The following is a 279,760-nucleotide window of genomic DNA, read 5'->3' as shown; positions in this document are numbered from 1 at the left end:
CCTCCAGCCTCTCTGTTTTAACTCAGTGGACAAATAATGAAAAGGCACGAGGAGCTCATGGACATGTTTCGAACTGAGGCTGGAGCACACGAGCAGTGAACAGAACAAGCGATCTCACTGACGGACACTCATCAGAATCACAGTGTAGAAATGAGATTTACTGTCTCTTCTGTCTCAGGCACTGTTCGTTTTCAACTAAATGCAAGATCCAAAGGGGTGTTCATCTGAAAAATGTCGATCAAACATGATTGGTTAAGCACAGAGATATCACCTATAGTCTCATGAGAATTTCATTTCCATTAAAGTCCCACTGAAGTGCACAGCTTTGTTTGATGCGTTGACATAACTTCCATTGAAAGGCGGGACATATTGAATGGCTCCTCCCCCTTTTCAAACAGCCAATAGCGTTTAGTTTCCCTCACAGACTGCGAGTCGTATTTGATGGCACCATGGAAGCGAATCCGAGCGCTGATGATACGCTGGATTCAATAGTAGAGGTGAATACATTCTAGACATTTCATTCTTAACCAACTTAACCGAGTAAAACTCAAGCGTTTGAGCAACCGAACACACACTCCCACCCATATTGCTCTGTGCGTCAACGCTCGCTTCGGCCAGGTGGTGTTTATAGCACAGGGGGCGGAGCTTCAGATTCTAGAGAGCATTTGATTGGACAGAAGATGTGATGAGAATCTGAAGTCTGCGGTGATGTGAGAGACTGTAAGTTTTGAATGCTTATATCTCCTAAATGCGAATTTTGTCATTGATTTGGAGCACACCAGCTTATTCATAACCTTAAGGCTAACATATTCATACTAAAAGCTAAAAAAAACTTACATTTTGATTTCAGGGGGCCTTTAAAAGTGTGATCACAGTAAGAGGTCTTCATCCCTGACAGATATTCTTCATAACATAGTCAAATAAGCCTAATTAAAGACAGTCTCAGCATCAGACGGACCGCTGGATGAACGTCTGATGCATAAGGCACACAAAATGGCAAACAAAGTCATGATCCGATCGTTTGAATCCTACAGGATTTCCGGGAGACGTGTGTATCGTATTCTTTAACAGCACGTCTGTGATGCCAAACCCCCTCATGGAAGAACAAAGTCTTTGTGTTTACAACTGTGACAATAAGCACTTCTCAGGATCGACTAAATGCTGGATTTTAAAATAAATAATAATACAAATACGTTTTATTTATAAAGCTCAAAGTCACTGTACAAGTTGATAACATAAACACAGCATCAAACATAAAGTATGCATCACATAGATCATACAAGTACACATAAAAACAGCGAGGTTTGGAAATACTGTTAGAAAAGATAGGTTTTTAGTTGAGATGTGAATGAGGATATTGTAAAAGTTAGAGTTTCGGACTCACAGTGATGAAAAGGTTTTCAGCATCATAATGCATAACCACTTGCATAATGTTATTGAATGAATCATTTATGATATGCACGCCAGTCTGTTATTGTAGGCACGTCGCCTTTACAGTTTCACTCCCCTAAACATGACATGAAACCAGGGCTTGAGATTAAATACTTTGCTCATCAGCCACTGTAGTTTTCCAAAGTTACTAAACACTCAGCATTTTGACATCAATGCCATTGGGAAAAACTACCAAATATATATTTTTTATATTATCTCATAATCAGGTTTATTAGGCTGCTGTCACTTTAAGACCTGACGCACGGATCCATTATACTGTTACACACGCCTTTTCTTTCTCACCTGTGTACTTTCAAATACTCACGTTTACGTGAATACTCACCAAGACCGGCATTTTGAGATTATTTTATGTGTGTTTGACTGTTTAAATAGAATGAAAGAACTCAATTTAGCACTGAGAGGCGCTTCATGTGCCGCACTTCGGGTGTTTGAGCACACAATGTGCGGGAATGAGTAAAATGATGTGCAATACGTGCAATCCCACACTGAAACACAAGCCCTGCAACACCAACAATATTCATCCAGAGCAAATGAAAGGAGTGAGTGAGTGGAGGCGGGTTTGTGTGTCAGGAGAGATGAGAGAAACAGAAAACACAGCTGGTATCTTACATATAAGAGTTCAGATGCAAAAGCCTCCAAGTGCCATCTGAAATTTTCTTCTAGAATGATAATTTTTATCAAGCTTGTATATTTAAGTTCAGTAATTTCACTTAAATGACAATTAATAGGTAATCTTCATTGCCATTTAAGTGAGATTACTGAACTTAAATATACAAGGTTGATAAAAATTATCATTCTAGAAGAAAATTTCAGATGTCACTTAGAGGCTTTTGCATCTGAACTCTTCATATATATATATATATATATATATATATATATATATATATATATGCACATATTGCGGAAAATGAGTATTGGAAGCGTTTCAGATATCGATGATTCGATATGTATCAAAAAATTTGACAACACTAAATTGCCCTTAGTTTATTATTTCAGATGCCTTTTCAAAAGACTTCAAATGAAAACTGTATATATATATTATATATATACAATTCACCCCGCCAAAGTGACTGCGTTACACACCATCGCAGAAATTTTTTGTCACATACAGCAAACATCTCCTCACTATCCGCTAGCTGCCTGTCCCCTGAACATACTGTAAAAAAACTCTCTGTGTCTCTGTAGACACCAAAGGCTCCACAAACGGCAACAAAAACAAACTGGGCTCACCCGCACCACGAAACACAACAAACAGTGTTCCAGCCAATAACCGACAAGAAGTATTTGAGGGTGGGGTTTGGGGGGTTAGTGCGTGTACACATGAAGGGGGTGTGGAGAGAGAGAAGCATGAAGAGGGAAGTTTGAATTATGGCCGACACACGACCAAAGAGACGACGTTACGATGAACAAATTGCAAAGAAGAGGGACAAGGATAAGGAACGTGCGAAGTACCGAATTTACATCGGAAAAACCTTCGAAAGGTGGCGAGAACTCCGCCGGCAGAACGGATTCCAATCCGACATTCAGTTGCTCTGTTTTTGCTGGACAGGGTGGTAAATCCATTTATCTTTCTAAACTGACGTTCATGTTCGCCAAACCAACACAAGGATGCAATTAGCTAGAACTATGCAGTCAGCGTTAACTTTGGTGAATACAACATATATGTTCTAGCAGCAAGCGATCAATCTCTATTGTAAATGATCAAGCAAATTCAAAGTAGGGCGACAATTTATGTGAATGATTGTTTTCAACCACTGTTTGTTATGAATTTGAATGCTCATTTATAGGCTTTTGACAACTTTGACTAAATTTGTTTACGCCGCCGCCGTTGTTTATGCTCACTGGGAAACGCGAAGCTAACGTTATCTTGCTATTATTGCGTCCTTGTATGAGAGCTATAGTTATAACCTCAGGTGGCGAAACGATTTTAAGATAATGTTTCTCTTTTTCTGCATTCTGTTCTGCAATATAAAAAAGCATTTATCTAACTTGGCGACATTACACATTGAATGAAGTATCAGTAAAACTCAACTTTGTTTGTAGTGACTACTTTGACTTTCCTTTATGCCGGAAGGGAGGGGAGGAGGAGGAGGGAGGGTCTAGCTAGCCTCCGATTTGTTTGACAACAATTTGAGTGTCAACAAGAAGTTACGTCTCCCGGCATCGCTTAGAGCACCTTTAATGTCAAGCCCAACATGGAACAAAACAAACTATGATTGGTTGCTCTACATGTCAGTCAGACGTCCTCTCGGCCAATGAAAGCTGTCATGGAGTCCAGCTTCTGCCAATTAGGAGTTTATTAGGAGAAATGCAATCACTCTTTTAATGTGTTATAAGTATATGTTCCTCAGCCATTGGTTGTAGGGCTGAACGATATTCTGTTTTAACATCGACATCACGATGTGCGCATGAGCGATAGTCACATCGCCGGAACATGCGATGTGAAGGGTAGTAGCACCCATGGTGTATTAAGGGTAGCACCAGGGTAGCACACAGTAAACACGAGTTTGTTGTATGGCTTGTTGCTGGGGTGACTTGCGCGTTCCGCGTGCCTGCACAGTGATTGGTTCGCTGTGCCGCTGCTCACTGCTCACAGCCAACATTCACTGGCAATCCTAAAGCTAAAAATGGGCGACGAAGAGGATCCGCTGCAAAAAAATTATGATTTCGTACCAAAAAGAAAGTCAAAATCAGCTACAAAAAGGAGAATGTTGACCAAAAAGAGGTACTTTGCCTGGAGTGTTATAAAGTTGTGGATGGTTGTCTTTTTTAAAAAGTCTTTTGTCTTTTATTTTTTGTGTTCGCATTTATGAGGAAAAAACAATGTTACGTGACAGTTCTCCATTACGGACGCGACCGCTCTGAAAGCGGCACTAAAAGACTGCTTTAAAACTTTCACAGAGACCTCAAACAGAAAGCACAAAGCCTTTCTTTAAAGCGAATTTCATTTTGTATTGTATCTTAATTTGAATCAGTGTTTCATTATCCAATTTCCTGGATTTAATAAATAAAAAGTAAATATAGCAGACAATAGATAATCACGGCACGGAGGCGCCAGCGCCTGAACTGGAGCTTAAGCTATCATCCATGAACCGAAATTCAGCGTATAAGGTAGCCTACTCGCCTCACACACCTAAACAAAATTAGAAATATATCTATTAACTACAGAAATCTCTACTTTTAAACAGAACCATTCAAAACAAAATAAAACTATGTAATCCGTATGAAAGGTGCATTTATCTCCGGCGCGTTCACTACTGCGAAGATCGCGAGTCAGTATCGTCAACTTCATCTTTGCAGCCGACACAGAAAACACTTGTTTATTAATAAACAATTAAAATGTCTCATTGCAATATTTTACATATTCATAATCATTACTTTTGCTGGTTCTTTGTGACAGCTTTTAGGTGCCGTTTACATGAACACGTCACTGCATCAGCACCGAAAACATAGAGAGAGAGAGAGAGAGAGAGAATAAGATTTTTTTTTTTACTTATTTTGAGGAATTATAGCCTAACGAACAAACAAACATCTGTTAAGAGCGCCGCCACGTTGGATTGCATAGAACGTTCACCGAATTCTGACAGAAATATGTTCTAATTTTGGAATAAAATATTAAGTGACCTTTTTGTCACTTGTAATGAAGCTTGCTTATTAGTGAAATTATTAATATCATGGAATGGTAATTATTGACTTTAGCCTGGATTGATGGCTCGCAATATCGCAATATATATTGTTTGGAAAAAAATATTGCAATGTAATTTTTTTCCAATATCGTGCAGCCCTAATTGGTTGTGTCAGCCTAAAACACACAGGTAGCGTTAGAGCAAAGCAAGTCTGCCATGCTGTGACTTAAAAAAGCTCAGAAGACCAACTATTTTAAAAACACCTCTTAAATCGCACACACACACACACACTTTGCTTTGTCCCCGGTTCCCCAGCTGGTCAGGGTCACACAGGCTCAGAGATCTTCATATCTTGCGATTAGCTTGTGTTGCCTGTGAAGGAAGCCTTTGAAGTGACACCAAAGTCAGCCTCGTGTATCTCTCATCTAGGATCTTTCTTTTAACACCAGAGTAGCGACATTTCAGGCTTCGTCTCTTTGTGTGCATTATGCTTTGAATTCTTTTTAAACACTAATTTCAACATCTTCAAGGCCGCGCCAAAGCCTCATAGTTAAGATTCTTCCCTTTGACATCTTCCTTTTCCAGCCGAACAACAAGCGTTCAAAGGTAGCTGAGCTCTTCAAACGCAGCGGAGAGAGATGTGTGGCGTTTTGATGTTCGAGGTCATTGTCCTTTGGCATCTCTGTTGCCATCTGGTGCTTCAGAATCAAGCTCATTATGTCCTATTAATACAGGCAGATAACTTTACTTAATAACCATAATCGGAAAGGTCTCACCCTCACAATCACACCATCGTAGTCTCAATCTTAAAGACTTCAGAAAACAACGAAATTTGGACATTTTCTGAAGAAATTGTCAGTTGTGGGTTTTTTCCCACGCAAAACTCACTGTCACAATGTTAACACACTCTAAAAAATGCTGGGTTGTTTCAACCCATGTTTGGGTCAAATATGGACAAACCCAACCATTGGGTTAAAACATTAATTAACAAATGTAAACCAGTGGTTGGGTTTGTCCCTATTTAGTTGAAATAACCCAGCATTTTTTAGAGTGTAGGGCTTTGCTATATATCTATATCTATATCTATATACTTTTTTATAACTGAAAAAATGACATAACTAACTACACTAACCTGTAAAGTGTACCTGTGATCAGTTCAGATCTTTGTTGATTTTAATGGGGTTGATTTCAATCCAGACTGATTGTTGTTGTTCTGAAAACTGCCCTTATGAATATGTAATTTGTGACATATTTCTCTCTATCTAGAGTAATATTGCCAAATATGTTGTCTATAAAGTGACCTATTATTATCACATACATACAGTACATGAATATATGAGGATATAAGATATAGGTATTAAATTAAAGTTTTAAGAGGTCCGGCCTCTGTATTTCCTTCCCAGCTGAGGTCTGAACACTTTTATTTATTTATTTAATTGTTTGTTTGTTTGTTTGTTTCTCTGTTGGAATAGTTATTAATTTCCATCTAGGCCCCAGTAGTGCTTAGTAAAAGACAAAGAAAATCCTAAACAGTCAAAATAGTCACCGAAGATGAGAATTTTTCTATTAATTTAACAAATATATATTTAATCAGTTGATCCCGATTAGATATGATTATTAAAAGGTAAGATCATATGTTTCATTAAGCTATTATTATTTTTTATGTTTAGATGCATATGTAAGGAAGAAGGCCATGTGAGAGAAAAGAGACTCTATGGGGATTCAGGGATTTCATTTGAGATTTTTCTTGAAATAAGTAGGCCTACTTAACCATAACACCCTAGCAACCACCTAGCAACCACCCAGGACACCCTAGCAACCACCCAAAAAATACCTTAGCAACCGCCTAGCAACACCATAGCAACCACCCAGAACACCCTAGCAACTGCCTAGCAACCACCCAGAACACCCTAACAACCACCCAGAATACCCAAGCAACCACCCAGGACACTTTAGCAACCCACTAGAAACACCCTAGCAACTTTTTAACTTTAAACTGCTTCAAACTTTAAACTACTTTGAACTTCAAACTAATTTAAACTTTAAAAAAAATTTAAACTTCAAACTACTTTAAACTTCTTCAAACTTTTAAACTTCTTCAAACTTTATGGTCCAAACTTTCTCAAGCCAACTTAAAGTTTGTCTCAACAAACTTTTTAATCTACTAAACAATGTACATAATAATCTCATAATGGGCAGACAACAAAGTTTGTAGACAAATAGCTTTAGTAATTTTAAAGATTAAGTTGTCTTTCCTTGCCATCTACAAATACTTTTTCCAATTATTGTTTAGAATGAAATTTAACATGCTGATTAATAATTGCTAAATATGGATGAAAAAAACAACATCTTGTCACAAACCTGGTTTGGCGGGTGAGAGTCATATATTTATGACAGATAAAAATATCTATATATTTGCTGCATTCTTGTTTTCTGCAGTGTTTTAGTGAAAGTATAAATCTATTTTGCTGGAACCGATCTGCACAGGCAGATCAATAATATTGTTGAATATTTAATTACAGATTCTAGAGACTTAGTCTATAGTATAGCTCAGATGCATGAATGTTAAGATCATAACATGGACTCAAAGAGGAAACTCAGTGAAAGTCAACAACATTCAAGGCTGGCGTAAAAAAAAAAAAAAAAAAAAAAAAAATCTTCCCACTAGTTTTTGTCACTCAGCCCTTTCTTGTGAGAGCTAATTTTCCTGTTTTTGCAAGGAAGATTTTACAGTTCACGAGATCAAACGTTGGCATAAGCACTTGGTTTGTTTACACCAGCCCACTAGTGAGAGCTGAGGGCGAAAACGGCTAATTTGGGGAGGGGGGTCTTTCTCTCTCTCTAACCATTATCATCATCCCAGGGGAACTATCACTTCCACTGCAAAGTGGTCACCCAGAGTGACTGTCCCTTTATCTGTAAAGCCTCATTCTTCTGGTGCACACGGGCCTTGCGTTCGCTTCAAATCACTATTTCTGAGCATTGATCACCCCCGGAGGGGGAAACCATATTATATCCATAATATGTTTGCATATATTGAGGAAACATAAGTTCACATACTCGTTTCTCTGAAAAACACTTCTACAGCCGGTTATTTTACTGTGAAATGCGCGTTTCCAGGCTGGAATGTTTGTTATTGTTTTGGTCTGTGATATTGAACGTTGCCAATATGCACATTTTTATCGTCCTTTGCACTCGTTCCTGTTGCGTGAGCTCAAACTGGCGACCCGTGTGAGCGTCGAGTCTGTGGAGGCGGGGCGGGACAATCAACGATCTCTGATATTTTGAATTGGACTGCATTACCTATTTCCACCACTAGTTGGGAATCTTACAGACTGCACCTTTAAATTAAGTTTATTTTTCTTACCCCAATAGCAGATCATTCTTCTTTTTTTAAGCAAAAACTCACTTCATTTTGTTTTTTCCCCCAGAAAACAAGACATAATATCTAATGGCAATTGATTTGATTTAAGAATTTTTTTGATATTTGGACTGGAAGCAAGACATAAATACTGAGTATCTTTCTTGCAGGGCATTTGCTGTGCGAGGAGCTCGTGATGCGAGGTGAGAAGGATCGTGTGATCTCTCTCCAAGCCGGCTGCTCTCAGTGGCAGGTCTGGATGCGGTGTTGATGGGAGTGGTTGATCAGTGCCGAGGAATCCTGCTGTTTCCCGCGTGTGATTCCCAGCCAGCAGAAGAGCTGGATGACTGCGGAGGAATGTTGGAGAAGGAGAAGTTTGGAACAATGTTGCACATTACCTCACACATTACAAACATAACCATCCAAAGACAAACTCCAGTAACCCATCGAGGAGTCTATGCTTTCCCAGACAGCAACACAGTGTCGGCCCAGATCCGGCCCACATCCGCTACATGAGGATTCAACGCGAACCAGATGTGGGCCGGATCTGGGCTGACACTGTGGTGCTGTCTGGGCATTTTTGTCAAATGACCCGGAAAATATTTTTGAATGTTTTTTTTAAATTGAGTGTTCATTGGAGGGTCGCACTTGAACCACAAATACACACAAAAAAAATTGCTTTAATGGATTCGAGGAGTTTTGAAGTAACAAATCCTTCCCTCGCCGGGTCAATTTGACCCCCATAGGAATGAATGGGATGCGAGGAATGCTTCAGTACACACAGAAAATCCTAAAAATGCTCAAAATTCAAACTAAAAAGGCTAAAACTGTACCAAACATTTTTTTTAATAATGTCTACATGTGTATCTGAATGCATACTGAAGAGAAACTGACTTTAGGACCCAGCGGAACGTCTCATTTGCTCCATATAGAGCTATAAGGTCATCTAGTGGCGAGAGTCATAAAATATCATCTTATATCATTATTTTTCCACAAGAGGTCGGCAAACACACCCAATGTAAGATATTTTGATCTGAATTAAATATACACATGAAATTGTGAGTTATTGTAAAATTTAAGTTGAAAGAACATGAGGAATGTGCTTACATTACTAAACTAGAAAAATGCATTTCCGGAGGAACTGCGAAGTGCTTGCTCGGGTGCGGTTCACTAACGTTAGCAGGTAGTGGATAAGGGTGCGTTGAAGTTTGCTTGATCTGAGAATTTCAACAATAGTACTTTTTTCAAGATTGTGCAAAAAGGTGAAAAGTTATGTGCATTAAGAGACATGTCTGAAATGTAGACTAGTGCCAATGGCATTGTTTATGTGGCTTGGTTGTTGGTTTTGAAATATTTGGTTATACAGCAGAGAGTGGGAGTGTTTTGGGTGATGAAATAGTATTGAAAAGAAGTTGACAGTCTTCATTTACTGTTTCCAATAAGCCAATACAAAACTCACCCAGCTGTTCTGTGGTTGAGTGTTCCCTTTGATTAGGAACAAATTTACTATCTCAAATTAAGGTCTACCGTAATTAGCGATGCTTTGATTGCTGCTGTCAAGATGGTTGTCATCACCTACACAGAAACGCTGATTTTTATAGCCTACTGTCAGTCCTTATATTGTAATTAAATGAAAAACGCTATCAGTTTCACTATTAGCTTACTCTAGCGATGCAATCGCAACAACATGGATAACGCTGTTTGGCCTTGCCTAACTTTATATGACATATGCGCCATATGCTAGAGTTACACATCCCGCTGCCATTTCAGGGCTTGAATTTCGGTGCGGGAATGTGGGGATTGCACATAATTTAAACCATTCCCGCAAGGTTAGCTTTTATAGTGCGAGAAATTCCCGCACAAATATATTTGCTTCATCTCAGAGCAAATTATTAAAAAATAAATTCACAGATGCGAGAAAAAAGATGTCAAACTGTCTTTTATTTTCGAATTTAATTCCTCAATCAGCGCTGGACCGGCATTTTCTGTCTTCCGCTGAGCCCTGGCCGTAGACAGATCATATGTTTCACGCTGTCAATGCAGTGGTCTGCGTTGCGCTGTATTCACACTATCGAGTGTAGGTGCAGCATTCTAACATTGAGTCATAATGAGCTGTTTGTGAAGAAATTATCCGCTTCCAATTTAGTCATTTTAATCACGAAATTGAAACATTAAAAAACAATTTGCTCTTTATGGTGTGCGAGTGATAGAGCGCGGCAGCAACGAACCATCAGCTTGCAGCGTAACAACATTGAATGTTCAGCCGAACAGCTGATCATAGCTGTACAGGGCTCCTTATTATTTTTCATCTCCATAAATATATCTAGTAGTAAAGCTAATGCGAGAGCGCAGTTCATGTTTGCATAGCAATGGGGAGAGCAAGCTTGTGGAAAGGAGACAGCGGCGCGCTCGCGCTTTCCACTTGTTTTTACACATCTAAGGTGCGTTCCATTCGACAGGGTCCATACGCAGTGTTCACTGCCGCGCTCTATCTACTCCCTGAGCACGGTATATCAGTTGAAGTGGACTTCACTGACAATAACCACTCATTTGAAACGCCCTGCAAATGTCATCAAAGAAAGTCAACGACGGAGTCGCGCAAGTCAAGTCAAGTCATCTTCATTTATATAGCGCTTTTAACAATGTAGATTGTCTCAAAGCAGCTTTACAGAGATAAATGTATAATTTAACGTAAGATTGTTTTGGCTTTATAGCGGTTCTTTAATAAAGTTATTTTCCAGCTAAAGTTGGTTTTGATTGATTCGCTTCCGTCGCAACGATCATTTGTTATTAAATTAGGGCCGCCAAGACGACACCATTCTCTCTACACAAACTTTAAACGCGATCCTGTGAGAAACGCTGATGGCGTTCAGATGCGCATTAAGAATTAGTTCTATAGTTATGTGCGTTTGAATATATGTGTGCAGGTTTGTAATTCCCTACAAACTAAGCCTAAACAAATTACTGGTGTTTCCTTATAGTTTTGATTCAGAATTTTATTTTATTTTATCAATTCGGGGTAGATACGCAAATTGAGTTTTCCCGACGACGCTTTATCTGTAGAGTGGGAAAGGGATCCTCCATAGGGAGAGACTAGTTGGCACTTCAGCACTGCGTTGACATCGGGTCCAGGCGAAGGTCCTTCGTCAGATCTGGAAACGGCCTGGATCCGGCAGGCTGCGGGAAAACCTTGGGATAAACAAAGACACTAAAATTAGCGTAGATGCCATTCTTCTCATGATGTAACAAGTACATCAGGATTTATGGGAAGTGTTCCCGGTTCCAGCTGACCTAATCTATGCAGCCTAATATTGAATTATAGAAGTCTATAATGTATTATGTGTATGCTATGTCAAAGAGATGTGTCTTTAATCTAGATTTGAACTGACAGAGTGTGTCTGCTTCCCGGACAATGTTAGGAAGACTGTTCCAAAGTTTTGGTGCTAAATAGGAGAAGGATCTACCGCCAGCAGTCGATTTTGATATTCTAGGTATTATCAACTGGCCGGAATTTTGAGATCGCAATAGACGTGAAGGAGTATAATGCGTTAAGAGCTTGCTCAAGTACTGCGGAGCTAAACCATTCAGTGCTTTGTAAGTAATCAGCAATATTTTAAAATTGATGCGATGTTTAATAGGGAGCCAGTGCAGTTTTGACAGAACTGGGCTAATATGGTCATACTTCCTGGTTCTGGTAAGAACTCGAGCTGCTGCGTTTTGAACTAGCTGTAGTTTGTTTATTAAGCATGCAGGGCAACCACCCAGTAGAGCATTACAATAATCTAGCCTTGATGTCATGAACGCATGAACTAATTGTTCCGCATTTGTCAATGAGAGCATATGACGTAATTTAGATATATTTTTAAGATGGAAAAATGCGGTTTTACAGATACTAGACACATGACTTTCAAATGAAAGATTGGTATCAAAGAGCACACCCAGGTTCCTAACCGACGACGAAGACTTAACAGAGCAGCCATCAAGTGTTAGACAGTATTCTAGGTTATTACGTGAGGAAGTTTTTTGTCCAATAATTAGAATCTCTGTTTTTTCAGAATTTAGAAGTAGGAAATTATGAGTCATCCAATTTTTTATATCAGCTATGCATTCTGTTAATTTAGTGAATTGGTAAGTTTCGTTAGGTTTTGAAGAAATATAGAGCTGAGTATCGTCGGCATAACAGTGAAAGCTAATGCCATGTTTCCTAATGATATCTCCTAATGGTAGCATGTACAGAGTGAACAGCAGCGGTCCTAGTACTGAGCCTTGTGGTACGCCATACTGAACTTGTGATTGATGAGACATCTCTTCATTTACTGCTACAAACTGATAACGGTCAGATAAGTATGATTTAAACCATGCTAGTGCAATTCCACTAATGCCAACATAGTTTTCTAGTCTATTTAAAAGAATGTTGTGGTCAATGGTGTCAAACGCAGCACTAAGATCGAGTAACACTAATAGAGAGATACAACCATGATCGGATGATAAGAGCAAATCATTTGTGACTCTAACGAGAGCTGTCTCAGTACTATGGTACGGTCTAAATCCGGACTGAAAATCCTTGCAGATATCATTTCTCTCTAGAAAGGAACACAGCTGTGAAGACACTGCCCCTTCTAGCATCCTTGACAGAAAAGGTAGACTCGAGATCGGCCTGCAATTGACTAACTCTGAAGGATCAAGTTGCATTTTTTTAACAAGCGGTTTAATCATAGCCAGCGCAGATTATGATATAACATAAATATATATAGGACTACATTCATATTTTAATTTTTATTATTATATTATATATTTACAATTATATTGCACTATTTTACAACTACCTAAAATAAAATCACTTTACTTCACAAACTAGCTAAGCTGGCTGCATTCACTGAGGTAAATTATAATCATCAAAAATAGTATATGTAATATTCACAACAATAACCGTTAAAAATACTGTCATTTGTATAACAATGGCGAAATGTATGAATACTTACACACATACGTAAATCGTTAGTTATGACCGTTCTGACTGGTGATGATGTGGTGCGCGAAATGACAGTTGGGTGATCATCGCTCTCCAGGCTAGTGTGGAAAAACACGAAAAAATGGCGGTGGTGTGAGTCGTGCGGGTAGAAGGAACCCAAGAAATAACTTCAAAATTTACAGAAAATCCTCATACTCTTCATTTATTTTTCAGTACTCATCAGAAAATCCTATGTGGTTTTAGTCTTGACCGACTATTTTTGTCGATATTTATTTTCGGTCTCATACTTTTAACATTGCATTCTATGCTAACACACCTCGACTTGCTATGCTAAGTTCTGAATAAGTTTATAAAGTTAGAACTGCTGTAGCCTACGCCTTCTAAGTGAAGTGATGCCAAAAACCAAGCGCCAGACAACAGCCATGACAACAGTCATGGAACCAACTCCCGACGTTGGAGCGAATGTTATTGTGGATATGGATGAGCTGGAAGCAGCTGATTACCTGCTCCCCGATACGCCATCAAAAGAACCAGCTCCCAAAAAAGGCAGGTGCAATGACAATTCTGATGAGCTAAATTCAGCCATGGCGCTTGCCATCATCTCTTCTCTCAAAACTGTAATTAACGACAGAGCCGACATTCTCGATAAAGGTATTGAAGGTCTGAAAACTTCTGTTGAATTTCTGATGGAAGAAATGAAAGACATTAAATGTAAGGCTGAACGCACTGATAAACGAGTCGATGCTGCCGAGAATAGGATTAACGAACTAGAAAGCAAAGTCATGGAGCTGGCACGTTACAAAAGACGCTGGAACCTGAGCTTATATGGCCTTCCAGAACTACAGGGAGAAAATGTCCGACAGCGTGTTTTGGATGTGTGCACATCCGTGATACCTGCTTATGCAGACAAAGTCAGCAATCTCACCGACTCGGTTCACAGGCTTGGGAAAATAAAGAACAGCAATACAGCCGGTGCTACTCCGAAACCACGAGGTGTCATCGTCCAATTTACAATGCGCCACTTTCGCGATGCTCTCTGGAAAGCTGCAAAGAACTCCGCCTTCTTGGCAGACAACCATCTACGCTTCGCCGAGGACCTCTCACCTGATGACCGTGAACGTCGCCAACAGCTATGGCCACTCGTTGAGAAAGCTTGTCAAGAGGGTCACCGTGCCTACTTTGTTGGTCCGAAGGCTTTTGTGGATGGTAAAGAGCTGACGCCTCCTAGTAAGATCTCGGGCTATGACTGCAATTAGCTCCCACGCATCTAACCTTAAAGTTTTTGCTTAATGTTCCTGATGCCTTTCTACTTTTGCTCTACACACTTTCCTTACATCTTTTCTAGGATAACCGCAATGTGTTATGTAGCCTAGGCTATGTAAACAATTGTTCACAGTTCATTTTTAATCATAGGCTACGTTAAGTGGTTTGGTTACCTCAACTTTTACAGCTAAATTATAGCTAACAATATTTTCTTTCCATTACTGTCCTTGTTGGTTACATTTTCCCTTTTAATATTTTGAGGATAGACATATTTTACAATGGGTTTACTCCTTCTTTCTAATTGAATTATTGCTTGCTATTCAATGTTCCCTAGCATCTCGTTATGTTCCTTATTACAAGAGGGTTCCGTAATGTTCTAAAACGGAAGGCTATTTTTTTGTATGCCAAAGGGCGAAATTCTGATTTCTGTTTCCTTCAAGAATCTCATGCTAGTCCAGATGATACTAAATTTTGGAAATCTTAGTGGGGCGATGAAGTTTTCTTTTCCTTTGGGTCGACCCACTCTGCTGGGGTTATCATTCTGAAACACAAATTCCAAGGTAAAATCATTGAAGTGATACCTGACCATGACGGTCATTTTCTGTTTCTTGTGGTGTCTTTAGATGACATTCTCTTCCTACTGATAAATATATATGGCTTTAACTCCACTAAAAATAATCTTTCCCTATTTAATCTAAGAGAGGTTCAAATAAAATCCCTTTGTTGTAAATATCCCAATATACATGTAATTTTAGGTGGTGACTTGAACGAAACTTTATGTGACACTCTTGATCGTCATCCCCCTAAATCTTCTCACAAAGTTTCTCATCTGTCCGATTTTGTGTCACGCCTTGGGCTGTTGGATATTTGGAGAGATAAGAATCCTACATCCTCCCAATTCACTTGGTCCAATAATTCGGGGTCTCTCAAATCTAGAATAGACTATTGGTTAATCTCATGCTCAGTATCACAATATGTATCTAGAACTGATATTTTACCATCTCCCTTCTCTGATCATAACTGCATCCTGCTTAGTTTAAACGAACCTAGTCATATCCCGCGTTACTCAAATTCATACTGGAAGCTTAACTCCTCTCTGCTTGAAGAATGATAAGGTATTAGTTGAAGCTATTAACAACAAAATTAATTTTTACTTTAAGAAAGCACAAATGGAAAGCAAATTCAGCACTAACTGGGAACTTCTCAAATTTGAAATTCAAACAACCTTTAGAAAGGCTGGTGCTAAAAAGGCCAAATTGAGGAAATCATTTGAAGCTGACATAATCAAGGAAATTATTAGGATTTATCTAATATTCCTTATGAGAACTTAACTGAGAATCAAAAAGTTAATATGACGGATCTTCAACATAAGCTAGATAACTTGTATATGCAAAAAGCAAAAGGTGCCTTTATTCGATCTAGAAGAAGATGGCTTGAGGAAGGGTAACACAGTCTATTTTTTTAAGCTAGAAAAGCAACGCTCTCAATACAATTCTATTAACAAACTAGCTTCAAATGGAGTTATATTAACAAGCCACAATGACATCTCCCATGTATGCAGGGAGTTTTATGAAAGCTTATATCGGTCAAAATTTTCTCAGTCGAATCTGGATAACTTCTTTGACTCACTGAACTTAAGTAATGTAACTACTATTTCGGAAGTCGATAAATCATTGTGTGAATCCCCTATCCAGCCTAAAGATATTGCGGAGACTATTGACCGGTTAAAGCTAAATAAATCCCCTGGCAATGATGGTTTAACTGCTGAGTTTTTTAAGAAATTTTTAAAAGCCATCATCCCTTTCCTACATAATGTCTACACAGAATGTCTCCACAATGAAGCTCTCCCCCCATCCATGACACAAAGTGTTATATCACTACTTCCAAAACCCCAAAAAGATAGTTTATATATAGAGAACTGGCGGCCTATAAGTCTCCTAAATAATGATTACAAGATCCTGGCCTCTGAACTGGCTAAATGACTAAAGTGCGTCCTGGATTGTATTATAGATGAATGTCAGTCGGGCTTCATTCCAGGAAGACTCATTTCCAACAACATTAGACTAGTTCTCGATCTAATAGATTATTCACATTTATTGGCAGATGACAGTTTCTTACTCTTGATTTTTACAAAGCCTTCGACACCATTGAACATCCATTTATTTTCAGAGCCTTAAGTGTCTTTGGATTTGGGCAGAATTTTATTGATTCCATTCAGACTATTTATAAACACAATAATGCCTCTATCAAATTGCAACAGGGTACAACAAAGAGATTCAACATAGAGAGAGGTATCCGCCAAGGCTGTCCCATCTCACCCTTTCTTTTCCTTCTTCCGATGCAGCTTCTAGCCACTCACCTTAACTCCTGCAATATTGAAGGAATTTTCAATTGCTGAACACTCCTTATTAATTAGCCAACTAGCAGATGACTCTACCTTATTTCTAAAAAACAAGGATCATGTTCCTATAGCTCTGAACAGCATTAGATCCTTCTCAGAAGCCTCAGGACTTAAGCTTAATATAAATAAATGTGAACTTTTTTCCTTAGGTTCCTCAACATATGACACGTTATATAATATTCCTGTAAAAGCAGAGTTAAAGTATCTGGGCATAACGGTATGCAGAGATAAAAAAAAGGAGAACGTCAGTAAATTTTGACCCCCTGATAATTAATATTCAAAGAAAATTAAATTCTTGGTTACAGAGGGACCTTTCAATCTCTGGTAGGATTTTGGTGTCTAAAATTGAAGCATTATCCCGCGTTATATATCCTGATATGGTCTTAGATGTCCCTCTGAAGGTGTGCAGGAGATTAGACAAATTAATTGTCAACTTTGTGTGGAAATCTAGGTCTCACCTAATTAAAAAAAAGTGTAATGTTAGCTGATCACACTTCTGGGGGGTTCAATCTTATTGATTTCTCTCTACTTAACAACTCTTTTAAAATCAAGTGGATTAAATCATTCCTTAAGAACCCCACTTCTATATGGAACTGTATCCCTAACTTCCTGTTAAAGCCTGTGGGTGGGCTTGAATTCCTTATACATTGCAATTATAATATCTCCAAGCTCCCTTTGAAGTTGGCAAACTTTCACAAACAGATGTTATCCTGTTGGTCTCTTATGTACAATCACAATTTTTCACCACACACTTACTTTATTTGGAACAATAAGGATATTACATATAAGAATAAAACATTATTCTACCATTCTTGGTTTGATAAAAATATCCTTTTAGTGTCACAGCTTCTTTGAAAATTTTAATTTCTTGTCTTATAGAGACTTTATGGATGCATTTTCTTTTCCGGTCCCCCCAAAAGAACATGCAGTCATTTTTGATGCTATTCCCTCTGGTGTTAGAATGCTACTTCAGTCCTGTCCTAAAGGCCCTTCTTGTTCTCCTCCCTCTTTAGACTCCTCTATATAGATAACTGTCTCCTTGTCAGTAGTGAATTCACCAACAAGAAAATCAGATCAATCCTTCTCAAACCTTGTGCTTCTGCTCCCCCTTGCATCAGTTTTTGGAAGAATAAGTTCGAAAATATCGATTTTGGTCTCTAAAAAAAGAGTTCTTGCTTACCAACAAAGTTGTTGAGGTCTCCCTCAAGATTGTTCATAAATGTTACCCTTGTAACTATCGTCTGTCTAAATTTCATACTAGTATCAAAGAGGAATGCTCTTTTTGTCTGTGTTACCCAGAAACTATTGATCATATTTTTTGGGAGTGCTTATATTCAAGGATCTTTTGGCTTGATTTTTCGAACTATGTGAATACAAATATTTCCAAAGATTTTACTTTAACTTTAAAAAAAGTTTATTTTGGGGTCCCCAAAGTCCAAAATGATATTTCTAATAGAGAATTTGTTATTAATTTGCTTCTTTTCCTAGCAAAGTTTTTTATCCACAAATGTAAGTTTATCGATAGAAAACCTCTTTTTTGTATCTTTCTAAAGGACTTTAGCCAATACTTGCTCTCTCTTGAACATTCAACAAGCCCTTTGGCTATAAATACACGTCTACAATGTGCCATGTTTAAAGGAGAACTCCAGTCAATTTTAACATTGAGCTCATTTTTTTGTAAATTTGGAGTGCTGTCAATACAGAGAACAACGACAAAAATCGGTGTTGCCTACACCTTGTTATCCTCTTTTTAAAATTTGCACCCTGTTGACTTCAATGGGGCAAGTTTTAAACCTGCTTTTAGCCTCTTAACATCCTTGATGTGTCATTACAAGTGCACAGGTCATGTGAGTGATTCCTTCAGAGTGAACACGAGTGAATCTGACTGCAGTAGATGTGAAAGAAATGGATAAAAATGATGTTATTTAAGCCAGCGCAAATACCTGTGTTTACATCCTGTTTTCGGTTGAAGTCCAAAGTAGTCGATTGTCGAGTTCACGCGCATAGATTTAGTACCTATGATCACGCGCGTGAACTCGACAATCGACTACTTTGGACTTCAACCGAAAACAGGATGTAAATAAAGGTATTTGCTTAAATAACATCATTTTTATCCATTTCTTTCACATCTACTGCAGTCAGATTCACTCGTGTTCACTCTGAAGGAATCACTCACATGACCTGTGCACTTGTAATGACACATCAAGGATGTTAAGAGGCTAAAAGCAGGTTTAAATATTGCCCCATTGAAGTCAACAGGGTGCAAATTTTAAAAAGAGGATAACACGGTGTAGGCAACACCGATTTTTGTCGTTGTTCTCTGTACTGACAGCACTCCAAATGTACAAAAAAATGAGCTCAATGTTAAAATTGACCGGAGTTCTCCTTTAAGCTATTGAAATCCCTGTAACCTCTTGTATGTATTGTCATTTTGTTCATGAAATGTATTTTTTGCAAGTACTTGTACTTATTCTGTAATCACTTTCAACAACCTCTGTTTGTTTGTGTACTTGTACTGAAAAAAAAAAAAAAAAAAAAAAAAATCAATGCTCTCCACTTCCTGTGAAGTGATGTATCAATGTTCCCTTATTCCCTATGCCGTGCGCAGTGCCCTTCGAACTGAACATGTTTGCTCCCTTCGGATTGGAATCTCACTTAAGATGGCGGAAAACCCTGTGAAGTCCACTTGGCAGTCCACTTACGGTCAAATGGAACGCACCTCTAGAGCGACGTTGTTGATTGTTTGAGCATGTGACTGCGCGTTTCTCCTTGTTTTCTATTGTTATGCGCAGCATATTTCCCGCGCGCACAAACACAGCCACAGACAATGAATTGTCTGTTCGGTTAGCGAAGAAGAGCATGATGTATTTTGTATAAAGTTTTTTTTTTTTTTTTTGTTATTAACTGTTTTGAGAACTGGAAATGCACAATTCATGCATACAAATCTGTAGATATTAATAAATGAAGATGATTAAATTAGACCGATGCATCAAAAGTTATCCCCCCCCCCATAATCTTTAGATCCCCCCCATGACCCATGTAAGCGGGGAATTCCCTCCCAGTTTAAAAAACGAAATTCATGCCTGCATTTATTAAGACAAACCTAGTAAAAACGAATGCAGTCTATACACTGACTTGGCAGCTCTGTGAAATGTAATACAACAGTGCCACCTACTGTCTAAATGCATTAACATTAAAAGTGTGAGGTGAACTCTTGCATAGACATAGGTAAATGGGTTTGTCAATTAGCCTGAAATAAAAATAAAAATAAAAATTTCAAATCTTGTGCATCCTCACATTGGAGTCCCGAGTTCATGTACAAAGTTTGGTTTCGATACGTGATAGAGTTCCTGGGATATGGACGACTTCCTGTTTGGCGACTCCGCCGCCGATTTCGTTTGGCTGTGACGGGCAAACGCTTCCGAAAATCAAAAATCTTTCTAGTAACTTTTGTGAGGCTTGGTCCAAGGATCATGTACGTCCAGTTTCGTGAAGTTCGGACCAAATTTGTGACCTGTGAAAATCCTCAATCCAATATGGCGGACAAACGACATGGACTCGTGATGTCATCTTCGCGAGCAACTTACACCGGTACTGACTGGACGTTTTAAAGTTGGAACGGTGTCTCTGTCTCAAAGGGCCTAGGCGCAGGAGCTGGCCAAAATTTCTCTCCCGGGAATAATAATAATAATAATAATAATAATAATAATAAGAAGAAGAAGAAGAAGAAGAAGAAGAAGAAGAAGAAGAAGAAGAAGAAGAAAACTTAAAAAGAACAATAAGTGTGCTGCTTTCAAGCAAGTACACTTAATTGCAACTTATTTATTATTTTTTGATCAAATCAAGTAATTTAAAGGTAAATAAAATAAAAAATAACATAAAAAAACTTGCATAAAAATTGCATTAAAAAACAGAACAAATATTATAAAAATGTAATAAAATAAGCAAATTTTAGGGCTTCGGGTCATTTTGACCCGCGAGGGAAAGATGAGGGTTAAAGGTGATTTGGGTAACTCTTTGGATGCTAAAATGCCTTGTGTAATGTTGCTGTTTGAGCATAAACAACATCTGCAAAGTTACAACGCTCAAAGTTCAAAGCAAAGGAGGATATTTTATTTTAAAGAAATCACTTTTTAAGGACTACAACAAACGGCTGGTAGAGACTACACCACATTCCTCCCGGGTTAGTGACATCACTAACCCTAAAATTTACATAAACTCCGCCCCCTGAACAAGATTTATAGATTATCAAGACAGAATATGCTAATTAATGACTAGAAGATGACTACACATCAGCTTCATAAATTCATCAACCATTCAGAAATGTTCTGTTGCTTCTACATGTTGTCTTTTCTTCTTGAGTCTCTCCATCATTGTCTGACTCCAGTTTGAACATAAAAGGCTAAAAGTTTTAGAAATGTTCAGTGCGTGTGTGTGTGAGGTAAAAGGACACAAGCTGTTGAAGCTCCGCCCCCTGTGCCAGGAGCAGCAGCTCAGTTGCATTTAAAGGAACAGACACAAAAACGGTGCGTTTTTGCTCACCCTCGAAAAGTGACATGTTTAACATGCTATATAAAAATATCTGTGGGGTATTTTGAGCTAAAACTTCACATACACACTCATCAGAGACTTATTTACATCTTGTGAAAAGGGCATTATACCACCCCTTTAAGTCTCCGAGGTGTCCAGTCCGCAGTGTCCGCTCCGGCCGGAGGATTGCCAGCTCTGAAACACGACCACATGAGGGACAACAAGGGAAACTTTACAAATCTCTCAATCACTGATGTTGGCCAACATACCAAGAGCATTGCATCTCCTTCCTCCACTATACCCTGCACATTATTGTGTGTTTGTGCAGCCATCACATGATGGTGTGTTTTGTTGATCCTCGTATGAGGGCGTCGCAGAAGCCGTGGTGTTTAATCATCGAGGGGATGTTTGGATTTCCGTTGCACTTCACAGGGAAGAAACATGGCTGCTTCATCTTAACCCTTCAAACAAGAACCACATGTTTTCCTCTCCCACACCAACTACCAACCCCTGTCCCCCAAACTGCCCGAAACCCACCCGCCCCCCACCGCCTCTCCATGAGAAACACAGGCCCAGATATCTAGAAACACATGTGGTTAGCCATAAAAATGTGCACATGTCCTCTTCCCCTCTAAGCCTGTGACCCCTCAACCACAACGAACCCTCGCTAGAGCCGAGAAGAGAGAGATGCAGAAGACAACAACAACAACTCATGAAAAGAAAGACGAAAAACAATACGAGGAAATGACTATGGACAACAATCACACCGATCTTTCATCAGATGGAAGTAAACAGACTGATTTAATCACAGATGACGGTTTTCTTTCAACACGATGTTTTCTCTTCCCGTTGTTCACGATTATTCCAATGAATCTGTGAGAATGCTATCACGTGTTCAGTCTATAGATATGCGCAGGTAAAGGTAACAAATCATCCTTGATGTGTAACTGCGAGGAGCTTTAAGGGATCATTCATGTTTATGTATACTCTTTACTTTTGACTGAAGCACTTGAGCTTAACTACTAAACTAAACTGTATAAGCATAGCATGAAACATATGGGTCTGTACGACAGCCTGGCAGGAGAGTTAAAATCTCCTGAAAGACATACAAACATACACACACACACACACACTCACTTAAAACATTTACAAGCTGTGATAAAAATTAATTTAATGACTTTTGTTGATCATTCCATCCATTTGGAGCAGAAAAAACACAGTTTTCTTTCTCGGGATAATCAAAAGAGTGTGAGTAGATGGTCTGGTTTAATGTGTACGAACATGTGCTTGCAGCAACTCTCGCAGATATTTGTGTAATGGACCTGACAGGACTTTATAAATGAAAATGCACCAGTGTGTTTCCCGTCTAATATGCTCTTAAAAAATCAAGAGTTATAAAGGCTGCTCTACTTTTAATTATCATCTCATCTGAGCATTCAACAACGCAAACATTTCTGTAACAAAATGGCCGCCTGGAATGAAGAAAGTGATGACGAACTGTTACCGTGATTCATGTGCAAAATGTAAAGCAATTGTTGTTTGTCCTTAAGTTTACAGACTTTATAGGATTACAAATTAAATGGTTGCTCCCATGGACTTCGGCCTCAACCCCAGTTTTCAGGCTGATTTTCAAAAAGTGTCGGAAAAAGAGACGAAGAAAGACTTGCTCAAGGGAACACTTGACTCGCCAATGGCGGCCGGCACAGTCGCTTGCCTTTAAACACTCTTCAGGTGTACAGCGTGACCTTTCATGATGAAAGTGCAGAAAGTGGTATTTTAACAACACCGTGATGACCTTTCGGTATAAAAGACAGAGTAAGAATTGTTCTGAAGAGAGAGAGAGAGAGAGAGAGAGAGAGAGAGAGAGAGAGGGGGGGGGGGAGGGGAGAGAGAGAGAGAGAGAGGGAGAGATAGAGAGAGAGAGAGAGAGAGAGAGGGGGGGGGGGGAGAAAGAGAGAGAGAAGGTGGGGAAGAGAGAAAGAGAGAGAGAGAGAGAATCTGTTAGAAATGGTAGTTTTAGCTTTTTAAACATACCTACAAAAGATGTTGCTCTCATTATTCCTTTTTTTATAAACAAAATTACTAATAAAAAAAAAGTAGTTCAAATTTAGTTTTTTTGGTAACACTTTATAATAACTGCACACTATTAATAATTAGTTAATCATCATTTATAAAGCATTAATAGACATTAATAAGCAGCTATAAATGCTGTATTCTTGATTTATAAGCATATCTATAATGTGTTTAATAATTGCATTTTCATACTTTATTAATGATCAATGTATCATTTCTAAATGAAGTATTGCATTATTTACAGTTATTTAGGAGTTGTCAGTGGTTCATAATATCACTTAGAAAGTGTAAGTAATAAACTCTTAATGAAATGTACATTCATACATCTCATTATTCAGACATATAGTAATAGTTAGTGTGTTAATAAATGCTTTATGAACATGTATTTCTACTGTAATTCAGGGTTAATTCAGGTAGTTATAAAGCATTTAGTAGAGGTCAGTGAACTATTTTAGTGAGCTCATCTAAAGTGAGGACTAGTTATGCCTCGTAAAGCGTTAAAAAGGAGATTTAAAGACTCAGTTATCTAAATTATATTAATCTTTCTAAGTGATCTTATGAACCACTGACAACTCCTAAATAACTGTAAATAAAGCAATACTTCATTTAGAAATGATAAATTGATCAATTTCAAAATCTTCTTAACTTAGTTAAGTAAAATGAATTAAGAAAATAAGTAGTTAAAGTTTGAGTAATTTGTATTTAGCTGAAGTATACGATGCAATACTCAAGTTTCAAGTACATGTTACTCAAGCAACATAACACTGAAACAAGTCATGCCTTTAACGTGTGTGCTTTACTTAGAACAAATAATACAGGAAATATTGTGTAGAAATGATCTTCATAATAGAAGTAAGATGTTATCAACCCGAACACAAAGATCTCAATACTTGTTGTTACACAATATAACGGTAACATTCTTCACATAATTTCTGAGAATGATTGTGTCATTTTGAGTAGAAAATGAACAACAGATGTCACAAAACAGCCACGTTATAAAACCTAACAACACAAATGATGATGAAACAGTGTAAATACAGCTGGAAAACAGTGAACATGCAACATTATTAATTATTCATGCCCTATTGCATGATGGGTTGAAGTTGGGTAGGTTTTACTTAATTTTATAACATGGGTATTTCCGTTTTAATTTCTACAAGCTTAAAGCTGCAGTCCGTAGCTTTTTTGGGTTAATTTTTTTTCTTTTTTCCCTTAGTTGGACAAAAGTGGATGTTACTTACTTGATCAGACGACATTTCCCGGTGAAATTTCTTATGTTGGTCATATTTCCAAAAAGTATAATCTGTGATTGCGAATGCCAGTATCCACACCGGCGCAGTGACTGACAGCCACATTCTCCTCAAAACATTGGATTCATCCGCGCTGTGCCGAGCCGAGGCACAACACACGTAAAGTTGATAATTCCACGAATAACTGCAATTGCAGATTTCGAACAGAGATGGCGACAAAGAGGGAAAACTACAGACTGCAGCTTTAATTTGAGTACTAATATAGAATTAACTATTTGTTTTTTTATTCTTGCCTGAACTAACTTATTCAGGTATAAATTACATTTGTTTTTTCTGTAGAATTTCCTTCACCACAGAATCATTCAGTGTGGTGTGTTCAGGAGATGTTGGATGAGTTTTAGTAACAGTCTCTCCTGAAGCCGGCAAACCCTCATGATGAACCGAGTGAAGACATGACGTGTTCTCCAGCCATCGAGCGTCTGAAGCCACAGCAGTGTGAAGTGTTCAGGGTCATTTCATCCGCTTCCAGGAGCCACACGCACGCAAACATGCACACTTTTCTTTATTTAGCGCTAGTTCGGTGTCTTTAAAAACTGCTGATTTCAAAATAGTCAAGTCACCGTCATTTATTTATACAGCGCTTTTACCAATATGGACTGTTTCAAAGCAGCTTTACAGTGATAATAGAGTAACAGAGATTGTTTTGGCTTTACAGCAGCTCTAGAATAAAGTTATTGTCCAGATAAAGTTAGTTTTGATTGATTCACTTCCATCGCAAAGATCATTAGTTATTAAAGGGGGGGTGAAATGCTAATTTTCACTCAATCTCCTGTTAATCTTGAGTACCTATAGAGTAGTATTGCATCCTTCATATCTCCAAAAAGTCTTTAGTTTTATTATATTTATAAAAGAAAGATAGGCTGTACCGAGTCTTTCCGGAAAAAACCGAGCGGCTGGAGGCGGGCCGTGTGGGCGATGTGCTAAAGCTGTGCTAACGCGCCGAGCTAACAACAACACACAGAGTACAACAACACACTCAAAGTAAAACTTTGAAGCAGTTTTACTCACCGCCCGGTTCAAATCCACGACCGCGAACCTTTATCATTGTGACTGCTCGATCCTTAAGCATTAGACGATCTGCAAATCCGTCGATCTGGGCTTTGTTTATAAAACAATCATCGTCGAAATGCAGGGAACAAACAGTCTACACAACTCCGTTGATGCTCTGAAAAAACAAACTCCATCCACGGGTTCCTTAACGCCGGGTTCTTTGGGAATCTGAGCAGGGTTGTCTTGCCCTGGCAACCAAAAACCCACTTCTTTGGTGACATTGACTTCCCAAAAGCCGGGCAGGGCGCTTTGATGGCGAACTGCTTTCACTCTCTTGCTCTGGTCTACGAGTGCGCGTGCGCCCGCGATCTTACCGGAGAAGTGCCCTTAGGACCCGTATAAGGAAATTCCGCTACATCTGACGTCACACATGCCCATACTCGAAAAAAACTTTCTGAAACTTGTGACAAACCGGAAGGACAATTTTTGGCACAGAAATACTCCTTCAAACGTACAATTAAATTTTTGAAACTTTGTCCATGTTTAGCATGGGAATCCAACTCTTTAACAGTGTAAAAAACTCAGTATGCATGAAATAGCATTTCACCCCCCCTTTAACTTAGCGGCCGCTAACACGACAGTAGCCGCATTTCCATTATCCTTCAAATTGCGCAAATTGAAATTGTGAATTGAAAATACGCCCAATGGAAACACGTCAACTTCGCAAAAACTCCCATTTATCGCAAGAAAGTTTTTACGCTCGCATGAGGTGCTTTTTCAGGCAATTCGAAAAAAAAATTCTTTCACAAAACTGCAATGGAAGCAGTTTTTGCGCATTCACAGGTCACCTGACGTAGATGACGCGGTGTGTTTGGACAGAATACGAGACAGAGTTCTTTATTAAATTCATAAAAGACAGAAGAATTACAGGAATAATGGATTCTAAACCTCAAATAAATGCCACAATCAAGACCTCGAAGCAGATCTGAGGGAGAAACACCCAGAAACTCCTCATATGTGCCGCTCACAAGTATAATAAGGGTCGTTCCTTACCATTAATGCTTGGAAAACACTCATACATCTCCTCCGATTAATAATAATGGCCAGTGCAGTGGCTGGGATATAGTACATAAACCTACCAACGTCCGCTACCATGGTTTTTGGAATGATTTTACTTATCGCGAGAGGAAAAAATTAAGTTTTAGTCGCATAACATCGATTAATGGAAACGGCGGAAAAAAATGTAAAAGTTTTGCGCAAATCTGTAATGGAAACGTGCCAACTGTTCTAACAGAAAACTGAAAACTTTTAATGCGTTCTGGCCATTCATTCGCACAACAACATTTGTTTGGGGCTCGAGAACGCAAACCTTGAAATAAGTTCCAAGGTTAAAAACTTTAGAAAAACGTTATCATCTCCGCGCAAACTTCAAAAACGTGAACCTGTGAGAACGCTGACGGCGTGCACATGCGTATTACGTGTTCAGTCTATAGATGTGAGCATTTGAATATATATGTGTGCAGGCGTGTAGACTTTCTCTACAAATTGACCTCAACAAGTTATTTGTCAGGCCGTAAAAATTGATAATACAGAATTTTTTGTCGCTTCCACGTAAAATAAAGAGAATGGGCAAGAAAATGAAACGTTTGTGAGTCAAGAAGACGGCTGATCAACTATAAAAACAAAGACAACACATGCAAACATGTCTTTGTCACAGTGTAATTATATATTTAAGCACTGAGTAATATTAATTAACTACATGTACTTACTATAGGGTTAGGGTTTGATTTGGTTGAGGGTTAGTTGCATGTAATTATGCATAATTTACTGTTATTACTATGGTAAGTACATATGTAACAAGGACACTGTAAAATAAAGTGTTACCCACTTTTTTTTATTTAGCTCTAGTTCGGTGTCTTTAAAAATGGCCGATTTCAAAATAAAGAAAATGAAAAGGTTGTGGGGCTGATCAACTATAAAACAAAGCCACTGGGCTCCACATAAGGCTCAAAGCAGAGCGCCCTGCACAGGGGTGTGTGTAATCATGACCTGGTCTCCGCATCCCTCCATCGCCACACCCCGCTGTTGCTTTCAGAGACACGAGATGGGAACATGTGTGCCCTCGCAGGACTGCAGGCTGGCTCCATACTTCTGTCTGTGTCTCTCGCTCTTTCTTTTCGTCTTCCTGCTGCAATTCTTTGCCTTCAGAAACCATTAGTGCCCATTCAAAATAAACATCAAGGGAGCGCTTTGATGTGTCTCTTGGCAATAGCCCATGTCTCAGTCTCTGTCGCTCTCTTTTCCTTCTTTTTTTCTTCCTCATTTATCCTTTAACCCTCCTCCCACACACACACACACACACACACACACACACACACACACACACTCTCTCTTCGGTTTCTCCCACGTTTCACAGCCGAATGTTTTTACCTGGCAAATAAATCTATCAACAGAGACCCATTTTTTTGGCAGAACCGGTTCTCTCTTAAGTGTAACAAAAGTGAAGGAGCACAATAGCCGTGGCCTGCCATGCGAGCTAATGTTGGCTGGGAAGTGAACTAAGGCAGCTTTAGCTGTCTCTTTCTCTCTCTTTCACACACACTGAAGCTGGTTAAAGCCGCCAGAGTAGCGCTTAATGCCAATTACCACCCCACACAATGAAGTGAATGAAACAGTTAGCGAGCCGCTGGCACACACACCGCCTGATACGGTTACTCTTCTGCCTCCCACGTGCTTCGCTTTGTGCCGTGAGAAGTAGAAGAGCACTGATATCATCAATCTAACGTCCAGACATCGTCTAAACGACTTTGGGGGCTAAGTCAGCCGACGTTAGCGTTGACACCTGCAATTTCCACGACAGCATTGCAAGTCACCTTCATTTATATGGCGCTTTTACCAATATAGGTTGTTGATAGTGAGTAACAGGGCGGGGTGTAACGATACCCTCATGTCACGATTCAATACATATCACGATACGTTATTAAAAGGTTAACATAAACGTCGCTGTTGATTAAAATGCTACATTTGGTGTTACATTGTGGGTGTAAATGAAAAGGCTTGGACTTGGTGCTGGAAACCCAATGAACAGGACAATAGGCCTTTATCGCATCACAATAGAAAACCGGAAGTAGCCGCGAAAAATTGGTTATTGCGTTCACCATGGCTGCCTATTAATTATAACTGGACTACTTCGCTCTCGCATCTCCCAAAAGTTTCTCTTTTTTTTTTAGTTTTCTTAATTCCATTTTAATGGTTTCATTAAATTGTTATAACCAATTATTTAAAATGTAATGATTTAAGCAAAACTTTCTTCAAAGGTTAAACCAAACTTTTATTTTGGCGGGTTGCCGTGCCGTCTCTCTGTGTTTGACGATAGTTCTTCTCAAATGAAGCTGCTGAAGTGACTCTCGGAGCGGCTGTGTTGATGAAGTCGCGAGCGTCATGCGTGCCTCAGTGTGTGTGTGGTAAATGAAACAGCGCGTCTGTGCCATTCATTCACAGAGACACGCAGAACATGCATGATTCCTATTTAAATAGTCTTTATGCTGTTTAATATTGACAGACACTGCTCTATATCGCGATTTTATTTAAGTTTACTGACCTACTTTTCATCTAAAGGTAACTAAGTAACCACCGGAAGTGCGAACGTTCCGAAATCAGGAAATGAGCAACCGCCTCACTCTACATTATCCCGCTTATTACATGGCTACCTACCAAATAAATCAATAATTTGACACAAAATATTGTTTTTTAAAAGGAGTTTATTGATTTAAAAACGATTGTATTGCTTCCGCTAAAGAAAATAGTCCGTTCTGTCTCGACGATTAGAATCCTGCGTCCATAGCAACGCTCTGTTTTTCATGGCAACGGCGTGTTATACTTAGCTGCGGTCTGTTATCAAGAAATAACAAATCAACCAAGCCATGTAATAATGACCAGGGGGCCAATGTTTCGGAAAACATTGAAGCTTCCCCGGGCGCCGCCATTGATTAGCGGACCCCCACCTGCTGTTATCATTCCATTGACTCCCATTCATTTTGGGGTCACTTTGACAGCGAATAACTTCACATCTGAGGCGTTTAAAGACTCCATTTGTCCATTATTTATTTCTAAAGAAACACGAAAATGTATAAAAGGCTCCATTACCTTGTATCTTACGTTATGGCCCCGTAGAAGCCGTTTTTGTAAAAATAGGCTAACGATTGCGTCATAACCACGCGACTCTCTGTCGCACAGTAGAGAGATTACCGTATGGACAGGAGGAGAAGCTCGCGGGCAATCGGGGAGATATGAAGGCAAAATGACAAAGTAATTAATCAGAATACTTAGCAAAAGTTTCTCCTGCTCCTAGCTCATGGACAGCTCCTACTCACGCTCTCCGTCTCTGCAAGTTTCGGAAGGGAATGATTCAGATTTCTCTTGGCACAGCTACTAGAAGACAGACGGGTTGCTCACGTCACATCTACGTCGTCAAGCTCAGTTTGAGTCTGCGCAGTCGCTCGGCCATCAGGAAGCGAGTGCTTCTAATTGACTTCACTTTTCTCCGTTGAATCCAATGGGGTCGCTGTGTCCATTTCTTTTACTGTCTATGATAATGACAGACACTGCTCTATATCGCGATTTTATTTAAGTTTACTGACCTACTTTTCATCTAAAGGTAACTAAGTAACCACCGGAAGATTTCTAACGTTCCGAAACCAGGAAATGAGATAAAGGCCTATAGTCAGGTCAAGTCACCTTCATTTATATAGCACTTTTAACAATATTGGGTAACACTTTAGAATACTGTTCCTTCATTAATGAATAATTACACAGGAACAAACGAGTAACGCATTATTAACATTCTAGTAACTACTATTAACTAACAAGAAACTCTGATTAACAAATTAGTAAGTAATAGCGCTCAGATGAATGTAGTAGTTCACTATTAGCTAATCAATAACTACTATTTTTTTCATACCTCCCAGAGAACTACTATCTACAGGTTCATAATTAACATGAATAATGCATAATTTATAATAAAAGGTAATGGTAACCCACTAGTAATGACTCAGGTATTACTACATCATTCTAAAGGAACTACTAATTATTTGGATCAGTACACTGTTAACCCTTGCTGTAAAAAAAGGCGTAATTCAGACAGTATCATACCATTTTCCATTAAAACAGTAATATACTGTAGACACTCAGAGGCTGTTTTCCCAATCACACCCTATACCCTCATTCACTATTCACTACATTAGTTCACTAATATAGTCCACTTGACAGAGTGAATGTAAAGAAGAGAGTGAATTGAGACACTGATGAACACCTGATAAGCAGAATCACTGAAGGACAGAGAAAAAAGAACAGAAAAAAGAAAAAACACAAGAACAACAACTGACTTCCAGTAACACAGAGTGTGAAACCAGTTTACAAACCAGTTTATGATTATTTCTCTCATACATGTACAAAAATTATTGTTGAGAATTAACAGAGATTTAGTTAGTAATAAAATTTGTTGTCACCATGATGGAGATCAGTATTTGCTTTAGTTGGTCTCTTGTCCCTTGACTTCTTACCTTTCATCTCTCTCTGATTGCTGTAACAGTGAGTTTATAAAACACATTTGTTATGGCAAGAAAAAGTCAAGAGGAAGATGATAATGTGTTTTTATTCTTTTGTGATGCTATCACAATCATCTTGGACATGTCTGATTTTCAGATTTTTACTGTATATATTCATTGAAATTATGGGTATGTCATATTTAGCATAAATCTGTGTATCTACGAAATTAAATCAATATTTCTGTAATCAGGTCATCTGAAAAATATCATAATCATATAGTGCCTTCAATTTTATTTCACTCCTGCTTGGCTCAGACACACACAGATATCAACAATCAGCACATGCATCTCAACAATGGTGAAAAGTTTCATGTCGCAATGCATGCTGGGTTCCAGGATAATATAAAACTCCCAGCATGCACTGCTGCATGAATAATAATAAAAAAGAATTATTGCCACCATTGTTGAGATTAATGTGCTAAATTGTGATATCTCTGTGTTTCTAAACACTGTAGCTCTGTTTTTTTTTTGTTTTTTTTTTGGTTTATGCATGATGTGTTAAAAAAAAAGAGTCATAGTAATTTATTGCTGTCGTTTCACAGGAGTGCTAATGTAACACTTTTGATCGAGGATAAAACTCTGAATGAATAAGAATTAATTCCTAAGTGAATGAACAGGCAATATGATGATTTTATCACCATAATCAACATAACCACAATCATTCATAAACTGTGTGTGTGCACAAGTGTGACTTGCAACAACACAGCTCAAGCAGCAACGGAAAAACTAATGTTTTAGCATCAGCATCCCAACTAAAGCAAGCATTGATCTCTATAATGGTAACTTCAAACAAACATTTTCAATAACAATTTCTGTATGACAGAAATAAAGTCATACTGGTTAATAATAAGTATAATAATGTGTAATGGCTGGAAGTCAGTCGTAGTTATTGTGTTTCTCTATTTTCTGTTCTTGTGTTTCTCTTTTCTTCAGTGATTCTGCTTATTAACAGCAGGTGTTCATCACTAATGCTCAACAATCACTTACATATTCCCTTAATTATCTCACTGCAACACTGTGTCAATGTTACTTTTTACTCGTTGTAGTGTGGATTTTCCTGTGGGGTTGAAAGGGTTAACAGTGTAAGATAAAAAGACACACCCACAAAAAGTATTTTAACAGTAATAAACTGTAAGTTATAAAACAGGTATATACTGGCAACACTGTTGCCAGTAGTTTACTGTAAAATTAATTTTTTGGGTCACCATTGTGCAGAAGAGTAGAGCCTGTGCTTCAGTCCAGGAGACGATCTACAAACATTGATGATATGCTGTATGTTGCTTTATTTAACAGGCGGTGATTGTGTAGTTGCTGGTCCAGTGGAAATCTCTTTATGTACAATAGTTTTTTAGTGGTCTCAAATGAAAGAAGTTCACAGTAACACTTTGCTCACATTGTTAAATTTTAGTTAATACATTTAAATGACAGTTGGTCAATTTAAGGCAGTCGGTTTCTGTAAGTGTAATTAGTTAATTTGAATTAGAATTTAGTGCATTTTTACAGAAACAAACTAGACTACAGTAAAGAACTGTACAATTAACAGTATTTTACTGGCAACAGTGTTGCCAGTATTTTACTGTAAAAAACCCCGGTAAGGTCTAACAGTGTATCTAAAGTGAAAAACATGATAACAACCTAATATTGACTGAAGTCATTGTAAGCTTTTGAGATTTTTGTAAGATTTTGAATAGTAATTCCTTCCAATGGATTTGGTAACACTTTAGTCATTACTAGTGTGTTCCCGTTATCTTCACTTTAGAATACTGATCCAAATAATTAGTAGTTCCTTTAGAAAGATGTAGTAACACTTGATTCATTACTATCCAAAACCTTACAAAAGCCTTAAAAGCTTACAGTGACTTCAGTCAATATTAGGTTGTTATCATGTTTTTCACTTTAGATACTGATCCAAATTATTAGTAGTTCCTTTAGAAGGATGTAGTAACACTTGATTAATAACTAATGAGTTACCATTACCTTATTATATATTATGCATTATTAATATTAATTATGAACCTGTATATAGTAGTTCTTATAGTCTTCAGTGAGGTATGAAAAATAGTAGTTACTGATTAGCTAATAGTGAACTACCACATTCGACTGAATGCTATGACTTACTAATTCGTTAATCAGAGTTTCTTGTTAGTTAATAGTAGTTACTACAATGTTAATAGTGCGTTACTCATTTGTTCCTGTGTAGGTATTCATTAATGAAGGAACAGTATTCTAAAGTGTTACCCCAATATTGTTTCAAAGCAGCTTTACAGAGATAACAGGAAAATAATGCAACAAAGTTTGTTTAGTTTGTTTTAAGTTCAGTGATCGTTCATTTTTGTTGTAAACAAGTTATTAATTTAGTTCATTTATATATGAAGAGTTCAGATGCAAAAGCCTCTAAGTGCCATCTGAAATTTTCTTCTAGAATGATCATTTTTATAAAGCTTGTATATTTAGGTTAAGTGATTTCACTTAAATGACAATTAATAGGTCATTTGCCTGGCCATTTAAGTGAAATTATTGAACTTATATATACAAGCCTGATAAAAATGATCATTCTAGAAGAAAATTTCAGATGGCACTTAGAGGCTTTTGCATCTGAACTCTTCATATGTATATCGGTTCTGGAGAAAACCAGCTCAGTTCAGTTCTCATATAATGGTGTCAATGCAGGCAGATCAATAATAGTGTTGAATATTAAACGAAATGTCCCCAACAAACTGATCTCTCCCGGATTGAGTGATGTTGTTACGGGAGCGTTTAGGTCATGGCTGTTCAGGGAAATACAGCTAAGAGTTTCCTTGATGATTTCACGATCAAAGCACAGGAAACTTTAAAATAGAGTTCGCTAGAAACGAAGGACGATTAGGAGACGGGAAGTGACGAGTCGAGGGGTCATGAGTGCTCTGATCTCTGCCAGGCTTTATTTGTCAAAGAGAAAAAAACACTCTCCCGCAAGACACTCAGCACTCCAACCTATCTCTAAGCTGGTGCGCGCTCGTACAAACAGGGCTCTAGTGGCCAAATTACCGCTGCATTTATTAATTTTCTACGAGGGAGCAAATTAAAGGCTGATAATGGGAACAAATATGGCTGGGATTTCTCACCGGGGTCTGAAGTGCTTCATTATGCCGGAGCATTGTCTCTGAGCAGTGGTGATTCCTGGGGCATTTTAATCCTCCAATTAGCCCCGGGAAAAACCAGTTGCCCCGACTCACAAAGCTCACATCTCCCAGGGCAGAGCGAGAGTGTGGAGAGGCTCTCAAGAAAACATGTCCTCCTTCCACTTTATGGTGAACTGGGTTTGAAACTAACATGCCAAATGGGGGTAACTGTGGCGGGTAACACTGTCAAATCACTAGCCAATTTGGCATTTAACTTATTATGTTATTCACTTTCGTGTAAGTCAAATCTACCAGATTTAGAGTCTTCATGATATATTAAATACAGCATATTGCACAGAATCTGCTCATATCTGGCTTACTTGAACACACACGTCACTACGCAACAAATAACAGCACGCTTGTTCATTTGCTTCGAAGCAATAGTTAAGATTACAAAGCATTTGGTGAACAGAAAAGACATTTTTATTTTCCATCATCCTACATTTGTTTGTTCTTTGTACTGTATTGATCCGTCCTCCTAAAACACATTTATGGTGAAAAGGATGAAAGAGGAAGAGAGGAGATGCTGGATGACAGGATTTAGTTTGAATAAGAAATGAATGTACCTTATGCGCCAGATTAACGAGGGCGCCGCCATCTTTAGAATATTGTCTTTGAACTTCCGTTTTTGCAGTCGCTCTGTATATTTCTATGGCATTGCTGTCCAGGAGTAATTAGCTTTTGAAGTGGATTTACTTAATGTAAAGTTAACGAAAGTTAACATGAGGCCTGTAATGTTTAAAGCAGATGTCTTAACAAATGTCAGTCGACCGGGAAGATTTTAAAACGAGCCGTTCATTCATAAACACGCAAAATCGCTGTGAAAATACAGACCGGAAGTCAAGAGACAACAACGAGCGCAGCGATGAAAAGGTGAAAAGGGGCGGGGCTACATAAGGTTTATATCTGTATCTCTAAACTGTGACTAAGTTAATCTGGTTAATTTCTCTTCTCTTCTTTTCTTTTTTTTTTTTTTTTTTTTGGCTAGTAGAAGTTCTGAATGGCCGGTAACTTAAAAATTTAGTAGCAAAATTGGCCGGTGAGTGAAAAAGTTCATTTAAAACCCTGATGGTGAATACTTGAAATACTAAACTAATGCAGCCAGATAAAACTAACTCTGGCGTCCACCTGACGTCTGAATTATATATATATATATATATATGACATAATGGGCTGTTGTTGAGCTCGAGGGAAGCATTGGAGGAAGCAATAGGGGTTTTCTGGGAAAGGCCTTCACCTTGGAGTTGGTTTCTCATGGAAGAAGGAGCTACGGGGGGTGAGATTTTAATTAAGCATGGAGGTGCTGGAGGGAATGATCCATGAACAAAGCCTTCAGTGGTGTACAAACAGCCACAGCGTTACCCCCGACTGGCAGGAACCCCGCGTGCACTTTAATGGATGGGATTAACAGCCAATCAGGGAGTCTCTTTATGAGATCCTCATGCTATCATTCATCTTGTCCTTACCAAACTTCCTGTTAGATACCCTAAAACTGGTCCCAGAGGAGTCTAAACTAGTGAGGAGGAGATCAACTGGTAAAAGTATAAGTATAACTTTGAAGATCATGAGCAGGTTAAAGCTAAATATGAAGACTTGAGCATTTTTTGGTCCAGATTTTAGGGGGAAATGTGTGGAATAGTAAAAGATATACAAGTTTCAGTATAGGGAGTGAGGACTGTGCTCCAAATGGTGACTGTAAACCTTCTCAAATTAGTATTGTTATTATCAATCATATTATCAAATGGATATTCAAGATCAAAGAATCCTGAAAAACAATTGTACACAACTGTTTTCAACATTGATAATAATCATAAATGATTCTTAATCATCAAATCATCATATTAGAGTGATTTCTGAAGGATCATGTGACACTGAAGACTGGAGTAATGATGCTGAAAATTCAGCTTTGATCACAGGAATAAATTACACTTTAAAGTTAAAATATATTAAAATAGAAAAGAAATTTAATTCCTGATCCCAATCTTCTTGACTGGTAGTGTAGATTTAGTGTGGGTCTCATTCCCAGGGAATACACATACTGACACAAGACACACAGTAGTTAAGCACACAAAACATGTTGGTGTTCATTTAAAAAATATAACTTTTAATAAAGGCTACATCTCTTCATAATTACAATAATTAAAGTACCAAGTCGTCTTTAAAATGAAGCTCTATATAATGCATAATTTACATTTTAAGTGGAACACAAACAAAATTTTGGGGGGAGGAAAACACTGAAAAGTAATGTCATGATTACAAGATATCCAAAGCATTAAAAAAAACTTATTTTTAAACATAAACCCCTCAGAAAAGCAAGGGAATATTCACACCCTGAAACAGGGCAGCACACAGCATGGTATCCATGTAGGCACAGGTACTGTATAATACACTAGCGATGGCATGTTTTTATCCGCTCATGCCAATTTATCCAGGCCTTTCCATTCAACGTTTACACAGGACATTAACCCTTTCCACGCACACTCTCGGATCTCTCTCTCTCAGACCATGCTGAATTTAAGTTTTTTTTTTTTTAAATAGTATGACTTCCTATTACTTGTTTTTTTTCTAAGAGTTTTGGAACAGGTTCCAGGACAAGGCTATTGGTTCCTGTGCAATGTCTGGACCTTAAACCAAAGGCACTAAAGATGCAACAACTATTTAACTGGGCGTTAAAGGTAGAAATGTCCACCCAATCAGCAGAGAGGTTTGGAGAGGTTCGTTCTCGTTGGCAAAGAGGAGAAAATTCCTGGTACAGTCTTTTTGAGTTAAGGTGACGTGACTCCAGACATCCGTCCATGCATGTATAACATTGGAAAAGATCTCCCAATCAAATAAGCAGCTTGTCCATCATCTGAACACAGGTATGAGGGGAATGACAGTTTAATAAATAGCAATAAAGTCTTTAACTTGTGACAGAAACATATTATAACTTTGTGTACATATGAGCACCTCTGTATTACACATGCACACATTCTCGCATTCAAACACATGTATACACATCTATAATTATCACAAATGCTGGTCAGCAGTTCATGGTAAGGTAACACACCAATGGCTGTAGGCATGTTGTAGTCCAAACAAGCAAGTGGTTTGACTGCATCTTCATTGGTCATAACATCTCTCTTAGTTTTCCCAAAGCAAAGGAAAAATTTCTCACGATGCATTGCTGGTTCAGATCCCTCTGTACTTCATAGGCTAAGTATTCCTTCAATAGCTTGGTGCGCCAAACGTCTAAACTTCTTAAGCTTCATAAAAACGTCTATTTTCTGCTCTTCGAGTTAGTCTTGAGTGCTGGGTAAGTCCACATGTTCATCTAGTCCATTCTCTCCACTTTGCCGAGGATTTTGCCCTCATACATGGGCAGAACTGTGCAGTCGTCCCAGACCTCCTCAAACACAGCGCCGCATTCAAACTCATCACTGGCCTTCTTGAAGTAGTACCTGAAACAGAGAAAATGTACGATCAACAAACTGCTGATGGCATTCACAAACATAGAGATCCATAAAGGGCATCCTTCCATTCCAGAAAACCACAAACGTCTATGTTCAAAGCCTATGGACCAATTCACGTTGACTTTAAATATCCAGTAACACTTTATTTTGATGGTCCTAACATGTCAACTAACTCTCATTAGAGCATTAGTAGACTTAATATCTGCAAACTCTTCATTGTGATGCTCCTCCAACAGACATAACTTCGCAAGTACATGTCAACTTAAATACATTTCAAACCCTAACCGTACTAGTCTACTAATACTCTAAGTAACATTGCTCCTACATGTCTCCTAACTCTCATTATAGTCAACAAAATGTGTTAAAGGGACCATCAAAATAAAGTGAAACCAAATATCCATATCAGACACTAATGCTATCCTGCATTGCACTCCACTATTTGGGAGACAAAGAGTTGCTTTAGCCTAAATTAGAGGGTCTGTTAAACACCACCACCCATCTACCATCAGGCTTCTTGTGTCTAATTGGGAGCTCTGTTGAGCAAATGACGGGGATCTTTCACAAGGGTTGACATTTTTGGGTGCCGAGGAGTCTACACTAACTTTTTTTTCATTACCACATTGTGATGGGGACGAGTCTGAGCTTAATCTAGTGTTTGACCTTGATGGATAGCCTCTTTGCCTCATTTCTATTGTCCGATTTGTCTCTTTCCCTCCACCTCTGATGCACTAATGATCTCCACCTCCTCCAGAAGGAAGAGAAAACAGTGGGAGGGGAGGGAGTGGTGAGGTTTGCCTCAGTAATTGGCTTTGTAATGGAAAATGCCCCCTCTTACTAAATTGCGCTGCGGTGCATGCTAGGTTTTTACAAGCAAACACCACCAAGTCATAGAAACAGTTCACATAAAACACACACAGGAATAACCATGACTCAAAACAACAAGCAACGAGAACAAAGTTTCTTTTCTTCTTTCAATATGTCGGAAACAATCCATTGTTTTTTCCCACTGCCCGAGCTTCATAAATGAGGGACAAACTAGAATACTTGCAACATGGCACATAATTACATCCTTATTTCTGGAGAATAAGCTATATCCTCCTCCGCAAAATCTTCAAAAGGGCAGCATGGCTCTTATTTGTTTGAGAAAAAAAAAGAGAGAGAGGGAGAAGAAGAAAGAAAAAGAGAAAGAAGTCTTTCCATTGGAGCATGTTTTATATGGCAAGATTTTCTCTTCGCAACATCTGGCACCAATATCGTCTGGCAACTCTGGCAGTACTGTTCTTTGTTGAATTTCTGCCATGTTGAAATGACCCGACTCCACACATTTTCTGCGATTAAAACCTTCAGCTTTGAATTCCCTTTTCCTTGAAAATGTGCATGGTCAGAGAGGGGGTCCTTAACATTGGGAATTTTTCAATATTCATCTAGAATACAGGCATCAGACAAGCTATTGTATACAGAGTCGATAAACTAGGGTTATCTAGATGGATAACCCCACAACCGCATGTTCAACATTAAAGATTTTGGTCAAGCGGGATTTAAAAGCTATAACCAGCGTAGTTACCAGCAAAAGTTCCTCCGGTGTGCTTAAAATGGGCTTTTATGGAGACAACATGCACAAGGAAAACCATTGGCGGCCATCCGACAATACCCCATTCAAATAAAAAAGGGCAAAACAAAGAGAGCCTTTGATATAAATGAGAAGTAATCATTAAAAAAAAAGATAGTCTTATGTAAACACACACACAAATGTATGAGAGCAACGTAGCTTGATACAATTGTTGAAAAATGTGTGCGAGTCTTTGTGCATCAAATGAAAGGCCTGGGCTTCAAAGAGCTGCTTATTAAATGTGCCTTAAGATGAAATCAATACCAGATGTGACCAAACGGCTACAGTTAAAATTCCCTCATTCTTTCTTTCTCTGTGCAACCACCCCTCTCTCTCTTTCCTGCCGTCTTAACTCCATACTTGCTGCTAATGTGAGTGTTTACAGTAAACATCGTAGTCTTGCAAAGACCAGTGTCAAAACACATCAACAAATACCTTGCAAGAATATTTTTTGGGTCAGCCAATTTGCAAAACTAATATATACAAATTCAAAGTCTTCAGCGGCCTTAATATCAACAGCCACCAAACATAATTTCTCTAGTTGGAAATTAAACTGAGAGTATACCTGTAGTTGCCTTTTTTCCGTAGTTGTTCCTTGAAGTGTCCGAGTGTGAGGCTGTGTGTTTTCATCATTCTGCGGTACGGGATTTCCTCACCGCAAAAGAAGTACGTGACCACTGTCTCTGAGCCCAAACTACTGTGGCAACCGGACATCTTCTTGGGATCTTTCGGTCTGTAAAGACGAATAGAGATGAAAACAATTGTAAAGATAAAAATCACGGGAGAGTAAAATGTTAGCTAGGCCTTTAAGAGCCGAAGGTGGTGTTGGCTAAGGCAAGAATCACTGTTACTATTGCTCATGTAGGATTAATGACTTGAACTCTAAACCCTAATTATCAAACTTCAAGATTGTTTTAAATATTAGTTCATGACTAGGTTAATATTTGTCTAGGTTAAGCACACTAAAAAAAAACAGAACAGTGTTTTAGTCAATAGTTTTCTCAATAGTTGAATAAAGAGAATGATGACAGATCAATTATGCCCTACATTGGCCCCTTTCCCCACATTAGAAAGTGCATCCCAGCCTTAGACTGTGACAGAAGGTCAGCCAATTAAAAATAAAAAAGGGTTTTGCCATCAGGTGGCCAAAGCTCCACACTTTAAATACTAGCCAGGCACAGAAACCAAGAGGAAGAACAACCAGATGTTTTTGAAGGAGGGGAAAGACTAATGGCTGCAAAGCATTTGAGGATTGTATGCATGTGTGTGTCATTCATCATTGAACAATGAATTATAGTGTACAGGAGATACGTACTCATCCGTTTGAAGCACTGAACTGCCATTTTGAACAGGCACTGGGTGACTCTTGTCTCTCTGAAGGCTTGATGTTGAATGCCTGTGAAGTGGAACCCATATAATCAATATTTACATCAATCAAGAGTTTTTTTTAGAAAGAAATTGCATACAAAGTGTTAAAAAAAAGGTGCAGACTGGAACTCATACCTCTGTTTAGAGGGTTTGGAAACTTCCTCCAGGCGTCTGCGGGCCTCTTCCAGCTGTGCGAGGGTGTTGGGAGGGGGTAGAGGTGGCATAGCAGGGTCCTGAACGAAGGGGTGTGCGGGCTGATGGGCACGGAGATGCCCACTGCTTCCACCACCTCCCCAGGTGTGTGTGCGTGGGGAATCCAAACAGTGCAACTTCTTTGGATTTTGAGTGCTGCAACAATAGACAAATTCACTGTGTAAGTAAATGGCACAAAGACTCACAGGAATCAAGGTGAGCAGAGGCCAGATGTTAAGCCTCTATCTTCAAAATTATTGCTCAATACAGTAACAAAAGGGAATGCTTACTCCCAAGGGGTGTAAAAATATATCATGTCACAATATAACGCAATAGAAAAGTGCAACAATATGTATTGTGTTAACCTTTTACCAAATGTCTTGGAGTATCGCAATAATATCGTAAGTTCAGTATCGTTATATGTATCGAATCATTACACCCCTATTACTCTATACTCTATTACACTATTGCTCCTAACTAAACATTGGTAGTAGCAAAGGCGCATGCACAAGAATTTTCAGAGAACAAGAGTTATAACATAGACATGACCACAGTTGTAAGACAGACCTGTGGGGCTTGTGCTTGGTCTGTCGGTCGCTCTCCAGGATCCACTGCCAAACGTTTTGAGAGCGGTCTGTACTGTCAGCTGGCAACTGAAGGAGACTGTTCTCCAACCCTTCCGTGTTCACCTCCTCTCCAGATTTACACAAACGCTTGGATAAAGAGCTGCAATGCCTAGCAGCAGGAAAAGAACATTTTAGAAAAACTTCTATTGACACCAGGATGCCACAATTAAAAAGCAATGAAAAATGTAAAGAATAAAAGCTGTAGTATACCCCAAGGCCACTTCTGCAGAGCTGCCACACTGGTCTCTTCCCAGACTCCGACTGCGAATGTAAGGGGCAGAACCGCAATCTGAAGACCCATGGCACAGGCACTGCACCCGCTGGGTCGCCTCCGCCTCGATCTGCTCCTTGCTTTTGGGCCCAGCGTGGTGATGGATGTAGTGGTGATGGATGTGCTTGGTTGACTGTCTGGAGATGAAGGTCTTGGCTGGCGCGTGTCCATTCACAGAGCCAGACTGCGACCTGGTGCTGGGACCTCCCCGAGGGAGTGGGCGCTGCTCAGGAGAGCGGGAGCGTGGGGAATGCCGAAGCATTCCTGGAGACTGACAGCCAGGAGTCTTGAGGACTCGGGAAAGGTGCTCGTCCAGGATGGCCTGGGGGTCCTCCTCGTAAGAGCCAGGAGGGAGCAAAGGCAGAGAGTGGGATGCACTGCTTCCAGACACCTCAGATTCGTCCCGCTCCTCCTCCTATAAGCGCACACAGAAACGCGATTTTAAAAAGAAATACTTGCAAACGCCCAATTAGGGGAACTGTTTAAGGCAGTGGTCTCAAACTCAATTCTTGGAGGGCCACAGCTCTGCAGAGTTTAGCTCCAACCAGCTCAAACTCACACCTGCAAGGAAGTTTCTAGTAATCCCGAAGACCTTGATTAGCTAGATCAGGTGTGTTTGATAAGGGTTGGAGCAAAACTGGAATTGAGTTTGAGACCACTGGTTTAAGGAAACAGAACTCAACTCTTTAACTGTTTAACTATTAGACATAGTGACAACATTTCCGGAGAATTGCAGCAATACAAACCTCCTGAATCTGTTGAAGTCTCTCCTCCAGGGAGCTCATGGTTTCCCGTTCCCGCTTCAGACGCTCCAGTTTGGCTATCAACTGTGCTGCAAAGGCTGCTGGCTCCACGGGAGTCATCTCCTTAGGTGGCCGCCGCGTCCTCTGCACAACCAGAGAGAGAGAGATACAGATTAGCAAGGAGACCAGACAGGACAGGAGGGGTTGATTTCTACAGCTGCCCTCCCTGCATAAGTCTACTGCCCATCCAATGCACACACAAACACAGACACATGCCCCACACCACTGGCATGGGCCGCTGCCGGCATGAGCAGTTGGTCACGCTCTAAGGAGCCTCGGCTTGTTCCCTCTGTAGTGCAACCAAGCCATCAGCCCGGCCTGTGAAGTGAGGCAGCTTCAAAGAGCCCTCGTCAAATATCAAACGCTCACCAGGGGCGGCAGGGACACTGGCTTTACATCTAGCAATAAAAGTCACATATCGACAGGGGGAAAAAGGAGGAGGCAAAGAAAAAAGGAAAGAGAGGGGGATTAAAAGAAGAGAAAGTAAGATGGTGAGATGTGTGCCGCCACTAGAGGAGTCAAGCGGTGGGAGATCAGAAGCGCCGAGGTAATTTATTCCCCCCCAACGACAGCGGGCACCTTTGAGCTACAGTAGCCACATTATCCTCCTTCCCCATGTGTGTGCGTCTCACACAAGGATTTTCAATCACTTTCTTATTATTTTTATTATTATGTTGCGCCCTGCCTTTCTTGATTTGGCTTCCTCTTTCCATCTCTTTGTGGAGATGAAGGGAAAGACGAAAGAGAGAAGAAAGGCAGACGAGTTGCTGGTGAGACTTGCAGCAGCTCTAGGCCCCCGCTGCCTAAAAGTAACATCCCGGGAGAGGCAGCCAGTCGGCACCAAATCAGAAGGGAAATATTACAAGATAGAAAAAAGGGGAAGGGAAGGAAAGAGAGAGAGAGACAGAGAGACAACACAGAAAATGGGAAGTTTTTCCAACACAGAGCTTGAAATTGCATGTATGGGAGTACAAGTGCACAAAGAGTGACCAAAGTGACGGGGAAGAGGAAAAAAGAAACAGAAAGGATGAGGAGGGTGGATACGGGTTTGTTTGACTTGATTAACAAGTTGTCTTTCCAAACCCTCTCTCCAAACACAAACTGACCCTCTCTTTTTTGTGCTTTCAGGGAGACAGGGAGGAAACGAGGGAGAGGGGGATGGAGGGTGCTGTTGGAGGACTAAAAAGGGTGCAGCTCAGTTGGAAGTTGTCACTTCCCTTGAAGTCAGCCCCATTCATCCGCTGATCAAAGCGCTCTCAGAGAGAGACAGTTGATTCTGGTGCCTCAGGATAAAACAGACTCATTTAGTGCGGTGTGGCAGTTTATTAAGAGTCATTATCCGAGAAAGAGCACAACAACACGAACGGTCCACAACCGTGAGAGGGTAATGCTTTTTAATTGGGGGTGATGTTGGAGTTGTGTGTGTAGTTCAGAAGAATGGCAAGGACACTTACAGGGAACGGAGGTAGAGACACTTGGCCGTTCATCCTCATGTTGCGCTGCATCTCTCGCTGTATTTGTTTTTTACTTCCCAGCTTGTAAGGAGGGATGGCATCTCTATCAGGACACATAGAGAACGATGAAGGTTATTCACTGCCCATACTCATACACAAACATTCACATGCTGCACAAACATCTTTAGCACCAATAGAGCGTTTTAAAGAAACTCAAATACAAACAGATCAACACTTAATATGTTGTGGAAATAATGGCCCAGAAAACAGTGCACTCTCACCCTGTGCAAACTCTTGCCCAGCAGACGCCCGGGGTCACAATCAAACCCGAAGGGCAGCAAAACAAGTGTTGCTACTAATGCCAACGCACAATCAAGCACAGCTACCGACTATCATATGACGCTACCAATAACAATAAAAAGACGTCTCGTGTTTCCATAAACACTCCTAATCCATCTAATCCATGGCAGAATGTTCCTAAACCTCCACCTCTTCAAACTTGCCCTTTCTTGCCTCTAAATCCAGACATCTTTCTCATCCTTCGCTATGCTTTTTAAAAAAATAAATAAATTATTTTTTAAAGCCAGGCCAGTTTCCTTTGCTCTGTTCTGACTCTGAAGTGTATGACCTAGCCCAAATGCAGTTTCCAGCACGTCTTTGAAAGCTCACAGTCATGCGCATAAAGCCGTCGCTCCAATCTTCATTTGGCAAGCGCTCGGCAGTCAGCCTCTGATCTTGCGCACATCAAAAGGCTGGTTTGTAAGATAAGGTAATGTTTGAAGTCGGCGCAGCGGCATTCCCTAGCGTCCAAGTAAATCCATAAATAAGATATAAGCAAAATTTCCCCCACTTCTCCTCCCCTCCCTCGCTCCCTCCCTCCCTTTATCTGGAATTCAGATTCTGATTTAACGCTGTGCCTTTTAACTCAAATAAAAACGCAGCTATTCCAATCAAATCAGCCTCCAAATAAAGAACACAGAGACTGTTTTCCCCACCGCGTATGCTACTTCAAAGTGGCACAAATAAAAAACATAAAATAAAATAAGAAATGCAATGGCTAAATATGGGTAAAATCAATGGACAGGAGCATGTAGATAAAACAAAATTCTGTAAAAATCAGTGTTTTCAGAACAAGTAAATGTTTGATAAACTTTTTTTTTTTCACTGATTAATTTGAATACATTTCTACTATACTTTAAATGGGAGATGATTCGAGTTCAGTATGAGGACGAGTCACCCAAGAAAGCTGTTGCACATTTCATTTAAGTGCTGAATGGTTGCACCTATCAAAATATTAATCTTTGGTTCAATCAGCCCACTGTCCACAGACACTTTCTCTGTTCGGAGCTTTGGGGTGTCACAGGCTGGCTGTGCTTTATGGGAATCTCCTATTCACTTGTGCAAGTAATTTTCAAAGCAGCCAGCCACCCTCTTATCCCTCTAAGCTCCCGGGGCCTAACAATGGGCTGAAAGCGATTCAGTTAAGCCTTTCATCCAGCATGCACTTTATTTCTCACTCTCTGCACTTAGCTATGCACTCGCACAATTGCCTCTGCCGCAAACACAGAGGGGGGGGGGGGCTGCTTTCAGGCTGAGGTGGGGTTGAATGGGTGGTGTACGTGAGCGTCTGGGGGATGGGGGTCCCAAACACCCTAATCCCAGGTGACCTGCTCTTGTGCTCCAGAAATGGCTAACCTCTCAAAGGCCTAGCTGACACTGAATCCCTCCGTTCCAGCCGTGGTGGGCTCATACCAAACCTCCCTGCGAGTTGAGATTCCTTTAATTTACTGCCAAAGCACCTCGATGAGTGTCTTATAGTCCACATGGCGAGTTACCCCCACCACCCCTCCCTTTTTTCCTGGGACAATGGCAAAACCAATAAATAATGACTATGTCTTTGGTGACTATGTTGTGCAAAGTCTGAAAAGAAAGCCCTTGAAGATCAAAGCTATATAGGAAAAGAGCATGAGCAAAAAAAGGAGGACAAACTAGCGAGTATCATTTCCTGTTGAAGAATTTGCAAACATTAGCTTTAATTAACGGATAGAGGAAGCACATTATCTCTATCTACTCTTGGGTCCACTCCAAGCCACTCCAGACTCCAGCAATGCATTAAAAACATCTCATAAACGCATTTAAATGTCAATGTATCACCTGAATGTGCACCATCTCATTACCATGACTAAATACTTAAACTCAATGTCTGCCAACAGCCCGAGAGAGATGTTAGTCTTTGACCACAGGATAAAGATACACTGTACTATTAATCTTTCAAGATCTAATTTATAGGCATCATTCAAAATTGTCTAAGATAATCAACAGTGCTATCTAGGTAGGCAGCTTATACCATGTTACGAAACAGCTTATGAAACAGGCAAATATAGAAAGAGTGTTTTAGAAAGACACATTTTCTTATTACTTTGGTTAATGTGATGAGACATGTACACACTTACACACTACTGTCTGTCATAGACATAGAGTCATCTGTCAGGGCATCACTGGAGACCTCACTGTCATTGGCACTGGTGGCAGGGGCAAAACTATAACCGGACGCAACACGATAGGGGTTTCCAGGGTCATTGCGTCTGTAGGACCTACAGGGACAAAAAAAATATTTTGGTTTTTAGTTGAAAGGATGGTGTAGTTGTTAAATCTCAAGGCTGGTAACTGGAAGGATGCTTGGTTAATTCATGAATTCACAACTGAGCAAGACACTTATCCTCAGGTTACTCAGGGACTGAACCTATAAGGTTCAAAAGTGTATCGCTTTCCGAAATGACTTTCTCAGCCTTGCCACAAAGGGAAACAGCGGCTAATAGCGTAAAACGGACAGTTTTCTTTTTTCCGTCATGGCAGACCAACAGTTTGAAGGGGAACTTAGCTAGCTATAAACAGCTTGACTAACTTTTGCCACCTTAAAAAAGGTGACACATCCAGTTAATGGGACAGACATCTGAAGGTAACCTGTTTGACAGCTCCACAACAGAGGCTTGTTACCACCATAGTAAAGCAAGAAAGTATGTTAAATACTACTATGATTCTAGCTTACTTAAGCTGGACTGTGATGCTATTTTATTCTGGAAACAAACTTTGTTGCATTATTTTCTTGCCATCTCTGTAAAGCTGCTTTGAAACAATCTGTATTGTAAAAAGCACTATAGAAATAAAGGTGACTTGACTTGACTTGACTTAACTATGTGGGTTAAAACATCAGTGGGAAATCCAGTTAATGGGACAGACATCTGAAGTTAACCTGTTTGCCATCTCCACAACTGAGGCTTGTTACCACCATAGAAATGCAAGAAAGTATGTCAAGTACTTGTGTAGACTATGATTCTGACCTCAACTATGTGGATTAAAACATCAGTTACATAAATAAATCAAAAGAAAAATGTCACGATATCATCCAAATATTAGTTTTGCCATTTAGAGCAAAAAAACCCCAAAAAGCTTCCACCATGGCCTCCCTTATGTTTGTGAAAACGGTCCAGCTATTTTTACTAGCCTTTTTTCTTGGTGTTGGGGGGGGGGGGGGCTCAAGCTCAGTTTGTCTTTTCTCTTCTCTTCCCTTTCATCTCTCTTGCCCCACCTCCCCCCTGGGGCAGCCCGGTGAGGGTTGATCAGGGGGAAAGTTAAGTGAGCAGCACATCTGTGTGAATTGCCAATGCCACTTCCCCTCAGTGGAGCATATCTGGGGCCTTTTGTCTGGGCCAGGCACCCCGTTCCTCACTTTACCTCCCCCTTCCAAACTTTCCCGTTTCATGTCATTCCTTCTCTTGTGCTGTTTCCTCTGCAAGGGCACCTCCTCCACATACCCACCCCTCCCAATCTCTCTCTCTCTCTCTCGCTCTCCATACCCCTCTCTCCTGCTGTGACACATTCCTGCTCCACTGGAATAGGAGGAGGAGGAGGAGGTAGAGAACCTGAGTCGGACCAAAAGAGAGTGAGAGAGAGGGAAATAAAGAACATGAGAGAGCGGAAAGAAAGAAGAGAAGAAGGGGGAAGGAGGGCCTCCTCTTTATGAGAATGCCTACTGCCAGCAGCGCTGTGAGGGGAGACCCAGCAGGACTATAGCCTACGGCCCCAACTCAAACCTGACCTTTGGAAGCTCTCGCTCAGAGTCAGGTATTTAGCACAGCTGGGTTCACATTCTTCCCTCGCTCACCCCCTCATTCATGCTTTCTTTCATGAGGTGCCTCGCCCCCCCTCTGTCCTTCTTTTCCGCTCGCTCAAAAAGTGTGCTTATTCTCCATCCGTCGGGGTTTTTTTTTTCCTAGATAAAAGTGCGAAGAGAGGCAGTTGAAAATCAGAGGAGAACGGCGGTAAATAAGAAACGGAGGAGATGAAGGCCACGGTCTCTGTGACTCACAGAGGAACCGCTGCTGCGTGTTGTTTTGTGAATAACTCGATTCAGAAACACAGAAAGAAAGAGAGAGAGAAATAAGTTCCACATGCTTCAGATGAACAAAAAAAAAGTGCCCCGAGAGAGAGGAAAAACAGACTGCTCAAGGAGCATTCTTCAAAAAGAAATCAGGGAATAACATCAAAAAAAAAAAAAAAAAAAAGAGAGAGAGAGAGAGACTTTGCTTACTCTTGTCTGGTTCTTAATCATCTCCTACATAAACAACCAGACAAAGATAAGCAGAGATGAAACGTTCTGTCACCTTCTTCAAGATCACCCTCCCAATGGGCTGTCTTTGAGACGGATAAACATTTGTCTGGCACCACACCTTGATGGGTCACCTCATTTACAACCTCAAGTGCTGTGACAGGTATTAATTCATCAAACCCGATTTCCCCGGGTGTTTTGTTACACCCAGACTATATACGTCTTTGAACAACCAAACCAACAGCTCGTCAAGACATCTAAAGGTGTCAAACACACATTAAATAGTGCAATAACAGAATCAAAATAAGTGAGTTAGGTACTTTTTTTGTTAATAACAAAGCAAATACAACAGTTTCATTTTTGAAGCGGTGACTTTTTTTTATGTGTGCCACTTGTTTTATCTATTTGACGGCTGAAACCAATTTTGCATTGTGAACTAGCCTTGATCCTTGAAGATGATCCTCTAACGGCGGAAGAATTTCAAAGCAGAGGAAACTGTGTGGAGCCAGCAGAGGGCCTGGTGCAAGACAATATTTACATGAAAGGAAGAGCTGCTCTATTGATGTTTTTTTCCCCTTCTCTCTCTCTCTCGCTCTCTCTCTGTGTAATGCAAGCCAGGTGAGAGCAAACCGCTCCAAACTTGCGAAAAAAGGGCCTCTCATGTTTAAAGCAAGAATTCAGTGCAATAGCTACATGAAACGGTATAATATGCTTAAAACTCATTACCAATTGATTAGTTTGTCATTGACCTGATAAACGTATCCAAAGCGACTTGCATTAGAGAGAATTCATCATTCTGGAGTAAACTAAGAGTTCGTGTCTTGCTCAAGGACAGTGATAGCTCATGGATCAAGCAATCTTCGTGATGGTTCAACCCACAACAGTTACAACACTGGGTCTTTAATCACTAGGCTGCATGATTCACGAAGCAGTCCCAAGCAACTTTGCAGGATTATGAATTTATAGTGGTGGCATATGGTGAAAAAGAGATTTTTGGATGTCTTACCTGTAGCTTTTCTCTAATGCTTCCGCCGCACGAAGGGAAGGTGGTGACCGTAGCGCTTTGGCAGACAGACCCACTACAGTGGCCAAAGCTTTGGCTTTAAAGTCATTACAACTCCATTCCTCCTCTTCATTTAGAGTCGGCATCGGCAAGTATCCGCATACCAGTTTTAGGCCTCCTAGTCCATTGGGATTCACATGACTTGGGTTCTCGCATCCGGTTCTGACGTACTCAAGGTATATGTCTGAGGTCAGGAACATCTGATAGGCATTCTCCTCCATAGCCGTCTGGATCTCCATTTGAGCCTGATCAAACATCGCGGAGTCAATCTGCTGACGCTTAATATTATCCCTAATAAAGGTCTTAGTGGCAGGTTTAAGCTGCTTGGCCACAACGCTGTTGTTCTCAATATACCGCTTGTAAATGGCTTTGGCAACTCTGTGCGTTTTGGTATCCTTGAGGTCCATTTGCCTGAAACCATTGCAGGCGAACCAAAAATCTAAAGTGTCCTCACATTTCTCACGTTCAAGATATGCCCGGAAAAGTTGAGCACCGTCCTGGTCCCCAAGAAGGAAGTGCAAAGATTTGGTCCACCGGGCAAGAGGGGAGTCCGGTGATGCACTGCCCTCCGGTTCCCCAAGTCCATCCTCATCCCTCCTGGTTGTCGAGCGGCGAGGATCAGCCATAACGGTTTTCACAGGATCCTTCGGTCTCATCATGGCCAGTTTGCTGGGATGGTGGCATGTCGTCTCACCCTCTTCCCCTGGGACCGGTGGACGTGGGTCATCTTCTCTGAAGCTAGTGACCATAGGATCTGTTAGTGTCCTATTCATGGCTCTTGCAGCTCCAGCAGCAAAGCCTTCAGTGTGAAGCTCAGCTGTAATCTCCTCTCTCTCTTAAATCAGCAGGGGAGCTTCTCTCTGAAACACAAAGTATTGATCTCATCAAAACCAGATCCGCCCCAAAACTTCAAAAGAGTCACTTCAGACACACATATCTACATTGTGCGCACTTGCGGTGCACAATCGGCTTCGTCGAATGCAATCAAAGCGACCTGGTTTAAATTCAATGCAGGCAAGATATGAAATATTTATAACTTTTTTTTTTTTTTTTAAAGAGATCATTTTAAATATCTACCGGGTTAACTTAAGCCCAGTCTGAATCACCTCGTCGCGATGAAACGAGGAAAAACTTCAAAGAAAACTGAGCTTAGCCGATCAGTTTGGCCATTTTTAACAAAACTAAAACGATCAAACATCCCGTTCTCAGTTGTATGAATAAAATTAAATCTACAACGGTCTAAACTCAATCAAGAAGCTCAGAACTCAAAGCTCAGATGGTTTTAAAACGGCGGCATAAGAAAACCGCATTTCACTTTACCGTTCAGCGTTTAATTGTGCAGAAAAAATATCGCGCAAATTTCGACTCCGAAATCGCAATGAAGCGCAAAATAACGCGAACCCATTTAATCGATAACATGCCTACTTACAGTATATCTGTACAGTAGAGACTTGTAAGTTATTAGCCAATATCAATACGAGTTCAGAATGACCACTCTTAAAGAATGTATAATTGCGCAATGTATAGTAAAACTACATACAATCATAATAAAAACAACAATAATAGCATAGTACAAAGCTACACTTTCAATGAAAGGCTCCAAAATGCATCATATAATATACAACCGCATCGACACACATACAGAAGAGTCTTTAAAAACACATTTAGACGCGTCTCCAAACTATTCGTTCAGTTTTAAAGGATCAAACAAACCGCGGAAATTTCCTTACGGATATAAAGAATGGTCGAATATCCAATCCACGAGAAATAAAACAAAAACATGCTGCGTTCAACTTCAAGCCCATCAGGAAAAACAAAAGTGTGAGATCACAGGGGGTGAAGTCCCATAACACCACCATGAATACACTTTAAACACTCTAATCTAACGTCAAAACAACACAATAACAACCCAAACCCAAAACACGCGCTTTAACGCAGTGTCTATCAGAAATACTTTATTTCACAGCGACACATGACTTCAAAGTCGGTAAACAGCACATCAAAGCAATAGCATGGGGCCAGCGCTGGGAGAACACACACACACACACACACACACTGCTCGAACTCACCATCCATCCATGAGTTCAGTCCCCAAAAGTCCCAGTTTTCCAACAACAGAACAAATATAATCCACAATATATATCCAATTGCGCGCAGTCCTCTTGTCCTCTGATGTTGTTTAGTGTCAAACGCAGATTTGAGGTTTTCCAGCGTACACTTCCTCCAGTAAAGAGCACACTAGATCCCTGTATAGTGTGTGTGTTTGAATGCGCTCTGGTCTCTTATTCCAGTGTGGACTGAGCTCAGGGTTTAAGAGCGGACATCAAAGCGCGCAGCCGACCGCACGGTCCCGACAGATACATACAACACTATTCCTCTCCTTCCCGCTTTAAAACCACACAGCTCGCTCCAAAAAAATGTCTAAACGCACTTATTTATTATTATCGATGCTTCTAACCCGAATGCGCTCAATGAGTCGCCGAAAGCGCCCGTTCGCTGAAGTCCGTGAGGGGAAAGTTTCAACCGAGGCGCGAGGACCTTATCAAAGCGCAGAGATCTTGAGCCGACTCCCCTCGAGCTGTGGAGCGTCAGGAGTAAGTGATCCTGCTGTTGCTACAGAAACTTTAAAGACACAGGCCGCTTTTTCCCTCTGAGGACTCGCAGTTAACTCCTTCGTTACCATACGCACAGTTAACTCCTTCGGTACCATACGCACGGTTAACCCATTCGTTTCTGCGTTCAGAATCTGAATCAGAATGAGATTAATTCGCCTGCTGAAAGCTGAATAAATCATCTCTCAATTGATGTATGGTCAGTTAGGATAGGACAATATTTGGCTGAGATACAACTATTTGAAAATCTGGAATCTGAGGGTGCAAAAAAATCGAAACATTGAGAAAATCTCCTTTAAAGTTGTCCATTTATGTTGGCGAGTGTGCTGCATTCACTCACAAAAATACATGTTTTATATATTTACGGTAGGAAATTTACAAAATATCTTCATGGAACATGATCTTCACTTAATATCCTAATGATTTTTGGCATAAAAGAACATTGTTGGCTAAAACCCGTGCAACATATGACCTATGATTTTGTGATTGACTAATTTTATAAATCGATAACCACAAAACTCTCTGGAGTGCAATTTGACAATGTGACCGAAGAGCGCAAAACCAACTATTCCTTTCAAAAAGTGCTGTTTCTGATGAATTAAAGACTAGAATATAATAATTCACCCCCAGAATAAAAATATAATCATCATTTACTCATGTTCATATTTGCTCCAGTCTTGGTTTCTTTCTTTAATGGAAAGCAATGAGATGTTTAGCAGAATATCTGAGCAGCAAATATTTTGCATTTGTGAGTAAATTATGACAATTGTTTTTTTTTTTTTTGTTTTTTTTTTTAAAAGTCAAATAGAAAAACCCTAATGCAGACATGATGATTAAAAGGGATTTCAAATTTTTTTTTTTTTATTCTTTCATCACATGTTGTTCCAAATCTCTATGACTTTCTTTTTTTCTTTCTTCTATAACACAAAAGAAGATATATTTAGAAAAAAAATGTCTTGGTGTTGTTTTTCTATACAACACAATGCAATTCTATACAAGAAGAGATAAAAATATCTTCTTTTGTGTTCAGAAGAAGAAAGAAATGCGTACAGGTTTTGAACAACATAATGGCGGGAGAGTAAGTAAATTACATTTGTGTGTGAACGACCCCTTTAAGACCTGGCGAGGTTAGTTAAAGCAGCACAAAAGTTTGAAGTAGGTTACTTTACAGTAGCAGTGTAGTTAAAAGTCCTTCTCAAGTAAAAAAGTGAAACTACCAGAAAAGCTTGTCCTGCATTTTGAACTAGTGAGGGAGGACGTTCCACTGATTCCACTTATGATACTTCAAAGGCTCGAGCGCTTCCTTTGATGTTCTACATTCACTTTAAGAAGCAGGATATTATAAAATACATGCATTAGTGCTAAATGAGAGGAATTTAAAGAGCAGATGTGAAGCTCTGTACACATCGCCGTCATACTATGGTGAGCGGAACATAAAGCACATTTTAGAAATGGACACATTTTTAGACCAAAGGACTTTGCTCACATCCTTCACGGGCAATCTTTCACAATAATCAAATGTTTTCTCTATGGTGGAAACGGTCCACAAATGAAACACACACTCTAATGCTCTATTCTAATTCTAATGACTTTAGGAAGTCATTGTCCAGGATGGACCATTTACAGGCTCATTGAGATTCATTGATATCGTTGGACTATTTTGCTTTGTGTGCAATTGCTTATGTGGTGTAACAATATATCGTGTCACAATATATTGCAATACAGAAATGCAAAATGCAATAATATGTATTGTGGATAGTGATAATATGTATTGTGGATAGTTCACCCAAAATAACAATTACTGTGCGAGGAAAAAAATCAAGTTTTCAGAGTTTTAGTGTCAGTACTACATTAAACTTCTATGTATAATGTTGAATATAATGTATAATAATGCAATATTTGTGGGTCCTGATAATGCCAAATGTTACCAGTAAGAAGTGTCCTACATTATTTTAAATATATCTAGTCAGTGAAAGAGTGAAAGCATATTCATCTAAAATAATTCTGTATTTTCAGCTTCAGAATCATGAATATGTTTATTCTGGTGTCTCTATTGTCCTGTGCTTTGGGTTTCCAGCAACAAGTCCAAGCCGATTCATTTACACATTTTAATCAACAGTACATTTTTTGTTAACCTTTTACCAAATGTCTTGGAGTATCGCAATAATATCGTATCGTGAGTTCAGTATCGCGAGATGAGGGTATCGTTACACCCCTATACTTATTACTGATCAGACCCAGCTAAACATGTTTAATAACTAGGAATACAATGTTATTAAAATCCAGTGTTAGAATCTCTGCTCACTTTATAAGTACTTTTTTAAAGTTAGCCGCCAATGGCCAAAGCCCTTTTTTAAAAACTTTTTTTTTATTATTATTATTTTTCCCGTTTGGTAGTTGCTGAGTGTTCACTTTGCAGCGGCTAAAGCGAGCGCGTCTGAGAGCGTGATGAACGCTGTGATCAGTAACCGCTCTCAATGACTGTATTGTCTGCCTGCTCTTTCAGCTCAGGGCTAAACTCTCAGCAGTTTGCTTTGAAGTGATTATCCCTTTATCACAAGCCAGAGCAAAGACTTTAGGGAGAACAATGGAAAATGAAAGCAAGTAGGAGGCTTATGGCAATTATCACAGACGTCCACCAGGAGTGAAGTGTGAATGTCCACTTTGTGAATGTGTGTGAATGTGGGGGAGGAGGAAGGCATAGATGCAGGGAGGCAAAAGAAAATGAGACAGATCATCATTTGCATGGCATACAACAGAGCGACGACCGTGCTTTTGGAGGAAATGATGGCTTAGGCAAATAAACAAGACAATGTCATTAAAGATAATGTGCATCCAGATATGAAAGTTCTGCCATCATTTACTCATCCAATGTCTTTCCAAACCTTGAAGACTTTAACAAAAGAGGAATTTCTGAGCTACTCTTTTCTATGCAATGAAAACAACCATAGGGAACCATAAAAAAACCCATAAACATATCTTAATAGCACAATAACAGTACAGATAATATCATAAGTCTTCTGAAGTTATGTGAAAGCTTTGTGTGCGGAACAGATCAAAAGTTTCACTGAAATCACTTCTGCTGCATTCAAACCTCTGCATATTCAAATCTATTCAAGTGTTGTGGCATAATGCGGTATAACTACACATTTAGACAAAATTGAGATAAGGAATCAGGTATCTGAGATTATAATCTGTCCTGTGAATAAGTTTGGCCCAGCTTTGTTCAGATTCGTAAATGGAGTGTGCAAATCAAGATCTAAGCCTAAGGAATTATAAATAAAAAAAATTCTCTATAGTGTTTTGCATTTGTAGGTCAGCATTGTTTTTGTGACTTCAGAAGATTTTTTTTTTTTTGAATGGACAAGAACACCTGGTTTGGTTCACTTAATAACACTTGTTGGATTTGTACGGGTCAGATGAAGTCTGAGCATTGAATCAACTAAGATTATTCAATAAACTCTGCTCTTATTATTGTCATCGCTTCGTCTCCTACTTCTGCTCTTTCCTGGTTTCTCAGTCAAACCTCACAATGACAGAAGTCTGTTAATATAGTTTTGGATATGAGACAAATATCTTCTAGCATTTCTGATATTTCTGACATGGAGATCCACAACATCTAACAATTTGATGTTGTTGGCACGATCTAACAAGAGAAAGTCTTACGGGTGAAGTCATACGGGTTTGGAGTGAAATTAGATTGAGTAAATAATGACAGAATTTTTATTTATGATTAAATGATCCCTTTAAAGTAATAGTTCACCCATAAATTAAAAATCTGTCATCATTTACTCACCCTGAAGTCGTTCCAAACGCATAAGACTTTTGTTAATCCTGGGCAGTGTTGGGGAAGTTACTTTTAAAAAGTAGTGTTTGCTCGTTACTCGTTACTTTTTACAAAAGTAATCCGTTACTTTACTTAGTTACCCCCTTTGGAAAGTAACTTTTTACGTTACTCGTTACTTTTACGTTACTTTTATGTTGCTTGACTTTGGGCAGAACCCAATATCTGTAGACAATATCTGTATCCTAAATATGTAGACATAAAGTTATACTATGGAGGACATAACAGGTATTTCTTTTGTGCTCTTTATTATAAAAAATAGTATCAATTTCAAAAGAAAAAAGTCCTTCTCATTGGCGCTGCTGTGTGCGGCAACTTCTCTGTTTTTATTCTCAGCCGGCTCTGCATCATGGGGTAGAGTGCGACACTCCGCGATGAGCAGAGCGCCCGCGCCGCTTCTCTCCGCTCCGCTCCCCCTATCCACCGAACTTTCAATTTTGGCAACAGCCAATAAAGCTTCCCTGCTCTCCAACACCGGTGCGAATCGCGTCTTGATAGCGTAGGACAAAATGATATAGAAGACATAAGCTTAGTTTTCAGACATACGACTCACTCTATCAAGGGAGTAGGAGAAAAAAAAGAGATTTTGAGAGAAAAAAATATATTTTGTTTAAAAGTACACATATTCAAGCTTTCTATATATTTCTCAGGTCTGTGAGACAAGTAGCTTATCTGAGTTTCGGTTCATTTACAGTACGATTGGTTGGTAAACATTGATTAAAATTAAGATACAATTAATACAAAACGAAATTCATTTTAAAGAAAGGTTTTCTACAAAAACAAACTTAATAAAGTATCAAAATCATGTCTGCCCACTCCATTTGTCTCCCGATATATTGCGCAAAATTGTGATCTTACTCATGCTTTTCACTTTTCATATAATCAACATAGATTAAATAATTTTTTTATTTATTTTATTTAAACATAAATATGAAACTAAATAGTTTTCTTTAATTTACTTCTTATTTATTAAATTCAGGCAATTGGTTGATAAAACATTGATTAAAATTAAGATACAATTAATACAAAACGAAATTCACTTTAAAGAAAGGCTTTCTACAAAAACAAACTTAATAAAGTGGTCAAAATCATGTCTGCCCACTCCATTTGTGTCCCGATATATTGCGCAAAATTTTTATTTAATTTAATTTAAACATAAATATGAAACTAAATCATTCTCTTCAGTTCTCAACAGTTCTCTTCTCTCAAGCGCGCAGCTGAGGCAGTGTCGCTGTCAAATATATCCATGGGAAAAGTAACGTTGCGCCGAATTGAAAAAGGAACTACGTTTCGTTACCAAATTTTTAGTAGTAGCGCGTTACACTAGTTTTTACCCGAAAAAGTAGTTACGTTACTGTTACTGCTACTGTTATTATACGTTACTTAACGTTACTTTGTAACGCGTTACACACAACACTGATCTTGGGTACACAAATGAAGATGTTTCAACCAACCAATGGTTTTTCCAACCAATGAGGTTCATTCTCGTGTTACGCAGCACGTTTGAGCTTCAGCAAGAACCAATGAGGTTCATTCTCGTGTTACTCAGCACGTTTGAGCTTCTGCAAGAACCAATGAGGTTCATTCTTGTGTTACCCAGCACGTTTGAGCTTCAGCAAGAACCAATGAGGTTCATTCTGGTGTTACGCAGCACGTTTGAGCTTCTGCAAGAACCAATGAGGCTCATTCTCGTGTTACGCAGCACGTTTGAGCTTCAGCAAGAACCAATGAGGTTCATTCTCGTGTTATGCAGCACGTTTGAGCTTCAGCAAGAACCAATGAGGTTCATTCTGGTGTTACGCAGCACGTTTGAGCTTCAGCAAGAACCAATGAGGTTCATTCTCGTGTTACGCAGCACGTTTGAGCTTCTGAAAGAACCAATAGCCGCGTTTCCACTGTCGGGCCAGGGCCGGGCCAGGGCTTTAAACGGGCCGTGCCGGGCTAATAGCCTCGGGCCAATAGCACCGGGCCTGCATTTCCACTGTCGGGCCAGAAGCTCCACAGCGCTTCACTAAAACACGCCCGTAACACGCCTCTCTGGAACAACGTGACACTAACCCATCCTTTCACCAACAAATGGAAGTTTTATCAGAAAACTAATCAGAAATCACTGGAAACAGCGTTGAAAACAAACACGATAAAAGCGGCCGTTTGCTAGCATTTTTTTTGTTTGTTTACTTGAATATTAAAAACCCAAGCATCGGTGTTTTACCACAGATTTACAATAAAAAGTGATACATTGATAATAATGAATTAATTTATGTCAAAATTGCACATTAGTCACTCAGAAATAAATTACCGTTAGGTCTATTTCACAAAAGAAAGAGGACACACTTACTTTTTCAGTCGCGTCTGTTTCTTTATCATATTTACATCACATTTAGAAAAAAATTATAATTTCTACAACTTTATGCCACGACCTGAGGAGCTTTAGCAATCTCTCGACTCCCATACAGATATTTCAGTCAGAGAAACAGAGGAAGCTCCCGAAAAAAAAGTTACTTTATTTTATGATAGTCCGGTTTAAAGAGACGAGACGTAGGCTATGACAGATAAAATAAAAACATGACTGTCATAGCCTTTAAGATTGGTCTGATTTCTTCAAGCGTTCGTTATGTTTTTTTTTTATATGCGTATCTTCAAGCGTTTACTATGTTTACTATGGTAACGTTAGCGCGCATAGTCTTTTGCATCACAAACAGAAGGCATTCAAACATGAACGCGAGTTAAATTATTTTATTTTTAAGTCTTTAATGCTGACAGAATCATCCGGCGCTGGTAAACTCCTCCTCTGTTGGTAACCACTCCTCTAGCCCGAGCTGGCCCGCTTTGGCCCAAGGTATTCGACGGGCCAGAAATCCTGGCCGTTGGCCTCGAGTAAGCCCCCGATCCAGCCCCGGAAGTGACAGTGGAAACGCGACTGGCCCTGGCACGCACTAGCACGGCCCGGCCCTGGCCTGACAGTGGAAACGCGGCTAATGAGGTTCATTCTGGTGTTACGCAGCACGTTTGAGCTTCAGCAAGAACCAATGAGGTTCATTCTAGTGTTACGCAGCACGTTTGAGCTTCTGCAAGAACCAATGAGGTTCATTCTGGTGTTACGCAGCACGTTTGAGCTTCAGCAAGAACCAATGAGGTTCATTCTGGTGTTACGCAGCACGTTTGAGCTTCTGCAAGAACCAATGAGGTTCATTCTGGTGTTACGCAGCACGTTTGAGCTTCAGCAAGAACCAATGAGGTTCATTCTCGTGTTACGCTGCACGTTTGCGCTTCTGCAAGAACCAATGAGGTTCATTCTCATGTTACGCAGCACGTTTGAGCTTCAGCAAGAACCAATGAGGTTCATTCTCGTGTTACGCAGCACGTTTGAGCTTCTGTAGGAGCCAATGAGGTTCATTCTCGTGTTACGCTGCGCGTTTGAGCTTCTGCAAGAACCAATGAGGTTCATTCTGGTGTTACGCAGCACGTTTGAGCTTCAGCAAGAACCAGTGAGGTTCATTCTGGTGTTACGCAGCACGTTTGTGCTTCTGCAAGAACCAATGAGGTTCATTCTCATGTTACGCAGCACGTTTGAGCTTCAGCAAGAACCAATGAGGTTCATTCTGGTGTTACGCAGCACGTTTGAGCTTCAGCAAGAACCAATGAGGTTCATTCTGGTGTTACGCAGCACGTTTGCGCTTCTGCAAGAACCAATGAGGTTCATTCTCATGTTACGCAGCACGTTTGAGCTTCAGCAAGAACCAATGAGGTTCATTCTCGTGTTACGCAGCACGTTTGAGCTTCTGTAGGAGCCAATGAGGTTCATTCTCGTGTTACGCAGAACGTTTGAGCTTCAGCAAGAACCAATGAGGTTCATTCTCGTGTTACGCAGCACGTTTGAGCTTCTGTAGGAGCCAATGAGGTTCATTCTTGTGTTACGCAGAACGTTTGAGCTTCAGCAAGAACCAATGAGGTTCATTCTCGTGTTACACAGCACGTTTGAGCTTCTGCAAGAACCAATGAGGTTCATTCTGGTGTTACGCAGCACGTTTGAGCTTCAGCAAGAACCAATGAGGTTAATTCTCGTGTTACGCAGCACGTTTGAGCTTCAGCAAGAACCAATGAGGTTCATTCTCGTGTTACACAGCACGTTTGAGCTTCAGCAAGAACCAATGAGGTTCATTCTCGTGTTACGCAGCACGTTTGAGCTTCTGCAAGAACCAATGAGGTTCATTCTCGTGTTACGCTGCACGTTTGAGCTTCTGCAAGAACCAATGAGGTTCATTCTCGTGTTACGCAGCACGTTTGAGCTTCAGCAAGAACCAATGAGGTTCATTACCGTGTTTCGCAGCACGTTTGAGCTTCTGCAAGAACCAGTGAGGTTCATTCTCGTGTTACGCAGCACGTTTGAGCTTCTGCAAGAACCAGTGAGGTTCATTCTCGTGTTACGCAGCACGTTTGAGCTTCTGCAAGAACCAGTGAGGTTCATTCTCGTGTTTCGCAGCACGTTTGAGCTTCTGCAAGAACCAATGAGGTTCATTCTCGTTTTACGCAGCACGTTTGAGCTTCAGCAAGAACCAATGAGGTTCATTCTCGTGTTACGCAGCACGTTTGAGCTTTAGTAAGAACCAATGAGGTTCATTCTCGTGTTACGCAGCACGTTTGAGCTTCAGCAAGAACCAATGAGGTTCATTCTGGTGTTACGCAGCACGTTTGAGCTTCAGCAAGAACCAATTAGTTTCATTCTTGTGTTACGCATCACGTTTGAGCTTCAGCAAGAACCAATGAGGTTCATTCTCGTGTTACGCAGCACGTTTGAGCTTCTCAAGAACCAATGAGGTTCATTCTCGTGTTACGCAGCATGTTTGAGCTTCAGCAAGAACCAATGAGGTTCATTCTGGTGTTACGCAGCACGTTTGAGCTTCAGCAAGAACCAATTAGTTTCATTCTTGTGTTACGCATCACGTTTGAGCTTCAGCAAGAACCAATGAGGTTCATTCTCGTGTTACGCAGCACGTTTGAGCTTCTGCAAGAACCAATGAGGTTCATTCTCGTGTTACGCAGCACGTTTGAGTTTCTGCAAGAACCAATGAGGTTCATTATCGTGTTCCGCAGCACGTTTGAGCTTCTCAAGAACCAATGAGGTTCATTCTCGTGTTACGCAGCACGTTTGAGCTTCTGCAAGAACCAATGAGGTTCATTCTCGTGTTACGCAGCACGTTTGAGTTTCTGCAAGAACCAATGAGGTTCATTATCGTGTTCCGCAGCTCATTTGAGCTTCTCAAGAACCAATGAGGTTCATTCTCGTGTTACGCAGCACGTTTGAGCTTGAGGTTCTTGCTCATCAAGCAAGTATGGTTGAGCTTTTGTTTATATTCACTAATCAATGTTTAAATGTAAATGAAAGCCTAAATTCAATCTGTTCAAGTGATCGTGTTTCTTCAGGAAATTTAAAGAAAGTCTTGAAGGTTTGGAACGACATGAGGGTGAGTAAATGATGACAGAATTTACATTTTGTCGGTGAACTATCCCTTTAAGTGTGCATGGCTCAAATAAAGGGATGACTGGACCCAAAAAGAGAAAGAAGTGTTAAGTGCAGTAAGTGCAGTCAGCAGAATCAGATGGCATGCAGGGTGTCGGAGAAGATACAATTAAAGTGTGGCGTTAAGATGGACTTTGAAGTTAGACATGGTGTCTTACACCCCTCCAGATGAAGAGAGCAACAATTCAGCTGCTTGTTATGGGCTTTTAAGAGGATCTTGTTAGAAATGGGAGATTTGAAGAAAATTTACTGTCAGGAACACGGTTGCTGTTTGAAGATGGTTTAGTCTTCAGACGGGGAGGGGGGTGAGGGGTGGGGTACTGAAGGTTATTTATCAGCATTTTTTGTTGTGTTTTAATCCCATTTTGCGCATGACTTTAAAGTCAAACAATACATAGAAACAATGTCTGATGTTCTCTCTAATCCCTTTTTGGCCATGAAAGGGAGCACATCTGTAGAAATGGTTTTCATTTCCTCTAACAGAAGATTTAGACATCCTAAAGGTTCTTCCTCATCCTCTTTATTTCTTAATTTGTTTTGGAGGAGAGGCAGGTTAAGGCCACAGTCAAGATCAGTCAGTTTTGGCTGCTGGTTTGATGTCACTTCATCAGTTTTTATAGCTAAACACACCACCAAAAGGACAATCATTCACACAATGACACTTGCACCAAAGAGAAAGCTGAGAGTTCACTCGTTCCTCTTAAAGTTGTGATGAAACAGAAGTATAGCGACAGATCTTTTCTTTTTGTGACACATCTGAGAGTAACAGATTGTCAAAAAAGAAAAAAATGTAGGGTTCTGTTTATCTGTTGTGGATTGGATTGTGAGATGTGGACGTTGCACTCAAAAATGGAAGTTGAACATGAGTTAAGCATACTAAGGGCCCTATTTTAACGATCTGAAACGCAAGTATCAAACGCGAAACGCAAGTAACTTTGTGGGCGGGTCTCGGGTGCTGTTGCTATTATACCGGCGCGATAAATGACTCTTGCGCCCGACGCAAATCTAAAATGTGTTGGTCTGAAGTCGCTTCATTATTCATAGGTGTGGTTTGGGCGTAGCGTGAAATAAACCAATCAGAGCGTCATCTCACATATTCCCTTTATTTAAGAGCAGGCGCGCTTGTTCCATGGCGGATTGCTATTATAACGGCGGATTTGCCAGGAGCGGTTCACAGCCGAGGAGACCGACGTTCTCGTCAGGGCCGTAAAACACAGAGAAGTGACATTGGGGATGGAGAAACACACCCAAATTAGCTTCGGTTAAACAGGCGTATAATAATTTGGGTAAATGTTTAAGCTAGATTTATGCCTATTTTTTCACATCTTCATGGACACCACAATGATTTCACTCGTGTGTTAATATTTTTCCTTGTAATAATGTAGCCTATGATTTGCAAAAATGAAAACTGCTGCTTCTGTGTAGATGAGAGAATCAAAGTGTATGCGCATTGTGCACACGCTAAATTATGGCCAATCATGCGCCCTCAAAATAGCATTTGAATAACATGCGCCACTGAATTTAGACTAGGTTTTTCCTCGTCAGTGGCGGAATTGTTTTCTGAAACTGCAAAATAGCACCAGGGAACGTTTCCGTCGGAACACGCCTCCTCTTTTCGCTGAACTGCCCCCGGGAGCGCAAGTTCATTCCATAATTTACCGACGTGCGTCTGTGTACAAAGTCAATTGCACTGGGTGAAAGATAGGGCCCTATATGATTGGAGGAGTCCTGCATACGTCACCAGAGAGAAGCCTCAACTTCACCAAGATCCAGTTATGACATTTGGATTGAAAAGAAACATATACACAGATGAATCGTTCACAATAAGATCTATAGCATAAATAAAATAAATAAATAAATATAAACGGTGAAATTTGATTTCATGGCGACTCTGATCTACATTCACAGTCGACTTTGAGTCCAGAAAGATGCTATCAAATTGCTGGGGAGCTTTCATGCGTCAATGCAAAATAAGATAACATTACCGGGATCAAATCCAGAACACAGTGTGTGTACCACCACCACTATATAAGTAAAGACATAAAGAAATAAATCAACCTTCTTGAAAAGACGTTACTCTAGCTACATTTCGGCAACCTTTGCAAAAAAACATACGTTTACACACAATTCACTACAGATTACAGGTGAAATGAACACTAGAGGCAGTAAACCGGCAACACCTTTGATCCCTTTTCCTTTACAGGGCCAGATTATCAGTTAAAGTGGTCATGAACTGCATTGTTTTATAATGTTTCCTTGGGTGCACTTAAAATGTTAGTATGATTTCTACATCAAAAATCGTCATAATTTAAAAATAAAAGGCATTTTTAGACTCTGGTGTGAAGGGGCGTGTCTGTGTGAGACTTCAGTGTAAACGCCCACGGCTGTGATTGGCTGATTGAAATGATTCTTTATTTCATATTATAACATCCCAGTTGTTTTAAATATTTTGACTTTGAATGTCATATTTTCAATGTGTTCTTAGTATTTTGGACAGCACTGAATATAAACCTCCAGACAGACACTGGAATAAACAGGAAGGAATAAACATCATGTTCGTTTGAACGGGCTTGTCTATAAAAGTGTCCTCAACTGGGCGTTTATATGGACCGGCTACACGTAATGTAATGTAAAAACATGGTCATTTTATATAGCGTTCATACTGACAGCAGCAGACAGACACTCACTCACCCAAGAGTGTGATGATTGTCAGACTCATAATGCAACACATCATTATTAATGATGGGAAACAGACAACTGTGAACTCGTCTGGTCCTACACAAACACAAACCTGTCCTGTGTACACGCAGCAGAAACGAGTCTGACAGAGAGACAGAGGAACAGAGAAGACTGTCACACACACTTACACTCAGACTGTGTGTCATTGTCAGGCTGCAGTGGCAGGTTCACTTAAAACCACACTTCAAGACGTCTATAGCCCTGCAGACAAGATGTTACGCTGGTGTTGGGAGTAACATAAGCAAACAACACAACCCTGAATAAAAAGCCTGTTCAATCATTGAAACGCATCCTCAGCCCAAACGCACGAAGCTCTCGATCCCTATCTTCACTGACAGGATCTCAGGATAAGTGTCTGTGATCTCTGGCAATAACCACCACTGTTATTAATGCGATTAACTGTTGATTCTTAACTTGTGCATTTGGTCTATTTTTAAAGCGATTGTTCACCATAAAATGAAAATTAACCCATCATTTACTCATCCTGGAGTTGTTCTAATGTCACATGCAGTTCTTTCTTTTATGGACCACAAAAGGAGAATTTTTTTAGGAATGGCCTAATGGTTAGAGAGTCGGACAGTTGCGGGTTCGAGTCTCAGTACCAGCAGGAATTGTAAGTGGGGGAAGTGAATGAACAGCACTCAATGTCAATACTCACTACTGTGTGTGTGTGTGTGTGTGTGTGTGCGCACTTGGATGGGTGAAATACAGAGCACAAATTACTTCACGTCACTTTAAAAAAATGCCCCGCTCACGGAAGTGACTTAAACTGCAATTCATCGACTGGCCACTAGAGACAGGCTGCAAAAGAGAGTCAATCCCATAGACCCCCATTATAAAATGCCCAACTTTACAGCAGAAAAAAACATGTTTACAGCCTGGTACAAAAAGTGGTTTTGGACTATATAGCTAACTTTGCCCTTCATGACGACTGTGAGGGGGGTGAATATTTTTATAACTCATCCGTTTAAATTATATTAAGCCTTAAAGTTCTGCATAATTAAGGGCGTGGCCACTTGAGTGACAGGTGGACTGCCGCTGATGTCACTACTAGCCGTTTGTCCGCTGTCTGTTAGCGTCACGTCTCCTCAGCTAATCCGCCTCGCTGCACATTTTCGGTTTATGCAAGATGGCGGCCAAGATGGCGACGGCCGGCTCCGCCAACTTTGGGCTTCAAAAATGCTCTTCAGAAACCAGGTGACATCTCGAACATTGTTTCATACAGTCTATGAGTGTAACAGAATGATCCCATGTGACACGTGTCGTATATTCCACATGTACTGTGGGTCTACAATAGGGTTTGGTGAAAAACAAACCGAAATTTAATGTATTATTTAACAAAAATCCCTTTAAGAGTAGGCCAAATGCACAAGTTAAGAATCAAATTTATCTCCTAAATATGGTGTATGTGAGTTGAAGACTACAATTATGAGCCCTCCATTGTGTGTTAGCATGAGACTGGTGCGATTGATCACTTTCACAATCTTTAGTGAGTCACATGATGCAGTTTTGTAATATTTGAGTAAATCAATTCGATCATGGATCAAACTCAGACTTATAGCCCAATTTTAATGGTTCTTTTGTAGACTCTTGCTCTTGCTCACACACAATCTCATCATGTTCAGTCCATCAAACTCACGTCATGACTAAAAGAGTATGTAAGAGAATTATAAGCGTAGGTGCCACACACACATCAAGAAGAGATAAATGACTTTCCTGTTAGGATCTAGTTAACTCTCTAATATTCGGTGGCTTCAGTCTTTTGTTCACGTAATTGCATTCAGTTCAACTATAAATACATCTGTGTTATAGACAGAGAGAATAAAGGTGTCCATACATCCATTATCCAAACCGCTTTATCCTCATTAGGGTGATTTACAAAACATACAGTACATTTCAACTTGCGAGTGCCGTACTAAAGGCACTTGTTATTAAAGATTTTAAGAACTCTATAAAAACTCAACAGTAACCATATTTGACAACTACAGTATCAACCACCTAGTAACACCATTGCAACCACCCAAAATAACCTAGCAACCACCCAGAACACCATAGCAACTGCCTAGCAACGCCCTAGCAACCACACCTGAACACCCTAGCAACCACCCAGAAAACCCTAGCAACCGCAAAGCAACAACATAGCAACCACCCAAAATACCCTAGCAACGCCCTAGCAACCACACCTGAACACCCTAGCAACCACCCAGAAAACCCTAGCAACCGCAAAGCAACAACATAGCAACCACCCAAAATACCCTAGCAACACCCTAGCAACCGCCTAGCAACCACCCAGAACACCATAGCAACCACCTAGCAACACCATAGCAACCACCCAGAATACCCTAGCAGCCGCCTAGCAACACCATAGCAACCACCCAGAATACCCTAGCAGCCGCCTAGCAACACCATAGCAACCACCCAGAAGAAACACTGGTGTAGTTTCTCCTTTCTGCTGTTAAATGACCATAACTGAAAACCTGGATGGTGATTATAAACACTCAGTTTAAATGAAAGTTACATAACTATATTATTCTGTAATAAAGAGGCGGATGAATTGATGTTGAGGGATGCATGAACAATATTTAACTATAAAGAGAAAGCATGAATAGTTCATTATCTTAGATCATATTTGGTTCAGCTCCAACAGAAACATGCCATCACACACTTCTGTTTGCTTGATTTGTTTAATCCAGATAATGCCAGATAATGGATGACGTTATGTTTTACCCTGATGTTTTTGGCTGTCCTCATGGGAATTTTCATCTCTTCTCTTCTCTGATGATGTGTCTACTGGCGTGAGGGCGGGGCTTTCACCTGTCACTCACATGACTTCGACCAATAGCAAACCACAACCATCCAATCAATTCCCCACACGGACAAAATCAAGCCCCGCCCATCATTTCTTATCATTCGCGAAGGCATTTCAACCTTGTTTCAACACATCACAACAGTGAATAATTAAGTATGGACAGCTAGTGGATGAAATGTGTACTGCGCCTCCAAACTGACAGTATTGGAGAGAGTAATTCCCCAGCCCTCGCGCGGTTTGCCAGATTGAGGACACGCAACAGGAAGAGTTGCGATTGACAATGGAAGGAGAGGAGACTTGCTTTATCCATGTTTTAATATGAATCTGGACATAGACTTTTTTTAGAGGCTTTTCAGGTCGGGTATAATCTGCGATCTCTGACCCAGTTCATTCACTGGTTTCCACGGCTGCAATATGCTGTGTTTTCCACTAACTGGCAACCCGAGGCGTTGAAATACTATTGGCTGAACTGGCAGTGGGCGGAGTCACACAGATCAAAACAAAAACACACGTTCGGTGTTTATATTTAAAAGTAGAAAAACCATAACAAGTATGTGAACTTAGCATGGTTGCAAGTTAAAAATGCTAATTTATTGTTTTAATTAAACCTTTTGCCACAGTTCTGTTCAGTTAGTTTGTTTCCATGGACTTTCAGTCGGTTCTCATCAGTCACGTGTTTCCCGCCAGTCATCAGTCGTCATGGAAACTCATCAGATCATCACAGCTGTTCGTTATCTCCTCATTATCGCTGTGTATTTAAGCTCCTCCTTTTCCTATGTGTGTTATGCGGTCATGTATGTTTTTAGTGTGTGTTGCTCCTGCCTGTCTATTTGAATTATTATTATTAAAAGTTGGAAATATATCTTGGTCTTTATATGCCTTCCTGCAACCTTTTTAAGTTGCAAACATTTGAATAATGAATAAATGTTGAAATGAAGTGTTATTTGATTTGTTTTTAGTGAAGGGAAACACTGTTAGTGTTTAATGCTGTTATGTTTGAGTTTCTGTAATGCTGAAGTAGATACATAACACTACATTGATTCAATAAGCAATGACTGTGCAGTGTCAAGTAATATCTTACTACTTCATTAAAAATACAATACATTCATGTTAATATAAATCCAGCTGTTCATTGTTTGTTCATGTTCGTTCACAGTGCATAAACTAATGCTAACAAATACAACCTTTGATTTTAATAATGTATTAATAAATGTTGAAATTAATATTAACTAAGATTAATAAATGCTGTTGTTCATTCTTAGTTAACTATAAGTATAACTAAAGTGTTTCCAACAGCTCTCTCTTTAAAAACAAGGGATTGTAAAAGTAATCATTGACAGAGGCATTTACTCTTCTCTCTCTATCGCTTCCACTCGTGTGTTTCTGTTCCGCACAGATCTCCGATACAGTGGGATATCTATTAAACAATAACACGGGATCTCTCCGTTACGCTCCGGTCTTCTCCATCCGCACGTATTTAACTCCACACGACTCCACAGTGGATCCAGACTCAGGACAAAACCAAAGCTATTCTCAGCCTTATCAATATTTCTCATCTTTGGAGTATTGGGAGGATCAAAGGTTTTCCCACACGCTCCGGTCTGTCCCTGTCTTATCTGCGGATCAGTAGTGTGTGTGTGTGCCATGACCTCATAAAGCAGATTACAGCCTGTGGAATATCCCGTATATCCCGGCACTGGAACAGGAGCGGCCGGTTGGGTTTCCAAACCTGTGTTGATGTTATATAAAACTAGCTTTGGTCAAAGTTAGGATCAGTGTTTGGAAAGCCAGACTAATGCTGTGATATCAGAATGATGGTGTTTATGGAGATGAACAACACTAGTGGGATTTCTGCTGCCGGGAAGCTCCCACTTATCAGTTGGGAAGCCGTAATTACAATGCGATGTGAGTGATTTTTAGTCATAAATGAATATATGAGGGGTGGTTCGAGTCCCAGCTACACTCAAAAAATGAATTTTTGCCTCTTGTTAAATTTAATGAATTAAAATAAGCAAAAGTAACACGATTGTTTAATATTTTGTCACAACTTAATTTAATTGTGTTCAATCAACCTATTATATTTAAAACTGAAGTTTACTTAATTTGCGTGAAAACTACACAAATCATTTTTGTTGACAACTAACTGGGCAGTGGATCTGTAGTTCCCAGCATGCTTTGCAAGGGACTGCATAAGGAGGGTAAATTTAGGGATTAAAGTGTTATTTTATGTGTTTTTCCGTAAATGGAAAGATGTGGTTAGTTAATGTTAGTGCTTAATAGAAACTTTAATGTTAGAGACTTTCTGTAATGTTTTTGAATTTTGTGGTTCCCATTATGCAGAAGAGTTTAGGGCTGAAGGCACTCAGTATACATGCATTAAACCTCACTCGCAGACCTACATTAGTAATATTCAAGATTACTCTGTAAACAGTGGTTTTAATTAAACTGAACACTAGTAGCCTCTATCATTGGAAATAACTGTAGAGTCAAATTAGCTAAAATTATAATGTTGGGAATTACTAAATTAATTTAAGTTCATACAACAAGATTACAATAAATCATTTCAAACAAATTCGATTTTGTTGGAAAAATGTAATTCATTTTCTTGGAAAAGTTTTCCTTAATTTAATCAAGTTCGTTCAGCAGGAGCATCTCATCTGTTGCTGGATGTAAACATACACTGAAAAAAATGATTTATTGACTTAGTTGAATTTACTAAAAAAAATTATCGTAAGTGGTTCCACGCAATTGATTTTAGCTACATTTAAACAAATGCATTAAGCTGAACTTAGTTCAACGTAATGCATTTGTTTAAATGTAGCTAAAATCAATTACGTGGATCCAATTAACAATTTCTTTTAGTAAATTCAACTAGTCAATGAATCATTTTTTTCAGTGTATGGTGCTGTATGTCATTTTTCATTAAAAAAATATCATAATATGTTTGCAGATATTTTAGGAAACACTAATAAAATAATGTGTTGGCTCAACAAAAAAATATTAACGCAACAATTTGCATCAATTATTTTGAGTTATGTCAACTTTGAGTGAATTAACATTCAACCAGCATGCTACATTTAATTAACGGAACTTAATCATTTGTAAACTCAAATTTTTAAGTTGATTACTCAAAAAAATTAAGTCGTTTCAACCAATAACCAGAGTTGTGGCCCTGGAACGAATTAATCTCATCTATTTCAGTTAAAATCATCAGCTATCACAGCACATGCTAACATAACTTATTTAACTAGCATTAATAAAGATTAATAAATACTCTAACAAATGTATTGCTCATTGTTAGTTCATGTTAGTTAAAACATTAAGTAATGCTAACTAATGAACCTTATTGTAAAGTGTTACTGAGCTATTAGATATGTAAGATAAACTAATATCTCACATAAGCTTGAAGAAATATTTCACCCAATACTGAACATTCTGTCATAATTTTCTCTCAATCATGTTTTTTCAAACCTATATGACTTTTTTCTTTCATGCAACACAATTAATTTCATTTAATTGCAAAAAAAAAAAAAAAAAAAAAAAAAAGTTATGAAATGATGTAATGTTTTGTTTATCCAGCGAGTTTAAAAAACTTGTTTACGTTTCAACGTTTTTGAAACTCGTCGTTTCGGATGTTCTTGACGCAGATTTGAAGTTGCAGGTTTGCAGCCCATTATTTGTTTTCTTATTTAACTCTTTCATTGACGGTGTTTTCCTTCAATCGGTGTGTTTTCACTGTTATACTGTAGGGGGCGCTATTACACATCTACTGAAACACAACTCAATTTCCTGATCAAAACACGTGCAAAGAAGAAGCAGAAACAAGCGATAGAAGCGTTGCTGTAAAACTCAACATTACAGCAGAATAAATGCGTAATGTTACTGAACGACATGTCGACCCAGAAAGGGTTAATGACTGAAGATTTGAGGGAGTTGATGATCAACTCCATCTGTGTTTTTATCATCATTCTGAATCTGATCCTGACAAAAAATAATAATAAAATAAAATAAAATAAAATAAAAATTCTCAGCTTTTTGCTCAAAATGTTGCTTTTTTATTAAACTTACATTAAAGTGTTGATAAAGAAGAATGTGTGAAGCTAGAATCATTTTTGTTTAAAATCAGAGGGTCTGTTCTTTCTTTTGATATGTTCAGATATTCACACAATAAAACAATAAAACATTCTGGGGGCCACAAATGTTTTGTGAATATGATTTAAAAATAAAAAAGGCTGGAAAAAGTTGAATGTTTCTATATGAAATAGCCCGTTTAACTCTTTCCTCGCCAGTGTTTTTGATCATCTTAACAAAATTTTCGCGGCTCCCGGAATATTTTGTTGTATGAATATCTGAACATGCAATTTATCAAAAGAAAGAACAGACAAAAAAAGAAAAAAAAAAGAAAAAAGAGACTTCTTATATCAACATTTGTGGGAAAGTTTCATAAATATGGGTACGTTTCATAAAAAAGCAACATTTTGAGCAAAAGGCTGAGAAAATCATGTTTTTGTCAAAGACTTCGTCTGGATCAGATTCAGAACGATGATTAAAACACAGAAGGAGTCGATCGAGTGCATCAACACCACTAATCACAGTTATTAACCCTTTCTGGGTCCACATTTCATTCAGTAACATTACGCAGTTTTGATTTACACGCTGTTTAATGTTGATGATTGTGTTATTATACATATGCATATGATTACATATGCTATCGCTTGTTTCTGCGTCGTCTTCTCCTGTGTTTTGATCAGGAGATTCAGTCCTCTTTCAGTAGATGTGTTATAGCGCCCCCTAGCGTATAACAGTGGAAACACGGAAAAGCCAGAAAATTCTGTCAATGGCAGGGAAGAGTTAAGAGTTAACAATTTTAATGGGAAGTGTGTCTTGAAGTATTTTCCTTGATTTAATGTGTGCACCTCCTTTCACTGAGCATTTGGGAAACAGATTAAGGAAAACGGCTCAAGCTTATTTAGAAGATTATTCATACAATGTGCCAAACCCGAAAATGAACCATCACTGTGACGCTATTTTCTTCTGGAAACACACTTTGTTGCATTATTTTCCTGTTATCTCTGTAAAGCTGCTTTGACATAATCTGTATTGTAAAAAGGCGCTGTATAAATAAAGGTGGAAATCAGAGCATCGGAGCGAAAGACCCGGGTCAAGACAGGTTGTTGACGAGAAGGGTTTCCAACCACAACTCCTCCAAGGTTTTTCCAGCATTCGCCCATATTCTGCTCCAGCGGTAAGATCTGCACATCAAATAAAGATCCGGCGGGCTCGTGTTACCTCTGGAAAAAGCAGATCAGATCGCGGACCGGAGGAATTTGAGTGGGTAGATGTGTTGAAGATTGTAATCTCCAATGCAGACACAGACACTTCAAAATACCGTCCGGGAAGAGGCTTTCTTTCTTTCTTTCTATCAAAGTTCTGCGGTTTTGCTGACAAGTATCCCAACAGAAGGCAGCAAAAGAGACGGCATTTCAAGGCGTTTCATAGAGTATGTTGTTTACTGGGAATCACGCTATCATTGATGATGACCCAGACAGCAACATAGTTTCGGCCCACATCCGGTACAAGTGGATTCCACACGGGCCAGACGTGGGCCGGATCTGGGCCGACACTATGTTTGCTGTCTGGGAGACACATGAGGAACACTCAGACTGTAGCTAACGCTAACAGACCGCTGACAAACAGCTAGCAGTGAAGCAGCGGCATCCACCTGTCACTCAAGTGGCCACTCCCTTAATTATGCACAACTTTAAGGCTTAATATCATTTAAACGGATGAGTTATAAAAATATTCACCCCCCTCACAGTCGTCATGAAGGGCAAAGTTAGCTTTATAGACCAAAACCACTTTTTGTACCAGGCTGTAAACATGTTTTTTTCTGCTGTAAAGTTGGGCATTTTAACATGGGGCTCTATGGGATTGACTCTCTTCTGCAGCCTGTCTCTAGTGGCCAGTCGGTGAACTGCAGTTTAAGTCACTTCAGTGTCGATTCAAGAGAGAGACACGAAGGTTTGCGCTTGGGAACCTATGTAGTGAAATTTAAATTTAAATGCTATAGAGAAAAATCCAAATTATTAGATGGTTCGAATACGAGTTCATTAGAAACCTTTCAGCGTGTTACCTTGCCTTTAACATTAATAGTTGGCTTTTGTATTGTTCATTTATATCATCAACTTGACGGGCTATTCGTCCAGGGTGTTTTTATTTTTGGAAAATGGATGAATTGTACAACAAAGCAAACTCAAATATATCAATAACTCAACTAACACATATAGCCAACCCACAGCACTCGCCATAAACTCTAAAGTTTGAGACTCGTTCGCACATGAACACTGAGTACTTGTTGAAGTAAAACAGAAGGCTTGCATTATTAAGACGTTCAGTACTATTAGATGTATAGCTAATAAAGTACAAACATTCATTCAAAATGGCGATGCATTAAAGTGGCGACTAGGAAAGTGTGACTAACTGGATTTTCCAGCAGGTTATTAAGATCTTCAGCTGAGGTTTCATCTCATGCTTTTTTGTTGCATTTCTCATGGATGTTGTAGAACGTTTCTCACTGACGTCGGAGATTCATGCATCCGTCTTTTCCACCGAAAGTTTCGTTTATTTTGCCCACTTGACATGAGTCGTATATTTATCCTTAAATTTAGGATTTTTATGATTTTTTATTAAACTTTTTTTTCATGTATATTTAATGATATATCTGTTATGTTTTAGTTTTTTTGGTCTCCCTACATAATGTATCTTCGGAATACATAGTTGCAATATGTTTTTTGTCTTCTTAAGTGTAATATTCGTGCTTTTCGTCCAGTTTATGCTGCTGTAATGTCTACATCTCCCCTTAGGGATAAATAACGTTTTTATCTTTTATTTCTTCTGATCTGTCTTCTCATCAGTGTTTCTGGTGTTCAGTGAAGCGTTTGTTTAGAGAGGATCCAGTCTGCTTTCTTCTTTCAAGACAGTTAATATCTCAAATGAGTTAAAGGTAGGGATGCGCGATATATCGGCCACAATATCGGTATCAGCCGATATTCATTCATTTTTAATGTTGCCGTTATCGGCCTGATAAGAACATTTGTCCGATATATATAAAAGCCGATAAATAATGTGTTATTTCCTTCAGCTGAGACGCTTCAGATGTGCACTGTTCAACATGATGGTTTTGAATTGCTTGAAATATGATTGAAATCACTTCAAAAAAGGAAAATACAGTAAAGTGCAACAGTCTGTCATATAAGCTATGTACAATTATAATGAGAACATTATTATAATTGTGTGTTTGGGACATGGCTTTAATGGTGAGACTTTTGTTTTTGTAATCAGGCTCTCAAAAATTATAAAAAAATTTGGATTTAGATTTATAGGCCAATATATCGGTTATCGGCTTTCAAATATAAAGAATTATCGGTTATCGGTATCGGCCAAAATTTTCATATCGGTGCATCCCTGTTTTATGGAGAAATGAGTTTGAGCTTTTTTAAGAACTAGAATTTGACTGATCAAATCATTATTAATTAACACCCTTCACATGAACATTGATTATCAATGTGCACGGATAAATCACTCATAATAAATACAGCAATATTCCATAAAATAATTTTTCGTTTTTCAACGACTGCTAATAATGGGGCTTTGCCATCACAGATAAACTTTAATTTTAAAATATCTAAAAATACATTACAAAAAGTAATAATATTTCGTTTACAAACGAAATACTTAATACAAACGAACTTCATTTCGGCCTGATTTTGTTCGAAATGTCGCATCAGTTCGTTCTTCGCTTCCGCTTTAAGTATAACGGGGAATTAATGCTCATTGTTTTTTGCAATTCCATTTAGTTCCACTAGAAGCACAGAGAAATCACACACTTCACCAACAGGAAAATGACAACAACGCAAAGTCTGGAATTTAACAAACCATTTAATAATAATGATGAGAATAATAAAAACAATTCAACAACAAAATATGAAATAAATAAAATGAGTAGGTACATAAATATGGCTGTAAATGTGGCACATCAGACGAGATCAGCGTGAAGTGAGCGAGGATGAGGACGGCTCCAGTGAGGACATGTTAATGGCCTAATATCATCCACTACCTATGTGGTGAGAGAGAGAGAGAGAGAGAGAGAGAGAGAGAGAGAGAGAGAGAGAGAGAGAGAGAGAGAGAGAGAGAGAGAGAGAGAGAGAGAGAGAGAGAGACATGGGGATAGTAATTATGAGAAATAAAATGAAACATGTTTTTTTCATATATAATATAGATATAATGTAGTCTGTTTCTGTATATTTCTTGATTTAAATTGTCTACATAGTCAATGCAAAAAATATGACACATAAATATAATAATGAATAAATTACATATATATATATATGTATATATATATATATATATATATATATATATATATACAGTATATGAATATATATATATATATATATATGTGTGTATATATTCATGAGACCGAAACGTTGCTAATAAAATATTGATACTCGTTTGCAAGTATTGATAGTGTGCGGGATTTCCTTGTTTTTCTTTATGTTAACTATTCTTTAACTATTGCATTTTTTATTGCAATTATTATTATTTTGCTAAATGTTTTGTACCATTACTGTTAATTAACATCATCTAAGGGAGTTTGTTCTGGATTGGTTGGGGAGGGATTGAAAAATGTAACAAATGTAAAACAATAGCATTGGTCTTTGGAATAAAAATAAAGAAAAAACTATCTTAAATAGTGAGATCCCGGTAGGATCTGACGGCAGAATAAACACATGAGTGATTCCCGTAACTGTCCTGGGGTCAGTGCTACACATCAGGCATTGAGACGCTCTCGGGTGGTGCGATCATCAGTTGGCGTGTTTCCATTACAGATTTGCGCAAAACTTTTGCGATTTTTTCTAAATGTCGACAAAAAACTATTGCGAAATGATGGCATTTCCATTAACCGATGTTATGCGACTAAAACTTCATTTTTTCCTCTCGCGATAAGTAAAATCATTCCAAAAATCATGGTAGCGGACGTTGGTAGGTTTCTGTACTATATCCCAGCCACTGCGCTGGCCATTATTATTACTGGAAGGAGATGTGTGTGTGTTTTCAAAGCATTAATGGTAAGGAACGACCCTTATTATACTTGTGAGTGGCACATATGAGGTGTTTCTGGGTGTTTCTCCCTCAGTTCTGCTTCGAGGTCTTGATTGTGGCATTTATTTGAGGTTTAGAATCCATTATTCCTGTAATTCTTCTGTCTTTTATGAATTTAATAAAGAGCTCTGTCTCGTATTCTGTCCAAACACACCGCGTCGTCTACGTCAGGTGACCTGTAAATCCGCAAAACCGGTTTCTTTGCAATTTTGCGAAATATTTATTTTTCGAATTGCCTGAAAAACCTCCTCATGCGAGCGTAAAAACTTTTTTGCGATAAATGGGAGTTTTTGCGAAATTGATGCGTTTCCATTGAGCGTATTATCAATTCGCAATTTCAATTTGCGCAATTTGAAGGGTAATGGAAACGCGGCTACTGTTTCTCCTTTAACACTTTCAGCCTTTATTTCAACATCACTGAGAGTTAATAAAGTGCAACACAAGAAAGAAAGTGGGGAGAAATCTACCAAACAGGTTTCAGAGGCAATTTCTAAATGTCTTGGACTTACACCTGTATTTAGCCACCGTTATGACCATTTTGGCCGATACCGATAATGCTTTATATTTGTAAACCGATAACCGATATATTGGCCGATAAATCTAAATCCAAACAAATTTTTATATCATTTTAACCTGATTACAAAAACAAAAGTCTCAGCATTAAAATGCATGCCCCAATCACACAATTATAATGTTCTCATGATAATTTAATAGCCGATATGAGAGGCTTGCGCTGCACATCACTGTATTTTCCTTTATTGAAGTGATTCCACTCATATTAAGTGCTTTAATCTCCAGGCTGTTATAGGCCATATCTTGGCATCAAGTTGCACAGGTTCACTTTGTCTGACCTCTTAACAACATGTAAAAACAAACTCTGATTGGACCCCAGTAACTAAACCGTACCCAAACACCACAGCAGAGTGTGTGGAAACTTGTCATGTTAGTGGACTCGGTCACAATCATTCTGACATGAGTGTATATATATATATATATATATATCGTGAGGCTCACCTCCTGATGTGTCCAGCGTCGAGCTGCTCCTGTAACACTGACGCTCTCTTCTGCAGAAAGTTCACCTGCACACAAACACACCTCAAGCTTAGTGGGGGAAAGTGGATTTATGGTCACACTTTATTTTACAGTGTCATTGTTACATATGTTACATGTAGTTAGTATAGCAATAACTATTAATTATGCATATTTACATACAACTAACCCTAAACCAAACCAAACCCGGTAACACTTTATTTTACAGTGTCCTTGTTACATGTACTTACCGTAGTAACAACAGTAAATTATGCATAATTATCCTACCCTAATCCTTTATTTTAAGGTGTCTTTGTTACAGTGTAATTATATATGTAAGAACTGAGTAATATTAATTAACTACATGTACTTACTATAGGGTTAGGGTAGGATTAGGGTTTGGTTGAGGGTTAGTTGCATGTGATTATGCATCATTTACTGTTATTACTATAGTAAGTACATGTAACAAGGACACTAAAATAAAGTGTTACCAAATAAAGCATAACCCACTTTATTATACAGTGTCCTTGTTACAAGTTACTATAGTAATAACTATAAGTTATGCATAAATACATGCAACTATCAAACCATAGAAAGTACATGTTGTTAATTAATATGACTCAATACTTAATTGTATAATTGCGCTGTAACAAGAACAGCTTTTAACCCAATTTTCACTCAGAGATCGCAAGTAAATTTCACAAACAAGTACAAGTAACATATTTATTTATTATGAAGTATTGAAGTAGAAAGAATGAAATAGTATTTTCTTATAAAACATACTTTTATTTTTTACAATGTATGTTTATTATATTAGGAACCTCTTACACTGTGTCCAAACCAGGAGTTCATCACTACATCAAAGATGAGTGCTTTTTTCATGCATTGACTTGAAGTACAACAAAATCATTGACATTAGGGTGATGTTTAAGCTTTCTCAGTGCATTGTGGGCCACGCTCCTAGTCCTCTGGAGAAGAGGATGAGCACTCCAGTTCTTCGGCGTGGGTTTGGTGTGTCTCTACCATAATAATGTTTCAACTTTATTAGTTAGGCTAGTAGTTTTTGCTGTGGTGTCGGAGTCCTTAAAGGGAGCTTTAAGAATGAGTTTGGTGATCTTTTACACCACCATTGTTTACCCATTTATCGACTATCAACCCCATTTATCGACTATTAACCCCATTTATTGACTATTAACCCCATTTATTGACTATTAACCCCATTTATTGACTATCAACCCCATTTATCGACTATTAACCCCATTTATTGACTATTAACCCTATTTATTGACTATTAACCCCATTTATTGATTATTAACCCCATTTATTGACTATCAACCCCATTTATTGACTATTAACCCCATTTATTGACTATCAACCCCATTTATCGACTATTAACCCCATTTATCGACTATTAACCCCATTTATTGACTATTAACCCCATTTATTGACTATTAACCCCATTTATTGACTATCAACCCCATTTATCGACTATTAACCCCATTTATTGACTATTAACCCCATTTATTGACTATCAACCCCATTTATCGACTATTAACCCCATTTATTGACTATCAACCCCATTTATCGACTATCAACCCCATTTATCGACTATTAACCCCATTTATTGACTATTAACCCCATTTATTGACTATCAACCCCATTTATCGACTATTAACCCCATTTATTGACTATCAACCCCATTTATCGACTATTAACCCCATTTATTGACTATTAACCCCATTTATTGACTATCAACCCCATTTATCGACTATTAACCCCATTTATTGACTATTAACCCCATTTATTGACTATCAACCCCATTTATCGACTATTAACCCCATTTATCGACTATCAACCCCATTTATCGACTATTAACCCATTTTATCGACTATTAACCACATTTATGGACTATTAACCCCATTTATCGACTATCAACCCCATTTATCGACTATCAACCCCATTTATCGACTATTAACCCCATTTATTGACTATTAACCACATTTATTGACTATCAACCCCATTTATCGACTATTAACCCCATTTATCGACTATTAACCCCATTTATTGACTATCAACCCCATTTATCGACTATTAACCCCATTTATCGACTATTAACCCCATTTATTGACTATTAACCACATTTATTGACTATCAACCCCATTTATCGACTATCAACCCCATTTATTGACTATTAACCCCACTTATCGACTATTAACCCCATTTATCGACTATTAACCCCACTTATCGACTATTAACCCCATTTATTGACTATTAACCCCACTTATCGACTATTAACCCATTTATCGACTATTAACCCCATTTATCGACTATCAACCCCATTTATCGACTATCAACCCCACTTATCGACTATTAACCCCATTTATTGACTATTAACCCCATTTATCGACTATTAACCCCATTTATCGACTATTAACCCCATTTATTGACTATTAGTTCTACACTAAATGTGCCTAAAACAGTGAAATGCGAACTCAGAATATTACGCAAACCTGCAATAGTTAAATATGCTAAATAACACAAATATATTTTATGTATTTAATCTTACTTTATTAACCAATGTGTTTGCTGCTGACCTTCAATGATCCAATTCCACCATACTGATAAACAAAAATTACTTTCAATAAATATTACGACATTTGTTTCATTTTTTTTTATTTATTGCTGAAGTAATTATTTCACTGATGTCCCTTTCAAGGAGAGTCTGTTCACTTGGCGGCCATCTTTGCAGCATACAAGACCAAGTCCTGTCTATTTGAATGGGGGAATCCTGACATCTCAAAAACTGCGTGCGTTCGTCACAATTAAATAACATATTTCAAATCAGCAACAAAATCTGTCCCGTAAATGTTGTTTTTTTATGCTATTTATGCTTTTTATACGTATTTTTCAGGCTAGACGAGTCAATGCGCATGTGCAGTCATAAGAGCGAGTCTCAGGTTTCTATAGGAACGGGGTTTCTCACGGGAGAATGACTTTGCCAGTCAGTGATTGTAATAGCAGTGAACCGTCTTTCTATATCTATAGTCTTAGGCTGAACTTTCTTGTCCTGTGTTTGTTTGAGTGGCGCCCTCTACTGTACAGGAGTGAATCTGCAGTTCCTTCAGCCTGAGGATTATTCAGTTCACTTTAGAAGTGAAGTGGCCTTTACATTTGCCAAATATAGAATTTAAAAAACAAAATAACAAACAGGCAAGCCCAGCCCAGATGAAATAAAGTAACATAACACATTACTTTAGATAAAAAGTAACTATTTAACTCAATGAATTACTTTTTAGGGAGTAACGCAAACCTGTAATTCATTATTTTTAAAGTAACTTTTAATTGTTAGTGCACAAAAACTTGACGTACACTATAATCAAACCTCAAGAATTTTTGCAACCCCTTTAAAGTCTAACAGTTGCTTTGACCTTTTGCTAAAATGTAACAATAGTGTGTAACAAACATGTTCGCCATTACAGTAACCAAATACACTGGGGTGAATTCAGTCTTTTTTAAAGTTTGTGCGAGTCTGAAAAGAATGTGCATTGTTCTGCGCCGATTTTCCAGGAAACAAAGATACAAAGAAACAGAGCAAACCTCAAAGCAAATCTAATGTTACCATCCTTGCAAATGCATGCCTCCGACTCTGAAAAGAATGACTATGGTTAAGATTCCTCAACTGCCGCTGGTTTTGTTAAAATAATGCACTGCAAATGTGCAATGCTCGAAATATTCAAGGACATCGGAGGCCACGCTGGTCACCAATTACAACGCATAAACATATCAGATCACAGAGCTGTGTCTGCGAATCCAGAAGAATCTGGCCAGAGCTATTCAGAGGCGTGCGCCGGGGTCTTTGAACTGTGATCTGGAAATGTTGTTTGAGGGGCCCGGACCGAGCCTGACAAAAAAGGAGCTATTGTTTAGATTTGAAATGTTTAACAAAAATGCTCTCGCCACAGACTCGTGTAGAACAAGGCCGACTGTAACTAATAAGACCCTGGCCGGAGCCCTTGAAGCCTGTATTAATGTGGCTGGCGGGTGTAATTGCACATGAGGAGATGAACTGGACCGGAGACTTCAAAGCCTCATGGCCAAATTAGATCCATGTCTATGGAGGAACTCGCAGCACTTGTCCCCCCCCCCCCCCTTCCCCAAGAAATCAAATAAACAAGAGCCACTTGAGTTCAAAGACGTGAGGTCTGACTGCTCGGCATTATTAGCTGATGCTGCGATCGCGCGTGAGACACTAAAAGTGGACTGATCGCATGTGCAGGACTTCACAGAAAGAGCTAAAAACATGTGTACAAGTTCTGGAGTAAAATGCATTCTGTACATCAACAACGTCTGGTCCATATGAATGAATGACTTTTAATATTGGCTTTGGAGGCTATAAAACCAAGCAGCAACCTTCGTGTCTCTCTCTTGAATCAACATGGAAGTGACTTACACTGCAGTTCATCGACTGGCCACTAGAGACAGGCTGCAAAAGAGAGTCAATCCCATAGACCCCCATGTTAAAAAGCTAATTTTGCCCTTCATGACGACTGTGAGGGGGGTGAATTTTTTTATAACTCATCCGTTTAAATTATATTACTTAAAGTTGTGCATAATTAAGGGTGTGGCCACTTGAGTGACAGGTGGATTGCGACAATGAGGTCACAAACAAATAACATCTTACTGTTTTTCCAACCCAGGTGCATTGGAAATGCGTGACTTTGGCCGGATTTTTTGGGGTATATTTCCAGTGCATTTGTTTGAGGCGCGTTTCAAGGCAGTTTAAAACTGAAATGTTCAGTGACCGGCGCATACTAAATTTTCTCAGAAACAGTTAAACGTGACATTCTGTTGCGTTGGTTAATGCATGTATCATGGCAGTTCGGAAATTAATTAAATTAATTAAATTGCTGATGAGTGGCGCTAAAAAACGTGAGATAAAAATGCATTTTCTGAAGAAACCATGCCATATTAGCTAGCTTCTGTGAGGCCTAGAGCTCTTTTGTGGAGAGCCATGACTCGTGTTTCACGTTATTCGTACCTGAACTCTCAGTATCGCGAGCTACCGAAGCTTTTCTCTCAGAAAAAGCCATACATATGGAGCTGGTTATGTGATGCAAATGCCAAAACATATTAGCTTACAAATCATGCATATAAAAGTGATTTGAGGTTATAGCATTTTATTGTGTAAGGAACCGTGCAAAATTAAGTCTTTGCTAATCAATAATTGGCCAATATATTCATAATTTGTGTACAAAGGAACAAAAGTTGTTGTTTTACAGCCTGTAGAGTTGATTTCAGCTCTATAAATTGTATGCATAGGTACGTTTTTAGCAGTTTTACAGAAATGTAGCCAGAGTCACGTATTTCCAATGAGCCTAGGTTGGTTTTTTCAGCGATTCATGTTTTTAGTGTGTGAGGTCTGAGTCTTCAAGCTTTGTTTGGATGGTGTTGGGGTGTTACTTGTTCTCATTGCTGTTGGGAGTTGGTTCCACCAATGAGATGTTCCATGATCTGGACAAACAGGGACTCTTCATGTGGAGAAATGGGAGAGTTGTGTGGCCAGAATTAGTTAATTGTAGCCAGGCTTGGGTGAGCTGTTTGATGATGCGTTGAATGTGATGCATTAGCTTTTGTGTTTTGCATGCAATTAGAAGAAACTGGCAGCCAATGAGGAGACTTGCAGTGATATTATAGTCCTGCTCTTTTATCCATTCTCTGAACCGCCTAGTCCTATTTAGGGTCATTGGGATGGTGGAGCCTATCCCAGCATCTCAGGCCATAGGCAGGGAAACACCCAGGGGTGCGTTTCCCAAAAGCATCGTTAGCCAACTATGGTCGCAAGTTCTGTCGTTATCAGCATAGTTCAACGAGTCTGTGTTTCCCGAAACCATTGTTTCAACGAACATTCACAAACAGCATCGCAAAGTTGTGTGTTTGGAACGACACTCTCGACCTGTGGTTAGAAGAAGAGCTTCTAGTTTACATGAGATGTAGACTGAATAAATCCTTCTCTTTAGCAAAATAAGCAAGCTGACATTCAGTACAACCTGTCTCTTTTATTTAGAATACATACAAATGTCATTTACGTCTTTAGTTTGTCAAGAAATTGAAAGTGTCGTTTATGAAGAGTGCGCATGTGCAAATGTGCTCTAGTACGTAAGAACGAGCCTACACTATACACATTTTTTTTTTGTGGATAAAAGTAAAAATAGCATTTTGTTTTCTTGTGCCCTACAAATTAGAATCACAATACAGCAAATAAAGTACAAATAAATAAATAAAGACTTAACTGGACAACTGCTTTAAGCAATCTGAGCGGTCCTAGCACTGAACCTTGTGGTACTCACTGGTGATGGTAAAGGTTGGAGAGAATAATAATTTTCTACAGATAAACAGAGATATCTTTAATGTATTTATTTTGTAAGTAGTCATGTAAGAAGTGAGATAATGTTCATCCAGTTGCTCATTCCCACTAAATTAACTCCACCACTTCACATGCCAATCAAACTGTCTGGGTTTATTTTGCGATTATGGGTGATGTACTTCAGCGCTCGAGCCGTTTTCCCCTGGACTGTCTGCAGGAAGCCGTCGCCAATCGAAGCTGCCGGCATTCAGGAACTATCCGTCTTGTAATGCACATCATCCTGTCTATACATAAGTGATCCAGGTGTGTTTATGAATCGGTTGAGATCAAGTCCATGTATATGAAACTATGCAATGTCCAGATGTGTCTGTGGTGGTGGTTTTTCTATGGAAGCTTGTTTCCACCACAGAATAAAAATTAAAAAAGGTAACTTCAACTTTTTTCTTACAACTGCGAGTTATACAGTAAAGTCAGAATTGCGTGTTATAAAGTCAGATTTGTGAGATATAAAAATGGAATTGTTAGAAATAAACTCGCAATTCTGACTTTTTTTCTCAGAATTGCATGTTTATATCTCACAATTCTGATTTTATAACACGCAATTGTGTTATAAAGTCAGAATTGCATGATATAAAGTCGCAATTGTGTGTTAGAAAGTCAGAATTGCGAGATATAAACATGCAATTCTGAGAAAAAAAGTCATACTCTGACTTTATAACATGCAATTGTGAGTTTATATCTCGCAATTCTGAGAAGTCAGAATTGCACGATGTAAACTCGGAATTGTGAGATAAAGAGTCGCAATTATCTTACAAAATGTTGTATTCCGTGGCGGAAACAAGCTTCCATATTTTTCTGACCCGCCTTACAAAATAAATGTAAACCCTCAACATACATTTGTGTATGTGTGTCCAGTGGGAGCTGTGGTGTGTGTATTAGTTTGATCACCTGTGACTTCAGCGAGGTGATGGTGTCGTTCAGCTCCTGCTGTAGCTCCGCCGGCATCAGGCCTTTAATCTTCACCTCACACTCTTGATGGACATGTGTGATCTACACGAGGAGAGATGGGAAGAGTTTAAAACATGCCCTGTAATAATGGCTCCATCAGGCTGTCAAACACTGTGGTAAGTCCTCAATGAACTAGGTGGCAAGAGTACCGCAAACTAAGACCGCCTGTCTACCAAGTACAAACTACACACATGTATGTTGTATGAACGTACTCAAGTAGAGAGACACTTTTTGCCAACAAACTGAGGAATTAACAAATCATGGTTAGTGCTACAATTGTAGAGGTAAGCAGGGGCACAAACTAACGCTAGATGTAACACACTTGTTTTAAATACTTCCACACATGCCAGCATGACGAAACTTGGTGTATTTACTAGTTTCCTGATCAACACTATATAGAGAAAACATTGCGCCAAAATTCAGAAATCTCTGAAAGATATCACTGAACATTTATTTAACCATGGCAATAGTAAATGTCTTACTTTCATCTCTGTTTTTTGTGTTTATTTAAAATTAGACAAATCTGATATTATTTTAATCTCCAATCTGTTATTTAACAGTTGAGATAGATCTTTAACGCGGATCTAACCAGCAGAAACACTCGCCGGGGTTAAACCCCAGTTGTGCAGGCGGGGCATGTTGTCACACTGCGTTACAATGAGCCTCTATTAGAACTATTGATATTCTATTCTATACTTTCATGAATTCTATTGAGAAACCATGAGAAAAAGGAGAATAAAGACTGAGAGTCAATGTTCAGAAATTATTACATATTATTATGTTTTGAACTATGTTGTATAGCTGTGTTTTGCGGTGTGTCTGTTGTCAAACTCAAAATTCTTTTGTTTTAATTATTAAAAAATGCCATTATTTTATATAAAAAAAGTTAATAATTGTATTTTATTGAGAACATATTTTAGTTTGTTTTTTATTAGATCAGATCAAATTTACAATGTACTCCACCTATGGGGCATGTTGTCACAATTCACTTCCATTCTTACGGATTAAATCAAGAAAAAAGAACAACAAAACCACATAACTTTACTAGACGTGTGTGAAATTAATGATGGGAAAAAATAAATACTCTGAACCCTAAGTAGGTTTACACAAACCGAAATAGTCTACAAGCGTTAGGTTGTGCCCCGCTCTCCCCTACATATATCTGAACCAAACCAAATTGATATATAAGTCTTTTTTGGTGCGGTACACACAATTACACAAATGACTGCATATATATACGATAGCCAATCAGAAGAGCACATGGGCGGAGTTTCAAAAAGAGTCGCTCGTCGTGTATTGTCGTCGAGGCTGGTTAGGACAAAACGTTTTGTACTGTACTATTGGGCTAGTCTATGCTGGTTTTTAGACTTTCTTGGTGTTCAACATCCTGATGGTCTACCACATGCCAAGTTTAGTGAATGTGAGAATGTAAGACGGTTTCTAGTCTTGGTCTTAAGTGGTCTGGGTTTAGGTCTTAATGGATCTGGGTCTTGACTCCAACTTTGGCTTTGATCTTTGATGGTCTTAAACAGGCTCTGTCCACCATATTAAGTTAAAAACGTCTTAATATTCGCCTTGTTTGAGGGGAACAGAGGCGCAACAAGAAAGATGATTGCCTTTCCTAAAATAATTTTCCTGTTGTGGATTTAACTGATTGTTCTGGCTTTCTATAATTAATCTTTCAGGGTACAATGAAAGGATTGGAAGCCACTTCAAAGAGGAAGAGTGTACATTATCTGAACACAGCTTCTCTGTTCTTTTTTTGTAGACCAGGCCTTCGCCATTTACCCAATCGTCCCCATTTGCTGCCCTCCTCTTCATTTGACATGACGTGCCAATCAATTTGCTTATTTCTTATTTCTTATGTCTGAGTGAATTCAACCCACAAGAATTACAGCACTGGATATTGAGACAACTCTGAGTGTCCCTTAGCTGACTAGGCTAGCATTTTTTCGATTAATCGTAAAAAAAAATATGTGGTCGATTCGATATTGATTCTCAAAAGTCACGAATCGATCTTTTTTCTTATATGAATTTCTGAAAACATTGAACATAAAATCTGATTGACGTTAATCTTATTACTAGTCTCAGACAGCGTGAAAATACCGGTTATAAAATGAATTCTCTTTCACGTCTCTTGCGCTTAAATGGACAAATTCACACAGATTTATCTCAAAATGTCCGCCTTTGCGAGAATCCAAGTAAACATAGTCGGTTATGGCTTAAGTAAACAGTAGAGAGAGAACACATGTGCTAATATTCCTGCTGCTGTTTGAGTTTTTAATATTAATCTAACTACAAAAGACAATCTGATCTTCACTGAATAACTTTAATAAGGATTCACCTTTATTTCATTTGTACAGTGAAGATTATATGCAGTGTTATTTTAAATTTGATTACTTTATTCAATTTCTGTACCTGAGATCTGTTAGACCTACCTGAAAAACCTTAAAAGCATTGATTATTTCATTTGTTCTATTGTATCTATTTATTTGTGATATTGCTTGTAGTTTAATTATTTGTTCTTTTTTAATTTTTTTTTAATTAATGACTGTTGTTTATTTTATAATCGTTGAAATTTATATTAGTAGTTTTAGATCTGGTATTGCAATTGCAATCGAGAATTGTTCAATTTCACTGGTATCTATAATTTTGTGACATAACCTTATTTATTACAATACAAGGATACATGGGTCAAAAACAATAACTATTTTATTCATTTATTACTTTGTGGTGGGGCCAGTGAAAATGGAATAATTGAAATCAGTGCATGGAATCGAAAATCGATAATCGAGAATTGAATCGCATTGAGATCTTGTGAATCGGAATCGCATTGAGATCTTGTGAATCGAATCGAATTGAGATCTTGTGAATCGGAATCGCATTGAGATCGAAGTGAATCGAATCGAATTGAGATCTTGTGAATCTGAATCGAATTGAGATCGTATGAATCAGAATCAAATTGAGACCTTGTGAATTGGAATCGAATCGAATTGAGATCTTGTGAATCGAAATGACATCTTGCAAATTAAATTAAGATCTTGTGAATCAGAATCGAATTGAGATCTTGTGAATCGGAATCGAATCAAGATTTTGTGAATCTGAATCGAATCGAATTGAGATCTTGTGAATCGGAATCGCATTGAGATCTTGTGAATCGAATCGAATCGAATTGAGATCTTGTGAATCGGAATCGCATTGAGATCTTGTGAATCGAATCAAATCGAATTGAGATCTTGTGAATCGGAATCGAATTGAGATCTTGTGAATCGGAATCAAATTGAGTGTGTTGTTAGAGGGTTTCCCACTACAGGTGTTAATGCATGAGATTGTGGAGAACCCCTCAACAGCTTAACACTCACTTTTGGCAAAGTGTCAGCGATTAGTTCGGCCTTCATTTATAATGGCAGATCTGTAAACTCTCTTTTTTGAAGAAAAGGCGAGTGGAGTTTGCAAAAGTCAACATTGAGACTTTATTAGGCCCGATAGACCATTCTTAACGGGCTCCAAATCTATTATCCAGATCAATAATTAGCCCTTATTGTCTTCCCTGAATATAGTTTTTTATGAATCTGTTTAAAACAACAATTATGCTTACTATTTATTTATTTATTTATTGAGTAATTGATTAACTGGACAGATGTAATATCATTCATTTCCCAGGGTGAAAATAAAGCCAAATGAATTATGACATTTTATTTATGAGTGTTAAACAAATGCAATGGTTAGAATTTGACATACACACTTTAACCCTCTTTGTGCAAGAAGGAACGACAGCATGGAAGCTTGTTTCCACTAAATAACAAAGTCAATTCTGTCTTTATTTCTCAGAATTGCGTGATATAAAGTCAGAATTGCGAGATATAAAGTCAGAATTATGAGATATAAACTTGCAATTGCAAAAAATAATCTTGCAATTCTGACTTTTTTCCTCCGAACTGCATGTTTATATCTCACAATTCTGACTTTATATCACGCAATTGCAACTTTATGTCACGCAATTCTGAGACAAAAAGTCACAATTACCTTTTTTTTTTTATTCTGTGGAGGAAACAAGCTTGGAAATTCTGTCATCATGTCATTCCAAACCTATATGTGACCCTGGACCACAAAACCAGTCTCGAGTCGCACGGGTATATTTGTTGTATGGGTCAAAATTATCGATTTTTCTTTTATGCCAAAAATCATGAGGATATTAAGTGAAGATCATGATCCATGAAGATATTTTGTAAATTTCCTACCGTAAATATATAAAACATGTATTTTTGTGAGTGAATGCAGCACAATCGCCAACATAAATGAACAACTTTAAAGGAGATTTTCTCAATGTTTCGTTTTTTTTGCACCCTCAGATTCCAGATTTTCAAATAGTTGTATCTCGACCAAATATTGACCCATTCTAACAAACCATACATCAATGGATTTATTCAGCTTCCAGATTATGTATAAATCTCAATTTCATCAAATTTACACATGTAACTGGTTTTGTCGTCCAGCGTCACATATGACTTTCTTTCTTTAGCGGAATTCTGAAGAAATGTTTTTGCTAATACAATGAAAGTCAGTGGTGTTCAAAATCATCGTATGGATTGTACGCATTTCACCCGCCATATTATTTCAGAGTACACTATTCCTTCACACATTCTCGACTGTGGCATGAAGTACACAGACACTCAGTATATTCCTGGGACGTAATCAGGTTTTCTTTCTCAATAAATTCTGACAGGCCCTTACACTCACAGCTGAAACACCGGGTCACGTTGAGGATAAGGATTTGTGCTTTATTTCTGATCTTCTTCCAGCAACTAATGAACCGCATATAAAAGCTTCCAGATTTCACAACTGAACAATATGATTAATGAACTATTTCATCTTCATTTCCTTCATTTCCAAAGTGTTCTTTGTTGTTTAATAAACCAATCTTTATTTTGAAGACTGAGCGGCAGTCTCTTTTCCACACCATTCTCACTTAAAACGACACTATTTCATCTATATATAGTCTTTATATTGTGCGTGCGCGATGCAGGATGGGTTTTTGACAGCTGCCAGCTGAAAGCAGCAAGACCTCGGCACTTTCAACGTTCAAATAAACTTTGTCATGTCGTCAGGAGCTTGATGTATGCTAATGAAGGGGTGGAGGGGAGGGAAAGAGTGCACAAGCATTCAAAAGAAAAAAGAAAAACAGCAAAGTGACAGATTCACAAGGGTACATCAAAAACCTGCACTGCTCAAAAACCAGTTTTGCATCTCAAAACTGGCGTTTCTGGAGTCAAGAGTACGAGAATGAAGCTCTCTGAATAGCTCGCACAACTGAAACAGGAGTGTTTTCAAGAGGCAGAGCAGAAATTAGAGGTTGGAAGAGACTCTTTATGAAGTTATGAGGCAGAAGTATGATTTATGAAGTGCCTCTCCAGTGGAGTAGCACCGGTGCCGTAATGGGAAGCTAATGGATAATGACGGCACTTACGCTACGGTGCGCTCGCTCTTGAGTGGAGCTGATCTGAGGTTCAGACATGGGGTTTTTAGTGGACATGTAAAGCCAAATCTAATGTCCCTCTCACTGGAAAAAAAATAATATTCAGTATGTATGTAGTACATTCTTTGAATTTGTTTATACAATACAGTATTAAAGTAAAATGCAACTCATTTTATTGGTGCAATCTGACATTTTTCGTTTGTTCGACGTTCGTTTGGACAGATTTTGTTCGAAACGTCACCTTCATTTATACAGCGCTTTTACCAATATAGATAGTTTCAAAGCAGCTTTACAGTGATAATAGGAAATTAAAGTAGCAGAGATTGTTGTGGCTTTACAGCAGCTCTAGAATAAAGTTATTGTCCAGCTAAAGTTAGTTTTGATTGATTCACTTCCGTTCCAACAGTATATCAGGGCTTTAGTGATCTACCAGCACTGGTTGTTGCATGAGTGCTTTTAATACATGCTTTTTTTAATAATGCTTTTGACCAATATAATCAATCTCTCTATATTTTTTCCCTCTTTTGTAAAGTCACAGAAACACTCTTTTGGAGCAAATTGGAATGCAAAAGGTATATCACACATATTATTCAGACACCAGATATAGTTTTTATATTTTTTCACTAGTGTGTGCAGGACACTATAGTTCATTTATGTAAGTGAGGAGAGCAAAATCAAGTAAACTGTGACATATTATACCCAAAAACTCTTCATACAGTGACTACCAGTAACATTTATACAAATTTGGGACCAAATATGATTCAGACACTTTGACCTGAGCATGTTTTGCTGAAGTGTTTTTTCTTTAATTGCTAATGCTCTTTTCACACACAGACTGAACAAAATGAAGCATTGCTTGGTGACTGGTTGAGCTAAACTGGTATTATCTAATTGTGTAGTTAAATTTAACAGCTGACAGATATTCATCATAATTCATGTGTGAGACAGTCTAACAGAAGGACGGACAAAACCAGTCAAATATCAACTGAGTTCTTCTCATATTTTATTATCATTTTATAAACTATAGCGAATTTACTGTGATAATGTGAGAAATGTTGGTGTCTGAATAAATTTTGGTTTGACTGTAAGTTTACCAAACTATGACGACTTATGTTTCTGAGAAGCCCGTAAATTAAAAAAAGGGTCAAAAATGTCTGGTGATAGAGAAACACTGACGTTTAGCAATGCAAGTCTAGGTTTGAAAAGCTTCGGGAACGTCCTCTCTGATATCACTGAAATCCCATGCTTACATCAAAAGCTGGGCTTCGTTTTTCTCCAGAGCGGCTATTTTTATATAAATGAACTAAATTAATAACTTTTTACAACAGAAATGAACCATCACTGAACTTACTTAAGCTGGACTGTGATGCTATTTTCTTCTAGAAACAAACTTTGTTGCATTATTATCTCTGTGAAGCTGCTTTGATACACTCTGTATTGTTAAAAGCGCCACAGATATAAAGGTGACTTGAGAAGTGAGATCCGCTAGATTAGCACTCAGTCGTCAGCGCACGTCGCATGCAGCGAATCGCTCCTGTTTAACTAACATGTCAAATCCATCCTGATATGAAAATAACACCTCAGGAGGAAACCTCTCGGAGGACTCCGCAACTTAACTGTTCGGGAGGCTTTGTGTGTGTAACGGCCTCATCCAGCGAGACTGCGCAGAAACACACGCGCTTCATGCCAAGCAGGCGTGGAGGAGCCCGGAGCCACCGATGAGGAACATCTGTTTGAAGTCTGGGCAAAAAGAGGGCTGTTTTTGCATGCCGAGGATTGCATTACAAAGACATGTCTTGGAAGATAAACTGGGGCAATATCAGTGCACTGAAGAGAGAGAGAGAGAGCGAGAGCAGGCCTTTATTTCCACCTCTCTCTCTCTCTCACGAACACAGCATTCGAGATGTGAGGGTTTATGAGGTGGGAGTAGATGTTCTTTACAGGCGCTCTTAAGTCTGGAGGTCTGGGGTGGGCGAACACATTCCTTGTTGAAGTCAAAATTAAATCAAAATTGACCTTAGACACAGCTCACCCCAAAATGAAAATATGTCACCCTCGTGTCAAAGTTGGGGAGAAGTTTTCAAGAATGTTCATGCTGCACTTTTACATGCTTTATTTTGCCCTTTATAGGGTTAGTATTAATTAGTATGAACATTACGGAAGTAAAATGGCTTGCAAAATGCTATTTTTATTCTGTATATAATCGTGTATATCTAAGTATAGCCAACTTTATTCGCATAAGTTGGGGAGAAGTTTTCAAATATGTTCATGCTGCACTTTTCCATGCAGCAACACTGCATTAGTGACCATGTCTGTCAAGCTTTTGTGCTTTATTTTGCCCTTTATAGGGGTATTATGAACATTACAGAAGTAAAATGGCTTGCAAATGCTATTTTTATTCTGTATATAATCGTGTATATCTAAGTATAGCCAACTTTATTCGCATAAGTTGGGGAGAAGTTTTCAAGAATGTTCACGCTGCACTTTTCCATGCAACAACACTAGATAGTGGCCATGTCTGTCAAGCTTTTGTGCTTTATTTTGCCCTTTATAGGGTTAGTATGAACTAGTATGAACATTACGGCTTGCAAATGCTATTTCTGTTCTTTATGCAATCTTGGATATATAAGTATAGCCAACTTTATTCGCATAAGTTGGGGAGAAGATTTCAAGAATGTTCATGCTGCACTTTTCCATGCTTTATTTTGCCCTTTATAGGGTTAGTATGAACTAGTATGAACATTACGGAAGTAAAATGGCTTGCAAATGCTATTTTTATTCTGTATATAATCGTGTATATATAAGTATAGCCAACTTTATTCGCATAAGTTGGGGAGAAGTTTTCAAGAATGCTCATGCTGCACTTTTCCATGCAGTGACACTGGATTAGTGGCCATGACTGACAAGCTTTTGTGCTTTATTTTGCCCTTTATAGGGGTATTATGAACATTACAGAAGTAAAATGGCTTGCAAATGCTATTTTTATTCTGTATATAATCGTGTATATATAAGTATAGCCAACTTTATTCGCATAAGTTGGGGAGAAGTTTTCAAGAATGCTCATGCTGCACTTTTCCATGCAACAACACTGCATTAGTGGCCATGTCTGTCAAGCTTTTGTGCTTTATTTTGCCCTTTATAGGGATAGTATGAACTAGTATGAACATTACGGCTTGCAAATGCTATTTTTATTCTGTATATAATCTTGGATATATAAGTAAAGCCAACTTTATCCACATAAAAAAAACTGTAAAACCAAACAAGTTAAACTAACTAATTTCATTTGAGGACACCGATTACCTCAATTCAATTAAGTTTATAAAAAAACAATAGTTATGAGTACTCTGAACTTATTTTAATCGAGTCCACAGAGACAAGGATATTTCTTAATGCACATCTAAATCTTAATGTGTGATATTGTGAGATAGTAGTAACTGTAAGCGCTTAAAAGGTCATTTCAAGTTTGTAAGTAAAGACACTGCATTCAAATACTTTATATAGCTGAAAAACAGTGAACTTACAAACTTGAAATGACCTTTTAAGCGCTTACAGTTACTACTATCTCACAATATCACACACAAAGTCAAATCCTATAAGTTAAGCTAACTCATTACATTTGAGGACACCGATTACCTTAATTAATTTAATTTTAGAAACTATAATAAGATATACATTGCAGTCAAGAAGTTAAGTGACTAATTAAGTGATGATTGAGCATTAGTGACGAACACAGGGGTATTATGAACATTACTGAAGTAAAATGGCTCGCAAATGCTATTTCTGTTCTTTATACAATCTCGGATATAAGTATAGCCAACTTTATACTCACATGCATACAGTATATACTCAAGTAATGCGATATATATTATATAGCATATCTCAACTGCTTGATTGCTTGCCCTAGTGAAAAAAAAGTCCTAGTGAAACAAACCTATACCAAAATGTATTTAAAATATATTTATTCCATACTAAGTATACTACAAATCCATTAAAATACAGTATTTACTGACAGAATTACTGATATAAATATTATAATTAAACTTTATTTGGAGTTCTTCTTTATTGCACAATGCACATTTAATAATATTAAGCCTAAAATGTGCTTTAATATCACTGTTAATAAGGATAGTATGATCTCTGTATAATATCAGTCATTAAATGCAAGATATTTAAAATTTATCTAAAGTATACTTGCAATAGTTCCACTTTAGCACAAGCAAATATACAAGTGTATCTTTATTTTAATTTACGCACTATTTCTGGATAACGAAAGTGCATTAAAAACAAAATTCATTCTTCCAATTTAGCAGACTTTAAGTATATCAGTTTAGTAAACCAAAAGTGCAATTGCAGGGTATTTATATTAAGTACATCAATATGTAAATGTAGTTGTAGTATACTTAACATAAAATAAATGTATTTCAAATACTTAATATCACTCTAATCACTCTAATCTGCTAAATGCGATCATAAGGCATGAATATATCATAATTAGAGCTGGGCAATGATTAATCAAATCCACAATAAAAATGTGTGTTTACGTAATATATGTGTGTGTACTGTGTATAATTATTTTGTATATATAAATACACACACATGCATGTATATATTTAAGAAAAATGTGCTATTTATATATAAAATATTTATATATAATATAAATGATATATAAATATATATACATGCAAATATTTATTAAATATATACATATGTGTGTGTATTTATATATATATCTATATATATATCTATATATACAAAATAATTATACACAGTACACACACATATATTATGTAAACACAAACTTTTATTGTGGATGCGATTAATTGCGATTAATCATTGCCCAGCACTAATTATGATATTATAAACATTAACATCATGATTCCTGTGGGACATAATGTAAGTGGGACTTGATTATATCTATTGAGAAATGATCATTAGGCTACCGTATTAAAGCTATAAAGCAGAAGAGAGAAGACATGTCAGAGGTGGAGAAACGTTAATATGCTTTTAAAGACATTGCTTTTGTTTGTACAAGTTGTGGAGATGCATTTTAAATGCTGAACTATTTTGCAACTTAAATTTGACATTCATGCCTGTTTACTTTCTTAACATATTGATTAAGAAAATCCCAGACATCTTCGACAAACAGCAAGCCGTGTCCCTAACTATAAGGCGTCTGCCGATATGTTTGTCACGACACAATCTGCCCACTAATCTATTGGACAAAAGGCATCTTTGGGGCTTTTCCACAGAATCCGATGCCAACTCAGTGCAGCTGTTCCTCAGTAGTTTAACACACACTCCAGCCCAGGGCTCATCCCAACAACTGTCTGAGGAGCCCAGTGAAGGTCACCAGAGGTTTTCAGGACAGAGGGGCGTTTTTTACACACACACACACACACACACACACACACACACACACACACACACACACACACACACACACACACACACACACACACACACACACACACACACACACACACACACACACACACACACACACACACACACACACACACACACACACACACACACACCAGGTTCAGAGACCCTCCTGGAGCTAATAATCAGATAATTATCTCTCTCTCTCTCTGTCTTTTCCTTAACTCAAGGTCAAAGTGGCCTGTTATTATTGAGAAATCCCTCTGAAACGAGGACAGCATTCCTGGCCCAGGGCTCTGGCTCTTGAAGCCGGATCTCAGGGAATGTGTAAAATGTGCATATCAGTGACTCTGTGAGGAGACGTGGCTTTTTCCTGGCCCTTCAGGGGCCGTCGAACACACTTTGGGGTCCGGGTAACTTTACCTGCTCCTGGTATTCCAGCTCTCGGCTCATCAGCTTCTTCTCAACGGCGTGCAGCTGTTTCTGGAGAGTCTCCACACGATCCTGAAGAACCTGAGTGGGGAAATGGAGAATCAAGAGTTCAGAGTAAAGGAAAGAAGCATCACTGTCAATAAAGCAGAGGATTTGGGGTGTAACGAGACCCACATATCACGATACTGAACCATATTATTGCGATACTCTTTGGTAAAAGGTTAACAAAAAGTGTTCTGTTGATTAAAATGCTAAATTTGATATTACATTGTGTGTGTAAATGAATCTGCTTGGACTTGTTGCTGGAAACCCAAAGCACAGGACAATAGAGACACTAGAATAAACATATTCATGATTCTGAAGCTGAAAACACAGAATTATTTTAAACGAATATTCTTGAACTCTTTCACTGACTAGATATATTTAAAATAATGTAGGACACTTCTTACTGGTAACATTTGGCATTATCAGGACCCACAAATATTGCATTATTATACATTATATTCAACATTATATATAGCAGTTTAATGTAGTACTGACACTAAAACTCAAAAAGTAATCTTTATTTTGGGTGAACAATCCATGATACATATTGTTGCATTTTTGTATTGCGATATACTGTGACACGATATATTGTTACACCCCTAGCGAGCATCGATCAGATCCATAACGAAGGGTATCAAATGCATCATAAACAGTTTGATCAGCCGACAATCTATCGTTTAATTTTAAAAACCATTTAAAACCAAATCTGTCATTCATTCTTCTGAAGGGCCAAGCAGGACAGTATTCTGCTATCACAGTGGAAACTTTAAAACCAGATGCTTCTAGTGCATCTGTACACCTCAGTTACGATTATCCACCATGGAAATGAGGAAAACGAGCAGGACGCTATAGCAAAGCAGTTGTCTTCCTCAGAGGTCGGCTAAATCCACTTAAGAAATCGCAAAAGTCTGATTGGATGAAAGCTGTTGCTCATCCTTAAAGAGCACAATCCTGGTGACATGGAAACATTATTTTCATACTACATTCTATAAACTTCAGACATTTCAATACTAAGCTACACAAACAGCTTGCTCACAGCTCATTATTAACATAAGGGGCCCTATTTTAACGATCTGAAACGCAAGTATCAAGCGCGAAACGCAAGTAACTTTGTGGGCGGATCTCGGGCGCTGTTGCTATTACACCGGCGGGATAAATGACTCTTGTGCCCGACGCAAATCTAAAATGTGTTGGTCTGAAGTAGCTTCATTATTCATAGGTGTGGTTTGGGCGTAACGTGAAATAAACCAATCAGAGCGACATCTCACATTCCCTTTAAGAGCAGGCACGCTTGTTCCATGGCGGATTGCTATTATAACAGCGGATTTGCCAGACGCACGCCAGGAGCGGTTCACAGCCGAGGAGACCGACGTTCTCGTCAGGGCCGTAAAACACAGAGAAGTGACATTGGGGATGGAGAAACACACCCAAATTAGCTTAGATTAAACAGGTGTATGATAATTTGGGTAAATGTGTAAGCAAGATTTATGGCTATTTTTTCACATCTTCATGGACACCACAATGATTTCCCTCGTGTGGAATATTTTTCCTTGTAATTATGTATGGTTTGCAAAAATGGAAACTGCTGCGTCTGTGTAGATGAGAAAAGCAAAGTGTGTGTGCGTTGCATTATGGCCAAGCATGCGCTCTTAAAATAGCATCTGAATAACGCGCACTGACTTTAGACGAGGTTTTTCCTCGTCAGTGGCGGAATTGTTTTCTGAAACTGCAAAATAGCACCAGGGAACGTTTGCGCTGGAACACGCCTCCTCTTTACGCTGAACCGCTCCCGGGAGCGCAAGTTCATTCCCTAATTTACAGACGTGCATCTGTGGAGGGAAAAGTCTGCCGTGCGTCGGGTGCAAAATAGGAATGATTCATGTGTCGGTGTACAAAGTCAATTGCGCTGGGTGCAAGATAAGGCCCATGAACACCCACATTTGCATAGAAACACCTATTTAGCATCCTGAAACCTGACCTGATGAAGGACAATGGAGGTCTTAAAGGGGCGGAAGGCAGGATGGAAAATGGTTGCAGAAGATCCAGAAGCACAAGGCCTCACTTTTTGTAATGTAATATAAATTGACCGATTGACTGCTAATCGACCCAGGGTCAAAAATGAATGCTATGCCAAGCAAAAAAAAAAAAAAAAAAGTGGGTCGCTTTTTTAAGGAATTGCAACATAATACAGTGTTTAAATCCCGCTGTAAGAGAGAAGAAACCTTCAGCTTGTGCTGATGTAATCAAAGAGAAACAACAGCTGTGTGCTTCTGTGTCGATCATTCAACCAACAAAACATTGAAACATTATGTTTTTCAAAAACCTTTCCAGTGGACAACAAACTCTCCATCACTCTTAAAGGATTAGTTCACTTCAGAATTAAAATTTCCTGATAATTTTCTGATTTCTCAAAGACTAAGTCAAACAAACAAAAAAAAAATAAGTAAAAGGTAAAACAACGATGTCGGTCGATTTTGAAGTTGGAGGAGAAAATGAGATGAAGTTTTTCGCGTGACCTTTCAACCTGATTACGTAATGTGTGAAGTCGTGGACGTGCAAGATGAGCATTTGTGGTTAAAAAGTATATAAATGTTTATGTTTTTATAAAATGGCCAATGGTTTGTCTAGATAAGACTTTTATTCCTCGTCTGGGATCGTGTCGAGACTTTGAAGCTGCACTGACACTCACATTTGGACCGTTGGACCCCATTGAAGACACTATATGGAGAAAAATCCTGGAAAGTTTTCCTCAAAAACCTTCATTTCTTTTCGACTGAAGAAAGAAAGACATGAACATCTTGGATGACGTGAGGGAGAGTAAATGATCAGGACATTTTAATTCTGAAGTGAACAAATCCTTTAAAATGTACGGCCGTCGCTTGCAGCTTCATTTACATCAGCAAATGATGTAATGAAATCTCAAATGAAATATGGCGTCTACCTAAGGTCCATCAGCAGGTTAATTCTGGACCCTGGACAGGCCAAAGGAAAAATTTAGGAAGCTTGTGTAAAGGACGACTAAGTCATGACCTTCCACATCTAATGAAACACAACCAGCCAGTAACCCAAACACCAGCAGACCCCAGAACTGCTACAGGCTTTGTGTGGTGATGTTTCCTGGAAGAGTGCTGACAGTTACGAGCCGAGTCTTTCATGTGGTTCCTAGCAGATTTACCAAACGCCGGGGTGGGGTGAGGGGCCGAAAATATCTCTGTCTTTGTCATAAAAGGATCCTGTCATCTGCGGCTCTCATTAATAAACAGCCTGAATGAGCCATTGTGGGCGATCCCTTTGTCCCGATGTTCTCCTGAAGAGCACACTGGGTCCGTCCAGACGGGATAGAGGTCAAGCTGAGCATGAAGGTGAGGGAGGCCAGTAAATACAAGCTCTTAAAGTGGGTTTGTGGCCCGATGCTCTACAGGGCTCCGTTTCATTTGATCTCACGGCATTCAATGGGCCACTTCACCACCAACCCTAAAGGCCCTACCATACGCCCGGTGCGACGCTAGTTTGCTAGTTTCAGCCCGACGCAGTTTTCATTTTCATGTCCTGCGCCACGTTGTTTAAATAGCAAATGCATTTGTGTTGGCGCCAGGGTTTGAAATGAACTTTTTCACTCACCGGCCAATATATAAATATATACATATATATTATAAAATTTTGATTTCATACATTAATTTCTTATTCAAACAAAAACCTGTCATCCAGCATCTCCTCTCTTCCTCTTTCATCCTTTTCACCATAAATGTGTTTTAGGAGGAAAGATCAATACAGTACAAAGAACACCAAATAAATGTAGGATGTTGGAAAATAACAATCTTTTCTGTTAACCAAATGCTTTGTAATCTTAACTATTGCTTCAATGCAAATGAACAAGCGTGCCGTTATTTATTGCATAGTGACGTGTGTGTTCAAGTGAGCCAGATATGAGCAGATTCTGTGCAATATGCTGTATTTGATATATCATGAGGACTTAAGAGTATTTGCGCTAAATTTGCACAGATTTGACTACACGAACTTCCCCAGCAAAGTGAGTAAACATAATAAGTAACACAACAATCGTTACCCGACACAGTTGATTTTTACCCGCATTTGTCGTGTTGGTGGATGTTAGTTTCACACCCTGGTTGGCGCGTTGCTATTTTGAGGCAAATGAAATAGACCATTGACCAACTGAAACCTGGTCTAAAGTCAATGGCGCAGTATTTTTTTTTTATTTAAAGAAGTGCGTTAGTAATGTGAGCCTATAGGCGTGTCCGTTTCCTCGCTAGAGAAGCGTTCAGTTTTTCCACTTGCAAATTCCTCCATGTAAACAGCGAATCCGCCATGGATGAGTGCAACTGGCTTTTAAAGGGAATGGGAGATGAGACTCTGATTGGTTTATTGCATGTTACACCCAAAACACACCCATTACTCATTAAGAGAATAGAGACAAAACACACCCATTACTCATTAAGAGAATAGAGACAAAACACACCCATTACTCATTAAGAGAATAGGGACGACCCTTTTAGACCATGCGCCGGGAGCGCCGACCATTTTTCCCGTCATTAAACTAGTAAAAGTGGATTCAGACACGGCCTAAATGTGCACTTGAGCCGTGCGCTTTAGACGACGATCCTTAAAATAGGACTCTAGAGGCCCGTTAACACAAAGAACGATAACTATAACGATAACTATATTAGCATCCTCACTAAGCAAAAAAAATCGTTCTGAAAGTGATCCCAACTATATGGTTCCTCATATCTTTATAGTTGTGATGTGAACTCTGCTATTCTTTACTATGGAGAACGATTTATAGAACCATATCTTTATCGTTATCGTCCTTGGTGTGAACTGGCCTTAAGTCTCCAGGACTCCCGATCCGCACTTGATCTGGGGATACACCTTGTGTTTTCCCATCGAAACCTTCCAAAGGGGCCGAGGGAAGCATCGCAGCCTCACAGCTGTTGTTCCTCTCTGCGTGAACGTGTGATTTTCTATGGTGAATCTCTCCAAACGGGGTCCAGATGGCCAGAGCGATACGCTCTTTATCAGCCGGCCAGAGCGGGATCAATCTAAACAACCGGCAAACGTGGAACATTTGATTTCCCGGGGGCGAGAGACAGGCATGGCACTGGCCTTTATTCTCTCACTTTCTTGTCTTGGTTTTCTTCAACAGCTGTTTATCCCCATAGATTACCAAAACACACACACACATATACACAGCTAATACGCCGTTCACACACGTACGGACCTGCATAGATGCTCACTCGCACTCAAAGTGAGACCTGAGTCATTTTTCTTGGGTGGTCCACCTCGAACGATAAGGCAAGTATGTTTCCCTCGGGTAAAGGCAACAGAAAAGAGAAAAGAGAAAAGAGAGAGGGCCTCTTTTAAACTGCATCCCATGTTTTGTTAGCACTAGCCGGCTATTCATGTGGAATTTCTATTTGTAGTGTTCTGCTTTAAGAAGTTTTCCAAGCGTCAGATTAAAGAGATCCGCTAATGACGACAAGCCAGAGCACTTTAAACCTACAGAAGTGCAGTTCTGGCCCAGAGGGCTGGTGTGTGTGAGAGGCTAAATTACAGACGCTCTTCCCTTCTCTCTGTCTTCCAGCTGTGCACATGTGAGGCTCACGATGACAGCGGGGAATGTGGATGTGGTAGATATACGATGTCTTTAACCTGACTATTGAACGATGGATGTGAGGAAGAGTTTTGCTTGCAACAACAACTTATTTATTAAGAGCAGATCTTCATTTGACGTTTATCAAGTCGACGTGAAATGAAAATGAACTATGCACCTTCTTAATAAAAGATCTGGTGTTACTGGGAATCATTCATCCATGCACGTTACTCTAAAGAAAGAAAAAAAAAAAGTCCATAAGTAAGGATAATTGATGTTGAATTATTAGAAAATAATAATGCTTTCCATTTAATCATTTTAAAAGTCATTTGGCGTAGTGATATGGCACTGTAATGCAGTCAAGACCAATGCGTTCGTCAACCAATCAGATTCAAGCATTCAATAGTCCTGTAGTATAATCTCTGGTAACACTTTAGTTTAGGGTCCAATTCTCACTATTAACTAGTTGCTTATTAGCGTACATATTACTAGGATATTCGCTGTTTATTAAAACATATATTAATGCCTTATTCTGCATGACCATATTCTACATCCCTTAATCCAGCCAATACCTAAACTTAACAACTACCTTACTAACTGTTAATAAGCAGTAATTGGGAATTTATTGAGGCAAAAGTCATAGTTAATAGTGAGAAATGGACCCTAATCTAAAGTGTGACTCAATCTTTTTTTTTTTTTTTTTTTACTATTCTTTATTCTCTTGACAGGACTTTTATTTTCTATCAATGTAACAAATGTTATAGGGTAGGGAAAAATACATATAATTTTAAGCAAATATAATAACCAACTAGAATTTTATATTCTCTGAAGAAAATGTGAGCATTGCTGCCCTGATGTGTGTTGTGGGTGGTTGCCAGGGTGTTGCTATGCGGCAGTGTGGTTGCTAGGGTGTTTGCTCAGTCGTTGCAATGCACCTTCAAATTCTTCAGTGGAAGTCTTTTGTGTTTTTTTTTTTTTCACTCGTTTGCCGAGGATATAAACAGAAGGTAAGAAAGAGAGATATATTGTTCTGGCAGCGGTCCTGTGACTCTTTATGAGGCAGATATTGGGTTTGTAAAAGCAGTGTTTGAGCTTTTATTTCCTTTCTGCTTTGGTGTTTTTGTGGTTCTGACACAGTGACTGCTGCTTTCAAACACAGTTCAATACAATCCCCAACTCTCCCGTGCCAAGAGCTGAGCATGCCAACACGTCCTTCACAAATCCTTCAGCAAACTACAGACACACAAAGCAGCTTGTGGGAGAGAAAAGCTCCAAGTCCTGAAGTCTTTTTGAGCACAGGAAACGGAAATATGAAAGCAAACTACTGTGTTTAACTCTAACAGATACTACATCTGAAAGAGAAAAGACAGGTTTTTCTATTGCTGTTGTTGTTGTTGCTCACACTAAAAGCTGCAGCGTGGATAATTTGATGAAAATTACATAGAAAATCATATTACTGATTCAGTCATTCACTAAGGCAAGCTTACAATAATGATGTCAGGTCGGATTTGGATCAGGTTTACATCAGGTAAAGACAATACTGGCGACATATATGCTACTTATCTGTTTAAACTACATATTTTTTTAAAAAAGGTTGCATATATTTGATAAAACAAAAACAAAACAACAACAGTAATATTGTGAAAAGAGCAGCATTTATCTGAAATAGAAAGCTTTTGTCACATTAAATACTAATGTTCAAAAGTTTGGGGTCAGTAAGGATTTTTATTTTATTTTTGGGGGGGAAATAAATTAAATAAATCAATACTTTTATTCATCAAGGATGAATTAAATTGATCAAAAGTTACAGTAAATACATTAATAAGGTTAAAAAAGATTCTATTTAAAATAAATGCTGTTCTTTTGAACTTTCTATTCATCAAAAAATCCTGAAAAACAATTGTACACAACTGTTTTCAACATTGATAATAATAATTAATGTTTCTTGAGCATCAAATCATCATATTAGAATGATTTCTGAAGGATCATGTGACACTGAAGACTGCAGTAATGATGCTGTAAATTCAGCTTTGATCACAGGAATAAATTACATTTTAAAATATATTAAAATAGAAAACAGTTATTTTAAATTGTCATAATATTTAACGATATTACTGTTTTATTTGTATTTTTAATCAAATAAATGCAGCCTTGGTGAGCAGAAGAGACTTATAAAAAAAACAAAAATAAAAAAAAACCCATAAAAAATCTTACCGATCCAAAACTTTTGACTGGTAGTGTACAGTAAAGAAAACAGCAATCTTGTTAAATATTATTACAATTTAAAACATAAAACCGTTCTTTTAAAAATTAAATTTATTCCTGTTATGCAAAGCTTTTTTTTTTTGTAAGCATCATTACTTCAGTCTTCAGTGTCACATGATCCTTCAGAAATAGTTATAATATTTTACTATAATAAATGAAATCTGTTTCATAACTGAAAAGTTGTCAAATCTCTTTAAAACAGCTTGGCTCATATGTTGACCTTTATGACCTTTTTTGGGATCTTCTAGGCTTTGGTTACTAGGACTTTCAACGGAGGGACAGAAATATCCCAGGTTTCATTTCAAATATCTCATTTGTGTTTGAAAGATTAACCAAAGTCTTATGGTTTTGGAACAACATGAGGATGAATAAATTATGACAGAATTTTAATTTTTGGGGAACTATCCCATTTAGGACATTATTTATCATGTACAGTAGGAGAACATCAGATATTCCATGAAAGGATCAGCTTGGATACTCTTCACCTTTCATTTATTTTTTATTTTTTTTTAAATATGGTCACTTTTTACTGACACATTGTACACATTTATGTAGGATTGTTTGACTTCTGATGGGTTTGATTGTTTTTCTTTCTTTAAAGTTTCTGCTACTCACATTTTCTTTGGATAATGTTTCCTTCTACTTTGTTTTTCTTGCTATAAATGCAGACACTAGATGTGTTGAGCTCTGGCAGGGGGTGAGGGCTGAACAGAAGTGTGTGAGGGCGAGGGCTGAACAGAAGTGTGTGAGGACGAGAGCTGAACATAAGTGTGTGAGGACGAGGGCTGAACAGAAGTGTGTGAGGAACAGAAGTGTGTGAGGACGAGGGCTGAACAGAAGTGTGTGAGGAACAGAAGTGTGTGAGGACGAGGGCTGAACAGAAGTGTGTGAGGACGAGGGCTGAACAGAAGTGTGTGAGGACGAGGGCTGAACAGAAGTGTGTGAGGACGAGAGCTAAACAGAAGTGTGTGTGGACGAGAGCTGAACAGAAGTGTGTGAGGACGAGAGTTGAACAGAAGTGTGTGAGGACGAGGGCTGAACAGAAGTGTGTGAGGAACAGAAGTGTGTGAGGACGAGGGCTGAACAGAAGTGTGTGAGGACGAGAGCTGAACAGAAGTGTGTGAGGACGAGATCTGAACAGAAGTGTGTGAGGAACAGAAGTGTGTGAGGACGAGATCTGAACAGAAGTGTGTGAGGAACAGAAGTGTGTGAGGACGAGGGCTGAACAGAAGTGTGTGAGGACGAGGGCTGAACAGAAGTGTGTGAGGAACAGAAGTGTGTGAAGACGAGGGCTGAACAGAAGTGTGTGAGGACGAGATCTGAACATAAGTGTGTGTGGACGAGAGCTGAACAGAAGTGTGTGAGGACGAGATCTGAACAGAAGTGTGTGAGGACGAGATCTGAACAGAAGTGTGTGAGGACGAGAGCTGAACAGAAGTGTGTGAGGATGAGAGCTGAACAGAAGTGTGTGAGGACGAGATCTGAACAGAAGTGTGTGAGGACGAGTGTGTGAGGACGAGAGCTGAACAGAAGTGTGTAAGGACGAGATCTGAACATAAGTGTGTGTGGACGAGAGCTGAACAGAAGTGTGTGTGGACGAGAGCTGAACAGAAGTGTGTGAGGACGAGATCTGAACAGAAGTGTGTGAGGACGAGAGCTGAACAGAAGTGTGTGAGGAACAGAAGTGTGTGAGGGCGAGGGCTGAACAGAAGTGTGTGAGGACGAGAGCTGAACAGAAGTGTGTGAGGACGAGAGCTGAACAGAAGTGTGTGAGGACGAGAGCTGAACATAAGTGTGTGAGGGCGAGGGCTGAACAGAAGTGTGTGAGGACGAGAGCTGAACATAAGTGTGTGAGGAACAGAAGTGTGTGAGGATGAGGGCTGAACAGAAGTGTGTGAGGAACAGAAGTGTGTGAGGACGAGGGCTGAACAGAAGTGTGTGAGGAACAGAAGTGTGTGAGGACGAGGGCTGAACAGAAGTGTGTGAGGACGAGTGTGTGAGGACGAGAGATGAACAGAAGTGTGTGAGGATGAGTGTGTGAAGACGAGAGCTGAACAGAAGTGTGTGAGGACGAGAGCTGAACAGAAGTGTGTGAAGACGAGAGCTGAACAGAAGTGTGTGAGGACGAGAGCTGAACAGAAGTGTGTGAGTGTGAGGACGAGAGCTGAACAGAAGTGTGTGAGGACGAGTGTGTGAGGACGAGAGATGAACAGAAGTGTGTGAGGACGAGTGTGTGAGGACGAGAGCTGAACAGAAGTGTGTGAGGAACAGAAGTGTGTGAGGACGAGAGCTGAACAGAAGTGTGTGAGGACGAGAGCTGAACAGAAGTGTGTGAGGACGAGAGCTGAACAGAAGTGTGTGAGGACGAGAGCTGAACAGAAGTGTGTGAGTGTGAGGACGAGAGCTGAACAGAAGTGTGTGAGGACGAGTGTGTGAGGACGAGAGATGAACAGAAGTGTGTGAGGACGAGTGTGTGAGGACGAGAGCTGAACAGAAGTGTGTGAGGACGAGAGCTGAACAGAAGTGTGTGAGGACGAGGGCTGAACAGAAGTGTGTGTGGACGAGAGCTGAACAGAAGTGTGTGAGTGTGAGGATGAGGGCTGAACAGAAGTGTGTGAGGACGAGTGTGTGAGGACGAGAGATGAACAGAAGTGTGTGAGGACGAGTGTGTGAGGACGAGAGATGAACAGAAGTGTGTGAGGACGAGTGTGTGAAGACGAGGGCTGAACAGAAGTGTGTGAGGACGAGAGCTGAACATAAGTGTGTGTGGACGAGAGCTGAACAGAAGTGTGTGAGGGCGAGGGCTCAACAGAAGTGTGTGAGGGCGAGGGCTGAACAGAAGTGTGTGAGGGCGAGGGCTGAACAGAAGTGTGTGAGGACGAGAGCTGAACAGAAGTGTGTGAGGACGAGAGCTGAACAGAAGTGTGTGTGGACGAGATCTGAACAGAAGTGTGTGAGGAAGAGTGTGTAAGGACAAGAGCTGAACAGAAGTGTGTGAGGACGAGGGCTGAACAGAAGTGTGTGTGGACGAGAGCTGAACAGAAGTGTGTGAGGACGAGGGCTGAACAGAAGTGTGTGAGGACGAGTGTGTGAGGACGAGGGCTGAACATAAGTGAGTGAGGACGAGTGTGTGAGGACGAGAGATGAACAGAAGTGTGTGAGGACGAGAGATGAACAGAAGTGTGTGTGGACGAGTGTGTGAAGACGAGAGCTGAACAGAAGTGTGTGAGGACGAGAGCTGAACAGAAGTGTGTGAGGACGAGAGCTGAACAGAAGTGTGTGAGGACGAGAGCTGAACAGAAGTGTGTGTGGATGAGAGCTGAACAGAAGTGTGTGTGGACGAGAGCTGAACAGAAGTGTGTGTGGACGAGAGCTGAACAGAAGTGTGTGTGGACGAGAGCTGAACAGAAGTGTGTGAGGACGAGGGCTGAACAGAAGTGTGTGTGGACGAGAGCTGAACAGAAGTGTGTGAGGACGAGGGCTGAACAGAAGTGTGTGAGGACGAGTGTGTGAGGACGAGAGATGAACAGAAGTGTGTGAGGATGAGTGTGTGAAGACGAGAGCTGAACAGAAGTGTGTGAGGACGAGAGCTGAACAGAAGTGTGTGAGGACGAGAGCTGAACAGAAGTGTGTGTGGACGAGAGCTGAACAGAAGTGTGTGAGGACGAGATCTGAACAGAAGTGTGTGAGGAAGAGTGTGTGAGGACGAGAGCTGAACAGAAGTGTGTGAGGACGAGTGTGTGAGGACGAGAGCTGAACAGAAGTGTGTGAGGACGAGTGTGTGAGGACGAGAGCTGAACAGAAGTGTGCGAGGATGAGTGTGTGAGGACGAGAGCTGAACAGAAGTGTGCGAGGACGAGGGCTGAACAGAAGTGTGTGAGGACGAGTGTGTGAGGACGAGAGCTGAACAGAAGTGTGTGAGGACGAGGGCTGAACAGAAGTGTGTGAGGACGAGTGTGTGAGGACGAGAGCTGAACAGAAGTGTGTGAGGACGAGGGCTGAACAGAAGTGTGTGAGTGTGAGGACGAGGGCTGAACAGAAGTGTGTGAGGACGAGAGCTGAACAGAAGTGTGTGAGGACGAGTGTGTGAGGACGAGAGCTGAACAGAAGTGTGTGAGGACGAGGGCTGAACAGAAGTGTGTGAGTGTGAGGACGAGGGCTGAACAGAAGTGTGTGAGGACGAGAGCTGAACATAAGTGTGTGAGGACGAGGGCTGAACAGAAGTGTGTGAGGAACAGAAGTGTGTGAGGACGAGGGCTGAACAGAAGTGTGTGTGGACGAGAGCTGAACAGAAGTGTGTGAGGACGAGGGCTGAACAGAAGTGTGTGAGGACGAGGGCTGAACAGAAGTGTGTGAGTGTGAGGACGAGGGCTGAACAGAAGTGTGTGAGGACGAGAGCTGAACAGAAGTGTGTGAGGACGAGTGTGTGAGGACGAGAGCTGAACAGAAGTGTGTGAGGACGAGGGCTGAACAGAAGTGTGTGAGTGTGAGGACGAGGGCTGAACAGAAGTGTGTGAGGACGAGAGCTGAACATAAGTGTGTGAGGACGAGGGCTGAACAGAAGTGTGTGAGGAACAGAAGTGTGTGAGGACGAGGGCTGAACAGAAGTGTGTGTGGACGAGAGCTGAACAGAAGTGTGTGAGGACGAGAGATGAACAGAAGTGTGTGAGGATGAGTGTGTGAAGACGAGAGCTGAACAGAAGTGTGTGAGGACGAGAGCTGAACAGAAGTGTGTGAGGACGAGAGCTGAACAGAAGTGTGTGAGGACGAGAGCTGAACAGAAGTGTGTGAGGACGAGAGCTGAACAGAAGTGTGTGTGGACGAGAGCTGAACAGAAGTGTGTGAGGACGAGATCTGAACAGAAGTGTGTGAGGAAGAGTGTGTGAGGACGAGAGCTGAACAGAAGTGTGTGAGGACGAGTGTGTGAGGACGAGAGCTGAACAGAAGTGTGTGAGGACGAGTGTGTGAGGACGAGAGCTGAACAGAAGTGTGAGAGGATGAGTGTGTGAGGACGAGAGCTGAACAGAAGTGTGCGAGGACGAGAGCTGAACAGAAGTGTGTGAGGACGAGTGTGTGAGGACGAGAGATGAACAGAAGTGTGTGAGGACGAGAGATGAACAGAAGTGTGTGAGGACGAGTGTGTGAAGACGAGAGCTGAACAGAAGTGTGTGAGGACGAGAGCTGAACAGAAGTGTGTGAGGACGAGAGCTGAACAGAAGTGTGTGAGGACGAGAGCTGAACAGAAGTGTGTGAGGACGAGTGTGTGAAGACGAGAGCTGAACAGAAGTGTGTGAGGACGAGAGCTGAACAGAAGTGTGTGTGGACGAGAGCTGAACAGAAGTGTGTGAGGACGAGATCTGAACAGAAGTGTGTGAGGAAGAGTGTGTGAGGACGAGAGCTGAACAGAAGTGTGTGAGGACGAGTGTGTGAGGACAAGAGCTGAACAGAAGTGTGCGAGGATGAGTGTGTGAGGACGAGAGCTGAACAGAAGTGTGTGAGGACGAGGGCTGAACAGAAGTGTGTGAGGACGAGAGATGAACAGAAGTGTGTGAGGACGAGAGATGAACAGAAGTGTGTGAGGACGAGAGATGAACAGAAGTGTGTGAGGACGAGTGTGTGAGGACGAGAGATGAACAGAAGTGTGTGAGGACGAGTGTGTGAAGACGAGAGCTGAACAGAAGTGTGTGAGGACGAGTGTGTGAAGACGAGAGCTGAACAGAAGTGTGTGAGGACGAGTGTGTTAGGACAAGAGCTGGACAGAAGTGTGTGAGGATGAGTGTGTGAGGACGAGAGATGAACAGAAGTGTGTGAGGACGAGAGATGAACAGAAGTGTGTGAGGACGAGTGTGTGAGGACGAGAGCTGAACAGAAAGTGTGTGAGCTGCACTTTCGAGGCTTGACTTTCTCACACAGGCCACTGGCACGCTATCACACACTGCTTCCTGTGATACGAGGTTCAAAGGGTTCTGGGAATCTGCCCCGTCCCACATACACTCATTCATCAGATACCCTCTTCCCATACACACACACACGCACACGCACACGCACACACACACACACACACAGATATGCTAACTCATCATTCCTGTGGCTGTGAGAGTGTGTGTGTTAAACCTCAGCCATATGAACGAGAGCCACACACACACACACACACACACAGCACAGAGGTCATGCCAGGGTCAGAGAGAGAACGAGTGAACAACAGGACACATCTCTTACAGACACTGTGCTTGAACTTGAGCACACAGAAAAAACAAAATGGCAAAATGAGATTACAGAAGTTTCTGTCATCAATTACTCACCAAGATGCTGTTCCAAACCGGCAAGATTGTTTTCTTTTGCAGAACACAAAATACGATAATTTAAAGAATGTTTCAGCCCCACTTTACATTAAGTTTCTTTAACTACAATGTACTAACTTTTACACATACAATACAACATCAACACAATCACAGTACATTAAAGACACCTAATATAAAGCGTGACCAAAAACTGACCAAAATTCAAAGTACATATTGTGTTAAAGACACTTGATATAAAGTCGGACATATTTTCTGATGCAAGTACATAGTAGTAAACACTAATATAAAAGAGACCGAAATATGTCTCGAGTTTTTTGCTCAAAGAAGTAACAGAAAAAGATTTTGAGATTCATTCATGTTCAGAGCACAAATGGAGTGAGTCAAGCATAATACTGTAATAGCGTTAGCAAACCACTAACTATAGCTTTTTTGGTTGAAACTATAGTGATTATGCTCAATTTTGAAAGGGTAATGAATTGCAGCTGGAATGATGGCTGAAGTAGTGCAGTGTGAGTCAGCACTGATATACCTGTGCACACACGACGTCTGTGTGTATCGTGACACTGAGATCAAATGCAAGTGTATAATGCTTTTCACAATATACATACCGGTAGTTTCAAAGCAGCTTTAGCAGATTAGAGCTGGGCGATAATTCAGTCCACATTTTGCGACGATCAAGCAATCAAGCAGGTGAGATTTGTTAAGTATTTATCCCTTTATGTGAGAATGCTGTGTGCAAATAACGTAGGATATTCTTATATATCTAACTTAGAGACGAGGGGTTAAAATTTTGCGAAGATATAAACAATCAAGCAATTTAGAAACACTCATTAGCCGCGTTTCCATTATCCTTCAATTGGCGCAAATTGAAATTGCAAATTGAAAATACGCCCAATGGAAACACGTTAATTTCGCAAAAACTCCCATACATCGCAAAAAAGTTTTTTTTTGCAAATTTGAAAAAGGAATATTTTTATAATAATAAAAGGAAACAGTTTTTGTGCATTTACAGTCACCTGACTTCATTTTTAAAGATGACGCGGTGTGTTTGGACAGAAGACGAGACCGAGTTCTTCATTAAACTCATAAAAGACAAAAGAATCACAGGATATACTGGATACTGGATTCTAAACGACAAAGAAATGCTACAATTTATCAAGATCTTGAAGCAGAAATGAGGGAGAAACACCCAGAAACTCCTCATATGAGCCGCTCACAAGTTTAAGGGTCTTTCCTTGTCATTAATGCTTGAATAACACGCCTACGACTCTAAACGCCTACGAAAATAATGTATATAATGTATATATATATATATATAATGGATAGTGCAGTGACTGAGATGTGAACCTACCGCCATGATGTTTGTAATGATTTTCGCGAGTGGAAAGAAATTGTGTTTTGGTGGCATAACATTGGTTAATGGAAACGCCGCCATTTTGCAATCGTTTTTTATCGACATTTAGAAAATAGCGCAAAAGTTTTGCGCAAATCTGTAATGGAAACCCGGCTATTGTCACATCTGTCTCTGCTCTCGGTTCTGATAGTCAGAGAGCAAACGCATGTCCGGACGCATTCTCTCATCGGACGTGTGTTAACGTGTCTTACACACTTCTTACAGCGCACACTTGAAGAGTGTGTGTGTGTGTGTGTTTAGGATAGCCTTGAGAATGAACACGTGGTTAGAGAGCACACATGACTAGCACCTGTGAAGGGAAAGTATCATGTGACTTGACGTGTTTGATTGAGTTTTACATGTCCTGAAGAAAGTGTGAGTGTGTGAAACTGATGCGAGGGCGATCTGAGTGTTTGCCAGTGCGGATCAAGACAGTGTCTAGGGTGTTTCTGAACGCTTTACTGCAGTGGTGTGGGGTTGCCAATGCGCTTATATGTGTTTGCTAACGTGTTCTGGGCAGTTGTCCAATCCCTGTGTTAATAATGGACATGTATATGATGACACTATTATTCAATATACAGTCAAACCAAAAATTATTCAGACACCAGATATAGTTTTCACTAGTGTGTGCAGGACACTATAGTTCATTTATGTAAGTGAGGAGAGCAAAATAAAGTAAACTGTGACATATTGTACCCAAAAACTCTTCATACAGCGACTACCAGTAACATTTATACAAATTTGGGACTAAAAATGATTCAGACACTTTGACCTGATCATGTTTTGCTGAAGTGTTTTTTCTTCAATTGCTAATTCGACCTTTTTACACCACAGACTGAACAAAATGAAGCATTGCTTGGTGACTGGTTGAGCTAAACTGGTATTATCTAATTGTGTAGTTAAATTTAACAGCTGACAGATATTCAACATAATTCATCTGTGAGACAGTCTAACAGAAGGACGGACAAAACCAGTCAAATATCAACTGATTCTGAGTCATATTTTAGTACCATTTTCTAAACTATAGCGAATAAACTGATAATGTGAGAAATGTTGAAGGTGTCTCACAAAATGTCTCATTATCCTCAAAAACAAAACTCATTGGTTCTCAAGCCTCAAGCAACTTGTTTGAGCTTGGGTTTATCATATTTGTTGTGCTCTACATATGTGTGTTGGTAAGTGTTTATACGTGAATAAAGGCCTAAATTAAATCTGCTCGTTATATAAAGTGAACTTGGATTAAACACCTTGATTAATATGAATTACTTTTATGAAGTTTTTTGAACTTTGTGAAGCTTGAAAGCTCAGAGGGCCAGAAACCTCTCTAGTTTCATTAGAAGATATATTAATTTGTGCTTTGAAGATGAACAAAAGTCTAATGGATTTGGAACGAATTATGTATTCCACTAATTATGAGCATCATCCAAGGAAGACACTGTTCCCATTGAGTTATTTACATGGGCTGCGCATTGAACTATTCTTATTTGCCTGCTAAACAGAAACCACAGATGTGTCATCTTACATGTGGAAAATGCGTGTAACTACTGCCAACATGGATCTAATAAACGTGCCCAAAATCCTACAATGTGTACTGGGCAAAACAGAATATAATCTAAAATTGAATCTTTATTTACTGTCACATAAACAATGTGATGCCACATATTACAAGTTCAGACATTCCTAAGGTACTCATGTAGTATTTTATATTTTATATATTATTTTTATTAATAAATACTTATGAGATTAGGCAGGCTCTACCACAGTTCTCCTCAATCTGGCCCTCAACGTCCACTTTCCTGCAGATTCAGCCCTGATCAAATTAAAGGCTCCCTGATATCAAAATGTAAGTTTTTTAGCCTTTAGTATGAATATGTTAGCCTTAAGGTTATGAATAAGCTGGTGTGCTCCAAAACAATGACAAAATTCACATTTAGGAGATACTGTATAAGCATTCAAAACTTACAGTCTCTCATTTCCGCTAAAATCACATCTTCTGCCCAATCAAATGCTCTCTAGAATCTGAAGCTCCGCCCCCTCTGCTATAAACACCACCTGGCTGAAGCGAGTGTTGACACACAGAGCAATATGGGTGTGAGTGTGTGTTCGGTTGCTCAAACGCTCGAGTTTTATCCCGTTTTCCAACTGTACGTTGGTTAAGAATGAAATGGCTAGAAGTTCGCTTCTACTATTGAATCCAGCGTATCATCAGCGCTCGGATTCGCTTCCATGGTGCCGTCAAGTACGACTCGCAGTCTGTGAGGGACACTAAACGCTATTGGCTGTTTGAAAAGGGGGAGGAGCCATTCAATATGTCCCGCCTTTCAGTGGAAATGCGTCAAGTCAAACAAAGCTGAGCGATCCAAGGCACTTCAGTGGGACTTTAATTTAGTCCTAATTTGTAAGTCGCTTTGGACAAAAGCGTCTGCTAAATGACTAAATGTAAATGTAATACCCTACTTCTGAAAATAATGAATACAAGTTTATGGGCCCTATTTTAAGGATCTAAGTACATGATCTGAGCGTACATGAGCGTACGGCGCAAGTTCACTTAGGGCGTGTCCGAATCCACTTTTACTAGTTTAACGACGGGAAAAATGGTCGGTGCTCCCGGTGCATGGTCTAAAACGGTCGTACCTATTCTCTTAATGAGTAATGGGTGTGTTTTGTCTCTATTCTCTTAATGAGTAATGGGTGTGTTTTGGGGCGTAACGTGCAATAAACCAATCAGAGTCTCATCTCCCATTCCCTTTAAAAGCCAGTTGTGCTCGCGCCATGGCGGATTCGCTGTTTACATGGAGGAATTTACAAACATAAAGACTGAACTCTTCTCTAGCGAGGAAATGGATCTGCTCATGCGCGAGGTTAAAGCTGTGTGTGTGTGTGTGTGGTTAAAACAAGCAGAACATCTACGGAACAAAGTGTAGAGCGTGTTGGACCCGCCTATAGGCGCACATTACTAACGCGCTCTTTAAATAACAAAAAAAAAAAAAACTGCGCCATTGACTTTAGACCAGGGTTCAGTTGGTCAATGGCTCAGTCTATTTCAGTTCCTCATAACAGCAATGCTCCAACAATGCGCCTGAACACACACCTGGTTCTCAGACCAGCAGCCCATGGGTGCACAGATGGGCGCAAATGCATTTGCTATTTAAACAACATGACGCAGGACGTGAAAATGAAAACTGTGTTGAGCTGATGCTAGCAAAACACACTTGCGTCGCACCTGGAGTATGATAGGACCCAATGAATCAATAAAAGAACTCCATTCTGGATCAGATGAGCAAAGCTGACTGTGACGACAAAGCACAGACACATCTTCGTGTAGTGCTCTCCTGTAGTAGGTTATAAATAGAAAAGTCACCATCAGAATGACACATGTCACATGCGGCCCGGATGTATGTGAGATGTGAGATGAGAGATGTGTCTCATGCTGTGCGAGTGATGTCAGAGCAAGAGACCAGGGTGGCAGGGACCCGTGGAGAAGGAGGCGCTGATCAAAGTGCTGCGGTTTGACACTGAGGTGGGGAACTATTGTGGATGTCACAGCCAGGCTTAAACAGCAGCTGTGCGTGATGGGGCGGCTGGGCTTAAAGGGAAAGTTCACCCCAAAACGAAAATTAGCCCATGATTTACTCACCCTCAAGTCATCCTAGTTGTATATGACATTCGCCGTAAGTCGACTTGCGTAGGCTGTCTGCTAGATATTTTAGTCGATAGTTTTAAATATGGATATTTTTCTTACACAAACGCATTGCTTCACTTCAGAAGGCCTTTATTAACCCCCGAAGAGCCTGTGGAGCACTTTTATCATGGATAGATGCACTTTAATGATGGATAGATGCACTTTAATGATGGATAGATGCACTTTTATCATGGATAGATGCACTTTAATGATGGATAGATGCACTTTTATCATGGATAGATGCACTTTAATGATGGATAGATGCACTTTAATGATGGATAGATGCACTTTTATCACGGATAGATGCACTTTTATGATGAATAGATGCACTTTTATGATGGATAGATGCACTTTTATGATGGACAGATGCACTTTTATGATGGATAGATGCACTTTTTTCATGGATAGATGCACTTTTATGATGGATAGATGCACTTTTATCATGGATAGATGCGCTTTTATGATGGATAGATGCACTTTCATCATGGATAGATGCACTTTTATGATGGATAGATGCACTTTTATGACGGATAGATGCACTTTCATCATGGATAGATGCACTTTTATGATGGATAGATGCACTTTCATCATGGATAGATCCACTTTTATGATGGATAAATGCACTTTTATCATGGATGGATGCACTTTTATGATGGATGGATGCACTTTTATGACGGATAAATGCACTTTTATCATGGATGGATGCACTTTTATGATGGATAAATGCACTTTCATCATGGATAGATGCACTTTTATGATGGATGGATGCACTTTTATGATGGATAGATGCACTTTTATCATGGATAGATCCACTTTTATGATGGATAAATGCACTTTTATCATGGATGGATGCACTTTTATCATGGATAGATGCACTTTTATGATGATAGATGCACTTATATGATGATAGATGCACTTTTATGATGGATGGATGCGCTTTTATGATGGATAGATGCACTTTTATGATGATAGATGCACTTTTATCATGGATGGATGCACTTTTATGATGGATAGATGCACTTTCATCATGGATAGATCCACTTTTATGATGGATAAATGCACTTTCATCATGGATAGATGCACTTTTATGATGGATGGATGCACTTTTATGATGGATAGATGCACTTTTATCATGGATAGATCCACTTTTATGATGGATAAATGCACTTTTATCATGGATGGATGCACTTTTATCATGGATAGATGCACTTTTATGATGATAGATGCACTTATATGATGATAGATGCACTTTTATGATGGATGGATGCGCTTTTATGATGGATAGATGCACTTTTATGATGATAGATGCACTTTCATCATGAGAGATGCACTTTTATGATTGATAGATGCACTTTTATGATGATAGATGCACTTTTATGATGATAGATGCACTTTCATCATGGATAGATCCACTTTAATGATGGACAAATGCACTTTTATGATGGATAGATGCACTTTTATGATGGACAGATGCACTTTTATCACGGATAGATGCACTTTTATCACAGATAGATGCACTTTAATGATGGATAGATGCACTTTTATCATGGATGGATGCGCTTTTATCATGGATAGATGTGCTTTTATGATGGATAGATGCACTTTTATGATGATAGATGCACTTTCATCATGAGAGATGCACTTTTATGATGGATAGATGCACTTTTATGATGATAGATGCACTTTTATGATGGATAGATGCACTTTTATGATGGATGCACTTTTATGATGGATAGATGCAGTTTTATGATGAATATATGCACTTTTATCATGGATAGACGCACTTTCATCATGGATAGATCCACTTTTATGATGGACAAATGCACTTTTATGATGGATATATGCACTTTTATGATGGATAGATGCACTTTTATCATGGATAGATGCACTTTTATGATGGACAGATGCACTTTTATGATGGATAGATGCACTTTTATGATGGATAGATGCACTTTTATGATGATAGATGCACTGTTATGATGGATAGATCCGCTTTTATGATGGATAGATGCACTTTTATCATGGATAGATGCACTTTTATGATGGATAGATGCACTTTTATCATGGATAGATGCAGTTTTATGATGAATATATGCACTTTTATCATGGATAGACGCACTTTTATCATGGATAGATGCACTTTTATGATGGATAGATGCACTTTTATGATGAATAGATGCACTTTTATGGACTTAAAAAATATACATCCATTCAATGCCGTTATAAAGCTTGGATGAACTCCGATTGTATTCGTCTGAAAGAAGAATGTCATATACACCTATGATGACTTGAGGGTGAGTAAATCATGGGCTAAGTTTCATTTTTGGGTGAACTATCCCTTTAAGCAGGGGGTTGAAACTGGACCAGTGTCATCTGTGTGCGGGAACACAACTGCACCAAGGTGAGTCTCAATGTGGCGAAGTGGCTTTGATCACACACACACATATCTGGAAGGACGGACACAGTCATATCTGTGGAGTCACCTTCATTTATATAGCATATATATATATATGGAGCACATGCTACTGCCAATCAGAGAGAAGGAGGAGGAAAGCTGGAAACAACACACAGTCTCTACAGCAAGACTTCCTAGGCAACATTTTAAGGCATCAGAAACATACTCTGAATATGTAAAGCTTTTCAAATAGTAGGTAGCACAATTAACTAAGGTCACATGTATTCTTGATACAGCAATTCCAGAATGCATTGTGGCAATAACAAAGAGTACTAAATTTAAAATCCCCCGTAGTCAATCATTTTATCCCTTAAAACTCATCAAAATGACATATTTAAATGTTTTTTACTTCATGCCTTAAAATATCTTGAATGTAACTTGACACCCTTGCCTCATTTAGTATACGTGGTTCTATGAATATGCAAATGAGCCCCGCCTCCACTCACTCAGCTCAGAGATCCACTGGTTGACGATCACACGTTGATCTGATTGGTTACAAGGTAGTTTGTGACGTCAGAAACACCAGCGATTTCAAAGTGTGTTTTTGAGACTGTCTTTGGTTCACTGCAGTTTTAAGGAGGAAATACTCAGCAATGCTGTCGACTAAAAACACCACATAGACACATAAACAACATTAAAAGCTTGATTTTCACCACAGGGGGACTTTAAAATGCTTTCTAACACCTCTAAGAACGGCTTCTTCGTTTGACGGAGTTGCCCAGAGAAAAGACACAAGAGTTTATGGTAAATTAAATGCCAGATAAACTTATTTACACTAGTTATTACATCAACAATAATCAGAAATTATGCAGAATGTGGGACTTTTAATTATTAACAAGCCCGAAATACACTGGGACTCTTATTTTGAAATGTCTACACTTTACTACTGCCAGCTGCAATCTTACAACCATCTACAACATGTTCCAATATAAACACCATAAAGAACACTCATGTTTATTTTATGGTTATAATTCATGAAAAGTAGATGATAAGCAATCGCTTGACATAAATGTGCGGTATTCATAGATTGACTGTGAACTAGGGCACAAACTGAGACACAAACTGCCTTCAAAGTTTACCACAACTCTCCCATAATTCTGTGTCATGATAATAGCGACAGCTCTGATTGGTGGATCTCTCTAGGTCACAGTATAACACAGTATAACACTTTTAGTTTCTCAGTTTGTGTAAACCTACTTAGGGTTCAGAGTATTTATTTATTCCCTCATTAATTTCACACAGGTCTAGTACAATTATGTGGTTTTGTTGCATTAATACAGTGTATACGTTTTTCTTGATTTTCCCCGAAAGAATGGATGTGAAACCATATGACAGCTTAAAATGTGATCTGATCTAATCAAAAAATATATAAGACAAACTAAAAAAAATGTGTCAATAAAATACAACCATTAACTTTTTCATGTAAAATAATGGCATTTTTAATAAAAAATGTTTGAGTTTGACAACAAACACACCACAAAACACAGCTATACAACATAGTTCAAAACATAATAATATTTAATAATTTCTGAACATTGACTCTCAGTCTTTATTCTCCTTTTTCTCATAGTTTCTCAATAGAATTCATGAAAGTATAGAAAAGAATATCAATAGTTCTAATAGAGGCTCATTGTAACGCAGTGTGACAACATGCCCCGCCTGCACAACTGGGGTTTAACCCCGGCGAGTGTTTCTGCTGGTTAGATCCGCGTTAAAGATCTATCTCAACTGTTAAATAACAGATTGGAGATTAAAATAATATCAGATTTGTCTAATTTTAACAGAGATGAAAGTAAGACTTTTAACTTTTGCTATGGTTAAATAAATGTTCAGTGATATAGCTTCCAAAGATTGCAGAATTTTGGCGCAATATTTTCTCTATATTATGGAAGCTTGTTTCCGCCACAGAGTGAAAAATAAAAAAGGTAATTGCGACTTTTTAATCTCACAATTCTGACTTTTTTTCTCAGAATTACGTGATATAAAGTCAGAGTTGTGTGATATAAAGTCGCAATTGCGTGTTCTAAAGTCAGACTTATGAGATATAAACTCGCAATTGCGAGAAATATACTTGAAATTCTGACTTTTTTCTCAGAACTGCATGTTTATATCTCGCAATTCTGACTTTATAATATGCAATTGCGAGTTGTAAAGTCAGAATTGCATGATATAAAGTCGCAATTGTGTGTTATAAAGTCAGAATTGTGAGATATAAACTATTCTGAGGTAAAAAACAAAAACAAAAAAATAAATCTGTCTTTTTTTTTCCTTAGAATTGGACTTTATATCTCACAATTCTGAGAAAAGATGTCAGAATTGTGAGATATAAACTCTAAATGTGTTAGTCAGAAATGTGTGATATAGTCGCAATTATGTGTTATAAAGTCAGAAATGTGTGATATAGTCGCAATTATGTGTTATAAAGTCAGAAATGTGTGATATAGTCGCAATTATGTGTTATAAAGTCAGAAATGTGTGATATAGTCGCAATTATGTGTTATAAAGTCAGAAATGTGTGATATAGTCGCAATTGCGAGAAAAAAAAAGTCAGAATTCTGACTTTATAAGACGCAATTGCGACTTTATTTCATGCAATTCTGACTTTATATCTCGCAATTCTGAGAAATAAAGTCAGAATTGCGAGATGTAAACTCACAATTGTGAGATAAAAAGTCGCAATTATCTTTTAAAATGTTTTATTCTGTGGCGGAAACAAGCTTCCATACTATATAGTGTTGATCTGGCAACTAGAAAATACACTTTCTGAACTTTTTCAAGTTTCGTCATGCTGGCATGTGTGGAAAGTTTTAAACCATGTGTGTTACATCCAATATATATATATATATTTTAAGTTGAATTTAAACGTTCTCGAGAAGCACATGACATCAACAACAGGTCTTGTATGCTGGATATGTTTTCGGACGTTTCCAGTTTCCGGAAGGCCTATTGTTATGAGCTGGGCAAACATAGAGGACAGAATGAAAAAAGCAGTGACACACACTCGACTAAACACAGAAGGAAAGTTTTCACAGACAGTCTTTCTGAAGCTTTTCGGGTGGAGAAAGTGGGACTTTAGGAGACTTGCCAAACAAACACGCGTTTAATCTTAAGCAATACGAGCAACAGAGACATCTGATAGCAGACGACGCAATCAGAACAACTGTTTTGGGATTATTGCATTCAAACGCGCCACACTTTGATGTTTCTTTCTGTTCTTTTTTGTCTCAAGCCCTTCAGCTTTCATAATCCGCCTTTGAAGTGAGATACTTGGCAACAGTGTCAGTGTGTGACACGCTTATTCTCACTGTCCAAACACACACACACACAGGCCCGTTCAGTCCTGTCTCTCTGTCTTATCAGTGATGCTTTACATGTGTCTGGACTTCCATCAACTAGTCATTCATTAATTAGACTCTCATTAACAGCAGTTAACACTGAACACTGAAGGTCAAACACACATACAATACCATTATGACTCCATTATGCTCCTAATATCAGCCGAACTGTGTGTGTGAAACTCATAGAGCGACTGAAACACACTCATAATGAGAGAGCAGGTTCAGAGCGACTGTGCTAACTAGCTTTACATGGTCATAACAGGAATTCTGAATATAACACAAAGTTAGTAAGTGACTCTGTTGCACTTATCTTACATTTTCTACAAAAAGTCTTGCAGATGCGTTTCCAAAACGGTGTGTATTTTAGCATTTTGCTCTAAAGACAGCTTTACTTTCACTGAAAAAAATACTTTTACTTGGTAAAACACATTTTAAGTAAATTTTTCAACTTGTTATTATCAAGTAAAATCAACTTACGATTGAACTTAACATTCATTGACTCAACATTTAATGGAAGTAATTAAGTAAATATTACTTAATTATATTTCATTTCACATATCGAATTAAGTAACATCTACTTAACAAAGTTAAGTAAATTTAACAAAATTAACTTTTTTACTTAAACACTAGCCTATACCACTGAATTAAACCACACTTTTAAAGTGTATGCTTTACTTAGAAACATCTAAGTAAATGTTAACATTCAATAGATCGTTTTTAAATATGGATGTGTCATTTTAATGTATCCAGATGTCACAAAATGGCAAGTTACCAAACCTTTCAATAAAAGCACTGATAAAAATAAATACAGCTGGAAAACAAGTGAATCAAAAATCCCAACCTTATTAATTATGTCTGCCCCAGTGCATGATGGGAACACCAGAATTAGAAAAGTTTAGTTTTTAGTATTCACGCTTTAATTTCTACAAGCTTGAATTGAGTCCAAATATAGATTTTATTTTTATTATTATTATTATTATTATTCTTGCCTGAACTAACTTTTTCATGCAGAAATTACATTAGTTTTTTCTGTAGCATTTACTTCACCACAGAATAATTAGATGTTGAGATGTGGACTAATGATTGCAGAAGTCCTGCATACGTCACCACGCTAAGAGAGATGCTAAGAGATACAGTGCTGTTATTAAACGTTAGCATTTCAGTAAAGTACTGAGAGTGTTTTCACACACACACTGATACTGTACGTGTATTCCCAACGATCAGCAGACTGTGGGAAAGGTCTGGAAAGATGTCTTTATGAGCTCATATGAAGCTTTCAGCAGCTGCTAGCGTTTCCACACTAGCACATCATTTCAGGGTCTATCCTGTCAGAGCCTTCTGATATAACTCACTCGTGCTGATAAAACTCTGATTGAACTCAAGCTTTTGATCATAAACTAAAAAGTATGGTCTAGAAATTAAGCATGAAACTGAATCCAGTGTAAGCGGAGGGAAAGAGATCAATGTTATTTACAGTTTAACTCGCTAGAACAGAAGTAGAAGTGGGTTAACTCGGCGGCCATCTTGCACTCGGGCAACTGTCTTCAGTCATGCGACTACAGCTAATATCTAACTGGATTACTGAAATCTCAAAAACTACTACTTTAAATCAGCATGACATGAATTGTGTCATAAACTTTGTTTCGTACTCTCAACAAAGACCAGGCGGTGCCTTTGCAGATTGGTGTTTGGCTATTTTTATAGGCTAAACGAGTTGTAACGAGTTAGCATTTTAGCACTTTCTGGAGTGAACTGGAATTTTTTAATGGATTTTTTGCTTTAAATAAGGTCTGTATCCTAATGATCGTAAAAATCAACAATTTTGACCCATACAATGTATTGTTGTCTATTGCCACAAATATGCCTGTGCGACATGTGACTGGTTTTGTGATCCAGGGTCATATATTAGTAGCTATAGTAGCTCAGCTATATACTGTGTGTGTGTGTGTGTGTGTGTGTGTGTGTGTGTGTCTGCGAAAACTAGATTGCTTCTTGATGGACTTTTGAGGGCTACTGCACTTCCGTCAAGTATTACAAGTATTACAAGTATAAAACAAGTATTATGAAGTAAATACCAATTTACTATTTCTCTATTTGAGCTGCACGATTCAGGTTAAATTGAGAATCAAACTGAGATGACGATTCTCCACTGATTCTGAACAGACAACAAAATAACATGTAATTTACTGGTTCTGACAAAATGTTGATGGCTGCAGTCTGTTTAAAATGTTTAACTAAACGGTATGAATTATTTTAAAGGGGTGGTGTAATGCCCTTTTCACAAGATGTAAAATAAGTCTCTGATGTCCCCAGAGTGTGTGTGTGAAGTTTTAGCTCAAAATACCCGACAGATATTTTTATATAGCATGTTAAAGTTGTCGCTTTTTAAAGGTGAGTAAAAACACACCGTTTTTGTGTCTGTCCCTTTAAATGCAAATGAGCTGCTGCTCCCGGCACAGGGGGCGGAGCTTCAACAGCTTGTGTCATTTTACCCCACAAAGACACACTGAAAATTTCAAAAACTTTTAGCCTTTTATGTTTAAACCGAAGTCAGACAATGATGGAGAGACTCAAGAAGAAGTGACAACATGTAGAAGCAACAGGACATTTCTGAATGGTTAGTTGATGAATTTATGAAGCTTATAGTTATCTTCTAGTCATTGATTAGCATATTCTGTCTTGATAATCTATAAATCGTGTTTAGGGGGCGGGGTTTATGCAAATTCTAGGGTTGGTGATGTTCAAAGACAAATGCATTTTTTTTTACAGTCACTTGTCGCCACCTACTGGTGTAACGATGTAATCGATCCAGTCGTTATTTGAAGCGCCAAGTTACTTTCAAAAGGTGATTTGCTTTATTTTGAACTCTACTGTAGACATCAGTGTTTATATCCAAACGGTAAACTTTTATCCCAGTTCTTCTGTGATAATTTGAAATTACCGTAACACAGAAATAAAACGATACTTTGTGGTGTTTGTGAAGCCGTTTCCAACTTATACTGTACATGATATCTGCTCTATCTGGATCAGCGGCAGCGCCAACACAGATTTCAATTAAAACAAATAATTTAGTTCACTGCTGCATACTATATCACACACTATTGTTTTTAAAATGCACTATGAATTAGCTTAGCATGTGCTTATAATGTTTATGACACACACCGTAGTCAATGTTTGGGAGAGAACATTGAAAACAGAGCGCATTACAGCTTCAGTGACAAAAACTGAGCAGTTCAAAGCATCAAAACCCTCGTAAAAACACCACACACTCCAATCGGCCACGATCCCAAACCCTCTTTGTAAGCTCCACAAAGGACAGCAAAGTCATGTCTACTCAATAAAAGCCCAGGCCAGACTCCGCCACCTCTGTCATGCAAAAAGCCATGTTGGAGGCCCTTTGTGCGCAGTTGTTTCAGTTGTTACACACACAAAGAGCTGAAAACACTCAGTCAGCCATGATGGATTGGTCAAAACAGCGGAACAACAAATCATTTGGATGAATCTAAAGGAGCCTCTTTGTTAAGGGTGTCACACTTTCAGCTCATTTCATCTGCATCTTATATGAAAGTATGTTGCATCTGAAGTCCTCTTACAATGCTAGTTGAGGGTTTCACCAATTAAATATTTTTTTTTTTAGGTTTTTCACATGCATTTTCTACCGTCTCCCTGACCCTTAGAATTAAACAGGCTACTGTACCTTTAAGACTTCCACATGTAAATGTGATTGGCTAACCTCTTTACATACGAATTGAGTTACAACGCCCTAACCGGACATCTGAATACTCAGTTGGTGTTGATATAGGTGTCCGGATCGGCGAAAAGAGTGATTTCTCGGAAACTTTTCGGAAAATTTTGATAACGTGTTGTTTAGGCAGTAATGCTGTTTTGAAACAACACCAATGTTTATTGTAACATCCTAAACTGTAAAATGACCAACAAACCTATGATTTAAATATCTTTACAGTTCAAATAATACAAATTTTGGCAAAAATAAAAAAGTTTTATAAAACGATAAACCATGTATGTATATATATAGGGGAGAGTGGGGTAAGATGAGCCGTTTTTTTCTTATGTGATCCTCAAGATAAGAGAAAATTAGGCAGAAGTACATTGAAAGTATCTTAAGTAATCTCAGGATGTTTACTATCATTTTAAATTATCAGAATACATATATGACAAAGGGTTCCAAAAATATGGCTTCTTATATATACATAAAAAAGAGTTCCTGTGGCTTAATTTACCCCAGGTTAGGGGTAAGTTGATCCGAGTCAGTGGGTAAGTTGCACCATCTGGGTGTAAACTGACCATCTAACTGAATCTGGAAATCGTAAAGATAATTTACCTCTTTTAAAAACTACTTCAATAATCAAATTTCCCTTTTACAAATAGTCATGTTTCTTTTCTTAAAGCTATTTTAAACAACATAAAAACAAATGAAGTTGAAATTTCAATATCTTTAATTGTTTGCATTTCCGAAACAAAGTATTGAACAGCAAAGTGGTTCCCAAAAACAGACTAAACAGAGTTTGTTGAGTAAAATTAAAAAAACTGAAGTAGAATGAATGAATAAATGTCACTGAAACTACCGTAATAAACAGTTTAGTCAAAAGGTTCGTGGCATGGTATTTTTTAAGTAAATGGGTGGCTTCCACTCCTCCCATGTGTTTCTCTTTTTTCCAGTCTGGCCGAAATGATGGGTGGTTCCAAAATATATGGTCACATGACAATAAAAGTGTACAGTTGCCAATATAAAGGGGGTGGGTCAACTTACCCACTGGCTCATCTTACCCCACACTCCCAATATAATTGGAGTGAACAAAAACGCCAGATGGGCTGAATGAAAAAGCAAATTCAGATTCCACTTTATTTCGATAGTCAACTTTACATTCTACTAACTCTCAGAGTCTCATAGTGTAGAGTTAGAATAATAAGTTGACATGTAGTTGCTAAGTTAATTATAGTCAACAAGGGAAATAAAGCAACATTGAAATAAAGTGTTACCCAAACTCACTCCCTGACTCAGGGTTCGTACAGAAACTGTAAAATGTAATTCCAGGACTTTCAAGAACTACTTTTTAGTTTTCAAGGACTACAATCAGAGATCTCACCAATCAGACATTATCTTTATTATCTTTCAACTTCTAAAAAAGCTAAATAGACAAATAAAAATAAACCAATAAAACAAAATGGTACAAATAAAGTGCAGCAGATGCAATGACTGGTAACTTTAACCATTGAAAGGACACTATGACAAAGTTATTCCTTATTCAAATTGATTTTTTTTCTCCCATGAATATATGATTGACCTGAAGAATGAAAGCTGTATCATATACTTAGATATTTATATGAGCAATATTACACTCATAGCCATGTGAAATGGCTCTATATCTATATCAGACGGGCTGCAGTGTTAATTTTGCATGAAAAGATTGTTTTATCAATAAAATTGAACACTAATTTCACATATATATAGATTTTTTCCAATACTTCATGCACTTTTCAAGTACCTTTTCATAAATACGGCTGTTTTCAAGCGTTTTCAGGACTTAAATTTCAAAAAAAGTAAAACTCAAGCACTTTAAACACCTGCTGACAGTAGGTGGCGCTTATGAAACTGCAAAAACACAGCAGTTACAGTACCATAGAGGCCACAAATCACATGAATGGCCTATTTCAATATCAGAACCACGAACTTCACAGACATGCTATCATCTTATTGTACTAAAAATGAAGATTCACTTTCAATAAATGTGTCTGAAAGTCACAGTGTGCTTACATGGCGCATCAAATTAATTTGATCTTTTAAAAGATTAACAGAAATCCTGTTTCGCATGATATTTTCACATCACATCAGGTGTATTTGTGTTTGCTGACCTTGTTGGCCTGGTCCGCGTCTCTGTTGAGTCGTGTCCTCTCCTGGTCCCAGCGGCTCTGTTCCTCCTGTATTCGTGTCTCTAGGCTCTGCTGGATCTGTCGGCTGTCTTCTTTGAGGTTGTGTAGAGACGTCTGCAGCTCAGCGATCACCTGTGGACACACACACACACACACACTCGTTCATCTTCTAGAGAAGCAACAGGCTCCTGAGCTCAGAGATCAGTAAAGCTCCTCGGGGTCTGAGTTAATTACTCAGATAATGGATTCTGCTTAATTTAATGCTTGACCAGCTGGAGTCAAAGTATTCAGCAATGTCTTTGAGGTTTTCAGTAGATTTTTGTATATATTTTTTTTAACTGGAGGCCAAGATCTCAATTCAGTTGCCGGTGTTGCATAATCAGTTGTCTCTAAGGTGTAAAGAGTCCCTGAAAACCATACTTGAGTAAAAGTACAGATACCGAACAGCAAAAATTACAAGTTACAAGTCACCAATTCCAATACGACTTGAGTAAAAGAATGAGAGTATCTGATTTTAAGAGTATTTTACTCGTACTGAACATAAGCTCAAAGATGCGCTAATCCTCGACAGCTAAGAGACATGCCAGTGAAAATAAGAAACAATTGATCTAAAATCAAAATAAAACTGAATATTGCAATAAATAAAGGTTGACACAACAAGTCTACAAACTCTCAAGTCTCAGTTAAGCTCAAGTGCACTAAAAGGCCAAAGGTAAACCAGTATCCTTCAAAAAGGTCACATCAATATAGCGGATAATTAAAATAATGTTGAGCAAAATTAAATAGTCATAGTCTACTGTGCTGGTTTCGGACAAGTTTGGGTGAGTAAAGGCAAAACACACCAGATGTAATACCTCCAATGCCCTTAGATGGCGATATCGCTTCTTTATAGCAGCAATAAACTACTGCAGAAAAAGTGAAGTGCCATGCAAAATGTATTGGAGTAAAAAGTACATTTTCTTATTCAAAAATGTAGTCAAGTAGAGAGTAAAAGTTGATACTCAGTAAAACTAGCCAAAAAGATACTAATTACATTCACTCCAATACATTACACCACTGTGTTCTGGATGCAGACGAACCAATGAGCAAATGAGATGAAACACAAATAATGAATTAAATAAATAATCAAATAAGATTTTAGGGGAATAAACGTGAGCCGTACTGAACCGCCATGAAAACAAGTATGATCTCAACAGTGAAAGCATCAATCTTGACTTACTGTAATTCCATGATTGATGAACTTTACACCGTTATTGAACTGGTTTCATCTGAACAGTGACAGCAGAATTGAACTGTTTGCTTCATTGAATCATTATTTTCCTGTTATCACTGTAAAGCTGGTTTGAAAGTCAAGGTGACTTGACTCATTTACATGAAATAAATGAAAATTACTGAAAACGGATGGTAAGTAACTTATTTTGCTGCAAAAACAAAGTTATTGACTAGAAAACACCACTAAAAAAGGACTTTTAAGAATTGTTTCTGACTTTTTGGGCTGCGCAAAAAACGTAATTTTACGCTACCTATTGACACACTACCGAAAAACGTTTAATTGCTAACTTTGAGCTAATTGACGAGCAAATAAAACAACACTGATTCTGCCTAATGAACACTAGTGACTGAGGCCTTAATCTGTTTTCTTTTGCAATATATAGCAAATCTCATCTGCTTGATTTTTGTATTTCAGTGGAAAATGTAACCAAAGCTCTTATATATAAGTACATCCAACATTTTCTGCATGCATACAGTATGCACGCTCGCATAGGGCGATATTTGCTAGCTATATGTGACCCTAGACCACAAAACCAGTCACGAGTCGCACGGGTATATTTGTGGCAATAGCCAACTATACATTGTACGGGTCAAAATTATCGATTTTTCTTTTATGCAAAAAATCATTAGGATATTAAGTAAAGATCATGTTCCATGAAGATATTTTGTAAATTCCTACCGTAAATATATAAAACATGTATTTTTGTGAGTGAATGCAGCACAATCGCCAACATAAATGAACAACTTTAAAGGAGATTTTCTCAATGTTTCGATTTTTTTGCACCCTCAGATTCCAGATCTTCATAATAGTTGTATCTCGACCAAATATTGTCCTATCCTAACACACCACACATCAATGGAAAGCGTATTTATTCAGCTTTCATGTGATGTATAAATCTAAAGTTTAAAAAAATTGACCCATGTGACTGCTTTTGTGGTCCAGGGTCACATTATTAATCGCTAAATCAAAACTGTATTATCCCAATTCCAATTTATTTATAAAGCACATAATAATACAACAATGTTGACCTTAGTGCTACACAAAAACTAAAACATTAAAATATAAGAAACACAAATAACTATAAATGCAAAATATCTCAGATTGTTCGATTCACAGACTCTTAGGAGTCTTAAATACACCAAAAACATCTTCAAACTCTTAAAACCCGACACCTGTGATATAACAGTACCTCAACAGTCAAAATATGTCCGAAAGGCATGATAATTATAAATATTAACATCCTGTTTTTCTGTAAAGCTGATTTTAAATGATTGCGAAAGGCATTATATCAATTATAAGCACTTGATTGCAGCCCATTACTCTAATTATTTTTGCATGTTTATTTGCATTCTCTCAGCTTAAGCAATGTGCAATACTCAGTTTATGATGTGACGTCAAGACCTATGAAATCTCATGCAATGCGTTATTAGCTTTTAATAACAAACAGATTTTGATGGGTATCGTTTTGTTGCTCGTGTAAACGCACTCAACGGCTGTTGAAGTCCGTCTGAGTCGAGCGCAGATGAAGGTCCTGTCACAATCAGTGTTTTTAGGGCCCAAAATGAGAACCGTACAGTTAAAATCCCAAATGACCACCCCTACATAGTTGCCCTTCACATTTCACACACTAAACTCACACCCAAACACAACTGAGGAGAGTTTAATGATGAAAATGAGAAAAACCAAACTCACATTCTGCTTCAACTGCAGCCAAGAGAGCCGCGGCGAAGCTCAGGGCTAGACAGATAATTGTTTATTGTGCATAAATGTTCGGAGGAACGCTTTTACTGGAATCCGCTGATTGTGTAGGAGTTGGGAGTGATCTCTTGGAGCGGACACAGAGGGAGAGATTAGGCTTATTTTGTCAGTGGGCGAACCACATGAAAGCACCAAACGCCCCATTATTATGGTAACATAAGTTCTCATGGTAATAATTATTTGGCTATACAGATTCGTTTGCCTGAAGGGACACACTCATCCGCTTGATTGTTATTCCTTGCTCTTGATATTTGGGAATTTCGCCGGTAATGGCTTCAGCACGTCGTCTTTCATTTTAAAGGCTGTCTTTAGATTGGTGGAGATGTTATACTGTGGCTAAGAGGTGTAAAACTGACATCTTCTTTCTGATGGGTGACTGAGTTATTGAGATGCGCAAAAACAAAACAATATATACAGTATGAGACCAAACTGAAAGCTTTAGTGATGTAGTAAGACATTGGGGGGGTCATCAGAAACGAGGGATCAATGTATCGGTGGGCGATATGGCAAAAAATAGATTCTTCAGACAGGATCACGATACAAAACATAAAAGAAAAGAGGATGACGGACCATTTAGGCCAAAGTAGAGGTGGGTCAAAAATGTTATTTCATTAGTTCATCTTTGTTGTTAAAAATAAGAACAAAGACACAAATTACACATAATAGGTCAAATTTAACAGTAGCATTCAATATCAGCATATATATCACGCAATTCTGACTTTATAACACAATTGCAAATTTATATCATGTAATTCTGACTTTATAACTTGCAATTGTGAATTTATATCACGCAATTCTGACTTTATAACACAATTGCGACTTTATATCACGCAATTCTGACTTTATAACACGATTACGACTTTATATCACGAAATTCTGACTTTATAACACACAATTGCGACTTTATATCAAGCAATTCTGACTTTATAACACAATTGTGACTTTATATCATGCAATTCTGACTTTATAACTTGCAATTGTGAATTTATATCACGCAATTCTGACTTCATAACACAATTGCAAATTTATAGCACGCAATTCTGACTTTATAACTTACAATTGTGAATTTATATCACGCAATTCTGACTTTATAACACAATTGCGACTTTATATCACGAAATTCTGACTTTATAACACAATTGCGACTATATATCACGCAATTCTGACTTTATAACACAATTGCGACTATATATCACGCAATTCTGACTTTATAACACAATTGTGACTTTATATCACATAATTCTCACTTTAAAAAACAATTGTGAATTTATATCACGCAATTCTGACTTTATAACTTGCTATTGTGAATTTATATCACGAAATTCTGACTTTATAACTCGCAACTGCGACTTTATATCACGCAATTCTGACTTTATAACACAATTGCGACTTTATATCACGCAATTCTGACTTTATAACACAATTGCGACTATATATCACACAATTCTGACTTTATAACACAATTGCGACTATATATCACACAATTCTGACTTTATAACACGATTGCGAGTTTATATCACGCAATTCTGACTTTATAACACGATTGCGACTATATATCACACAATTCTGACTTTATAACACGATTACGACTTTATATCACATAATTCTGACTTTATAACACAATTGCGAATTTATATCATGAAATTCTGACTTTATAACACAATTGCGAATTTATATCACGAAATTCTGACTTTATAACACAATTGCGACTATATATCACATAATTCTGACTTTATAACACAATTGCGACTTTATATCACGAAATTCTGACTTTATAACACAATTGCGACTTTATATCACGAAATTCTGACTTTATAACACACAATTGCGACTTTATATCACGAAATTCTGACTTTATAACACACTATTGCGACTTTATATCATGCAATTCTGACTTTATAACACAATTGCGACTTTATATCACGAAATTCTGACTTTATAATACAATTGCGACTTTATATCACTAAATTCTGACTTTATAACACAATTGCAACTTTATATCATGCAATTCTGACTTTATAACACAATTGCGACTTTATATCACGAAATTCTGACTTTATAATACAATTGCGACTTTATATCACTAAATTCTGACTTTATAACACAATTGCGACTTTATATCACGAAATTCTGACTTTATAATACAATTGCGACTTTATATCACTAAATTCTGACTTTATAACACAATTGCGAATTTATATCACGAAATTCTGACTTTATAATACAATTGCGACTTTATATCACTAAATTATGACTTTATAACACAATTGCGAATTTATATCACGAAATTATGACTTTATAACACAATTGCGACTATATATCACACAATTATGACTTTATAACACGATTGCGACTTTATATCACGCAATTCTGACTTTATAACACAATTGCGACTTTATATCACACAATTCTGACTTAATAACACGATTGCGATTTTATATCACGAAATTCTGACTTTATGACACAATTGCGACATTATATCTCACAATTCTGACTTAATAACACGATTGCGATTTTATATCACGAAATTCTGACTTTATGACACAAGTGCGACATTATATCACGCAATTCTGACTTTATAACACAATTGCGACTTTATATCACGCAATTCTAACTTTATAACACAATTGCGACTATATATCACAATTCTGACTTTATAACTCGCAATTGTGACTTTACATCACACAATTCTGACTTTATAACACAATTGCGACTTTATATCACACAATTCTGATTTTATAACACAATTGTGACTTTATATCACACAATTCTGATTTTATAAGACAATTGCGACTTTATATCACGCAATTCTGACTTTATAACACACGCAATTCTGACTTTATAACACGATTGCGACTTTATATCACGCAATTCTGACTTTATAACACACGCAATTCTGACTTTATAACACGATTGCGACTATATATCTCGCAATTCTGACTTTATAACTCGCAATTGCGACTTTACATCACACAATTCTGACTTTATAACACAATTGCGACTTTATATCACGCAATTCTGACTTTATAACACACGCAATTCTGACTTTATAACACAATTGCGACTTTATATCACGAAATTCTGACTTTATACCTCGCAATTGCGACTTTATATCACTTAATTCTGAAATAAAATTTAACAGTACCATTCAAGTAAGAAATTGAATAAACAAATGTAAAAACAGACTTCACTTCATGATTTAAATATACATTGACTCTTATTCAAGCTACTACAGAAAATTATGTTCTCTGTCTTTTGCTGTTTGATTAATATTAATAACACAGATTTATTAGGCTGCTGTCACTTTAAGACCAAATCTAATACACAGACATGCATCCGAACTCTATACGTTCACTGACTGTGTTTATGTAAACCTTTTAAGCGCAACAAGACGTGAAAGAGAATTTAGTGATCACGTGCTGTTTGACAGGCTTTTAGTGTGCAAGGAAAACGCATGTCAGAACAGCATGTCTTTAAAACGCATGCAAATAATAAACTTTAGTGATGGCGAAGAACTGCAATAATTTGGAATTTATCATGTTTGGCCCCAATGATCGTAGCACACATGATTTTGACCTCCAAACGTTGTCACTGTATAGCACCACCTGTGTTCGGAACTTGGGGGTCTGGATTGATAACAACCTTAAATTTGGAAAGCAGATATGTGCTGTGGTAAAATCCTGTTTCTTTCACCTCCGTCTCTTAGCTAAGGTTAAGCCATTCCTGTCTGCTAAGCACTTTGAGATTGCCATGCATGCATTCGTAACATCCAGATTGGACTATTGTAATTCTCTATATATCGTTATTTCGCAGAAATGCATCACCCGTCTACAATTAGTCCAAAATGCAGCTGCACGCCTCCTCAAAGGGAAGCGTAAATTCGAACACATCACACCAGTTCTGATCTCGCTCCACTGGCTACCGGTTTTAACCTTTAAAATTTAGAATTGATTTTAAAGTTTTGCTATTTGTTTTTAAGTCGCTACAGAAACAGGCTCCACCATACTTATCTGAATTGCTCCATCCAGTATCTTAGTCAAGATCACTAAGGTCGGGGGATTCAAACTCACTATCTGTCCCACGAACCAGACTAAAAAACAGGGGTGATCGTGCCTTTGCAGCCTATGGACCCAAGCTATGGAATAGCTTACCGCCACATATCAGATCTGCACAAACTTTGTCACTTTTTAAATCTTCCCTGAAAACGCATTTCTTTTCATTAGCTTTTAAAATATCTTGATATGTGTATCTCCTGTGTATTATGTTGATATTGTGCTTGTTTTATATAGCTTTTGGCCTTGTTAAGCACTTTGGTCAACGCCAGTTGTTTTTAAATGTGCTATACAAATAAAATAAAATTGTATTGTATTGTATTGTATTGTATAATACACAATCCCTACCGCAGCGTGGCTAAATTGTGTTTTACAGTATGTGCACTAGAGCATGATACTACAATCTTTCTTTAAAAGCAGATTTCGAAAACATTTGAATTGTTCACGATCTAAACTGTGATATCGCACACCCCTATCAATGCTTACAAATCGTTAATCACAGTAAACACTATGATGTTGTGCTATTAAACATAGCAAACTTCACATCAGAATTCACTGTCGTCAAAAAAAGAAGAAATGAAATAGAACAAGATTTTGTACTTTTTACTTACATTTTTAATTTATTTTTTTGTGTAAATTTTTTACACTTACAAAAAGTGTTTTAATTGCTTTTGCAAAAAAAAAAAAAAAAAAAAGTGTAACACTTTATTTTACAGTGTCCTTGTTACATATGTTACATGTATTTACCATAGTAATAACAGTAAATTATGCATAATTACATGCAACTAACCCTCAACCAAACCCTAATCCTACCCTAACCCTATAGTAAGTACATGTAGTTAATTAGTATTACTCAGTACTTAAATATGTAACAACTACACCTTAAAATAAAGTGTTACCAAAAAAATTATATGCAGAACATCATAATAAATTATATTCTGTCAGGGTGTTGCTATTTGTTTGATAAAGTGTTCTGTTAACATGTTACAATGTAGTGATTTGTGTATTGCTAACATGTTAGCACGTTAGCATAGTGTAAAGAGCGCTATATGAATAAAGCTGACTCGACTTGTTTGTTGCGCGTACAGCTGAAACGCGTGGATCTCAGAGCTGGACTGATTTGATATGCGCATGCATAATAACGTATGCATACGCTAGCGGTGATGAAAGGAGATCTACCGTAGAAAGCCAAGCTCAGTTTGGACAACACCTTGTGTTCCTCATCATTAGCTGAGAGCTTCAAACACCGGCGAGATTAAAGGTCAGTGAAAGAAGAGCTGGATTTGCCCAATGCTAATTAAAGACGCTGCAGTCATGAGCATGTATGGCGCGGTATGGATTTAATTGGCGCGTTTCACATGCGACTCCACAGCTTTGGGCACATCTGAGAGAGGCCTGTTGATGCCATGGGTTAGTGTGCGCCTCAGAAGTTCAAAGGACACTTGTCTGTACAACCTTGCAATGCATTATGGGACGCTACAGCAACTGTATTCTTGCAAGGCCAAATAGTCGCAAGGGAATAGTACAGAAAATCTATCATTATTTTATTTTTAAAACATGCTATGCTTTTTTTTTTTGTCTAGCGTGGAAAACATTTTTTTTTGCTTCTTTTATATTGAATATAATAAATTATATTACAGGGACTCAAAAATGGCATTTTCATGACTACAAAACGGACTAAAATTTAATAATAATGGCCACAAATAATTTTTAGTTTTAGATACATGTCATATTATTAAAACATTGTAAACTCTCACCACCTGCATTAAACATAAAAATGCTATTATAATAAATGCAACACTGTTAAACATTTTTAAATGATACCTGCTAATATAAACCAGATAACACACGATTTATATCATAAAATTCTGACTTTATAACACACAATTACGACTTTATAACACACAATTCTGACTTTATATCACGCAATTCTGACTTTATATCACGCAATTCTGACTTTATAACACATAATTGCGTCTTTTTATCACGCAATTCTGACTTTATAACACACAATTGCGACTTTATATCATAAAATTCTGACTATAACACACAATTGCGACTTTATATCACACAATTCTGACTTTATAACACACAATTGCGACTTTATATCATAAAATTCTGACTATAACACACAATTGCGACTTTTTATCACGCAATTCTGACTTTATAACACACAATTGCGACTTTATATCATAAAATTCTGACTTTATAACACACAATTGCGACTTTTTATCACGCAATTCTGACTTAAAACACACAATTGCGACTTTATATCACAAAATTCTGACTATAACACACAGTTGCGACTTTATATCACGAAATTCTGACTTTATAACACAATTGCGCCATTATATCACACAATTCTGACTTTATAACACAATTGCGCCATTATATCTCACAATTCTGACTTTATAACACAATTGCGCCATTATATCTCACAATTCTGACTTTATATCTCGCAATTCTGACTTTATATCTCGCAATTCTGACTTTATATCACGCAATTCTGACTTTATAACACATAATTGCGTCTTTTTATCACGCAATTCTGACTTTATAACACACAATTGCGACTTTATATCATAAAATTCTGACTATAACACAATTGCGACTTTATATCACACAATTCTGACTTTATAACACACAATTGCGACTTTATATCATAAAATTCTGACTTTATAACACACAATTGCGACTTTTTATCACGCAATTCTGACTTAAAACACACAATTGCGACTTTATATCACAAAATTCTGACTATAACACACAGTTGCGACTTTATATCACGAAATTCTGACTTTATAACACAATTGCGCCATTATATCACACAATTCTGACTTTATAACACAATTGCGCCATTATATCTCACAATTCTGACTTTATATCTCGCAATTCTGACTTTATATCTCGCAATTCTGACTTTAAATCACGCAATTATGACTTTAGAACTTGCAATTGCGACTTTATACTGAGATGTAAGAAAAAAAGTCTGAATTGTGAGCTAAAAAGACACAATTACCTTTTTTTTTGTTATTCTGTGGCAGAAACAATCTTCCATACGTTTCCTAACAAGAGGAAGAAGTTGTTTGGAGTGGAGGAGGAGCACTTAATGTGTATTAAACAAAGACGTGTTCCCACCAAATGCGAGTGGGAAACGAGAGAGGAAAAACTATGTTTATCCAGCAAATGCCAATTTTGTGCCTCAGAAAAAAGGAATTAATCATCAGTGGTTCTCTCAGAGGTTATTTAGAAATGGGAAGAAGTGCCTGTGAACTCTTTTTCTCACACACTCAAAGTGTGCTCTTTTGATGTGGAAGCATTGTGTAATTTAATAGGCCTGTGTTTTCACACAACATCTGCTTGTCAACCTGACATTCAGCACTCTGTGTTGTGGAGAGAAGTGAAAGAAGAGCGAGTGTTTGAGCTGGGACTGAGGTAATGAGAGGCTCACACTGAACATCTACAGTGTGTGAGGAGTTCAGCTCGCGAGAAGAACGAAGGTTATTCTTATGAACCTGAAGCCAGTGTAATGGCGTAGAGTCTGAGCAGATTAAATCTAATGTTTAACACATGGCCTCAGTAACACACACACGAGAGGAGAGATAAGCGCTCGGAAACACACACACACACACACACACACACACACACACACACACACACACACACACACACACACACACACACACACACACACACACACACACACACACACACACACACACACACACACACACACACACACACACACACACACACACACACACACACACTACACCTTCAGAGTGTGAAATCTGGGCCAGGAACGGAGGGTGGGGGACACGTGTTGAGTAGGGGCTGAAGAGTGAAGTGTGTGTGTCCAACACCTCAGCTGATTTATGAAGAAAACAGAGTTGAGGAAGAAACTTTCACACTCCGGTTTAACAAGACACTCATAACTGTGACTGGACGTCGATCACTACAGGCAATAATTCATTTCGATAAAAGTTTTGAGAAAGTAGTTGTTAGCAGTAAGTTATTAAACTTACTGCTACAAGTTATTAAAAAAGTAGCTGGGTCATTTTTAATTAAATAGAAAACAAATATATATATATATATATTTTTTTTTTATTACAAAAAAACAAAAAAGGCCAAAGTTTCATGTCCTCACCACACACACGCACACATGCACGCACGCACACACGCACACACACACACACACAGGAAGTAGGGGGATTTGGAGTCTTTGATTTGACTCTTTCTGATGTTTTATTAGGTATTAGTGGCCTGTCTCAGTATATTACAATTGTAAAAATGACAGTTAAAAATGTTTAAGTAAACACAATTAATAGTTTTTTTCATCCACCCACCCATCCACCCATCCACCCACCCATCCATCCATCCATCCATCCATCCATCCATCCATCCATCCATCCATCCATCCATCCATCCACCCATCCATCCATCCATCCATCCATCTACCCATCCAACAATCCATCCATCCACCCACCCATCCATCCACCCATCCATCCATCCACCCACCCATCCATCCATCCCAATCCATCCATCATTCAGTCCACCCACCCATCATTCAATCCACCCATCCACCCACCCATCCATCATTCAATCCACCCACCCACCCATCCATCATTCAGTCCAGCCACCCATCCATCATTCAATCCACCCACCCACCCATCCATCATTCAATCCACCCACCCATCCATCCATCATTCAATCCACCCACCCATCCATCCATCCATCATTCAATCCACCCACCCACCCATCCATCATTCAATCCACCCACCCACCCATCCATCCATCCATCATTCAATCCACCCACCCACCCATCCATCCATCCATCATTCAATCCACCCACCCATCCATCCATCATTCAATCCACCCACCCACCCATCCATCATTCATCATTCAATCAATCCACCCACCCATCCACCCATCCAACCATCCATCCATCCATTCATCCATCCATCCATCCATCCACTGACCCACCCATCCACCCACCCATCCATCCATCCACCAACCCATCCATCCACCCATCCATCCATCCATCATTCATTCAATCCACCCACCCACCCACCCACCCATCATTCAATCCACCCACCCATCCATCCATCATTCATTCAATCCACCCACCCACCCACCCACCCATCATTCAATCCACCCATCCATCCATCCATCATTCATTCAATCCACCCACCCACCCACCCACCCACCCATCATTCAATCCACCCATCCATCCATCCATCATTCATTCAATCCACCCACCCACCCACCCACCCACCCACCCATCATTCAATCCACCCACCCATCCATCCATCATTCATTCAATCCACCCACCCACCCACCCACCCATCATTCAATCCACCCACCCATCCATCCATCCATCCATCATTCAATCAATCCACCCACCGACCCACCAATCCACCCACCCACCCATCAATCCATCCATCATTCAATCCACCCACCCATCCATAAATCCACCCATCCATCCATCCACCCACCCATCCATCCATTCCCACATCCATCCATCCATCCACCCACTGACCCACCCATCCACCTACCCACCCATCCATCCATCCATCCATCCATTTATCCTGGCCACTGTTTTTCCTGTGTTTTGCCCTTTCCTCAGAACATTTGTATGCCCGTGTTCAAACAATGGTGTGCAAACCTGTGCAGACTTGGCCAGCTTCTGATTATACTCCTTCTCGAGATGCTTCAGCTTGCCGTTGGTCTGTAATGAAAGAGAACACAGAAGAGGAGTGTGTTAGAGACACACGACACCAGCGAGACGCTTTGCCGTGACCTCTGCGGCTGGCATGCGTGTGTGTATGGCTGGAGCTCTGGGCTCAGGGCCAGGCCTGACACCACAACAGCACACGGGCCTTTCATCAGAAGCCAACTTATCACCACTTAACAGGAAGAGAGAAAACAATCTCACAGCGTTATCTGCAAAACAAGAATACGACATGAAAAAAAAAAAACCCGCTGTAAGCTTTTATGAGCAAGAACATGAAAAGAGACAAAGAGATAAATGAGTATACGAGGGTTGTTTTTTGTGAAAAGACAGATGCGCTTTTGTGGCTTGCTCACAGATCTGATATTAGTAAGAGATTGACAGAAACAACGAAGAGTTGACTGCTGGTTGATGCTCTGAGCAGAAATCCACCACTGTAATGTCTCCTCATCATCATAAAGACGGGACTCTCAAACAGTCTGGCTCAGCCAAGCAGGTCTAAGATAGGGCCAGTTAAGATAGGGCCAGTTATCCGTTACGGTACTTTGTACTTTTTCTCACCTGGGCTGGGCTTGTTTGATTTGTAATAACACACACCACTGATCAATATAAATGACTGGATTGCTCATGACATCATAAAAAGTAAATCCATATTGGTATTCCCTAGTATTCCCTCATATTCCATTGATTACTTGGAAATTGTCTGATAATAATGAGAAAATATTACCTCACGAGTCAGTGTTTTTATATCTGAAGTCTCCCTGTACGTTCTTACATTTAAATGGTTATTTGTTTAAAGTCAGGAATTTCCCCTGCTTATTACAAGTTACGTTCATCTTCCTTACAGTAGCGAATATCAGATCAGCTGACATACTTATTTGACGACGCTTTTATTTACCTTATTTTCCGCTTGATGCACTGTATGTTTTTGTTTTATGGAAGAGCACAGCATAATTATTCTTCTAAATCTCTCATTTGGTGGTCCATGAAAGCAAGCCATGCAGGTTTGGAACAACATGAGTAAACAATGGCAGGATGTTCATTTTTGGATGAACTAAGATCAGACAATTCGATAAAAAGAGGATGCTTAATTGATCTGCACTGATAAAGTCACACAAGTATAGAAAAACACAACCAAGTTAGAGTGAGAAAGCTGGAAAATGAAGCATTTGGCTGCTTTGAGTGCGTTCTCTTGCAAATATCTGTACCTTGCCAAAGGCATCTTTAGAGCTACAGGCGCTTTGAGCTTCTATCAGGTGTTTTAATCACTTCACAATGCCGAGTCCGCGGCCTTTGAAGAGTGAACGCTGCATTTGAACAGTACTGTATCTGAAAGCACAAAGCATGCAATGCTGAGCCAAACTTCATTAGCGGTCTAATTCTGGAGCTGAGCAATCACAACACTCACCCGTCCAATCACACACATTAAAACAGATGGAAAATAAACAGCAGCGCATACACCTACAGGGAGTATGAGATGAGATGTAATTATCTTTTCTTTTTTCAAAATAGAAACAATTAGGTTTGATAGTGTACTAAGTACAAGGCTGGGAGGCATTTCTCCACGTTTTTGCAGCGAGTGTCTGTGTGTGTTTAGAGGACAATTTCAGGGCTTGCTCCATTGGATTGTGTAGCTTGGAGAGGATGACTTTTTTTTTTTTTTTTTTTTTTGGTAAACATGGTTTTAAAAGCAATGGGTGTTCTCATGTATCCAAACTGCCTTGGGTTTATTGGTTCCTGGTGTTGGGGAAAGAAAAAGCAGGATGAATTGTTCACCCAAAAATAAAAATTCTGTCATCATTTACTCACCCTTGTGTCATTTTAAATCAGTAGGAGTTGTTTTCTTTCACACAATGAAAGTATACAAAGACCAAGGGTCGTCAAACTCCAATAAGGGCAAAAAAAATCCCATGAAATGGGATTAAGGTGGGAGTAAGACACAAATATGCAAGTCATAATCAAGCTAGACAAGTAAAGTCATGTCAGTGGCTCACCCCAAGCAAGTGCTAAGTTCACCAAGTTCAGTCACATTAACAAATGGTACAATTTGAGGTTATTTTACTTATGTCCTCTAATAATTATTTGATCTCTGAAATCTTATCACATATAACTGAGAATCAGCTTTGCAAGAAAACTTGCATTGCAAGATAAATTTCTATTATGAAAAAAATATGTATGATGAAATATAATTTAAAACACATCTATCGCGTATCATTATGTGTATTGATGTACGATTTATGTTTGGCACTTCAGAATTTCCCTTTAAAGGAATAGTTCACTTAAAAATGAAAATTCTGTCATCATTTACTCTCCTTCAAGTTGTTTCAAACCTGTATGAGTTTCTGTCTTCTGCTGAACACCAAAGAAGATATTTTGAAGAATGTGGGTAACCAGACAGTTGATGGACCCCATTGTATTTTTTCCCCCTAAAATGGAAGTCAATGGGGTCCATCAACTACCTGGTTACCAACATTCTTCAAAATATCTTATTTTTCATTTTTAAGCGAACTATTCCTTTAAGGGAACATAAGCTGTGTCCTAATTCAGAGACTTCATCCTTCAAAGGCCACCTCTTCGAAGTCTTCAAAGGTCCAAACGAGCGTTGTTAAATGAGCCGGTCTCGGGCCTCACTACATTTACATTTACATTTATGCAATTGGCAGACGCTTTTATCCATGGTACACATTTACATTGTTATCAGTTCTTGCTTTCCTTGGGAATCGAACCTATAAACTTGGCGTTGCAAGCACCAACTGCGCTACTGTTTGAGCTACAGGAAAGTATACACACTTGTGAGTTTTGCACTTGACCACTTGTGTACTTACATGACGTATTTGCTGTATTTGGCCAGGAAAGTGTTCCAAGTGGGCTTTTAACCAAATAGGACAAAATTACCAGACGGGACACACTTACAGTGTTGTAAAAATGCAAGTGTTTACAGAGCTTTATTTAGATTTCCAATACTTTGCATTTTAAAATAAACTGCTAAATGTCTGTTCATTAGTCCCTATGGAATAGACAGTCAAGAACATGTTCTGTTTAGTCTTGGTTTCTAGTCTTAGGTTACGTTCAGACCGTCAGTCCAAATCTGATTTTTGTGCATAACCTGTTTCCAGCAACATTCATATGTGGTTTGAAATCCTATTCAAATCACATTTCTGGAAATCCGTTTCAGTCTGAACGCTCTAATCGCATTTTGCGCTGACTTTCACACGCCGCGTAAAGCGGAAACGTCCCACATTGCTATAGGAAACATGCAGAAAGTTGCTGCACAAACAAGGCTGTCTTGTTGCAAAGTGACGGACAAGCAGAAAATGACAATATAACGGCACAGAATAAAGCCACACATTCAAGCCTCCTTTCTTTCTGCCTCTGCCTCAGAAAACAAAGTAGTCCAGTGTGGCTACACATGTTAAAGTTGTAAATAAAACAACATCTCTATTGCAAACCCCTACATGTCGCTGTTGTTGTTGTTTTTGGCGTATACCTACCAACGCAACACCATTGCTATAGAAACCAATGCAGATATTCTGGAAAACTAAAGACACACAATGTGGACAGTCAATAATTTTAGATCAGATTCCAATCGAATACACAAATAATCGGACAGTGTGTGAACGTAGTTTTCTTAGTCCCTGATTAGCGTCACACCTGTTCCCTATTCAGTTAATTAGCCTCCCTTGTGTATTTAAGCCTTCTGTCTCCCTCTGTTCTTTGTCTTGAGTTAATCATTACATGGTGAGTTAGGGCTCGGTCACACAGAACGCGTTCTGACTTGAGAAACACGAGACGTGGGCTGTGGGATGGGGTTTCGAGACGCGTTTTTAAAAGTTGATCTGATTTTAACTTGAGCGCCGCGTTTTTAGGACGCTGTGTAATGCGCGAGACGCTGCGAATGACGCAAGCCACAACGGTTTTACATAGAAAAACAATGGAAAAGTAGCGCATTGGAATGGAAAAACGCATTACGCTTTCTTGTTCTTTCTGCGTCACACGTTGTTTGTGGATTATTAATACAAGCCAGCCCATGACAACGACACAACTGAGTAATTGTGGTGCTTCTAATTAAGTGATCAAAAGCAGTTGCAAATGTTGTACAAAATACACATACTAATCTTTGCACCAATAAAATGTGCAACACTTTATGTTTTACTACCAAATTATATGTAATATCTAATTAATTTAACTTACAGTGGGATGTTTTCCTTCGACATCTCGCGCGAGTTCCTGAACATGATGCATGATGGGATACGTTTAGCCTCGATTACCGCTCCGAAGTGTGGATTTGTGCATTAAGGCCACTGAGCTTTGGCGTTTTTCAGACCTTGGACAGTCGCAGGACACTCATAGTCAAGGTTTTCCGTGTCTGAGCGATGAGCAAATATTAGTCCAGACTGTAAGAATCAGATAAATCACTCTCCACGCTACATTCAGACCATTATCAAACAGATGTGCAAGACTATTCATTATTCACATCGTCCTACTGACTCACAGAGACTTCAGCATCACTCCAGCTACAAACATGAATGATATCTGAAATCATGGATGTTACTGAAGCTGTTTTTACTTTGTTTTCAGTATTGAATCTCATCAAAACTGAATGTATTTTTTCCATCTACATTGCTCACCCTATTGTGAAACAAGCCAAGTCAGTGAAGGTGACACCATGCTAATGATAAAAACAGATCAATCCTCACTCGTCCTTCCTCGTCCTCAAGCATTACACTGGCAGGTGTGGTTACACCCCCAGCCCGTGTTTGATTTTCATCATGACTTCCGAGGGGAAGTTTTTGGGCAGGGATCAGTCACACCTCTGTTAGCAGGTGGATCAATGGACTGGCGGCAGGGATCATGGGAACACAGCCATTAATGCATCTGAGTGAGGATTTGGGCTGCCGGGTGATTTATTGGCCTCTCATGGTTTGAGTCGGGACCTCCTGTGATCCGTCCCATTTGATGACCTTTGGTGCTGATTTGCCGCCAGGGGCAACAACACAAAGGCCAGCTTAGGGGTTCAATAAGAGCCTTTTATTTGGCTGGTGACCCCAGAGACAAATCTCCATCTGGTGGTGTGATTAGAGTCAAGTCAAGTCGAGTCACCTTCATTTATATAGCGCTTTTAACAATATAGATTGTTTCAAAACAGCTTTACAGAGATAATAGGAAATTAAAGTAACAGAGATAGTTTGGCTTTACAACAGCTCTAGAATAAGGTTATTGTCCAGCTAAAGTTGGAGCGCTCTGATGAGAGATGGGCAGCTTTCTGCAATTCAATTCAACAATTCAACAATTCACAAGTGTGTAGAGTTGATCTCTATAACTTTATAGCTGTTAAATATCCACTTTGAGGAGAAAACATTGACTGCTTCCCAACACCATCTATCATCGCCCTTCAGCTGGAGGAGGAGGAGGAGGAGGAGGAGGAGAGATTGATCACTCAATACTGATCAAGTTCCCGTTGACAGGTGGCCTTTGTGCCATCATGCAATAGTTTGTCTAGCACTTCATTTGTGTCTTTTTGGTGATGGGTGGAGGATGGTCTCAGCTGCAGATGGGACGCCCACAGTCTGACCATTCACAGACCATCTGGTCCATATTGCACACATAGAATGACTTTCTCAAAATTGCAAGCTGCAATCTGATTGGCCAGCAGTCATGTTTCACATTTTCTGATTTTTTTTACAAAAAAATATGGACGTAGTGTGTGTGACGTCACCCGTATGTTTCTGAAGAGCATTTTTGAAGCCCAAAGTAGGCGGAGCCGGTCGTCGCCATCTTGGCCACGCGTCACTCCCGGATAAACGAAAATGTGCAGCGAGGCGGATTAGCTGAGGTGATGTGACGCTAACAGACAAACGGCTAGCAGTGATATCAGCGGCAATCCACCTGTCACTCAAGTGGCCACACCCTTAATTATGCAGAACTTTAAGGCTTAATATAATTTAAATGGATGAATTGTAAAAAAAAAATAATAATCACCCCCCTCGCAGTTGCAAAATTAGCTTTATAGACCAAAAACACTTTTTGTACCAGGCTGTAAACGTTTTTTTTTTCTGCTGTAAAGTTGGGCATTTTAACATGGGGGTCTATGGGATTGACTCTCTTTTGGAGCCTGTCTCTAGTGGCCAGTCAATGAATTGCAGTTTAAGTCTTAAGTATTTAAGAGAGAGAGAGAGAGACAGGAAGGTTCCCGCTTGATCCAATCCAGTGAAAAAGAGAAATAGATCTAACAGGGAATGATATGTATGTGGCAAGCAGGGCGGGGCCGAAAGCTGTGGGAACGGAGCGAGTGAAAATGAGCTCCGGAAGGATAAAAGGAGGAGTGACGACAGTGCAAGACGAGAGAGGACCAGGCCTGGACTATTTATGTTGTTTTATTATGTTTATATGCTGCAGTTGTCCGTGAGATTTGGGTCTGGTGTGGCGCGCATTAGCACTACTAGCACATTAGTAAAATACTGTTACATTTACAGTTTTTTTTTTGTAAATAAACAAGAACAAGTCACAGTGAAAACCATAAATTGAATTCTTTACCGGCTATTTTAAAGTGGTTGTCAGTACAGATTTTAGGAATTTGGTATATTAATTTAATTACATTTTATTGAATATTTAATTTCAATCAGTAAAACATTTTTTTTTTTTTAACTACTTCTAAATGTCACACTAAAAAGGTTGTTAGCTTTACACGTCAGTTGATCAATTCCTAAGTGACGTTTCTTGGTCAAAATAAGCTGCTATATGGACCACTCTTCATGCTGAGGGCCCTATTTGAATGATCTAAGCCAGGGATGGGCAACTTCGGTCCTGGAGGGCCACTGTCCTACAGAGTTTAGCTCCAACCCTGAAAAAATCACCTGCCTGTAATTTTCTAGTAATCCTGAGGACCTTGATTAGCTTGTTCAGGTGTGTTTGATTAGGGTTGGAGCTAAACTCTGTAGGACATTGGCCCTCCAGGACCGAAGTTGCCCATCCCTGATCTAAGCCCATGGTCTGAAGCGCACGGCTCAAGATTGTGCCCGAATCCACTTTTGCTAGTTTAACGACGGGAAAAATGGTCGGCGCTCCCGGTGCATGGTCTAAAAGGGTCGTCTCTATTCTCTTAATGAGTAATGGGTGTGTTTTGGACGTAACGTGCAATAAACCAATCAGAGTCTCATCTTCCATTGCCTTTAAAAGCCAGTTGCGCTCGCCCCATGGCGGATTCACTGTTTACATGGAGGAACTTACAAGCAGAAAGACTGAATGCATCTCCAGAGCGCAAACGGATCTGCTCGCGCGCGAGGCTAAAGCGAGACCATCTACAAGACAAGTCGGATTCCACCATATCTTTATGTACATAATAACAATCTTTTACATTGTAATCCTTTTATTTTTAATATTTGGCATGTTTGTGTGCTGCTGCAATGTGTGTGTAATAAGCAGAGTGTACGTGCGTTGTGGACCCGCCTATAGGCAAATATTACTAACGCGCTCTTTAAATAACAAAAGAAATACTGTGCCATTGACTTCAGACCAGATTTCAGTTCCTCAAAATAGTAACGCGTCAACAATGCGCCTGAACACACACCTGGTTCTCAGACACAGATGGGCGCAAATGCATTTGCTTTTAAACAACGTGGTGCAGGACGTGAAAATGAAAACTGTCGAGCTGAAACTAGCCAAAAAAACACTAGCCTGGCGCTGCATTGAGCCGAGTCTATGATATGGCCCTGAGTGTCACAAGTCGATCTGTACTAGACTAGGTTGAGGATTTCTTGTCCAGTGAGATATAAAAGTCTCTGAGCAAGCGGCCAATGGCATTGTGGATGCGTTCGGTCTAAAGCCAGAGCTTTCTCCACAGCTCTACACTGCCGGTGTGTGGCAGGCTTTTCTTGTGTCACCGACTTTCCCAGCCATCGTGAGAGAAACAGAACGAGGAATAAACTGGAGGATGGGGGGAAAAACGGCATAACTTTCATCTCCGCAGAAGAAAGAAAAATAGAATCACCAAATCCATCCACATGCCTGGCTGGTCTAAATCTGATTTTCTGCTATTAAGCTCCATTTCCCTCTCTCGATCTGCCACTCCGAGGTGATGGGGAGGTGTCTTTGATCATATTCTCCCACTGTTTTGCTCTCTGTAATCCATGACCAAAAATAATGGGATTTGGTGTATCTCCAAATGGCAGAGAAACCAGTTGACAGAAATTAATAAGTTTGCAGGGACAAAAAAAAAAAAAAAAAAAAAAAAAGTGAAGACAAACAATGACAACATCATCCCCAAAAAACACCACCATCTTCCGTCAGGAGTGAAAGAAAGAGAGAAAGTATGAATCATAATGTTAAACAGAGACTGGCGCATTAACAAAAAAAAATATAAAGTTAAAAAGAGGTAGCATCCAAACTTGGGGCAGAATGACAGCTGACAGGCGTGCCGTGGGGGAGCGGGGTAAATAACACACTGATGCGTCTTTGAAGTGAGCGAAGTGTGTTCTCCGAGACAGCAGCCATGTTCCTGATTCACTCTAATCCCTCCTGTCACTGCTCAATGGAAACCTTGTACCAATGCCACATATCCTTCTTTGTCAACAGGTGCATTTCATTACACAATGTGTACATGCAATCATCTTGACCAGTTTCCTGCCAGTTTTATGTGCAACAGACTCACAGTATTTGTGCAACGGTCCTTTATTGTGCAACATTGTTTGCGTTCATATTCTGCCCTATTCGTTTCAATATGACAATTGACATAAGACTGCTTCAAGAACGATTCACGCCCAAACGCGCGTTACTCAGGGGCTGTTTACACGGCGCCATTTTCAACTAAAAACGTAAAACTTTGTATGCGTTTTGGACGTTCGTTTACACGGCAACGGCGTTTTGGGCGCCTGAAAACGCAAACTTTCAAAGTGCAAGTTTCTGAAGTGTAAAACGACAAAAACGTGAATCTGTGAAGACGATGACGTCATGCACATGCGTATTACGTGTTCAGTCCATAGTGTTTCATCGCCATCTACTGGCCTGGCAGCAGAATACAGCGTTTTTAGCCGTTTTCGCGGATCCGTGTGAACGGGGATCGTTTTGACAATGGTCTGTACGCGAAAAACTTCTCCGTTTTAAGCATATCGTTGTCGTGTAAATGTACCCTCAAGTCTCCTTTGCTTTGCTTGGGAGAATCAAGCAGAAAATTTCCTTTGAATTCAACTATTAACAAAAGAGTTAGGCCTGAATGCAGACTGGATTACACTGAGGCCGGTCTTGGCAGGCGGTCTGGGATAATAATGTCACATCTCTGTAACACTGGCTGTGGCAGTGAACGTTTCTGGGGGATGTTTGTGGATGGTGGGCAAACACTGTGTAAATAGACGGCGGGTGAAACATTATGACAGCTTCCTCCCGGATCATTCACAAATACACTTCATATGTATTTACATTCTATTCAACTAGCGTAAGTCGGATGCTTCCACCATGGCTCTTCACTTTGGCTCTTGCTATCTGAAGAAGAAAAAAAAAAAAGCATGTGCTGACTTTTCAAAGCAATATCTCTCACAGTACCTCTACCACTGTCTTCCACTTTTCTTGCGTTCTTTGTCACAGTGGGGAAACCAAAATAACCACATCAGTTTCGTGCCGCACACCTTGTTCCCATGGAGATCTCATGCATGTACAGAAACCATGGAGCTGGAAGCAGAGATGCCGTGGCACTACACAATTACCATTTGTGTAAGAGAAAGAATATAACATAACAATAAGATCACAAAAGTAGGGCCGTGATGTGGAACATGCGTACGAAATCCAGGCATAAAAATGGAATTTACTGTATAATGCAGAATGTCACTGAATAAATCCAAAGTAGGCCTGCACACTTAATCAAATTTGCGATATGAACTACAGTCTGTGAATATTAAACCACAATAAGAAAGCTATTTAAACATGAAGCCAGCTTGTTTTGCATGTCTCCGTGTGAAAGAGCACCGCAGTTTCATTATACTACACACACATTCTTCACTTCGTCTTCACTACAACCTGGCAAAATAAAAATTTGGTTTAATTTTTGTGGAAATTATGATATTACAATTGTACATTAAGTAATAATAACAACAATAATACAGTTTATTAAAGCATTACTTGTTTTTTTAATTTTTTTTAAGAAAAAGTTTTAATTCAACTATAAACCTCTGTTGGGCAGATCTTTGTTTGCCAAAAATAAAAGGAACTGTTTTAATTTAATCTGAATATATTTTAAAAGATTGATCAAATTGTTAAAGTTTTATGCATCTGATTGCCACCATTTTTTATTTAAAAACAAAACAAAACACAGAATCGAGAAAAAATCAAAGACAACAAGAATTTCTGAAAATAAAATAAAAATAAAATTCATTTGGCAGTATTTGTTAAAACTTTAATATTCATGATTTCAAATAACAAGGCATTCAACCATTAAAAAGTAATCCGAAATAAAACGGAAAACATGGAATTTGTAAACAAAATCTTTGAAAAGATAAAAGGCTTTCCTAGGCCCAACAGAAGAAAAAAAAAAAGAATAACAATATCCTGGACACTCTTTTTAATATTATTTTCGAATCCACTACACATTATCTGTAAATAATGACTTAAATTTGGGACCACAAGGCAATTTTATTATGTTTTTTATTTATTTGTTTGGGACAACCAGTGTATTCCTCAACTTTTCTACTTTTGTGTTCCACTGCAGGAATAAAGACATATGTTTTATAACAATGTGTGAGAGAGTAAATGATGAAAATTGTAATTTTTGGGTGACCTGAATGCAACAGAACGTGGCCATATTGAAGCCGCCACAGGTCTATGTTTTGGGCCCGCTCTCATGTCAGATCTATGGCACTGGGCTTGGTCTGACAGATCCAGTGTATCGGGGTAAGTTAGGCTGGTGCCTTTTATCAGGGCAAATCCCTTGAGCCTTTGGCTTTCGGGCAAAAAAAAGAAGAAAAAGGAACCAGCCACATCCAGTTCAGCGCCTACAGCTACAGTTTGTGTTGCTCATATTTTACCTGAAATGACCAATCCCTCTGATGTTAAACTCTGAAGTTGCATCATCTGAGAAACCCTGATGACTCAAAAAGGGTGGAAAAGCTGCAGGAATGAGGTCAAAGATAATGAATTGAGAATATGTCTGTAAACGAAACACAATTAGATTGAACATGACAAACCGTCATCCTCATATGAAACAAAGTCAAAGTATCCAAACTATTCCTGCTCATTTAGAGCTGGCATTAAACAAAACATGCTCCATAAATATAAAAAAACTGAATATCTTCATCCCTCCACCCCTCTGTTAACAAGTGAGTTAAGCTGATGACTATGAAAGCGTAGGATGAATAGAGGCTGGTGCATTAAATCTCCAGCAAGGTTTGGTTATTAGCCGTGGACATCACAATAATGTGGCTAAATGTCTTACGTTTTCCAGTGATTTTTCATAGGGATCTTTTTGAAGAAAAAACCTAATGCCTGTTCTAGAGGAGAATGCACAGAATAAATGTGGCCCACTGACAGCACTGTTTGTACATGCTGTTGTTCTGTGTTAGAACCCAATTTACTATAGAAATTCAGCAAATCTAATATGGTGCAACCATACTTTACTGGGACGGTATAGCAATGCTTCACCACCAGTTCAGATCACGTTTTTTAAAATGCACTTGAATACGCCACTTGTGGTCAATCATTTGACAAATCTGCTGCTGTGATCACACTTTTTACACTACAGATCGTTTCAAAGCAGCTTTACAGAGATAACAGGAAAATAATGCAATAAAGTTTGTTTCTAGAAGAAAATTGCGTCATAATCCATCTTAAGTAAGTTCAGTGATGGTTCATTTCTGTTTCAAAAAAGTTATTAGTTCAGTTATTAGCTCAGTTCAGTTCTCATATAATGGTGTCCATTATGTGTATATGTCAATTATGTAAAATTATGTGTATAATATGAATTCATTTACAATCTACCTTTATGTTTGTTTGTAGCTGAGATTCTCAAACTAGCAAATACAAGATAATGTTCATGTACGCCACGATTCTTGGGATCCAATTGAACTGGACGCAGTGATTCAAGAGAAGATCCCGATCTAAAATCAGCTTTGAACTTAATACGTTTTCTCATTGGAAGATTATGTTGAGGAATCTGCAGTGAAAGAGAAGACATGAAAAGGCCTGAATCTGGAGGAAATCAGGACAGGAACCCATGATTTGTATAGCCGTTACTCCAAAGCTAAAGAAGAAGAAAGTACAACGAACATCTGAGCATCAGAGGCACTGGCTCCAAGTCAGGTTTATCTGGAGGAACAAGGCTCCCAGGGCTCTCTGTGTGGATGGAGATTGGGTACTGGTGGCCACACACACACACACACCACACACACACACACGCAGCCAGATAAACCTCTGTTGTTAACAGAGACTGGAATAAATTCACTTTTATCTTCCTTTCTATTCACTAAGCGACTGACGTTGGAAGAATCTAACGCATGATCTTATCGCTTCTGGTATTCTGTTTCTTATTATTTTTATTCCACAAGCTCCCCTTCAAAAAAAAGCCTGTGTCTTTCATGAAAACCCATTCATGGATTTAATGGATTTCGCTTTCCCTTTTTCTCTGGACCTGTCTTCAAAACTCTGGCTGGCCATTTCAGCAGAGCGGCTGACTGCCGAGGACAGCGTTTCTCTCACCATCAAAAGAATAAGAAATTTCAGCTTAGAAACATGCCAAGTCACTATGAATCTAAAAGCTTGAAAACTTCCAAATGAAAATAGCTAAACTTTTCCCCTCTGAAACATAAAGAAGCTCTGATGCAGTCGGGGAGAGATAACGCACCGGGTAAACGCGCAAACGAAATCATTAGCCGCCTTTAAAGCATTCCGGCTAATAATCTGTGAAACCAATAGGATTTATCTCAATGATGTTTCTACTATCACGCAACAAGAAAAAAATAGTTTTTACATTTTCCGAAGAGAATGTCAATGCAGTGGTGCTTTCTCGTCTCCACAACTCTACGGTGTGTTGCGTCGTTGCCCACCAGCCGAAACCAAAAAAGGCCTTCGATTCCCCCTTTTCACCAGAAACAGGGTGCCAGTATTCCAGTCCAATCTGGAAACTGTTCCCATACGGATCTGGGTCAGAAAAATTAGCTATGCACATCAGAGGCCAGGGCGGGATTATGTCTTTACCAAGTATAGTATTCAAAAACAACAACACAAAACAAACCTAGGAATAAGACTCATACACAAAGACAAAGTGGCAAGTTTGTTTGTGGGCTACATGGTTATGTACAGTGTTGGGGAAAGTTACTTTTAAAAGAAATGCATTACTATGTTGCGTTACTCCCCAAAAAAGTAACTAATTGCGTTACTTAGTCACTTTTTATGAAAAGTAATGTTTTACATTGCTTTTGCGTTACTTTTTCTCACCTGGGCTGGGTTTGCTTGATTGTTTTTTTAATAAAAACAAAAAAGTTATATTTTTGGCAAATGTTAAGGCCCTTTCACACCAAAAGTGAAATGAATAATCTTCAGGCTGAAGGAAACGATTATTTGCTTATTTTAGAGCACACAACACCTCCTCACTTTATTTCTCTCAACGTCAGTCAATAAATGTGAAAAAGTTACTAGCATTACTTATTTGAAAAAGTAACTTAGATATTTTGTTGTAAGTTGAAAAAGTAATGTGTTACTTTGCTAGTTACTTGAAAGTAATCTTATGTAACTCAAGTTACTTGTAATGAGTTACACACAACACTGGTTATGTAGTAATGTGTAGTAAAGTACTCCATCCTTCCGTTCTCATAAGTTCACTGACTTGCACTGTAACACCATTATTATGATTGAAAAGGGGTATGAGACGGGATATGGCTCGGGTCTCTTCTTCATTTGAAGTATGGGATGTCTCTGCTATTTTATTGTCTGCCAGGTGAAAACTGTAAGTCTGATTGCACAGAAAAGAAATATGAGGAATCATTTATGTTTGAAGCCAAACAAGTTGTGCACCAAAGTTTACACATTGAGTCCGAAATTCTCGACCACAATGTTCGCACGTTAAAAAATAAACACGACTTCACGTTGTGTCAATCACGTTTACACACTGCCTCAGAAACTTTCGTCCGTCATAAAAAAATTGGGATATGGTTCGATTTTCTGCATTTTTCGCATCCGTGGCAAGCATTTTGAGAGGTATTTTGACAATTCAGAGCCACCGTACCAAAATCCAGAACTGTTCAAGGTCAATCGGTTCACGGAAATTGATGGTCTGGCTACAGTATCGCTAGCAAAGCATCAAACTGAGACACTGGTTCCTAAAGTAAACTCTGAATCTCTCGGGATAATCCCACAGCGAACTCTCCTTCCACTCTACGCAATCTCAGGATTGGATGGAGCCAATATTTCCTCTTTATTTTTCTCTTTTTAAGAAGAGAGAGGACAACAAAATCCTCCTCACTGCTTGAAGACTCCATTGAAGACCTTTAGGGTTAGAGGTTTGTTCAAATCCCAAACCCTAAATATGGGTAAAAGTGCTAGAAATGCTTGACACGACGGATGACTCATGTAATGGACTGCATTGGGGAGCAACGAAACACTGGAAAAATGAGAGTGTGAGTCAGATGTTTGGTTAATCCTCAGCGGACAGAGCAGCTTTACTCTGGAGGAATGAGTTTGATGTTGTGCCTTTGGTCAGAGAGAGATCAGAGAGCCGGTTTAGCTATTTTACCTAGTGCTATAATAGCCTGGTCACTCTAACAGGCCTACGACAACATCATCGCTCTCACTATGTCATATTTATCTACGTCTGTATTAGTAATCATGGAAATACTTAACTCACAAACATCAATTCTTACGCAACATACATGTGGGCTTGATAACACCATCTATTTGTTGTGTATCTCTTCATTAATAATCCACATGCCATAAAGGGACAGTTCTACCCAAAATTGAATTTGTCATAATTTACTCACACATTACTGACCTTTCACAAAACACAAAAGGAGATGTTTAAACGTCACCATTCACAATAAATCTTTTCTGAATGGTGATTGAGACTTTCCCTTCACTTGAGTGTTCCTCTAGAGAAAGTACAAAATTGTTTATGTGAGAAAACCTTTTTATTTTTTTAAAAACTTCTCCATTTTGAGCATATCGTTGTTGTGTAAAAGTACCCTTAGGGTATTACTTAGGATTATCTTACTGGAGTCATTTGACATTGCTCAAATTTGATTTGGTTTTAATGCATTTATTTTGACATTCACAACATATTCTTAGTTGTTAAGGCCTCAACATCTATCAGTGTTTTGATGTACTCTTTAATTTTTCTCATTGCATTGCAGTCTTTATTGTTTATATTTACTTTTTATGTTTATTTTAGTTTGGTATTGAACAGCACAGTGGTCAACTATTGTTTTTATTGTTCTTTATTAATAAATTTTGATTTGATTTGGATATTCTACTTTCGTAAAGTGACACTAAAACAAAATGTTAGCGCTTGATTGACCTTTACTTTATCCTTTGTGATTTGATTGAATCGTTAAACTTTGGATATACTGGAAATTTGAGAGGCCGAACAAGCTATTTTTTTATATTATGTTTTATTATTTTCAATGATATGCATTGATGAATCATTATAAAACAAAAGTAAAACCGACTCTCATTTATTGTCGAATGATGGATGTGTTAACTGCATAATATGAAAGTGTTAAAACATGAAAACACATTAACTTTGGCAGCTCTAGTCTGAAGCGTGTCAATCAGTCCCAGAGACAGACACAGGTCAGGATGAGTATCAGATGAGGGCTGGCAGAAACAGACACTGATTCTGTAAACAAGCCTTACGTGTCAGCTTGAGAGTGGAAAAGCCAGGCGGGATTCTCTTCAGATGGGATTTATGTGCTGCAATGTACTCACATATGGCTCCAAAATGGAGGCCCAGGATTTATGAAGAGGCCAAATGGCACGCTAATGTGCTGCAGATGTGCAGTCAGCAGTGGTGCATGTGTTTAATGAAAACTAATCGCTTTGATGGGCCTAATCAGGATTACGCTCTGATCAATACCACCTTTAGCCGGTTCCTGGCCAACCTGTGCTGGATTACGGTCACTTTTCCAAGCCCTCGTTTCTGCGGCTGGAATCAAGAGCTTTAAAAACTGTGAGGATGCAGGATTTCCGGTATAGTCGCTCAATGCTCAACCTTGATAGAGCCGGGGCTAATGTGTAGAATTAAATACTAACGTGATCTCTTCCCTCAGTGCTGGAGTTCAAGCCAACACAGGCCATCGGTAAACATGCGTGTGTGTCTATTGTCCGTAACACACACATGGTTAGGTGAGAAGCTTTTCTTGTGAATTCATCTGTTTATAAGTTATACGTTTATTTTACCGCAGGAATTTTCCCTAGGAACTTGGGACTTTTGGGGGGGGGGGGGGGGGGGGGTAACTTTGCAACTACATGTCAACTATCTCTCATTAGAGTATTAGTAGACTGTCTGCTTAATATCTGCTCACACTTTATTGTGATGATCCTCCAACAGACTTTCTACTGACTATAATTACCTTTGCAAGTACGTCAACTTATTCTAACCCTAACCGTACCACTCTACTACTAATACTCTAATGAGAGTTAGTCGACATGAAGGTGACTAATAGTCAACAGAATCTGTTAAAGGGACCATCAAAATAAAGTGAAACCAAAAATTCCCCCTCAGAAAGTCCCTGCTCGTCTCAAACTGTTCCGAGACAAACAGGATCCAAATGCAGTTTTATTGAAAGGGTAATCCACAATCGTAGTCAAAAACAGGAAAGAGGTCAGAGCACAGTAAATCAGTCCAATCAAACAAACAAATCCAGAGGGTGAGACAGGAACGGGAAAACCAGGACACAGGCAGATATCAAAAACCAGGAACATGGAAAACAGAGGAAAACGCTCAGAGATGCAGTGTAAACAACTAACAAGACTTCACAGGGAATGGCAGAAAGAACCAGGCTTATATAGGGTGAGCAAACAAGATAATGAGACACAGGTGAAAGTGATAATTGATGATGGTCTGGGCAAAGGATTATGGGGAATGTGGATGTGTGGTGATTGTACGGGTTGGAGCGCCCTCTGATGGTAATTCGGGGGACTCTCACTGGTGATCGTTACACTGCCCGCGAGGTAGTACTTTTTCAAAGTTAAGGAACTTTCAGGGGTGGGACTTGGGCGCTGAACACGCTGATTGGTTGAGCCCACGCCGCATTTTAATTGGTTGACTCCATGCAGCATTTTATTTCAACCACCATTTTTAAAAGTATGTTGCGGAGTTGTTTGCTATTTCGAATCAACAATGGAGTTAAAAAGAAATATGACCGATGGACCGACGTCAGGGGTTCAGGGTATATTGAGCTTATTGAGAGCAACAGGTCTGGGGGAAAAAAAGTTCCTAGGACAAATTGTTCCGGGTAATTTCGGTGGAAACGTGGCTTTTGTTGCATGCTCAAGCTGTGCCTGTGATTTATTTATGTTCTTTTTCTGCCAAAGAAAGTGTCTAATCCTATACAAATTCTTGTATTGTGGAAATTGATTGTGGAAAGTGTGAAGAGTAAATATTGAGCAACTTGCATAGACATAATATCAGTCAGATTGGAGGATCAGAACAACCAGTGGTATAAACACCTAATAAAAGTCTTTTGAAGACTTCAGTCTTTAGTCTTTTGAAGACATTTGCTCAAAATCTTCCACTCAACCATCATAAATTGACCTTACGACAGTGGTTACTTAACCCTGGCCACTGCTTTTCACAAGCAGGTACTCTTTGTACTCTTAAATATGTTTCATTCATGTCCATCAAACAAATTGTTGATGTGAGTCGGCTCCCTCACTGATATACCTGATTATTTTGAAATAAATTACTTCAAATGCAGTATATCCTAGTTTATCATCACACAAAAAGCACAACTCTAATATCATGATGATTCATGTTGTTATATTGAAACACTAAATATATGATAGAAGTTGAGAAAATAGTGAAATTTAACAAGGGGAAATCTACACAAGTGTCAAAAAGTTGGCTTAAACGGAGGCCTTACAGATGCAAACGGGGTAAATAATGTTTTTTTTTCATGTGTTTTTCTTAAAATAAAGTTCAGTTTGGCTGCATGAGTCCATTAAGCATGCTTCTGTTTTTTAAATAAAACCAAATAATCCACACATAAGATGGATTCAACAGATGCACAAGTATCTTGGATGAAGACCATGCGCATGTAAACAGATGTTTACTCTAACAGTAGAAAGACGATTATGGATCATCCTCAGATTATCTGAAGATAACCTTACTGCCATATAAAATTGTTTTTTGATTGGCTATTTGGGAAATCATAAAAATTTGGGGTGTCAGTCGTTCATCTCAGTTAACTCAACACTGCCATCCAACCTGGCACACCATATTTGAATTTAGCGAGATTTGAGACAGAAAAAAAGTCTAAATTTGAATGACGTAAATATTTTTCTCTGTGAATTACAGTACAGTCAAGGTCCTCTGATTGACACATGGTGTTTGTCATAAACATCAGACAATCCTGCATAATATCAAAATAAACGAGTTGGTAGTCCCAGATGAGTAATGGGTGTGTTTTGTCTCTATTCTCTTAATGAGTAATGGGTGTGTTTTGGGGATAACGTGCAATAAACCAATCAGAGTCTCATCGCCCATTCCCTTTAAAAGCCAGTTGCGCTCGCACCATGGCGGATTCGCTGTTTACATGGCAGAACGCTTCTCTAGCGAGGAAACGGATCTGCTTGTGCACGAGATTAAAGGTTAAACAGACGATCTACGGGACGAGCCAGATTCCACCATATCTTTATGTTCACAATATTAATCTTTTACATTGTAAGTTTTTATTTTATTTTTTATAATTGGCTAGTTTGTGTGCTGCTACTGTGTGTGTAATAAGCAGAATGTGTGTGCCCTATAGGCGCACATTACTAACACGCTCTTTAAATAACAAAAAAAATATTGCGCCATTGACTTTAGACCAGGTTTTAGTTTGTCAATGGCTCAGTCTATTTCAGTTCCTCATAATAGCAACGCTCCAACAATGCTCCTGAACACACACCTGGTTTTCAGACCAGCACACCCATGGGCACACAGATGGGCGCAAATGCATTTGCTATTTGAACAACGTGGTGCAGGACGTGAAAATGAAAATTGTGTCGGGCTGAAACTAGCAAAACACACCGGATGTGTGATCAATGCCCATACGGGTCGATGCCCATTCAGTCTTAAGTCCACACCAACCTTCTCTTTTGCCAGCTCTCTTTCAGTCTTGTGGGATCTTTCCAGGTCCTGTCGCACCTGATCCATCTCGGCCCGCATGCGGTCCAGAGCGGTTTGCTGGTCGTGAGCGGCCCGCTTTCGCTCCTCCTCCCGCAGTAAACCCAACTCCGTCAGCTGCTGTGTCCTCTGACTGTGGGCCGCCAGAAGCTCCTTCCTCAGAGAACGCACCTGGGACTCCAGATCCGAGATGGTCTGGTGATGAGAAACACGAACAACGCCATGTGTAAATCTGTTAAGGTGAACCCATATACGGTGTGTTTATGGAATACTGAATCTGGGAATACAACACTTAAGTTCACAGCAAGGACGATAACTATAAAGATAACGATAAAGATATAGTTCTAAAAATCATTCTCCATATTAAAGAATAGCAGAGTTCACATCACAGCTGTAACGATAACGATATGAGGAACGATATCGTTGGGATCACTTTCAGAACGATTTTTTCCCAGCTGTCGAACGATAAAACAGCCAATCAGAATCCACTCGAATTTAAAAGGCTCGCGCATTTAAAATGACAGACGACATTGTGGAAAAGTTAATCGCCGAGGTACAAAAAAAATGTTTGACAAGTCAAGCCCCTTTTCAAGAAAATGGATATGGAAAACAATCGTTGATATCCTCTGAATAAACGGTGAGAAGTATTACAATTACACTGGCTTCACTCTACTAGTGTTGCTAGTATCTAATTTTTCAGATAGTTTGTTTCTGTGTTGTTTCTATATAAAAATGTCAATACAATGTACAGTATTTGCTCTGGCTCTTGTTTTAAATTATTTTGTTCTGTTAGTGTGCTTGTTGTTGTCATGACGTTGAACAAGCAGAATGTGACGGTTGGTCGGTGTGGTATTGGTCACGCCTCTCCTCCACTGTGATTGGACGGCTGGGTAAAAAGTTTTACCCAAAGTTCAACATTCTCCCACTCTCGGCGACTGGAAAAAAGACGCTCAGTGCCTCGTTACACTCATGGCGTTTTAAAAACGCACCGCTCCCATTGAAAAAAATTAGCCAGTCGGGTGGAAAAAAATGCTTTGGTGGAGAGAGAGAGAGAGAGAGAGAGAGAGAGAGAGAGAGAGAGAGAGAGAGAGAGGATAAGAGAAAACAAGCCAAGCAGGACCAGTGGAGGATTGTGCCCATTCTAGGAAGAGGGAAACAGACACCACAGCCTCTGATCTCTGAGCCACAAGAGTTCAACATCAAAGCTTCGGCATTCCATAAAGGTCAGCGGTTTGATTTAATGACCAAAATTAGTGCAAATCAAAGGTCAGTTACCCATGGGGACGAGGTACCACTGCCATTTCTCATTTCAGGAAGATGAAAAACCTCATCGAGACCGCTTGCCAATGAGCTGTTGCGTTATTGTGAAAGCGAGTAAAAAAGAGAGCGGATAAAATGAGAAGAAATCAGAGGCATTACCACGGGAATTAGCCCTTGATGGAGCTGTTGGAGACCTCGTTCAGAGAGTCAAGAACCCGTCTGACACACTGACCAACTGCTGAAACTTGAGTACATACTGTAGGAACAGCATTATAGAGAATGCGTAACTTCGCTCAATGCTAGCAGTGACTGGGGCAAAACATATTTCTAGGCCACAAAAACAGCATTCACACATTTCTTCTGTAATTCTGATATATTTCCAAATAACTCTGAATAAGCTGAGTAAAAATTCAGCAGGAAATATTGACTCGACGATTGTATCTACTGGGATACGATTGTGAAAATTGAGCTATCCAATAAACCAATAAAATTGATTTTATTGGTTAATATTGTTTTTCCTCACCCCTGTGACATTGAATACGCAAACAGAAAATAGACAGATATTTCTCTCTCCTTTTTTTAAAGATGTATTTTTGCAGATTTTTGTCTTTATTATGATAGGATAGTATAGAGGGGACAGGAAGAGATGAGGGGGACGGGATCGGGAAAGATCCACGAGCCGAGACTCGAACGCGGGTCGCCCGAAGCGCAGCGGCGCAATATGTCTTTTCTAAGATAGATAGGCAGATGATTTTTCTCTCTTTAAAATAACAAGAACTGACGAGTCATGCACTATAAGACCAGGAACATTAATTAATGAAGTACATAGAATAAAACTCTTTAGAATACATATCTTTAAAAACCATTTGATGCATTAAAGGGGTCATGAAATGGAAACCAAAATGTTCTTGACATTTACACATTACTCTACAAACTGCAAGTTTCAGAACTCAAAAATAACTCCCCCGTTTCAAAATATGAATTATTCTTTTCTGTCCTTTTTAGGGTCACATCTTGTGACATCATGTCCTGTTGATTCGCTTACGTCAAACCAGCGTTTAATGCTATTAATACACCAAGCGTATCATTGTTTGTGTATTGCTAATAAAATCAGTATATACCCGGTTGTTTCTATTTCTTCTACTTCGGGATCTGACTCAGGCTCAAACTATACGCTTTACTATCTCTAGTGTCAAAATAAATGACATGCTATAAAGGAGGGTGTGGCTATGATGCGAAGAAGTTAACCAATCACAGCAGTGGGTGTTTACTTTTGTTCCTGAAAGTGATAAAGTCCCTTAAAATTGAGAGTGAAATTGAGGGTGGAAAATATTATTTTTGAAATATTGGACATTTTTGCAACCTTTATAAACTTTATAAATTCAGGTGAAGTATTCTCAAACTGCATCTCATGACGCCTTTAAAGGAATAGTTCACTTCAAAATGAAAATTCTGTCATCATTTACTCTCCCTCAAGTATTTTTTTCCTACTATGGAAGTCAATGGGGTCCATCAACTGTCTGGTTATTCCTTTAAGTCTGCATAAAATGTGGTGTACTTTAGCAATTAAAAGCACAATTGAAGCTAACAGCCTTATACACAACAGCACACCCCGTCCTTAATAATAAAGTGACATCTTGATATCAAATAATCTGCGCTCCCAGAACATTTAACCCTGGCGCAGATGGTGGCATGTGGAAGAGTCTGGCATGTTGGCAGTCCCTCGCCTGCACCTCGCGCTCCCAAACATCCATGGGAGGAGACTGCTAAGTGCATCACGTGGCACGTCTGTCGGAAAATCATCTGAAGTTGTTTTGCGGCCACTTGGGGGAATAGCAGCGAACTTCAAAGCCGTGTCACACAAACACCCAGATGCCAAGAGTGCGCGCGGGTCCAATACGGGCCAGAGCGGAGCAGCACCAGCCCACATGCTTCTGAAACGGCACAAAGCTATTAGATCTCGGCTCAGAGGAGCCTTTAATCTATAATTCCCTCTTAAACTGGACTCTGGGAAGAATTTTCTGATGCATCTTTGATGGGCTTGGACGTGCTTTTATGAAAAGAAGCTGAGAAACTAGCACAGAAAATGAGAGGCAATAACCACAGAGAACGTCGCATCGTATATGATGTAACTTCAACGGTTTAACGGACAAATTTAATTCAAATTAAGTGAGAGGGATAGGAATGTAGGACAGACTGTGATATTTATGCAATAAAAAGAAAATGTGAATACCCTGGCCAAACACATAAAAACTGTGCTCACGCGGCTTGCTGTGGAAAAAATGGTTCTTTTAAGAACTGATCACTGAAAGGTTTTTTGGGAACCAAATATCATTCTTCTATAGCATCAGATGACATGCTATGTCAGTCCCATGCCATGCCTTAAAGGTTGTTCACACAGAGTAGCAGAAAATGATAGGAAGTCATTCATTTTCAATGAGAGAAGCCAATGTGAGATGACAAGAGATGATTTTACAGTTTTGAACAGTTGCAAATGAGCAGTGATGACTACCAATGGGAGAACACAGACAGTGAAGCTCATGTGATCCACCACCTAATGCGAATGTGTACAGCAGTGTGAGTTTACCTTTCCCAAACTGCTTTACTATTAACAGCTAGCAGTATATACCGTGAGGAATTAAATGCAATTGTCATTTGCTGAATTCTGTGTACAGAACGGGATCAAACATTCTGAAAAGAAGTTTGTATATTGCATTGAAGTTGAGAACAAGTGTCATTTAACCAGCTTTTGTAAAACAGTGAGACATCCCAAGTGCATTGCTCAGGGAAACAGATAAGACATATGAGTATGTCGGTCCCTGTTCTCTTAAGGCCAATTCACAGAGCGCCAACAGACACTTGGTCGGGTTTTGTCGGATTAGTGTATTAACACTGTTAATGTGTGCGGCTCTCGTTTTCACCGATCAAACATGATAAATTGGCGTTTGGACTGTCTGAGAACTAATGTATTGTAACCTGGTGATTGTTGGCATTGGTCGGAGTCTTTTATGGTGATTTCTGAGGTATTATATGTGTGACATGCTCCTCAATTTGCATTTTCAAGGACTACAGCACCATCCTGGATGAAAGGCGAATGGTGCGATCCAAATCTTTGGCTGAAATGGATTTGCATGTCTTTAAGAGTTCAACGTGAAGCCTAGTGAAAAGCTCCAGTGATGTCTGGCCAGAGATTAAAACTCTTTTCATCATCGAGGACCCATCTGGTGGTGAGAGCCCGTCTGCTGGAGCCCATCTTCAGTGACCCATCACAGCTGGATGGAGGGACTCATGATGGTGCTGTTTTGTTTTCCAGAGTTGAAAAGAGCAGCTGAAATCAAGACAATGCCATTAGATGACTGCTTAAAAACAGTCGTGGTTTGGCAAAAAAGTTCCTTGTGTCAACCATATGTCCTGATATGGGGGGAAAAAAGGATCTGAACGATGACTTGGATACGTTGGATGAGCTTCCACTCTCGTACAAGAGAGAACAGTGAAAGAATCATGTTAATGTTAGAGAAATGTTAGCATGTTGTGCTAACGATAGCGATTTACATGTTTTTTTCTGTGTCAAAATTGGTCAAGTGGCCGACGGACACTGTCATACTTTCTTGCCCTCTTTTATTTATTTATTTTTTAAAAAAAGCTGTGATTTTGCCACTGGATTTCATAGCTTTGTAAGATAAAATCCTTCTTTGCTAGACCTGATAATTATTTTTCATATTTAATATCTCAAAAAGTAGAATAAAAAAAGTAATAGTCTATTCAATTGAATAAAATTAGCAGCTAGCTAACACCAACTTATATTAAGCAATATAAACAGCAAGGAAAGATTAGTGAGTAATTTTCTCCTTTTCTTTTGTTGTTTGATTCACATTGATGACACAGACGGCAACGGGTTTATTAGGCTGCTGTCACTTTAAGACCTAATGCACAGATCCAATATACTGATACACAAGCTTATCCCAATTGTTTACATTCACTTAAATCACAATTCATATTTTCCAATGGAATATTGCAGTGTTTATTATAAACTATTTTTTTTTCTTGTTCGAGAAGCCGTTTTACCCGGATATGCGTCACAATAGTGAAGAAAAGACTAAACTGTACACTTTTGGAGCTGAGGCAGCCAGCCTTCGCCTGGATAACAGCTCTGAGATTACTTGGGCGGCATGACAATCCGAACGGCTGACTACAAACCCCCTGCTGGTGCAGGAGACAACGTGACCGCCGTCAACAAGCCTGTTGTTTTTGGCGCATCAGAAAGCAGGCCTGATCTCCTATGCCATGTCTGCCTTCATTTTCTGTGTTCTAATCTCTTACTGGGGAATCAAGTTCTTTGAAAGTTTGACAGCTTCATTAACTTGCCGATCAGAGCGGTATGATGCTAGACTCCAAGGATTTCAGATGTTCTCCCATGCTGTTTGAACTGCATGTTACATTAATGAGAAATAAAACTAGACCCCCCCCCCCCCCCCCCCAAAAAAAAAACAACGTAATTTGTCAAGAATGAAATCGCAAGAAAACATAATAATGGATTTGAATGGCAGAATGAAGCATCTGTACAGTGGGTTTAAATGAAATGACCTGATTCCTTCTTTTGTAAGTGTCTGAGACATTAACATCTGTCTGGAGATCAGATCAAATGAAATATGCAGCAATTCTCAATCCGCAAACGAATACAATCTATAGACAGATCATACATAAATAATAATTACACCACAAACATGTTGCATTAATTAAACAAGAACAATATGAAATATGACACTAATTTAGTCATAATAATAATATTACATAGTAGTGTCTTGCTTTAAATGTTGGTGTGAACATTATAGATATGCTAAACATAAAAGAAACAGTAATAATTTGAATGCTTACCATGATCCAAAGTCCCAATGTTAGTGGATCTATTTAGCCTTTAAAATAATCGTTGGTAAGAAATGTCCACTTTATCTAAATTAAATAACCATGCCATATGAATCAATGGATATTAATGGAAGCCATTTCCAATGCGTGTGAAGTCATGTGATCAGAGCTCCTCGACGCTAGCTCATCATGTTCATTATAGGTTATCATGACAGCAATCCTTGTTAAAATAGATTGAAATATTTCTCATTTGTGATCTGATTTTCGAAAGCCAAGTCCAGTTCTGCAACACTAGATCATTCAGCAGTACTAGAGACCAACAGTACAGCGGCCTCCAACGATTAAATCGCTCGTTATGAACGAGACTAAATGAGTTCAGGCTGATAAAAGACCAAATAAGTGAAAGCGTAGATTCTGTCCACAATGTTTTCTGTGTAATAATGAACGTATATAATGTTGTGAGCGTGTGGAATGGGCATTAGTCTCTGGAGTGCGCTGTGTATTGGTTTACTGCGCTGGCTTCAGGCAACTATATTTACTGAGAACCATCCTGATGTTTTTGGTCTTTTCATCCTCAAACAGACTAAAGAAAACAGGAACCCGGAGGGCGGCAGAGTCCGAGGAAACTAATGCACAGACTCCAGTCCGGAGACGAGGGGGATTTGAACTCCCTCATCATCTTCCTTTCAGATCGATACAGCCACGCATGAGAGGAGGGGAAGCGATAGAGCTAAATCTAGCAGACCTCTGAATGGAAACTTGTAGAGAGAAACATGAAGTCTCCAATGATGGTTGTAAAACCAGATGTGCTGTGATTTCCTGCAACTAACAGGAAAACACACGCTGACACCATGTAATGTGGGTTACAGAACGGGCCGTGACCAACCAACGGTACAAGGCGAAAACAAGTCACCGCGACCTGGAACAAAAGCTCTCTGTGCTGTGAGAAAAGCACGAGTCATTGGCTCATCTTGCCCGCTTCTGATGTCCTGACCACATCAAGACATGAGTCTGAATGGCTCATCTTCATTGTGTGTATTCCAGGAAGAGATGTGAGTGATGTTACCCGTCACTGGGTGAAGGTTTAAGGAATGTGAACTGACGTGATAAACATCACCTCCAATATCAATCATTTTGTCAATCTTTTTTTTTTTTTTGGGATGTTTAAATTAAAATCACATGTACAGGACGGACTAGAAACAAGTCTTGGTAACACTTTATTTGAGAGTGTCCTTGTTACACGTTATATGTACCTATAGTGATGACCATTTTCACATTTTTGGGGTTCGTCATAGTTGGGTAAACGTCTATAGCGATGAATGGGAGACAGCAAATATACATTTTGTGTTCTCATTTGCTCCAACAGCAAAAAAATTAAAATAAATAAATCCATGACAGTTTTCCTATGACATTTCAAAAGAGTGGAAAATTATAGAGAGACTGATTACAGCAGTCAGAAAAGAGAATTATGTGAAATCACTCTCTCAGCTGTTGTATTAGAAACTTTATTTTTGTAATTTACTGTCAAGGTAATATAACAAAGTGTAGTGTTATAAACATGTTTCAAATCTAGATTTGTGATGTTGATTTGTGATGAAAAGGGTCTATTTATGTATTTCTATTTATCTCCATCTATTTACAGGTCTATATATCTATACAAGCTCTAAATACAGAGGAAATAGGCCATTGATACGTTACTTATGCTCTCTAGTTTTTGTTTTTATTATTTTTTATTGTATTATTAAGTCGATAATTTAACATGTTATGTGTGTTTGTGTTATGTACGGATCTAGGGTGGAAACAAATTTCCTCTTGAGGACAAATAAAAAAAAATCTATCTAATCTATCTATTACATGCGGTAACACTAAACCAAACCCTAATCCTAAAGTAAGTACATGCTGTTCATTAATATTACTCAGTACTTCATTATATCAAACCCAACCCAAAACTCAAGTCTCTCAACTCTAAATATAACTTTTAATTTAGTTGTTACCAAACACATACTATTCAGTATCCAACCAGCTCAACACAGTAACACTGGCTCAACCAATGGTGGGATTATCTTTTAGTTGTTGTTTTTTTGCCAATGGCATATGAGGGGAGTGGTCGGAGAACCATTATTTATGCATGTCCAACATTTGAATCAGAATTCACTAAATTTGAAATACAATACAGAAATACAACACAGGAAACTTAATAGCATAATTTTTGTATGAAGTAATGAGTAGTGGTGAACAGATAAGAGTATTTAATTGCTAATGACATATCTAGAGTTCATGTTGGCTGATTTCTAATTAAATTACATTAAATTAGCATAAATGAAATGAATGAATGATGAAAATGTAACTCAACAGTTAATGGACAGACCTGTGGCCCAGCAGTTAGTATACGTGCTTATTTACACCTGTCACTCATTTAGCACTAAACACAGGTCAAAAAATGCTTTGTGATCTGATCACTCAAACTGCATTCAAAGGTAGTGAGAAATACATAAGTGCAATATTATTGTGGATAATTTTTATGATCAGATGACCTGAGATGGTGATAATTTCAATTCCACCCTGTGAATTGTCTCAATCTATACTTCCAATTACATCCTGTAACTCTTCACTATATTCCAGAAACGGTCGTTACCGATTATGTCATTTGGAGTTGCACACACTCCCGCAGACTCAATCGCAAGCACATCTGTCAATCATGACGTGACACACTATTAGCAACAAATAACTAACTAAAACCAAACTTACTGTGTAATTGGATTTTCTAGTTTGGCTCGCATCCCATTCGATTGCATGGAGAGGGTGGGGCTTATGACATATAGTGCAGCCAACCACTAGGGGGATAAGAATATTACAAATTACTATTTGAATCTCCCCGCATTCAACACTGTGAATGTTGTTTTGGATCAAATTCCAATCTTCCAATCCATTCCACGATTTTCATAAAGAAATATCTATTACTCTTCTCGGGAGGATCAAAATGCAAAACTTCTGGTTTTCAGACTGTTTTCAGTAGCTACTGAAGTTCCCAAGCTACCTGGACAGCTGTGAAAATGTCTCTTAAGTCCATAATATCAACAAGCAATGGCAACATTATAGTGGCAAAAGGGTTTAAGGTGGACTGTGAACAACATCACTATGTCTGTTCCAAAGTTGCAATGCGTGATTCAGAGACGCGTCTCAGTGTTTTGAGCGGCTCAGTTCGCAGTAAACACTTTCCAGGTGCTCTGAGTTTGGATCGCTTATAAAGCGATTTTGATGCATTTGAAAATAAATATAATAATTGGCATTTAGTTCTTGTTTTAGGCTTGTGGTCATAACACTCATTTCCGAGTAGTTTTCTTCAAGCTATCTGTAGCTGTTATGGCACTCTCTAAATGCACACATTCCCTCAGAGCCGGCACTTCTTGTATAATCAATAATGTTGTTGAGCTGATTGCAACTAAACAGAAATGCGGAGCATCCTATAGGATGTCTCTCGCTGTAATAATGCCACGGGCGGAAAAGTGAGGGGGAAAAAAAGGGTAATATAATATAATAAAAAGAAAAATATAAACCTTTGAGATTTTTGTGGGTCTTATGGTCAACAATTTGTATGCTCTTCCCACAACATTGCTCATTCAGTAAATCATAGATAAACTATTCCAGGTGATATTCATCACAGCCAAATGAAACTTTCAGAAGTGTAAGAGGGGTGTAGGAATATTCCAGGATCTCAAAGCTTTGGAGAGTTTCAGAGGCTCTGCTCTGAGATGTCCTATTCCAAATTTTAGGCGTCTCAAGAAAGTAAAAGTAACACTGAATTATTACGGCGGTGAAATTTTGAAACCTTAAAAGTCCAGCATTGCAATTTTTTTTCCAGAATCCAATACATCATCAATATAAATACTTGGGATATCTCTGAGGGTTGAGGTTAAAAAATAAAATAAAAATTGTTATTTGCTTCATAAATAGCATTAACTTTCATCAGCTCTCTACCTGTCAATATTCTTGGAGATATTTCAAGGGATCTTTTCAAGTCCATGAGTTGCGTTTCACTCTCAGTGAGTTGAAGGGGGTTATATTGGAATAGAGATGGTTTGGGCCATAGAGGGTTGATGTACTCTTGGCAAAAAACTGCATCATTGAATCACAGAAGAGAAACATATCAGCCAAACCACAAACCTCTTTCCTTTAAGTGCCAACTACCAGCTGATGAAAGACATGTCCACTGAACAGGCCACGTTCAACAACACGGCACTGATAAACTCTTTTGAAATTGTTTTTAGCGAGATGATTGATCATTGATATCAAACCACTAATAGCACTACTGTAAAAAAGGAGGTGAAAACAACTGTCACTCAAAACAGAGAAAAACCACACTGAATATAGAGCGCTTAAGTAGTCCAATAACACACCTTTTCACTAATATAGTCCACTGAAAAGGCCACACTTAACAACACACTTTTTGACTCTCATTTGTTAAGTTTTACAATTATTTAGCTCTTTTTTTTGTAAAACATGATCTTCCTTGTTGAAAACGGCACAGATAAACTCTTTTGAAATAGTTTTTAGCGAGAAAATTGATAATTGATATCAAACCACTAATAGCACTACTGTAAAAAAGTAGGTGAAAACAACTGTCACTCAAAACAGAGAAAAACCACACTGAATATAGAGCGCTTAAGTAGTCCAATAACACACCTTTTCACTAATATAGTCCACTGAAAAGGCCACACTTAACAACACACTTTTTGACTCTCATTTGTTAAGTTTTACTATTATTTAGCTCTTTTTTTTGTAAAACATGATCTTCCTTGTTGAAAACGGCACAGATAAACTCTTTTGAAATAGTTTTTAGCGAGAAAATTGATAATTGATATCAAACCACTAATAGCACTACCTGTAAAAAAAAAATAAAAAAATGGTTGTTTCCATTTTCTGAGCAGGTGAAACCAACTTTCACTCAAACCAGAAAAAAACCCACACTGAATATAGAGCGCTTAAGGTATTGTTACCATACCTGTTTGCTAATATATCAATTCAGATTGGAACATTTCATCATGGATTGTTATGTCCTATACGGCATCAACTTTCTCTTGCTATGAGGCAATAAATATGATTTAGCCATGCTGACAATTTACATTTAATCTTGGGGTATGACGAGTCCAGTGAATCCACAGTTGGGGGCTAGCCTATCGAATGGCTTCCCACAGGGATCTCACGATATCCAGGCTGGAGAGGGAAGCGGCGGACGGGGCACTAGGCACAACAGGCACCAGATACCCGCTGATGACCAAAATGGAGGTCTTATGGGCTCATGAATACTGTCTAAATAACACATGCCTGTTGCAGCAGTTTCAGATATTAGAGAATAGTGCTTATTAGCAGATAAATGCTACCTGCACCGCAGCGACTAAACCAGCAAACAGAACTGTAGAACTCAGTGGTTGGTGCACAACATACAACTAACCCCAATTTAAACATCCCAAGAAAAGAAGAAAGCACCCTACGGTTCCCAATAAAAGGCCCCAGTCACAATGGGCTTGGAAATTTACTTTCTTAAATCCGGCAGCCTGTGGTTTTTCAGATGCTTTTTCAATGAAAATGTTACAATTTTTAAGGAAATCCCGCAGTGGAAAGTTGCACATGAACATAATGGTTAAAAAGTTTCCAAATTGAATGCTTGTTGGGGTTTTTTTTAACGCACAACAGTTTTGCGAAAAAGTATGCGATTTTTTTTTTAAAAAGTAATAGATTTCAATGCAATGCAACGCATAAAAATACGATAATGTCATAAAATCACAGCGTAAAAAAAAACAACAACCATCAACTGTAACATTATCCTACTTAGCAAAACCAAATAGTGCCAGAAAGCGTTGTAAAGGAAGGGAAAGGACCCCCTACCTGAGCATCGCGCTTCCTCCAGTCCTGTGTTTGCGTTTGCTGCTGGACCATGGCGGCCCTCGCCTGCTTGTCCAAACTATCGATTTCCCGCTGGTGGTCCTGGACCAGGCTGTCCTTCTCGGCATTGTGTGCCTGGAGTAGGTGCGTCCGCTCCTGTTCATGCTGCAGTTTCAGCTCCACAATCTGATTGGACAACAAGGAGCAAGACTTCATCAGCAGAACATCCCTGTCGTCATGACAACTTGTGCATGGCTCAGCGAAGAAAAAAGTTCACGGCTTGCCTCACAACACAAGAAGCCTACGCAAGTTTTTGCATCACTATGACCTCACTTGTTGTTGTCCTGCCAATTATGACGAGCTAGCATTTCTTTCAGATCTCATTAGAAAGACAAAATGTTGCACAGAACTGGACACCTAAATGATGGCCAGTATCATCGACATGCGCTGCATTGAAGACGAGGAAGCGAGAAATGAACATAAAAGAATAGCAAATCTTTACCCATAATCCCATTTATTCCAACAGACTGCAAAAAAGAAAAAGAAAACACTCCCCATTCATTCAAATAATTAGAATTTTCTTGTCAGTCCATACTGTGATGATGGATATACCGCAACTTACTGTTACTTAGTCCTTTTCCGAAGTGTTGCGCTTTGTCAAAAATGGAAAATTAAGAATCTCAAATATTCCAATTTGCACGGCATCCCTTGCTAACTCTTATTCAAAAAAAAAAAAGAAAAAGAAAAGTGGTCCGGATTGAAAGCAAGAAGGAAAATGTTGAAAGAACACAAAAGCTAGCAGTGGCATTATCTCTCTGACTTGCACCTGCTGTGCGGTGAGTCGAGCCTCCGTGTCGGTTCCCAAGGTCCGTTCCCAGTCTCCTCTGGATGGGATATGGTGACCTTGGCCATCCGGCCCCCCGTCTCCCAGTTAGAGGCCTGCATCCCGCAGTTTTCCAGCTAATCCCCCCACATTGTGTGGCTCGGCACCCTACCTGGCCTGCCAGCTAGAGGCTGCTGTGGTGCTATTGAGTGTAGGTGATGAATGGGATTTCATCTTGATTCCCCCAGCCAATCAGGCACAAGGCCACAAAAGACGCTTCAAACAGCCCCAATTTTAGTGGATTTTGAAGAAGCTGAAGATTTGGAAAGCGTTATCGATTTTGCCCTTCGACACAGTAGAGGAAGAGACGTGGATGCAAGCAGACGATAGGGCGAAACTCAACAGCCAACAGAAAGAGCCTCAGCTAATTGATCAGGGACCAACGAAGGACGCAACTCTCCAGTCTTAAAGAAATACGATGGATTTCTTCAAGACACCCCATGCATTAATATCCTAATCTCGTTACTTGATGATCTCTTCCTCTAATCCAACCACCAGATTTGCAGTATATACACGTCATATCAGATGAATAGCCGGTGATCAGTGATTACCTCAGTTTACTGAACCTGTCCCACAGCACTTGTCGGACAAAGCAAGGCTTTGGTTTTGACAATCCTGAGTTAATTGTTTCCGACGCAGGGTGAAAATACACGCCAAAAACACGCCGATATGACAGTGGGAAAGCGAAGGGTGGGGGGAGAGATTGAAAACATTGAAAGAAAGAGCCTCTGCTAATTGATCAGGGTTCAACGAAGGACACAACTCTCCAGTCTTAAAGAATAGGATGGACATCTTCATGACACACCATGCATTAATATCCAAAACTCAGTTCTCAATACTCTTACTACAATCCAACCGGCCAAATTTGCTATATATATATATACACGTGATAACAGATGAATAGCTTGGATCAGTGATTACCTTAGTTTAAAGCCTAGCGTACAGCTAATGGGTTAAACCCCGTCCCACAGCGTTTGTCGGACAAGCGACAAAGGCAAGGCTTTGGTTTTGACAATTCTGAGTTAATTTTTTTCGACGCAGGGTGAAAATCCACGCCAAATATGTGCCGATATGACAGTGGGAAAGCGAAGGGTGGGGGGAGAGATTGAAAACATTGAAACGTCACAGAAAGGGCTGCTGGGTGCCGGGCTCTTAAAGCGCTAGCGCTGAATGGCTGCTGTCACCGGGCAGATGTGATTAGCGCCCCCTCCTAGAGTGCCAGCGTTGAATTCATGAGTGAAACCGCTCTGTATCGGACAGAAGGTGCTCAGTAGGGGATCTCTTTGAAGAAAGAGTGGGGGAAAATATATTCAATTATTCAAAAAGTACAGATACTCCAAAGAGGACCATTCCGTCTTTTTTTGTTTGTGTGGCTTTTTTTCTGAAAAATTATTATAAAGAAAGAGAGCACTTGAGATGGACTGTTTGGTTGACGTGGATATGTGAGTGGGACGCTGTTAATGTCATATACTTGACTTCCTACTTGTTGTGACCTCAGACATCAGCTCAATGTTGCCAGCGTGACGTCAAATGGCGAGGAGGTCAAAGAGAAACAACACTTCTATAGAAATGCACTCTTTTAAAGTCCAATTGAAGGGGAATCCTGGGGAATGTTTCTTTGTGTCCGCGTGAATAGCTAAAAGTGACCCTGGGAGCACGGGCCACTCATTAAAGCAGCACTAAACATCTCAGCTCCAGCTCAGAGCTTTATCAACTTACCTCTCACAGGGCTAAATATCATTAACAATAACTCCTTAAACCCTTGATAAATCAGAGCAATGCCTCTGTTATAATATCACTATATTGTGTAATCAATGTCCATTTCAGGCCATAGTTGACCTTTAAAAAATAATATGAAGCCAAGTTTAGCCACATTTTTAAGACAATTGTGATGTGAAATTATGTAAAAGTACCTCACTTAAAATGTATATACAGTAGTCAACATTTAAAGTGAATCAAAACCTTTCATCAAAGTTATACATGAATTTTGAACAATACCCGTTCTTGTCTTAGAACAATTTTGTTGAACTTTTATGATCCAAATGTTGACTACTGTATACATATATATATGCATTAATAAGAAGATTTTTGAAAATTACAATAATGAGAATGGGGAAGAATGTACTTACAGTAATTATCAAGCAAAAAATGTCTTAATATAAAACACATCTTAATGAAATTGTCTTTTTATGAATCACTTTTGACACTACTGTGACATATTATGACTGGTCTGGTCAACTTTAAGTTGTTCTGGGTGAGTGATATCGCAGCTTGAAGAGTTTAGACACTAAATATTATTGAGGGTTTTGTTGTTACCTTGGCAACTGTTTCTGTAACAATAATATTTTATTCACCAACTATAACTGTCCTTTTAGTATGGAATTTTTGTTTTTGTCGCTTGTAATATTTCAGACATGATAATAATTAAAAGTAGTAGTAATAACAAAAATATTTTTTTTACTTATCTAAATCACATTAAATTACAGAGTCAGTTTATGGGACTGATGAGTCTGAATAGTGAATAACAGGGATAGATCTGAATAGTTTCCTGGTTCATTTGGTGTCCACCCTCTAGTGCCACCATCAGCTCAAAGTGTTTTCCTACTTTTTGCTATTTAGAAAAAAAAAAAAAAAATCCCAAGTTTATTATCACAGATGTTCAATTTCAGCATACTCAAATAAAACAACCATAAAATATTTTCTCCACTCCTACAAAATTACATTTTGATAATAAAACAAAACAAAACAAGCATTTGCCTTTCTATGTATTTTCAGCTATTTAATCAATAAACATAGCGCTAATTGATTGGCCAGGTGTTCAATGCTCTTCACAATGATGCTAATTATATATCTATTAGACTTTATAACCACTACAGTTATTCATCCTTGGTCAAATGTTCAAAATTCAACACACTGAACATATTTATTTTCTAAAAAAGCTCCTGGTGTTCCTGTGAATGATTCAGTCTGACTGTGCGAGTGGGAACAATAGGAACGTGCACAGGAATAACCACAGGACACTAGCATAGCAAGAACTAGCCTGTTTTCCCTTTCACAAGCCTCTTCCCATCCCCGAGCCAAACCTAGCCGCATACCCGCCAGCCCGAATTTCTGAACTTTGATGAAGGATGAAAACTGTAGATGTGTTTGAGGCTTCCAAAAGATTTGAGCGACACAAAATGAGGTTTCACTGGCTGATGGGGGTGTACTGGTTCACAAACAAAAAGGTTTTAAAAGTGTTTCTTGTGTTAATTTAGTGAAAAACATGACTTGAATATTTTTTTACCAGATTTTTATACTTGAAAAGTGGTTGTTTATCGTCATAATCTTTATAGAGTGCAACAGTCGGGTTCCGGGAGTAAAAAAAATCCATTAATTTTCTCCGTAGGGATACTGATTTTTAATGATAACTTCTAAAGCTTTAAAGACAGCTCTACTGTGAGCTACGAGGCTGTTAATCGATAGTTCTGTTACTTTTACAGCATTTATTACTCTTAGTTAATATTCATTTTTAACATTTACTAATACATTATTAAAATAAAAAGTTGTATTTGTTAGCATTAGTTAATGCACTGTGAACTAACATGAACAGCTGGATTTTTATTAACTAACATTAACAAAGATTAATAAATACTGTAACAAATATATTATTCATTGCTTGTTCATGTTAGTTAATGAATTATATAATGCTAATAAATAAGACCTTATTGTAAAGTATATATATATATAAATAAATATATATATATATATATATATATATATATATATATATATATATTTATTTATTTATTAGGGCTGTCAAAAGATTAATCGTGATTAATCACATCCAAAATAAAGGTTTGTGTTTAAATAATATATGTGTGTGTACTGTGTATAATTCAATTTGAATATATAAATACACACACATGCTTGTATATATTTAAGAAAAATGTGTAATTTATAAATAAAAAAATTATATTTATATATAATATAAATTATATATAAATATATACAGTATATGTATGCAAATATTTCTTAAATATATACATGCATGTGTATATATACAAAATAATTATACACAGTACACACACATATATATGTAAACACAAACTTTTATTTTGGATGTGATTAATCGCGATTAATCTTTTGACAGCCCTAATATTTATATTAAATCAACATTTTTAAACGAGTATTTTTATAATTCTCCATCATTAACAATTGGATTTAGCTGTATTAAAGTTATTTTCCCATAATAAAGCCGTTAAGAACATGTCTTAGTACTTTTGTCCGATTTTTACATTATTTTTTGTTTCAAATCAAAGTTTGTAATGTTATAATTCACACTGTAGCTGGTTGGTTTGATTCGTGGCTAATAGCGGTTCAGCAAAGACTATATTGAAATCCCAATGGGAGGAATTAATGTAAAAAATAATTCCGGATCCAGCGCCGCTGAAAACGTGAAAATATAACAACTTGCTCTGTCTTATTTTTCAACCAACCTCCAACCATGTGACTCCATTCTGGTATTTCATCACTACATTTCTAGGTAATTATCATGTCACATTACACAAGTAAAACCAAGTTGACTACCAATTATCACTTGTTTTACACACACTACAGTACAGGGAATAGTGTAAAAGAGGTATAAAACAAGCTATTTGATGATCTAGAACCAGATTTAATGATGACACCACAGGCGTTTGACCAGGCCTTACAAATGAAGGACTTTGAGTCGATGGGGGATTGGATTCTGCGGGCGGACTGAATCTTTCACAACACCGGGAAATAAAAACAAAGCATATTGTCTGTCCTTTCTTTTGGATTTTAGGCTTTAGTGTAGTTTCTTACAGCGTGTCACGACCCGCTCTCGTCATTCTCACACACCACTGAACACAAACCTAAAGATGAGAAATTCATTTGTCTCGGTTTTAAATAACCTGAGAAAAAAAAGCAAAGAGCGCCCACCCACAATGCATTGTGTGGGCAGGTTCACAAGTAATGAGCTGCCACAAGAACAAGGTCAATAAAGTGGAACATTACGTTAGAGATATTAAGTGAGTTTGGTTTGTCGAAGTGGGATCAGTGAGTTACTGTACAAACACTCACTCTGACCCGGTGTCACTTTTGATATTCCAGACATAGATAAAAGAGAGAACAACAGTGCAAAGATGAATATTGGTCAGCTTGCTGATAGTTTGATCTTTTTTTTCCTTCAAAAGTACTTGTTTTGCAGTTTTGATATCATTTTATTCCCCTTTCCTATTTAAAAACCTTGCTACATGTGCTAGATTAACTGGTACAAGTCACAGCACTTACATATCGTTGCCATATTGTTGATTTGATTGCTTCTATTGTTCCCGCTTTGGATAATAGCGTCTGCTTAATGTTTAAAGTCCCCCTGTGGTGAAAATCAAGCTTTTAATGTTGTTTATGTGTCTATGTGGTGTTTTTAACGTGCTTTAAGACAAACCATGTGTAAATTCATAAGTCGACAGCATTGCTGAGTATTGTCTCCTTAAAACTGCAGTGAACCAAAGACAGTCTCAAAAACACGCTTTGAAATCGCTGGTGTTTCTGACGTCACAAACTACCTTGTAACCAATCAGATCAACGTGTGATCGTCAACCAGTGGATCTCTGAGCTGAGGGAGTGAGTGGAGGCGGGGCTCATTTGCATATTCATAGAACCGCGCATACTAAATGAGGCAAGGGTGTCGAGTTACATTCAAGATATTTTAAGGCATTTTAAGGAAAAAAAAAACGTTTAAATATGTCATTTTGGTGATCAAAGATGAGTTTTAAGGGATAAAATGATCAACTACAGGGGGACTTTATGAACAATAACTCTTTATGCAAAAACTATGGTTACCAGATGTTATCACCTCTCGCATTAGGTACTGTATAGATATTTGAGTGTTAGCAAACAGCAAACAGATATACGAGTTCATATCTCACAATTCTGAGAAGAAAAATCACAATTGCACGATATAAAAACTCGATATTCTGCCTTTTTTCCTCTCATATACACTGTTTATACAGGTTATGTGATATCAACCGTTTATAAAGTCTGTATTGGGAGATATAAACTCGTAATTGTGGGAAAAAAGTCAGAATTATGAGTGATTATTATAGGTTTAAATGTTACCTATGTAAAATGTTACAGGTTTAAATACTATTTCATGCTGTAACTATAGGGCTAATACATTATGCCTCCTATGAACTATGAATATTATGTAGATCTATTGTTTACATTGCTTTAATAGTAGACTAATCACTGCAGGTTTCATCAGTCCAGTCTGTCGGTTTAATGGATAAACATCTGTGTTTAGCTTCGAAGAGCGTCTTCGACGACGGATTTCTGTAAAAAATATCCGATTCTAGAAATATTTAGGTAGGACTGACTTTATTAATGTTATTTTCAGAGTTATTTTAATGTACTCTTATTATAAAAAGAACTTTATTAACATTTATTTATCTTTAACAAGTAACCTTTTGGTTAGGAGACCTCAGAACTCAAGTTTTTGCTCAATACTAACTGAAATGAAAAAAATAAAAATAAAAATAATTAAATTATAATTCTTGCACAGGAGAGACTTGTTTCCAAACAAAGGGAAACAAGAAATGTATGTCAATATCTGCTATGAGCTAAAAAATGATTGGAAATTCATGAATAAATCTGCAAAAATATACTATCGTGCATCCATACTATATTATATTATAAATCATACATCTAACAATATATATTCTGCTTCTCAAATGATACTTCTACATAAAATCCATTGTTTGGTATCCATAATGCAATATAATGTACTGTTAAATAGCAATGTGATAAGATTAAGGTGAACAATATTTCACTATTCACTAAAAAGAAAGATAAACACATTCCTGTCAGTCAATATTTTTTTCTTTTTAAAGGTAGCATCTTATCAGTTGATTGGACTTTTGATTAAATGGAGAACAAATTACATTTTTAATCAGGTGGAACTGGAGACTGAATGGACTGATATGATAAGGGATTTTAAATTGAACATCGACAGCCCATCCAATCATTTGATTTTGAATGTGAACTGTGATGCTCGGTGTAATAATGCTGCAGTCTGAGTAAATTATTTGTTCGTCACACTTAATATGATGTAAATGAATGGTGACCTGCTGCTCGTATCTCCGCTGTAACTCCTCCATCTGCAAACCGAACTCTTTACACTGCTTCTCTCTTAGAGATTTAGAGCGAATCAGATCGCACTCCACTTTCTCCATCTGCAATCACAAAACAGTGGCAGCGTTGTATTAATGTATTATCAATGGAGATCTTTTTCTTCACTGTACACAAAAATATACATGCACCCTCATAATGCAATTATAATGGGATTTTGGCCATTTGATTAAGCTCGTAATTGTAGCAACCATGATCGCTTTAAACTATGAGGCATACGCTGATTTTAATCACAATAAACACGCACATAATCACATTATTACACATGTGCTCGGACGCACATTATGAAGGATGGCGGTTAATATAACCACACGTCTTAGCCAATAATCAGAATACTGAAAATGGCATTGCAAATTGAAGAGTTTAGCTCGTGTCATGTAAACATCTTACAGCGATTAAGTCCTTACTCTGATTATTGTTAAAAACAAAACATTATTGGTGCATGTTAACGTAGTCATTAATAATTGCATGTCGACAATTAAATGAAGCGATATTCTAATAAGCACAGCACACAGATACTGAAATATGTAATAGTTGATGTATAATTCATTGACACTGTTTGCTATTGAATGAAATATATTTATAATGACTTGTACCTGTCCATCATGTGCCTATGTTTGTTAAAAACACATGCTACTCAAATGTTAATTGTTTAACGGTTTTATCACATATGGTGATAAACTGTAAATTATTTAACATCATATTATGTTTTACATTTTTTCAAACTGGCAAACCCATGGTTATTCGATGTTTATTTATGACATTATTTTAGTGTCATGTGTCACCCTGAAGGTGTTTTGTGTTTGTGTGTATATGAGGATTGATTATATTTGTTGACATGCCACTTACTTTTACCAACTGTATTATCACAACGGTTCCCAGTACAAAAACTGACTTTGGCTTTATAAGGATAGTTAGGATACTTGATCAACATAATGGATAAATCGGTAACACTTTACAATAAGGTTCATTAATTAACATTAGTTAATGTATTAACTAACAATGAGCAATACATTTGTTACAGTATTTATTAATCTTAGTTAAAATTAGTTCATATAAATCCAGCTGTTCATTGTTTGTTCATGTTAGTTCACAGTGCATTAACTAATGTTAACAAACACAACCTTTGATTTTAATACTGTATTAGTAAATGTTGAAATTAGCATTAACTGAGATTAATAAATGCTGAAGAGTTTTGTTCATGTTAACTGAGGTAGTTAACTAATGTTAACTAATGTAAAGTGCTACCAATAATTCATTAAAAGATGCGCTTTACAGTTAGCATGTGTAAGTCAAGGTCGTGTCCCGTTATCCAGAGGACTTTCCTTTCTATGATGCCGTTACGAACAGATGAATGCAAATGGACAGCAGAAAAGAGAAAGAGAGGGGGAGTTGAAGACTTTGATGTGGGCTGAATCTTGGACACATGATGATCGCTGGAGACTCAGGGTGGAAAGAGAAAGGTGAATCAGAAACAACATGAGCTGAATGTGGGAGTCCAGAGAGAGCTTGAGGATCCCCGAACACTCGCCCACAACTACATGACCATTAGTAAACACACACACACACACACACAGTCTGCCAAGGGCAACGCTGCAGAGGAACTCTGCCCACATGACTTAATGCTATCCTGGTTAAAGGTTCCTGTGGGAGCTCACGTCATTACTGATCGTACATAAACACGCAGAACATATTCCTACTTACATATCTCTGACTTGCAGCCATTCAGTGGCTATGTACAAACCACGGCTACATTCAGTTGTCCCTTCACCTTTTGGTGCATGATGATCCTATTCTGTACACACACAGTTTACTTTTCTGGTAAGTTACCTTAATAGATCATGTGTGAACGGGACCTTTCCAAATATACCGGTAAATTACCATAACAGATCATGTGTGAACAGGACCTTTTCAAATAAACCGGTAAATTACCGGTAACAGATCATATGTGAACAGGACCTTTTCAAATATACCGGTAAATTACCGGTAATAGATCATGTGTGAACAGGACCTTTTCAAATATACCGGTAAATTACCGGTAACAGATCATATGTGAACAGGACCTTTTCAAATATACCGGTAAATTACCGGTAATAGATCATGTGTGAACAGGACCTTTTCAAATATACCGGTAAATTACCATAACAGATCATGTGTGAACAGGACCTTTTCAAATAAACCGGTAAATTACCGGTAACAGATCATATGTGAACAGGACCTTTTCAAATATACCGGTAAATTACCGGTAACAGATCATGTGTGAACAGGACCTTTTCAAATATACCGGTAAATTACCGGTAATAGATCATGTGTGAACAGGACCTTTTCAAATATACCGGTAAATTACTGGTAACAAATCATGTGTGAATGGGACTTTTCCAAATATACCGGTAAATTACCGGTAACAAATCATGTGTGAACAGGACCTTTCCAAATATACCGGTAAATTACCGTAACAGATAATGTGTGAACGGGACCTTTTCAAATATACCGGTAAATTACCGGTAACAGATCATGTGTGAACAGGACCTTTTCAAATATACCGGTAAATTACCGGTAATAGATCATGTGTGAACAGGACCTTTTCAAATATACCGGTAAATTACTGGTAACAAATCATGTGTGAATGGGACTTTTCCAAATATACCGGTAAATTACCGGTAACAAATCATGTGTGAACAGGACCTTTCCAAATATACCGGTAAATTACCGTAACAGATAATGTGTGAACGGGACCTTTTCAAATATACCGGTAAATTACCGTAACAGATAATGTGTGAACAGGACCTTTCCAAATATACCGGTAAATTACCATAACAGATAATGTGTGAACAGGACCTTTTCAAATATACCGGTAAATTACCGTAACAGATCATGTGTGAACAGGACCTTTTCAAATAAACCGGTAAATTATCATAACAGATCATGTGTGAACGGGACCTTTCCAAATATACCGGTAAATTACCATAACAGATCATGTGTGAACGGGACCTTTCCAAATATACCGGTAAATTACCGTAACAGATCATGTGTGAACAGGACCTTTCCAAATATATCGGTAAATTACCGTAACAGATCATGTATGAACAGGACCTTTCCAAATATACCGGTAAATTACCGTAACAGATCATGTGTGAACAGGACCTTTCCAAATATACCGGTAAATTACCGTAACAGATCATGTGTAAACAGGACCTTTTCAAATATACCGGTAAATTAACGTAACAGATCATGTGTGAACGGGACCTTTCCAAATATACCGGTAAATTACGTAACAGATCATGTGTGAACAGGACCTTTTCAAATATACCGGTAAATTACCGTAACAGATCATGTGTGAACAGGACCTTTTCAAATATACCGGTAAATTACCGTAACAGATCATGTGTGAACAGGACCTTTTCAAATATACCGGTAAATTACCGTAACAGATCATGTGTGAACGGGACCTTTCCAAATATACCAGTAAATTACCGTAACAGATCATGTGTGAACAGGACCTTTTCAAATATACCGGTAAATCGGTTCCGGCAATTTACCAGTAAGGGAAGTTGTAACATTACCAGTAAATCACCATTATATGAACACGGAATGAAGATTACCGGTGTTTTGCATGTACGAGGTCAGAACTCGCTGATGTAAGAAGTGATTTGGGCCAATCAAAAGCTGTTGAAAGAGCAACGGCTCAGAGTCATTTATTAATGACAACGCAGATGATGCGTTTACTCAGCGCTTTTTACAAATGATACCGAAACTAAAGCGCTTCTCCTTGTCCGGGCGGATGAAGAGATTTTCAGCAACAGTTAGCGATATGATAAAATAACGAGCCTTCTTCAGGAACAAGGCTTCCGGTTCAGGACATCATCACAGAGTTTACTGGTGTTCTGTTACTGATGTGTGAATGGTCTGTTACCGGTAAAGAGCCAGAACGCTGTTGCTTGTGTGAACAGAGCGTTTTTGAATTTACCGGTAACGTCGTTCTGGCAAATTTACGGTAATATACCGGGATTGCTGTGTGAAAGGGGCTAATTGCTCCGTTTACATGAACACTAATAATCTGTTTGTAACTGGACTAGTAGCAAAGCCACATGTAACCACGTCAATGGGAATGAATTGATTTAAATTGAATTTGGATTGCAAGGGGGGGGTTAAACATTTTCCCGATCCGTTCGATAGGACATGAAACACTTGATCGGATTGGAAACTGAAACTGGAGACACAGAAATGGCGTAATGACGTATGACGCACAGAACGAGCAGTTGTTGTTGTTGAATACAGTGTCGTGTCAATATAAATGTCTCCTTCCACTCATCGTCTGACAAGTGCTGCAAGACGGCATCGTCCCATCAGTACAACGCTTCATGAGCTTGTCGTCTGCTAATCAGGACCCCAAATAATAATAATAATAATACATTTTATGTGTAACACACTTTATATTTAAGCAAAAAGTGCAATAGATAAATCTTAAGTCAAGATGGGGAGGATGTATATTCGTATATATATGTGAATATTCATGCAGTGTGCACATCAATCTGATTGCTTTATTTAGCATGCATGTACAAAGCATGCTGGGATTCAACCACTTGACACAAAAGGTGTCGATGTAAACATAGCACAATGATCCAGAAATGCTGGCCACACACTGTAGGATTTATCAAGTTTGCCCATAGGAATTCATGTTTCATGTTCACCGCCGTGAGCCAAAATGTTGCTATGGTTACCGCTGTGTCAATCATTCAGTACGTACACAGAACGATAATTTAGGGGATTCACTCCTGCATTTAAATGCGGTTTTCACTCTTGAAACTTCAGAGTGTGTACATGGCCATTTGAGTCATTTGAGTGTTTAGAAACAAAATTGATGAAACAGTGGTTCATTGGTGGTTTCAAATATGAAATTGTATCATAAGTTTGGTGAACAGCTTTGGAGAATTTGATGTTTCCACATTCAGAGAGACAGAAGCTGAACTTGCATGACTGAAATAGCTGAGGTGTTTCAAAGATGGCCGCCGAGTGAAATTGACTTGCCTGAAAGGAACTTTGAGTTTATCCTCTGTTTTTCTGCATTAAGGATTTCATAAGAGTCCTGATGACAGGACTGTGTCTTTTTGAAGATGGACGCAGCCTCCATTTCACATGTGCTGAGAACTGCTGTGCTGTGTTTTAGGATGCCACTTCTAAAGGATTAGTTCACTTCAGAATAAAAAAATAAATAAAAATCTAAGAAAATAAATGAAAGTTTTTGAGGAAAACATTCCATTATATTGTGACTTCAATGGGGTCCAACGGGTTGAAGGTCCAAATGTGAGTTTCAGTGCAGCTTCAAAGTCTCGACACGATCCCAGACGAGGAATAAGAGTCTTATCTAGACAAACCATCTGCCATTTTTATAACAAAATAAACATTTATATACATTTTAACCACAAATGCTTGTCTTGCACGTCCACGAACCTCACGCTTACGTAATCAGGTTGAAAGGTCACGCGTGTTCCGGTTCAGAAATGCAGGGAAGGGCGAAAAATTCCATCTTATTTTCTCCTCCAACTTCAAAATCGTCCGACATGTTTTATCTTTTATTTATTTACTTGTTTTGTAAAGGCCGTTTGACTTAGTCTTTGCACGTTGGCTTTGTAAACACTAGATCTGTACTTCCGCCACTTCTAAAAGATTAGTTCACTTCAGAATGAAGTGACCTTTCAACGTGATTACGTAATGCGTGAAGCCGTGGATGTGCAAGACATTTGTGGTTAAAAAGTATATACATGTTTATTTATTTTATAAAATGGCGGATGGTTTGTCTAGATAAGACTCTTATTCCTTGGCTGGATCGTGTCGAGACTTTGAAGCTGCACTGAAACTCACATCTGGACCTTCAACCCGTTGGACCCCATTGAAGTCACTATATGGAGAAACATCCTGGAATGTTTTCGTCAAAAAATGTCATTTCTGTTCGACTGAAGAAAGAAAGACATGAACATCAACATCAACATGACGTGGGGGAGAGTAAATGATCAGGAAAGTGAACTAATCCTTTAAAAGTGTCCATAAGCACAGCAGTACCAGGACCATGACAGAACAGAAGAGTTCACGCCATATAAACTACAAGCTTCAGATTGAGTTCATTTAGAGTATGTTTGATAGAAATACAATTCTAGAGGTCTTCTACAAATTAAAACTCGAGTCAGTAACGTTCACAAAATATAAGCATTACACATTAATTACAGCAATTGCTATAGTGTAACCTTATGAAAATTAACCATGGTTTTATTGTAGTATTTGGTGTATTGACTACGATTTGTATTACCACACAAAAAAAAACATAGTTAAACTACTAAAACTTTGTTTCTGTAGCAAAACCATGGTTAATTTGTGGTCACCATGGAATACCTACAAGAACCATGGTTTTTGGGTTTGAATCGTAATAAAACCATGGTTAATGTTTGCAAGGAATCAACAGGGCTAATTACCAAATCCTTAAATTACATAAATAACCATTTCATTTAGCCAATACAATGTGATACACTTCTGAGTGAAAGAATACAACAGCAGGAAATGCAGAATGAGTTTCCCAAATCATCTTAAACCTAGAAACAATCCACTTTGCTTTTGGGAAACGCATCCCAGGATTTGATTGGATCATGGGTATTTGATTACGATTATTATTCATTTGAAGTGTGATGTGTTTTCTTTATAACAATGTGCACTCAGAAATCATTCATAACAAGACCAGTAATATTTATTAAGAAAGTAAACCAAGTTAACTTTGATTGGATCATTTAGTTTTGAATGATGATTTTTTTGGGAACTGGAGGATAATTAAGAGGCTTTTAGCAGCTAGGTAACAATAGCGCGAGTGTTTGTTTGCACACACATTGGACGCAGATGTGAACCGGTCGGTGCTCCAGCATCTGTGCTCAGGATCTGATGTGATGATGCCGAGACGAACAGCGCAGTTGTTATGATGGAAATGGTGAATGTACAAAGACTCATACAGCATACATGTTGGGATGAGTAACAATTCCTGCTTGCTCATCTAATACCAATCAGTGATTCAGAAGGGTAAAAGCTTCTTAAGGCAGCTGAGGAAGCCAATGGAGGCATCACAATAGTTTATTTTGGCACTTTTTGACACTATGGGCCCTATTTTAAGGATCTAAGCACACGCCATGTCCGAAATCCACTTTTGCTAGTTTAACGACGGGAAAAATGGTCGGCGCTCCCGGTGCATGGTCTAAAAGGGTCGTCACTATTCTCTTAATGAGTAATGGGTGTGTTTTGTCCCTATTCTCTTAATGAGTAATGGGTGTGTTTTGGGCGTAATGTGCAATAAACCAATCAGAGTCTCATCTCCCATTCCCTTTAAAAGTTGTGGACCCGCCTATACTAACGCACAATGTGAGCTTGATAAACCTGTACTGTCCGCATGGTCCATGTACTGGAGGAGAACATGTGTTAACTCTTAAGTCATGCTGGAAGCTTGTCATTGATGTGAACTGTCGTCTGAGAGATGCTCAGTGCCCATATGGGGGAATGCAGTGATATCCTGAGAGAATGTGATTTATGACCCGGTCTGCAGTCCTGATCGCTCGCTGTCTGGAACAATCCACGGGCCAATACATCCTGAGCTCAATTACACAGAGATACCAGCGAAAGAACGTCTCAGTCTGCTGCCACAACGCAGTTTGATCTGGTGAAGAACGCCCACTTAGACGGAAAGCGACAGTATGACTGGATTGTAGGTTTCTAAAGTGGCAAAATGTGATGGTGTTTCTTACTTCATCAGAATGAGACGACCACTTGGAGAGTTCCCCAGACTATTAGTCAAAAATTATTAGTTTCTGCAGCAATCCTCATAATGGATCCATGTGTGGCTTTGTTGTTAAAGGAATAGTTCACTTAAAAATGAAAATTCTGTCATCATTTACCAAATTTCTTTCTTCTGCTGAACACAAAGGAAGATATTTTGAAGAATTTCGGTAATCAGACAGTTGATGGACCCCATTGACTTCCATAGTAGGAAAAAAAAAATACTATGGAAGTCAATAGGGTATTTCAACTGTTTGGTTAACGAAATTTATACAGGTTTGTGAAACAACATGAGGGTGAGCATATGATGACAACATTTTCATTTTTGGAACAAATCTTATAATAATACTTATGCTAAAAGGAGCCTTAAAGGGATACTCCACTTTTTTTTAGAAATAGGCTCATTTTACAACTCCCCCAGAGTTAAACAGTTGAGTTTTACCGTTTTCGAATCCATTTAGCCGATCTCCGGTCTGGCGGTACCACTTTTAGCATAGCTTAGCATAGATCATTGAATCGGACAAGACCATTAGCATCTAATGAACTTTGAATCAAGAAAGTTTTGGCTAAAACTAGGGCTGTCAAAAGATTAATCGCGATTAATCGCATCCAAAATAAAAGTTTGTTTTTAATAATATGTGTGTGTGTACTGTGTATAATTAAATTTGTATATATAAATACACACACATGCATGTATATATTTAAGAAAAATGTGTTATTTATATATATATAAAAAAATATTTATATATAATATAAACTATATAAATATAAATACAGTATATGTATGCAAATATTTCTTAAATATATACATGCATGTGTGTGTATTTATATATACAAAATAATTATACACAGTACACACACATATATTATGTAAACACAAACTTTTATTTTGGATGCGATTAATCGCGATTAATCTTTTGACAGCCCTAGTTAAAACTCAACTGTTTAATTTTGGGGGAGTTGTAAAATAAGCCTATTTCCAAAAAAAGTGGAGTATCCCTTTAAAAACAATAGTTCAACTCTATATCCTCAGGTGCATCAGGGTAACACCAGCTATAATAAAATGGCATGTCAAACAGAAATGTGTCAAGGTACTTAAATACCTTCATGATGTTGAAGCTGTTTTTACCTAATGTCACAGTGTGGGAGAAGTCATATCTTTCATAAACCTTCTTATCCATATTTAGATTTTTGCTACTTGGACAAATTCCTACAGGAATGCATCAAGCGATTGGATATCACTCAGAAACGTGCAGACTTAATACATAGATAATCAGATATGATGTTTCTGTCTCATTTAAAACTCTGAATTTAGTGATGAACCGACGTGAATTTTTTTTCTTACATAAACACCAAATCGAAAATATAGTTTATTTAATAATCACATTTTTTTTATTTTTTTTCATTTTTTTTATTTTTTTTTATCAACACTCAAATAAAAACTTAGTTACATAAAAAACTTAAATTTCACATAAGGCAGTTTTTATACGACCTTTTAATTACATAATTGTGTTTCTACTCCAGTTAATCCAATTCGTAATTTCGTTAGATGGTTGCTATAATAAAACCTTGTTTTCATGAAAGATTTATTCAAATATATGTTAAATAATGAAGACCTCATTAACAGGTTAAGTAAAAATATAATGAATATGTAATATAGTGCATATATTTAGTAAAATGCTCCTTTCTAGAGTTATTTATTCTAACTAACAAGGTAGGTAAATATAACGTTACGCAACATTGTTAACAAGCTGTTTTATTGACGTCTTTCCACGGTTGAAACACTGAGCGATTACAAGTTGTACTGTTTCTTCCAACATACCTTCTGATGTTCATTCATGTGTGTTTGTGTTATAACTAGTTGTAAAGAGGAAGATCTTGGGATTTATGAATCAATAGATATAGAAGAAATTGAAAAATCAATATTGTCAACGTTATGATAATGTTATCCACGTGGTGTGCAGGAAAAAGATGCAAAACAATTTCAGCCGAAACTTTTTTTTTCTTTCTTTTTTTTTCTATTTTTTCAAAATATTTGATGCCATCAACTCAAATCCAGTGATTATTGTAGCATCTTAGAAACATAACAAATGAGATTTAAGCTTATTGATTTCAATCTGATTGTGTGCCAGAGGCTCGGTAAATAGACGGAGACTTAGGGGCTGTTTACAAGACACCGTTTTCAAACAAAAACGTAAAAAAATGTATGTGTCTTGGCCATTCATTTACACGACAACAGCGTTTTGGGTGCCCTTCAACTTTTGAAAACGGGTTTAAAAGTGCACGTTTTTGAAAATGGTCTTTGTGTAAACGACAAAAACGTGAATCTGTGAAGACGATGACGTCATGCACATGCATATTACGTGTTCAGTCTACAGTGTTTCATCGCCATCTACTGGCCTGGCAGCAGAATACAGCGTTTTTAGCCGTTTTCACGAATCCGTGTGAATGGGGATTATTTTGACAATCTGTATACGGAAAACTCAAAGGTAAAACTTCTCCGTTTTAAGCATATCGTTGCCATGTAAACGTACCATAACATCTCTTTCATACACCTTGCATTTCTCCTCTTCGAGCTTGTGACGCAGTGTAAACTGTAGTGTGTAAGCGCCCTGGACTCACCTGTTGCTTCATGTCAGCGTAGGTCTTCTCTGAGTTGAGCTCCACTTGCTTCTTAAAGTTCTCCAGTGCGTTCTCAGCCTGATGGGCCTGATGTCTCTGACTGTCCCGAGCACGAACCAGCTGCTCATCTTTATCCCTACAACACAAAACACACACAAACTGGGTCACCCAGTGACTGATACACACGAATATCCATGTGCTTGCATTATTCGGTAACACTTTATTTTACAGTGTCATTGTTACATATGTTACATGTAGTTACTATAGTAATAACTATAAATTATGCATAATTACATGCAACTAACCCTCAACCAAACCCTAATCCTACCCTAACCCTATAGTAAGTACATGTAGTTACTTAATATTACTCAGTACTTAAATGTCTAATTACACTGTAACAATGACACCTTAAAATAAAGTGTAACCCATTATTCTTAAGAGTAAGAACAGAGAGAAAGTAGAGTGAAACCCATAACTGAGACGGGAAACACGTCACATAAAAACATCATGTTGTGCTTTATACTTATTGTTTATCAGCTGATTGGGGAAGTGTTTTATGTTCACACAGAGAACTTCAGCACACAAATGTGTGTCGACGCAAAACAAACAGCGTCTCAGACTCATGTCTGACAACAACGCTGAAACGTAACCGCCAAAAGAGCTGTCAGTTGCAAGCCAGACTGCAACAAAGAGCTTGTCAACCTGCTTTCACTGTCTATATCCGTGCATGTGTGAGGATGTGTGTGAGGCACATCTCGCCCTCCGTTTAAAAGGGTGTAATTACTGTGGTAATTACCTTAAATTGAAAGAACAATTCAGAAACTACATATTAGTTCTTCATCAAACAACACATCCAAAAAGCCACTGACAGAACAATATCAAAGAGGAAACATGACATCAGACATTTAATGTGAGGAATTGTTTTTGTTATAACACATATTTTGTTTAGGGATGCGCGATATATCGGCCACCATATCGGTATCGGCCCGATGTTTGTTCATTTTTAATGTTATTGTTATCGGCCTGATAAGAAAAATTTAGCCGATATATTAAAGCCGATAAATAATGTATTGTTTCCTTCAACTTGATGGTTTTGAATTGCTTGAAATATGATGGAAATCACTTTGGAAAAAGGAAAATACGGATCAGTGTGTTTGGGACATGGATTTTAACGCTGAGACTTTTGTTTTTGTAATCAGGCTCACAAAAATTATATAAAAATTTGGATTTAGATTTATCGGCCAATATATCGGTTATCGGCTTTCAAATATAAAGAATTATCGGTTATCGGTATCGGCCAACATTTTCATATCGGTGCATCCCTAATTTTGTTAATAATGATTTATAGTAATAACTATACAATAATAATGATAATATTTTTACACAATTCTCCACGCACACAAAACATACACATAAAAACACGCTCTCTAAATGAACATCATCAGATCATCCTTCTTTAGTTATCGTCTCATTTAGCACACACATGAAAAACAGACATAACAATAAGAGGAAATTAAAAACAAAACAACTGCAACAAAAAAAAAAGAAAAGTTGGGGACCTTTTTTCTTTTTCTATGGCCTCTTTTCTGTGTAATTTTGGTCTCTCTCATGTTTGACATCAAAAGATCTAGAAATTGTTTCTCCCGGACTGTTGTGTAGTCTGTAATTATTAATCTGTCTTGCAACATGAATGCCTTCAGGGCAGAGCAAACACAAAAGAGCCTTCTGCACATCTCTGTTGTGGAGCAACCAGCAGACACAAAAAAAAAAAAAAAAAAAAAAACACTGGAAGAAAGAAAGAAAGAAAGAAAGAAGAAAACAGGCGTCTAAACAAGAAAGAAACAAGAAAAAGACGAAGCCACAAAAATAGCACTCTCTGAACACTCAGAGCTCCAGAGAGAAGAAAGAGCAGCTCGCTGAGAGGAAGAGAGGATTAGTTAGTTAGTGCTTCGTTTATATGTGTCTATCTGTCTTTAAGGTGTAGTTCATATGTTACAATAACACCAATCACATATTCCATTAAACATGCTCAACAAAACTGCTCCGTTTCTCTTTCTTTATATGTTTCTCTTTCTTTATATGTCTATGTATGTAACCTTTGCTGTTTGCTGTGTGACCCGGCCCTTACTTTGTCTCTGAAACAACTTTACTTTTTGATTGACGTGACGTCAAAGCCCTCTTTCTCAAACCCTCCCCTCTAATTACACACATTTCTAGTGAAAAAATACTAAATTACGCTGGACGACGTTCCTCTCATTACTTTAATGCAATGCATGTTAAAAAAATGCATAGTTCATTCAAAGCGTACTTATCTGATAGTTAATAATTTGTAGCAGTAAATGAAGAGATGTCTCATCGATCGCAAGTTCAGTATGGAGTACCACAAGGCTCAGTACTAGGACCGTTGCTTTTCATCCTGTACATGCTACCCTTGGGTTATATCATTAGGTATATCTCAACTGGTGGGATTTGACCTTACATAATGAACTGTTATGTTTTTATTACCTTAGAATGAGCCATTTCTATCAACACACACCGCGGGTCCCCTTACATCGACATGTTTCTACGGTGGCCCTAAACGGACAAACGTGTTTCGTCACTATGTTGTTCTTCGTGCAAAGAAGCTATAGCTAAAGTCAGCGAATAAACACTGACACATGTAAAGGTTGATCTTCTGGGTTGTATGAAGGTGTGCAGTGCTGTGAGAAGGCAACAAAGCCTGACCGAGGGTGTGTAAGAAGAGCAGACAGTTCGTCACCATCCGTCACAGAGAGAAGTGAGATGAGAAGGACAAATAAAGCAACGCGGCAGGGAACGGGGAATGCCAGCTCCGCAGAGGTTTGAGCTCGGAGAAGAGTGGAAGACGAGCAGACTCAAATTAAAGATGTGCCGTCAAACCAGAGGAAATCCTTCTCATCCTGCACTCTTTAAGGGGATTTTTTTTGGGGGGAAAAAGCAGAAGGAAGGGACTTAAGGAAAGGGCGACAGTGCTTCCGCCTAGCCACAAGTCAGACAAGGAGGGTCAATTTTCCAAACCTCCTTAACCACAGGACGCCTCCAATGTGGAGAGCAGGACGCTTCGATGGGGAGCTCGTACTGTAAATAAGACTGGAGAAGATGCTGCTAATTCAAACGCTATGGCCACACAAACGCACCCATTCATTTTCATTCAGGCTGAGTTCAACCCGTCAGACGCTGAGTCTCTGGCACACACACGGCCTCAAGGAACCTGGGCTCGTGACCCATGAAGGACGCCACAATAAACACGCTTTTATGATTATTTTTAGATTTATGCTGACTCAGCGATAACATAAGTATAATAATGAGCCATGCATTTTGGCGAAGATCTGCTAAAATTAGAAAACATAAAAAAACAAGCCTTTATATATATATATATACAGATTATAAAAGAACCAATCCTAAATTTCACCAGACACAAAATTAGAAGAAAAACAAACTCTCAACAGAACTACCATGATTCTTAAGAGGATATGGACATTTTTTTTTTTTTTTTTTTTTTTTTTTTTTGAGGAGCAGAACATTGTTATAATACAATTAAAGCACTAATAAAGATTCCAAATGATCCAAAAGCACAAAATATCCTGTTGAAAATCCAGTTTATCCAGCAGGATCTTTCCGACATGAATTGATTCTTGTTCGATCTCGTTGGGAGTCTATCAATAAATTATGAAAGTAACTAGAGATATCACTGCTTAATTGTATATTGGCTATAATAATAAGTGCAAGTGTAATTAAAGAACTGAGTAGTAATGATTAACTACATGTACTTGCTATAGGGTTAGGATGTAGATTAGGGTTAGTTGCATGTAATTATGCACAATTTATAGTAATTACTATATTAACTACATGTAATGTGTAACAAGAGCACTGTAAAATAACAATAATGTTGAATATATTGTATATTTTCAATATATCATGGAGCATCTGCATGAAGGAAGTCGTGAGGCTAAAGAGCTTTACATACGCGGCATCTTCACATTAGACTCCCACTTGGCCAACATCAGTCTCTCTGGACGTGGGCTATAAACACACTGGGAGAGACATATGGATTCCAGGTGGATTACACCTCTCCACACCAGTGCGAAGCCAAAGGCCGTCCACTCCATGAGCTCATCATGACGGAATGATAACACATCCAGACCCAGATCAAAGCTGGGGCCCGAAAAAGAGGCAACACATTAAAGCCAGAGGGAAAACTCAAAGCTGAAATTTTCAAAAAGAGGAGAGCCTCATTCCTCTGTCCCCAGAGAGCCAGAAACGCACAGAAACAGTCTCGCACATGCAAAAATACATTTGTCCTTCGTGTCAGAAGTAGCGCGAGCGATTGAAGTGCATCAGAAATAGAACGAAGTTTACTGTCGGGAATTTATCAAGTGTAGACAGCATCACTGATTATAATGGGTTTTATTTGCATTTGTCGCGTCGCACACACTTAAAGTGTAGACAGCATCACTGATTATAATGGGTTTTATTTGCATTTGTCGCGTCGCACACACTTAAAGTGTAGACAGCATCACTGATTATAATGGGTTTTATTTGCATTTGTCACGTCGCGCACACTTAAAGTGTAGACAGCATCACTGATTATAATGGGTTTTATTTGCATTTGTCGCGTCGCGCACACTTAAAGTGTAGACAGCATCACTGATTATAATGGGTTTTATTTGCATTTGTCACATCGCACACACTTAAAGTGTAGACAGCATCACTGATTATAATGGGTTTTATTTGCATTTGTCGCGTCGCACACACTTAAAGTGTAGACAGCATCACTGATTATAATGGGTTTTATCTGCATTTGTCGCGTCGCGCACACTTAAAGTGTAGACAGCATCACTGATTATAATGGGTTTTATTTGCATTTGTCGCGTCGCGCACACTTAAAGTGTAGACAGCATCACTGATTATAATGGGTTTTATTTGCATTTGTCGCGTCGCGCACACTTAAAGTGTAGACAGCATCACTGATTATAATGGGTTTTATTTGCATTTGTCACATCGCACACACTTAAAGTGTAGACAGCATCACTGATTATAATGGGTTTTATTTGCATTTGTCGCGTCGCACACACTTAAAGTGTAGACAGCATCACTGATTATAATGGGTTTTATCTGCATTTGTCGCGTCGCGCACACTTAAAGTGTAGACAGCATCACTGATTATAATGGGTTTTATTTGCATTTGTCGCGTCGCGCACACTTAAAGTGTAGACAGCATCACTGATTATAATGGGTTTTATTTGCATTTGTCGCGTCGCGCACACTTAAAGTGTAGACAGCATCACTGATTATAATGGGTTTTATTTGCATTTGTCGCGTCGCACACACTTAAAGTGTAGACAGCATCACTGATTATAATGGGTTTTATCTGCATTTGTCACGTCGTGTCGCCTTGTGTTCAGCCGTTTCCTGGGCAACCACTGTTTCTGCTGCTCCTAAAGCGCCTCCTGCTGGCACCTCTTTATAAACAGCATCATTTTGTGCAAACCTGTATTAATACTAGTGTGGATTTTTTTCTACAATATTCACTCATGACAGTAAAATAGGGCATTCTAAGTCAATCTACTGCAGTATTTCCTCTCACAATCAGTAAAAAATGTGATTAACACCCAGTCATGCTTGGAAAAAAAAAAAATACCGTCATATACCGTGAAACCGGTATAATTTTGAAAAATACTGTGATATGGATTTTTGGTCATGGGCAGTTCACTGATGCCACTTTTACAGCAATTTCACACTAATGCAATAAAGGAAAGACATGAGACTATTGGTGTGTTAAAGTCAAGTCGGATAGATCGTATTTACGAGTTAAACACACATGAACGGCACCACGAAGGCATAATTATGAGTGAACAAAGACATGGTGGATGTAATGGATGCAACATGTATATTCATAGTAAATATGTAGAAATGGATGTAACTAATTGTACAATTACGATAGGATATGTAATGGTTAAATTTACAGCACCTGCATAAATTGAATAAAAACTTAAAGCAAAAACACGGCTTATGCACATTCCTTGCTCATTATTTTGTAGAAAAGGTACGTAGCCATCTCGCTTTGACCAAAGTCGTAAATAACCAACATGAATGTATTGCAGATATCATTAATTCAAGATTTTAAAGTACAACTTAATTCGAGAATTTATTCTGATTCAAGGGGAATCAGAATGCCAAATCCTGACTGACGAGATGTGGAGCTGGGGAGGGAGGAGGGTAATTCGCTCCTGAGAAACGCGATAGCGGCTGATAATACTGAAGGAGCTTATATATGTATACAGTGATAGGCGCCGTATTCCTATAGGTAGACGTGGATCAGCTGAGAGTCACTGATGCGAGCTCGACTAACGTGATCTGCCAGAACTGATGCCACACTTGATTGCAATGAACTTGACTTGGTATTGGGTTCCGGAATTAAAAACTCAGTTATTTTCTCCAAATTGAGAAAATGATTTTTAACGCTCACTTATAAACCCTTAAAGAGTTCCAATGTTGTTAATCAACGGTATATGCTTTTGTTTAAAGCTATCTGTTTGCATTAACTTATTGCTTTTAAATAACCAGCTAAATGCGCAGTGAAAAACTACATTACCCATGATGCACCGCAAATGACCAATCAATATAATCAAGCTGATTCTCGCGTCAATATGATTCTCGCCTTGCTGTCAAAATACTTAAATATTTGCATTTTATTTGACATGCATATTTTTGCAGTAAACTGAAAATTGTTTCTATAGATATAATCGACAACTTTCAATTAATAGTTTTCGGTTACACTTTATTTTAAGGTGTCATTGCTACAGTGTAATCATATATTTAAGTACTGAGTAATAATAATGCACTTACTATAGGGTTAGGGTAGGATTAGGGTTTGGTTTAGGGTTAGTTGCATGTAATTGTGCGTAATTTATTACTACGGTAAGTACATGTAACAAGGACACTGTAAAATAAAGTGTTACCTAATTTTCTTTCTATCATTTTTTATTTGATTGTCATTCAGAATGCATGATGGTTTTGTAGTTCTTTCCCTCGTTAAGTACACTGTATTGTTTATTTTCTTCAAATACAAGTTTGTAGGGTTGTGATTCACCTTATAGCTCATTGGCTTTGTTCATGACTTCAAAAAAAACCCTACCAGAGCCAACGCCAACACCCTCTTGACAAAAGTCTTTAATGCACAAAACGATTACCGGACAGCACTTTCTAAATGAAATGCATGATGAGGTCTGGTCGAGTGAATGCAACATAACACTGATATCAGTCCAGTAAGCAGTAAGCCAGTTTTCCACTGCAAACACAGTTCAGGATCATGAAATCAACATGCAGCTTCTGTGCCAGCTATATGCTTTTTTTTCTTCTTCTTTCAGACTGCCTGCATGCTGTCGAAATTATTCACTTCGACAGGCTTTGATGGTGAGGAAATATCTGGCAAGAGTTTGTGAAATCTGACTGCTAAACTGCTAAAAGGTTTGTTTTATTCTTTTAAATTTGGAAATGACCCAAATAGACATGCATTTACTTATTTGACCCACATTTTCTGGGTCATGATGGTGTTGATTTGCGATTGTCGCGACGGTGTGGACCACCAGGGGTGTGTGTTGCTGAATCAGTGTGTGACTCTTGGGTGGGATTACACTCAGGGACGCCTCTTAATTAATGTCATTCCCGATGCTAAAGACACATGCAGTGACACACACCATAAGCACTCCTGCTTTAAGTGTGGGCCGATTATTCAACGATGTGGTTTGCGTACGATACAAGAAAACAACATCTGCATCCCTTTAAAACTTCCAGAGGAAATTCCAAACATGAGGAATTTGTTCTTCGTATGCAGCTTCGCACAGAAAGGTTATTCCTGTGGATCAGTGTGTTTGTGTGGCGCCCCCTACAGGACGATGCTGATGGTATGCATGTAATGCTCTGTGGAAAGTGTGACTGTGTTGGATTTAAATGCTTTCAGATGCATGAACCAGCGGGCTGTTTTCTCCATTCATACGCCTCCCGTTTCTCTCCTAGCAACAGCCCTCTCTCTCAATGTGTTTTTGGACACTTTGGATTCATTAATTTATAGTAATGCTTCAGAACATCAGGCATGTGTTAGACACACATGTATGCAGGCCCATAACTCATAAACAATGCGAAGTTTAAAAAACAAAATAGTGCAGATAATCGCAAAGAAGTAAAAACAGATGAGGGGAATGAAAGTGTGTGTTCTTGTCACATACGCAGCTGAACGTCACGTGCCTGGTAACTTCTCTGTGTGTTTAGGCGAGTTGCACAAGCATCTATTTGAATCAACTTGGCAGATCAAAGCGGAGATCAGATTTCAATCATCTTATCCACAATCAAAAATGAAAGCTTCTGCACAGCAACACATGTGAATTGTTTACTGCCAAGAGCAATCCTGCAGATTTTCAATCAAATACAACTCGAGAAGAAACTCATCCTTATGCTGAGATGAGGGGTCATGCGTGTTTCTTCAACATGTTTGATCCACTTTGCAACTAAGAAAATAAACTCTTGCACTTTCACTAGTTTAGATCATTTGTCCAATAACAATGAAGAATTTTTCTGAAACATTATGAACATTTCCCAAATTAAATTTCTGGAACAAAATGACGAGTGTCTTCGTCTTGCTAAGGCTAATTCCATATCTAGTATTGTATTCTAAACCAAAAATAAATGAATAAATTAACTTATTAAAATTGCCTCACACTTTTTGAATAATTTGACAAACCCTTTATAGGAAATTATTAAAAAAAATTGTTTTTGTTTATGCTGAAATAGCACCTGAGACTGTATAAAATGTATGTGAATAATTGTATACAAATTAAATAGTTGATGCTTATTTCACTCTTACATTAGCAGTTTTTAAACACTAAATAGATTTAAAAAATGAATAGTAACACAATACATACAATTTATTTGAAAAGTAGGCAAAATAACTTATTTAGGCATTGAATTTCAAATAAGTTTGTTTTTTTAAATGAGACTTTTATATAAAAACAATAACAAAAGGTAGAAATTGTATATATAAAGAAGCAAAAAAATTAAAAGTGATAATGTGACCATAGTTGAAGAAACACCTTCATATTCATTGTCTGGAAAAACTTAAGAGACTTTAAAAGATTATTATAGCTAACAATATATCTAATATCGATGTCTTTAAATGAATAATGGCAACTTTTTATGTACAGTGCTTCCCATACATTGATCATCAGCATTGACCGCCACGAATAGATTTCAATGCTTCCCATTCATTAACTAGAATTTATTTAAACTTCTCATAATAACATAAAAGGTCTTTAATGTCGTGTTTTGCGCCATTGCTGTCAAAAAAACTAACATCTAAAGTGTGATTAGGCTTTGTGTTTGCTTGCCAAAATAAAACTAGTTTTCTGCCAAAATAAAAGCTCGACTGCAGTTTCCGTCAAAATAAATGTTAACATAATATTAAAACATTATTATTATTAGTAGTAGTAGTAGTAGTAGTAGTATGTAGTGTATTGACTGAGACACTATATCATAGCTAAAAAGAGGTTTGAGCCCCTTTTAAAGTTCAGGTACAAGTCAATGCACACTTTTTCTTTGTTCAGTTTGCACACTGGACATGGGTTGGAGCTAATAATTGTGAACTAACACCAAATGTATGCATCCCAGGCCTGATATTAAACCATTATGCATTTTTACACCAATATTGTATTAAACTGACAGGTAGCATGCATTGCATTGCATTGTGGGATATAATGTTTCATGCAGTGTGCAAATGTAGTAGGTCACCCAGACATGCAAACAGAAAGTTCATACACTCGGCATAATGCAAAAATAGTAGGAGTAGTATGCCATTCCAAACACACCCTAAAAACGGACTCTCCCTGGCTCGGAGCATCAACACAGACTGACAAAAATACATATCTGTCAGCATGGGATTGTGGCAAACACACAAAGAATAGTACTTTGAAAGGTGAATAGTACTTTTATAATCTTCACAGGAGTTTCCAGGAACAGGTAAACCAAGAAAACGCAACCTACACAGTGCGTAACTTAAACGAGACCGGACAAACACTGAGTGAAGGTGATCAGCTTAAATACCCATGATGATGAACTAAATGACGAACAGTTGTGATGAACATGGTTACTGATGAGTGGCGGGAATGAGAACAAAGGAAACATGACTGAAGACAAACAAACTAAGGGGCTTTTTTCAACAACACCGTTTTCAACTAAAAACGTACAACTTTCTAGACGTTTTGGCCGTTCGTTCGTTTACACGTCACCGGCGCCTGAACACACAAACTTTTGAAAACGGGTTTCAAAGTGCAAGTTTTTGAAAACAGTCTCCGTGTAAACAATACAATCGTGAATCTCTGAAGACGATGACGTCATGCGCATGCGTATTACGTGTTCAGTCTACCGTGTTTCATCGCCATCTACTGGCCTGGCAGCAGAATACAGCGTTTTTAGTCGTTTTCGCAGATCCGTGTGATCGGGGATCGTTTTGACAATGTCTGTGAGCGGGAAAACTCAAAGGAAAAACTTCTCCGTTTTAAGCATATCGTTGCCTTGTAAACGTACCTTAAATGTCCATGAAAGTGAAACTAACTGAACACAAACGTGACAACATCACAACACACAGGCATTAATTAGCCTCTTCTATGTCTGTAGGAGCTCAGCAAAAACGCATGTTTTGGTAGAGATTTGCACAAATACAAATGATGAGTTTAATCTGCACTTCATCCAGGGAATGCAACACTGTCGTCTTCAAAACGAGGACGAGTTTAGGGCCAGCTGGTTTATTTTCTTGCCTATTCTTATCCTCCGTCTGATCCAGCGGGACTGCAGTGATTAGCCCGTTTGATGTTGGCCTCTGAACCCCCAGGGATGTGCCCCCGGACTGGGCCGAAGCCGAGACTCAAAGAGATCCGCAGCTGCAGACGTGGGACAACATAGTCGGGCCAAGCACAGATCCCTGTGGCACTCCCCTCATGCGAGTTTACGCTTGCAGTCACGCCGCATTTTAAGACAAACATATTGTCCTGCCATTTGCAGTGATGGGAACTGAGTTGGCCTGTGTATGTGACTCTGCTGTTTGCGAAATGTGTGCTTAAATAGGGATCGATGCAAAGCAAGCATGAAAGGAAATAAACCTGGTTCAGCTCCAAGAAGTTCTGTATCACTTTCGCCAAAATAACATCTAAAGTGTGAACATTCAGAGCACAATTGTTTGTCATGTATATGCATTTCCTCTGATGCTCATGACAAGACAAGAGCTAACTTTTTTTTCTTTTTCAAGTGCGATAGCTCACTATGGCATTTCCATAGCAACGGAAAGTTAAACAATGCACCGATTCTCATTTGCATTGGGAAGGGGGAGCCTCTTTTGATGGGAAGGGGGATCGGGACAAACAAACAGCACACCAGCTGCTTGTGTCTGCATGCATATACATGTTTAAATTCACATGTGCATATCAAAAGGGCACGCAAAAGCTTCAATATGCAACAAAAATGATGCAAGCCATGCTAAATATTACATACATTTCCTTTCTGTCACACATACGCGTGTGGAAGTGTGTCCAACAAGCCAGCATATAATGCGGCGAGCAGCCAGCATTTTATGCGGTTTCATCTCGTTTAAATTTCTCCGCTCATCCTCTGATCTCTGCTATCAAGCGTTGCTCTCTTGATGTGTGCGCTGGCTGGCTGTTTGAAGTTCAGCGCTGACTTTAAAGCGGCCAAAAGACCCTGAACGGCAGGTAGGAACCAGACCGGGGATCCTGGGTGCTCGTTAGCCCAATGACTGTTTAATTAGCTCGATGAGGACCGCGGCGTAAATGCGCCTGCCTATTGACACAAATGGGCATCTGTGTTGTTCATTGCTCATGCGGGGCTAATTTATTCATCCTCAGCCGTGTGTCTGGCGCACTAACACGTACGTCAGATAAAGGCACTCGTTTCATCTCGACACTTTAAAGCAACGGCATAGGGGGGGAAAAAAACACAATTCAGCAGATGAAAGGAAGCGCTGTGCTGTACAGAACAAGACATGCAAAACGTCCTGGAATGGTTTTAAATTACATATGTGCCAATGACAGTCAGACCTGATTTCTTTCGTTTAATAGCTGTCCTATTTCAGTGCTTTTTTTTTTTTTTTTTTTTTTTTTACAAAAGAGCCAACAATAAACTGCCGGGAGGTTCGTTACTAAAAATGTATCATTTGTGATGCAAAAAAATAAAATATTGTAGCAACCTTCATGTTAGATCAGGAATCAACATTGAATTCAACCTGTCCTGTATTATACTAATAATTGATAATAATACAAAACCTTTGGTGCTAAAGACATCCTAATTCAGTATATTACACTAGAGCATTTCAGTAATGATGTATTTTTGTGGGTCAACCTGGAAGTCAGCATCACACTGGTTTCCCTCGACAAAAGGATTTTTCCACTGGCTGTTGGATTATTGTGGAAAATAACTGTCTATGTTGCTGAAAGGGATGTGACCAACGAAACTGTATGATTCTTACATGTTTTGTTCATCGTGATTATCTTCTCAAATGAACATAACATGTATGAATTTTGAAGCCTAAATACTAAGTAAAGCGCTAAACAACAAACTACACCACGGTCGCACTCCAAAAACAGCATCATTAAGCTTTCAGCAACTGAGTTAAGGCCCGTTCACAACAAGGAAGATAACAATAAAGATGGAGTTCTAAAAATCGTTTTCAGTATTTCAGATGGTCTTCGTTTAGCAGTCACACTCAGGGCCTTCCCGGTCAGAAGTGACCGGACACCTAAAAATGAAACTTCCTCCATCCCAGTAAAAACCAATGCAATTTATTTTTGTTCTATAATATTTATTGATTTAATTTAGTATTTTGAGACAATTTGATTGAACTTATTAATTTTTATGCAATATTTATAGTCCATTTTTTGCCATTGAAAATAATGTTGTTGTTTTTTCTTTTTTTTTCTTTCTATTTTCGGTTAAAATAGAGACTAGGCTTTCAGAAAAAAATAAAATAAAAAAAAATAAATCAATTTATTAAACATAAAATTAAATAAATAATGTTATTGCATGGGTTTACCACTAGATGCCTGTAATAGCTCTAAATGGAGATGCTTGTGAATTCTAGTTGTTTTTGGACCAAATTACTTACTTTTAAGATGTGGATTGAATGTATTTTTTTAGAAATTCTCAAATAATACTTTTTGCCAAGGTTTATAACATTTTATAAATTATTATTTTAATAATTTTAATAATTATTATATTAATTATATATTAATTATAATTATTAATTATGTTATGTTTTTCACTCTTGATGTTTTAGAGTTTCACCCCTTCATTGCTGAGCACTTTTTTTCTGCATCGTGGCCAATTTGTAGCGAATTTTTGTGTTTTTGTCAATTTCCCATTAATTTCCTATGGGGGTCATTTTTGACCGAAGACCGAAATCGTGACTAATTTTTTTACGACCACTTAGCATGCTCGGATCATGAACTCAATTTTTTTTGTGTGTTCACATACCTAATGCCAGAAAAGTCACAAAGTTTCGTAACATTCCAATGAAGCTGTGATTTTTAAAAATTCAAAACAGATTTTTTTGTAATCTGAATTTATTGGTGTGTATGTGTATAAAAGTGTGTTTGTATGTGTGTGTGTGTGTGTGTGGGTGGGTGTGAATTTTTTGCACTCTTGATGTTGTAGAGTGTCACCCCTTTACTGCGGTGTACTTTTTTTTAGAATCGTGGCCGATTTGTAGATTGTACAGACAAAAATTCAGAGAATTTTTGTGTTTTGTAAATTTCCCATTCATTTCCTATGGGTCGGTCATTTTTGACCGAAGACCATGAGTGTGACTATTTTTTTTACGACCACTTAGCATGCTCGGATCATGACCTCAATTTTTTTTTGTATTCACATACCTAATGCCATAAAAGTCACCAAGTATCATAACCTTCCGATGAAGCTGTGATTTTTTTAAAATTCAAAACAGAAAATTATTCGGTCAGAAGTGACCGAGGACCATCTGAGGGCTAAAGAATAGCAGAGTTCACACCACAGCTGTAACGATAACGATATAGAGAAACGATATCATAGGGATCACTTTCAGAAAGATTTTTTTTCCAGCGGTCGAACGATAAAAACACTGACAACCAATCAGAATCCATTCTAATTTAAGGGCTTGCGCATTTAAAATGGCAGACGACATTATGGAGAAGATAATCGCCGAGGTCCAGAAAAATCCAGCACTGTTTGACAAGTCAAGGCTCTTTTCAAGAAAATGGATATGGAAAACAATCGTTCATACACTCTGAATAAATGGTGAGAAGTATTAACGTTACCTCAGGTATCGACAACATTGCCTTGCTTCCTTTGAAGTTGCGATGAAAAAGACTAGGTGTTGTTTTTATTCCACAATATTGAATACGTCGCCTAAATTCACTGTTAGATTATTAGCTTGATTACACTAGCTTCACTCTAAACATAGTATGCTGAAGATATCGGCTGGTTAAAGCAACAAGAACAGCAAAAACATGTTCAATGACGTTGAACACACTTTGAAACCGCAGCACGCGAGCTTAGAATAAACAGACCGTTATCGTTCGTTGGTGCGAACGCAAATATAGTTATCGTTCTTGGTGTGAACGGCCCTTTAGAATAGAATTGAGTTAGAGTAGTTTGCAAGAGCGTGATTATAAACACAACAAGGCTGTGAAATTGGACAAGTGATGAGTTTACCTGTTCGGTGTGGTGACATTTAATGCCCCCGACATCCTTTGTAGTCCTATTTAGCCATTTGTTAGCAATCGCCTTTTTTACTGAAGTATTTTATATCATGGAATAAAACCTGGAAATATCTTGAGCTTGTGTTCATCACAGGCCTTATTTCAGCCATTAAACCAAAAACCCATTCAAATAACCAATTGACTCCAGGACAAAGGATCTGGAAGTGCTAAAATGCTAACTCGTTTCAGGTTTTGGACTACAAAAATATATAATAGTCATTCCAGACTATTGGATCATGACATGACAAAAATCCTTCAGTCATAACTATATTTCGGTAACACTTTACAATAAGGTTCATTAGTTAACATTAGATAATGTATTTGCTAACATGAACTAACAATGAACAAAACATTTGTTACAGTATTTACTAATCTTTGTTAATGCTAGTTAATAAAAATCCAGCTGTTCATTGTTTGTTCATGTTAGTTCACAGTGCATTAACTAATGCTAACAAATACAACCATTGATTTTAATAATGTATTAGTAAATGTTGAAATTAGCATTAACTGAGATTAATAAATGCTGTAGAAGTATTGTTCATTCTTAGTTCATGTTAACTAATGAACATTATTGTAAAGTGTAACCTATATTTCTTATTTTAGTTTTAGTCGGCTAGTGACCAATCACTGAAAATACTGAGTTTTATTAAGCGTGCACTTTGACTATGATGGGGAACTTTCTTTGCTCGCTTTCTGTAAATAGTTTATCCTTTAAATTTACAGTACAGCTTCCTCTATTGCTTTCAATCCCAAAAAATGTGTTGATGAAAAGTGATGCAAAGCGACGAAAAAAACAAATCTGAAAGTGTGTCAATTCTTGTAAAATTCAGTCCCAAGTCTTGTGCTCCAGGCGACGATGATGTCACATGTCCACTGGCGGAGTTAATGACTGAAATCCAATTAAATGTGTGGTTGCTGCCAAGAGTGCGTGATAAACCAGGACAAGGGCCAAACAAACAAACAAACAGCAAATAATGAGCTCATCAAGTGGGCTGAATCCAACCTGATGTCATTCTTCAACCTAAATGGAAGTTTTCCACCAATGTTTGGACAATGTAAATAACCTCACATCTGTGCCTGGTGGGTGCGTTATACATGGCAAGCAGTTTTGGGATTGAGTAATGATGCAGTTGTTTGACCATTAATGCAGACATGTTGGTCTGCTTTTCTGAAAACACCTGTAATTACTGATAAAAAGTAACTTAACAAAAGTCAAGGGTCAAGAGTCCAACTAAAGCAAACACTGATCACCATAATGGTGACCTCAAACTAAACATTTTCAACCAACATCAACATCTAAACCTCTGCTAATTCTCAATAAGAGCTTCTGTAGACGTCTGACAGAAATAAAGTCAGTCTGGTTAGTAATAAGTGAAGCTGGTAATGCTGTTTGTGGAGTTGTTTAATCAGATCTTCACAGATTTAATGTCTTTTATCTTCAGTTCATCGAAGGCTGTGTCTGAATAAAGTTGTAGTTTGTGTTCTTATTACTCTTTCTTTCAGTGCTTGTTCACAGCCGGTGTTTGAATGATTGAAAGAACGTTTCAGGAACATCATACTAACCTTTAAATAACATTATATTAACATTCGGGAAACTGGACATTTTTATGTTTTTGGAATATTACAAATCAACATTACTAGAATATTTGAATATTGTTCATCAAAATTAAGTTGAAAGAACGTTTGAGGAACATCACACCTCCTAAAACACGTTCCTCTAACGTCAAGAAAACTGGACATTTTTTACGTTCCCAGAACCAACACTGAATATTTGGAGAACGTTCTTATAACAAAACTCTGTTAGCTGTGTTCATGCTGCTGCATCCTTAAATATATCACAAGCATATCTACATACACTGAAGCCATTTGACAAATTGAAATGCATGATTTCAAAATACCTGCAACAGAATAGTGATAGCAGAGAGAAAAACAGCTGTTGACAACATCAACCTCAACAGTCTTAAACTCAACAAGTGGTACGTTAAACGTGGCACGCAGAGTTATGACGGTGAAAAAGCGAGGCTAGATGAACCAACCTGAAGTGTGTGATTGCACCCGATACACAAACCCTGCGAGCTTCCCCTCAGAACGCCATGCTAACCACTTCCACATCTCCCAATGCATTCCTGCGGCTGGGAACGGGCTCCACATCTAAAGACTCTGCTGTGGGCCAGGAGATGGCCTTCCCAAAACAGGACTTAGAGCAGAGCCTCTTCAACAGCCCCATAATCCAGTCCAGACCACAGCATTGTTCACATTTCACTGGCCTCTGCTAGCACTCAACAATACAGGAGCACTGCTGGATATAAAGCCGGGTTCACACTGAGCGATTTTGGCCACGATTTGGCCATCTGAGACTTGGCTAAGATCTGGAGTCTTTGAACGTTAGTTTGACATGTTCACTGACAGCCGATTAATGACCGCTGCGATCAAATTTTACTCAGACGAAATTCAGGCAGAAGATTTGACTCGGTCCTGCAGTGACTTCTCCTGCGACCACTGTCACATTGACTTTGTTTTTCAAGACAAGCCGTGACCAAAAGTAACGTTAGAGATTTCTTTGTAGCCACCACTTCAATCCCGCGTGTAACGCAGCTCACATCACCAAACTCGTCATTGATTGAGGATATAAAAGTCTGGACGAATATACTTGTGTGTCCGTTTTTAACACGTCCTGACTGTCGTACAGTGTGACATTAACGATAACTGAGATCTTACAGTGTGACATTAACGATAACTGAGATCTTACAGTGTGACATTAATGATAACTGAGATCTTACAGTGTGACATTAATGATAACTGAGATCTTACAGTGTGACATTAATGATAACTGAGATCTTACAGTGCGACATTAAAAGATCTTACAGTGCGACATTAATGACAACTGAGATCTTACAGTGTGACATTAATGACAACTGAGATCTTACAGTCTGACATTAATGATAACTGAGATCTTACAGTGTGACATTAATGATTATTGAGATCTTACAGTGTGACATTAATGACAACTGAGATCTTACAGTGCGACATTAATGACAACTGAGATCTTACAGTGTGACATTAATGACAACTGAGATCTTACAGTGTGACATTAATGACAACTGAGATCTTACAGTGTGACATTAATGACAACTGAGATCTTACAGTGTGACATTAATGATAACTGAGATCTTACAGTGTGACATTAATGATAACTGAGATCTTACAGTGAGACATTAATGATAACTGAGATCTTACAGTGTGACATTAATGATAACTGAGATCTTACAGTGTGACATTAATGATAACTGAGATCTTACAGTGTGACATTAATGATAACTGAAATCTTACAGTGAGACATTAATGATAACTGAGATCTTACAGTGTGACATTAATGATAACTGAGATCTTACAGTGAGACATTAATGATTATTGAGATCTTACAGTGTGACATTAATGATAACTGAGATCTTACAGTGTGATATTAATGACAACTGAGATCTTACAGTGTGACATTAATGATAACTGAGATCTTACAGTATGACATTAATGATAACTGAGATCTTACAGTGCGACATTAAAAGATCTTACAGTGAGACATTAATGATTATTGAGATCTTACAGTGTGACATTAATGATAACTGAGATCTTACAGTGTGACATTAATGACAACTGAGATCTTACAGTGTGACATTAATGATAACTGAGATCTTACAGTGTGACATTAATGACAACTGAGATCTTAAAGTGTGACATTAATGACAACTGAGATCTTACAGTGTGACATTAATGATAACTGAGATCTTACAGTGTGACATTAATGATAACTGAGATCTTACAGTGAGACATTAATGACAACTGAGATCTTACAGTGTGACATTAATGATAACTGAGATCTTACAGTGTGACATTAATGATAACTGAGATCTTACAGTGTGACATTAATGATAACTGAGATCTTACAGTATGACATTAATGATAACTGAGATCTTACAGTGTGACATTAATGACAACTGAGATCTTACAGTGTGACATTAATGATAACTGAGATCTTACAGTGTGACATTAATGATAACTGAGATCTTACAGTGTGACATTAATGATAACTGAGATCTTACAGTGTGACATGAATGATTATTGAGATCTTACAGTGTGACATTAATGATAACTGAGATCTTACAGTGCGACATTAAAAGATCTTACAGTGAGACATTAATGATTATTGAGATCTTACAGTGTGACATTAATGATAACTGAGATCTTACAGTGAGACATTAATGATAACTGAGATCTTACAGTGTGACATTAATGACAACTGAAATCTTACAGTGTGACATTAATGATAACTGAGATCTTACAGTGTGACATTAATGATTATTGAGATCTTACAGTGTGACATTAATGATAACTGAGATCTTACAGTGTGACATTAATGATTATTGAGATCTTACAGTGTGACATTAATGACAACTGAGATCTTACAGTGTGACATTAATGATAACTGAGGTCTTACAGTGTGACATTAATGATAACTGAGATCTTACAGTGTGACATTAATGACAACTGAGATCTTACAGTGTGACATTAATGATAACTGAGATCTTACAGTGTGACATTAATGATAACTGAGATCTTACAGTGTGACATGAATGATTATTGAGATCTTACAGTGTGACATTAATGATAACTGAGATCTTACAGTGCGACATTAAAAGATCTTACAGTGAGACATTAATGATTATTGAGATCTTACAGTGTGACATTAATGATAACTGAGATCTTACAGTGAGACATTAATGATAACTGAGATCTTACAGTGTGACATTAATGACAACTGAAATCTTACAGTGTGACATTAATGACAACTGAGATCTTACAGTGTGACATTAATGATTATTGAGATCTTACAGTGTGACATTAATGATAACTGAGATCTTACAGTGTGACATTAATGATTATTGAGATCTTACAGTGTGACATTAATGACAACTGAGATCTTACAGTGTGACATTAATGATAACTGAGGTCTTACAGTGTGACATTAATGATAACTGAGATCTTACAGTGTGACATTAATGATAACTGAGATCTTACAGTGTGACATTAATGATAACTGAGATCTTACAGTGTGACATTAATGATTATTGAGATCTTACAGTGTGACATTAATGATAACTGAGATCTTACAGTGTGACATTAATGATTATTGAGATCTTACAGTGTGACATTAATGACAACTGAGATCTTACAGTGTGACATTAATGATAACTGAGGTCTTACAGTGTGACATTAATGATAACTGAGGTCTTACAGTGTGACATTAATGATAACTGAGATCTTACAGTGTGACATTAATGATAACTGAGATCTTACAGTGTGACATTAATGACAACTGAGATCTTACAGTGTGACATTAATGATAACTGAGATCTTACAGTGCGACATTAAAAGATCTTACAGTGAGACATTAATGACAACTGAGATCTTACAGTGTGACATTAATGATAACTGAGATCTTACAGTGTGACATTAATGATAACTGAGATCTTACAGTGTGACATTAATGATAACTGAGATCTTACAGTGTGACATGAATGATTATTGAGATCTTACAGTGTGACTAATGATAACTGAGATCTTACACTGAGATCTTACAGTGTGACATTAATACAGTGTGACATTAATGACAACTGAGATCTTACAGTGTGACATTAATGATAACTGAGATCTTACAGTGTGACATTAATGACAACTGAGATCTTACAGTGTGACATTAATGACAACTGAGATCTTAAAGTGTGACATTAATGATAACTGAGATCTTACAGTGTGACATTAATGATAACTGAGATCTTACAGTGTGACATTAATGATTATTGAGATCTTACAGTGTGACTAATGATAACTGAGATCTTACACTGAGATCTTACAGTGTGACATTAATGATAACTGAGATCTTACAGTGTGACATTAATGACAACTGAGATATTTCAGTGTGACATTAATGATAACTGAGATCTTACAGTGTGACATTAATGACAACTGAGATCTTACAGTGTGACTAATGATAACTGAGATCTTACACTGAGATCTTACAGTGTGACATTAATGATAACTGAGATCTTACAGTGTGACATTAATGATAACTGAGATCTTACACTGAGATCTTACAGTGTGACATTAATGATAACTGAGATCTTACAGTGTGACATTAATGATAACTGAGATCTTACAGTGTGACATTACATGGTTTAAATCATACTTATCTGACCGTTATCAGTTTGTAGCAGTAAATGATGAGATGTCTCATCGATCACAAGTTCAGTATGGCGTACCACAAGGCTCAGTACTAGGACCGTTGCTGTTCACTCTGTACATGCTACCCTTAGGAGATATCATTAGGAAACATGGCATTAGCTTTCACTGTTATGCCGATGATACTCAGCTCTATATTTCTTCAAAACCTAACGAAACTTATCAATTCACAAAATTAACGGAATGCATAGCGGATATAAAAAATTGGATGACTTGTAATTTCCTACTTCTAAATTCTGAAAAAACAGAGTTTCTAATTATTGGACAAAAAACTTCCTCACGTAATAACCTAGAATACTGTCTAACACTTGATGGCTGCTCTGTTAAGTCTTCGTCGTCGGTTAGGAACCTGGGTGTGCTCTTTGATACCAATCTTTCATTTGAAAGTCACGTGTCTAGTATCTGTAAAACTGCATTTTTCCATCTTAAAAATATATCTAAATTACGCCATATGCTCTCATTGACAAATGCGGAACAATTAGTTCATGCGTTCATGACCTCAAGGCTAGATTATTGTAATGCTCTACTGGGTGGTTGCCCTGCACGCTTAATAAACAAACTACAGCTGGTTCAAAACGCAGCAGCTCGAGTTCTTACCAGAACCAGGAAGTATGACCATATTAGCCCAGTTCTGTCAAAACTGCACTGGCTCCCTATTAAACATCGCATCAATTTTAAAATATTGCTGATCACTTACAAAGCACTGAATGGTTTAGCTCCGCAGTACTTGAGCGAGCTCTTAACGCATTATAGTCCGTCACGTCTATTGCGATCTCAAAATTCCGGCCAGTTGATAATACCTAGAATATCAAAATCGACTGCTGGCGGTAGATCCTTTTCCTATTTAGCACCAAAACTCTGGAACAGTCTTCCTACCATTGTCCGGGAAGCAGACACACTCTGTCAGTTCAAAGCCAGATTAAAGACACATCTCTTTGACCTAGCTTTCACATAATACATTATAGACTTCTATAATTTAAAGTTAAGCTGCATATAGTAGGTCAGCCGGAACCGGGAACACTTCCCAAAAATCCTGATGTACTCGTTACATCATGAGAAGAATGGCATCTACGCTAATTTTAGTGTCTGTGTTTATCCCGAGGTTTTCCCGCAGCCTGCCGGATCCAGGCCGTATCCAGATCTGACGAAGGACCTTCGCCTGGACCGATGACAACGCAGTGCTGAAGTGCCAACTAGCCTCTCCCTATGGAGGATCCCACTACCACTCTACAGATAAGGCGTTGTCCGGAAAATTTCGTCTCGCGTTCCTACCCCAAAGCAACAAAATAAAATAAAATTCTTTATCAAAATTTATAAGGAAAGACAAGTACTTTGTTTAGGCTTGGCTTGTAGGGAATTCCAAACATGCGTATATTCAAACGCACATAACTATAGAACCCATTCTAAATGCGCATGTGAATGCCATCAGTGTTTCTCACAGGTTCGCGTTTAAAGTCTGTGTAGAGAGAATGGTGTCGTCTTAGCGGCCCCTAATTTAATAACAAATGATCATTGCGACGGAAGCAAATCAATCAAAACTAACTTTAGATGGAAATAACTTAACTCTGCTGTAAAGCCGAAACAATCTCTGTTACCTTAAATTATACGCTTATCTCTGTAAAGCTGCTTTGAAACAATCTACATTGTTAAAAGCGCTATATAAATGAAGATGACTTGACTTGACTTGACTTGACATTAATGACAACTGAGATCTTACAGTGTGACATTAATGACAACTGAGATCTTACAGTGTGACATTAATGATTATTGAGATCTTACAGTGTGACATTAATGATAACTGAGATCTTACAGTGAGACATTAATGATTATTGAGATCTTACAGTGTGATATTAATGATAACTGAGATCTTACAGTGTGACATTAATGATAACTGAGATCTTACAGTGTGACATTAATGATAACTGAGATCTTACAGCGTGACATTAATGACAACTGAGATCTTACAGTGTGACATTAATGATAACTGAGATCTTACAGTGTGACATTAATGATAACTGAGATCTTACAGTGTGACATTAATGATAACTGAGATCTTACAGTGTGACATTAATGATAACTGAGATCTTACAGTGTGACATTAATGATAACTGATATCTTACAGTGCGACATTAATGATAACTGAGATCTTACAGTGTGACATTAATGATTATTGAGATCTTACAGTGTGACATTAATGATAACTGAGATCTTACAGTGAGACATTAATGATAACTGAGATCTTACAGTGCGACATTAATGATAACTGAGATCTTACAGTGCGACATTAATGATAATTGAGATCTTACAGTGTGACATTAATGATAACTGATATCTTACAGTGTGACATTAATGATAACTGATATCTTACAGTGTGACATTAATGATTATTGAGATCTTACAGTGTGACATTAATGATAACTGAGATCTTACAGTGTGACATTAATGATAACTGAAATCTTACAGTGTGACATTAATGATTATTGAGATCTTACAGTGTGACATTAATGATAACTGAGATCTTACAGTGTGACATGACTTACAGCGAGGATCAAATATTGCCTTTGTACACTCAAATGAGAATCAGCATCTAAATAATAGCATAAATAATTGTAAAGTAGGGTGTCGCGATATACAGATGTTGGGTTGGCGATAACCTTAATATTTAAAAAATGAAATAGCGTTATCGTGCTAATTAGGGGTGTCGCAATATACCGGTATTGGCGATAATCGTAATATTTCAAAAGAATAGTACACGTATGATAACATGACTTATTAATGGAATACTTGATTGGTCAATCACGCCATATTTTATTCCCCGATAAAAAACAAGTAATAAAAACTCAGTGAGTGTTTTAGCGCAATTTTCTCACCTCATGGGATCACAACACTAAGAGATAGTAAATCTTTTCCTGGATTTTTTTTGTGCGTTCCCGAGATTAGACCTTCCTTAACATAATGCCGAAAACCCGAAGTCTCTAGGTGGTCTGGTTGAGGAGTAGATAGAAGTGCAAGATTGGTGCGCACAGACGCACAGAACAGAAATCATGAGTTAACAATCGCAATTTGTCCGGTGGAAAATTGCGCTAAAAATAATAAAAAACCGCTGAAAACAGATAACGCAGGCTCATCTGGATTGTACACTGCTAGCACTCAACAATACAGGAGCACTGCTGGATATTACAGAGGCAAGACTGAGCAAATACTGCCTTTAATTTTGTTCAAAAAGCATTTTTTTTATTATTTACTTTTGACAATTTTGTTTTGTTTTACAATTGCTGTTTAATGTACAAAGTTGTTAATGACCTTGCACCCTCACGCTTAAAAGCATTTGTTTCTTCGCGTACAGAGAATATAAGACAAACAAGAGCTTGACTGTAGCTGCGTCTCCATTACTCCTCAAATTGCGCGAATTGAAAATATGCCCAATGGAAACATGTCAAACTCCCATATATCTCAAAAAAGTATTTACACTCGCACGAGGTGCTTTTTCAGGCAATTCGAAAAAGGAATATTTCGCAAAACTGCAAATGGAAACAGTTTTTGCGCATTTACAGTCACCTGACATACGTAACAGTCGATCGTTCTTTAAAGATGACGTGGTGTGTTTGGGCAGAAGACGAGACCGAGTTAGTTTATTAGTTAATGCACTGTGAACTAACATGAACAAACAATGAACAGCTGGATTTTTATTAACTAATTTTAACAAAGATTAATAAATACTGTAACCTTAATATTTTAAAAATGAAATAGCGTTATTGTGTTAATTAGGGGTGTCGCAATATACCGGTATTGGCGATAACCGTAATATTTCAAATGAATAGTACACGTATGATAACATGACTTATTACACGGCTCTGTGAAATACTTGATGTAAAAATCAAACTGAGCCCAGAAGTTTGTGTTATTACAATTTGAAATAACGTCTTTCTACGTTAATATACTACAAAATGTAATTTATTCCTGTGATCAAAGCTGAATTTTCAGCATCATTACTCCAGTCTTCAGTATCACATAATCCTTCAGAAATCATTCTAATATGGTGATTTGATGCTCAAGAAACATTCATTATTATTATCAATGTTGAAAACAGTTATTTACATTTTTATTTCAGGATTCGTTGATGAATAGAATGTTTACAAGGCAAAAAAATGTAAAAGTCAAAAGTTTGACCGGTATTGTACAGTTTAATGGCTTTGGCAGGCCTTACCTGAGCGAGTCCTCCATCTTGCTGATCTTCCTCTTGCTCTCGGCCCGTTCCTTCTCCAGCTGGGCCTGAAGCGTCTGCAACTGGGACAGTGTCAATCACTCAACAGGCTTTCAGCAGCACAGCTCAACCGAGCTGATCTGATTTAGTAAAGGTCAGAGGTCGAGTGCTGGCCTGCAGGTGTATATACGGCCTGTGCTTTGCAGATGTGCCCTTGACAGAGGTCCTGCTTTATAACCGGACCGGCCCTTTGAAGACGGCACCAGGTGTCTGAGGCTGATCTTAAACCTTACCTTCGCCTGATTGTGTCGGGACAATTATTAAAGCGGCCCTTTTTATGACAGTTCTGCAGCTTTGAAGACGTTTGAAAGGGAGCAGCTCCTATTAAGTCTCATAATTAGTGGGGCAATCAGGTCGGGTCTATTACTGTCTCGTTACGCTCCCCTTTCATTTGGGGAAACACTTGACAAATACCAACTTGGTCCTGTTTCCACCTGGTGTTTTAGTGGTCCGATCACATTTGCAAATCATTCGGGTTTTTTCTTTTCTGATGTAGTTTTGGTTCCTTGCTACTGTCACTTTTTTTTGCCTTTGGCTTTTGGCTTGCTTAGTTGGGGACATTTAATTTAATATTCAACAATATTATTGATCTGCCAGCATTGACACCATTATATGCGACCCTGGATCACAAAACCAGTCACGAGTCGCACGGGTATATTTGTGGCAATAGCCAACAATACATTGTATGGGTCAAAATTATCCATTTTTCTTTTATGGCAAAAATCATGAGGATATTAAGTGAAGATCATGTTCCATGAAGATATTTTGTACATTTCCTACTGTAAATATATAAAACATGTATTTTTGTGAGTGAATGCAGCACAATCGCCAACATAAATGCACAACTTTAAAGGAGATTTTCTCAATGTTTAGATTTTTTTGCACCCTCAGATTCCAGATTTTCATAATAGTTGTATCAATAAAGCTGACTTGACTTGACAGGTGGCCAGCGCTAAATACAGGAGGAAACGAGGTCTAAAACGTCTTGTGATTGAGGCACTGAAATCACATACGGAGGAAGTCAAAGATGTTTGCGACTACATCGAATTTGTACGTTAGTCGCTACTCGCCAGCACTCACTTAACGTATGGTTTTTATGGGTTTTGCACACCAAACAAGTGATTTAAACTTCACAGTTGTATTAAAACGGTTGCGGTGGAAATCGTAGTCATGTAACATGAAATTGTTGTTGACAGTGCTACAATATTACAGTGTCACTGTCACATATGTTACTTGTAGTCACTATAGCAATAACTATTACTTATGCATAATTACATGCAACTAACCCTAACCCTATAGTAAGTGCATGTAGTTACTTAATATTACACTGCACTTAAATATATAATTACACTGTAACAAAGACACCTTAAAATAAAGTGTAACCCAATTTTCTCTGTCATAATCATTTGTTAACAAACATGTATTCATTACTTCAATGAGCTCATTGTTTCTGCCTTAAATTATTACATTGTTTAAATTAGTCAATTTTTAGCTAACTGTGTGATTTTGTATATGTACATTTCTGAAATACATAACTTAGACAGTCACCTCTGATAACAGATCACTGTAAATAGTTCTGTAAAGCTGTTTTGAAACGAGGTGTATTGTGAAAAGCGCTCTACAAATAAATGTGAATGAATGAATATGGTATTCGTGTGTTGCACTCAGTGATGTAGAGTTTTGGTGAAATAAGGAGGAAGTGTCTTGATGAAAAAAACCTGTATTAGTTTCTTTCTTCTGCTGAACACAAAAGAAGATGGTAGATGATGGTAGAAGACAGTATTTTTATTCTACTATGGACGTCAATGGGGTCCATCAACTGTCTGGTTATCCATATTCTTCGCAATATCTTCTTATTAGTTCAACAGAATAAACTCATACAGGTTTGGAACAGCTTGAGGGAGAGTAAATGATGATTTGGGTGAACTATCCCTTTAATGCCAGGTGGAAGCAGGGCCCTTGTAACGATCACTCGATTTTACAGCCTCAAATCTTCCCTTCATCAAAGTGAACTAGGGCAATTGAGAGCAGAGGAAATGCTTTTATGTCTAACTAAAACGGCCTGCTTCGGCTTATACTGCTTCTGAGACTGCTGGTGATTATGCAGACTGGTCAGTCTCTTTTCAAGTTTATTATAATTGTTGCAATATAATAACTAGGGCTTTAAACTTATAAAGTTTGGTGTGAATAATCAAAAGTTTAATATGTGCAAATCAATGTAAAAAAAACAAAAACAACCCTGGCTCGAATGAAAGTTAACAGGATTTTTTCAATCAGGCAACTCACCTCACTAAACCACAGTTACTGAGAGCAGGCACACAGAGTCTGTACGTTTCTTTATAATCAATGACTCTTGCTTTGATATTTCATTATGCTGTATAATGACTAGGCTGACCCCTAATAGACAACCAGAAGAGACTTAGACAACCAAATATTCAATCGAGGGCAGCACAAATAATGACATGTCCAAACACTTATAAATAAGCCATATCATATTTTTAAATAATATTGTACAGAGTTTTTGATTAAATTAATTACCTTTTTGGCAGTGCTGTTTTGCAGATCTGTTATCTCTTGCTGCATCTTATTCTCTTGGTCCTGAACAAAACAAAACAAATCAAATCAAATCAAATTCAATAAAATGAAAGAATAAGAAAGCAAAACAGAGCAAAGCACAAGAAAGCAAAGCAAAACAAAGCAAGCAAACAAAAACAAAACAAAGCATAAGAAAGCAGAGCAAAGCAAAACAAAGAAAAGCAACAAAAAAAAAGCATAAGAAAGCAAAACAAAACATAACTAAGCAAAGCAAACAAAAACAAAAGACAACAAAACATAACAAAGAAAAGCAAAGCAAAGAAAAGCAAAGCAAAGCAAACAAACCAAACCAAACAAAAACAAAGCATAAGAAAGAAAAGCAAAACAAAGCAAACAAAAACAAAACAAAAAATAACAAAGCAAAGCAAACAAACAAAACAAAAACAAAGCAAAGCAAACAAAACAAACAAAACAAAACAAAAACAAAGCAAACAAACAAAACAAAAAAAACACAACAAACCAAAAACATAACAAAGCAAAGCAAACAAAACAAACAAAACATAACATAAAGCAAAGCAAAGCAAAGCAAAGCAAAGCAAAGCAAAGCAAAACAAACAAAACATAACATAACATAACATAACATAAGCAAAACAAAGCAAAACAAAGCAAACAAACCAAACAAAACAAAACACAACAAAACAAAAACATAAAGCAAAGCAAAGCAAACAAAACAAACAAAACATAGCATAGCAAAGCAAAACAAAACAAACAAAACATAGCATAGCAAAGCAAAACAAACAAACAAAACAAACAAAACAAAAACAAAAAAACAAAGAATAAGAAAGAAAAGCAAAACAAAGCAAATGAAAAAAACAAAGCAAAGCAAACAAACAAACAAAACAAAACAAAAACAAAGCATCAGAAAGAAAAGAAAAACAAAACAAAACAGATAAACAGACAAACAAATAAGGAGTTGACCTCACTTGTTTTGAGCAGTTATGTTTGACAGCATAATAATCAATAATTGTCATTCACACATAAAGCAAACATGGAACGACAATCGCAAACCATTTTACTGGTTTATTTCAGAGTGAGGAAAAAACGTTTTGATTTTATCCATGGGGATTTCATTGGATGGTGATAAAGTGTTTGGAAAGGGTTTGACCAGTAAGAGGGCACATGGTGACGTCTGACAATAAAGAAAAGAGATTCAAAGGCAAAGCAAGTTATTACACACTGGCAAAAATATTAGGAAGACCAATTTGATTTCTCTGGAATAACATGAACTGACTTGCTGAGGTACATCGGGTCGTTCACACTGATGGATTTGCATGATTTGCATGACAAAGCAACTGGTCGTTAGTTTTCATTGAGAGTTGGCAGCAAAATCTGATTTGGGCTTTTAACATTACGCAAATAAGCAGTGATGTGATGCAGTGACTGTCTATGGAAATGAAGTCAGTGGATTAGCCCTGTGAAATACAGCAACCAGATGTGCCTTACTGTGTGTGTTACTGTGTTAACTGTGAATCCCACCAATAACGAGGGCAACCAGCAGTAAGAACATCCACTATACCCACTATAAGATAGCGTGATGTGTGTGAAGAGTGTGTGTGAGCTACTGACCCTGAGCTGTCTCTGTCTCCTGTTTTCAGTCTCCTGAATCTGCTGGTTCAGGAGGATCACAGTCTGCTCCAAACCCTCAATCGCCTCCGATGCCTGACAGAAACACACACTACATTCACAAAATGCTGTGAAACCATAAACTTAAAAAGATTGGCTCCGTTTCAAAACCTAGTGAGCTGACTGTTTAGCCCACATTTTCATCACAAACATCCTCCTGATGCAAAGTAGACAGCAAGAATATCTCTTACAAAAGAGAAGTATATATATATATTATATATATATATATATAAAAGTGTGAGTATATTCCAGGTGTACAGTAAAGGAAACAGGTGTACTAATATTATTTGTATATGTACTATTTCAATACTTGGGACTAAATTGGCACACTTTTTAGGTTATACAAGTATACTTTTAAGTCTATCGGTCACAGATCATGAGTGAACAGGACCTTTTCAAATATAACAGTTAGCGATACTGTCACGTATGATAAAATGGTAACACTTTACAATAAGGTTCATTAGTTAACATTAGTTAATGTTTTAACTAACATGGACCAACCATGAGCAATACGTTTGTTACAGTATTTATTAATCTTTGTTAATGCTAGTTAATAAAAATCCAGCTGTTCATTGTTTGTTCATGTTAGTTCACAGTGCATTAACTAATGCTAACAAACACAACCTTTGATTTTAATACTGTATTAGTAAATGTTGAAATTAATATTAACTAAGATTAATAAATGCTGAAAAAGTATTGTTCATTCTTAATACATTTTAACTAAGGTAGTTAACTAAAATAGATTTTTTTTTTTTTTTTTGACAAGCTCAGGGAATCATTACAAACGAACCTATACTTTTTGGAGGACAGAAAAACACCTAATATTTGTGTGTACTGTGCATTTTTGTGGTTGTTAGACTATCTTAGAAGTCCTAATATGTCCTAATCTTACATTCATACTTCATGTGAGTAGCAATATAGTTAAATTTAAGTTCAGTCACTCCATTCGGGTTAGGATGCAGTAGAAGGTAGCTGTAATACATCTTGCATAAACCGCTAAGACTAAGTTAGTCGTCAGATTTTTTTCTTTAAGACTGTTCATAACTTTTTTAAGTCAGTTACATAAAAACATAGATTGGCCTAATTTGGTAACAAAAAAGTAAGACCAACTATCCCTTGACTAACTGCTAGTGGGTCACACTAGATCTTAACACACTGTCTTAACATAATGTCTAAATTTATGCAACTGGAACCAGGAATCATTCCTAAGCTTGTATATCAGAAAGTTAACTCACTAAAAGTGAATCTGTCAACTACCACAGCACATAAAAGTGAGTAAAGCATGTGTGAGGTGTGAGAGGTGAGTGAAGATGCCTTGGCTGCAGAGAGTGTGTGTTCCTGCTGGAAGTGGCTCATGTCTGCGTCGTGTCTGGCCTGAAGTTTCTGCAGTGAGTCCTCGTGCTGGTCTCTCATCTTCTCCATCTCAATCTGCAGGGACACGGCCCTGAAGAACACACACAATCACCACACACAAACATTTTCACTAACTGCAACGCATTGTGGGACTGCATCATAGGTTAAGGATAGATGTCAGGCGTGTTTACGATGGGTTACATCAGATCTCTGCACCTGCGATCAGTCGCATCTGAGCCTGGCAGGATTTCTCGTACCTGTGGTTGGCCTCTTGTAGCTCAGCGCTGATGGAGGCGATCTGAATCTCTAACTCGGCTTTCTCCTGCGTGACCTTCTGCCGAAGCAGGTTCCCGTTCTTCACTTCCACGGAGAGCTGCTTCACCCGTGACTCTAGCTCGTGCACCATCTGCTCCTAGAGGAAGGCAAAGAGACAGACAGTTCATACAAATGAACCAGCTCATTAAAAAATATCACAGATCAAAAAATATTCACAGATTTATATTGCTGTAAAACATTTTTTTTTTTTAATCAAGTCGAGTCACCTTCATTTATATAGCGCTTTTACCAATATAGATTGTTTCAAAGCAGCTTTACAGAGATAATAGGACCTTACAGTAACAGAGATTGTTGTGGCTTTACAGCAGATCTAGAATAAAGTTATTGTCCAGCTAAAGTTAGTTTTGACTGATTCACTTCAATTGCAAAGATCATTAGTTATTAACTTAGGGGCCGCTTACATGACACTGTTTTAACTGAAAACTTTTAATGTGTTTAATGCACAACAACAGTGTTTGGGGCTCGAGAACGCAAACCCTAAAATAGGATCCAAGGTGAAAAAAAAAAGGTTATCTATAGTGCTTTAATATATAGTACTATATCTATAGTGCTTTAATATTGTACTTTACACAATATAAGAAATTTCACAGTGATAAACGTGAAAATAGTGTTAATGTTGCAAAACTCAGCAATTATGAAACAAATGTTCAGCTATATAAAGCAGCTCTATAGCTTTTAAAATTGTGTGGTTATTAAAAAAAATAACGTCAATAATAAAGTCAATCAATACCGTCAACTGTCTGGCTACCAACATTCTTCAAAATATCTTATTAGTTCAACAGAAGAAAGAAATGCATACAGGTTTGTATGAGGTAAATGATGATAACGTTTTCATTTTTGGGTGAACTGTACCTTTAATTTAGTTCAGCGTTAGTTCAGTACAGTAATAACAATTTTTAAACAAAATGTTGCACTTATGTTCAAGTAGAAACAAATATTTTGTTTAATGCTTTAGTGTTTTTTGTTTATGAATGTAAATCTATCTGTTCAAGTTTAATTCTGTCACTAAATAAGTAAATAAATAAATATTTTTTTACTGCAAAAGTTATGGCCCCCTTACATAGCTTCAATGTAGTGAGCTGTTCTTCAGTAGTTATTATCATAACCAACGTGGCTCAAAAGTGTAGTTAGAGTGTAGTTGAACTACTTTAAAATTATAGGGTTTAAAAATATAGGGATGTACGATATATCGGCCAACATATCGGTATCGGCCAATATATGTTGATTTTCAATGTTATCGTTATCGGCCTGATAAGAACATTTGTCCGATATATTAAGGCCTGGTTTCACAGACAGGTCTTAGACTAAGCCAGGATTAGGCTTTGGTTCAATTAGGACATTTAAGAAGCTTTTATAAATGTACCTTAGAAAAAAACATTACTGGTGTGCATCTTGAGACAAAACAATGGCACTGACATATTTTAAGATTTGTCAGTGCAAGTTGCTTTCAGTTAAAACAGCTCAAACATTCATTTTAGTCTGAGACTAGTCTTAACCCTTGTCTGTGAAACCGGGGGTAAAACCGATAAATAATGTGTTATTTCCTTCAGCTGAGACGCTTCAGATGCGCACTGTTCAACATGATGGTTTTGAATTGCTTGAAATATGATTGAAATCACTTCAAAAAAGGAAAATACAGTTCAGTGCAACAGTTTGTCATATCGGCTACATAAAATTATCATGAGAACATTATAATTGTGTGTTTGGGACATTTTAATGATTCATTTTAGATTTTAATGGTGAGACTTTTGTTTTTGTAATCAGGCTCTCAAATATAATAAAAAATATATATATATAAAAAAAATATATATATATACAGGTGCTGGTCATAAAATTAGAATATCATCAAAAAGTTGATTTATTTCAGTAATTCCGTTAAAAAAGTGAAACTTGTATATTATATAGACTCATTACATGCAAAGTGAGATATCTCAAGCCTTTATTTGTTATAATTTTGATGATTATGGCTTACAGTTTATGAAAACCACAAAATCAAAATCTCAGAAAATTAGAATATTACATGAAATCACACAGTAATTACACAGTGATACCATGGTCATTGAACCAGGTTTTGGTTCTTTTGGCAGTGTGGGCAGGTGCAAATCCTGCTGGAGAATGAAGGAAGCATGAAGTGCTCTGGAAATGTCCTGGTAGACGGCTGCGTTGACTCTGGATTTAATAAAGCACAGTGGACCAAAGTCCTCTTTTCTGATGAGAGCAAATTTTGCATCTCATTTGGAAACCAAGGTCCCAGAGTCTGGAGGAAGAATGGAGAGGCACACAATCCAAGATGCTTGAAGTCCAGTGTGAAGTTTCCACAGTCTGTGTTGGTTTGGGGAGCCATGTCATCGGCTGGTGTTGGTCCACTGTGCTGTCCACTCAACGCCGCCGTCTACCAGGACATTTCCAGAGCACTTCATGCTTCCTTCAGCAGACAAGCTTTATGGAGATGCTGACTTCATTTTCCAGCAGGATTTGCACCTGCCCACACTGCCAAAATAACCAAAACCTGGTTCAATGACCATGGTATCACTGTGTAATTACTGTGTGATTTCATGTAATATTCTAATTTTCTGAGATTTTGATTTTGTGGTTTTCATAAGCTGTAAGCCATAATCATCAAAATTATAACAAATAAAGGCTTGAGATATCTCACTTTGCATGTAATGAGTCTATATAATATACAAGTTTAACTTTTTTAACGGAATTACTGAAATAAATCAACTTTTTGATGATATTCTAATTATATGACCAGCACCTGTATATATCAGTTATCGGCTTTCAAATTGAAAGAAATATCGGTTATCAGTATCGGCCAAAAGTTTCATATCTGTGCATCCCTAATTATGAGTCGCTTGTATCTTTACACACTACAGCTTCACAGTAGCTTCCTAACACAGAGGCAACAGACGACGGCAGTGGAGACCTCCTGAATGGGGAATTCTTCTGTAGATGTGATAGTGAAAGTTGAACAGTTCAGTAACAGTGAGCTTAAACAGCTTTCTAACAGCATTCATGGCCACCACACCATCCTCACCAGCCTTCAAAGATCATCTTTCAAATCTGATGCACCTGTGGGCCTCTGTTCTTTAGCACAACCCAGAGCATGCTGGGATTGAATATAAAAAAGGCATGTGAAGCAGACCAGCATTAAAGCATAGCTCAGCCCTCAAAAGAACATCTAGGATCTAGGATGGTCTTCATTTGAAAATGAGACAACCGTATCTGATGAAATGCAGGAAGGGGGAAACTTTCCATGGGACAGCAAGAGCTGTTAAACCAAAACCAGACAGCGCTCAGACACACACATACACACACACTCGCGTCTCATCGTTAATGGAGGCCACTGTCCCGTGCGTGGCGGGTGGAATGCAGGCTGATATGAACGATGACAGATTATTGATTGAAGATACATAGTTCAGATGATGAAAGTGGCCAGTGTTGAAAAGCACAGCTTTCTGATGGCGACGTCAGTGTCGAAACTCTGGAAAATAGGCCTTTGTTAACTCCCAGTGTGAAATGCGGCATGATCTGAAAGAGTGAGACTTGTGCTATGACGCACGCTTGTAATTAATACACTGACCCTGATGGCACACACACATACAATCGTCTGAGCCATTCATAACCATCCTACTGTTATTTCCATTTTCTGAATCATACTTCAAACACTGGGTAGGGGAGAGTGGGGTAAGAAACATGGGTTACACTTTATTTTAAGGTGTCGTTGTTACAGTGTAATTATATATTTAAGTACTGAGTAATATTAAGCAACTACATGTACTTACTATAGGGTTAGGGTAGGATTATGATTTGGTTGAGGGTTAGTTGCATGTAATTATGCATAATTTACTGTTATTACTATGGCAAACACATGTAACAAGGACATTGTAAAATAAATTTGGTGTTAAACCAATTCAAGTAAATACTCTGAGAGTCAGTCAGGAACGGCTGCTGATGTAACAGTGATTGAGATCGTGATAAGGCCTCTTACAGTCAGATCCGCAGGTGACATGGGACACGTCTTTATCCTCTCAATCACACATGCCCTCATCTGAGAGCACGTCTCAGTGGCCAGGAGGATGTTGAGATTGTATGTGCCTTTCTACACACGTACTGTATCATCTCTGAGGATACGGATCAACAATTGTTTTATGAATACTCAACCCAAACAAAGAGAAACTAAAAGCATATCTCATTCTCCTTTCAAGATGACATTTTGTTGACTCAAACCGTGTTAATCTGCTAGATTGTATAGGGGCATATTCTACACTATTTTAAGTCTTATTATCGAGGTTATTTTCTACAAGAATTGTGGCCACTTAGACTTGCAAACCTCTTTGCATGTGAAATGAGTAACAAGCCCTGCCGTGTTGGTGAATACTGAATAGAAAAATAGGTAATAAGGAAGACAATGCGAAAGTCATTATGTTGCTTGTGCTTTGCTTTGGGAAAAAGGACAATTCCTTATTATTCTCCATTCAGGCATTCTCATCATTGAAGCATTAAGAGTGCCACTCCTGTCAGACTGAGGCTACAATTCACACACACTCACCAAAACTGGACACTAGAAGATTGGAAAAGCGTTGCCTAGTCTGATGAGTCTGTTTTTCTGCTGCGATATTCAGATATTCAGATGGCAGGGTCAGAATTTGGCATAAATAACATGAAAGCATGGATCATCCTGCCTTGTATCAGCGGTTCAGGTGCTGTAATGGTGTGTTATATATTTCCTCAGCACACTTTAAGCCTCTTATGACCAATAGTGCATCGTTTAAACACCACAGTCTACCTGAGTATTGTTGCTGACCATGTCCATCCCTTTATGACCACAGTGTCCTCATCTTCTGATGGATACTCCCAGCAGGACAACAGGCCACGTCACAAAACTCAAATCCTTTCAAGCTGGCTTCACCAGTCTCCAGATCTCAATAAAATAAGTCTGTAATATCAAGCAGTATAAAAGACTGTTTATGTATAGCTAAAATAACTGGAAGTGGATGACACCAGAAGCCTTTTACACTCAAATTACAAATGGCCGTGTCGTTCTTGTGTTAAAAATAGGGTGGAAAGAACAGGGCAACCATTCACTGTTTACTTACATGTGTTTTGGTTGAGGACACAATATTGTCAATGATGGTTCATTCCTAAAATGTATTTGACCAGCTCTGAGCTTTAACCACTCCCGTCAGACTACACATTTGTTATTTTAATGTGAACCATATTAACTTCTTCTTTGACCTTATATCAATCTTATAAATCCCTTGATATTTGTGCATCAAGTGGCTATAATGTTATGATTATAGAGCATATTTGACAAACGGAGGTTGGTCTTCCCTCAGGTAGAGTTTGTGCTGTGACATCAATGCAAGTCATCAATCTCCATTGAGTCCCAAATGTGATGAATATGCATCTTGTCATCAATATTCAATGTGCTGCTTCCTCTATTGAGCACTGACATTGGCGCATCGAAACTTGGCCACCAATGAGTGTTGGGAATATCAAGCAGAGCGAAGGAAAAGAACAGTTGTGCCAACTTCTGACACGCTCCCAAGCAAGAAGCCACAGGTAAACCGACAAGCACCCGTTGGCGCCCCAATCTCGCCCATTCAGAAGATGTGAAAGGCTGGCCGATGTGACTCCGCATAGCTTTGAAGAGCTTTTTTTGAGAAATAAGGATAGCGTCGGAGTGTGCCGCACAAAAACAATGATGAAAGAATGAAAGATAAACAAAGGCTTTCAAAGGCTAGAGTATTGAGACATCAAACGCAAAGTAGAAACAACACACAGCATCTCACCTCAGCTGACATATTGACAACAGCAGCCTATGAGGAGAGGAGAGGTAAGACAAGAGGCGGGGGGTTTCGGGTGGAGAGGTTGCTGAGGTCAGCCTAAACCAACAGAACGGGAGAACCTAATTTCCAATGACAGAAGGGCCTTTCATCTGGGGCCCTGCCTGGAAATGTGCTGTGTTTAATTATTAAAGAAGGGTCATACTCTGTGGGGTCGGCATGCATTTGAAGTCTCGTAAATTCAGGCCCGCTGACAGGCCGTGTGCCTTTACCTGTATGACAGCCGCTGAATGCTAATTTGTAACAAGCTATACTCATTAGGCCTCAGTCACGGTCTGACGCGCGTCCCGGCTCATCTTAGCCAGAGCGCCACAGTGCTCCAGTCACGAGTGGGACAGCTTCAACCCGAGAATATAAGGCATGCTTTGCTTCAGGCACACCCCGAACGCACACACAAGACGACGTTTACAAGGTGAGGGAAGAGGAGGACAGAACAAGACTAAGAAACATACCTCTACACAAAACACGAACGCAGACGAGAATGATTGGTCCAATGCTTTACAAGTACGCTGCCGGTCAAAGGTTTTCGATCGGTAAGATTTACTAAGGTTTGCACTCGTCAATTTACCGGTATTTGCGCCATTATTTACCAGCCAAAAAAGCAAGTTAACTGTTGGTCATTAATTTGTGTGTTGTCAGTAGATCACGCGCAGAACTTTCGCGTTTCTCAGGAGCGAATTACCCTCCTCCCCAGCTTCACTTCTCTCAGTCAGGATTCGGCATTATGATTCCCCTGAATCAGACTAAATTCTCGAATTATGTTGTACTTTAAAATCTTGAATTAATGATATCTGCAATACATTCATGTTGGTTCTGTTCTGTTTACCTTAAAGGGGGGGTGAAATGCTATTTCATGCATACTGAGTTTTTTACACTGTTAAAGAGTTGGATTCCCATGCTAAACATGGACAAAGTTTCAAAAATTAAGTTGTACGTTTGAAGGAGTATTTCTGTGCCAAAAATACTCCTTCCGGTTTGTCACAAGTTTCGGAAAGTTTTTTTCGAGTATGGGCATGTGTGACGTCAGATGGGGCGGAATTTCCTTATATGGGTCCTAAGGGCACTTCTATCGGAAGAGCGCGGGCGCGCGCGCACCCGTAGACCAGAGCGAGAGAGCGAAACCATCAAAGCGCTGTGCTCGCTGCTAGTGCATTTCGACGATGATTGTTTTATAAACAAGGCCCAGTTCGACGCCGGATTTGCAGATCATCTAATGCTTAAGGATGGAGCAGTCCCAACGATAAAGGTTAACGGTTGTGCGTTGGAACCGTGAGTAAAACTGCTTCAAATGTCTGTGTGTTGTTAGCTATCGGCGCGTAAGCACAGCCCACACGCCACGCCTCCAGCCGCTCGTTTTTTCCGGAAATTCTCGGTAAAGCCTATCTTTCTTTTATAAATATAATAAAACTAAAGACTTTTTGGAGATATGAAGGATGCAATACTACTCTATAGGTACTCAAGATTAACATGAGATTGACTGAAACTGAGTGTTTCACCCCCCCTTTAAGAGGGGTTAATGCTGCTCTCCTGCTCTTATCCATGCTAGACTGCCCAGAACAGAACCATACCGCCAATCCTAGCTGTATGCTAATTGTTAATCGTATTTGACGATAGTGGTCCTGGCAGAACTGGCCCTAAGCTACATCATGTTTCCATTGAATTCAGTTGAAGTGTGTGAGTGCACTCACAGTGGCCTGGTTCTGGCCGCTGTACTCGGTTTCCATCTTGGCGAGGCGTTGGTTGGTGTCCTCCAGCAGCTCCTGGATGTTGTCTGTGTGCTTCTTCTGCATCTCAAACTTCTCCTGTTCCATCTCCGCCACCGCAGCATGAAACTATGGACCAATCATACAATAGAGCTCAACACAAGGGATCCAGGATGGGGGGACAAAAGGTGCCCATTCAAAAAAATTTACTTTTCAAGACCCTGAAATCCTTAAGCAATGGTTTATGCTAGTGTGATTTCAAGTATGGAGAAAACTGTCACTAAAAACAGTGAGTGATCTCTGTAATCTCCACTGTCCACTGGATACAAAACCAGATAATGTTACACTGGCGACATCTGGTGCTCTTCGGTCATTTTTGACAGAAAACATTTACGTTTTGTTTTTGTAGAATTTTTTTACTTCATTGGAATTGTACAAAACTTGGTAACGGTTTTGCCACTTGCTATGTGGACACACACACACACACACACACACACACACACACACACACAAAAAAAATCATGGACATGATTCGAACAGGTTAAATGGTCGTGCAAAAATACTCACGCAGTCAAAAATTAGTGCATAGGAAATTAATGGGAGACGAATTTCATCTAGTGGAAACTTTTGGTACTGCAGCAAAACAAAATCTGATTGAAAGCTCATTTTTTGAGATATCAAGCTCAAATTTTGAACACAACTTTTTTAGATTTATGGTTTTGCTTGCAGATTTAGAGTAAAACTTGATTTTGAAAACATGTATCTCATACAAAAATTTAAAATTGTATTTTTGTGCATTTTTAATAACAATACACGTACAATTATGTTACTTAAGTTTATTTTTTTTTTACTTTTTGACTTCAACAATAATCTTTGCCAAGTGTCGCATTTGAAAAGAGATCAAACTTAGGTCTATGCTCAAAAAGTGAATAAATGGATTATAAATACAGCGTAAATATAATTTAGTATAAAAAATCCCCTAAAAATACAAAGTATTAAATAAAAAACAATGAAAAATTTGGTAATTTTTGACCGACACGCGAAGAGCACCAGAGGGTTAAATCAACACAATTCACAATGATGTTCATTGTGTCAAAGAAAACTAAATGTTTAAGTTTGTGAGACATAAAAAGACGATTTCACGTTGCATTCTGGCCTTCCTTATTGTTGAGCCCTGAACACGAGTCCTAGAGAATATTACGTTTAGAAACAGAGAACAAAGAGAATGTTTTATAAGGCCTGAAGCAAGATAGCCTTCAACCAAAAGCCCCTACAGAGGCAGGGGTCAGATTCTCCAGGAAAAGAAAAAAAAAAGAGAATTTGTGAGTTTTTCTTTTCTATCTCTATCTGCAATAAACATACACATCTACAGAGCACTCAGAAGAAGCTGGATTTTTGAGATTCTTTCTCGGACTCAGACGGGATTGGCTGAGCTCTAAAACTCACTGAGTGTTCAGTGTTCAAAGGAGGGACAGGCCTGTGGAAACCTGAGCCTTTTCAACCCTTCCTTACCTTCTTCTCCCATTCGTTTTTCAGAGATTCAGCACTTTGATCAGACATTTTCTTCAGCTCGCTGATCTGTTTCTCTTTGGTCTGTCGGATGGCCTGGGACTCTCGCAGCAGGCTTTGAACTACAGGGGAGAGAGAGAGAGGCAGACACAAACATTCAGGCCTCTCTCTGTCTTCTCGAACCCCAGGCCGCCCCCAAGTTATAGCACCACTCTTCTTGACTCAATAAAGAACAAAAATAAAAGTTAAAGAAATTACAAAAAAAAATAGGTATGCAAACAGCAACAGATATCTCAGTGTTATGCGAGTTAAAGGGATAGTTCACTTTGAAATTAAATTTTGGTATGTTTTAGCTTACCTGAAGGGCATCCAAGATGTAGGTGTCTTTTTTTCCGCAGTAGTTTCAATTTTGATATTTTTAGGTCAAACCGTTCTTGTCTGACAGTCATATCATGCAGGTCTATGGTCACTGTCTCAAAGAGCATGCACAGAGTCCAAATTAAAACAATTCCCCATCGTCCAAATTTAAACAATTCCCCATCGTAAGTACACATTGATGGCCTAAGACACGAAACGAGCGGTTTGTGTGAGAAAACGAACAGTATTTATATAGTTTTTACCTCTTATAACACAGCCACGTCCAAGTGATCTGAGGGCGCGGGCGCTTCCTGCTGTGTGACGTCTACGCAGACTGGTGCATAGATATATACACTAGATGTCGCCTTGGCTACGGCAGGTCATTGGAACGAATGTCTTTAATGCGAAATCTAGTGTATATATCTATGCACCAGTCTGCGTACACGTCACACAGCAGGAAGCGCCCGCGCCCTCAGATCACTTGGACATGGGTGTGTTATAAGAGGTAAAAACGATATAAATACTGTTCGTTTTCTCACACAAACCGCTCGTTTCATGTCTTAGGCCATCAATGTGTACTTACGATGGGGAATTGTTTAATTTGGACTTCTCTGTGCATGCTCTTTGAGACAGTGACCATAGACCTGCATGATATGACTGTCAGACAAGAACGGTTTGACCTAAAAATATCAAAATTGAAACTACTGCGGAAAAAAAGACACCTACATCTTGGATGCTCTTTAGGTAAGCTAAAACATACCAAAATTTTATTTCAAAGTGAACTATCCCTTTAAGGTGAAGTCTATTACAGCAGAAAGCCGTAAAAGGTTAGTTGTGTGAGTGATTTTAACATTTTAGGCTGGTGTTTGTTAGATTAAAACAGCTGTTCCTGAAGTTACCAAGTACCCTTAAAGTTTAGTTTATGCCTGACATCAATTCCACATCCACTTTACTTTTCAGGAATGTCATCATTAAAGGCCGCCTGAAATCAAAATGCAGTTTTTTTTTAGCTTTTGGTTTGAATATGTTAGCCTTAAGGTTATGAATAAGCTGGTGTGCTCCAAAACAATGACAAAATTTGCATTTATGAGATATAAGCATTCAAAACTTACAGTCTCTCACTTACGCTAAAATGGATCAGGGATTTTATGACATCACCGCGGACTCATCACATCTTCTGTCCAATCAAATGCTCTCTAGAATCTGAAGCTCCGCCCCCTGTGCTATAAACACCACCTGGCTGAAGCGAGTGTTGACACACAGAGCAATATGGGTGGGAGTGTGTGTTCGGTTGCTCAAACGCTCGAGTTTTATCCCGTTTTCCAACCGTAAGTTGGTTAAGAATGAAATGGCTAGAAGTTATTCACTTCTACTATTGAATCCAGCGTATCATCAGCGCTCGGATTCGCTTCCATGGTGCCGTCAAGTACGACTCGCAGTCTGTGAGGGAAACTAAACGCTATTGGCTGTTTGAAAAGGGGGAGGAGCCATTCAATATGTCCCGCCTTTCAAACAAAGCTGCGCGATCCAAGGAACTTCAGTGGGACTTTAATAAACATTTATTTGACTGAAGAGTTCTCAATAAATAAATAACAGGTTGTCAGTTAGTATGATAGTAAATGAGTCAAACTGAAAAGCGCACTTTGTGATTTTGGCGGATAATACATAACTAGGTCAAAGGCCACAAAAATAAAGACTGACCGCCTCTCGAGTAACTTTCCTCCAACAAATACCTGGTTTCTGAGGACTACAAGGAAAAGCCAAATATCAAGACATCAAATCACTGCTTTTCCTGAGTGGAAAGATAAAGCCTTTTTGTGTGTGTGAGTGTGATTCATGCTGTAAACACAAGCCTGTTTACAAGGTGCCGCGTTTGTTGGGTCCTCTGAGCAATGTTTTAAGGGCCGTTTTATTATTATTATAGATTATGAGCTCACCTCTCTTCTCCAGCCTCCGAACCGTCTCCTCCGCCTCCTTCTGCTTCCCACGATACATGCTCTTCAGCTCATCAATCTCACCGTTCTTCCGGTCCAAAATCTGAGAAAATACACACAAACCAGACTTAAAGGCTATTCACACCAAGAACGATAACTATAACGTTAACTATATTTGCGTCCGCACCAATGAATGATAACGGTCTGTTTATTCTAAGCTCGCACGCTGCGGTTTCAAAGTGTGTTCAACGTCACTGAACATGTTTTTGCTGTTCTTGTTGCATTTCCACGGCTTTAACCAGCCGATGTCCTCAGCATGCTGTGTTTTGAGTGAAGCTAGTGTACTCGAGCTAATAATCTAGCAGTGAATTTAGCTGACGTAGTCAATATAGTGGAATAAAAACAACACCTAGGGCCCTATTTTAACGATCTAAGCGCGTGGTCTAAAGCGCACGCGCAAGTTCACTTAGGGTGTGTCAGAATCCACTTTTGCTAGTTTAACGACGGGAAAAATGGTCGGTGCTCCCGGTGCATGGTCTAAAAGGGTCGCCCCTATTCTCTTAATGAGTAATGGGTGTGTTTTGTGATTTACATGCGTTAAACCAATCAGAGTCTCATCTCCCATTCCCTTTAAATGCCAGTTGCGCTCGCGCCATGGCGGATTCGCTATTTACATGGATGCCAAGTTCCCAGATTTAAAGTTTGGGGTTTGTTAAGGCCTCGGCCGACATCAAGCGAGCCCTAAGCATCTGTCCGCACAAGTCGAACCTCGTAAGGGGCTTTTCACTCGTAAGGTCGACAGTTCACTGGTGGAGAATCCAAGACCTTAAAGGGCTGTTTTTGTCATTAATGATTCTGAATGAATCTATTGAGTAAATGATTCAATGACTCACTCATAATACACAAAAACAACGATTTACTGGTGTAATAAACTGATGATGAAGGGGGTCACTAAATGAACCAGTGGAAGATTGGTGGAATATCAATATATCAAAGATTGATATTCTTAATGAATCTTTTTGGTTCAAAAGAGTCACTTTTGGACATGGTAAATTGGCCTCGGTCACTTGGTGAGACAGATCACTCTGATTGGCTGTTTAGATTAACAACCCGGTGAACGAGAAGAAAAGCGAAAGTGATGAAAGCAGGCAATCAATGAAATCAAGAGGGAACTTTAACTTAGCTGAGCTTTCCAATACATTCATATTTTTAAAACGACATGGCCGTCAGGAATGAAGCAAGTGAAGACCAATTGATCAATATGATTCATATTCAAAATCGTAAGCTTTGTTTACGATTTGTATATTCGCAGTCCTAGTTTCATTTTTGAATGACGAATATATACTACTGCCACCTGGTGGTATGGAGAGTTATTTCATCTCAAACCTAGTTGGCCTTTAGCTGTTGTCTTTGTGGTGTGTTCAAGCGACAACTTAGTCAGCTTTCGTCTGCAGTCGTTTTTTTGATGTTGTTTTGATGTGTCATAGCCTTTAGATGTTTGTTCAGATTCACTAACTCTAAGCATGAGCAATAGCAATAGTGATACTTGCATTAGCAGAACAACACTACAAACAAGCAGAATTCGTGACACTGAGACGACAGATGACAGAATGTTTATGTTCCAGACTTTCCAGCTAATCTAAGAGCCATAAATACATTTCAGTGGGAACAGAGTTTAAATAGAGGTTTGTGGTGCTTCCATATGACAAGCTAATGCTGGCTGCAGATTACAGAGGATAATGTTCTTATTCACAAGCATGACCATGAAGGAACTCGCCCTCTCCTGCGTCACTGAATGCTGGAATTTGCTGCTTTGAAGCCGACATTTAGCGGATGGGGGGGCAAGATCCCCATTTTTGGCCCTTTCTTCAGCAAAGGCTTTTTGCTTAAGTATATTATCTGTAACAGTAGCATAAGCTTAAAGCAGCGGATGACAAACCCGTATGAATCTCACATTATGCTCTGGGAAGGAAGACCACTCCAGGAGACGCACCCATGACCCCACTGACAAGTTGTAGTGTTTTGGTTGTGAACCAAACAAATCATTCACTTCTGTGCACTGACATATTTTTTTTTCCGCTCGCTGAAGTCTCTCCCTTTGGCTTTGGTTGCTTCTCTCTGGGTATACCATGAGCAAATAGCATGTCATTAGCATACATTAGCATATGAATAGCATATCAACTGTTGGACCTGCTGAATGTATACGCCCTTCGCTGAACAAGTCTATGGTTTTAGAGTCTGAATGACTTGAAGCAGTCCTGAATGGACTGGCACTTGTTCACGGACAAACTAAACAAACTGGGACATGGCATTTGTGAATGTGCTGAATGAACAAGGTATTTCATTTGTGAACAGGGATCTGCTGACCAACAGTGACTGAATGAAACGGGGCATTTGATCATTCAGTTCAGTATGTGAATCACTCGTCAACAATGAGAGAAATGAGGGAAGAAGGAATAGTCCATTTTATGGCTGTGTAAAAATGACTTTTACATAAGAATTGTACTAATACATTTAAAGGATTAGTTCACTTCAGAATTAAAATTTCCTGATCATTTACTCTCCCCCACGTCATCCAAGATGTTCATGTCTTTCTTTCTTCAGTCAGAAAGAAATTAAGGTTTTTGAGGAAAACATTCCAGGATTTTTCTCCATGTAGTGACTTCAATGGGGTCCAACGGGTTGAAGGTCCAAATGTGAGGGATCGTGTCGAGACTTTGAAGCTGCACTGAAACTCACATTTGGACCTTCAACCCGTTGGACCCCATTGAAGACACTATATGGAGAAACATCCTGGAATGTTTTCCTCAAAAACCTTCATTTCTGTCTGACTGAAGAAAGAAAGACATGAACATCTTGGATGACGTGAGGGAGAGTAAATTATCAGGACATTTTAATTCTGAAGTGAACTACTCCTTTAATTAGACCAGTGCACTTCTTATATGTCTCTCTAATAAAACACACCTGATTCAGGTCATCAGTTCAGAGAATCCAAGACCTTAAAGGGCTATTTTTGTCATTAATGATTCTGAATGAATCTATTGAGTAAATGATTCAACAACTCACTCATAATACACAAAAACACACTAATTTAACTGGTGTAATTTATGCAAACTACAAAGGGGGTCAACTAAACGAACCAGTGGAATATTCTGAATGATTCTTTTTGGTTCAAAAGAGTCACTTTGGATGAATCAAAATCTCCACCACTACTCACAAGCATGTTTAACAGCAAAAGAGACCATATGAATATGCAAAACAGACATGCAAAAGTCACTTATTGAAGTTCTGTGTTCTCTGGAGTAAAAAAAAAAAGGAAAAAAAATGGATAAAAGGAAACGGAGTGATCTTTCCACTGAAAACAGTGTTACGTATTCTTTTTGATGCGTCTCAGGAGCACGTTGAGTGTTAACATTCCAGGCTCTCTGAAGCATGAATGAGCGCTGCCAGTTTCTGAGAGGACTCGAGCCTCAGCTCTGAGGAACTCACTCATGACCTTGTCCCTCATCTCTCAAAGACCTCTACGGTGGGCTCCCAGACTCCAACGGACCGGTTCTGCGAGTCCTCAACAATCCGCCCATTGTGCGACACAGTGTGGGCTTTTGATGAACCCAAGGAATTCAGAAATCCTTTGTGGCGGGGCGGGACGGAGCCAAGTGTAACCCGTATTTAGCGAGCTCCAAATAAACAGCAGATCTGCTGGGCTTGTTCCCAGTCTTGAGCTGTGGGTGATAAGATGCCTGGGCTCAAGGTGGGGCATTTCAGAAATGTGTTTTATCTGATGCGGTTTGGCCGTTTGTTGGGACCGCTGTAACTCCTTTGATGGCCTGACCTTCTGCAAGCCGCCTGTGTCCGAGTGGGAGTTCAAAGACTGTCGGCCATTGTCTCAGTGAGGGTGGACAACAGCGTCACAACCAGGGGTCTGTAAATCTCAAAGGACCCTATGGAGATCAACGGCTCCGAGGACATGACAGGGCACACGAAAGCGGGCCCACCAACGGACAGCTCTGCACAACACTGCATGTGTGTGTGTGTGTGTGTGGTGTTTATAGGGTCTTCAAAGAAAGATGCACCTGAGCAAATATTGACATTCTCAGAACAGAGTCTTTCAGAACCAAACAACAGCGCTCATTAAGAGCAAAGCGGACACAACGACAGACCAAGAGTTCATGTAACGTTGAGCACAAAGAATTGGTGAATTAATGAGTTCAAGATCCAGAGGAAGCCATTGAGGCTACTTCGCTCCCAGTGCACACTGGAGAAACTAAACAAGAGTAGTCCTCATCAACAAGAGCGCATATTTACAGAAGCACTCTCTGAGGTTGGGGGTGATGGTCTCTCATGAGGCCTAATAGACCTTATTCACAGCAGCGCCATCTTTGATTTTTAACGGGAATGAAAGTGAGTTGAAATGTTATTTAACCCTCTATGGTATGACGTTGCCATATGGCAACAATTAATTTCTACAAATTTCCTTGTTATTCAGAAAAAAATACAATATATTTCACGATGGGAATTCAAAGGGCAGGCCTTAAGGTAGCCAATGATGTGCTGTTTTTAAGTCACATGACATTTGAACGTCCCTCTAAAAACTCTCTTTCCCACGATCACCATCCCACCTGTTGAAGAGCTCCAGAAAATGCTCTTTTATAACCTCATTTCTAAACATCTCTTCTCAAGTGGGATTTTTTGCAGCATCTTTGATAAGTAACTTAGATATTTGTATTCATAAATCAACTTTGTGTAACATAGTTTTACTGTAAATTGAGAAAATATCAATGTTTCCATATGGCAACGCTGTACCACAGTGGAATTGCAGTAATGTATTTCCCCATTGGGATTTTTATTTTATTTTTTATAGATAGCAGCAACAACAATATGATTGCAGATATGTATTTATTTCAAGTATTTAGTTGTATTTATTTCAGAAAATGAATAACGCGACAGAAATGTTACGGAAAGAGCAAAAGTGCAGAGTTAGCTCTTCAATGTGATGAGAGTGAGGATGAGTTAGCCAAATGATTGGGAATGATAGGGATTAAATGGTAGGGATCTACTTATTTTTGGTTTGCATGAGTTTCAAGTATATAAATCTATCAATTTCTAAAAGAAATGTGCAATTAAATAGAAAAGAAAATCAAAATTTTATAGAAAAACGACTTATTTGACCATTTTCCATTGTGGTGCAGCATTGCAATATGGCGCAGTTTTCCTAATTGCCCCCCAAAATATATTTTTTCAAAAATCTTTTTTAATTTGTATGATTGAAGTTATTTCATGTAATAAAAACTTATTCCAAAAAATATTTCATGGTTAGAACATTAAACTGTTTTTTGATTGTTCTGCTGATGAAACTCTGCAACATATCTTTCAATATAGTAGACGTCAATACGAGCAATATGAGTTTTATACAGCTTTTTTACAGCGGATGCCATTGAAAACATGGTAAGTCTATCCCTCACAGCCTCACTTTCATGGCGCCGCACTGAATAAGGTCAATACAACAGTGTTCAGTGAAGAAAGGTTGGGAATAGCAGGCGAAAGAGCTGGTTTTTCCTTTAAACACAGATGCAACTTGGTTCAAACCAAACACGCCTCCCAAATGTTATCATTTTCTCCCTCTGAAAAGTCAGCGAGCCCATCATCAGTGGATTATTTATCCTGCCAAACAAGAGCAGTCCTCATCAACAAGAGCTCTTATATACAGACGTACTCTCTGAGGTTGGGGGTTATGGTCTCTCATAAGGCCTAATACAACAGTGTTCAGGAAAGAAATGCTGGCGAAAGCAGCGTTTCAGAGCTGGTCTTCCCTTCAAACACAGATGCAACTTGGTTCAAACCAAAAATGCCTCCCAAAAGTTATTATTTTCTCTCTGTGAAAATCCGGCTCAGCCATCAGTGGATTATTTATCCTGCTTTTTGTCCATCAGAAGTGCACTCTGTTGCTAAGCTCATCATCCAGTGAGACGGTGGCCTGTGAAAGATGAAAGCTTGCAGCCAAGAGCGAGGGAAAGAGGAGGTTAAAGGGAAGTTCCTGGAACATTTAGGGACACGCACAATTTTCCCATCGTCTCCTTAAAGAGCTCTCTCGGACACCTGCAGTCGTAACAGAGTGTCGAGGACGAGGGCCAGGGGCCGATGGGCTTTTAGGGATGACATGAAAGACAACGGTCTGCCAAGAATCATGCTACGGCTTATAAATGCTGGTGACATCTGTAAACCTAGTTCATTTAATAGGCTTTGCTGAAGCAGGATTTCGAGGTGTGATGCCACTGGGAATGATTGAAACACACAGTAAAGGTGGAAGTCTCAATGCCAGTTTTTAAGTTTCAGAAATATATTATAATACCTGTTTGATTGTTGGTGCAACTCTGGCTTGATATTGGTTTTGAAAAACAGTATCACCACAACAATGAAACTTAAATGGGATGTTTGCAGAGTCTAACCTGCGAGATGTGAGCAGTCAATCTGTGTATCATCAACATACTTGTCATTTACTCTTTTTCTGCCCCCATTAACAGCAGATTTATTTATTGTTAATAAAGAAATCTCGTGCATTAAGCAAACTGAGATGGACTTTGAGTTTAAAACATGGATTGTGGTTCTAATGAATACAAGTTGTTAATTCAGAGGTCGCGTTAGACTTCCCCAATCTCCATTATTTTGACACAGGCTCGTAAAAATTCTGTCATAATCTATTAATACCCGTCATTTTAATGTTCATATTTTAATGATAGTAGGGCTCTATGATAATAGGCTCTGTTTTTGTCAATAGAAGAATTTACAGGACAATATAGGCTAGATTATGTGTGTATTTATTTAAGAGAAAGTTGAATGTTTGTCCAATAAATCGCAATAACTTTGTGCTTTATTACTTTTGATATGAAAAGTCTCAGCTTTCAAATTCTGTCCATTTTTTGGGACTTTTTTATGATTATATGGACTCACAGAGATGGATTATTTGTGTTCATCTGAAGAAAGAATGTCATGTACATCTGGCATGGCATGACAGTGAGTAATTGATGAGAGAATTAAAGGGGGGGTACAATGGTGTTTCATGTATTCAGAGTTGTTTACAGTGTTAAAGAGATGGATTCTCATGCTAAACATGGGCAAAGTTTAAAAAAAATATTTTGGACGAATAACGGAGAATTTCTGTGCCGAAAATCTTACTTCCGGGTTGGTACAAGTTTCGGCTGGTTTTTTTTTAGATCGTGGATCTAATGACGTAGATCAGAGTGCAACTCCTTATATGAGCATTTCTCCCGGAAAAGCTCGCCCGCGCACACGTCGACCAGAGGAGAGCGAGACCGCGCACATCAACGCGCTTCAACAGGAAATCATCGGCAGCGCTGCATAGGATTTGTTCAAGAATGTCTCCAAAAAAGTGTGTATTTGGATGTGAGGGAAAGCTTACCGTGTTCAGTTTTCCAAAGAACCCAGTGTTACAGGAACAGTGGATGCAGTTTGTTTTTCCGGGGCAGCAACGGAGTGTAGGAAGTGCGGTTGTGTGTTCTGGTCGTTTCAGTGACGAATGTTTTATTAACAAGGCTCAGGTCGACGCTGGATTTGCAAATCGTTTGCTATTAAAACGTGGAGTGGTCCCAGTGATAAAAGACCCCAGTCATGTAAGTACAACTGGATCAGATTTCTGTCTTTTGCTGGAAATCAAGAACTACCGCTTGACTCTATAGCTCCGCCTCCAGGACCTCGGCTTTTTCCGGAGAGAATCGGAAAGCTGTATTTTTCTTTTATAAATATAATAAAACGAAACACTTTTTTGAGATATTAAGGATGCACTACTACTCTATAGGTACTCAAGATTAACATGAGATTAGGTGAAACTGTGCATGTTATGTACCCTTTAAGTATTTTAAGAAATCTTTGACAGGTAATCGATTAACAAAGCAGTTTCTGTGTCGTTCACCTTCTGAATCTCGGCATCATGTTTCTGCTGGATCCTCAGTGTATCCTCCTGATGTTTGGCCTCCAAGACTTTAGTCCTCAGCTCAACCTACAAATGAGAAACAGATCAAATGACACAATTTAGTGTGACAAATGTAAACCATTTTTCACTCTTTCTGACCATTAAAGTCCCTGTGTAGTCAATAATTGTATCCCTTAAAAAGTCATCTTTGATCACCAAAGTGACATATTGATTTCTTCATGCCTTAAAATATCTTGAATGTAACTCGACACCCTTGCCTCATTTAGTATTGGCGGTTCTATGAATATGCAAATGAGCCCCGCCTCCACTCGCTCACTCACTCAGCTCAGAGATCCACTGGTTGACAATCACACGTTGATCTGATTGGTTACAAGGTAGTTTGTGACGTCAGAAACACCAGCGATTTCAAAGTGTGTTTTTGAGACTGTCTTTGGTTCACTGCAGTTTTAAGGAGGAAATACTCAGCAATGCTGTCGACTTATGAATTTACACATGAGTTTGTCTTAAAGCATATTAAAAACACCACATACTAGACATATAAACAACATTAAAGCTGGATTTTCACCTCAGGGGGACTTTAAATTCAACAGTCTTCTATATGTAAATGATTGGCTAGCCTCCTCATAACGGTGTAGTACACAATGAGATTCATCAGGACAGGTCAAGCTCAACACAGAATAGATGCTGATAGGTCATATGTTAACTCAGTGCAGGGATTTCATAACTATAATGATTTCTAAACCATCCCTTTTGGTGGTTTTGCTTTAGTAAACGTCCTGAGATGACTGGAGAGGAAAGCGTAAATATTAAAGTATGTCTAGTACTAGGTTTATAACTTCTTGACTATTTTTAAAATAAAAGATTTCCTGTATCATAAATCGATGAACTTTTGATTAAAAACAAGGAAAAAGGCTCTGAAGATTAAAAAAATTGTCACCCCAGATAAAAAATGGTCCATAATTTTGTGACTTCTATGAAAATTTCCACTATTCTGCCTTTGATTTGTGCTCCAAGAAATTGGTATATGAAGTGGTATTCTGCATTATATATTGCTACTGAAACAAATATCAAAAAGTATCAAGTTGAGTTGTTTGCTCATAAAGCTCCCTCTCTCCTATATATATATATGTGTTATATACTTTATATGTATACCAAAAATCCAGAAAGTTTCAAAACAGTTCTAGAAAGTTTTAGGAAGTGCTACTTATAAGCAGTGATGTTTGTTATGGTTGTTCCCATGTTTTATCTGTGGTGGCCTTTTTGAAACTTAGATGAATTATGGTCTTTTTCATTGTTTTTAAGCAAACGCTCATTGATTTATGATACAGGAAGTCTTTTATCTGAAAAACAGTTAAATGGTTTTAACCATAATGTCTACACAGCACATCAAATTAATTAAAGAAAAACATGCAAAACGTATTTCAAAAGGAATGTTTTTCATGATATGACCAATGTACGAAAAGCCACAGCTTAGAAACGTCTGAATTACAATGTTGGGTTTCCTCCACACCCACAGAGAAACAACACCTCCAGCCTCTCTGCTTTTAACATCGCTCACTGAAAGTCAGTTAAGACAGTTCAAAGCAAACTCAAAGCCACATGTACTGCGCTTTGAGACATTAGGAAAGAGAAGGACACCGATGATCAACACAGGACAGGAAACAGCAGATAGAGGAAGATAAAAACATTACTACATACATAATGATGACAGTTATGGAGGCTTGTTTCCTCCACAGCAAAAAACATTTCAAAAGATAATTGCGACTTTTTATCTCACAATAAAAATCGAGATATAAAGTCAGAATTGTGAGATATAAACATGCAATTCTGAGAAAAAAACTTCTGACTTTATAACATGCAATTTCAACTTTATATCACGTAATTCTGACTTTATAACTCACAATTGCAAGTTTATATCACGTAATTCTGACTTTATAACGAGTTTTTATCTCACAATTCTGACTTTATAACACACAATTGCAAATTTATATCACGTAATTCTGACTTTATAACTCACAATTGCAAATTTATATCACATAATTCTGACTTTATAACACAATTGTGTGTTTATATCTCACAATTCTGACTTTATAACACACAATTGCAAATTTATATCAAGTAATTCTGACTTTATAACTCACAATTGCAAATTTATATCACGTAATTCTGACTTTATAACGAGTTTTTATCTCACAATTCTGACTTTATAACACAATTGTGTGTTTATATCTCACAATTCTGACTTTATAACACAATTGCAAATTTATATCACGTAATTCTGACTTTATAACACAATTGTGTGTTTATATCTCACAATTCTGACTTTATAACTCACAATTGTGTTTATATCTCACAATTCTGACTTTATAACACACAATTGCAAATTTATATCACGTAATTCTGACTTTATAACACAATTGTGTTTATATCTCACAATTCTGACTTTATAACTCACAATTGTGTTTATATCTCACAATTCTGACTTTATAACTCACAATTGCAAATTTATATCACGTAATTCTGACTTTATAACACAATTGTGTTTATATCTCACAATTCTGACTTTATAACTCACAATTGCAACTTTATATCACGTAATTCTGACTTTATAACGAGTTTTTATCTCACAATTCTGACTTTATAACACAATTGCAAATTTATATCACGTAATTCTGACTTTATTACACAATTGCGACTTTATATCACGTAATTCTGTATATAAACTCGCAATTGTGAGATAAAATGTTGCAGTTACCTTTTTTTTTTTTTATTCTGTGGTGGAAACAAGCTTTCATTCACAGTTGATTTGTACTTCAAAGACAGTTTAACAGTAGATGCACCCAATGACTTTGCTCAGAGCAACACAAGCATGGGAATCACAAGGAGATGAATTTATGATTGAGGACCAATTTAAAATACAAGTTTTGTTTTGTTTTTTCCAACTGGTTTTTGATTATCACCTGTACTTAAGCAAGCAGACGCTAATTAACTTCCCTCACCCAGAGCAACCTCAGGCTTTTAATGTGCCACAAGATTTCTGAGATCGAAAGTTCAACATTTTTGTGAACCGGCCAGTCAGAACACGCTCTTCAACCCAAGCACACACACACACAGTAGAGAGGTGTGAGCACACACTTCCGCTTATAAGTGCTGAAACTTTCGTCACTATGGCCGCCGGTCATTCCTGAAGCGGTGTCTTTCTTCTCATGTATTTTGGGAAGCATATTTTGATGTGGCATGAGCAGGATTTCTGTGTGAGCCTCCCAAGCCTCCGGCTGACTGCGGATCAGGGCTTTCAACGTCTGCCACCAGCGTGGGACACGATCTACTGACTTATCAGATCCGCTGCAGGGCACTGTACGGCCAGAGTAAAAGTGTGTGTGTGTGTGAGATCCACACGTCTGCTACACAGGCTAGCCACAGGCCGGTTCTAGTACAGGAAAAACCAACTCAACTGGAATGGTCACTGATGCTTGATCAATGTCTTGGGAAACTTTCCATTGCGTTTGAGCTTCCTCTGTGAATGCTGGGTCAGTGAGAAAATTACTCACTGCAAAAACATCTTAACATTATATATAACAGCAATAAGGCTGTCAAATAAAACATTTAATTTCAAATATTCGTCGAATTAAAAAAAAAGAAAAAAAAACCCTGCGCATTCGAATTAAACTGAATTGAATTGTTAATTTGAGAAATGGCTACTCTAAAAAAAACACTCTTGTTTCAACCCAAATCTGGGTCAAATATGGACAAATCCAGCCGTTGGGTTCAATTTTTAAATACAATTTTTGAAGCAGCGGTTGAGTTTGTCCATATTTGACCCATATTTGGGTTGAAACAACCCAGCATTTTTTAGAGTGTAACCTTGCTGACGAAAACCCTCTCAGTTGGTGGCAAAAATTGTGCAACATTGTCAACAAAAAGCGCTCAGCGTCTGGTGTTATTGACGAACAATATGTAGAATGAGTAGAAGTGGATTGTTTCTGAATGGCAGTTTGCTATTGTGTGTTCATGTAGTGCACAGGTGTCAAACTCAGTTCCTGGAGGGCCACAGCCCTACAGAGATTTGTTCCAACCCTGCTTCAACACACACACACACACACCTGCAGTTTTCAAATAAGCCTGAAGGACTTGATTAGCTGATCAGGTGTGTTTAATTAGGGTTGAAACTAAACTCTGCAGGGCTGTGGCCCTCCAGGAACTGAGTTTGACACCCCTGATGCAGTGCATTACACTGTCTGGAGGCTAAACTGAGTTTGGGTTAAACACAGATAGCAACGTGTGCTGTTCGTGTATCAACACCTGGGCGATGGCGCCGTAAACGACTGGTCATATTAGAGCAGGGATGAACAACTTCGGTCATGGAGGGCTACTGTCCTACAGAGTTTAGCTCCAACCCTAATCAAACACACCTGAACAAGCTAATCAAGGTCCTCAGGATTACTAGAAAATTACAGGCAGGTGATTTTTTCAGGGTTGGAGCTAAACTCTGTAGGACAGTGGCCCTCCAGGACAGAAGTTGCCCATCCCTGTATTAGAGCATACGGCCCTCGCATTGAACACAAGTTTAGGGGAAACCAGAATGTGTATCCATTGACAGAGACATACATAAGCCTAACCCCGTGTCCTAACTACACACAACGCATAACATGCCTCTTTTCCATGTTAATCAGAGTGTTTGTCCTAACCAGCCGCGACGGCGACACGCGACGACTCTATTTTAGAAACGGTCTCTATTTTTCTGCGACGTCGCGCTGGAACATCAAACACAAAGTGTGGCGATGATAATCTCAGGCACTGTTTATGTGCTTTATTTAATGTTATAAGCGTGTAATGTGACTCTGAATATCATTTAGTGCTCCAGCTTTGTAGCTGTAAAAGCAACAATGGATAATTCACCGCAGATCTGTGTATTTTATTGCGAATGCCGTCCAGATTACTCTCTGGTGCCATGAGACGCCGCCCACACGCTGTTCTGATTGGCTGACTCCGCCCACATGCTATTCTGATTGGCTGACTCCGGCCACACACTGTTCTGATTGGCTGACTCCGCCCACACGCTGTTCTGATTGGCTGACTCTGGCCACATGCTGTTCTGATTGGCTGACTCCGGCCACACACTGTTCTGATTGGCTGACTCCGGCCACATGCTGTTCTGATTGGCTGACTCCGGTCACAGGCTGTTCTGATTGGCTGACTCCGGCCACAGGCTGTTCTGATTGGCTGACTCTGCCCACACACTGTTCTGATTGGCTGTGTGATACTGGCTATATTCGATAAAACTGATTATTCCTGATGAAGAGATTGCATGATAAAGAAAAACCAAAATGAAAACACTAAAAAGCCAGATGTTCTTTATTGACATCAACATTACATGGGCAGAATTGCAGATATACTGAAATCGGGTTGAGTGCAGACACAACGTAATGTAACTGTATAAAATATTAATTGAAGAAAATATTGTGAAACTATTTTTAACACATCACTCTGCCCTAGTATATACCGTAGTGTCATTTCATATTCAAGCCCGAATCATGAAGACATCTCATGTGTTCTACGTAAACAATGTATTTATTTACACATCAAAAACTTGAATACAGCCCAGGAGGCTTTTGTCAACTCCAGAGAGGATCTTGAGTCTTCTTCTGTGATTCACAAAAGCTATTTTGTGTCTAGTGCGTAATACACAGCACATCAGCTGCGGGTGTTTGGCTGATGAGAACATTTACACAAGCACAAGATCTTGTAGCACCTAAAATTGTGATGATGAATCTTCATAAATGCTATAGCCAAAGTTTCCCTTCAGATCTTCTCTTTACCTGGCTCTCCAGCCGGTCCCTTAGAGCCAAACCACTTTATGCTTATTATTACATTTTGCAAACTACTCTAAATAACAATATCTGCTAAATTACTTTAATGTAAATGCATTTGTAGTATCTTAGAGATCCTAAGGACCTTCGCCCAATTGCCCTTACATCTGTCCTGTGCAAGTGCATGGAGCGCATATTGTGCAACGAACTTCAAGCTCAAATTAACGGATCTGTTGACCCATTACAATTTGCTTACAAGCGCAATCGGAGCACCACTGATGCCTCCCTGACCTTACTTCATAAAGCTCAGCATCATTTAGATAAAACAAATGCTCATGTTAGAATGTTCTTTATGGATTTTACATCAGCATTTAATACTGTACAGCCACAAATTTTAAAAGAAAGGTTGCGAGATTTAGGTGTACGCAGCTGGTTAATTTTATGGATTGATACATTTTTAAGTAATAGGCCCCAAAGAGTCTGTGTTAACGGAATTTCATCTGACTGCATAGTCTTACATTCTGGGTTACCACAGGGATGTGTATTATCACCTTTGCTCTTCTCTGTTTATACCAATGAGCTTCAGTGTAACAGGGATGATCTTACCTTGATCAAATATGCAGATGATCTGGTTTTAATTTCTTGCCAAACAGACAAGAACTGTCCCACCTATTTTGAGTATATTGAAAGTATGGTACAATGGTTTGACAACAGTCATCTACGGTTGAACACTGAGAAGACAAAAGAACTATGCTGTGGGAATCAGAATAAGAAATGTACAGTTGGCCTCCCATACGAACAAGTTGCTATAAAAGGTGTAAAGATAGAGCAAGTCTCAAATTTTAAATATTTAGGTACAATCATTGATGACAAACTTTCGTTCAAGGATAATGTGGACTATGTACATAAGAAAGCAAGGCAGCGTTTAAGTCTACTTAGGAAGTTGCGTAACTTCGACATCGAAAGGAGGATCTTAACTATCGTATATAGATCGATGATTGAAAGCATTTTAACTTATAACATTGTTTCATGGTATGGAAATTTAACAATGAAACAGAAGAATAAATTAACACGAGTAATTAACGAAGCGAATAAGATTATCGGCCATAAACAGAGCACACTGCAAGAATTATTCTCACATTTTCTGGAGAAAAGGGCATTTGTGGTTTATTCAGATCAGACTCATCCCCTCCACTTCTGTTTTGAGGTCCTTCCGTCGGGGCGTAGGCTACGCGTACCATATGCCAAAAAGAACATTTTTAAAAGATCATTTGTCCCACTGGCAGTGACTGTTTTAAATCAGATTCTCAATTAGGTTTGTTTTTTGTGAACATGCACATATTGTATCAATTTAACTGAATCATGTATTTATTAATTATTATGTATGTATTATGTGGTTTATTATGTGGTGTGTAATGTGGTTGTAGAATGTTGTTGAAGCCAGTGTCAAAGATGAATTTCTGACCAGTAAATCTGAACAGACAATAAAGATAAACATAAACATAAACATTAGACCACAATCATACCGTACACAAACTAGGGCTGCGTATCGATTCAGATGTTCCAATTCAATTCGCAAGCTCTCAATTCAATTCGATTTCGATTCTCGATTCGATTTCAATTACAGATAAACTACAGGAGAATGTTTTTCAGTAAAAAGCTGTACTTTGCCAGTTAATCACTGCAAATTTACACTGCAAAGTTGTTCAGTGATATTATTAATAAGGGAATAATAACCATCTTTAAATTAAGCATGATAGTTAAATAAATAACTTTATTACATGGCTCTCTATAATTGGTAATTCTGATCTTTAGTAATCAGACATATTTACTGTTGCCCATGGGAACACTGTGCTCATACAAACGCAACTGGCACCGTGTCACGTTTTATTTATTGATTGCATTGAAAAAAGATAATCAGAGAACTTATATTAATATTGTAATATTGTTGCACCCTGTCAGGGTTTATTTTGTTGCTGTTAGCACATTATCTCTTACATAACACATATTAAACAAAAGGCCAGTTACAGCTGAGCACAGTGTATAATTTCCAAATGTTCCCCTCAAATGAAAACAAAAATGAACTTTGTTAAAAACTGACCCACATGTTCATGGATAATTAGGCAGACTTGGCAGCGTGATTTTTCTTAATTTAACTTGTGCAATCGAAGACGGCCTCTGTAACAACAAGACACATAAATGACTTTTAGTCACAAATGATTTGCTCTTATCATCCAATCGTGGTTGTATCTCTCTATTGGTGTTACTCGATCTTAGTGCTGCATTTGACACTACTGACCACAACAGTCTTTTAAATAGACTCACAACTATGTTGGCATTAGTGGAATTGCACTAGCATGGTTTAAATCATACTTATCTAACAGTTATCAGTTTGTAGCAGTAAATGAAGAGATGTCTCATCGATCACAAGTTCAGTATGGCGTACCACAAGGCTCAGTACTAGGACCGTTGCTGTTCACTCTGTACATGCTGCCATTAGGAGATATCATTAGGAAACATGGAATTAGCTTCCACTGTTATGCTGATGATACTCAGCTCTATATTTCTTCAAAACCTAACGAAAACTACCAATTCACTAAATTAACGGAATGCATAGCGGATATAAACAACTGGATGACTAGTAATTTCCTACTACTAAATTCTGAAAAAAACAAAGATTCTAATTATTGGACAAAAAACTTCCTCACGTAATAATCTAGAATACTGTCTAACACTTGATGGCTGCTCTGTTAAGTCTTCGTCGTCGTGTAGGAACCAGGGTGTGCTCTTTGATACCAATCTTTCATTTGAAAGTCACATAAAAACAAGACACATAAACGACTATTAAATTCCAGAATGCACTTTCATTATAAGATAGATCATTTTTCCACTAAAAAACGCTCAGTTTTCAAGTAATTTCAGGTATGTGCAGGAAAACAAGATTCACCTCGTGAACAGCATAACAAGCCAATCATAGCGCAATGGAGACATTGTCTCCTGTCATGTGACTCCTTTTATTCTCAATTACCCCCCCCCCCCCCCCACCGAACGCTTTAGGGTCTGTTAAAACTCAAAGGGCGGTCATACTTTATTACCTAGTGTCACTTTAGAAAAAAAAAGAAGAATGATTTAGACACTTTTTAATGTCATATTTGATACTACATTGTTTTAGTTTTGTACTGTTTTATTTTCTCATTCAATTTTCGGGGAAATGCCCCTGGTTGAGACGTAGTCCAAGTTGAAGATCACACCCCGGAAGAGTGCATATGATTTGACAGGCTTCATGAATAAACCCTAAAATCAATGTCCAGACACAATTTATAGAAACCAAACGCATAAGTTTGTCTCCTGACAGCATTATCTGGAGGCTGGAAGGGATCTTCTAAGAGCAAAACACACAGTTTGCTCCAGTCACCTGCCCTACTTCCACTCAACCCTGAGAAACAGCTCTCGCTTTTGCGTACGGCTCTTCTTGTGCAATCTCAGAGACCACATGAGACCTGTCAGAGGAGGAGATTGCACTGATTGAAGCCACGCAGTCAAACACATCCCGGCAGCGCAGATGCAAACGTGGGCGGCACTTTTTTCTTTTCGTTTCTTGTCTTCTTTCTTTTTTTAAAGCTTCAATTGGTGCTTTTAGAAAAGTTTGTCAAACTACATCAGTGGCGTTCTGAAACTCTCGTCTGAAAGGGTGCGGCGGGCGAGCGCACACCTCCGGGTTTTCAGATTCCCTGGAATCAGTGAAGCGAATGACATTGGTGCTTTTACTCCTGTTAAACTCACAGAGACGCAGTGCTTTTTGAAGAGTAGAAGGAGAGATGGAAGGGTGGGAGGAGGAGGAGGAGATAAAGACGGTGCGAAGGAGACGAGAGCAGCTGTTATGTCTTTTCTTTGCCCGGCGTTTCCTTAGGGAATGTTTTCACAAAACGTCTGCTACGTTTTAGCGCCACACTGCGGGTCGAGTCTGTGATTCCAGCTATTTTGAGAGTCAAAATCTGGGTGACTTTTCACCAGAAAGCTTCCTGATGACATCTCAATCGGATCACTGGCTTGGCTCTATGAAGGAAAATAATACAACTGAAATGTGTTGATGCAAAAAAATCAAATGTGATTGTCAAATACGTAGGATAGACCACAGAATAGGGCTTTTCACACTTGAAATAGTTAACCCTGGGTAATCCTATTCTCAGACGTCACACACCCATGAACCGCTGGATAAACGTCTTAATATGGCAATTGGAAACACACTTTAGGAGTTTCAAAGTCATCATCTGATTGGTTGAATTCAACAAGATTTCCAGGTGACGTGCCTGTCGCATTACTTAACGCTGGTCCTGGAAACAAAGACGCGATGATGCCAAACCCCCTCATGGAAAAAGCAAGCAAATCGTGTTTACAACTGACAATGAGCGCTTATCAGGATCAACTAAACTCTGGATTTCCAAAAGTATGTGATGTATGTCATGTTGAGACACTTTAAAATAGGTTTATGTTGCACTAAAAATAGAGTTTTTTGATGGATAGATGCACTTTTATGATTGATAGATGCACTTTTATGATGGATAGATGCACTTTTATGATGGATAGATGCACTTTTATGATGGATAGATGCACTTTTATGATGGATGGATGGATGCACTTTTATGATGGATGGATGGATGCACTTTTATGATGGATAGATGCACTTTTATGATGGATAGATGCACTTTTATTTTGGATAGATGCACTTTTATGATGGATAGATGCACTTTAATCATGGATAGATGCACTTTTATATTGGATAGATGCACTTTTATGATGGATAGATGCACTTTTATCATGGATATATGCACTTTTATGATGGATAGATGCACTTTTATCATGGATAGATGCACTTTTATGATGGACAGATGCACTTGTATCATGGATAGATGCAGAGAAGTTTGATTTTATATGCACTAGTGCACTAATACATAATAAACAGTAATATTCACCAACAAACAGTAAGTTTTTACAAAAAATATTTTATTATATGGAAAAATGCCACGAGACTAGAATCTTTTTATGTGATGCTGCAAACAAAACACAGAATCAGAGTTTTGAAGTGACTCACAGACCATGATTCATCAGATGATTGCTCTAAATCTCTAAACGCTAACTTCAATGCTGTTTTTACTAACGTTGAAATAATAACGTGTCCCACCACAACAAGAAAAGGTAGCAAAATGAGTCTACAGACAGTTTTCAGGAAACGTATTGGAGAAATAAAGATAGAACCCATCATTTCAGATTGCAAAGAAAGAGTAAACAATAATGGCGTGGCACAATGCCAAGAACGCACACCAAAAGTAGTGCCGGTAATGAGCTTTGTTTTTCTCTGCCCTCAACTCTATAGTCATTTCAATCAGGGGCAGCGAAGGGCAACTCACGCACCATTTCCCTTCATCAAAGCCTAGCAGCTCCTGAGGTACGTTTGACTCACCCTTCACCCCATTACCTGGGAACGTTTCTTCAGACAATAACTGAAACGCTCCTCTCGCTGCCACCTGTTATTAATTACCACGCTCTACAGCCCAACGCAGGCGCAATTTACTCTGCTTACAGCAAAACAATGTTTTTGCTAATCTCAGAATCTCTTCGCTTAAAAGTGTGTGGAGTTAATGTGGTGGCTTTATCTTTCAAACGTCAGCCCTGGAGACTTAAAGGGAAAGTTCACCCAAAAATGAAAGTAAGCCCATGATTTACTCACCCTCAAGCCATCATAGGTGTGTATGACATTTTTCTTTCAGATGAACACAATCAGAGTTATGTTAAAAAATGTCTAAGCTTTATAATGGCAGTTTTGAAGTCTATCAAAGTGCATCCATCCATGATAAAAGTGCTCCACAGGCTCTGCGGGGGTTAATAAAGGCCTTCTGAAGTGAAGCAATGCGTTTGTGTCAGAAAAATATCCATATTTAAAACTTTATCGACTAAAATAACTAGCAGACGGCCGTACATTTACGGGCAAAAGAATAACAACTTTTATCATGGATAGATGCACTTTTATGATGGATAGATGCACTTTTATGATGGATAGATGCACTTTTATGATGGATAGATGCACTTTTATGATGGATAGATGCACTTTTATGATGATAGATGCACTTTTATCATGGATAGATGCACTTTTATGATGGATAGATGCGCTTTTATGATGGATAGATGCGCTTTTATGATGATAGATGCACTTTTATGATGGATAGATGTGCTTTTATGATGGATAGATGCACTTTTATGATGGATAGATGCACTTTTATGATGGATAGATGTGCTTTTATGATGATAGATGCACATTTATGATGGATAGACGCACATTTATGATGGATAGATGCGCTTTTATGATGATAGATGCACTTTTATGATGGATAGATGCGCTTTTATGATGGATAGATGCACTTTTATGATGGATAGATGCACTTTTATGATGGATAGATGCACTTTTATGATGGATAGGTGCACTTTTATGATGGATAGATGCACTTTTATGATGGATAGATGTGCTTTTATGATGGATAGATGCACTTTTATGATGGATAGATGCGCTTTTATGATGGATAGATGCACTTTTATCATGGATAGATGCACTTTTATGATGGATAGATGCACTTTTATGATGGATAGATGCGCTTTTATGATGGATAGATGCGCTTTTATGATGATAGATTCACTTTTATGATGATAGATTCACTTTTATCATGGATAGATGCACTTTTATCATGGATAGATGCACTTTTATGATGGATAGATGCGCTTTTATGATGGATAGATGCGCTTTTATGATGGATGCACTTTTACCATGGATAGATGCACTTTTATGATGGATAGATGCACTTTTATGATGGATAGATGCGCTTTTATGATGGATAGATGCACTTTTATGGACTTCAAAACAGAAACAGCCATTCACTGCCATTATAAAGCTTGGAAGAACCAAGACATTTTTTTATATAACTCCGATTGTATTCGTCTGAAAGAAGAAAGTCATACACACCTATGATGACTTGAGGATGAGTAAATCATGGGCTAATTTTCATTTTTGGGTGAACTATCCCTTTAAGGTCCGTTTGAAAAGAGTGTTTAGCTGTTTTGGAAACGGCTGTATTCTAGTGAAGACGAACACTGATGATGCTGTTTGACTGAAGTTGACCTAATTGAGCACTGCTCTTCCCAGAGGAAATGTGATTACAGCAGGTCACGCTCACTATATTCAACAATACCAGTCAACTGACATCAAAGAGAAGCTTGTTCTATGGGATTTTCAGCTTAAACCCACATACAGCGGGAAACTGTCATCACAAACAGGGTTTTGTAAAGCTCTTAGGAGAAGTCGGTGTCCCTAAACAAGCGAAACTCAGAGAGGCTGGCTTTGGTAAGGTGTGTGCAAGCTGTCATCCAGGATCGCTTTCTTGAGTTTATTAAAAGCAACCAGGCATCATACAGCATTTACTTAAGAAGTGGAAAAGTGTGGCGGATGACAAATCTCAACAAGACAGCAGCACTGAGGAAAAAGTCACTGGTTAAGTGAAAATCCTGTCATCATTTAATCATGTCGTCCCAAACCCGTAGGGATGTCTTGCTTTTGTGAATAAATTAAGACATTTAGCAGAATTATGCTGTTCTTTTCCATGCAATGAGACTGCCATTGTTCACTTTTAGTTGAACTATAGGGGACTGGACCAGTTTGAAGACATTTACAGCACATTACAAGCACTTTGAGAGAACATCAAGTTCCTACCTCCTTATCGGCTTTCACTGGGGAGGCCTCGTCACAAAGAGTGCTGTTTCTACCAAGACTCGACTTGAAAATCTATTAATATAAAAGACAAAGACAAAAAATTAGCAAATACGGAAAAACTCGGGATGTCAAAAGTAGGGATGCACAATATATCGGCCACCATTTCGGCATCAGCCGATATACGTTAATTTTTAATATTATCGTTATCGGCCCGATAAGAAAATTTGTCCGATATATTAAAGCTGATAAATAATGTATTATTTCGTTCAGCTGAGACACTTAAGATGCGCACTTTTCAACATGATGGATTTGAATTGCTTGAAATATGAGTGGAATCACTTAAAAAAAGGAAAATACAGTAAAGTGCAACATGTGCAACACAAGCCTCTCATATCGGCTACATAAAATTATCATGAGAACTGATATATTGGCCGATAAATCTAAATCTAAAAACAAAAATTTAGATTTAACAGCCAATATATCAGTTATCGGCTTTCAAATATAAAGAATTATCGGTTATCGGTATCGGCCAAAATGTTCATATCGGTGCATCCCTAATCAAAAGTACTGTCAATACCAAAATGATTAATCATTAATCAAATACAGTAAAGTGCAACATGGCCGATATATTGGCCGATAAATCTAAATCCATATATATATATATATATTTGGATTTAGATTTATCGCCCAATATAACAGTTATCGGCTTTCAAATATAAAGAATTATCGGTTATCGGTATCGGCGCATCCCTAATCAAAAGTACTGTCGATACCAAAATGATTAAGAAAAAAGTTGCAATAACAGTTCTACAGAACTCGAGAGAGATTATCCTTTCTAATCGCTTTTTCATTAAGTGTTTTTTTAGCGACTACATGCATAAATTCTAGCATTTTTGTTTTCCTTTTTTGTTTCAATGGCCAGAAATGCAGTGTCAGTGCCTTGCTGTATGCTTTGAGCTGGCCAATGTATTTGTGTTTTTTGTAGTACACAATAATTTAGATTTACTTTCAACTGCTGTTAGATTACCCTGGTAATCCAGAGTTCTCGCGAGAGCACAAGTTGAATTTGCTCAGCGAGTTACTCTGGTGTTGAGTAATGATGCTCATTAAATATGCCCTTTTATCCGAGCTGCACCAATCACATCGGGTTATCTGATATAGGCGGACCAGAGGTGAGCTAAAGATGACGACAGCGCTGCGACGTCGAAGTCATTAGTAAACATTGCAAGATGGCTATGGATGAATACCAGCTGTTTGAAACGGCTTTGGCCGCTACAATGAATGAGTAAAGGCCATTGCACACTGAGTCCGAAATTTTCGTATGCGTTTTTTCGTGTTCGTCAGTCTTAAAATTCGTCAAGCACAGAAACCTTGCACACTGAGTCCGATGCGTATTTATTAAACCTTTGCGGAAAAAAACGCAAAAAATAGGATTCGTCAAGCAGTGAGGATGATTTTGTTGCCCTCTTTCTAAAAAGAGAAAAAGAAAGAGGAAATATTGGGTCCATCCAATCCTGAGATTGCGCCGAGAGGAAGGAGAGTTTCACCTCCTTATCAAGGAGTTGTGAAATTATCCCGAGCGATTCAAAATTTACCTCAGAATGTCAGTGGAACAGTTCGATGCTTTGCTAGCGATACTGGAGCCACATATTAAATAGAAGACCACCAATTTCCGTGAACCAATCGATCCTGAACAGAGACTGGCACTGGCACACACACACACACACGGCCGGCGGAAGCGCTGGCCAGACAGAACAGCTGTATACAGGTTATATTTTATACCCAAATAATACATGGATTTTGTCGTTCGCTTGTACGGTGGCTCTGAATTGTCAAACACCATTAAAAATGCTTGCTACGGATGCAAAAAACGCAGAAAATCGAACCTGATCCGAATTTTTTTTTGACGGAGGAAAGTTTCGTAGTGTGCAAGCGTGCTTGACATAACGTGAGGTCGTATTTATTTTTTAACGTGCGAAAATTTCGGATGCGAATTTCGGACTCAGTGTGCAATGGCCTTTAGACTTAGCTTTTTATCTAAAACAGGAACAGAAGACGCCGCTCGAATCGTTGCTTTGCAAGAAGGACGTTTTTGCTGTTTTACCAACCGGTAAGAGTCTTACAGTAAGAGTCTAATCTACCAGTTAGCTCCACTGGTAGCTAAGCGTATGGGGTTTATTGTTGTGATTGGTCGTAGTGTTATCCAGTTGCGTGCAGTGAGATTTTCAAATGCAAGCTTGGTGCCGCCCCTCGAGCTGGGCGATTTTCATTAGTCGACGCCAGACCATTAATCTTTTAGATTTAGGTCTGGATTTCCAGGCTACTGTTAGATTGCTTTAAAGCACTGATTACTTAATGTGTATCTTCTGTTTATATTTGTTCTATTTCTCCAAATTGTTTTTTTGTTCTTTATTTTGCCTGTTTCCTTGAACATGTCATGCTTTAATTGAAATGATTTAACTGTAAATGTGTGGAGATCAATGTTGTTTCACTTACCGGAGACAGAGGGACAGGGTTCTCACGCAGATATCTGGGGTTTTCTATCTGTAAAAATAAAACAATACAACACAACTTTACTCTCCTCCTCTTTTGGTAAGTCCCAAACATCTCCCGTCCACCTCTGACCTCCTTTTATTTGTCATAAACAATCTGGAATGACTTCAAAGAGAGTCATTAAGTACAGTCTCTTCCCTACACTGGCTGTGTTTACAGAAATCAGACCTCGAGCCCACAGAGGCATTGTGTGAAGCGAGGCCATTTCCCCTTCTTTTTAAAAACTCTTCTTCCCTACACTGAGTTTGTGTTTTGTCACCATAACCCATAATCTGTAAGCTATAGGAGTCTGTCCTCATCGATGAGACCGTAGAAGACACGTCTAACACATAATGAGACGGACCACGATTGAAACATTTCATTTCACTTCAGTGAAATCCAACTTGAACTGAACATGAGCAGAGCAATTTCCTTACTGTTTGTTTTCATTCATTCTTTTGTCATGTGAGGGAACGAAAAAATACAAACGCTGTGTGAAAACTGTGTGTAACAGTTTTTCTTAAATAACAATTTTTGACCTGAAATCCTTCAATTTGCGAATGTGTGTCATTTAAGCCCCTATTATGTGTTATTGTGGGTATCTGAAGGCATTCATTTTGTGTAGTGGTGGTTTGACTTATTTTCTGGGAAACTGAAATGTATTCATTTTTTATTTATTTTTTACTTGACAAGTTTTGACTTGTCTGGCACCCAAACAATTTAATTAAATTTGCATTATTAATCAATCAAATGTGATTTGGGACAGCCACCGTTACAATTCATAATGAAGCCAATAATTTGACTTTAATCAAAAAAATATTTAAAATATCTGGCTCATATTAATACTTAGGTAAAGTTTTATCCCCCTCAAACACTTTACCCTTGACTACCCTTGAATGTTGGTACTTCAAACCCAACATCTATTTGTTTATGTTTTATTTTTATTTTAATCATTATTTTTATGTTAATTGGCGCTCAAGATTCTTGTTCTGGTTCATTCTTGTTCTTTTGCCTTAGAATTTATTTCAAATGTAATGATCAAGATCCCCTCTAAAAGTCCCACTTTTTAAGGTAATTTTACAATGGGAAGGGTTCGAAACTCAGTCTAATTTTTAAGAAGCTTAAATATAGGTATATTAGAGTATATGAGATTCCACTGGTTAGAAAGCCAGGGCTAGTAAAATGGCTGTTGGGAAAAGCCTACTTTATTCACAAGTTTGGAGAAATGGACAGATGTAATATACAAGCATAACAAATAATTAAAATGAATAGTATTTCACAGCAATTATGCTTATGCTTGTCAATGAGGTCTAAATAAAGTGAATAAAGAACTCTGAAGGCTGAGGACTGTGGATTAAGCATGACCCCTTATGTATTATTATGTATCTATGTGTTTGTCTGTATGTATATGTATGTTATTTTATTTTATATGTTTATTGTTTGTTTAATGTAATGCTGGAACCTGTACCAAAGAGCTGTACTGAAAACAAATTCCACCAGCTTGGCTGTGTGGTCATTAAAAAATCAAATCAAATCAAATCAAAACAGTGGTTCTCAACCAGGGGCCGGTGCCTATTAGGGGCCTCAAGCAGGGCAAATATATATTTGTTGGTATATATGACCCAACAAACAATGTTTCACACTATGCATAAAGAGGACTGGGTGTTAAGTTTCAAAAGTGTGTTGTGCCAAAAATCCACACATAGTGTGAAAAGTCAACAGAGTCAACTATAAGTAAGCCGTAGGTTGACTTATGAAGAGTGTGATGGTGTGTTCTGGCTCAACCAAACATTGGGGAAGTGTCTGGTAAACCATTTGCAAACAGGCCTTGTTTTGCAATTCCATTTTGGTGAGATTAGCAGCAACAGAATTTACACACTGCTACTTCATGAAAGTTAAGTTACCCTAATATGACCCAGTAAAAAGTGTTCAATAAGAGCTCAAACACAGCATGAGTGTGATGTGGCTCTGGGCCCGTATTTATCAAGCTTCTCAAAGTGCCATTTTAGTCTTAAGTGCTGAGAATTCATGAAACTTACTCCTGCTTACAAACTTAAGAATAAAAGCAAGTTATCAAATTTCTTAAAGCTAAGAATCACTCTTGGTTATTTAAGACAGCTCGAGAGGTCTCTCAAGTGGTTACACTCTAAAAAATGCAGGGTTGTTTCAACCCATGATTGGGTCAAATATGGACAAACGGAAAGGTTGGGTTTAAAATGTAATGTAAACCCTTGGTTGGGTTTGTCCATATTTGACCCAAACATGGGTTGAAACAACCCAGCATTTTTTAGAGTGTAGGAGTTGCCAGTAGGGGCTTGTGATGCACTGAGGAGAATATATTCAGTGATTGGTCCATGCCTATATGTCGTCATCCAAAATCCCATTTGTGGCACAGCAAAGTGTCGTGAATCATCTCTAAGACTGACACTCAAGATTTAGTTCAATTACGCCTGAGATGCTTGATAACTCACTTTTAAGCGCAGCTTTGAGCTAAGAATTTTTTACTCTTAAAGGTGCAGTGTGATGTTTAGCGGCATCTAGTGGTGAGGTTGCGAACTGCACCCAACAGAAGTTACGGTGGCCGACAGGAAGTGATGTCGTCGTCTGAGACAGCAGAGAGTAGCCAGTTCAGCAATGAGGTTTCTTTACAAAGATAAATTAAGAAATGAGGTTTACTTAATTATTCAGTAAACTGATTTGTTATTGTGATTATTATTGTTACCTGTTCATCATTGTGCCAGTGTTTATTCACTGACTTTAGCTATAGCTTCTTTACACGAAGAACAACATAGTGACGAAACGCGTTTGTTCGTTCAGGGCCACTGTAGAAACATGTCGATGTAAGGGGACTCGCGGTGTGTGTAGACAGAGACGGCTCATTCTAAGGTAATAAAAACATAACGGTTCAATATGAAAGATCTTTATACACCACTGAAAACATAGATATGTATATGATATTGCATTTCTGTGAACAGATCCTCCTAAATATTCCACAATGCACCTTTAAGGCAGTGTTCTTGTGAGTAATTCTCAGAGGCTTGATAAATACGGGCCCTGAACTGTTTCTGAATCTTCAGGCCACAGCACTGGACGGCAGGAGTGTGTTATCGCATCGGTTTCCAGTGCTACGCTTCACGTCCACACACGATGCAGATGTCGATTAGCCCAGCATCAGTGCCCACAGAAAACAGGGGCCCGGAGCCACTAGTGCACATATACTTATCTCAACACTACACTCTCTGATAACAGCAGAGTTCAGACTCTTGTTTTTCTGCATAAACTTTCTGATGAAACAAGGTTTCGCAATTTGCTGGGAAGTCAGAAGTGGCTATTGAGGAAATCTGGAGGCCAACACAGTCCTATAAAGCTTCAAAAGCTTTGAACCCAAGAACTCAGCATGCCAACGTGTTGAGCAATCGCTGCAGCACATTTTTCCTCCCACATGGTGTAGTCATCCATGGCAAGCAATGCTATGCTTTCTCTTTTTTGTTTAATTTTAAGGTTTAACTAAGAACTCAAACTCAGGATGCGCTAAAAATGAACTACGGCCACTGATAGTGACATTTTCTGGAATATATATTGTACAAAATTGTGTGTTGTCACGATAATGCAATTTCTAATTTTGATAAGATACCTTAAAGTCCCCCTGTGGTGAAAATCAAGTTGTTAATGTTGTTTATATGTGGTGTTTTTAATATGCTTTAAGACAAAGCATGTGTAAATTCATAAGTCGACAGCATTGCTGAGTATTTTCTCCTTAAAACTGCAGTGAACCAAAGACAGTCTCAAAAACACGCTTTGAAATCGCTGGTGTTTCTGACGTCACAAACTACCTTGTAACCAATCAGATCAACGTGTAATCGTCAACCAGTGGATCTCTGAGCTGAGTGAGTGAGTGGAGGCGGGGCTCATTTGCATATTCATAGAACCGCGCATACTAAATGAGCCAAGGGTGTCGAGTTACATTCAAGATATGTTAAGGGATGAAGAAATTTTTCAAGGAATTTTTTTTTTTTTTACATATGTCATTTTGGTTTGAAATTTTTACGCTTTATGGGATAAAATTATTGGGGGGACTTTAAAAATACTGATATTCAATACCAATTTTGATACCGCAGGGAAAAACTGCCATATAGATATCAATTATATTATCTCCTATTTTTTTGTCTATCCACTGAAAGTCTAGGCAATCAATATTTTTCAAGCTATAAACACTATTTCAAAACACAATCAATGTCAAGCACACAAAACATTTGGATTCATGCTGAATTAAGAGAGGTACGTGAGAGCAAAAGATTATTCGTATAGCGTATTTCCCACATGCAGGCAGTTTCAGTTTAGCTTTTAATAAATGTTTTTAGGCTTGATGCATGACATTTATAATAAATTATGTTTATAATGAATGACTACAATCATTTACAGTAGTTTTATACTTATATTTTTCATTCCTGTTCTTTTCTAAATACGGTAATGAATTTATAGGATTTGTCGTGGAGTGAGGCGATTCATAATTGTTTGTAAAACGTTTTGTTTTATTTTGTCAATATATTACATTATTTCCGAATGTAATAATAAAATGTGACATACACCAATGTAACCTATCTGGGGTTTTTTTTTTTTTTTTTTTTTTTCTCTGGTTACACTTTATTTTAAGGTGTCGTTGTTACAATTTAATTATATGTACAAGTGCTGAGTAATATTAATTAACTACATGTACTTAGGGATAGGGTAGGATTAGGGTTTGGTTGAGGGTTAGATGTATGTAATTTACTGTTATTACTATGGTAAGTACATGTAACAAGGACACAGTAAAATAAAGTGTTACCTTTTCTCTCAACAATGCAATTTTAACCAGGTGCATCTTATTTTCCAGAAAATACAATATTTGCACATACGTGGTTTAGCAAATGAATTATGCATATCAGGCAACACTGCAAATACACCCACGAAACTGGCATGCATCCATTTTCAACAGTGCAACGATAATGGTATGGGGATCAATATAGTGCTGATTTTGGTGAAGATCCTGTAATAAGCATGTGTGCTCTGCAAAGAATGCCAACGACCTCATTTAAATGCGCATGGCATGACACTGCACCTTGTTAAACTGGCCAGGTTTTTTGATGAAATACTGCATGTTGAAGTTCAGTGATGAATTAGCATTGTTTTACACCATTAGGCAAATTATGTTTCATTGTCATCAATGCTAAAATGATCAGTGAAGGTCTCCATGACAGTCAGTTCATATGAAATGGTCGCTGTCGTATATGAAAATACGTGGTGAAAACTGACTTTTAAAGGAATGGGTGGATAAAGGGGGGAAATATTTGAAAAATCCTCCAACTTTACCCCCAGGTTCCAGCTGTTGAAGCGAGCCTCAAAGTCACTATCATCAGAGGAGACGAGCCTCCTGTGCGCCTCCGCCTGGAGGAGAAAAACACAGTGAGGAACAAAGACACGGAAAACCATGTCCAGGGATGGAGATTCACCAAACTAAACCTGCTAGACAAGGGCAGAGACCATCAAACCTTACAAAGCTTCAACTCATGATAATAACATTATAATCTAACATCCTTCAGTCAGTAACAACCTTTGAAAACCACTTTAATCCACTATTTTTATCATTTGGAAGAACATATTGTGAACATATTATAATTGTGTGTTTGGGACATGGATTTTAATGGTGAGACTTTTGTTTTTGTAATCAGACTCTCAAAAATGATATACAAATTTGGATTTAGATTTATCGGCCAATATATCGGTTATCGGCTTTCAAATATAAAGAATTATCGGTTATCGGTATCGACCAAAATTTTCATATCGGTGCATCCCTACTAAATATTAAGTTATGTATATTGTCACAAATTAAATAAATATTAAAATGTTTATAGACGTTTGATATAGAAATGGACATACTCTCCTCATGGCATGACATGTTTGACTTGAAATATGACTGGAATCACTTCAAAAAAAGACAATACAGTAAAGTGCAACAGTCTCTCATATCGGCTACATAAAATTATAATGAGAGCATTATAATTGTGTGTTTGGGACACGGATTTTAATGGTGAAACTTTTGCTTTTGTAATCAGACTCTCAAAAATGATATAAAAATTTGGATTTAGATTTAACGGTCAATATATCGGTTATCGGCTTTCAAATATAAAGAATTATCGGTTATCGGAATCAGCCAAAATTTTTAATTTCGGTGCATCTCTACTAAACATTAAGTTATGTATATTGTCACAAATTAAATAAATATTAAAATGTTTATAGATGTTTGATATAGAAATGGACATACTCTCCTCATGGCATGACATGTTTGACTTGAAATATGACTGGAATCACTTAAAAAAAAGGAAAATACAGTAAAGTCTGTCAAATCGGGTACATATAAAAAAAAAAAAATATCAAGAGAACATTATAATTGTGTGTTTGGGACATGGATTTTAATGGTGAGACTTTTGTTTTTGTAATCAGACTCTCAAAAATGATATAAAAATTTGGATTTAGATTTATCGGCCAATATATCGGTTATCGGCTTTCAAAGATAAAGAATTATCGGTTATCAGTATCGGCCAAAATTTTCATATCGGTGCATCCCTACTAAATATTAAGTTATGTATATTGTCACAAATTAAATAAATATTAAAATGTTTATAGACGTTTGATATAGAAATGGACATACTCTCCTCATGGCATGACATGTTTGACTTGAAATATGATTGGAATCACTTCAAAAAAAGACAATACAGTAAAGTGCAACAGTCTCTCATATCGGCTACATAAAATTATAATGAGAGCATTATAATTATGTGTTTGGGACACGGATTTTAATGGTGAAACTTTTGCTTTTGTAATCAGGCTCTCAAAAATTATATAAAAATTTGGATTTAGATTTAACGGTCAATATATCGGTTATCGGCTTTCAAAGATAAAGAATTATCGGTTATCGGTATTAGTCAATTTTTTATTTTTTTTCGGTGCATCCCTACTAAACATTAAGTATATTGTATATGTATATTGTGTAATGTATATTGCCACAAATTAATTAAATATTGAAATGTTTATAGATGTTTGATATAGAAATGGACATACTCTCCTCATGGCACACCAGATGTTTGACTGTTCCACATCATTTCTGCTTTCACATCTGTAAATTCCTGAGAGGGTCACATGACGTCCCGCCCCTCTTTGTTTCGAGACGCTGCTCTTTTTATCAGGAGAATCCAGCTCTTTAAAGAGCTCTATATAATTTGAAAGTTTCCAGGGAGCTGTTGTTCCCAAGTTCAGTTTCCTGAGTTCAGCTTTGGCTCGTCAGGAATGAGAAGCAAGGAAATGTCCAATAAAGCTCAATTCTAATGGATACTGTTGAAGCGTAATAGGACTGAGGGAAGGGGATAGTTCACATCGAGCAAACAACTCACATTACAGGAAGGTGTCTGAACCCAAATACCTGATAAAAACCAGGACACATGGGAACAATTCAGGTTATAACCCACAGATATAGAAGTTTTGTTGGTTTGAAAGGTCATGGTGATTCTGTGTGGCCGATCCTGTGAGGTCTACAGCTTTGTATTTGTGTGGTCATGTTGGTTTCGGTGTTTTATTGAAGGAAGTTGAGGCTGAGAGGCCAGATCTTGGATAAGCAGAAATCCTAACACTCACCATCTTTGCATCATCCTTGATATCGCGTTTGACGGGACTCGAGGACAAGCGTCTAGCCGGTGTCTTATCGCTGAGCAAGTTCCTGTGGAGGACAAAAGATTTCAGATGCTCATCCTCACCTCATTTTTAAAGGGGTGGTTGATTATGATTTGACTTTTCTAACTTTAGTTAGTGTGTAATGTTGCTGTTTGAGCATAAACAACATCTGCAAAGTTACAACGCTCAAAGTTCAAAGCAAAGGGAGATATTTGCTTTTACAGAAATCACTTTTTAAGGACTACAACAAACGGCTGGTAGAGACTACACCACATTCCTCCCGGGTTAGTGACATCACCAACCCTAAAATTTACATAAACCCCGCCCCCGGGAACATGATATATATAGGCCCTGTCCCAAATGGCGCACTTCAAGTGGACTTTCGGTCTTGTGGACTTAAATTGCACGTGCTCGCCGAGTCTACGAGTCCGTAGGCCGTCCCATTCAGCATTTTAACGCACTGAAGAGTGCTCAGCAGCGCCCCCTTTGTACCCTTGAAGCGGTCTTCCGCGAAAACCCGCATATGCAGGCTCCACACACTTTAACTACCCAGGAATCCTTGCGAAAGGCCAATCAGACAACGGATGGGAGGAGATTTCACTTAAGGAAAATTGTTGATATGGCTGAGAAGAAAATAAGCTCCGCCCTCTGCGCCGGGAGCATCAGCTCATTTGCATTTAAAGGGACAGACACAAAACGGTGCGTTTTTGCTCACCCTCAAAAACTGACAACTTTAACATGCTATATAAACATATCTGGGGAGTATTTTGAGCTAAAACTTCACACACACACTCTGGGGATATCAAAGACTTATTGTGCATCTTGTGAAAAGGGCATTATAGGACCCCTTTAAACAAGAGCCAAACGTTAACCTGTATCAATGCTCAATCACATAGAAGCAAACATTTCGAAATCCACACGCAGATGCTTCAGCCTTTCCCACGTTGACGGTGTTTAACACGTTCATGCAGGGAAGCATGTGATGGAAACATTGCATCATCTTCAACACATGGTTCATGTTCCTCGTCTAAAGCAACAGCAGACTTGCCACACACTAACGCCTGTCGGGGGCATTTATTATATATATCACTTCCAGTTGACTGATATTTATGATCTCTTTCTTTAGCTCAGATAATTCCAGTTTTGATCGGTTACGCTGAGGCCACCAACGACAACTTCAAAGCCGAGACTCGTCTGACTAGATGTCGCTGATTTCAACAGCCATGACACATTTGTTTCACGGGCAAATTAAGAACGTGTTCTCGAGCTAATTATGAATGCTTAACGCAGATCTCAACTAATTAAACAAATCCCCCGTTAGTCAAATGATGAAGAGAGGGAGGATGTGATGACTATATGAAAGTCTCGACAAGTATTCGGGAACACATTCACCCTCTTTTTTTTTCTATGGTTTCCTTTGGACTAACTATTAAGCTCTAGCCTAAAATACACATCAAAAGACTGTCAATCACAGTCATAGATGAATGCACAACCTAGGATTATGTATGTGCTTATTGGAAAAGATGACCGTATCCTAATATGCACAGAAGTGCATGCATCGCTGCGGACGAGAAAGTGCATGCTTTTAAGTGTGCAATAAAAACACAGTGCTGTGATTCACTAATCTTAACGTGTCATAGCATATCAATGACTATTTTACACGGTTACGTGACACATAAGCACCATGCAAAAATATCTCATCGCATGCAAAATGATGCATTCAGTGATCAAAATCTGACAGACATGCATTTACGTTCCATAAATATGATATGCTTATAATGTCTGTCAAATTGGCAAATAGCCTGACATCGTTTTGAAATAGTAATCACAATCTCACTAATCAACCAATCACATTTGTAAGCGTATATGTGGAGTTTGCATAGCAAAAAACACCTCATGCGAGCACAAAAACTTTTATGCGACATATGGGATTTTGTGCAAAATTTATGTGTTTCCTTTGGGTGTATTTTCAATTCTTGGCTAATGCCATAAACACATATATACATATATATATGTGTGTGTGTGTGTGTGTGTGTGTGTTTCTGTGGACAGACATTTGTATAATGACATAGAGGACATTTCCTGAGTCCTCCTATTTCAAATGGCTTTAAAAACATAATAAACTGTTTTATTAAAAATGTGTGTGTGTGTGTGTGTGTGTGTGTGCGTCGCTGTGTTTGCACACTACATCAAAAGCACAGATCTAAAAGGGCACAGCAGTTAAATCTGCTGGACTGCATGCACACACACACACACACACACACACACACACACAGTCCACCTTGGCTTTGAGCTGTCAGAGGAGGCTGGTCTTTGTGATTGGCGGCTGGCCGTTAACTGGTGGATAGGGATAATTGAATGAGATGAGAGTGAGGGATGAAAGAGCTATGTGTGTGTGTGTGTGTGTGTGTGTGTGTGTGTGTGTGTGTGTGTGTGTGTGTGTGTGTGTGTGTGTGTGCAGATCGTGGAGGTGCTGCTGATTAAACCCCGTGTCCTGACCCGCAGCTGCTCACAGCGGCCTCATACACACCACTTACACACACAAGGCCAAAGCATTCATGAGTACTTGACTCAAACCTTGGACTCGGGAACACATCTGATGTCTCTTACGGCCGTAACGGTCTGAGACTCTGGCTAGTGTTTCGGGGGAACACATGAAACTCACACAGACAGAGAGGGACGAAACAAGTCTGTAGATGATCTGAACATGTGAGTGGTCACAAGTGTGTCGCTGTGTGGTGTTCACTGCAGTGAACCAAAGACAGTCTCAAAAACACGCTTTGAAATCGCTGGTGTTTCTGACGTCACAAACGACCTTGTAACCAATCAGATCAACGTGTGATCGTCAACCAGTGGATCTCTGAGCTGAGTGAGTGAGTGGAGGCGGGGCTCATTTGCATATTCATAGAACCGCGCATACTAAATGAGGCGAGGGTGTCGAGTTACATTCAAGATATTTTAAGGGATGAAGAAGGAAAAAACATTTAAATATGTAATTTTGGTGATCAAAGATGAGTTTAAGGGATAAAATGATTGACTACAGGGGGACTTTAAGATATTTTCTGTATTTGTGGTCAAATTATGACAAATCTACTTAAAAAAAAAGAAAAGAAATTACCACAATTTCAAAGTATTGATATATTTAACCATTTAATTTTGTGATTCAAGTTTAAAAAAAATAAAAAAAAATATATTTTTTTTTTATTTTTTTTTAACAATATAAAAATTGATTTTATGTGTTGTTGTGGTTGTGTGTATTTTTTTTAAAACACATTAATAATAGTTTAAACTGACACACTGCTAGGCATGATGATGTGGGGCGTCATTTAACTAAGCAATAATCATAGAGAAGCGTTCCTTTAGCAAACACCACTAATGATCTAAAGTCCACACATTAACCCACAACTGAACACAAGACATCAACACACATCTCTAACTGTTCTCAGACCTGTTCCAGGACAGCCTCTCTCAACTCAAAACTGAGGGAAGAGCGCCACCAGATGGACAGACATGGAACTGCTCACACTGGCATTTTAACATTCACTCTCCATTGGCTTTAATGGTTCCATGAAGAACCTTTCCATTCAACAGAAGGTTATTAAATGTTATTAAAATGTTCTTCACACCGAGAAATAAAATAATTATGACAATTTAAGACATTTCTAAAACTACGGATGAATAGCGTCAAAATATTAACTGATAGATATCAGCACATTCCACACTCAATTAATCGAGATTAAGATGTATTACAAGCTTATACAAGGTTATGTTTAAATACGCATATTAGGAATTATTATCTATTTAAAAATGCATTTCATCCTACCGACATATTACATCTAAAGGTTAGCTGTGAGTCTTTTTATCACATAAATCAGAATATACATATAATATATATATATATAATATATAATTTTATTTCCTTCTTTTCGTTTTAGGGCGAAATATGAAATATGACCCAGATATGTTCTTGTTTGTGTTATAGTCACACGATTTTCACATTTCATTTTACATCAACCATCTGAAAAGTCAAGTCATATTTAATTTATTTTAGAATTTATTACAGAGATAACAGGAAAATAATGCAACACAGTTTGTTTGTTTCGTCCAGCTCAGTTTTTGTATAATAGTGTCAATAATATTGTTGAATATTAAATTAAAAGTTAAATTAATGTCCCCAACTGAGCAAGTTAAGCCAATGGCAACAAATGTGGGGAAAGTCCATAAAGTGTCTAAAAAGCATCAAACTTTATGACTTGAAGAAGCATGTGCAATTCCACAAAAACTAAAATTGTGTTATATTCAGACAATGATTGTATGCAAAAACATAAAAACTTCACACAATGTTCAATAGCAACGGATTAAAGTCGAAGAAGAAAGAGAAAACTCCCTTGAAAAGCACAAAAGCTGAAGAAGTGTTATATCATGATCACCTGACTGAGTGAACACACACACACACACACACACACACACACACACACACACACAACCACATCAGAGAAGAGCTTGACGCTTTAATCTGTGACACACACTCTTCTGCAGCAGAACTGGAGTGTGTGATCTGAACGAGAGCGACACACACTCTTCTGCAGCAGGACTGGAGTGTGAACGAGAGCGACACACACTCTTCTGCAGCAGGACTGGAGTGTGAACGAGCGACACACACTCTTCTGCAGCAGGACTGGAGTGTGTGATCTGAACGAGAGCGACACACACTCTTCTGCAGCAGGACTGGAGTGTGAACGAGAGCGACACACACTCTTCTGCAGCAGGACTGGAGTGTGAACGAGCGACACACACTCTTCTGCAGCAGGACTGGAGTGTGTGATCTGAACGAGAGCGACACACACTCTTCTGCAGCAGGACTGGAGTGTGAACGAGCGACACACACTCTTCTGCAGCAGGACTGGAGTGTGTGATCTGAACGAGAGCGACACACACTCTTCTGCAGCAGGACTGGAGTGTGAACGAGAGCGACACACACTCTTCTGCAGCAGGACTGGAGTGTGAACGAGAGCGACACACACTCTTCAGACATCAGCAGCTCTATCCATGTGTTCAGATGGCCGTCAGTAAAACACACATCTCACTTCATCACTCGGAAGAGATGGGTTTTTTTTTATGTCCTTGATGGGTTATTCCTCCATCCACTGCTTGTCCTGTGTGGGATTGTGGGAATGCTGGAGCCTGATTCACAATCATGCCCTTAATAAACTACATCAGGAGTGCTGTGTGAAGACTGAGAGGAGTCGTGTCATACCTGTGTGTGTTTGAGAGGGGTGTTGTGGCCCATGAGCCGTCAGCCTGACCCAACTCTCCAGACACCCAATCCGGCACTGCCAATCTCTGATCCCGATCCGAGCTTCCCAGCGGCTCGTCGAAATAGATGGACTAAAAACAGGGAGACAAAGCTTTAACATCACCACTGATTCCAGCTCTCAACACTGATTCAGGTTCGCCTTAAAGGGAAAGTTCACCCAAAAATTAAAATTATCCCATGATTTACTCACCCTGAAGCCATCATAGGTGTACATGACATTCTTCTTTCAGACGAACACAATCAGTTATGTTAAGAAATGTCCTGGCTCTTCCAAGCTTTATAATGGCAGTGAATGGCTGTTTCTGTTTTGAAGTCCATAAAAGCTCATCTATCCATCATTAAAGTGCATCTATCTGTCATCTATCATCATAAAAGTGCATCTATCCATCATAAAAGTGCATCTATCCATCATAAAAGTGCATCTATCCATCATTAAAGTGCATCTATCCATCATTAAAGTGCATCCATCATTAAAGTGCATCTATCCATCATAAAAGTGCATCTATCCATCATAAAAGTGCATCTATCCATGATAAAAGTGCATACCCATCATAAAAGTGCATCTATCCATCATAAAAGTGCATCTATCCATCATAAAAGTGCATCTATCATCATAAAAGTGCATCTATCCATCATAAAAGTGCATCCATCCATCATAAAAGTGCATCTATCATCATAAAAGCGCATCTATCCATGATAAAAGTGCATCTATCCATCATAAAAGCGCATCTATCCATCAAAAAAGCGCATCTATCCATGATAAAAGTGCATCTATCCATCATAAAAGTGCATCTATCCATCATAAAAGTGCATCTATCCATCATAAAAGCGCATCTATCCAATATAAAAGTGCATCTATCCATGATAAAAGTGCATCTATCCATCATAAAAGTGCATCTATCCATCATAAAAGTGCATCTATCATCATAAAAGTGCATCTATCCATCATAAAAGTGCATCTATCATCATAAAAGTGCATCTATCCATGATAAAAGTGCATCTATCCATGATAAAAGTGCATCTATCATCATAAAAGTGCATCTATCCATCATAAAAGTGCATCTATCATCATAAAAGTGCATCTATCCATCATAAAAGTGCATCTATCATCATAAAAGTGCATCTATCCATCATAAAAGTGCATCTATCATCATAAAAGTGCATCTATCATCATAAAAGTGCATCTATCCATCATAAAAGTGCATCCATCCATCATAAAAGTGCATCTATCATCATAAAAGCGCATCTATCCATCATAAAAGCACATCTATCCATGATAAAAGTGCATCTATCCATCATAAAAGCGCATCTATCCATCATAAAAGCGCATCTATCCATGATAAAAGTGCATCTATCCATCATAAAAGTGCATCTATCCATCATAAAAGTGCATCTATCCATCATAAAAGTGCATCTATCCATCATAAAAGTGTATCTATCATCATAAAAGTGCATCTATCATCATAAAAGTGCATCTATCCATCATAAAAGTGCATCTATCATCATAAAAGTGCATCTATCCATGATAAAAGTGCATCTATCCATGATAAAAGTGCATCTATCATCATAAAAGTGCATCTATCCATCATAAAAGTGCATCTATCATCATAAAAGTGCATCTATCATCATAAAAGTGCATCCATCCATCATAAAAGTGCATCCATCCATCATAAAAGTGCATCTATCATCATAAAAGCGCATCTATCCATCATAAAAGCGCATCTATCCATGATAAAAGTGCATCTATCCATCATAAAAGCGCATCTATCCATCATAAAAGCGCATCTATCCATGATAAAAGTGCATCTATCCATCATAAAAGTGCATCTATCCATCATAAAAGTGCATCTATCCATCATAAAAGCGCATCTATCCAATATAAAAGTGCATCTATCCATGATAAAAGTGCATCTATCCATCATAAAAGTGCATCTATCCATCATAAAAGTGCATCTATCATCATAAAAGTGCATCTATCATCATAAAAGTGCATCTATCCATCATAAAAGTGCATCTATCATCATAAAAGTGCATCTATCCATGATAAAAGTGCATCTATCCATGATAAAAGTGCATCTATCATCATAAAAGTGCATCTATCCATCATAAAAGTGCATCTATCCATCATAAAAGTGCATCCATCCATCATAAAAGTGCATCTATCATCATAAAAGCGCATCTATCCATCATAAAAGCGCATCTATCCATGATAAAAGCGCATCTATCCATCATAAAAGCGCATCTATCCATCATAAAAGCGCATCTATCCATGATAAAAGTGCATCTATCCATCATAAAAGTGCATCTATCCATCATAAAAGTGCATCTATCATCATAAAAGTGCATCTATCCATCATAAAAGTGCATCTATCATCATAAAAGTGCATCTATCCATGATAAAAGTGCATCTATCCATCATAAAAGTGCATCTATCATCATAAAAGTGCATCTATCCATCATAAAAGTGCATCTATCATCATAAAAGTGCATCTATCATCATAAAAGTGCATCTATCCATCATAAAAGTGCATCCATCCATCATAAAAGTGCATCTATCATCATAAAAGTGCATCTATCCATGATAAAAGTGCATCTATCCATGATAAAAGTGCATCTATCATCATAAAAGTGCATCTATCCATCATAAAAGTGCATCTATCATCATAAAAGTGCATCTATCCATCATAAAAGTGCATCTATCATCATAAAAGTGCATCTATCATCATAAAAGTGCATCCATCCATCATAAAAGTGCATCCATCCATCATAAAAGTGCATCTATCATCATAAAAGCGCATCTATCCATGATAAAAGTGCATCTATCCATCATAAAAGCGCATCTATCCATGATAAAAGTGCATCTATCCATCATAAAAGCGCATCTATCCATGATAAAAGTGCATCTATCCATCATAAAAGCGCATCTATCCAATATAAAAGTGCATCTATCCATGATAAAAGTGCATCTATCCATCATAAAAGTGCATCTATCCATCATAAAAGTGCATCTATCATCATAAAAGTGCATCTATCATCATAAAAGTGCATCTATCCATCATAAAAGTGCATCTATCATCATAAAAGTGCATCTATCCATGATAAAAGTGCATCTATCCATGATAAAAGTGCATCTATCCATCATAAAAGTGCATCTATCCATCATAAAAGTGCATCTATCCTCATAAAAGTGCATCTATCATCATAAAAGTGCATCTATCATCATAAAAGTGCATCTATCCATCATAAAAGTGCATCTATCATCATAAAAGTGCATCTATCCATGATAAAAGTGCATCTATCCATGATAAAAGTGCATCTATCCATGATAAAAGTGCATCTATCCATCATAAAAGTGCATCTATCATCATAAAAGTGCATCTATCATCATAAAAGTGCATCTATCCATCATAAAAGTGCATCTATCATCATAAAAGTGCATCTATCCATGATAAAAGTGCATCTATCCATGATAAAAGTGCATCTATCCATCATAAAAGTGCATCTATCCATCATAAAAGTGCATCTATCCATCATAAAAGTGCATCTATCATCATAAAAGCGCATCTATCCATCATAAAAGCGCATCTATCCATGATAAAAGTGCATCTATCCATCATAAAAGTGCATCTATCCATCATAAAAGTGCATCTATCCATCATAAAAGCGCATCTATCCTCATAAAAGTGCATCTATCCATCATAAAAGTGCATCCATCCATCATAAAAGCGCATCTATCATCATAAAAGCGCATCTATCCATCATAAAAGCGCATCTATCCATGATAAAAGTGCATCTATCCATCATAAAAGTGCATCTATCCATCATAAAAGTGCATCTATCCATCATAAAAGTGCATCCATCCATCATAAAAGTGCATCTATCATCATAAAAGTGCATCTATCATCATAAAAGTGCATCTATCCATGATAAAAGTGCATCTATCATCATAAAAGTGCATCTATCCATCATCAAAGTGCATCTATCCATCATAAAAGTGCATCTATCCATCATAAAAGTGCATCTATCATCATAAAAGTGCATCTATCCATGATAAAAGTGCATCTATCATCATAAAAGTGCATCTATCCATCATTAAAGTGCATCTATCCATCATAATCCAACTCCACATGGCCTTTATTAACCCCCGCAGAGCCATGTGGAGTTAATTTATCATGGATAGATGCACTTTGATGGATTTCAAAACAGAAACAGCCATTCACTGCCATTATAAAGCTTGGAAGAGCCAGGACAATTGTAATATAACTCTGATTGTATTCGTCTGAAAGAAGAAAGTCACACACACCTACGATGGCTTCAGGATGAGTAAATCATGGGCTAATTTTCATATTTGGGTGAACTAGGCCTATCCCTTTAAGCTCAAGTCAAGATAAAGCTAAACTTCAGTGGTGTGTTTACCATGTACGTGGGTAAAGTCTTGAGTCCGCCGGCTTCAGGTTTGTGTGTGAAGGGGCCGTCTAACACTCCTCTCCTGAGCATGTGCAGGAGGAGTCGGGCGTACATGTTACGATTCTTCCTCCCCGTCAGTCCTGATCCACAAGCCACAGGATCACACAGCTTCTTAATCCACAGCGCGCACCGCTGACGCTCTGAGGACACGTGTGGAAGATGAGATGGACACACACACGTTTGAGCTGGGAGATCATTAATGCTTTTAACAGAAGTCTCTTCTGCTCACCAAGGCTGCATTTATTTGATCAAAAATACACAAAAAAGCTGTAATATTGTGAAATATTATTACAATTTAAAATAATGGGTTTTCTATGTGAATATACAGTAAACTGTGATCAAAGCTGAATTTACAGCATCATTACTCCAGTCTTCAGAGTCACATGATCCTTCAGAAATCACTCTAATATGATGATTTGATGCTCAAGAAACAAATTATTATAATCAATGTTGAAAACGGTTTTCAGGATTCTTTGATGAATATAAAGTTCAAAAGAACAGCATTTATCTGGAATAGAAGCTTTTGTCATATTAAACACAAACATTCAAATGTTTGGGGTCAGTAATATTTTTTTTCTTTCGTTTTTTTTGGAAGTAAATTAAAGAAATGAATAATTTTATTCGGCAGGGATACATTAAATTGATCAAAAGTGTCAGTAAATACATTTATATATAGAATAGAAAGTTCAAAAGAACAGACATAGAAGGCTTTTGTAACATTAAAGCACAGTATGATATTTATTTATTTTTTCTAGGGGAAAGAAATGAAAGAAATCAATACTTTTATTCATCAAGGATGAATTAAATTGATCAAAAGTTACAGTAAAGACATTTATAATGTTGCAAAATATCTCTTTTGAACTTTCTATTCATCAAAGAATCCTGGAAAACAATTGTGCACAACTGTTTCCAACATTGATAATAATCATAAATGTTTCTTGATCATCAAATCATCATATTAGAGTGATTTCTGAAGGATCATGTGACACTGAAGACTGGAGTAATGATGCTGAACATTCAGCTTTGATCACAGGAATAAATTACATTTTAAAGTATAATAAAATAGAAATCCATTATTTTAAATTGTAATAATATTTCACAATATTACAGTTTTTTATATATTTAATCAAATACACAGGCTTGGTGAGCAGAAGACTTCTTTTAAAAACATTAAAAATCTCACCGATCCAAAACTTTTGAACGCCAGTGTACATAATATCAATATTCAACAATATTATTGATCACACACACACACACACACATACTTTAAACACGTAGTGTATTCTCACCTGTTTTGTGTGTCAGTTTCAGCACATATGGTTTCATATCGACCAGATAATGATCAAACTCAGAGTCCAGAATCCCAAAGGATTGATCCTGATCACTCATGTTGCTCCTGAACACAACAAAATATCATTTTTATATACTGTATACTTTAATATACTTCAGCAAATATAATGCAGTATTATTGATGCATATTAATTATCATAGCAGACAGATGTCATGATTTGTCAGCCTACAGAAAACAAGTCAAGTGACAAGCTTTTAAAATTATTATGAATATTATTATGAATACATAATTAGTAATCTTCATGTAATGTAGTTAGTGTACATAGTTTATATTAGCTCACCAGTTCGCAAAACTCCTTCACAAATATTGAGAAGCGCTACTTCTTCTGTGATATGCTACATAAAGTGCTAATAAACACAAGTGTTTGTCTAAGGCAAGTACTCGCTGAGCACTGCATCATTATGAATGATAATCATATTGATATCTCCGTGTGGTGTTGTCTGTAGATGTGATTGTGTGCGGTCCTCCACTTGTTGCTAGTTTACGCTCCCAAACGGTTTCAAACTGATCGACTGTGAAGTCATATATATCACACTCGTCTTTCAGAATTCAAAATAAAAGTCTCCACATCAGATTTGTGCTTATGTTGTTTAAACTATATTGTTATCGTTCATTTCGTGTACTGTTTTTTCTGTGTTATTTGTTCTAATTAATGAGCTTTGTTTTATGTGATTTTTTTGTTTGTTTTCATTATAAGTTGTGATGCAAATACTCAACATCAAAACAAACTCGGTTATTTGTCGTTAAGCGCACATTATACAGCTTTTCACAATTGTCCCACACAAATATGAGAATCAGAACTAGCTGTTGTAATGTTGACATTTTTTCTACACACTTTTTAAACACAATTGCCGCATGCTTTTAGCATCAGCTTGCACGTTTACATCTTTAAAACTTAGCAATGCCGCTCACATTGAGTGAATTTTATTTAGCTGTTGTTTCTATGTTGCCTTTATGTTTTATATTATATGATAAAATGCACTTATTACTATTAATATGAAGACTTTTTACTCCCAATAACGACGGAAAGGAGCTCATTATTTGTGGCTTCATTCCGGTTCTCGCGAGAAGCGTTTCCGTTTCCTAGCAACCAAACATCGCTTGTTACAGGTTTCCTCAATCGCCTTGCCTCAGTTCTCGAATGAGAATTTTTTCTTTTATCGATGAGAGTCTGATTAGTGGCAGGTTCGGGTGATGGAGAGTTAATTTTTTAAATACTGAAGCCAGTTTCTTCATCGAGTCTGCATTAGCAACATGACTCCTGGTCACACAGTTCCTCTGACCTCCAGAACTCACTCACACAACACAACTCTTCATATCTGTCTCAGGATAAGCTCATTCCACCAGTCACTGGCAACACATTCAGAAAACATGCATTTCATTCCTACAAATATTCCATCTATCTGTCTATCTATCTATCTATCTATCTATCTATCTATCTATCTATCTATCTATCTATCTATCTATCTATCTATCTATGTATCTATCTATCTATCTATGTATCTATCTATCTATCTGTCTCTCTCTCTCTCTCTCTCTCTCTCTCTCTATATATATATATATGTCTGTCTGTGTGTCTGTCTGTCTGTCTGTCTGTCTGTCTGTCTATCTGTCTGTCTGTCTGTCTATCTATCTATCTATCTATCTATCTATCTATCTATCTATCTATCTATCTATCTCTCTCTCTCTCTCTCTCTCTATATATATATATATATGTCTGTCTGTCTGTCTGTCTGTCTATATATCTATCTATCTATATATCTATCTATCTATCTATCTATCTATCTATCTATCTATCTATCTATCTATCTATCTATCTATCTATCTATCTGTCTGTCTGTCTGTCTGTCTGTCTGTCTGTCTGTCTATCTATCTATCTATCTATCTATCTATCTATATATATATATGTCTGTCTGTCTGTCTGTCTGTCTGTCTGTCTATCTATCTCTATATATATGTCTGTCTGTCTGTCTGTCTGTCTGTCTGTCTGTCTGTCTATCTATCTATCTATCTACAACCCGAATTCCGGAAAAGTTGGGACGTTTTTTAAATTTTAATAAAATGAAAACTAAAGGAATTTCAAATCACATGAGCCAATATTTTATTCACAATAGAACATAGATAACGTAGCAAATGTTTAAACTGAGAAATTATACACTTTTATCCACTTAATTAGCTCATTTAAAATTTAATGCCTGCTACAGGTCTCAAAAAAGTTGGCACGGGGGCAACAAATGGCTAAAAAAGCAAGCAGTTTTGAAAAGATTAAGCTGGGAGAACATCTAGTGATTAATTATCAGGTCTGTAACATGATTAGCTATAAAAGCTTTGTCTTAGAGAAGCAGAGTCTCTCAGAAGTAAAGATGGGCAGAGGCTCTCCAATCTGTGAAAGACTGCGTAAAAAAATTGTGGAAAACTTTAAAAACAATGTTCCTCAACGTCAAATTGCAAAGGCTTTGCAAATCTCATCATCTACAGTGCATAACATCATCAAAAGATTCAGAGAAACTGGAGAAATCTCTGTGCGTAAGGGACAAGGCCGGAGACCTTTATTGGATGCCCGTGGTCTTCGGGCTCTCAGACGACACTGCATCACTCATCGGCATGATTGTGTCAATGACATTACTAAATGGGCCCAGGAATACTTTCAGAAACCACTGTCGGTAAACACAATCCGCCATGCCATCAGCAGATGCCAACTAAAGCTCTATCATGCAAAAAGGAAGCCATATGTGAACATGGTCCAGAAGCGCCGTTGTGTCCTGTGGGCCAAGGCTCATTTAAAATGGACTATTTCAAAGTGGAATAGTGTTTTATGGTCAGACGAGTCCAAATTTGACATTCTTGTTGGAAATCATGGACGCCGTGTCCTCCGGGCTAAAGAGGAGGGATACCTTCCAGCATGTCATCAGCGTTCAGTTCAAAAGCCAGCATCTCTGATGGTATGGGGGTGCATAAGTGCATACGGTATGGGCAGCTTGCATGTTTTGGAAGGCTCTGTGAATGCTGAAAGGTATATAAAGGTTTTAGAGCAACATATGCTTCCCTCCAAACAACGTCTATTTCAGGGAAGGCCTTGTTTATTTCAGCAGGACAATGCAAAACCACATACTGCAGCTATAACAACAGCATGGCTTCGTCGTAGAAGAGTCCGGGTGCTAACCTGGCCTGCCTGCAGTCCAGATCTTTCACCTATAGAGAACATTTGGCGCATCATTACGTCAAAGACGACCACCAACTCTTCAGCAGCTGGAAATCTATATAAGGCAAGAATGGGACCAAATTCCAACAGCAAAACTCCAGCAACTCATAGCCTCAATGCCCAGACGTCTTTCAAACTGTTTTGAAAAGAAAAGGAGATGCTTACACCATGGTAAACATGCCCCGTCCCAACTATTTTGAGACCTGTAGCAGAAATCAAAATTGAAATGAGCTCATTTTGTGCATAAAATTGTAAACTTTCTCAGTTTAAACATTTGCTATGTTATCTATGTTCTATTGTGAATAAAATATTGGCTCATGTGATTTGAAAGTCTTTTAGTTTTCATTTTATTCAAATTTAAAAAACGTCCCAACTTTTCCGGAATTCGGGTTGTAACACAGTAAAAAACGTTGTTGTTTTTTCTCCAGAAATGTTGGGTCATTTTTAAAATCGTTGGGTAATTTACAGTAATAACTGGCAGTTGGGTTAAATACGCTTGTTGTATGGTCACTTGTCAATTATGTATATTTACATTCAATTCTAGACCCCCCAATATTTAGTTTGTAATTCAAAAAAATACATTACGGTAGTTGCAACATATTTATTGTTTTATACAAATAAACAGTATGTATTTGAAAACAACGTGTATTTTATGTATTACAGTTTTTCTCAATCGCTTTGGCGCGTTTTTCTAAACAGTGTTAACATTCTCTAACCTGTAAGCTCAAGAGTCACAGCGGTTTGCTGGAACATCACAACTCTAAAACATTTCATTCATGCTCCAAAACCTAGTTATCATGTCAGTAAACTGGCCAATGCCACCAACATAATAAGTGTTTTTGTCATCGTGAGCCACACTGGTCTAAACGTGTAGATG

General features: G+C 38.4%; 1 protein-coding gene across 9 annotated transcripts; it reads right to left on the bottom strand.

The window, feature by feature from the left end:
* Nucleotides 1–37,299: 37,299 nt before the first annotated feature.
* On the bottom strand, nucleotides 37,300–276,214 carry LOC307171957 (axin-2). Of its 9 annotated transcripts, none has more exons than XM_079893910.1 (27): nucleotides 275,962–276,214; nucleotides 275,620–275,726; nucleotides 274,280–274,470; nucleotides 269,804–269,934; nucleotides 264,511–264,592; nucleotides 262,192–262,266; nucleotides 256,807–256,854; nucleotides 254,311–254,382; nucleotides 240,724–240,810; nucleotides 232,800–232,899; nucleotides 230,509–230,627; nucleotides 228,982–229,125; nucleotides 221,366–221,520; nucleotides 221,070–221,199; nucleotides 219,699–219,791; nucleotides 218,076–218,135; nucleotides 215,481–215,560; nucleotides 190,167–190,302; nucleotides 179,675–179,782; nucleotides 171,668–171,850; nucleotides 159,623–159,853; nucleotides 140,299–140,361; nucleotides 127,533–127,682; nucleotides 96,562–96,651; nucleotides 85,221–85,322; nucleotides 77,894–77,958; nucleotides 50,883–51,052 (listed from the first exon to the last, which is right to left on the bottom strand). In XM_079893910.1, exons 2-27 carry the CDS (start codon nucleotides 275,717–275,719, stop codon nucleotides 51,034–51,036), a joined length of 2,814 nt encoding a protein of 937 aa, XP_079750036.1. In that variant the 5' UTR covers nucleotides 275,720–275,726; nucleotides 275,962–276,214; the 3' UTR covers nucleotides 50,883–51,033. The 9 variants fall into 9 exon arrangements, with proteins under 9 accessions (XP_079750044.1, XP_079750036.1, XP_079750038.1 ...); XM_079893912.1 differs by having other exon boundaries at nucleotides 96,562–96,642; XM_079893911.1 differs by having other exon boundaries at nucleotides 275,983–276,180.
* Between the last annotated feature and the right edge of the window lie 3,546 nt (nucleotides 276,215–279,760).

This window comes from Squalius cephalus, assembly GCF_949319135.1.
Source record: "Squalius cephalus genome assembly, chromosome: 1".
Classification (NCBI taxonomy): domain Eukaryota; kingdom Metazoa; phylum Chordata; class Actinopteri; order Cypriniformes; family Leuciscidae; genus Squalius; species Squalius cephalus.
The sequence above is the reverse complement of the archived record's forward strand: the minus strand, read 5'-3'. Positions and strand labels throughout refer to the sequence as shown.

Excerpts from the sequence above, each read along its gene's own strand:
- LOC307171957 (XM_079893910.1), bottom strand. The coding sequence starts at position 275,719 with ATGAGTGATCAGGATCAATCCTTTGGGATTCTGGACTCTGAGTTTGAT. Across the intron at positions 274,471-275,619 it reads GAAACTGACACACAAAACAG|AGCGTCAGCGGTGCGCGCTG; the intron begins GTGAGAATACAC and ends ACGTGTCCTCAG. Across the intron at positions 159,854-171,667 it reads GGAGGAAGCGCGATGCTCAG|ACCATCTCGGATCTGGAGTC; the intron begins GTAGGGGGTCCT and ends TCTCATCACCAG.